Source organism: Ctenopharyngodon idella, chromosome 7, assembly GCF_019924925.1.
Source record: "Ctenopharyngodon idella isolate HZGC_01 chromosome 7, HZGC01, whole genome shotgun sequence".
NCBI lineage: Eukaryota > Metazoa > Chordata > Actinopteri > Cypriniformes > Xenocyprididae > Ctenopharyngodon > Ctenopharyngodon idella.
In genome coordinates, this window is record NC_067226.1 from 47,533,246 (window position 1) to 47,781,626 (window position 248,381).

The 248,381-nt window shown below is 39.0% G+C and overlaps 6 protein-coding genes and 1 long non-coding RNA gene across 46 annotated transcripts in view; 4 read left to right on the forward strand and 3 right to left on the reverse strand.

Moving 5' to 3' along the window:
• The window catches only part of piezo1 (piezo-type mechanosensitive ion channel component 1), a 101,472-nt gene extending 62,732 nt beyond the window's left edge, over positions 1 to 38,740 (forward strand). Inside the window, exons 10-51 of the mRNA XM_051901052.1 lie at positions 813 to 903; positions 1,001 to 1,095; positions 1,200 to 1,460; positions 3,219 to 3,324; positions 4,683 to 4,864; positions 4,956 to 5,104; positions 5,851 to 6,009; positions 6,960 to 7,066; positions 8,012 to 8,175; positions 8,358 to 8,534; positions 10,612 to 10,737; positions 11,186 to 11,386; positions 11,501 to 11,705; positions 13,988 to 14,092; positions 14,352 to 14,508; positions 16,548 to 16,791; positions 16,882 to 16,978; positions 17,540 to 17,705; positions 18,151 to 18,240; positions 19,519 to 19,595; positions 19,748 to 19,825; positions 20,015 to 20,115; positions 20,219 to 20,330; positions 20,458 to 20,541; positions 21,904 to 22,088; positions 22,164 to 22,279; positions 22,439 to 22,603; positions 23,419 to 23,677; positions 25,211 to 25,399; positions 25,682 to 25,991; positions 27,524 to 27,647; positions 28,444 to 28,591; positions 28,990 to 29,204; positions 29,305 to 29,463; positions 29,574 to 29,721; positions 31,632 to 31,820; positions 31,902 to 31,994; positions 33,355 to 33,527; positions 33,609 to 33,731; positions 34,440 to 34,519; positions 35,046 to 35,232; positions 36,951 to 38,740. Coding sequence (XP_051757012.1) covers positions 813 to 903; positions 1,001 to 1,095; positions 1,200 to 1,460; positions 3,219 to 3,324; positions 4,683 to 4,864; positions 4,956 to 5,104; positions 5,851 to 6,009; positions 6,960 to 7,066; positions 8,012 to 8,175; positions 8,358 to 8,534; positions 10,612 to 10,737; positions 11,186 to 11,386; positions 11,501 to 11,705; positions 13,988 to 14,092; positions 14,352 to 14,508; positions 16,548 to 16,791; positions 16,882 to 16,978; positions 17,540 to 17,705; positions 18,151 to 18,240; positions 19,519 to 19,595; positions 19,748 to 19,825; positions 20,015 to 20,115; positions 20,219 to 20,330; positions 20,458 to 20,541; positions 21,904 to 22,088; positions 22,164 to 22,279; positions 22,439 to 22,603; positions 23,419 to 23,677; positions 25,211 to 25,399; positions 25,682 to 25,991; positions 27,524 to 27,647; positions 28,444 to 28,591; positions 28,990 to 29,204; positions 29,305 to 29,463; positions 29,574 to 29,721; positions 31,632 to 31,820; positions 31,902 to 31,994; positions 33,355 to 33,527; positions 33,609 to 33,731; positions 34,440 to 34,519; positions 35,046 to 35,232; positions 36,951 to 37,206 — 6,453 coding nt within the window. The 3' untranslated portion in view covers positions 37,207 to 38,740. The remainder of the gene's footprint in view (positions 1 to 812; positions 904 to 1,000; positions 1,096 to 1,199; positions 1,461 to 3,218; positions 3,325 to 4,682; positions 4,865 to 4,955; positions 5,105 to 5,850; positions 6,010 to 6,959; positions 7,067 to 8,011; positions 8,176 to 8,357; positions 8,535 to 10,611; positions 10,738 to 11,185; positions 11,387 to 11,500; positions 11,706 to 13,987; positions 14,093 to 14,351; positions 14,509 to 16,547; positions 16,792 to 16,881; positions 16,979 to 17,539; positions 17,706 to 18,150; positions 18,241 to 19,518; positions 19,596 to 19,747; positions 19,826 to 20,014; positions 20,116 to 20,218; positions 20,331 to 20,457; positions 20,542 to 21,903; positions 22,089 to 22,163; positions 22,280 to 22,438; positions 22,604 to 23,418; positions 23,678 to 25,210; positions 25,400 to 25,681; positions 25,992 to 27,523; positions 27,648 to 28,443; positions 28,592 to 28,989; positions 29,205 to 29,304; positions 29,464 to 29,573; positions 29,722 to 31,631; positions 31,821 to 31,901; positions 31,995 to 33,354; positions 33,528 to 33,608; positions 33,732 to 34,439; positions 34,520 to 35,045; positions 35,233 to 36,950) is intronic.
• Positions 38,741 to 38,806: 66 nt separating this feature from the next.
• On the reverse strand, positions 38,807 to 52,559 carry ctu2 (cytosolic thiouridylase subunit 2 homolog (S. pombe)). Its single transcript, XM_051901129.1, has 15 exons — positions 52,298 to 52,559; positions 50,877 to 50,951; positions 50,711 to 50,789; positions 50,381 to 50,440; positions 49,337 to 49,397; positions 49,147 to 49,256; positions 47,486 to 47,739; positions 45,062 to 45,197; positions 44,862 to 44,993; positions 43,578 to 43,669; positions 43,382 to 43,482; positions 41,477 to 41,612; positions 41,289 to 41,355; positions 41,091 to 41,149; positions 38,807 to 38,972 (listed from the first exon to the last, which is right to left on the reverse strand). The coding sequence occupies exons 1-15, from the start codon at positions 52,408 to 52,410 to the stop codon at positions 38,921 to 38,923; spliced, it is 1,527 nt and encodes a 508-aa protein (XP_051757089.1). The 5' UTR covers positions 52,411 to 52,559; the 3' UTR covers positions 38,807 to 38,920.
• Positions 52,560 to 52,686: 127 nt separating this feature from the next.
• LOC127516465 (E3 ubiquitin-protein ligase RNF166) lies at positions 52,687 to 83,020 on the forward strand. Of its 2 annotated transcripts, none has more exons than XM_051901133.1 (6): positions 52,687 to 53,393; positions 70,062 to 70,218; positions 71,058 to 71,170; positions 76,677 to 76,791; positions 77,344 to 77,451; positions 77,689 to 83,020. In XM_051901133.1, exons 1-6 carry the CDS (start codon positions 53,224 to 53,226, stop codon positions 77,752 to 77,754), a joined length of 729 nt encoding a protein of 242 aa, XP_051757093.1. In that variant the 5' UTR covers positions 52,687 to 53,223; the 3' UTR covers positions 77,755 to 83,020. The 2 variants fall into 2 exon arrangements, with proteins under 2 accessions (XP_051757093.1, XP_051757094.1); XM_051901134.1 differs by lacking the exon at positions 52,687 to 53,393 and adding an exon at positions 59,242 to 59,330.
• Positions 83,021 to 91,015: 7,995 nt separating this feature from the next.
• On the reverse strand, positions 91,016 to 103,740 carry snai3 (snail family zinc finger 3). Its single transcript, XM_051901132.1, has 3 exons — positions 103,494 to 103,740; positions 100,163 to 100,723; positions 91,016 to 97,093 (listed from the first exon to the last, which is right to left on the reverse strand). The coding sequence occupies exons 1-3, from the start codon at positions 103,570 to 103,572 to the stop codon at positions 96,912 to 96,914; spliced, it is 822 nt and encodes a 273-aa protein (XP_051757092.1). The 5' UTR covers positions 103,573 to 103,740; the 3' UTR covers positions 91,016 to 96,911.
• Positions 103,741 to 109,212: 5,472 nt separating this feature from the next.
• LOC127516447 (B-cadherin-like) lies at positions 109,213 to 242,843 on the reverse strand. 38 transcript variants are annotated; one of them, XM_051901061.1, is made up of 18 exons: positions 242,607 to 242,835; positions 192,813 to 192,927; positions 190,255 to 190,514; positions 189,678 to 189,737; positions 189,218 to 189,259; positions 187,730 to 187,870; positions 187,477 to 187,632; positions 149,147 to 149,291; positions 148,839 to 149,011; positions 148,626 to 148,754; positions 147,407 to 147,592; positions 147,078 to 147,322; positions 146,518 to 146,660; positions 146,217 to 146,441; positions 145,890 to 146,108; positions 145,461 to 145,591; positions 139,843 to 139,986; positions 139,239 to 139,747 (listed from the first exon to the last, which is right to left on the reverse strand). In XM_051901061.1, exons 1-18 carry the CDS (start codon positions 242,655 to 242,657, stop codon positions 139,541 to 139,543), a joined length of 2,772 nt encoding a protein of 923 aa, XP_051757021.1. In that variant the 5' UTR covers positions 242,658 to 242,835; the 3' UTR covers positions 139,239 to 139,540. The 38 variants fall into 38 exon arrangements, with proteins under 38 accessions (XP_051757050.1, XP_051757049.1, XP_051757048.1 ...); XM_051901059.1 differs by lacking the exons at positions 147,078 to 147,322; positions 147,407 to 147,592; positions 148,626 to 148,754; ... (1 more) ...; positions 149,147 to 149,291; positions 192,813 to 192,927 and adding exons at positions 183,356 to 183,600; positions 183,685 to 183,870; positions 186,476 to 186,604; ... (1 more) ...; positions 186,977 to 187,121; positions 242,386 to 242,500 and having other exon boundaries at positions 242,607 to 242,832; XM_051901058.1 differs by lacking the exons at positions 148,839 to 149,011; positions 149,147 to 149,291; positions 192,813 to 192,927 and adding exons at positions 186,689 to 186,861; positions 186,977 to 187,121; positions 242,386 to 242,500 and having other exon boundaries at positions 242,607 to 242,830.
• Positions 109,959 to 140,757, forward strand: LOC127516477 (uncharacterized). Its single transcript, XR_007930996.1, has 2 exons — positions 109,959 to 110,105; positions 140,133 to 140,757. It is a non-coding gene; the product is annotated as an uncharacterized LOC127516477 (long non-coding RNA).
• On the forward strand, positions 204,986 to 227,775 carry LOC127516455 (polyunsaturated fatty acid 5-lipoxygenase-like). 2 transcript variants are annotated; one of them, XM_051901121.1, is made up of 15 exons: positions 204,986 to 205,001; positions 210,110 to 210,261; positions 212,505 to 212,706; positions 212,858 to 212,936; positions 213,264 to 213,383; positions 213,524 to 213,633; positions 213,806 to 213,978; positions 218,799 to 218,933; positions 219,063 to 219,266; positions 219,521 to 219,607; positions 221,345 to 221,514; positions 221,667 to 221,779; positions 221,906 to 222,006; positions 222,115 to 222,285; positions 223,025 to 227,775. In XM_051901121.1, exons 2-15 carry the CDS (start codon positions 210,115 to 210,117, stop codon positions 223,202 to 223,204), a joined length of 1,992 nt encoding a protein of 663 aa, XP_051757081.1. In that variant the 5' UTR covers positions 204,986 to 205,001; positions 210,110 to 210,114; the 3' UTR covers positions 223,205 to 227,775. The 2 variants fall into 2 exon arrangements, with proteins under 2 accessions (XP_051757081.1, XP_051757082.1); XM_051901122.1 differs by lacking the exons at positions 204,986 to 205,001; positions 213,264 to 213,383 and having other exon boundaries at positions 210,097 to 210,261.
• Positions 242,844 to 248,381: the final 5,538 nt, after the last annotated feature.

The following is a 248,381-nucleotide window of genomic DNA, read 5'->3' on the forward strand; positions in this document are numbered from 1 at the left end:
TCCCTTTAAATGCAAATGAGCTGCTGCTCCCGACCCCCTTTCCAGAAGAGGGCGGAGCTTTAACAGCTCGCGCTTCGGTCGCTCAACAACAACAAAGCTGGAGAATCTGATGGAGAGACTCAGGAAGAAGTTACAACTTTTAGAATGAGCATGTGCTGTCATGTTAATCTTTTGTGCAAATCCAGTGTTCGTTTGTGAAGCAGTCCGGCGTAAAATGACGGCATGTCAACAACACTCTACTACAACTCTTCCTCTTCTCTAAAGCAGCCCAACATGGCCACACCCCCTTTGTTGTGTGTTCTCGGGGGCGGGGCTTATGTAAATTTTGGGGTTTGTGATGTCACCAACCTGGGAAGAAGCTTGTTGTAGTCCCTACCATCCATTTGTTCTAGTCTTTAAAAACTGATTTCTGTGAAAGAAAATATCTCTCTTTGCATTGAACTTTGAGCGTCGTAACTTTGCAGATGTTGTTTATGTTCTATCAGCAACATTACACACTAACTAAAGTTAAAAAAGTCAAATCATAATCAACCACCCCTTTAAACAATTTCAGGCCCATGTAGGACACTCCCCCTGCACTCACAAACTTCACCTATATCGCATATATTACTTGCAGTCAAAATAATCTATTGATTTTAACAGTGTTTAATTTGTTACTATGTCAAGCAAATGTGCTGAATATTCTCACCTTTAACCACCTCTTATCTGATAATGACGAGGAATAAATATCAAAGAAATAATCTTCAGATTATTTGATTATCAAAATAAGTGTCAGTCTGTGAAACATCATGTTTGCTTTTTGTCTGATTTAGCAAACGCTTCTGACCACGGGAGACTCACCTCTGTCTGAATCAGACGTCTCTAAAGAACCCGTGACCAACGGCTCAAGCCAACATGACGTTGGTAGGGAAAGAAATGTGCATTTACTTTTGTTTACACAGAAGATTCCAGTTCACATAATATAGTTATGTGCCTGAACCTGTAATGTGTGTTTGTGCAGGAACCAGTGGAGAAGCTGTGGCCGACAATCCTCTTCGTCTGGTGGGACGAATGATCTTGCAACAAAGTTACATTTGTGCCCTCATCGCCATGATGGTAAAACAAATATTCTTAAAACAATCTATCCATCCATCCATCCATCCAAGTATGTGTCTGTGATGCATGTGATGACAACATTTCCGTGCTCTTGCCCCCTGCAGGTGTGGAGTATAACATACCACAGTTGGCTGACGTTTGTGCTGCTGCTGTGGTCGTGTCTGATCTGGATGCTGCGGGCACGTCAACACTTTGCTGCTCTTTGCTCTCCCTTCATCCTGCTGTATGGCTTGGTTCTCTGCTGCCTGCAGTATGTGTGGGCCATGGACCTAGAAACAGAACTGCCCCAGCACATCGGCACCATGAGCCTGCGCCAGCTGGGTCTGGATCGAGCACACTACCCCTGTTTGCGCTTGGGAGCCATGGTGAGGACACTGAAGCTCTGGCAAATGTATTTTTTGAATGCCATTATTGTAAATTACAGGCAAAAAAAAGTTGAGATATTACAAAAAAAAAATATATATATATATATATATATATATATATATATGTTGATTACCACTTAAATCAAAGGTATAGTTCACCCCAAAATGAAAATTATCCCATCGTTTACTCACCCTCAAGCCATCCTAGGTGTTTATGATTTTCTTTCAGACGAACACAATCAGAGTTATATTAAAAAATATTCTGGCTCTTCCAATGGTAGTGAATGGCGCTTCTGATTTTGAAGCCCAAAAAAAGTGCATCCATCCATAATAAAAGTAATCCAGCTCCAGGGGGTTAATAAAGGCCTTCTGAAATGAAGCAGTGGTTTTTTGTAAGAAAAATATCCATATTTATAACTTTATAAACTATAATCACTGGCTTCCGCCAACGGCCATACGTGAGTTGAGTTCTGGCGGAAGAGTGACCTCTGACCCAATGTCAAAATTAAAGGGATAGTTCACCGAAAACTAGTGAAAATTATCCCATAATTTACTCACCCTCAAGCCATCCTTTCAGACGAACACAATCCGTGAAGTGAAAAAGGGCCAGTTTTAGATTATAAATTCTCACTGGTTCAAAAGTATAGCCACAAGACATAAACAGTGTGTGTTGAACATGATTTTAGATAAATAAAAAATGCTCATTAAACTTTTCTGTATAAAGTGGTATATAATATTGCAACATCATGATACCTAAAACCCTAAATTGCTTGTAAAATTAACAAAAATAACTTTACAGCTCAAATACTATGCGACTTGGAAAATAGAAGTGGAAGTGATTTTATAAAATCATAAGCTTCACATATCTGCATTGAAATCCTCCAAAAGTTGGCCTCATTCACTTCCATTTTAAGTGCCTCATACTGAAAACAAGGGATCATTCAAAGTTGTTTTTCGTGGATAATCAATATTATCACAATTGCTGTTTATTTAACAGCTATTTAAGACAGTCGCTGCATCCCAATTTGCATACTCTCCATCCTAAATAGTATTCAAAATTAGAATTAGTGTTTCCCAAATTGTAGTATGTTGAAATGAGTATTCCAAAGATACCCGGATGGTCTACTTTTTCCAGTTAGAATCCGAAGTGCAGATTCATACATACTCTAACGGCTAATATTGCCCACAACCCATTGCTCGTTGGACTAGGATTTGATTAGAACTACAAACGCAAATAAAAAGTGTTAAAAATGAAGTAGTTTGTCCCAAAGCATGCGTACTATTCTGCTACACACTCAAAATTATGCACTTTTTCTTCACCAAAACAGTACATACTTTTAGGGCACAGTACAAGTAGCCGATTTGGGATGCAGCAAGTGTTTCCCCACCCTTTAACTGGAGACACACCAACATTTTCAAAATCTTCCTAGTCGAACACACATGGTTCGTTAGTGCAGACTCAAGACCTGAAACTGATGGGGAGACATCCAAAATGTGTATTGTTTTTGTATTTGGGAAACACTGCTTCCAGTAAAGAATGCATAGAGTTTCTGTATGATATTCAGATTATAAATGGCTTTATGTATTGGGATACAGATGGCTGCGATAAACCTGGAAGATTCTGAGAAATGTAGATGGGAAAACTTGTATTCACTTGCTACATTTTTACACAATCCAACCACATGATCAGTCATAATGTTACTCAATACACTGTGAGGAAAGTGTAAATATTGCTTCACTCTCTCTCTTTATCCTCAGCTGCTGTTCACATTGACATTTTGGCTTCTGCTGAGACAGTCGGTAAAGGATACATTCAGCAGGAAGAAGAGAATGGCTGTCCCATTGCAGGAGGTCACCACTGGAGGTGAACATCACTATTAACATCATTAGCTATGCTTTAGAGCTGCATGATTCTGGAGAAATTGAGAATCACAGTGTTTAAAATAGAGATCAGGATTCTCCCACAATTCTGAATAGACGACTAAACAAAATAGCATGGCATTTACTAGAGGTTCTGACAAAATCGGGTTGAGTGAATGATTCAATGACTCACTCATAAATACTTCACTTGTTCAATTACTGGATGAATCAGAATTTTTGAACGAATCTCCTAAATGAATGATTCAATGACAAATACATTTTAAATAGTCACTTGTCACCACCTACTGGTGTAATGATGTAATTGATAAAGTTTATTACTGTAGACATCAGTGATTTTGAGGAAGAATTAACTCAACAAGTGTGCTAACCAGGGTTGCCAGGTTTTCACAACAAAACCCGCCCAATTGCTACTCAAAACTAGCCCAATCGCGTGTCGGTGGTGTCCCCTGGTAAAAATGTCATGTCATTTGAGGTCGCTTCAACCCGCGGACATGGAAAAACAATTCGCGGCGACAGTGTTAAAGTAGCCCAATTCCGCAGGAAAACCGCAGACTTGGCAACACTGGCGCTAACCACAAAGCCATGACTTTTAAGAACATTAGATTAATTTCTGATAAAGTTCATGACATTAAATCATTAACCGCTGTCTATTAGTCATAATTATTAAAGCATTCATAATTCCCTCCCTGCTCCACCTCATCTACTGTTCCCATTTCTTTCTCACACTCAATTCAAATTAATTAATTAAGGGCTAGTTTAAACAAAAATGGAAATTCTGTCTTCATTTATTTAATGCTCATGTCAATCCAAACCTGTATGAATCATATGTCTTCTGTAGAAATCAAAAGGAGGAATTTTGTACATTGTTAAAGCTTTTCCACAAAAAAAGCAAAGACAGTTGAGCTGTTATGAAAATAAAGCATCATGTAAGTACTGTAAAAGTAGGTCAATGACACGTTCGTTTTATTCCAAGTCATCTGAAGAGCTATGAAACATTTGTAAAAGGGGGGATTCACAGTGATGCCATTAAAGATCCATTTTTGGTTCCCCAAAGAACCTTTCAGTGAACAGTTCTTAAACGAACCATTTTTTTATATTAGTGTGAGAAGCTTTAATAATCTGGAGAACATTTTGTCATTGTAAAGATCCTTTTGTGCAATGGAAAGGGTCTATGGAGGTTTAAGGCTCCTAAAGGAACCATCCATGCCAATAAAGAACCTTTATTTTTAAGAGTGTTAGGAAATAAACCATCAAAAAGTGCTTTTCTGCAGTGAATTTGAGTCCTCCTTCATATTTTACCACAGACAGGGAAGTGTGAGCATCTCTCTTTTTCTCTTTCAGAGAGCACAGGGCGAAATGAGTCGATTTTGAAGGTGTTGGGTGGGATGGTGATGAGTCTGTACGCTAAGTACTGGATCTACGTGTGCGGAGGCATGTTCATCATGGTCAGCTTCGCAGAAAAGCTCGTAGCCTACAAGATCGTCTACATGCTGCTATTTCTGCTCTGCCTGTGCCTGTACCAGGTACACTTTTACCACCCCACAAATAATGATCTTCACTCAGTTTATTCATAAAACTGAGCTGAACCACCTCTCTCTCTCTCTCTCTCTGTAGGTGTACTACTCTCTCTGGAGGAGGTTGCTGAAGGCCTTCTGGTGGACGGTGGTGGCCTACACCATGGTGGTGCTCATTGCTATATACACCTTTCAGTTTGAGGACTTTCCAGGCTATTGGGGAAACTTCACTGGATTCACAGTAGAGCAGTATGTCTCCTGCTTACCTGTTTACTATTTGCAAGTGTTTCACATGATTAACTCTTTCCCCGCCATTGAGTTTTTCTGGCAATCCATGTTTTCACTGTTGTATGGTAGGGGGCGCTGTTACACATCTTCTGAAAGAGTACTGAAACTCCTGATCAAAACACAAACAAAGAAGAAGCAGAAACAAGCGATAGAAGTGTTGCTTACATTAAACAGAATATAAATCAAAACTGCCTAATGTTACCGAATGAAACGTTGAACCCGTGAAGATAAACAACTGTGAAGCTTTGGGGGTGTTGATGGACTCGATCTACACATTCTGTTTTGATCATCGTTCTGAATCCAGTGCGGATGAGGACTTTGACAAAGACACAATTTACCTAAATGTTCCTGCAGGTCTTTTCAACACAATGAAATTGAATGAGTTTGGGACTTTCGAGCTCCAAAAGTGGAAAAAAAACCTTCGAAAGAACGTAGCGTACATGTGAAATTGATTTTATGTAACTTCTATTTTTGTGTTCTATGGAAAGTCCTATGGGTTTGAAATGGTGTGTGAGTGAATAAATAAAAAAAAAATTAGCCTACAGGCTTACATAGACAAGGTTGGGAAGGTCTTGTTTGTTTTAAGTTTCATTACAAGCTGTTTACACATTGTCAATAAAAATGTGAATACATGAAAATCTTACATATAGCCCCTTATAATGTTGATTGCATGCATGTGATAATTGCATGTGGTTCTCCATCTTTAGGTTGGCCGATGTGGGACTGGAGACGTTTAAACTATCGGAGCTCTTCACCAGTATTCTGATCCCAGGCTTCTTCCTGTTGGCCTGTATTCTCCAGCTGCACTACTTCCACAAGCCCTTCATGAAGATCACCGATCTGGAGAACGTCACTCCCATCCACAGGCATGAGCATTACCTCTGAACAAAAGCCTGATTACAAAAACAAAAGTTTCACCATTGAAGTCATGTCTCAAGCACAAAATTATAATGTTCTCATAATAATTTTATGTAGCCTTTATGACATGTTGCACTTCCTTTTTTAAATGTGACTCCAATTATATTTCAAGCAATTCAAACCCATCACAGTGAACATCTGAATCTGAAGGAAATAATCCATTATTTATCAGCTTTAATATATACTGGCCAAATTTTCTTATTGGGCTGATATCAATATGATCATAATGAACATATATTGGCTGTTACCGATATGGTGGCTGATATATCATGCAATTAAATTTGAATGCTATTTATACGCATTTGTTTAAATTTTCATTATAACTCTTTCATTGTTATAAAAACTGAAAATCAGGAACCAGAAGCACAGAACATTCATGGATACCCGTCTTCAACCAATCTTGAGTCATTTTTAGATAGCCGAAATGCTCCCAAATAGCTTCTTCAGCAGTTACAAGTCGGGAGATTGTGTTGTTCCACCATTTTTTTTTTTCTTTTTTTTTTTTTTTTTTAAATTGACGTTTGTTTTTTCCAGTTTTTGTGATGTAGAAAAAAAATAATCTCAGAACTTTTGCACCTTTAATATGAAATTACAACTTATGCAATGCCACTAAAATCCAAAGTGACACATTTCAGAGAAAAAACACATAGAAAAAAAGTTAAAATAACATAACTGCATAAGTGTGCACCCCCTATTATAACTGGTATGTGACTATAGCACGTGTACATGTAACGTGTTAAAACACATTATTTTAATTATATATTTAAAATAATAAAAGTGCGATTTCTGCCGATATTTATTTAAATCCAACGCTTTCCCAGAGGATTTGTTGCTTTCTGTGAGAAATGTTTGAGATATTCAAGAAATGTTCTGATTATCAATGTTAATTTCCCCACAGGAAGAGAGGAATAGAGAACCCGGATATGGTTCGATCCACAGAGGAAGTCAGATCTGAGGAGGAAGATCTCATCACAGATCAGGGCGATGATCCATCAGAGGTTGACGGTGAGAGTCATGAACACTGTGCTGATGGAGCTCAATGAAAGGAATTTTACACTTAATATGGGTCAATACTAGAGATGCACCGATACTAAATTTCTCCGCCGATTCTTCAGAACGATATCTACCGATACAAAAAAAAAAAAAAAACTCTATTTATCATCTAATGCTGTAAACTATACAGGGACCCTCTCATTTGGTACATTACGTTAATATTAGAGGTTAAATGAACAACTGATCCCAAACCATTATATTCAACTGCTATTTATTTAGCAATTATTTGAGACAAGATACTGTACATTTCAGCAAGTTGTACTCTATCTTTCAACTTACCTTCTGATGTTCATGCATGTTTTTCGTGCTGTAACTTGTAGTAAAGTGGAAGAAAAGAATCTGAGGCTCTACAGCGATCTGTGACATCACATTTAAGAGCGTCAAAACGCCATTTATCGTTTGAATTTCATAATAAAATTAACAAAATTTGAAAGCTGGGACTTTGTTTCTTATCACAAGTAACAAGCACAAAGCTCTTTGAGATTATTAGATGGGAGGCGATACAAATAATGTTTGGTGTAGGGGAAAAAGTGTGGATCTGGCAACCCTGAACTATGTGTGGTTCATAGGGTCAAATAGAGCTTCTTTAACGTAATATTTTTTTAACTGTTAATGCATTATTGTCACATTAACTTCAACATAAGAGCCATTTTCTTCACACACAGTATGAGTTGCAGTCTGAACACATTTTTCCGCCCCTTTTGATTGACAGGATATAATCGGCCCTGATTATCGGCTGTTTTTAAACAATAGGCCGATGGCAATAGTTTAAATAATTGCTTTTATCAGTCTGTTTTTCCGATTATTTGCCAATACATCGATGCATCCCTAGTCAATGCCCATACAGTCACCGACATGCATTCCTAATTTTAGTGTGAATTCTTGCTGCATTCTCAGAGGTGATACCCAGCAAGTGGGGACTGGTGATGGACAGACTAATGGTGCTGTCCAGGAAGTTCTCTGACACCTTGACCCATGTCCAGAGTTTCATTTGGAGAGTACTGGAGCTGCACATCGTCAAAATTGTGGCTTTTTTTGTCGTCTGGGTGGCACTTTTGGAGGTCTGCACACTCTCATATTAAGGCCATTTCATCATGTTGGTTGCAGTTGTTTATGTAGTTTCACTGTGCACCGGAGAAACGGCCATCTGCTTCTGTCTATCATGTTATGAGGTGATAATATGCCAGTGTTTCACACTTTCCTCCCCTTGTTTTTACTTTCTCGTTTCCCCCTTCATTCACAGCCATCTGCGATGAACCTGGTGCTGGTGGTGCTGTGGAGTTTCGCCATGCCTTACGGCCGTTTCAGAGCCATGGCCTCCTGTCTCTCCACCATCTGGGTTTGTGTCATCATCGTCTGCAAGATGCTGTACCAGCTCAGTGTCGTCAACCCTAAGGAGTACTCCAACAACTGCACCGCGGTGAGACAGAGAACAAACACGCATGCTTACACACACACACACACTTTATGCATTGTTAGTTAGAAGTGTGGACCTGTTTATGCCCTTTTTGGGATCTACTAGAATAGGTTTTCATGCTTGAATGTAAAAAAATTGAATCTTCGAATGTAAAAATAACAAACTGCATAGTCTTCACTGTATGAATTAAACTTACTTTGATTCTTATTAAAGCTACTAAAGTGATTCAGTCAAGATCAGTGAGTGATTTTCTCTTTATCTTTTGTTGTTTGATCATCATTAATGACACAGGCAGCAGCAGGTTTATTAGGCGGCTGTCACTTTAAGAGCGAATGCATGGATCTAATATGCATTTGATGTGTGTGTCTGTGTCATGAAATCCCCTCTTGAAATCAGGTCTTTACAAACTGTCCTTTAATTATTATCCTACGTATATACCAATGATATTAATTTAAAATGCACATAGCTTACTATATAATGCGTAAAAAAACAAATTAGTGCATAATAAAACCAATTGAAAATAATTTCTAAATATATTCTAAATAATAATACAACAATAGGCTATTAAGTAAATAGTTGAACATCATTAATGAAATATTTGGACATTTAACACTTAATTTAATACATAATTGCATTAAAGATGATTGTGAATACATTAATGGTAATTGCAAATGTGTGTATAAACTAAGCTATCAGGCTAATCGGGTATTATGTATGCTATGCTAATACATAAGCTAACTAATACAGACATAAATGGTCATTATAACGTAGTTGAAACAGCATTTATCATAACATGATTTTGTATGAATTGTAATCAGGCGCTAAAGAGAGCGCCTATTAAAAGCAATTTGAACCAGTGGGATCACGTGGGTCATAATGGAGACCTGATTTCAGGGGGGACCCAATTTGTCACTACATCGGTCAGCGTGAGTAATGCATTGAGATCTTTTTTCACGCCCTTTTTAACATCATGCATGTCCGCTCTTTATTTTCCTCATTCATGCATGTTATTTTATCACTTTAAAGTGTTAAGAATGTTAGTTCTTTGCTACACGGATATATTTGCATACCGCAATATTAACAAACTAGTAAAATCTCTAACAATTTGATCAAACCCTGTAACCAAGTATTGCAATGCTGTTGCAATTTTGCAATGGCGATAATAAAGATGACATTTTTTAGGTTTTTTGAAAATGCCTTATTTTTGTTTGTTTGTTTTTTTGTGTGTGTGAGAAAAAATTACAAAAAAATGTTTTAAAACAAAACAAATTTTGTAAGATTATTGGACTTGAACATTTTGATAATTTTCCTGCGCCATTCTACTAACATGCATGTTTTCTCACATCATGTGGGTTATTGAGGAGAAGCGTTATTCATTTTTCAAACATAATCTTTCAGAACCAGACATATAATTTGTATCTTGTAGATGATAAAAAGGCCATATCTATTTTATCTTGGGATCCAGATATAATTCAGACTTTAAGTGTGGACACAACTACCCTATTATCATGACTTTTGCACAAGCAAGTACTCACATTTTCTTCATAAAATGTAAAAATCTTTTACACAGGCACTTTTAAACACATTCAGTGTTCACTTCCTCCCACACGTGTACCAAGATTAACAACAGCAACACCGTCTCGCTGCTGGTCTCATAAACTTAGCACTAATTAAACAAATACCCTGAAGCGTGGATAAAGTTGATGTATTTAGTCTTGCGTTTTATGGATGTTTGAGGGGAAAAAGTGGATTGTTTCTCTCAGGTGATTTACAAATGTTCAGGCTGGCTGTTTAAAAGGCTTGTCAACATATAAATGGCTAAACTTTCCTCTTCAGAGTAATTAGTCTATTCTGCTGACAGGATTTTGCCTCACTGCCTAACTGGGGCCTAGCGGATTTGAAATGTCCCTTGTATTTCTTGCCAGCTTGTTTCTTTCCATTCGGTAATTGTGACGTGTCCTAAATATGATGTAGCGACAAGACATTATGTTGGTAAACATTTCACTTTCAGTGAGGACAGAAAAATATCTTCTTGCTGGTGGGGACACAGTGTTTACTCTTTCTCTTTTCGTATCTGTAGCCAATGGTCAATGAGAGCAGTCTGGAGCCGGATGAAGTGATGAACTCCACCCTGTACAGAGAGCCTGTGGATCCAGCCAAATGGTTCGGTGTTAGGAAAGATGCTAATGCCCTTGGATACAGCAAGGTGAGATTCACCATTCACACATTCAGAAATTTACTTTACTAGCCAAATAATAAAGTGGAAACCTGGAAATATATTCAAATATGGCTCATTTTATATAGTTGTTTTTAAAGTCGGCATGAAACGGAAGTTGTGCTAGTCTTTTCTACCCTATTGTGCCGTATGTTGAGTGAAACAGCTTCTGGAACAAGAACAAATGTAGGGTGGGGCTTGATTTTGTTCGAGGGGAATTTATTTTATTGTTGTCTTTTGTTGTTTGAATTAACATTAAGGACTCAGACAGCAGCAGGTTTATTAGGCTGCTGTCACTTTACACTGTGAGTTACGTTATACAAGTTCCTTTATACCATTTACAGAAGAATGTCTATTCATGTCATACTGTTAATGTGACACATCATCATTTGTTTTCCATCATACACGGTCACTTTAGCTCTGTGTTGTGTCTGGTTAGGATCATCTGCTGGTCCTGATGCTGCTGGTGTTTGAGGCGACAGTGTACCGGCACCAGATACATCACTACAGACAACAGCAGCGCTCACCTCCTGCGATTCCAGTCATCTTTCCCCAGGCCATCCGTGACACGCTGGACCAGAGTCTCCTGCACTGCATCAAATACCTGCTCAACTACAGCTTCTACAAGTTTGGCCTTGAGGTATGAGTTCCTCTTAGACCAGAAATACTAAACGCTTGCTATAACAATATTAGTTGCTATCAAAGCACAAATATGAAATCTGATGATAATCTTTGTCATCACTTCTACATCTAGATCTGCTTCCTCATGACTGTGAATGTCATTGGTCAGCGTATGAACTTCCTGGTTATTATCCATGGCTGTTGGTTGGTGGCCATCCTGGTGCGGCGACGCAGAGCAGCCATTGCCAAGATCTGGTCAAAGTACTGCCTGTTTCTAGTTGTCTTCATGATATACCAGTACGTTCTGTGTGTGGGCATCCCTCCCGCGCTTTGTATAGGTGAGTGATGTCTGGATGATTATTAGTAGCACCATATCACTTTTAACAGCAATTCTTTTTATCTAGCTTAAAAGTAATATATGGGTTGCACAGAAACACAAAAAGCATTCTTGGTTTTAAGAAAAGTTCAACATCGAGCAATGAAATGGTACAGAACACAGGACTCTTGAGACGCGTTTTTAAATGATGGACTGTTTTTAACAGTGTCTGGATGTTTGGGCTTCTGGTCTGTCAACCTGTTTTAAAGTGTTTAAAACCCCTCTAATAACTTGAATTAATTAACAAATGAATAAATGATAACAAATTATACTGTTACTGTAAGTATATTCAGCCTTACCCAGATACACTATACTAGAGCTGCATGATTCTGGAGAATTGCTGAGACATTGAAACTGATACATGTAGAGTATTACTTTAAAAAATTATTTAAATTACTTTTTTAACTGTTTACTGCTAGTAATAATAGGTCAAAATTCTTACTATCGGTTAACAGGTTAATTATGGTAATATGAACTGAATGTCTATTAACTTTGGCACTTTAGTTGAACTAACTGAAGATTTTCAATGCAACAATCAACATAAAACTGAGTTTTGACCTCCAAAATCTTTTTACAGTGTGTATTTTTATGGCAAGAGCTGGTGTTTTAGTGTTATTATGAACATTGCCATTACATTCAAAGATAGTCAGAATGTGAAATATTGCTAAATGTAAAGGCAACCAAACAGGTGTCGTGGGTTAAATCAAGCAGAAATAGCTCTTTAAGGTAACAACTGCAGGTCAGCACTTTTTACAATGAATAGTGATTTTGTTAAACAAAATGCCTTTGGTCCCCTGTTAGATGGTAAAGTGCGACACCTGTTTTGGTTTAACTGTTATTTCTTGCCATCACAAACACGCTGTAAAGATTTTGGTGGTCAGATCTCAAAATTTTTAGTTGACAATTGAAATATATGAACTAGGGATGTTCATTTTACTTGTTTTTTCCTGAATGACAGCCAATGCCTTTTAACCGATCATTATCATTCAACCGACAAGATTGAAAGGTTAAATTAGAATGGAATTAGAAGTGTCTGTGACCCATTAAAATACCACAAGGTTTAGTTTTACATGCACAAATAGCAGCATAAAGCAGCACTTTTTATCTATTTTATAAAATAGCATATTATGTTTAGTGTTTATTTTTACATGCTTAGTTATTTCACATTTTTTCTGAATGTTCTCTCAAAAATACAATTTTGACTGATTCGTGTAGTGTATTACTTTAAAAAAAAAAAAAAAAAATCACGATTCTCTCATGATTCTGAATAGACAACCAAACAAAAATACATAATTTATTAGAGATTCTGACAAAATGTTAATTGCTGCAGTCTATTTAAAATATATTTGATTAATTTGAGTGCATTTATTTTAATCAGGTTAAATTAATGATTCAATGACTCACTTATAAAGACTTCACTTTACTGGATGAATCAGCATTTTTGAACAAATCTCTTGAATGAGTGTTTCAATGGCATTGTAACGGTCACTTGTCGCCACCTACTGGTGTAACGATGTAATTGATACAGTCTTTATTTGAAGCATCAAGTTACTTTCAAAAGTTGATTTACTCTATTTTGATCACTACCATAGACATCAGTGTTTATATCCGTACTATAAACTTTTATCCCAGTACTTCTCTGATAATTTAAATTATTATAAGACAGAAATAATGATACTGTGTGGTGAAAAGACTGTTTGTGAAGCCGTTGCATACCTATACATGACAACTGCTTACTCATGACACATAACAACACAGGTAAAAGTATTCAAGTATTAAAAGTACCTGCTTTTACCTGTGGGGAAAGGCTTTTACAAACCGCCATAAGAGCTTTGTTTGTAATGTTTGAGTTGGGGAAGCGCAACGCGCGAAAGGGGCATTTGCAAAATATGCTGTATTTTTGTAATTTCGCTAGGAGCCACTAGTGTCGCAGAAACCACATACTTCACCTTTAAACGTCCTTTCATTCGTCTAGGCTCAAAGCTGCTTGCTAGGAACTGTTCTTCTTTGCACCAGCCTGACCAGTGTAAATCCGCTCAGTTGCCAGGTCCAGTCCACTTTAGGCTAGTTTAAACTAACCCTACATCAGAGTCATGGTACAGAACAGTAAAACATCATGCTGATGTTTGTGTACAGTGACCAAGAATTATCACAGATTAATTACAAGAACACATCCTGTGTCTCTTTAGTTTTCTCGGTAAGTCACCTGACTCTGGTAACCTGAGCTTTCTCACATGGCTATAGATTACCCTTGGAGATGGAGAACCTCAGTAACTATCCACTCAGCTCTGGTTAAATGGATCTACTTACCTGACTTCTACACCATCCCCAACTCCAGGAACCTCATATGTAAGTGACACCTTCAACAAAAACAACAATATAATTGCTCACCAGTTTTCCAACCTACAGTATAATGGCCTCAAAAAGTATTCAGACACTTAAGCCACAAATAGTTCATATAGTTTGTGACTACACTGATTTTCTTCTAGTTTTTTACCAGAATGAGAATCTCACAAATTCACAGGAAATCATTTACTTCCGCATTGAAAAATAAGGTGGCTATATTGACTCCAAAATGGATAAAATGTTTGCAAATGATCTGTTGCAGCGGACTTCCTTCTGCTGATGTGTGCCTCCCAGCAGTGGACAGTGTTCGAAAATGAGAGAAAGGAAGAGTGGATGGTCATGGGGGGAGAGAACAAAGACAACCCGGACCCAATGGAGGATATGCCCTTCAACCCAGCCCCAAACTTCATCAACTGCAGGTAAGTACATTAGTAATGAATGAGAAATAAAAACAGCTTTACTTGTCAGGGATCTGGTGCAAAAGGAGCTTTAACATGACTTATTGTTTTTATAAACAGCAGTGAGAGCAGTGTGAAACCGTTCTTTAGATAATTAATGTAACAATTACAAATAGATTGTTCAAATAGATCTACTTCATGAATTTCTTGCATAGGGCCGATTTAATGCATTAATTTGGTGCGATTAATTATGGAAAAAATAACATTAAAATTAACACTTTTAACATTTTACATTGCATGCAGTTTAGTTACGAACATGATGCAGAGCAACAACTTCCAATAAAATTCAAGATATGAGAGCATAAAATGTCCCTGTATCGATTTTAGTCATTTTATATATATATATATATATATCATATGATATAGTTTAGCATTATCACACGAGCAAGAGTGCAGTTTTTTCACGAATATCAGCATGATTGCAAATGTAATATTTATTTTGTACAATAGTTCAGTAAACAAGAAGTTAATATTGTGTTACATTTTAGACACAATATTGTCTGTTTTTGCTATATTTCGTTCCAAACAAAGCCACAGCAAAACTGCGTTTTTTAACGAATCGAGTGAGTAATCGATTCAGTGACGGCCGTTTGAATGAATCGGTTGAATTGATGATTCAATGACTCACTCATTAAGACAGTGTTTCGCTGCCACCTACTGGTGATTTTTAGTTTCATATTTAGTGTATCATTTCACTTTTCATTCAAATTCATGCCACCTCTGAGCTGCATTACAGAGTTTGTGTAAATATACCTAAATGCCACTTCAAAAAAAAAATGGTATGGCCACATTGTAGCCTTAAAAGTTTGTGTAATAAATGCTATGTGAAATCAAAATATGTCTTTCTAAAGCTACTTTTTGTAATGTCTGTTCAAAGCTTTTCACAAAAATGACTTTAAATGATCTTTTAGGAGGTCATTTCTCAGCCAAAATTGATGTGTGATAAATTTGCGATTAATTAATAGGCACTTCATGTAATTAATTAGATTAAAAAATTGTAATCGCTTGATGGCCCTAATTGAACATATGCACGTTTACTTCCTGGTTTTCGATAAGACAATTTCCGGTGAACTGTTATCTGTCATTCTGTACTCGCTGTACATCGACACAAAACCATCAATGGTTGACTTTAATGTTGTATTTATATTTTAATGCAGTTTTCACACTTGCCTAATTTGCCAATAAACCAGTTTTGTTGATTGCAATAAAGACGGAGCTAATGGGAACATTTGAATAAGAAATGCAGTGTCTAATTAGCATTCTTCCAGCGCTTCAAATGTTATTTTTAATGTGATGACCAAATATATTATTTTATTCATCCTTCTGAGATTGTCCCTATTTGTAAAACCGAATGTTTCAAGATGTAGGAAATCCAGCATTTGATAGAAAACACTTTTATTTAGAAAGAAAAAGACATTAATTACCACTATAACCATTAGATGGCGGCAGAGGACCATATATTAGCCATTTCCTGAAATAGTTTTTCACTCAGTTTCGCTTTTGAATAAATATTAAACATTATAAAATCACTAGGTTTAAAAATACTTCACCTTTGTTAAGGTGAAGTATGAAGTACTCACAAAATCTCATGGAAAAACAACAACTTTTCTTGTGTGAAAACTGATGGTCGAATTGAATTTTGCCGAGGAATAACACTGAGACACGTCTTTTTTATGTCATCTTACGTTTAAATAACTAATTAACTAATTAATGCCAGGCCTGACTATTTAAATGACTGTATGTATTCTGATTATAAACTAAGTATTACACTATTGATGCTGTTAAAGCTACCTCAGGACACTGAAGATACCAACACACCAACAAGTGACATTTCACCAGAAGTTTTCCAGCTTGCTTATATTATTGCGTGCATATGGTCATTTAAAATATAACATCTCTCTCTCTCTCTCTCTATCTATCTCTCTCTCTATCTATCTCTCTCTCTCTCTCTCTCTCTCTCTCTCTCTCTCTCTCTCTCTCTCTCTCTCTCTGTGCTGCAGGTCCTATCTGGACATGGCAAAGGTCCTGGTGTTCCGGTACATGTTCTGGTTTGTGCTGACGGTGGTTTTTGTGACCGGAGCAACTCGGATCAGTGTGTTTGGGTTGGGTTATCTTATGGCCTGCTTCTTCTTCCTGCTATTCGGCACACGGCTGCTGATCAAGCCGTCACGCACACGGCTGGTCATGTGGGACTGTCTCATCATGTACAACGTGGCTGTGATCATCTCCAAGAACATCCTGTCTGTGAGTGAACATTTACCTAAGCATATAATGTGTGTGCTAACAACTACAAAGAGAGCAGCTTTTTTAAAACAGTCCTATTGCTTGTGTTAGATCCTGGCCTGTGTGTTTGTGGTGGACATGCAGAAGAACTTCTGCTGGGTCATTCAGCTCTTCAGTCTGGTGTGCACCGTCAAAGGCTACTATGACCGTAAGTTTTGTGCTGCATTGTGCTAGAGCAACTTTTCCCTTCTTATCTGTGTTGTCAAGCACGTTGTCATATTATTATATGAGTAAGGGATAATAACATATAGCCAGCAGTGTTCTTAAAGTCGGATTTTGCACTAGTCTTTTCTTCCCTATTGTGCCATATATCCGAGTGAAACAGCTTCTCAAACAAGAACAAATGTTGGGCGGGGCTTGATTTTGTCTGTGGGGAATTGATTAGATGGATGTGGTTTGCTATTGGTGGATCTCGTGATTGACAGGTTGCTCCGCCCTCGTCATCAGAGAAGAGAAGAGATACCACAAGAGGGAGGGGAAGTTAAATTATGAAAATATACTCAATTATTTGATGACAGTGTTTTTTAGTAACAAGATGAACTTGGTTCTTGAACACTATCAGCAGGCCAACACTTGTAATATTTGTAAAATGTTTTAAAATTCTATTTGTCTTTATTTACTGTATTTTCCTAGGACATGTGCACAACATTTTTAAAATCACAGACCCACAGCACAGTCAAATGTAATCGTGTGTGTGTTTCTTTCTCAGCTACATCAGTGTGTAATACAGAGTGCTCTCTGCCTGTGGAAGAGGCCGGCATTATCTGGGACAGCATCTGCTTCTTCTTCCTCCTGCTGCAGAGGAGAGTCTTCCTCAGTTTTTACTTCTTGCATGTAACTGCAGACCTTCAAGCTTCAGCGCGACAGGCCTCTCGGTAAGTGCGGCCCCTGCTGGACACATCAGAAAGGGCAGTTATTTCATGCAACCCATTCAAAGTCAGATTCCTAGTTGAGATATCTTTCTTATGACCCTAAAGTGTTCTGTTGTTTGATGCTTAAAAGTTGATGTGTAAAGAAGCAAAATAGAAGTGGTAGCAAGTGAATGACTATCAACAAAGATGATTTTACCATTTGTGCAGATATTTACTGACAGTTTTTTTTACCATGTGGTGCAACCATGCTGCCATGTTCGTTAGGCATCAAAAATGCATCTAGGCCAAGCTGAATTCAAAAGTTTCCACACTGAAATCTGTTGCAATTTTCAAAGTATGAAGTTTAGAATTTTGACTTTTCAAGCTGAATAAAATGCATCAAAAACTGTGAATAAACTGGGTTGTTTCTAACATATAAAGTTTATTTTCTGTGTGTCTGTGCATTAAGGGGTTTCGAGCTTTTCCGAGCCAGCATTATCAAGAACATGCATTTCTATCAGCAGACAGAGAAGAAGTCACTTCAGCAGCTAAAGGAATCGTGAGTTAACACTTTGTCCTTTTATTTGCCATAATAAAAATAAATGAATAAAAAAAAAGAATGTCCTACATATGGAAGCTTATTTCTGCCACAGAATTAAAAAACAAAGGTAATTGTGATTTTTTTTTTTTTTTTTTCTTTTTTTTTTTTCTGAATTTTTTTTCTCAGAATTGCAAGTTTATAAAAAAGTCAGAATTGCAAAAGTTACATTTGCAAGATACAAACTCGGATTTCTGAGAAAAATTTACATTTGCGAAATACAAACTCAGATTTCTGAGAAAAATGTACATTTGCGAGATACAAACTCACAATTCTGAGAAAAAAAGTTACATTTGCAAGATAAAAACTCAATTCTGAGAAAAAAGTTACATTTGCAAGATAAAAACTCAATTCTGAGAAAAAAGTTACATTTGCGAGATACAAACTCGCAATTCTGAGAAAAAAGTTAAATTTGTGAGATACAAACTCGCGATTCTGAGAAAAAGTTATATTTGCGAGATACAAACTCACAATTCTGAGAAAAAGTTATATTTGCGAGATACAAACTCACAATTCTGAGGAAAAAGTTACATTTGCGAGATACAAACTCACAATTCTGAGAAAAAGTTACATTTGCGAGATACAAACTCACAATTCTGAGAAAAAGTTATATTTGCGAGATACAAACTCACAATTCTGAGAAAAAGTTATATTTGCGAGATACAAACTCACAATTCTGAGGAAAAAGTTACATTTGCGAGATACAAACTCACAATTCTGAGAAAAAGTTACATTTGCAAGATACAAACTCACAATTCTGAGAAAAAGTTACATTTGCGAGATACAAACTCACAATTCTGAGGAAAAAGTTACATTTGCAAGATACAAACTCACAATTCTGAGAAAAAGTTACATTTGCGAGATACAAACTCACAATTCTGAGAAAAAGTTACATTTGCGAGATACAAACTTGCGATTCTGAGAAAAAAGTTACATTTGCGAGATACAAACTTGCAATTCTAAGAAAAAAGTTACATTTGCGAGATACAAACTCGCGATTCTGAGAAAAAGTTACATTTGCGAGATACAAACTTGCGATTCTGAGAAAAAAAGTTACATTTGCAAGATACAAACTCACAATTCGGAGAAAAAAGTTACGTTTGCAAGATACAAACTCACAATTCGGAGAAATAAAGTTGCAATTACCTTTTTTTATTTTTTTAATCCGTGGTGGAAACAAGCTTCCATAACTTATCGATCTCTAGTCTCTCTGTATATTCGATCTTTATATTTCCTCAGGATGAATCGCATACGTGAAAAACAGCAGAAGTACAAGGAAGGACGTAAAACTTCTGATATAGAGGAGCAGCCCACAAGTACGAATGCATTACCGTTTAAACTAATATAACTCTGATCAGCTGTGGTTTGAAAAAAGTCTGAACAAGTGATGTGGAATGATGCATGAAATCTGTAGCTAGGAAATGAGAAAATCAGCCACACATCCCTTATGTGTGTGTGTTTTTCATAGACTCTAAGGAACAGAAGAAAAAGAGGAAGTCATCAAAGTCCAATAGATGGCAGTATCCTTGGATGGATCATGCGACTGGTAAATTCACAATCAGCTGCGATACGATCTTTCTGAAAATCAAGCTTATCCCTGTCAAATCATTTCATTTCATATAAAGATGGCAAAGATGGCAGTCTTACAAAATGAACATTTTCAGGGAAGCAAACAGAGATTCAGAATGCAACAGTGCTGCTGGAGTTTAAATATGAATGAATGTCTTTGTTTTAGTGTTGCATTCTGGGGAATACTACATGTTTGAGTCCGACAGCGGAGAAGAAGATGAATCCTTTCAGGAGGAACAGAAACCTCGCAGACAGACTGCCTTTCAGGTGACACGAGTTGCATTAAATTTGTACTCTGTTATATGTTTGGTAAGGCAGTTGTTGCAGGGATACGTGTGTAAAGTTTGTGTGTATAAAATGTTTCCCACAGCTGGCGTACCAGGCTTGGGTCACCAGTGCAAAAGAAGCCCTGAAAGACCGTCAGCAGAGACAGAAAGAGCAGAGAGCAGAAGCAAAGAAACAACAAATCGCTCAGGCTTCAGGTTAAACGCAGACATATGAAACATGCAGCGATATATACTGTATATACAAAGAGACAAATCAACCAGTTCCACACTTCCTCTTATTACAGTGGTATATTGACTGTTTATTTCTCTCAATGGATATCAGGTGATGCTGAGGAGGGTGGAGCGGTTTTTGATGTTGGGGATTCCCAGGAAGTGGAGGAAGTTCAAGAGGAAGGAGACGATGTGGGTAAGTAAGCTCTGGGTGAGGAATATATATATATGTATGTGTGTATATACACTATATTGCCGAAAGTATTGGGACACCCCTCCAAATCACTGAATCCAGGTGTTCCAATCACTTCCATGGCCACAAACACTTGTGAAAGAATGGGTCGCTCTCAGGAGCTCAGTGAATTCAAGCGTGGTACCTTGATAAGTTGCCACCTGTGCAATAAGTCCATTCGTGAAATTTCCTCACTACTAAATATTCCACGGTCAACTGTTAGTGGTGTCATAACAAAGTGGAAGCAATTGGGAACAACACCATGAAGTGGTAGGCCACGTAAAATCACAGAGCGGGGTCAGCGCATGCTGAGGCGCACAGTGCACAGAAGTTGCCAACTTTCTGCAGAGTCAATAGATACAGACCTCCAAACTTCGTGTGGCCTTCAGATTAGCTCAAGAACAGTGCGTAGAGATCTTCATGGAATGGGTTTCCATGGCCGAGCAGCTCTATTCTCTGCACTTCTGTGTTCGTCAACACGTTGGGTCAGAGGTCACTCTTCTGCTGGAACTAGACTCAAATACAGCCGTTGCTGGAAGCCAGATATTTCAGTTTATAAAACTAAGCTTACAAAAACACATTGCTTCGCTTCAGAAGGCCTTTATGAACCCCCTGGAATCGTATGGATTTCTTCTATGATGGATGGATCTGCTTTTTTGGACTTCAAAATCTCGAGCCCCATTCACTCCCATTATAAAGCTTGGAAGAGCCAGAATATTTTTAATATAACTCTGATTGTGTTCGTCTGAAAGAAGATAGTCATATACACCTAGGATGGCTTGAGGGTGAGTAAATCATGGGATAATTTTCATTTTGGGGTGAAGTAACCCAGCATACCAAGACATTTTCGACAATGCTATGCTTCCAACTTTGGGGAAGGCCCTTTTCTATCCCAGCATGACTGCCCCAGTGCACAAAGCAAGGTCCATGGATGAGTTTGGTGTGGAAGAACTTGACTGGCCCACACAGAGCCCTGACTTCAACCCCATCAAACACATTTGGGATGAACTAGAATGGAGATTGTGAGCCAGGGCTTCTCGTCCAACATCATGCTCTACTGGATGAATAGGCAAAAATCTCATGGAAAGCCTTCCCAGAAGAGTGGAAGCTGTTATTGCTGCAAAGGGGGACCAACTCCATATTAATGTCTATGTATTTAGAATGTAACGTCATTACAGTCCCGGTTAGTCTAATGGTCACGTGTCCCAATACTGTTGTCCATATAGTGTAAATGGAGATTTATTAGTGCCTAACCATAAGCAGCTGAAAACAGGTTAGGGACTTGAATTTCGCATGACAACCCAGTGCATCTTTCTGATTTTACAGCATCTCAAGGCACTGGCAGTGATGTAGTGCAGAGGATTCTGGACATACTGAAGTTCCTGTGGGTGCTTTTCCTGGCCATGGTGGACGGATTCACCATGTGGCTTAACTTGCTCACCAAGCAGTATGTAGACACTTCCACGGTCCTCTGTGAGGAGCGCTACCTCTTCATTCACAACATCAGCCAGGTGGGTCACTCACCCAAACACACCTTACCCAGTGCGTAACAGGCGTTGTTCTTATGAAGTTTGTGCCGTCCACAGAGACCCTCCAAAGAGACCATGGATGACCAGCTCTCACAGGACAGTGAGAATCTCACTCTCGAGACCTGTCTCGATGAAACTGATACAGATAATGTTCGCTTTAGCAGCAACATCAAGTGAGTCTGACCTGTTCAGTTCCTTACTTGGATAGGATGTTCAATTTGTCATTGGACCAATGATATTTCAGTGTGGGTTATCCAGTGGGATAGATATCAGGAGGCCAAGAAAATGCCTTTTTCTTTATATTTTTCTCTGTCATCCCATTTCTTTCGCAGTGTGGTTGAGTTGGAGACTCTGGGTGGTTTTGCAAAGGCCCGTGACTTCAGCAGCACGACTCTGTCCTCTGAACTCACGCTAGAGCTCGACACAGAGCCGTTTTACAGCCAGCACAGCCTCCGCCCTCGACGCTCCAGAACCGCCAGTGAACTGCTTTCAGACAGGTGCTGCTTTATATGACACTACTGTAAAATTTCCTGCCATTATGAAAGGGTTAATCTCATGAAAACATGTCTAGATCAGTTAGAAATCATATTTTGAAGAAAGTCTTCTCAATTAGCTTCTTTTAATTATACTGCAGTTTTGGGATTACACTTTATTTCAACGATCCACTTCAGATATTCTACTAACTACAAGTAACTTTGCAACTACATGTCAACTTATTCTACTAACCCTAACAGTCTAATACTCTAATGAGAGTTAGTTGACATTGACAATTTTCTAGCTTTCCATATTTTCACTGCTATACGATAGGGGGCGCTATTACACATCATCTGACATTACAGTAATGAGAATTTGAGAGAAAACACGTATTAACTCTTTCCCCGCGAATTGACATAATTTTACAGCTTTCCGTATTTTCACTGTTATATGGTAGGGGGCGCTATTACACATCATTTGACATTACAGTAATGAGAATTTCAGAGAAAACATATATTAACTCTTTCCCTGCCATTGATGCAATTTTCCAGCTTTTGTATTTTTACTGTTATACAGTAGGAGGCGCTATTACACATCATCTGAACGAGTACAGAATCTCCGGATCAAAACACAGGCAAAAAAGGAGGCGAAACAAGCGATAAAAGCATTGCTTTTCCACATTGTAGTCTTTGAAAAAAACGTGATTTTCTCAGCTTTTTGTTCAAAATGTTGCTTTTTTTATGAAAGAGTTAATGGTGTTAAATAGGTACTAAATAGGCTTCATTTTCATGTAAAACACAGTACATTTAAAAGGTTTTGTTGCTTGTCTCTGTTTCAGGCCGTTCAGTGTTGAGGAGCTGATACAGAGCCGTGAGTTCTACTCGTCTCAGAACCGACTGCTGAAGCTGCTCTTCGCGCTCTATAATGTTCTGGCGGCTCACTCTGAGCTGGTCTGTTATTTCATCATCGTGCTTAATAACCTGGTGTCCGCCTCTGTCGTCTCACTGGTGCTGCCCATTCTGGTCTTTCTCTGGGCCATGCTGTCTGTGCCGCGACCTTCCAAGAGGTTCTGGATGACGGCCATCGTCTACACAGAGGTGGGAAGAACATTTTTTTTTTTTTTTTACATTTTATTTTATACAGTATATAGAAAACACGATTTTTAACTACTTTTTAAAAGTAAACATTTTTACAGTTCATTGAACCTTTAGACCAAATATAAATAAATAAATCATAACATTTGTAAAAAATTTACTTGATTTGATGTTTCAGATAGTAAAAAAACTTTTTAAAAGTAAACTTTTTTACAGTTCATTGCACCTTTAGACCAAATCTAAAAAAAATAAAATAAATAAAACATAAATTTTGTAAAATTGACTTACTGATTTAATGTTTCAGATATTTAAAAAGAAATGTTCCCTTTTATTTTAATTTTTAGAATATTTTTAAATTGTTTTTATTTTAATATTTCGATTTTTGTGTAATATTTAACTTTTATATGTATTGCTTTTTTACATTTTATTTTATATAGTATAAAGATTTTTTTTAATCATTTAAAAAAAAAAAAAAATTTTTGCAGTGCATTGAACCTTTAGACCAAAAAAAAAAAAAAATTTAATGTTTCAGATATTAAAAAATATTTTTTCACCCTTATTTTAATTTTTAGAATATTTTTTAGATTTATAGATTAGATTTTTCCTGATTTTTAGATGTGTATATTTAATTTTTATATTTAATGCTTTTTTTTTTACATTTTATTTTATACAGTATATAGAAACTATGTTTTTAAAGTAAAAATTTTTACAGTTTATTGAAGATTTAGACCAAATCTAAAAAAAAAAAAAAAAATTGTAAAATTGACTTGGTAATTTAATGTTTCAGATAATAAAAAAAGAAAAATCTTTCATTTATTTGAATCTTTAGAATATTTTTAATATTTAGATTTTTATTGAATATTTTATTGAATATTTAATTATAAATTTGAATATTTAATCAACTTTTTTATTTTATTTGACGTTTAATTTTAACTGTATATATAAAACACTATTTTAACTACTTTAACAAAAAAAAAAAAAACATTTTTCCATTACTCTTTTATTTTTATTTTATTGTCAAATCATGCTTAGGGGATTCAGTTTGATAACCAGCTGGTTCATGATCTAGGTGGTGGGCCAAGGTTAACCTAGTGGACCATTTTGGTCAAGTTGCACAAAAGCTTGTCTTTTTGCTGTTATTATGAGTGCACACAAATAAATGTAGACATTCTGCAGCTTCAATGGATGTATTACTTTTATCTATATGACAAAAGTTTCTGTAAGTCGATTTTGCTGCGATGTGAAAAAAATCCAGCAAAACGTGCCAGCATGTTTGCCGACCCCAGAGCGTTAGGGCCGGGTCACTGTAGGCCCAAACATAAATCAACAACCATGTTTCAAAAACAGCTTGACCACATTCAACTTGTAAAGCATTACATATGAAATAAAAAAATCAAATTTTTTAAATGGAACAGTTTATTGAACCTTTTGACCAAATCTTAAGCTTTTATGAAAGCTTTGAAAGTCTGCATATTAAACAGTTGCAGTTGGAACTATAATAACTATAATAACTCTGGGCTGATGTGTTTCCCACAGGTCATGGTGGTGGTCAAATACTTGTTTCAGTTCGGCTTCTTCCCATGGAATAGTGACTATGAGCTGCAGTTAAACGAGGACAAGCCCTTCTTCCCTCCACGGATCCTGGGCCTGGAAAAAACCGACAACTACATCCGCTATGATTTGCTTCAGCTGCTGGCCCTCTTCTTTCACCGCTCACTTCTCCAGGTATTCAGTTTATCCTGCTAAAGAAAAACAAGCCTAGACTAGCTGAACTGTTGGTCTAATGGTCACCATCTTTAAAGCACAGTTAAGAATTATTGCTAGTTATTGGTATAAGTACAGTATGGAAGTAAAAACTGCATTCATTTTCTCCCTAGGGAAATTGATTTTTAACGATTTAGTTTCTGTGAAGACTTAAGATATACAGACACCATTTTTCTTATATTATGACTTGGCATCTGGTTTGTAATCCATCACGATACACATTTTTGTCTTTGCCTCTCTCAGCGTTATGGTCTCTGGGACCAAGAGGGCCCTCTGGAAGAGAAGACTGATCTTTCATCTGCCAAGAAGAGCAAGAACGAAAGAGATGAGAAACTCTCAGATGAAGAGGACAGTCGAGCACAGCCAGAGCCCGACACGGAGGTGATGTCAGTGACACCGGCGGCAGAATCACCGACTGATGCCGAGATACAGACCGACCCGGACCCCAACATTCACACGGACACCACAGAAACACTTCAGACAGAGAAGGAGGAGGGAAAGAAGAAGAAGAGTCCCTTCCTGCGCTTCCGCAAGAAAAAACAGTCAGAAATAGGTCTGTCGAAAAACTGGTTTTTATATATATATATATATATATAGTGTTGGGAATCGAAAATCTATTCCAATTCTGAAATCGGATACTTGAGGTCAGAAATTAGATACTAAAATCTCAATTCTGCTTATTGATTCCGACACAGAATTAAATTCGGCATCCGCACATCTAAAACCGCATCTCATATAGTGTGCGAATACTGAATTGAGTTCTCTTTTGCGTCTTCTTGCACGTGGACACTCAAAATACACTCAGAATTGTCAAAATATCCTCGTAAACACAGTCAGTTATGTGTTAAGTAAACGTAAACAGTAAAACAAATCAGATGTGTATCAGTATATTCGGTCTTAAAGTGACAGCGGCCTAATAAACCTGCTGCCGTCTGTTAATCAAACAACAAATGACAAAGAGAAAATCACTCACTGCTCTCGACTGAATCACTTTGTAACTTTATTTTTTTTTTTATAAAATCTGTTTTATTTTTTAAAAATAATACTATGTAGTGTTTTTACAATTGATTTCAATTTCTGTACCTGAACTTTGTTTAGTTGTATTTATTTGTAATATTGCTAATTTATTTGTTCTTATTTCATTACTGACGGTTTACTATGGAAGCTTGTTTCCGCCACTGAATGAAAAAATTCTCATTTGCGTGATATAAACTCACAATTGCGAGTTATAAAGTCAGAATTGCGTGATATAAAGTCGCAATTGCGAGTTATAAAGTCAGAATTGTGAGTTATAAAATCAGAATTGTGAGTTATAGTCAGAATTGCGAGTTATAAAGTCAGAATTGTGAGTTATAAAGTCAGAATTGTGAGTTATAGTCAGAATTGCGAGTTATAAAGTCAGAATTGCGTGATAAAAAGTCAGAATTGTGAGATATAAAGTCAGAATTGCGAGTTATAAATTCTGGATTTTTGTCTCGCAATTCTGACTTCTTTTCTCAGAATTGCAAGTTTATTTCTCGCAATTGTGTTTATATCTCACAATTTAACAGTGTTGCCAACTATTTTGAAAGTAGCTCAAAAAGTAGCTAAATGTCGCTAGATGACAAAATGCACCAACTCTCAATCCATGTTCACATACTGTATTTTTTAATACAATATATAGCCGAATGTCCAATAAAGCTGTTCTCATTTGCATATTTTCTGTCAGACAATGGAACGAGTGTGATATAGTGACTGACTACATGTTGACCAGCAGACCAAAATGTCGCTAGTCACTTTTTGAAAAAAAAAGTCTTTAATAATGTTTGAAATTTATATTAGTTAGGCTAGTAGTTTTTGCTGTGGTATTTGTGTTCATGGTATTCAGGTGCAACAAAATGTTTTGCAAAAATATTAATATGTTTGATAGCTAAATGATTTTACTGTGTTGGAATTGAAACTGAGAATCGATAAGAATCGGAATTGCTAAAACTCAAATGATGTCCAACCCTATTTAAATATGAATTCTACCTAAATTATGTCTATAAGATTGTACTGAGCCTGTTATGTGTGTTATTTTGACATGTATGAACAATCCTGTCACAGACACTAAACAGCAAGAACCCAAGAAGAAGAAGAAGAAGAAGTCAAAGACGAAACACAGCGAGGGCGCCAGTAAAAAACTATTGAATGCTGTCGGAGGAAAACTCAAAGGCCTTTTCTTATCCATGTAAGACTCCTGTTGCTTTTGTTTCAACCCAGCAGGAAAGGGTCAGAAATTAACATTTCCGTTACGGAGCAATATTTGCCCTGTCAAATTGATTTCCAGGGGCATTTTTTCTTTTGTAAGAGGAGGTACCAATGATGGGCGATTTCGAAGCGCTTCAAGAAACTTTGAAAGCTTTGTGAATCATTTGTTTGGAACCAGTGATTCGGAGCTCGTATCAAACTGCCAAAGTCACGTGATTTCAGTAAACAAGGCTTTATGTCATAACTGTTTAGAAACATTTCGAAATGTCATTTGTTTGCCGCTAGGAGGCGATGATCTCTCTGAACCCATGAACCAGTGTCTATTTATGATTTTTACCTGATCTCAGATCAGTTTTATACATTTGTAGACATTTAATGACACATCTGTATAATAAAAGGGAAGAGTTGTAGTTAAAAGTCCCTTACTAACCAAGCTCTCCATAAAACAAACAAAACAAGCCCTACAATTTAATACAATAACTCATATTATAAAGAGACTTCATATTTAGTGGGATAATGATTTGTTAATTGCATTTAAAAGATTGCACCTTTAATGAAACATTTGCAGTTGGTTTGGGCTGAGTTTTTGCTGCATCTACACTGTTTAAAATCAATATATATTTTGAATAATCAACACTGACAATAGTAATTGATATATAACATGCAGGATCATGATCCAGATGTTGATACAATGTTGATATTCATGATTTAATGGCATATTTAAGGTTTGATCATCATTCATTTTATCTTGTGGTGTTTTCAATTCCTCTACGCAGAGTGAAGAATGTCTACAAGCCGACCTGTGGATTCTTCCAGAACATCCTGCATGCGGAGTATCGGGCGGCTACTGATGTCTACGCTCTGATGTTCCTCACGGATGTGGTGGATTTTATCATCGTCATCTTCGGTTTCTGGGCCTTTGGAGTGAGTACAGAAAACTCAGATAAAGATATTCCTAGCCAAAAAAATCCTAAAGGAATGTCCACAGGATTTGTGTTTTGGGGCATGATTTGGAACTAATCCTTAAGAAATTATTTGCAATCTGAGTTAAAACAACAACAATGCTAAATGCAAATAATATAATGCAACTAAATTTAGGATGCCAAATTAATTCGACACCAGGTCACTTGATGCGTTTTCTCTGATTGGATGGCTATCCGACCAGGTGTAATTCCCTCCGAGATTCAAATCCGATCACTCAAAGCACTTCAGGACGTGCTTTGAGATGCATTCCAAGTCAAATCGAATAGTGACATGTGACAAGTGTAAATAGTCCCATTGACTGTGTAAAGTTTGAGCATGAAATGTTTGCTCTGTCCCAGAAACACTCGGCGGCGGCAGATATAGCCTCCTCTCTGTCCGAGGATCAGGTCCCCGAGGCGTTCCTAGTCATGCTCCTCATTCAGTTCAGCACCATGATCATTGATCGTGCGCTGTACCTGCGGAAGAGCATCTTGGGAAAGCTCATCTTCCAGGTTATACTGGTTTTCGGGATCCACCTGTGGATGTTCTTCATCCTTCCGGCTGTCACCGAGAGGTAAGCGAGGCTTGTGTACAAATGCAGGAGGTTCACAGATGATCTTTGCAGCTGAGATCAAAGACTTCAGAGTTTATATTACTTTTCCTTATTTTCACAGGATGTTCAATCATAACTCAGTGGCTCAGCTCTGGTATTTCTTCAAGTGCATCTACTTCACGTTGTCGGCGTATCAGATCCGTTGCGGCTACCCGACACGAATCCTCGGAAACTTTCTCACCAAGAAATTCAATCATCTCAACCTCTTCCTCTTCCAAGGGTGGGCCTATTCTTCCTATTCTTCATGTTCATCTTCTCTTCAAAAGTTTGTTTCTTAAAAGGATGAGATGCACTAGGCATTGATGGATTGAATCTACTCTGTTTCCTCAGGTTCCGCCTGGTTCCGTTTCTAGTTGAGCTTCGAGCAGTGATGGACTGGGTTTGGACAGATACCACACTGTCTCTCTCCAACTGGATGTGTGTAGAAGACATCTACGCTAATATCTTCATCATCAAGTGCAGCCGTGAAACAGAAAAGGTAGCAAGTTTAATCATTAAATCGATCAAAAGTGACAGTAAAGACATTTATAATGTTACAAAAGCTTTCTATTTCGAATAAATGCTGTTCTTTTGAACTTTCTATTCATCAAAGAATCCTGAAAAAAATACACAACTGATTTCAACATTGAAAATAATCATAAATGTTTCTTGAGCAGCAGATTGCATATTAGAATGATTTCTGAAGGATCATGTGACACTGAAGACTGGAGTAATGATGCTGAAAATTCAGCTTTGATCACAGGAATAAATTACATTTTAACATATATTCACATAGAAAACACTTATTTTAAATTGTAAAAATATTACACAATATTACTGTTTTTACTGTATTTTTGATCAAATAAATGCAGCAGAGACTTCTTTCGAAAACATTAAACATTTGTTTACAGATCTAAAACTTTTGAATGGTAGTGTGTGTGTGTGTGTGTGTGTGTGTGTGTATTAAATTTGATGCTAACATGTTTAACATTTTGTTAGTGGCATGCTAACATGATTAACATGTTAGTATGTTCTTAACAAGATGCTAACATGATTAGCATGTTGCTACCATGATGATAATATGATTGACATGTTGTTAAAAGATACTAACATGATTAGCATGTTGTTTGTATGATGCAAACATGATTAACATGTTGCTATCATGTTCTTATAAAGATGCTAACATGATTAGCATGTTGTTAGCATGATGTTAACATGATTAGCATGTTGCTACCAAGATGATGATATGATTGGCATGTTGTTAAAAGATATTAACATGATTAGCATGTTCTTAACAAGATGTTAACATGATTAGCATGTTGCTACCATGATGATAATATGATTGGCATGTCGTTAGAAAGATACTAACATAATTAGCATGTTGTTTGCATGATGTAAACATGATTAACATGTTGTTAACATGTTTGCTAGCATGATGTTAACATGATTAGCATGTTGCTACCATGATGATAACATGATTGGCATGTTGTTAAGATACTAACATGATTAGCATGTTGCTTGTATGATGCAAACATGATTAACATGTTGCTAGCATGTTCTTAACAAGATGTTAACATGATTAGCATGTTGCTAGCATGATGCTAACATGATTAGCATGTTGCTGCCATGATGATATGATTGACATGTTGTTAAAAGATACTAACATGATTAGCATGTTGCTTGTATGATGCAAACATGATTAACATGTTGCTAGCATGTTCTTAACAAGATGCTAACATGATTAGCATGTTGTTAACATGATGTAAACTTGATTAACATGTTGCTAGCATGATAACATGATTAGCATGTTGCTAGCATGGTGCCTACATGATTAGCATGTTGCTAGTATGTTTTAGTTAACATTTTTGACATGTTTTAACACTTAGCGAATCGCTATTAGCATGTAGCTATTCACTGCTAGCATGTGTTATATGTTGGAAGTCCTGTTTGCTAGCATGAGTCAAAAGAGCCAACCCCCATGTCTATACGATGTTCTGATGCAGAGATATAGGGCTTGCTGAACGGTTGCTAGGGTACTCTGTTTGGATGATAGGGAGTGGCTTGGCAGCTGCCAATGATACTTCAAAGGCTGCTTGCGAGTATGAATGATATAAACCAGCCCGCATGCCTCTATGACATTCGGATTTGAAGCTGTGCCTCTTTGGGTTTCGGTTGCTATAGTGCTCATCAGTGGTTGCTAGGGCGTGGCTTGATAGCTTCCTAATAATCCTGAGAGACTGATTGGTTGTCTAAAACGGTGACAAACAGTGCGGGAGAAGTAGCACACTGAAGTTTTGTGTGGAAGAAGTAGATGCAAGAGATCAATAGTGATGCTTTGTCTTTGGCAAGCACCACTTATAATCTTATTTGTCCATGATTTTGGGGCTTCAATAAACTTTCTCTCTGCAGAAATATCCTCAACCAAAAGGACAAAAGAAAAAAAAGATAGTCAAGTATGGGATGGGCGGCATTATCATTCTCTTCCTCATTTGCATCATTTGGTTCCCACTACTCTTCATCTCACTGGTTAAATCAGTAGTGGGCGTGGTTAACCATCCTGTTGATGTCACCGTCACAGTCAAGCTCGGAGGTTATGAGGTAAAATACTATTGTAATATTTCTATAATAGTTTAATACTTTGAGATTTTATGTATGAGATTTGATTGTTTTCTCCTGCAGCCTTTATTCACCATGAGTGTTCAGCAGCAGTCCATCAAGCCTTACACTGTGCAGGACTACAACCGTCTCAACAATAATTTTGGGAAAAATGCTGTAAGTGGACATCATTTATATCTTTATATATTTATATCTTTATAACTCACAATTCTGACTTAATATCCTGCAATTCAGACTTTATATCTTGCAAATTCTGACTTTATAACTCACAATTCTGACTTTATATCTCGCAATTCTGACTTTATATCTCACAATTCTGACTTTATATCCCGCAATTCAGACTTTATATCTTGCAAATTCTGACTTTATAACTCACAATTCTGACTTTATATCTCGCAATTCAGACTTTATAACTCGCAATTCAGACTTTATAACTCACAATTCTGACTTTATATCTCGCAATTCAGACTTTATATCTTGCAAATTCTGACTTTATAACTCACAATTCTGACTTTATATCTCGCAATTCTGACTTTATATCTCGCAATTCAGACTTTATAACTCGCAATTCTGACATTATAAACTCGCAATTCTGACATTATAAACTCGCAATTCTGACTTTATATCTTGCAATTCTGACTTTATATCACGCAATTCTGACTTTATGACTCACAATTCTGACTTTATATCTCGCAATTCTGACTTTATAACTCGCAATTCTGACTTTATATCTCGCAATTCTGACTTTATATCTCGCAATTCTGACTTTATAACTCACAATTCTGACTTTATCCCCCGGTTTGACAGACAAGGCTTAAGCTAGTCCCAGACTAAAATGCATGTTTGAGCTCTTTTAACTGAAAACAACTTACACTGATATATCTTAAAACATGTCAGTGCCATTGTTTTGTCTCACGATGCACACCAGTAATGATATTTTTCTAGGGTACGTTTATAAAAGATACTTAAATGCCCTAATTGAACTAAGGCGTAATCCTGGCTTAATCTAAGCCCTGTCTGTGAAACCGGGCCTAAAACTCATAACTGCGAGAAAAAGGACAGAATTGTGAGATTAAAAGTTGCAATTACCTTTTTTATTTTATTTTGTTTTTATTCAGTGGCGGAAACAAGCTTCCATAGATTTCTGAGAGACGCACAGCGATGCAGATATTTTGATTTGCGCTCATTTCATTCTTAAAGTTTACACTCATTTACTTCACACAATCATTGCTGCATAGTTATTTTAGAGGTTTATGTATAATATCGTGCTATTCCCTCACTCACCTGTTATCCAGTGAGTGACTGTCAAATATTTTCCTGTTATTCGGTAGAATTAGTTATCCGTTTTGAAGCCACTTCAGGCACATCTTTAGCAGTTACTCATTTCACAAGAGTTGAAAACAGAAATAGATAATATATGTTTATTGCCAAGGCTGCAGGAAGATTTTTTTAACTGGCACAAGTGTGAGGTATCCACCTCTGCCGGATATAACAGTCGGCTGAAATGTGTCCACAGGTGGCCATGCAGTTTATCACCATGTACAGCTATGAAGACATCGTCACAGCCAACATCGAGGGCAGCTCGGGGTCAGTGTGGCAGATCAGCCCGCCGAGCCGACAGGAGCTCATAAAGGAACTGCTCGGCAGCACCGGTGACATGACCCTCCGTCTGGACTGGATCTTCCAAAGGTCAGTTTGATGGAGAAAGAATTAAAGCTGCTTCTGCTGGAGCACAGGATCTCATGTTCATTTTGTGCTTGTGTCTGAAAGGGACCTTGGGAAGGGTGGGACGGTGGAACATACTTCCGACAGGCACTCCATCAGTTTGACACGAGAGGATCCAGTCAGAGCCGACCTGGCCTCGCTGCTGCTGGGCCACCGGAAGGATCCTGTGTAAGTTTTATCACGACTTCATCCATCATCCTAGATACACTCTTAGGAAAAAAAATTCATAACTTAATTTACTAGAAGTAATTTACTAAATGTTAATTGCTGCACCTCTATTTAAAATAAATATTTAATTCATTTGACTTAAAAAGTCTGGTTGAGTGAATGATTCAATGACTCACTCATAAAGACTTGTTTCATTACTGGATGAATCAGCATTTTTGAACAAATCTCTTGAATGATTCAATGACAGATACAGTTTAAGTCACTTGTCGCCACCTACTGGTGTAACGATGTAATTACAATCTTTATTTGAAGCGTCACGCTACTTTCAAAAGTTAATTTACTCTATTTTGATCGCTACCGTAGACATCAGTGTTTATATCCGAACTATAAACTTTTATCCCAGTACTTCTGGGATAATCTGAATGATTGTAAGACGGAAATAATGATACTGTGTGGTTGAAAAGACATAGGGCCAAATCACTGTCATTTAAGAATAAGATTGCGATCTTTTAACGATAAATCGTGCAGCTACTATTTCAGTCTTTCTACTTCAAAACATCTTTAAAATTATTTGTGAAATGTACTAGCAATTTCTGAGTGAAAACTGTTTCAAAGTAAATCCTACACCATATTTTGTTACTCATATTTGACAAGTGTCTATATTTCACACTATTTTTCTGATTTTTATCATCTCTAATTCTCTCGTAGGCTTGTGAAGCACATGTTTCCTAACTACATCCGAGCACCTAATGGAGCTGAAGCAAAGCCCGTCAGCCAGCTGTATGATGGTAAAAAAAAAAATCAAACGTCTCTTTAGTGTTTTAGTCAGGCACAGTTCACTCTTGTGAATTTCCTCCTTAATATGTTTCCAATGAATTGTGGGGGATTGGACATACATGACGGTTAGGCTAATCAGTCCTTTACATGCAGTCAGCAAGCAAGCTGACTGGCCTCTGCTGATCCTGCAGCCAATGAGATTGCTTGATCAACATTTGGTTCAGAGTTTGCTGTAATCTAGTCCTGGAGTTCCTCTGAATCCTTCCACCTCCCCAGCTCCACCTGCCTAGATCTGCTATGGGATTGATGTATATCTATTTATGCGGCAGCAGCAGATCTTACATGATCACAGCAGTGTGTCTGTGCATCTATTAGCAGTAGCGAGTCCATGCTTGATCTGCAGCAGCAGAAGCCTAGCAGAAATAGTCTGCCAAGTCCAAATACATTAACATTGTCTGCCATATTCAATATAATATGTGCTAGTTTTACGCTTGAGCAGTTTCTGAAGGTAAAGATGTGGTTGTTTTTTCGTGGCAGGTGGTGAGGGGGAATATCAGGATGTGACTCTGTCTCTGATGAGGGAAGCCTCATGGAACACCACTGGAGCTCAAGAGTGGTGGGACATCAGTATCGCCAACTGCCACGACTCCTGCGGCGTCTTACCCATGGTCATCTTTAACGACAAAGTTAGCCCTCCGAGTTTGGGCTTCCTAGCAGGATATGGGTACTCCACCTCCATTCCTTTTGAGATTTAGTGCAGGCTTTTTATTGTATTCACTATAAACTCTTACTGTTGATCATTAAACATAGTTAAATGTATTTTATTAGTTATGTTATTAGCTGTCAAAAGTTAAGAATAATTAAGATGTATTAATGTTTTTGAAATAAGTCTCTTCTGCTCACCAAGGCTGCATTTATTTAATAAAAAAATACAGTAAAACATAAATTATTACAATTTAATATAGCTGTTTTCTATGTGAATATACTATATAATATAGTTTATTTGTGTGATCAAAGCTGAATTTTCAGCATCAATACTCCGGTCTTCAGTGTCACATGATCCTTCAGAAATCATTCTTATATGATGATTTGCTGTCCTGAAATTTTCTGCCATTTTGAATTTTGTCCCAAACCTACTTTTGGGAGCTAGCCCTTTGTTTTTTGCCCGATCAGAACCAGCCCAGTGCAGAAATGTTCTCTGGACTCTGAATATCAATAATTATAAAAAAAAAAGTTAAAATTTTGATTCTCGGTCGCTATGGGGCGCCAAAAACGTTCGAAATGGGAAGGACCACTTTTACTAAAATGGCTATAACTCTTGAACGGATTGAGATATTTTCACCAAACTTGGTATACATGTGTATGGGCTCAAAAAAAAAAAATCAGTGATGAAAAAAATCAGTGATTGACCACTTGGTGGCGCTATAACATGAAAAAACATGAAAAAAGCTCTAACTATGCCATCATTAGTCCGATCGACTTGAAACTCGGCATGCAGTGTCTTGGTCCAAGGTGCCATGATAGTCTATGAGGACATTGGCATATCTTGAAAAACATGGCTGCCAACTGCCAATGAAATTTGAACACCTATTAGACAGGGTTAACGGAGGCCGATCTGAACGAAACTTGGTATGGGTCATCGGCACGATGCCCTAAAGGAGCCTGAGAAGTTTCGAACCAGTCTACCATCTAGTGGTAAAATTAAATTTTCAAATGCTTATAACTTTGGGTGTGGTCGACTTATTTTCACAGGAGTCACGTCGTTAGACTCCCAAATTCTTGCCGAGTCCAACGATACGAAACATGCTAGGTTTCACCTTATGGTTTGTGCAACTTTGTGATTTAGCGCGAATATCTTTGTAACCGTTAGTCCGATCAAGACGAAACCACCTCAGGAAAAATGAAACCATAGCTCGTTAATTATACACATATGCCCAAATGTCAAAATTTTGATAGGAAGTGGCAAAAAAATCCAATCAAAGTCACTCAAGGGTCACTTTTTATGCTCTCATATATGTCTATAACTTTGAAACGAAATGAGATATTTTCACCAAATTTGACACACATATGTGTGGGCACACCTTGAGGATACCTAAAAAAGTTGTGTATTAGTGGTAGTGTATTAGTTTCCACAAAAATAATGAACAGGGAAAAACTGTTTTCAACAAATCATCATATTAGAATGATTTCTGAAGGATCATGTGACACTGAAGCCTGGAGTAATGATGCTGAAAATTCAGCTTTGATCACAGAAATAAATTACAGTTTACTATATATTCACATAGAAAACAGCTAATAATATTTCACAATTTTTACTTTATTTTTGATCAAATAAATGCAGCAGTGGTGAGCAAAAAAATTGTAATTATTCCAAACTTTTAACCAGTAGTGAATATTCCAGAATATTCCTTGCGAATACATCCATCTCTTCTCCTCCCGCAGGATCATGGGACTGTATGTGTCGGTGGTTCTGGTCATCGGCAAGTTTGTGCGAGGCTTTTTCAGCGAGATCTCTCACTCCATCATGTTCGAGGAGCTGCCGTGCGTGGACCGCATCCTCAAACTGTGCATGGACATCTTCCTGGTGCGGGAAACCGGAGAACTGGAGCTGGAGGAAGAGCTGTACTCAAAACTCATCTTCCTCTATCGCTCTCCAGAGACCATGATCAAGTGGACTAGAGAGAAGAATCAAGACTGAACGGCCTCGAGGCCAGCTGGAAGCGCTGGAGCTTTACTGCTTTAAGTTGGATGATTCAATGAGTCTATAGCCATTTCTCCACTGCTACGGAGCGGCCTTGATGGATGTTGTTGACTTCTTTGCACTCAGAGGTTGGATGACAGGGGTCAGGTGGAGCCTCTGTGTGTTATTCTGCCTGAATCGTTTCATTTCGTCAGCAAAGTTTGAGAATCAGCCTCTCTCAATGTGACTGATTCGGACGCTAGTGACCGCTGGGTACAAAATAGCAGGACCTTCAAAGTGGAAATCCAAACACTACAAGAGTGAATCTCACTAAACTACGTCTGGGTCATGTTTTACCACAGAATAACAAGAATTTTCCTTAAAAAAAGCCTGTTTTTTGGGCCATTAAGGTTGTTCTATAATACATCCAGATTCTCATGACTATAAAACATTAACATAAAAGATTTTTAAAATTAAAATCAGCATAAATTAGTCAAGCCCAACAAATATTCATAGTGATAAATCAGTGTATAAATATTCCACAACTGAAATATTTTATGAGTGCTTAATTTTCATGAAAACCAATGCAAATAAACTTAACGAGCATACAAATAAGCTTCATTTTCATTATGCAAAATATCACAAAATAATAATGTCATCAGTGTTCATGCACATTTCTATCAATATTTTTATTCTATCAATACTTTTCTATGATTTCTGAAGCAAATATTAATGCAATCTATGTATACATGTAAAATAAGAATAAAAATCCATGTTCAAATTTATCATAGCATGCTTTAACTAAAATTAATGCTATGTGATTTATTAATAAATACAAGCATAATGTCACATGACTGAATGGCCGAATGCAATTTGTTTAACCAGTATTCTAAACTACCAAATATTCGATTATACAGATCTTTTCCAAAACTTTCTAGGTTTATTATTCCAAAATTCAATGACTTTTCATGACTGTATAATTTTGGGGTGAAATATGACCCAGACCTGCTGTTGATGTCTTTTGTGAGATGTCTTTTAACTGTTTTTGTTCTGATACTACAGCAAAAGTGTTTACAAGCCAAAGTATCTTAGGATGAGAGCCATTTAGTATTTCATTCCTGGTTTTACAATTTCTGATCAAACACTTGAACCATTTTTCCTCATAAAAAGACTAGAATCTGCTTGTTTTTAGGGTGGCGAGTGCCACACTTACATTCATTAAGTGCTGGAATGCTGTGATTTATCAATTAAGGTTGTTAATTACAGAATGTTGAAACGTCATCTTGTCTTAAGTGCACACATGTAATGAGTGTGCCAAAGCTCATCTGTAATGGCTGGAATAATCATTTCCACTGTATGGTTATGCAAAGGGACACAAACAAATACTCTTTGCCTTCTTTTCCTCTTCAGAAATCAAATGAGCCTGTAAAAATTCCTTGCTAAGTTTCAGTTTGCTAAATTAAGAACTCAATGTTACATAATTAAATTACTGTACAAATGACAATGTATAAAAGGTTATATTGATTTAAATGGCAGGCGGCATATTCAAGTATTCTGTGTCTGATGATCAATACAATGTAATACAAGCCAAATGTGTTCAAGCAAAAACAACAAAATGTTTAAAAATGGTAACTTTTTTTATTCATTTACAAATGGAGACAAATAATGAAATGATTAGAGTGGGACACTTTTATGATGTGGCTTTAAATATCACTTTCAAAACAAGTATCTGCTACTCGCCATCCTCCAGAAGATACTCGCTGATTTCCATCTTCATCCGAGATCTGTGGAAAAAAACAGTAGACATGTTTCTATCTATATGTGAATTTTGGGATATCGCATAAAAATAAAAACGTTGGATGGAAACACCAAGATGTGAATAAAAAACGGAGTTGGATCAGTTTTTTTTTCCCGATAAGACATGCACATAAATTATGATGGAAACCTTTACCGAAAAAATTCCTTGATGCGCATCAAAAAGTCATGTGACTTTGCATGATGGGACGACACAAGTGGACTCACCAGCGGACCGATCTTGGTGTACAGACTGAAATGTTTTGGTCGTTCTGAAACGTCAGTCTTGCACGACTGCATTCCCAAACAACTTCCATTTTTCCTAGCGATATTTGGCGGCAGTATATAATGACGTGACGATTTTCTCTTCGACTCACTTGATGGAAACGCTGCTTCATTCGCAAACGTTTTATGCGATATTCCAAAATTGGCAACTTTGGATGGAAACATAGCTAGTGAGTCTAAGGGTGTGTTCACACTTGTAGTTCAGTTCTTTTGGTCTGGACCAAAAAAATATAGGTGATAAATTAAATCCTGGTCATTTTTAAGGCCAGGCTTTTATGGCGTATATTCTGTGACGGAACTTACCGACATCCAAACCAACGCTGTGAGCTAAACGCACTCATTGTTTGTCTGTACATGTGATGGTATTGTGACCAGCTGAGAACTTGAACTTATAAAATGGTGTAAAGGAGTCAAAACAGCTTCAGGAATTCCTCCATTCAACACAAATGAAGATCTGCTGCGAGGAGACGCGTTTCAGACACCTGTGATGGGAAACATCGCGACTATGACAAGAAAAATATTTGAGCATTGTCCATTTTATGGTCGCATCTTGTGACATCACATCCTGTTTTTGGTTTGTTTAGATGTATTTGGTCCATGTTGCGTTCATTTTTTAGTCAAACCACACCAGAGTTCGTTCAGAAGCGGAGCAAGACCCACTTGATTAACTGTGAACGGAGCAAATTCACACTTATTCAACTGAGCCGCACTACCAGAGCAATCGCACCAGAGTTCGCTTTAATCCAACCAAACCTGCCCAGTGTGAACACACCCTCAGACACGAGTTCAACACCAGAACTCAATCTAAGGACTAGTTTTATGGAAGCATGTTTCTGCAACATACAAAATAAAAAAAAAAAGCTAACTGCGACTTAAATCTCACAATTGTGATTTTTTTTTTTTTTTTTCCTCTCAATTTCAAGTTTATGTTCTCATGAGTTATAAAGTCCGGATTGTGAGATATAAACTCTGAAGAAGAAGAAAAAAAGAATCAGAATTCTGAGATAACTCGCAACTGTGTTTTTAACTGCGCGTTTATATTTCATAATTCGTACTTTTTTTCCTTGCAATTCTGAGTTTATATCTCACAATCTGGACTTTATAACTCGTGAAAAATAATGGAAAAGGAAAAAATATCAGAATTGTGCGATTTAAAAAGTCGCAGTTACTTCTTTTCCTGTCTCAGAAACAAGCTTCCATATAGTTCACCCCAAAATGAACACTCTGTAATTTACTTGCACTAATTAATGCTTGAACTACTTGATCCAAATCTGAGACGCAAAATGTTTGCGCTGCTCTTTTCCACACCATTAAAACTAGTGACTTACACACTATATTCCATGTCTTCTGAAGCCATTTGATGGCTTTGTCAACTCCAGTCACATTTATTTAAATAGCGATTCATACAATACAGATTGTTTCAAATTAGCTTCAAAGTAATAAACTGTCAATATAGCAAAATTCATCAATTATGAAACAAATTCATAATTCAAGCATCTCTACAGAAGACGTCAGTTTTTGTTGTCAGTACTGTTAAACTGATAATATTTTCTTAATATGAATTATTTCAGTGTGTGTGTATTAACTTTGTTCCTCACACAATGCTTCAAAAGACTTGAGCGAACGAGTCGTCTGAACCAGTTTTATGGAGCTTTATTTCCTATTTTTGAAACTCAACAGCCCCAAATCCTCATTTATTTTTAGTGTATTTAAAAGAGCATCCAGGATGTTCTGATAAACATTCTGTGTTCCACAGAATGAGTGAAAAGGGTGAGTAAACGATGACTAATTAGTATTTTAGGTTACAGAGCAGCATTTCCCACCTTTTCTGCCGTTTCTCCGCCTCTGTTATGATGTAAGGTGGAAGAGCATCTACCGCTCCCTGTAGGAAAGAGAAAGCTCATACATTATTTATTTTTCTCTGTAGTTCACAGATCATTTTTCTAACACAATGTTGGGTTACAAAGTCACTCTAGGACAATAGATGGTGTGAATGAGCGTTTCTCGCTCCTGAAACTCACCGTGTCCTTGATAGTGAGTCTACAGCTGTAACACAAGAGTGTCTTCAAGTCCTGATGTTCAGGCGACCTGAAACGCATTCAGAAAACCATAAAAACGAGGCACATCGAATCTCACAGCATGCATTCCAACTACTGACTCACCCTAAACCAAAACTTCAAAAAGAATAAAAATGGCTGCCGTAACACACCTATTTGAGGAGCAGCAGCCTCCGGTCCCACAACCCTGACCCTCCGCGCAGTGCCGTGCATCATGGGACGTGTCCTGAAGTTTGATCTGAGACAGCTGCTCGGATACCAAAGTGGCATGGAAGGCAGAAGCTTTATCTGCGGAAAAAGATGAGTTATGTCAGCTTACGGCCATATCTCATTCTCACAACCAAGCATTGTCAAAATTCATAAAATAAGTTACCAGGCAACTGGCGAGTAACACCGTTTCAATTATGATTTTTACTTGCATTTAGCACTTTGTTTGAACCCTGACTAACTGTTTTTGTTAAATTGCTTTATATCATCTTTATATCACACCAATAAAAACAGCATGTTTTTGTTATTTTTATAACAGTAGCAGCAGCATCAAGAATATCGACAACAGGCAAAATTGACAAAGTCTAATGTTTAAAATGGAGAACAAAAGAGTCTATCAATTTTGCATAAATTTAATTATGTGTTTATTGGTCTACAAAAAGTTCACTGGAATAATTACACTTTGTCAGGAAAGTAAATGCACTGCATTAGAATCCATTTCATGGGCATGTTATCAGAATTATGTTTTGTTGGTCTAGATTATGAAGTTTTTAGTCATTTACAGTGAGCAGTGTGTCTGCAGCCTGTCTGGCAGCACACGACACCCACATCTCATCAACACTCATTTCCACCTAACACAATTTTTAACCTTTTTCTATTGTGTAATAATGTGTATAATGTATATTGACTTGCTTAGATACCAAATTTATTTCCACAGAGCTGTAAGTACAGAAATGACATAAGATGCTTTAGGAGACTAATGAGAGGGAGAATTAAATTAAAATATTTCCAACATGCACTCATCCAAGGCTCTTTTATTTAATTAATGGAAAGTTGTCTTAGCGACTGCATTACTCTGTGAGTTTGTCTGTTTCTTAGCATCAAGCTTAAACTACATATCAAGTATTCATGCAGCACATTTTATTTCAGCATGAATGGTTGTTACATTGAATAAATAAAGCAAAGCAAGATGTACCTGAAAAACACCGTAATTTCCCCTCACGATATGGTGATATTTGCGTGCCATATTGTTGGATCCGATATTACAAAACTGATATCCAATTAAGGAAAAATTGTTAAATCTCAGAAATAAATATTAGTAAAACCGATTATCTATAAAAACCAATTATCAGTAAAAAACGATTATCGGTAAAACCAATTATATGTAAAGCCAATTATCGGTAAAACAAATTATCTGTAAAATCGATTATTGGTAAAACCGATTATCTGTAAAGCCAATTATCAGTAAAACAAATTATCGGTAAAACCGATTATCTGTAATAACCGATTATCTGTAATAACCGATTATCTGTAAAAACCAATTATCTGTAGAACCGATTATCGGTAAGAACCGATTATCGGTAAAACCCGATTATCTGTAAAGCCAATTATCGGTAAAACAAATTATCTGTAAAAATCGATTATCGGTAAAACCAATTATCGGTAAAACCGATTATCTGTAAGAACCGATTATCGGTAAAAACCAATTATCTGTAAGAACCGATTATCGGTAAAAAACAATTATCTGTAGAACCGATTATCGGTAAGAACCAATTATCGGTAAGAACCGATTATCGGTAAGAACCGATTATCGGTAAAACCCGATTATCTGTAAAACCAATTATCGGTAAAAACTAATTATCAGTAAAAACCTATTATTGGTAAAAGCAATTATCTGTAAAACCAATTACCTGTAAAAAAATTATTTGTAAAAAACAATTATCTGTAAAACCAATTATCGGTCAATCTCTACTGCTAATCAACTTTAAAAACTGATCCTCCATTCCCAACTCTATTGTTGAACAACATGTGACATACGCATGACCTGTTATGTGCACAGTATAACCTACCTACGTTAGTGTCGAGAGCACAGAGACACAGCAGGCACTTGGAGGCAGGTTCAGTGGTTTGACCTTGAGAGGGAATGACTGTGTGAAGCTTCTCACTAGTTCTGGAAAGGAACCATTAAGACATCAATTACATTTAATCTTCAGAGGACACCAGCTGAATTCAGGGTCAGAGCTGTTATTTTCAGATCAAGATGACCTGTAGATGGTGCTAACAGTGGAGGGGAAATCAGCCTGCAGGTTGGTGACGAAACTCTCTGTCAGTCGCTGGATGCTGGCTTTATCATGGGTCTGAAATGAAAGTTAAACCACAGGTATCAAGGTCAAGTCTCAAATCGTAGCCTTCATTTGCTGAGTCAAGTCTCCAATCAGGATGGGAAAGACTGGAATCAGATCTGCAGATTCAGGAATCAAAGTTTCAAGTCTACTATGTCAAGTAACTCATGTTGTGGATTTGGGATGTCAATGGCTGTTAAAAATATCCAAAACACTCTTTAAAATAAAGAGTTCAAAAGGATAATGCCATGGAAGAACCACTTTTGGTTTGGTGAAGAACATTTTAATAATCTAAAGAACCTTTTTACACTATAAAGAAGTGTTGGAAAGATTCCATGGATGTTAAAGGTTATCCATGGGAACACTGATGTCAATAAACTACCCTTATTTTTTATATTATAATGTGTATAATTGTATATTCACTTGGTTAGATACTAAATTTATTTCCACAGAGCCTCAAGTACGTAAATTACATAAGATGGCAGATTTATGAGACTGATAAGAGGGAGAATTAAATGAAAATATTTCCAACATGCACTCATCCAAGGCTCTTTTATTTCATTAATGTAAAGTTACATCTTTGCGACTGTGATCCGATATTACAAAACTGATATCCGATTAAGGAAAAATAGTTAAATATCAGAAATAAATATCAGTCTTCAATTCTTCAACCCAATAGTGCTGAACAGTCGGGAATTAAAAACTTTGATTTTTAACTATAAACCTTTAAAGACAGCCCTACTGTGAGCTACGAGGTTGTTAATGTTAAATCGATGGTATTTGCTTCTGTTGAATCCGTCAGCCCACATTATTTCAACTTAGTTTTAAAATAATTGTTTAACAGCAGAATTCATGGTGAAAAACTACATTACCCATGATGCTCTACAAAAATTCCACCAATCAGTCGAAACAAGCAAACCACGCCTCTTTAGCTCCACCCACTCCCATGAAGCACTGCAAATGATGTAATCGAATCGCTCTGAAAATACTTACAGTAAATATTTGAATATATAAGCATATTTTGCAATCAACTTAAAATATATTTTTTTTTGTATATAATCAACAATTTTAAATGAGTAGTTTTATATTTCTTCATCGAATATGCTGTTTGCAATGCTTCATGGGATTGTAGTTCTGATGTTAGCAGCAGAGAAGAAATGACAGTGATGTAAGAGACATTACTCTTGGCCTGATGACAATCTCTCACCTTGGTATCCAGGCCAGAGATAAAAACTGAGGGCACATGAAACATCCTGCTGTAGGCGGCGATCTCTTTGGATGAATAGTCCCTCATGGGCCGCACTATCACCACATCCCCGTACCGAGGATCGGAGAAACCCTACAAGACAGCTTCATGTTGATATAAAGTTTTAGGTCGTATGACAGCTCAGAACAAACTTCACTCACCGTGTCTGAAGCCAGTGCTGCTCCGCGGCCCAGAGCGATATTACTGAGCAGTTTGACAGCCAGTCGTGAGCAGCTATCGCCCATCATGACCTTCGAGTAGCCGTTCTCACGGGCAATGTGCAGAATCAGGTGCTGCCTGTACCAATAAATATTTATAAACTGAAATCTTTATACCAGGGTGTCATTGAATTCTTGATTATGATTGGTTCAGAGACGTTCCAATGTGTTTGAGGTCAATAATAGCCTTCTGCTTTTAAAATTTTTCTGTAATGACCATCAGGGTTATTTTACAATATCGTTGTTACATATAAGCAACTCAAACACATAGTTCTACAGAGTAGCAGTTACTATGAATCAAAACTGAAAATGAACACAGTGCTGTGCTTTGGCTTTACTCTGAAACATGCAGCGTGTCAGACTATATACAGGCATGTGATCAGCTAAGGACAAAAAAAAAAAAAAAAAGAAGGAAAACCTAATCAACCCCCACCCCAATCTTACTACTGCAATAACACATACTATTGTACTGTAAAATAAAAAAAAAATTACAAAAAAAAAATCATAATAATAATAATAATAATAATAATAATAAATATAACTGCAAGCAGCAATTAAGGGGCCAAGCACAACAGAAGCAAACAAGGAAGCTAGCAGCAGACCAACAATGTCATAATGGACTATGATAGCAACGGAGAAAGACACTGCATGTCAATTTTGAAGTCAATCAGACCAACGGTACTGTAGTTAGAGCCAACTTTTAACACATTTACATTTAACACATAAAAAATTACCCACACCTGACTTTGATGGCATTTTTTTGCTACTTACTATCAAAATTTTGACATTTGGCCCTTATCGTATAGTCAACAACCTATATTTTCGATTTTCCTCCGGTGGTTTAGTCTCAATTGGACTAACGGTTTCTAAGATATTCGCAAATGTTGTTTAAACGCTAAATCACAACGTTGCACTAACCATAAGGCGAAACCTAGCATGTTTGGTATTGTTGGACTCGGCAAGGATTCAGGAATCCAAGGAGATTCCAGTGAAAATAAGTCAACCACATCCAAAGTTATAAGCATGTAAATAATTTTTTTCACCACTAGGCAACGCTGGTCTGAAACTTCTCAGACTTTTTCAGGGCATCGTGCCGATGACCCATACCGAATTCCGTAATGATATGTTCACGTGTCCGTAAAATACAGCATTTTACTACAAAATTCAAAATGGCCGATATGGAAAAATTGGATATCACTCGACTTGGCATGATGCCCCAAATCTAATGATTTTTGGACAAACTGTTCAGAAGATATAAGCAAAAAAAGCCATTTTTCGTATCTCCAGACCAGTAGGTGGCACTACGCAAAACGCAGCACCTTAGGTTACTAACATTTATGTCTTAATTTCTTTGCTTTCAAACGTTAAACCATCAAGCTTTTATTTTGGTGGAAAAATGCTGGGAGACCTTAACACTTCTCTTTACTGATAACAGATTTATAAACTTAATATTTTGTAAATAAAGTGGTAAATTATGTTTTTTTGCACAAAGCACTTGTGTCGCTTCATAAAACTGAGGTTAAACCACTGGAGTCACATGGATTACTTTAACGATGTCTTTACTACCTTTCTGGGGCTTGAAAGTGGTAGTTGCGTAGACTGTCAATGGAGGGACAGAAATCTCTGAAATTTCATTAAAAATATCTTTATTTGTGCTCTGAAGATGAACGAAGGTCTTACAGGTTTGGAACGACATGAGGGTGAGTAATTAATGACAGAATTTTCATTTTTTGCTGAACTAACCCTTTAACTGTTAGTTATAGGCGATAAGAAGCTTCAGAAGATGTATTGAGTGTGAAGGCGTACGTCTCTAATCACTCACTGTTCAATCCAGTGAAGCTTTAAGCTCTGTGAGAGAGTGACTGACTCAAACACACTTCAAAGATCAGCTCTTCAGTGATGATTCAGTCGAATGTCACACAAAAGTGATCAGAGACAGGAAGGGTGAAGGAGTGCGTGATGCAATCAAAGCCTATAAAAGCATTGGGAATTTACCACAAAGAACTCGAGGATTAGGACTCAACTTGTCATTGTCATATATATATATATATATATATATATATATATATATAATATTATATATATATATATATAAAAAACACAAAGTGCTAATGAATCTTGTGCTTGGCACTTCAGATGCAGCTTTGGAGAAGTTACTGGCTGTCAAGCTACTTATCATTTAAAGTAGTTCAGCTATAGCCAAGCAAATACTTTTCTATTTAACAAAGTCAAACACAGACTCAAATGAATCAGCTGTGTGAAAAGATGCAGTGAAATCAACTATCTGAACAAATGTTTTCCTCAAATCAATCAGATTTGAGAGATCAGGCGGTCTATAAAAGCAAATGATCTGGCTGAAAAACTCACCTTAAGGTCTGTAGCATATCTTCTTTGGCTGTCAGTGTGTTCAGTGACGAGAACAGCCTCTCTAATGCCAGTTTGTGTTCAGGTGAACATACAGACTCCTCTATACGGAGCTGAGCTACTGCACTGGCTGCTTCCTCTTCTGTCAGCTTCTGGTTCTCTTTGATATACTGATCCACAGCTTGTTTATAGCTGGGATTGGACGGGTCTGGATCAGACGTGCCAGGCACCAGAACAGAGGTGGGCAGACTGAAAACCTGAGAAACAGTGAAGAGCAAAGCATTACACCCATCAGAGTCTCTCTCTGGAGTTGCAAAGAGCATAATGCCCTGAAAGCAAAAAGGGCTTTCAATAAAACTTGGCTGTCTATGCAGAAGAAAGGTGAAAAAAATTTGAAAATCTGTGCTACCTGGATAGAGAAAACAGGAAAAAAAAGGCTATCGTCTTCCCGTCATAGGCCACGCCCAGTCTGCTCCTATTGGATAGGCTTGACCAGAGTCAAATAGCGCCTTGCTTTAGTAGGAAATACTTCTTAGCAAACTTTTAGTCATAATGGTGTCGACGGAAAATCTGAAAAACCTCTGTGTTTGAAGTCAACATTTCAACTGACAGGCTTTTCAATCTTTTAGATGCCACGGACCCCTAAATTTGATCATCCTTGTACGAGGGACCCCCATCCAAAATTTTAAAAGACAGCTATATAACTTTCATGTATAAAGACCCAATTAATATGGTTTCTATTACATTAAAATATGTTTTTTTTTACTCACTGTAGTACTGTATTTTTAGATGTAAGTTAGATGTATTTTATCCATTTATTTATTTTTTTCAAAAAAAAAATATATATATATATACACATTTTAATGAAATCTATTAATTGTTTATTTAAACGATATTTAATTTATTTTAATCAATTTTTATTTTACTCAATTTATTTATTTACTAAGTTTAATCTTATTTATATTTATTTATTTTTACATTTTACACTGCCTTTCTTATTTGTGAAATGAAATTGTTTATTTTAATCATTTATTAATTTATTTAATCTTAATTGTTTTATTTTTATTTTATTCATATTTATTTATTTATCAACTTTTTATTTATGTAGTTATTTATTTTTGTTTAAATAATATTGAAATAATTTATTCTAATCAAATGTATTAATTAATTATTTATTTAAATGAAATTTTATTTATTTAGTTTATTTTTACTTATTTCTTTGAAACATGTTTTTATTTATTTATTTAATCAATTTATTTTATTCTAATGTATTAATGTATTGATTAATTTAAATAAAATTTTATGTATTTTAATATATATATATATTTTTTTTTTTTTTAATCAAATTTATTTATTAAGTTAGATTAGCTTATACGTTTATTTCAATTATTATTATTACACTGCTTTGCACTAAATTTTTCCACAGATCCACCTATCCATCAGCGGGAATACAAAAATGCAAAAGTATAATCTGTAGTTTTCACAAAAGCCCTGGAACTGTCAAAAGTCAAATAAACATGAACTTCTTGGTCCAGGTAACACGGAGAACAAGTAAACATTGTTCATTTACATACTACCGACATTGTAACAACACAAAGCGGACTGAAAATTGGTGACACAAGGACCATTTTAATTAGTACACAGAGGAAAGAAAATCCGTTTACCTGCTCCAGAGGAACTATAAAGTAAGGGAAGCCCGTCTCTGTGAAGATGCTCTTCAGCTGATCTATAGACCTCTGCCGCTCCTCTGAACTCCGCCCACAAGCGCCGCCGTCTAATAAATACCACACACAAATCAAAACCTTTTCAAAATGTCAAAATATCAAATATCAATGTCTAGTCAAAGAGCTTTACCATCAATGTATATGATTCCAGGCATAAATCTTAACTTTTTGGGAGCATCCCGACTCAGCCCCTGAAAGATGAAAGCAGAAAGTCACATTTATTTATATCTATAAAGATAATAATGTCATTATTCAGCTTAATTCGGTTCAATGTACAAAGTTAGTATTCACCAACCATAATCACAATGTAAATCAGTAACGTTTTGACCATCATTTGGATGGGGTCCGCTACAACAGGCTTGTACTAACAGTGGATAAAAGCCAGATGACAACATAAGTTATAACCGTAATTAAAGTATTCCTGTTCTATCTCCATGCAGCATATATATTCTCAGGCTCTGTAGGCCTCATTGTCCGACTCTGGTTCAAACATATAAGATTGAACGTCTTAACGCTACTGACAGTTTCTGGCATTTTCAGTGCGTGAGATTGTCCTGTTTTGTGAAGCTCTGCCCTCTTCTGGAAACGGGGCAGGGAGCAGCAGCTCATTTGCATTTAAAGGGACACACACAAAAACAGCAGGTTTTTGCTCACCCCCAAAAAGTGGAACTATAAAGAGTCGATGTACAACGTTAGTATTCACCAACCATAATCACAAACAGTATGTTCGAAATTCATGTTTGGATTTATTACAGTTCACTGAGAAGGTTCGCTCGCAGATTTAGTAGCAGCAAATCACAGACGCAGCCGTACAACACTTTCATTTGAGCAGAAAGGAGACTGTGGGGCAAGGAACCAAAAAGAAAAAGATTGGGAAAAACCAAGCTCAGTTCTCCTATGGCCTAAATGAACTAAAAATAACTAAAATGAACTAAACCAAACCAAACCATCAAAGCAGAGACCACTGGAACTAAGCTTTAGATGGTAGCTTATTTTATGGTTTCTAGCTGGTCCATGTTGGTCAATAGGCTTGTACGGCCAAAGTCACCAAAGTAGATCACTTTGATTTAGCAGCAAACAAGCTACCATGTCCCTAAATCCAACTTGACCACCTTACACTAGTATGGCCTTGGTTTTGTTGCCTGGAGAACAAGGAAAAACATGGTGTATTTACCTCTTGAACTTGTGCGAGCATCGAGCAAGAGGCTGCGCCACCAGAAACAGCAAGAAGAACCTAAGAAGAGCAGATCTAAAGGTCAGTGAACAAACAATTCATTTCAGTTCAACTGAAACTGAGGAGATGAGCGGTCAGTGTGGACATTGAAGGATCTAACGACTGTAAAAGTGCCCTTATTATGCTATTTTAAAGGTTCCTAATTTTGTTTTGAAGGTCTGCTTCATAGGTTTGTAACAGGAAATGAGACTGGAATTGCTGACGACTCGTTTCAGTGGTTCAGGATCGATTCTTTCTTTTAAGAGATAATAACATTTAGGCTATATTTACCTTCTCCTGGGGAAAGATGACACGATTCTTTCCTAGCATGGCTCGAAATTTGTGTATGAAGTACTCCTTGAAGCAGGATCTAGTCAACAACAGATAGATAGTGTTTTTCTGACAAGACTGCATCACATAATGAAGTGTAATTGAGAAGATTAATTGGATCGCCTACCGGCAAAATGCATCACTGACACGAATGATGAGCACAGCCGTTCCCTCCTTACATTTCATACACTTTCTATTAAGCCTGAAAAATGTCACAAATAAAAGATTGTGTACTTTGTCAATGAGAATAGTAGTACTACAGTATTCTTTAAAGGGTTAGTTAAACCAAAAATTAAAATTCTGTCATTAATTACTCACCCTCATGTCATTCCACACCCATAAGACCTTCGTTCATCTTCAGAACACAAATTAAAATATTTTTGGTGAAATCCGAGAGGCGTATGCCTCCATAGACAGCAATATCAACACTTTCAAGGTCCAGAAAGGTACTAAAGACATCGTTAAAACAGTCGACGTGACTGCAGTGGTTCAACCTTAATGTTATGAAGAGACGAGAATACTTTTTGTGTGCAAAAACAAAACAAAAAAAAATGACTTTATTCAACAATTTCTTCTCTTCCATGTCAGTCTCTTATGATGTTGACATTGTAAACACAGTGCAGCACTTCCGGGTTCTATGTCAGAACGCCGACTCATTATTGGCAGGCTTCTGCGTCACCATTACACGTATGTGTCATGCTGATCACGTGATCAGCTTTGGCCAATACTGAGCCGGCATTCGGACGTAAACATGGAAGCCTTCACTGTGCTTACTGCCTTAAGGATAATGACAGGGGAAAGGAGATTGTTGAATAAAGTTGTTGTTTTTGTTTTTGTTTTGTTTTAGCGCACAAAAAGTATTCTCATCTCTTCGTAACATTAAGGTTGAACCACTGCAGTCACATGACTGTTTTAACGATGTCTTTAGTACCTTTCTGGACCTTGAAAGTGTTGATATTGCTGTCTATGGACGAGTGATATACCTCTCGGATTTCATCAAAAATATCTTCATTTGTGTTCTGAAGATGAACGAAGGTCTTACGGGTGTGGAACGACATGAGGGTGAGTAATTAATGACAGAAATGTTATTTTTGGGTGAACTAACCCTTTAATAAACTAAAATGTAAGCGCCTTGCGGAAGAACATTGTAGCCGGAGCTACTTCTCTCTGTTTATATACATGACAAATCACACAGGTAATGTGCTACTCCGCAGCGGTTGTCGTCCCGCCCGGACTAAAATAGTACGAATATAAACCCATATTATAGGCGCACCTTAGTAATTCAGTACTCGCTCATTATATAAATTCTGAACAACAAAAAAAAAGTTATAGTTAAATTACTATCACGCAGTATACCAATACCATCATCGTACCATAGTACACCATGCATATTATGATTACAACATGATGGTACAATGTTATGGTGTCACATCGCCACATCAAAAATATAATGGTACAATCATCAGATGTAAGAACCATCCAAAACATGGTTCTTACATCTGTCACACACACACACACACACACACACACACACACACTTCAACTCACGTCGGCACAGGTATCTTCTCCTGTTTACACTCCAGACCATTATAATCCTCTTCAACTTGACACATGACGGCTTCAAATCCACAAACTAAATGAAACGAAACACCCGATATCATACGACGCTATTCAGCCTATTAAGAAATGACCATTTCTCTCAAAACTTATTCAAAAAAAATCGTCAAAGTCACACATAATGACACAAGCTTGTTTTCACGTGTGTGTGTAGAATTTTCCTGACCCCTTTTGATGACGCACAGAAGCCACGCCTATATTTTTTACGTGTTGTTTATGTTGTTTATGTTTCATTTTAGCATCGTCTGACATTGATGTTTTATTATCCTAAAGTGTAATGTTTAATTTTTGTGGTTAAATACCACATACACATGCAAAAAAAAAAAACGGGCTAAAAAGGAAACCAATGTTTTATTATTTTATATAGAAAGGAAGCATACTTCTTTTCCCCCCTTCTGCAATTTGTAAAATGATTTATTATGTCTTAACGTTTACGTTCGTATCTAAAAAAAAATATATCATAATTTTATCTTATTGAACGACAACGTAGACCTTATTTGTTACATTCGCTACATTTACGTTGACGCCATCTATCTATGCTACATGGAATTGTTATGAACGCGATGTCTGGGAAATGTAGTTCTATTAAACTGCCGCTCTGCGAATGTTATCGCTGTAAAAACTACAACTCCCATTGTTTTGTCCTCCTAATCGGATCGAGACCGTTCCGTTAAAGCTACCATGTAATGTTTACTTCTTTGGAACAACGGCGTGTCCTCCTCGGTTAACAGTGTTGGAGATTGCAGATGCGGTATCTAATGTCGTGTAAATCACATTTTCCCTGCGATACATTCGTTAAAAACACGGAATCCTATTTGCATCGGCAGTATTAGTGGTTGATCCTGCTGTCCGTGTTCATGATGGCGATGTTCCGCAGTTTTGTGTCGGCTGCTCAGCTCAGGCAGCATCAGCAGCAAAATGGAGCCGCAGCAGCCGCACCTGGGGAAAGCCTGGAAAGCCAGTTCTCCTGTCCCATCTGTCTGGAGGTCTACCACAAGCCTGTCAGCATCGCAAGCTGCGCCCATACGTGAGTATAGTGGCCCTTTTAAAATGTCCATTCAGTGTTTCTGATGATTTAGAGAAAAACATCAGTTTTGGAGTGCTCACTTTGGCATTTGCATTCATGCATATATAGTACTTTATACAGTATGTGTGTTTTTTTTGCAAAAATATTCACCACATGTAGACAGAATTCACCTATCCTATTGTTTGAGATGGTTGTAGATTAAAGCCCACACAATCACACACGCTTCCAATATAGTTCTTGAAGAATAATTATGTAATGTCACTCTTTAAAGATGAAAAACTGCTCCCTTTGTGCTTGCACGACTTCAACATCGTGTTTCTTTGTCAGTCTTGGGTAATGAAAATGATGCTCGACATTGGCGTCTTTTCATCTGTGTATGCATTTCGTGACCTTACAATTTTCTAAATAATTTTGAAAAAATATATATATAAACGTCAGTTGGGGTTTAAGAGTTTCACTTCCCATCTGTGCGAAAGAACAAAGCGAGAAAGCTGCGAGCGATATGTCATAGTGATCTCTGTTTCGGTTCTTTTAAAAGAATCATTCGAACCGATTCGCAAACAAGACCAAATCTGTCTGGTGTCTGGGAACCGAGTCGTTTATCGACTGATCTTACTTTTTGATGTGTACACGTTGATTGGGAATACAGTCATTAAAACGCTAGTTCATATTCGGTTGTAAAATGCGTTTTCATCGTTAGAATGGGACATTTTAATGATGCAAAGCTTGCTATTGGTAGCATGTATGCTTCTGTTTTTAAGAACCAGAAATAAGCTTGACAGGGTAATTACGTGACATAAATATAACCACTACTAACCCCCAATTGATCACTGAATCGGTTCCTGAAACGAACGTTCAAAAGAACCGATTCGCTAAAAAGAGTTGGACTTCCCAACGTTACCTATAATATTCTAAACACTTTTGAACTGTAACTTGTGATATTGAACTGTAACAATTGTAAAGTTTGTTAGTGGTTTTACTGGTTTCTGGAACAACATTAACACCAATGAAAAAGAGTATTTGAAAATCAGACAAAAATACAAAGGTACACGACTGTGAGGAAAAGAACTACAGTCCCATGAAGCATTGCAAACAGCTGAATCGATGGAGAAATATAAAACTACTCATTAAAAAAATGTTGATTATATCTAAAAACAATATATTTTAAGTTTATTGCAAAATATGCTTATATTAAAATATTTAAGCATTTTCAGAGTGACTCAATGACATTTGCGGTGCTTCATGGGAGTGGGCGGAGCTAAAGAGGCGCGGTTTGCTTGTTTCGACTCTGATTGGTGGAATTTTTGTACAGCATTATGGGTAATGTAGTTTTTCACCACAAATTATACTGTTAAACGCGATTATTTTAAAACTTAGTTGAAATAATGTGGGCTGACAGAATTGTGATGGAGAAATATAAAACTATTCATTTTAAAAATGTTGATTATATATAAAAACAATACATTTTTAAGTTTATTGCAAAATATGCTTATATATATATATATACAAATATTTAAGTATTTTGAGAGTGACTCGATTACGTCATTTGCGGAGCTTCATGGGAGTGGGTGGAGCTAAAGTGGCGTGGTTTGCTTGTTTCGGCTGTCTGATTGGTGGAATTTGATGTACAGCATTATGGGTAATGTAGTTTTTCACCACAAATTCTACTGTTAAACACGATTATTTTAAAACTTAGTTGAATTAATGTTGGCTGACAGAATTGCGATGGAGAAATATAAATTTACTCATTTTAAAAATGTAGATTTTTTTTTTTTTATATATATATATATATATATATATATATATATATATATATACCCATAAGGCTGTACCCATAATGCTTATATACCCATAATGCTGTACATTAAATTCCACCAATCAGACAGCCGAAACAAGCAAACCATGCCTCTTTAGCTCCGCCCACTCCCATGAAGCTCCGCAAATGACGTAATCGAGTCGCTCTCAAAATACTTAAATATTTGTTTGTATGTATATATATATATGTATATATATATATTAGTGTATATATATATATAATATATATATAATTATACACTACAAATATTTATACACTATAATATATATATATATACACTATACAAATATTTAAGTATTTTTAGAGCGACTCGTATTACGTCATTTACAGCGCTTCATGGGAGTGGGCGGAGCTAAAGAGGCGCAGTTTGCTTGTTTTGACTCTGATTGGTGGTATTTTTGTAGAGCATCATGGGTAATGTAGTTTTTCACCATGAATTCTGCTGTTAAGCGATTATTTTAAAACTAATTTAAAATAATGTGAGCTGATGGATTCAACAGAAGCAAATATCATCGATTAACAACCTCGTAGCTCACAGTAGGGCTGTCTTTAAAGGTTTATAACTTTATAGTTAAAAATCAATTTCCATTTCATGAAAATAAATGGATTTTTTACTTCCCGACCGTTCCACTCTATTGGGTTGAAGAATTGAAGACATTTTCATAGAGGAAAACAAAAATCCAGACATAAGGCATCTGAACTGATGTAGCAGTATCAAAAAATACCCCAGCTGCTGTGGATGGCTGAATCGGTCGCTCTTTGATCAATGGAGAATATTGAGCTCCATAACAATAGATGTATTTAGAGACACATCTGAACTGGCAGCATCTCAGATACTCGTCAAGTCTTCACTTCAGTTAATCGGATAAAGGCAGCTCATAGTTTTGATTTAACAGGTTGATTACAGTAATTTGTGCTTTGCACTGTATTTTGTGAAGAGTGAAGCTTAGATTGCTGTTCACCTGGAGGTCCGTGTGGAGCATTACTGGGAGGAGATGCTGATCGCTGAAACACCCAGGGACTGGCCTTGCCCTTTTACTGCCCTTTCAGAAAAAAATGAATTTTTGATGAGGGAAACACTGTAACCTTCACACAGCTGCTGTAAACCTGAGGGATCCTTTTTTTTCCCCCTGATAACCGATGCTTAAGCCTGTAAAGCCTGACGTGTGTTTTTGATACATCGGTCTTTCAATATAGTGAGAATATGGAGGAAAAAACAGTTATAGGCCTAATGATGGTACCAAATCAAGGTATACCAAACCAAAAAATGAGACCTGTTGCATGGAGCCGTTTTCAGTTTGAGTTTGAGATTAGTTTGAGCAAACTCTGGGTTTTTTTTTTGGCCTCAAGAAGGTGGATTGTTTTTTGTAACTTGCACTACACGGCGTGTTTTATTCTGGGTTCGAGATCACAAACCCAAGCTGGACCAATCAGCTGTGAGCAAAGTGACTTACATGTGATGCAATCAAGCCACTCCCCTTATATCCCCTTCTCAAACTCTCGCTGCAGCAGCAGTGTTTATTCCTGCCTTGTAAATGCATTATACTTTTCATAATAATCTCTTAATCTTCAGCAGAGAAGTGAATCAAACTGACGCTCTCCATGTTCTGTGTGATTGGCTGTTCACTGCTGATGTCACACTTTCAGTTGCACACAGAGTTAATCACTAGTGGTCGACCGATATTGTTTTTTTTGATGGCCAGTGCCGATGTCTTAGAGAGCAGGGGGGTGATATAAAGGCGATATATATTTGAATTAATATTAAATAAATGAATTATTTATTTACAGACTTACTTTAGATGGCGACTTCTTTATTCTGTAATCGTATTACAGTATTTTTCACAAATAAAGAAATTGTTTGTACAGTTGAAATTGTACAGCTTACTTTCTTTGTTTAACATTTCTGTCTAGTAACGTATTAGACAAAACTGTTAAACAGAGACCATAACTAATGAAGACAGAGAATGGAAGCGCTGCCGCCGTCAAAATAAAAGTCCCGAATCCAATACATCAGCCAAACAGAAAAATAGGGCTGCACGATTTGGAGAAAAAATCGAAGAAGGTAGAAACACTTTGATTGATTAAACATGAATAAAATAAACAGACGACTACAACAATACATGGTTTATATGTTTTCTTCAAGCCTTCTCAGGTATTTCCGTAATAATAAAGTATATTTATAATCCAATGCTAATCAAAATGCTATTTCAAACACTTAACTGACGTCATGAAGTGAGTTTGGAGTAAAAACACATTAAATGTTGTCTTTTGTTAGAAAAGAAGTTTATAAAGGCTTCTCATGTTTGTATATTTGACGTGTGTTGCTTTTTCTAATGCAGTGCTCTCAGATGGAGCGTCATTTACTACTGATCACAGAGCAGCTCTTCACTAACACGCTGTGTACGTATTTATATGATTAAAAATCGCAGCCTTTGCAATGTCAAAATCGCACTAAGCCAAATAGCGATTTTGATTCGATTGAGATTAATCGTGCAACCCTACAGAAAAACTTATATTAAAAATAAAATGGCAAATATCGGCTGGTACATCGTCAAGGCCGATATATCAGTCAACTACCATTAATCACAAACTCTGAATCAAACCCTGACCGTTTATACCGAATGTTGTGAGCCCGCTGTACCTGATCTAAACCAAGTTGGATTTGTATGGTTTTGTCAACTAAACCTACTCCTGAGACTCAGAGTTTGTTCAACTAGCCTTTTGCAACAGGCCTCTGGAGAGAGATGAAAAATGGCCCTACAAAGACCAGAACCAAGTCGAAAAGTGCTAAAGTTTAAATAGGACCTATAATGCCCCTTTTACAAGATGTAATATAAGTCTCTGGTGTCCCCAGAATGTGTCTGTAAAGTTTCAGCTCAAAATACCCCACAGATAATTTATTATAGCTTGTCAAATTTCCCCTTATTTGGGTGTGAGCAAAAACATGCCGTCCCTTTACATGCAAATGAGCTGCTGCTCCCGGCCCCCTTTTCAGAAGAGGGCGGAGCTTTAACGGCTCGTGCTTCGGTTGATCAACAACAACAAAGCTGGAGAATCTCACGCAGCCAAAATGAGGATTGTCAGTAACGGTGTTCAGCCTTACATTGTTCAAACCGGAGTCGACACTGATGGAGAGACTCAGGAAGAAGTTACAACTTTTAGAATGAAACTGGACGTTTCTGAATGGTTAGTGGATAAATTTATGTAGTTGCTGTGGAGTTGATTCAGCTCATCGACTAGCATGTGCCGTCATGTTAATCTTTTGTGCAAATCCAGCGTTGAATTGACCCTCGTTTGTGAAGCAGTCCGGTGTAAAATGACGGCATGTCAACAACACTCTACTACAACAACTCTTCCTCTTCTCTAAAGCAGCCCAACATGGTCTCACCCCCTTTGAGTTGTTGAATGTTCTCGGGGGCGGGGTTTATGTAAATTTTAGGGTTAGTGATGTCACTAACACAAGAAGAAGCTCGTTGTAGTCCCTACCAGCCATTTGTTGTAGTCCTCAAACAGTGAATTCTTTAAAAGAAAATATCTCTCTTTGCATTGAACTTTGAGGGTCGTAACTTTGCAGATGTTGTTTACGATCAAACAGCAACATTACACACTAACTAAAGTTAAAAAAGTAAAATCAGAATCAAGGACCCCTTTAATACAGGGTTAGAGATTTGAACAACTCCTAACCATAAGAATACAGTGATGCTCAACTTGGCAAACAATTCTTAGTTTTAGTTTTAGGAAATCTGGTTCTAGTGAGTTTTATGCAGCTAAATAGGGAAGTTGAAGCAGCTGCTCTAGCCTGATGACAAAAAGAGCCACGCTTGTCTGCATACTCATTTTCTAATGCATCTACCTGCCGAATACAGATTAGATGGTTTTATAAGTAGACTAAAATAACTGTCCTAATCCTTATCTCGCTATGCCAACACCACCATATGTTCCTGCCAGAGATGCAGGTGAGATTGTAGCACATTGATTAAACTGTGGTTGACCGCCTTCATAAATAATGTGGGCTGGCGTTTCTGATGCTGTCTTTGGTTTTGCACAGAACTGCCCACACTCATATATCACATTCATATAACACATTCATGGACCGTGCAATGCTGTGGCTCATCTCAAGAGTAGGAGGCATATGCCTAAAGATTTATCCATGTTTAAGCCTTTCTTGTTTCTCCTTTCATGTTGCTTTATTTAATTTAATTCAGAAATGATTTGGTAGTTTATCTGTGATCTTTGAGATCAGATCGACTTTGCTTTAGTTCCTGCGGATGACTGCTTTTTTTGAGTGAACTGTTGTGGCTGTATTTGCGTTCCAAGTTATATTTACTGTTTAATATTTGCCATTTTGTAAAGGATTAGTTCACTTCATAATTAAAATTTCTGATAACTTACTCACCCCATGTCTTTCTTTCTTCAGTCAAAAATAAATTAAGGTTTTTGAGGAAAATATGCCATGATTTTTCTCCATATAGTGGACTTCACTGGGGTTCAACGGGTTGAAGGTCCAAATGTCAGTTTCAGTGAAGCTTCAAAGAGCTCTACATGATCCCAGACGAGGAATAAGAGTCTTATCTAGAGAAACGACCAGTCATTTTATATAAAAAAGTAAAAAACATATACTACTTAACCACAAATGCTCGTCTTGCAATGCTCTGTGATGCTCTATGCATGACGTAATCATGTTGGAAAGGTCACGCTTGACGTAGGCGGAAGTACCGCGGTAAGGTGAAAAACTCCATCTCATTTTCTCCTCCAACTTCAAAATCATCCAATATCGTTGTTTTACCTTTTTTGTAAAGGCATTTGATTTAGTCTTTGCATGTTCGCTTTGTAAACACTGGATCGGTACTTCCGTTATTCGTGACCTTTCCAACATGATTACGTAATGTGTGGAGCATCACAGAGCAGTGCATGATGAGCATTTGTGGTTAAAAAGTATATAATTTTTATTTTTTTTTAAAAATGGCCAATGGTTTCTCTAGATAAGACTGTTATTCCTCGTCTGGGATCATGTAGAGCTCTTTGAAGCTGCACTGAAACTGACATTTGGACCTTCAACCCGTTGAACCCCAGTGAAGTCCATGATATGGAGAAAAATCCTGGAATGTTTTCCTCAAAAACCTTCATTTCTTTTCCACTGAAGAAAGAAAGCCATGGAGGTGAGTAAATTATTAGAAAATTTGAATTATGAAGTGAACTAATCCTTAATTTAATAATGAATTTTACTTTAAGAGCAGTGTTTTAGATTCTGTCACAGTTATTTTGCAGAGACACCCAAGTAAATCATTCATATGTTGATTTCCCTGAGAAGTGTAAACACTGTGGCTCTTTGGCACTATCACAACATCGCTCTGATTGTTTGAACATCCTGACCAGTCTGAGACAGCGACGTATAGGCTCAGGTCTGTTTGTTCTACTAATGGCAGATGAACGAGTGTTGGGAAAACCTGTGTGGATCCTGTGACTCCTACATTGGTTGTATTCTCTTAGGTCCTCAGAAAACTGTGGAAAAATAACACGTTAAAATTATTTAACGCACCCGCTGCGCTCCAGACCTACGTAGTTCATCTTACATTTCATACAGTTGATTGGTGACGAACATGAAGCAGGGCAACAACTCGCTGTGTGATGCAGTTAGAATGACCCTAAAATTCAAGATATCAGGGCAAAAATGCTCCTGTATGAGTTTTTGTCTCATATTTATATCATATGATATATTATACAAGTAATCAATTGGGTAAACCAACGATTCAATGGCTCATTCATAAAGAGAGCCATTTCCTTAGGGGCTGTTTACACGAAACCATTTTCAACTAAAAATGAAAAACTATGCGTTTTGGCCGTTCATTTACACAACAATGGCGTTTTGGTGGCCTGAAAATGCAAACTTTTGAAAATTGGTTTCAAAGTGCAAATTTTTGAAAACAGTCTCTGTGTAAACAACAAAAACACGAATCTATGAAAAGATGACGTCATGCACATGCACATTACGTGTTCAGTATAGTGTTTCATCGCCATCTAATGGCCTGCCAGCAGAATAGTGTTTTTATTCATTTTCGCGGATTCATATGAATGGGGATCGTTTTGACAACGGTGTCGTCTGTACGTGGAAAACTCAAAGGAAAAACTTCTCCGTTTTAAGCATATCGTTGTTACACTTAATTCCGAACACGCGTAATAACTTACTCATTTAGACATTTACTGCCACCTACTGGCAGTTTTTGTTTCTTACTTAGCGTATAATTTAATTAAAAAAATAATTTCATATTCTGGGGATAGTTTGCCCAAAAATGAAAATTCTGTTTATTTACATACCCTCGTGTCGTTTCAAACCTGTATGACTTTTTCTTTTGCGGAACATAAAGGAAGATATTTTGATGAATGTAGGTAACCAAACTGTTTTGGTCTGTAAATATATCTAAAGACCAATTCAGATGCAGCTTCTGGGAAAAAAAAAAAAAAAAAGGCTGTTGTAGCCTAAAAGTTTATGAATAATAAATTCTATGTTGAATCAAATAAAATATTTCTTTCTAAAGCTACTATGTCTTTTTGATGCTTTTCTCATTTAACACAATAATGACTTTAAATGATCTTTTGGGGGTAATTTCTCAGCCGAATTTGATGTGCGTTAATCGGCACATCATGTAATTAATTAGATTAAACATTTGAATGGCTTGACAGCCCTAGTTGAAATGTTAAGGCTGATTTTGACTACATCAGATGGCTGGTAGAGTTTGGATCTTAATGTTCCTGGTTCAGTGATGCATTCAAGCACAACAGCTTTCTCTGGAGCTGCTGAATTATTCATCACAGTAAATGAGATGATTGAGGTGGGAACTTAAGGTGAGGAAGAGATAAAAGTGAGGGGATGAGAGGAACCAGCAGCTGATAAATGAGAAAATACAATGAATGGAAGTATAGACTTTATCTTAGTTATAGCCATGTACTAGTGGAAAAAATCTCCTTCAACCATAGATCTGTAGACTTTATGTAGCCCCGCCCTTTTTCAGCGCTGCGCTCGTTGTGCTCTGTCTTCTGGTTTGTATTTCCACAGCATGAAGGTAAGATCTTACGGATTTATGAATGAACTGCTTGTTTTAAAATCTTCCCAGTCTACTGACATTTGTTATGACATCCGATTCAAACATTATAATGCTCATGATAACTTTTGTTAACTCTACAACAAGTAAATCCACTTCACCAGCTAATTAGTCTTCAACAGCGATTCCATTGAAATATACAGAGCTACTGCTAAAAACCGAAGTTCAAAGACAAAATTCTAAAGATTCTGAAGATGACATGATGTCAAAATAAATGAAGTCACTGCACTGCCATATTGGTATTCCCACACATACTATTGAATTAAGAGATAATCTGATTTTAATGAGAAAACTTTAACTAACGAGTCCTTTAACCCTGGGTACAGGAACGTTTCACTCTTGTAATTTAGAAGCAGGGGTTAGCAGCGCTTTAAACCCGGGGTTATGAAATTAGTGCAGTATTAGTGCTGCTTTTGTGCTGTTAACCCCTGCAGTGCCAAACATGTGCCGTGTGAAATGAAATGGTGTTAGAATGTTATGACTAGTTGTTTAGCAAACGACAGCCAATCGCGTGCCTCATATTCACGTGCTTTAGACAGTCACGTGCTGTATAAACAAAATGGTGACAGAAAACTCAACAATTGGAGTGAAGAAGAAATCGTTTCATTCTTACCTTTTTATAGTATGAAAAGTCCATTCAGGATACACTTGATAGTACAGTCGGCGATATATGAGGATGCGCAGTGGTATGAAAACATGCGGCGTTTGTCCAATCAGTGACGCTGACACCTTTAATATTCAAATAAGGACAGTAACCCATGGTTTAGGAATGTACAGTGTGAAACTACAGTTCATGGAGACCCAGGATTAATTGTTAACCCCAGGAAAATTAGGAGCAATGTGAAACGTGAAGCATGATAACGCAGGATTCTGTTAACCCCGGGTTTAGAATGACCCAGGGTTAACTATTTCAAGTTTGAAAAGCCCTAACGTGTCTTCCATATCCTTTCCACTGCTAAAGAGGAGCAATTTAACACAGACTGCAGAGAATGTATGTTTTTTTTGTTTTGTTTTTTTAAGTGAGAACAGTGGACCACAGTAGCCTTCAAGGGCCACAACAGCAGGAGGTAGACTAGCATAGCTCATCCCAGAACAAATACCACTTCACTTATTGTCATTATTTTCATCTACTGTAGTTTTACCTGAGGTGAACCATGTTCTTATTTTAGAGAAACAACCATATTCTTCTGTTTCTGTTCTCTATTCTGTTTGACTGCTGTATGACATAAGCCATGGCTCATCTGTAGGGGCAGTGACCCACCAAAATGTGTTATGCACATAATGCAATTATAATGCGATTTAGGCAATATTACAGTTAAACTTTTTTTTTTTTTTTTTTTTTGCGGTTTAAAAACGTGGTTTTAAACCAATCAAGCGCAATAAGCAGCGGGAGAGGGCTCATTTCGGCATATGCACACACTGTCTGAGAGATTGTTTCAGAGCGCACACACCTGAAACTTGCGCACATGAAGCTGCTGCTCATACAGCATGTGAGTACTGAACTAAGTTCATTTTTTAGCGCCTTATTGGTCTTGAACGGTCAAATACACACATTTAATGTGTGAAAATGCCTGTCTTTGCGAGAATCCTCTTAAACACAGTGATTTATGTCTAAGTGAGCGTAAGCAGTTGAGAAAGAAAGCACATGTGTAACAGTATATTAGATCAGTGCATTCGGTCTTAAAGTGACAGCAGCCTAATAAACCTGCTGCCGTCTGTGTCATTGATGTTAATCCAACAATCTCATTGCTCTTGACTGAATTGATTTTCTATCTTTATAGGGTTAGTTCACCCAAAACTATAAATTCTGTCATTAATTACCCTCATGTCATTCCAAACCCGTAATGATGAAATCACTGACCTCTGTGTGAAGTCTCTCTTTTACTTCCTGCCATGCGTGAAAGCTTGTCAAATTATTGTCTGTTATTTCAGACCATCAAATTTCCTGTCCAAACCCTGTCTGGAACATTGTGTCTGTTTGGGAGTCATTCTCTTTTCCCCTGATGTTTACAAATCTATGGAAATAGCTTCATTCTCCTAAGGGAGGAAGGGCAGCCATCGTGCTCGGCTTTAAGCAGTGAAATACAGGGATTGTAGGGGAAGAGGCCTAAGCAGCCTCAAGCCCAACTCACCACCAGCACCTGCTTTCATTTGCTCTCATTATGTCTGCAATGCTCAACAGCAGCACAATGAAGCAGGAGAGAGTCAGCAGCACTCACACTAGAAACAAGGTCAACTCTCTCTCTCTCTCTCTCTCTCTCTCTCTCTCTCTCTCTCTCTCTCTCAGTGAAATATTCTGTAAAATTATCAGTGAAATTATATTTGATGGAATTATTTTTTTCCCACCAAAAAATCATAAATTCTGGTCAGCCAATATAGATTTTTCAGTGGCCTATGATAGAACCGATATCTAAAGAGCCGAGTTGCCAATGGCCAGTTATTGTGATATTGGCCAGGAGTTTTTTAAACTGGCATGAAAATTAAAAAAAAAAAAAAAAAAAAAAAAATGTTTTTTTTGAAGTGTTAACATTGTTTAGATATTTGTTAAATGTATGTAACAGAATAATTTTTGTTGTCAAAAGTACCGACCGCAATTCGAGGTCTTTGTGTTCACGCATTCATCAGATATGTCTGTGATTGGCTATAATGATCAACGCTTATAGACATCAATGTCGCTCTTCTCCAAGCGCTTGCAAACGCTCCCACTTTCAAAACGCTTTCAAATTCAAACACTTTCATGTGCTTTCAAATGCTCCAGAGCGTTGATCATTGTAGCCAATCACAGACATATCTGTTGAACGTGTGAAAACGAAGGCCAATCAGAGGTGTTTACGAATCCGCTCAATAGTGCTCAAAGCATCATATTTTTAAAATTTCAGTACAGACTTGGTATCGCAGTCAGTACTTTTGACAACGCTAGAATAATTTTAACAAATTTACCAATTTTTATATTATGATCATTTCAATTATCTTTTAAAAATAATATAAAAAATAATTATGTATAAAAGTTTCTGAAAAAGTGCTGTATTACTAGGTATTTCTTTTCAGGTTATCTCATCCTACATTTAATATGAAGGTAATATTTTCCATAAAATAATTTTAAAATATGATTAGTACAAAGGCATTATATAAAAGCCAATTATTTAATTTTTGAAATTTTCTTAAAATATTATTAGACCCATTTATACACAGTATAACTAACATGAACTAACATGCTGTGGACAGTAAATGACTTGCCTGAGGTAAATGTAATGCTACATGAGATATTATTCCATGGTTGAAACACTGGTTGAGAGATTACACACACATCTACCCTGCGTTCCATTCGGAAGGGCTCATCCCTATGCCCTAATCCCTTCAAAGGGTTTACCCTCCGGAGTGAGAGCTTCGAAGGGATGAAGGGTGTAGGGGTCAAAAAAACTGTTGGCACAGATTGTGCAAGCTGCACCTTTTGTTTAACGTTAGTTTGTTTATTTATTTATTTATTTTTGGTTTATTTCCCCATATTGTATATTGTCTATGTATTTTAAACATTTGAATGGACTGATAAAGGGAGCTGTAAAGTATTTTTGTTGAAGTAGTACAATGTTGTTTTGACCATAATAATGTACCAAATCTAACTTGTATAAATATTACAGTAGTATAGAAAAATACTATACATACATTTATAGGTAAAATCAAACTCCGAACCTCCTGTACCCATTCTGAGATGCCAAACAACTTCCCTGTGCAAAGGATCATGGGGGCCCGAAGTGTCCATCAGTTGTACCCTTCGAAATCCTTCATTCCGAAGGGCCCTTTGAAGTGGCCAGTTTTGAGCACTTCGGTTTGGAACGACCCTTCAATATGGCGGCCATGATTGTTTTCACTCCGAAGTGCCCTTCGGAGGGTGATATATCCCATTTGGAACACACCGCTAGATTGCCTGTTCTTCTTCTTCTGCGCTTTTTCCTGTTGTAGCGGTTAGCAAACAGTGTTGCATTACCGTGTGACCCCTTCTGGATTGGAGTGTGAATTGCCTGTGACTGACTGTATTCGTCATCTGACTGCATGAACCGAACCGTGATGTCCGTACCGTATGGTTCAGGATGAATACATGCCGTTACACCCCTATTATCCACGCTACATGACTAAAGCTTGCAAGACTATAGACTGAATCTATATAGTTTGCACAGTTACAGAATGTAAATTGGAAGTAATCTATGAGGCTTCCAAAAGAACCTGATTGTAAATACGTAAACATTTATTAGTCTTACCTTTTTGTATTCCTACATTTTCCAGAGAAGTCTGGTGCGAAGGTGAAACGGAAGTACCGATACACAGCTTTGCTAATAGGCGGAAGTTAACTGATGTACAGAAGCCACATGATGTGCACAAATGTGTCTGGCTCATGATCTGATCTGTTCATGGTGATTGCATGTTAATGCCAAGCGTAAACGTAGCCTAAAATCGATTGTTAGCAGACTAGGTGCTTAAACTACAGGATCATGCTCATCCCTGATTGTTACAGTCTCACAATTTGCTTCATACAGATTTGACAAACTCAATGGATCACTGTGGGATATAGACTGTTAATTGCTGCACTCGTCTGCCACAATAATTTAATTTCTTTACTGCATACTGAAATTAATTTCATTACATTTTTTAGTGGTTTGACAGCACTAGTTTTAAAAAATGATCAATATTTATTTGACCAAAAACTCAGAGGGCAGAATGCCGTTAATTACAGCATGACACGACTCTTTGAATTTTTAGGAATCTTGCAAACGCTACGCTACACTTAGTGACTGACCTTCACTTCCTGTTCCCCCGTGAGTCAGTCAGTGCCGTATTTAAGTGTAGACAGTGATGGAGTGGCTCTTGATTGGCCCTGGCCCTGGATTCAACAGTGCCATAAAACGCGGCGTAAGCCTGGCGGACAAAAAGCTCTGAGTGATTCATTGCTTTTACAGTCCCATAAACTCTTGCCTCATCCGTCAGAAAGTGACAAGGCTGCCACGGCAAGTTCACTAGCCATTTTTTGCTGATGCTGCCATGTATTTGGACCCAAGCTGAGTCACGCCAGCTTGAAAGGTGATGGCCAGATTCCTGATAGTCTGATACATCAGCATTTGTTCAGCTATTCACAGGCCTGTTGCCTGCCAGCCAGAGTTCAATGGTTCAAAACTGGTGTTCTCCTCAGAGGCTTAAGCAGTTAGTAAACATTTAGTGGACACTTTTATCCAGTGCTGCTTATAGTACACTTATTACAGGAACAAGTCCTTCGGGGGAGACCTGAAGGTAAGTGCAATGGTGATAATTCATGATTTGCTCTTTGCTCGGATCAAAGCCGTACCAGTAGGGCTGGTGTCTGTATGTTATATGATTACTGTTATGATCATAGAAACAAATCATGCTAGCGTTCATACATTTCAGTAGCAGCTCTGAGGTCAACATGAAATATTTGCAACCCATTTTACTTCAGTAATGATTTACTTCCATGTCAAATGGAATTTAAGAGTTATTACAGTTTGATTGTAAAGACATACATTGAATTTTCTTTGGAATATCATGCACAGATGATTGATTCACAGTAAGACCAGGACGTTAACAAACATGTAATAACAAAGTAAAATATAGCTGCAAGCAGCAATTACTGGGGTTCAAACTTGCTTTAAGACCTTTAAAACATGCGTACAAAGACATTAGGTGTTATTTAGCAAGCCTGAAACCACTGATGTAATGTTGCCCGATCTCCATAAAAATGTTTGCATGCATGTTTAGGATTGTATGTTGCATACACTTGTGTAAATTTGTGAAGTTTTGAGGTTTTGTTTAGGAATTATAGGTTTCTGGGTAAACTTGGTCACACCCATTATTTAAATTACCTTGTTATAGCCATCCAAATATTAAATTGTACTAATTGTACTAAACTGGGTTTGTTGAGGTTGCTCAAAAAACCTTACACTAGTTTGCAAAATATTTATATTTATAATATACTTTTCACAAGATGTAATATAAGTCTCTGGTGTCCCCAGAATGTGTCTGTGAAGTTTCAGCTCAAAATACCCCACAGATCATTTATTATAGCTTGTCAAATTTGCCCCTATTTGGGTGTGAGCAAAAACACGCCGTTTTTGTGTGTGTCCCTTTAAATGCAAATGAGCTGCTGCTCCCGGCCCCTTTCCGGAAGAGGGCGGAGCTTTAACAGCTCGCGCTTTGGTTGCTCAACAACAACAAAGCTGGAGAATCTCACGCAGCCAAAATGAGGATTGTCAGTAACGGTGTTCAGCCTTACATTGTTCAAACCGGAGTCGACACTGATGGAGAGACTCAGGAAGAAGTTACAACTTTTAGAATGAAACTGGACGTTTCTGAATGGTTAGTGGATAAATTTATGTAGTTGCTGTGGAGTTGATTCAACTCATCGACTACCATGTGCTGTCATGTTAATCTTTTGTGCTAAACCCGTATGGACGCCCACTATATATAGCTTACCTGTTTGCCAAACAGAGCCATACACACCAGGCTAACGTTTATGATTGCTATCAAATGCTGTGAATGGTTTAATATTTTTTCAAAAATATTGCCTGGACAGAAACGCTCCTTTTTTAGCAATCAAGCTTGCCAGGGTCAACTTGCAGGCCATCCAAGCTAACGAGACTCTCTAAATAGTGTTCTGTGCTCGTCTGTGCAGCCAACGACAGAACAGTTAGCATGCTTTGCTCTAACTTTTGCCATGTTGTTAGAACTGGTGCACCATTTCACTCGCGAAAACAAAATGGCGGCACCGTGAGTGGAAACGTGCAGATTAAGGGGCTGTAATGTTATAATAAGATCCCCTTCCTATGTCACTGGGGGAGCGAAATCTGAGCGGCTAATTTTTTTTACATGCATTCAGATAAAGGCTTGCCAAAACAAAGTTACTGGGTTGTCCTTTTTCACATTTTCTGGGTTGGTAGATGCGCCGGCGACCTGATTATAGCACTTAAACACGAAAAAAGTCATTTTCATGATATGTCCCCTTTAATAAACTATTTGATTGACAGCAGTGGCTTTTGAGGCAAAGTTTCTCAGAATGACGAACTCTAACATATAATTTGAATAACGTATTTTAAATAGGTATGTTAAATACAGCATAATTTGCAATCATTTACATGCACGTAAAATGTGATAGTGCTGCAGTTTATTTAATTTATTTAATTATGTGACCTCAGATTGAGCCCATTCATATGTGTGCTAAGTTTGGTGAAAATATCTCATTCAATTCAAGAGTTATAGCCATTTAAGTAAAGGTGACCACGCCTACTTCAAACTTTTTGGCGTACCATTTTGGAAGTCAAAATTCATTGTGAAAATCAAATCCAACACGGCGGAAATTTTTTCATGACAGAAATTAAATCAGAGATACACATTTTGTTTGTCTTGAGTCAAGGATTCCAATGATAGAAGGATATGAGTGATTTTCCTCTATCACTGTAGCGCCCCCTATTAGCCGATCAGGGCAATACCATGCCATTGTGTCCCCAAATTGAGAACTAGTTTCATATGTCTAGGCCTTATGGTTTGGTCTGCATGATCAGTTTTAGGGCAGAAAAATAATAATAATAAAAATCTGGATCTCTTTTAAGCCATTTCAGAATAAATAATCGTGTTTGTGTAACAGCTGAAAAATGTTTAGAGAGAACTTTATTTTAAAATATTTCAACCATCTATGCCATGCTCTGCTACACAGTGTGTCTGTAATATGTTTCTGTCTGTGTGTGTTCACAGGTTCTGTGGGGACTGTCTACAGCCGTGTCTGCAGGTGACCTCGCCTCTCTGTCCACTCTGCCGCATGCCTTTCGATCCAAAGAAAGTGGACAAATCCTCCAGCGTGGAGAAACAGCTCTCTTCGTATAAGGCACCATGCCGAGGGTGCAGCAAAAAGGTTAGTCCTTCTGCTTGCACAAATATGGATTTAAAAACTGTGTCTAGTTCCACAAGGCATGTTCCTCTGAACAGTGCAGCTGTCATTATGTAAGACATACACACGAAAAAATGCTTCAGGGACATTATAACTCCCACAGGAGCCTTTCAGAACCGCAGTGACAGTTTATAAACGGTTTATAAATGAAAGTCAGAGCAAAACAAGCACAATTTGACACACTAAAGCCCAAAGTATACTTCGGCTGTTCACGTTCCGCGACAGTCCGCGCACTCTGGTGATGTACTTTTCGTCTTCAGGAGAGTCCGCGGACGTCCATGCACACTATCCGTGTGCAGCCCAATTTTTGTGTCCTTCCGAGCGAATGTCCTGTAAATTACACGACTCAGCACTGCCCTCTGACGTCTTGTAGATAGAAAAGCAGTTGTACTGCTCACGTGTCCAATGCATCCATCCACGTCCATGTATACTTTCAAATCTGGACACGAATGCGCGAGTTGGAGCGGGACGTGGAAAATGAAGTATTCCTGGGCCTTGAGATGTAAATTACCACAGTGAGCTTAGAGAGACCACTAAACCCTTTTATTTATTATGTTTATTATGCAGTTTTCTTTTTTTTGCTCATTGTTGATTTGACACAGCAGTTTTGTAGATATTCTAGTTTTATGAAGTCAGCAAAACATGACCGCTGGATTTAAAAACATGACCAGCAAGGGCCACATTTCCACTGTTTACTCCACAGTGAAATAGAAATTGCAAGTTAAATGCCCTTAATCAAGGTGTTATTTGTATTAAGCTCAAGTTACTCATTTTGCTCTATCATGTTCCTCTGAATATCCCAGGTCACCCTGGTCAAAATGCGGTCGCATATTTCATCTTGCACAAAGGTTCAGGAACAGATGGCCAACTGCCCAAAGTTCATGCCAGTGGTTCCCACCTCACAGCCCATTCCCAGGTAAGCGTCGCTCCAGGGATCATTTCAGGTCAGCTTTGTGATTGGATCAGGTTCCTCAGATGATTCTACAGTACAAATTTTATATATATATATATATATATATATATATATATATATATAATGTTGTCATCATTTACTCACCCTCAAGTTGTTCCAAACCTGTATGAGTTTCTTTCTTCTGCTGAACACAAAAGAAGATATTTTGAAGAATGTCTGTATTTTTTTCCATACTATGGGAGTCAATGGGGAATTTTCATTTTTGAGTGAACTATCGCTTTAACAAACTCTCTCTCTGCATTTGCTGTGAGTTTGGGTCACTTATAACGTTCATCTGGTCACATAACGTGTGCTATTCCACCAGATTTGTAATGTAATTATTTATAAACCTACACCAACACAGGAGAATACATCAATATCTTTCTAAATATGTGAATTGTTGTTCATTACAATTTCAACATAAAAGTTTAAACCCTCGCTCTGAGTTTGCATGTTTTGATGTCAGCATGTTCATGTTCAAGAAATTACAGTGGCTGAAGCACTGTAAAGATTAAGTGGACATTTGAATTAAATGTTGTTTGGCCAACAGTAAACAAGAATTTGGTTTCTTAGATTTCTTTTTGTCTTCAAAATAATTAACTTTATTCATGCAATATTCTATTTTATTCTCAAAATAATCTGACTTTAATCTCATAATGCTATGACTTTATTCTTGTCATTTTTATTCTTAAAATATTATGACATTAATCTTGTGTTGCTACGACTTTTGCATAGTTTTAGAAATTTTTTTTACCTCAAAATAATAATTACATTTATTTGTGCAATATACTGCTTTATTCTCAAAATATTTTAAATTCAAGTTTATTCTCGTAATTTTTACTTTATTCTTAAAGTATTACGACTTTAATCTTGTATTGCCACGACTTTATTCTCATAATCTTAGATTTTTTTGTCCTCAAAATAATTAACTTTATTCATGCAATATATTAATTTATATTACTCAAATATATTACTTAAATATTCTGACTTTAATCTCATAATGCTATTAACTTTATTCTCATAAATTTATCTTTATTCTCAGAATATTACATTAATCTTCTGTTGCTATGGCTTTCTCATAAAATGGATTTTTTTCCTTAAAATAATTTACTTTATTTATGCAATATGCTGCTTTATTCTCAAAATATTCTGACTTTAATCTTATAATGCTGACTTTATTCTCAAAATATTACGACATTAATCTTAAACAACAAATCAAAAGCACTAACATTTTTTAATTTCCTTTTTTTTCTTATTATTATAGGTGACTCCGCCCACAGTGAAATTCTCATTGATTGAATATCCCGCTCTAAAATCCCACGCTTTATGTAACATCAATATTCGGATTGACTGTGATTGTTGCATCATGCAATATTTTCAGTTTCAGTCAGGACAAACAGTGGAATCACGTCAATCAAAACTTATTGCATTGCACTTGGTTTGGACACTGTGTTAGAACAGCGTTTTCTTTCTTTCCCCCTACATTAAAGCACAACCAATCCCACAATTCTCTCTCAGGCAAACACTGCCTCATGACTCATGCTTCTCTGAAGCACGCAACACTCTTCGGGACAACAGTCAGAAGAGCTTTAAAATATGGATCCAGGACACGTTTCATTCTTTAGAGATACTCACAGACCCACACACTAGTGGTGTAGGTATACTTAGATCTAGAGATGTCAAACTGATGTCTGGCAGACATTGAAAGTTTTGCAGACAGGAATCCGATATAAGTCCAATCGGATGACTCCAGGTTGAGTTATGTGTTGCGTCTCTGTCTTCCTTTGAAGCACAGGAAGAGCGGGAGGAGGATAAGAATTAATTAGCTCTTCAAAGCAGAGCATGTTGATGTATTCCCACTGTGTCTGTCTTGCATCACGGCTATTTATCGTACTCTTTGTGGAAACATCACACAAATAATGTAGAACTATGTCACCAACATGCCACCCTTGTGCAGTAGAGTGTCCGTGACACAACGACACATTGCTGTCAGTGCCCAGTGAGTCAGTGGTTTAAGGTGAGGAAATTAATTCAGACTGCTTCAAAAACCGTAATGTCCCATCTAATTAAGTATAGTCTATGATGATATCGTTATTATTGTTTAACGATGTGCGAGCTGACATGAATCTGCATTTTGAATGGGTCAGTGTAATGAATGATTCAATGACTGAACTTTGAACAAATCGTTTGAATGAATGACTCGGTGACTCACTTGCTGCCATCTACATACATCTAATAAAAATGCAAAACATTGCCATTATAAAAGTATCTCAGTAGGGCATTCGATTCAGACTTGCCTTCTGGATACTGCCTGATAAAGTGGCACTAAGGTTTTGGGCACAGCTGTAGTTTATTTGTCTTCTGTGGCACTTACTTGGTGTCTTGATGAAGCCGCATGGCTCTGGTCATGGTGACTGTGATAGAGACCTTAAGATCCTCTATTCTTGTCTGCCCAAGCTTCATCTATTAATCCTGCTATGTCTCAGTCTGTTGCAGTCTTTTCCATGCTGTTTGCTGAGGGGGCTTTGCAAGTAAATATTAAAACGGCTCCCACTGAGCAAGCAAACATGTTTGCCAGACCATCAGGGTATTCAGGCACCATGGCAGAATTTAAAGTGCCCTTATTATGCAATTTTAAAGGTTCCTAATTTTGTTTTTGAGTCTCCTACAATAGGTTTACATGCATCCAAGTTGATCTACTCTGCTCTGATTGGTCACACGGCCCAGTCTGTTGTGATTGATCTACTCTGCTCTGATTGGTCAGATGGCCCAGTCTGTTGTGATTGGTCAGACGGCCCAGTCTGTTGTGATTGGTCTACTCTGCTCTGATTGGTCAGACGGCCCAGTCTGTTGTGATTGATCTACTCCGCTCTGATTGGTCACACGGCCCAGTCTGTTGTGATTGATCTACTCTGCTCTGATTGGTCAGATGGCCCAGTCTGTTGTGATTGGTCAGACGGCCCAGTCTGTTGTGATTGGTCTACTCTGCTCTGATTGGTCAGACGGCCCAGTCTGTTGTGATTGATCTACTCCGCTCTGATTGGTCACACGGCCCAGTTTGTTGTGATTGATCTACTCTGCTCTGATTGGTCAGATGGCCCAGTCTGTTGTGATTGGTCTACTCTGCTCTGATTGGTCAGATGGCCCAGTCTGTTGTGATTGGTCAGACGGCCCAGTCTGTTGTGATTGATCTACTCCGCTCTGATTGGTCACACGGCCCAGTTTGTTGTGATTGATCTACTCTGCTCTGATTGGTCAGATGGCCCAGTCTGTTGTGATTGGTCACACGGCCCAGTCTGTTGTGATTGATCTACTCTGCTCTGATTGGTCACACGGCCCAGTCTGTTGTGATTGGTCTACTCTGCTCTGATTGGTCAGATGGTCCAGTCTGATGTGATTGGTCACACGGCCCAGTCTGTTGTGATTGATCTACTCTGCTCTGATTGGTCACACGGCCCAGTCTGTTGTGATTGATCTACTCTGCTCTGATTGGTCAGACGGCCCAGTCTGTTGTGATTGTTCTACTCTGCTCTGATTGGTCAGACGGCCCAGTTTGTTGTGATTTGTCTACTCTGCTCTGATTGGTCAGATGGCCCAGTCTGATGTGATTGATCTACTCTGCTCTGATTGGTCACATGGCCCAGTCTGTTGCGATTGGTCTAGTCAGCTCTGATTGGTCAGATGGCCCAGTCTGTTGTGATTGATCTACTCTGCTCTGATTGGTCACATGGCCCAGTCTGTTGCGATTGGTCTAGTCAGCTCTGATTGGTCAGATGGCCCAGTCTGTTGTGATTGATCTACTCTGCTCTGATTGGTCACATGGCCCAGTCTGTTGTGATTGATCTACTCTGCCCTGATTAGTCACACGGCCCAGTCTGTTGTGATTGGTCTACTCTGCCCTGATTGGTCACACGGCCCAGTCTGTTGTGATTGGTCTACTCTGCTCTGATTGGTCAGACGGCCAAGTCTGATGTGATTGGTCAAACGGCCCAGTCTGTTGTGATTGATCTACTCTGCTCTGATTGGTCGGATGGCCCAGTCTGTTGTGATTGGTCGACCGCTTACAGCACGTGTCAGAAACAAAACACCCATTACCATATATGAATTCAAGCTCTTGATCTTCCTCAGCACTTGATAAACAGTGATACAAACAGGACCAATGGCGTCGGGAAAGTAAAACTGAAATTGCTGACAGCTGATTTTGGCATTTCAGAATTGATTCATTCTTTTAAGAGTCAATAAATTTAATAGTCGTGCCCTTTGATCTTTAAAACTTTGCAGATCTTTTACATTCACAAACATCTTTATTATACACTGCATGAAAATAAAATTCGAATAAGCATAATAGAGGCAGTTTAAAAAGGAGTCAGTATCTGGCTCCAGACAAGGAAAATGTAAACCAAGGTACATTTACATGTTCTTTGATCTGTTAAATAAAAGTACTGTCCCCAAAGTTTTTGAAATGCTTGTTGAGAAAAGGAAAGGCCTGCTGAAAACTGGCCTCTCAGGCATGCCTCAAAGAGCTGATGTGAACAGAAAGTTCTTGGCTCATTTCTTATAGACTTGTATAGAGTTGTTCGCACAGTGTTATACACCCTCTGGCTGCACATTTGCATTATTCATGTAAGCACTGATAATCAGTTTGTTACACAACTCGGTTCATTTGCCTATTTACTTTTTTGCTGTCATTATATAATACTGTAGGAATGTTATATTAGTTTATCAGACCACATGGTTAAGACACACTAAAATTCTTATAATTAAGCAAACGTAAGTAGTTACGGTGTATCAAAGATATCAGCAGCTTCTACTCTCTACTTGACTACATTTTTGAACAAGTATATGTACTCTTTACTCCAATAAATTTGTAATGAGTAATGCTTGTTACATGTTCCATGGCGCCTAACTTTTTCTGCAGCAGTTTATTTCTGCTACAGAAGTGATATCGCCATCTACAGGGCATTGAAGGTACTATATCTTCTGCATTTTTGCTCGTACTCACCCAAACTTGTCAACAAGACTACACGAATGTGAATGCAATAGCTGGTGTTTCATATATGTCCAATGCAAGTTGGCTTTGTCTATTTAATTTTACTTAACATTATTTTATTTATTCCTTATACTGAAGAGACCTTTTTTGAAGGATTTTGGTTTACTTTTTGAGCACTTGAGCTCAACTGAGACTTGAAGCTGTTTGTGTCGACCTTGATTTATTGCAATGTTGAGGTGATCGGTTTTAATAAACGTGATTCCTCTTCTCACTTGTTTTTTCACTGCCGTGTCTTGAAGATGTTGATGATTAGTGAGCCTACATTCAGTATGAGTTAAAATACTAAAGTACTGTTAAAATCTATTACTTAAGTGGTATGAATGGTGAATTGTAATGGAGTCATTTTCACTGTAAGGTATCTGTACTTTTACTTAAGGTTTTCAGGTACTCTTTACACCTCTATTTTTTCTCCATCAACAGCAATATTCCAAACCGCTCCACATTTGTGTGCCCGTACTGTGGCGCTCGAAACCTGGACCAACAGGAACTAGTGAAGCACTGCATGGAGAACCATCGCAATGACCCCAACAAAGTGGTGAGCGTCAGTTAATTTACGAGTTTTGTACTCGCCAGTCTTATCTGTCACGCAGTAATGCAGTGTTTCTCAACCGCTGGGTCACGACCCAAAAGTGGGTCACGGAGTGTGTAGTCAAAGAAACAACAACAACAAAAAACCTAATTCTAAATGTTTTCTGATGCGAGACTTATTTTGAATGACGTGCATGAAATCTTATGCTGTTTATTTATCAGTGATTTTCTTACAGTTTGTGTGTATGTTAAGTGGGATGGTACTTTTGAGTGCATCAGCCATTTTTGCTTGGTTCAAATTCCTTAAAATTTGGGTCGCGGCTTAATGACCACAACCGAACCAGTGCAGTAATGCACTTGTACAGCAGAATATCTTGTATTGGGAATTAAAGTGATAACCTAAAATGAAAATGCTTTCCTTTACTCACCCTCATGTCGACCGAAACCCACATGATATTCATGCGTCCCTGCAAGACTTTTCTGCCATTCAAGTCAAGTCAAGATTTGATCATGACCCTCACTGGTAAACACTCTTTTCAAATGTGTTTTTGTTTTGTAGGTATGTCCGGTATGTTCAGCTATGCCTTGGGGCGACCCCAGCTATAAGAGCTCCAACTTCCTGCAGCATCTTCTCCACCGGCACAAATTCTCCTATGACACATTTGTGGTGAGGAGGCGTATACTTTAGATTTATATATCCTTCATTTTGTATTCTAATGTTCTGTTCTGATACCTTGTGAAGGAAAAAAGAAGAAATGGAACCTCATACAAAACCTCATTACAAACAAAACATCTAAATGGTTCTGAAGCAAATCTTTATCATGACTCAAAAAGGACTAAAACTAGCTGAACACTGACTTGGACATGTTTTTTTTTTCTTTTATTTGTCTGTCTGTGAATGCAGGACTACAGTATTGATGAGGAGGCAGCACTGCAGGCAGCACTGACCCTCTCACTGTCTGAGAACTGAGAGTCTGACATCATATCCTGTTCCCCAAACGCCGCCATGTGAAGGATCTTCTCGCTAAATGTTTTCATTGTTTCTCTGTATTTCCTCTCACTCTACCTCTCTTCTGGTCTATATTTCTGAGCTACACTCCAGCTAGATCCTGAAGTAGCTCAATAGCTTGTTTGCCAGTTGCATTATCGTAACCATCAAATCATCAACCAACGAAACAGTGATGTATGCAAAAAGTCAGACAAAGGAATAGATAAATATCACCACGCTTGTTCTTGCTGTTCTTCCTGTTGTTTTCTATCCAAATGTGACCCCAGCAGTGAAGTGAAACTGAGTACAGAGGGATCGGCGCTCGATACGGTGCGCCACGTTAGCTGAATTATTAAAACGAAGCTGAAAAGCGAACTATGTTGGGGTTGGCTGTCCTCGTGATGAACTCTCATCTTTAGGCAATACCAGTACAGAATAGAGAGAATGAGAGATCGATCTCCAGCATCCTCATTATCGCTCATGTCACTGTTTATGGAATGCTGTATACCATCCGCCCTTTTTTAAATCAAGAGTTGATGTGAATACTTGCACTCGTCACAGTTTTCTACATGTCTGAATTCTAGTATCGTTGTTCTTTTATAGTTCAATAACAGAATATTGACCGACAGGACTGCATACTCTGCTCTTAACTTGCAACAGTAATATTTTCTAAGAAGCGTCGGATAAGATTAAAATTTATATTTTTGGAAAAAAGCTTCAGTTTTAAATGGTGCACTAATAATAAGACGGCAAGCTTCTAGACATGTGCTGAAACGTTTTATCTGTTAATGTATCCATTGGTCACTCACTAGTGCTGACATCAGGATTTTTATTTACGAGTTTGGGAATCGTACTTACGATGTGACGTCATTTCAAGTGGTTTGGTTGGAATTAAAGGGATGCGTTTGGCAAATTTCATTCTCTCTTTATCGCTTCCCAAAAATACATAGGAAGCTCTTTTTGCATATATCTTAATCATTCTTGTGCTGCCACATAGAAGTATGGGAAATGTAATTTTGTAACACATAATGGTCAACAAGTGGACAAGGATTTGTTAATTAGCATGATACCCTTGCTGGTAGATGCTGTAATTACACCCTCTGCTTTTTAAAAACAACTTTTGTCCATTAACGGCCATTCAAAATTGATATTCACAGTTTACTTCCACTATGATTCTGGAATTGACACCCCTTCATGTTCACTTCCTTCCACTGTAGAAAAATGAAGCCAAAATATCCCAGAAATGGTCATTCCCGATTACGTCATTCGGAGCCAGAGTCTGCGCAGTAGTGATCGTGAGGCTGAGCTGCGGTATCAAGGTCCCGCCCACACTCCCGCTCCCGCAGATTTATTCGCAAACACAGCTGTCAATCGTGACGCCACACCCCGTTTTTATAGCATCAAATAACTTACTAAAACCAAACTTAATGGAAAAAACGAACACTTGAACATACGTCAGCGTGATGAGAATTATCTAAAATGACCGAAATCATCTTCGGAGAAAAGTGTATTTTTAGTTTGACTCACATCCCAGTCGGTTACATGGAGAGGGCGGGGTTTATGACCTATATCGCAGCCAGCCACCAGGGGGCGATCAATGTTTTGGATGGAAGGTGTGCAATTGTGCGCCACAAAGTCATTCAGAGCGCAGTCATTTACTACTACCGGTAGGGGGTTTCTGTACTTTGTACATGTTGAATCCAAGCCTGTGAGTGTTGTAAAGGAGCACTGATGTTTAGAGGAGCATTGGTGTGATACATTTAGGCATTTGTTATAGGAATCTAATGTCCCCACTTTGCAGGCATACCTAAGAATTCCGTTTGTATCCCATTCTTCTCAGCCACGGAGTGTAATATATGCCTGGACAGAAACATGCTCTACACAAGTACACTAATGTGAATGTTTGGCCAAAGCATTGCACAAAGTCCTTTTGTATGTGCTTAACGTGATGCTTGCTTTTAATTTCTTCAAAGCATTAAAATATCTAAAACCAATGTTTTCTTAAGCCAGGCTTAAACTACAGGAGCTTGCGCAGTTAGAATCATTTGCATTCATGTACTTGCATAGAGTATGTTATAGGTCTACAAGGATGTGCTTCAAGCTTCTGAGTGTGTGTGTGCTTAGTTTGGTGGATTTGTTTGATGCTGGTGCATCATTTCCCATTTCATAAAGCTTTGATAATTCTACCAGATACAGTGTTTTTGATATATTTAGAGCCAGTCATGGCGGAAGAGTTGAAGACCATTAGGGCTGGTTGGAAACATTTGTTTTTGAAGTTAGCAACTTTTTTAAGAATAAGATGATGTGCTTTAACTTGTGATTCATTTCTGTGTTGATAAACGGTGTGTTTGTTTAATCTGTCGCAATAGAGCCATTGTGATTATCTCCATTTTGTGAATTATTATTTTAGCAAGGTTAAGCGTGTCACAATCATTGTCTAATCTGAAGCTCTATGACCAGGAATTAAATCGGCAGTGTTGGGGTTAATGCATTACACGTAACGCGAGTTACGTAATCAGATTACTTTTCCAAGTAATGAGTAAAGTAATGCATTACTTTTTTCAATTTACAGCAAAATGTTGGAAGTAACGCATTACAAGTAGAGTAAAGTAATGCATTACTTTTCAATTTACCGCAAAATGTTAGGGGTAACGTATTACAAGTAACGCGAGTTACATAATCAGATTACTTTTCCAAGTAACAAGTAAAGTAATGCATTACTTTTCAATTTACCGCAAAATGTTAGGGGTAACGTATTACAAGTAATGCGAGTTACGTAATCAGATTACTTTTCCAAGTAACAAGTAAAGTAATGCATTACTTTTCAATTTACAGCAAAATGTTAGGGGTAACGTATTACAAGTAATGCGAGTTACGTAATCAGATTACTTTTCCAAGTAACAAGTAAAGTAATGCATTACTTTTCAATTTACAGTAAACTTTTGGAAGTAACGTATTACAAGTAACGCATGTTACGTAATCAGGTTACTTTTCCAAGTAATGAGTAAAGTAATGCGTTACTTTTTCAAACAAGTAATGCACGTTACTCTGTTTTCCCATTTTTGGTATTCAGTATTCCTCAAAATGAATAAAAACAGTGAAATGCAAACCTGCAATAATTAAATGTTAAATTACACAATATACTTTATGTATTTAATCTCACTTTATTAACCAATGTCCTCGCTGCTGACACTCGATGATCCAATTCAACCATACTAATTAGCAAAAATTACTTTAGATAAATAACATTTGTGAGAAAAAGTGACACAAAAGTAACAATGCATTACTTTCCGTAAAATGTAACTAAGTTACACAGTTAGTTACTTTTTAGGGAGTAACACAATATTGTAACGCATTACTTTTAAAAGTAACTTTCCCCAACACTGAAAATCGGTTTGATTTCTGTAATAGTCTGCAGCATGAAAGTGACTCCACATGACTTGGAAAAAAGAAACATTTATGAACTCGTGTCATGTGAACAGTCGTTCGCTTCCACAAATGTCCTGCTGTCGGTTTCTAATCATTTAGAAAGTTTAATGTGTAATCACTTAGAGTGATCATTCCTGTATGGTTTTCTTAAAAGCCATCGTAGAGTTTGTATTGATTTGTTTAAGAATAACGCCGTGTCCTAATGGCATGACAAACTGTATCTCTTCCGAGTTTTTGTCCTAACAGCTTTGAGTACAATATCACAGTTGTCACTTCGTTATTACATTAATTTCATTATAGAGCGTGAATTATCGTCAAATGCGTTCCGATTTGCATTTTTACGCTTTCAGTATAGACTGAGAAATTTCTCGCTGGAAACTTGTCACGTCACATTAGGACACAGTGTTAAATGTCATTTGTCTTTTGATGTACATTTGTACTGAATATGGGGCCATTTATAATTGTGTAAGGCCTCCTTCTGGGTAATGTTGGAATGTCCTTGTTGGTATTTATTAAGAGGCCCGTTAAGAGGCTTATACATTCATAGTATAAGTGACGACTTTATTCTTCTTTTGTTTTTTGGTTAGATTGTACATAAAATGGCTGCCACGTTTTTTGGTGGCATACGTTGAAATTTGGATTAAGGTGCGATCGCCTTTTCTGCTAGAAAGCATGTTAAAAAACATTGCACTTTAATTAACTCAAATGTCTTTTGATGATCAAGTAGGAATTTTGTTCCATTTATTTAGTAACTACTAACTGCCAAATGTATTTTACAAGAGGCAGATGAATTTGTCATGTCATTGTTGTGTGAAAAAAGTGGGTCGAGTTCAACAAAACATTTTCAGAAATGCTGTCACTTTTCAGTAATTGGTAATATTTTATTGTTATTATATTTAAAAAAAAAAAATCCTCACTTGACAGTAAAAACTGCAAGCAGTAAAAATTTGTCAGTAGAAGAATTGCCTACTGAAAATGTGTTCATTGTAATTGATGGCAACGTGTTTTTGATTGGCTTTTACATGGTGTCGGTATTTAACAGTCTTGCTCTGAAAGAACGATATTGAGGAGTAGAAAGTAGAAAAAGATAACTAAGTTTCTCAGTATCCCAATGTTTTTACTGTTTTTTTTTTTTGTTTGTTTTTTTTTAAGTGTCTAAATATATTGCTCAAACAATATTCATGTGCACAGCTGTAGCATAGTATGTAAGTTTTTTTTAAAGTGAAACTTTTGATATTGTACAACACAGCTCTCCAGTTCTGATACCTTTGAGAATGACCTTAAAATGTATATTTTTCACTCTTTTTGTATTGTAACATCAATGCATACTGTCACAGATAAACATACAGGACTTCTGCATTTCTTGTGTTGGTTGACGGATCTCCAGCAGAACAACGTAAACAATGGATGGCTTGTGGTCTGTCTATATAAAGGAGAAATGAAACGCTCTTAAAGACTGACCAAGGACTCAACGGAGACTTTTTGGAATATGTTGAAACGCCAGATGCTTGAGAAGGAAACGTGCCAGACTCTCGGACATGTTATGGATTCAGCATTTGACCAGGAAACTTTCCTGAAAACCTGTGTTTTGTGCCGCCACAGGCAGAGGGCGCCACAGCCTCTCAGGTGCCTCCAGTGTTTGTGTGTTAGCTTATTCACGACTATGAATAATAATGAGATAACAGTAATAACAATGCTGATGTTAATGATGGTGTGCATTTTTGAAGCTGTAATACTGACTGAGGTTTAATAAGATACTTACACAGTGTATTTGTAGCAGTTTTCCCCTTAATAAAAACACAGATGCACCCATCTTTAACCGCCTTGTCCTTCGGTGTAAACACTGTTTTTGCGCAAACAATTTGGGGGGATGGAAGAGGAGTAGAGGATCTCAATTGCAGCAGTTATTGTTTATTTACAAAAAAACAAGACTAAAAGGTCAGTAAACAACGTAACAGCTCCACTAACATAAAGAAAGTACCGGACGACAAGTAGAGCTAAACCGAGGGCTTAAATACACAGGAGAAAACAAACTGAACAAGAAACAGGTGTGCAAAGCAATCAGCTTACTCTATAAAACAATATAAACCTGAGTGGTCATTTTTTGCAATTTGGAGTTAGGAAGTTTATTGTAAATATCATCTCAACACTTCAGAACAACAAAAGGGACACCATTACAGCATAGGATCCAGCTAGAATATGGAAATATATGTTTGTATTATGCTGTGCCACATTATGCAACGTCCCAAAATATACTAAACCACGCTATTAATAAACATTCACGTGGAAATTTACTGTAAGTTAGAAATAATGTGTTTTTAGTCAATTCTGGTAGGATCACTTAGTTTCAGCCTTATAATAAATTGCTTAATTTATTGTGTTAATAAATCATTCATTTTGAACGTTCAGTGCGAAATGGCAAATAACAGTTTAAAACACCAAATTTATTTCCACCACATTACTTGGAAGTGAATATTGTCATGCTTTTTTTCTGTATTATTATTATTAGATGTTTAATCCATATATTTGGTTAATTGGTAAAACTTTGGAATAAGGTTTGATTTCTAACAATGACGAGGGTTATTATACTTAACTAAAACTAAAACCATTTTCAAAAAGCATTTGTGTTACTTAAACACTAAAATATGAATAAAATACTTATTTCATTTCTGCAAGTTGCAAAGGAAACTTTTTTCATTTTAATTTAGTTGATGTACAAAAATAAACTAAAAATGAAATAAAATTATTTAAAAACGATAGACATTGAAAAAACAAACAAAAATGACAAAAACACAAAATTACAAATACTTTAGCAAATATTAAAATGAAAACGGAAAAGATAAAAATAAAAACGAATTAAAACTATTAATAAAAACTAAAAAATAGATACTATACAGCATTAATTATAATTAACATTTATTTAATTTTCTTAATTTTAGCATTATTAAATGCACAACAAGAATAATAAACAATTGTATTTTTATTATTTAACATTAGCAAAGATATTGCCCTTTGTTCGCATTTGCTTGTTAACAAATGGGACTTTATTGTAATGAGTCACTGTTTCATTTTATCATAGTACAAAAAAAAAACTGTTTTCAATTTAAGAGACAGAGGTGATGTTAAAACTGGATCTCAGAGGTCAAAGGGCACGGCATGAAATGCAAACACAATAATCAACCTGCAATGAAAACGTCCAGATGGCTGCTGACTGGAACAGGCCTGTAAATGTGACCGTGCTGCACCTGTTCTGGGGAACTAATTTTCCACGACAAGTGGACGGATATAACCGAGCAGAAGAGCACAGGGTAACAAGTGCAACACATTACTGTGTGTCAGCGGCTTGTAGGAGCTCGATATTTATATACACCCGACACTCAATGTGGAAAATATTCTGTAAATCTCTGAGAGCCCCTGTACAAATATTTCCCTGCATCTGTTTGATAGGCTAAATATAGACGAGCTTCGCCTTAACACTGGGTAAAATTAGTTCCAGGAAATGTAATAGTGTGCCACTATTATAAAAAGATTTCCTCATGTTTATGCCAGAAGAGTTTATATAGTGTGCTCATGACATCACAGAAATATCAAATGATGGGTGTTTACATTTCACTTCTACAAATTCACCATGTGCACGGAACATTCTAAAGAACTTCCACAATAATATAAGCTGGAAAACTTCCGGTGAAATGTCACTTGTTGGTGTGTTGGTATCTTCAGTGTCCTGAGGTAGCTTTAACAGCATCAATAGTGTAATACTTAGTTTATAATCAGAATACAGTCACTTAAATTGTCAGGCCTGGCGTTAATTTAGTTATTCAAATGTAAGACGACATTAAAGAAAAAAAGACGTGTCTCAGTGTTATTCCTCTGCAAATTTCAATTCGACCATCAGTTTTCACACTTGTGTAAAAAAAAAAAAAAACGTCAATACACTGTAAATTAAAGATTTATTGTGCACTTTGGTTAGATTCATTGAATAAAAATCACAAGTGTGATCTTGAGCTGCTCTGACTGACAGCTTCAGTGATTATAAAGAGAGAGCGGTGCTCGCTTTCTGTGTAATTCATTCACAAGAAAAGTTATTGTTTTTCATGAGATTTTGTGAGTACTTCATACTTCACCTTGACAAAATGTATTTTTAAACCTAATGATTTTATAATGTTTAATATTTATTCAAAAGCGAAACTGAGTGAAAAACTATTACGGGAAATGGCTGATATATGTGCAAATAAATGGTCCTCTGCCGCCATCTGATGGTTATAGTGGTAATTAATGTCTTTTTTTTATTTTATTTTATCAAATGTTGGATTTTCTACATCTTGAAACATTTGGTTTTACAAATAGGGACAATCTCAGAAGGATGAACAAATAATGTTTTTGGTCATCACATTAAAAAGAACAAACGTTCCCATTAGCTTCATTTTTATTGCGAATAATAAAACTGGTTTATTGGTAAATTAGGCAAGTGTGAAAACAGCATTAAAATATAAATACAATTTTAAAAAGTCAACCATTGATGGTTTTGTGTCGATGTACAGCGAGTACAGAATGACAGCTAACAGTTCACCGGAAATGCCCGAGCTGGCTTAACGAAAACCAGGAAGAAACCGTGCATATGGTCAGTTTACTATTCTGAACTTTTTGTACAAGTTTCATTCTGCATGAAAAATCTGTCAGTGCTTTTTTATCAAGCATGAGATGATCCTTACAAATGACTGTACCTGAAATGATATTTACACAATGTCTCAGGCCTAGTCCACACATATTTTTATAAACAGAGTTTTCCCTCTGTGGCTCACATCCACATGAAAACGCAAAAACAAGAGAGCATGCCAAACCAACAGGTGGCGATATAACCCTAACCGTAAAGCCATGTTGGCCAATCAGAAGCCTGGAAAAAAGTTTACTACTGGTTCCAGTTCTGACATCACAAGCCAAAATCTCCGGTTCTTCTGCACTGTTTCAAACTGACCCGCCCATTAATGGCACCTAAAAACAAAATGAATTGGGCGCCTTTCATGCAGGAGACTTTACTCCTCCTAAGGTTGCACCCAAAATCGCATACTAAATAGTAGTTGAAAAACAGTAAATCTGAATTCACAGTATTCATAAAACAGTTTCACCTACTACTTCCAGAGAGATTCTGAAGTGAGCATTTGATGGACGGGAGAGGATTTGTGAATGGCAGTGAAGCGACACAACTGACGCTGGTAGGTCACGTGATAACCACAACATGACGGATGTGGTACGTCCGGATTATATTCACACTACACACATTCATACTATATCGAGAAGTAATTACTTATTCAAAATAAGAACCTACTCAAGAACGTATGGACAATCAAACCATCCCACCACTGGATACGGAGGTAGTGAAGTGTCCCATGGAACTCCATAACTCATTAAGAGGGAATATATATTTTCAAAATACTGAATTTTCCAGTTACACCAAACTCTAAAATATATATATTTTCTCATCATAAATTATACTATTTTATGCATCTAAATATCTAGCCTAAACAATATTAATTAGTTTAGTATGTAGCACAATATGTAGGCTTTTAAAATTACTTTTGAAAAAGCTTGATTGGGTAGTGCTTCAGAATACTGTGAATTCAGTAAACAATTATGCCACTGAATGTAGTCCTACAAGGAGCAAGATCTTATGCACTGCTACAGGCAGAGGGCGCCATGACTCTGAACAAACTTTGGCCAAATACTCCTGTAAACACAAGCAAGACCTCCCTGTGTGGTCATGAGAGGCTTTTTCCCAGAATTAATGGGTGAAAACAAGAAGTTCTCATGCCTAATACAGTTACAGCTGAATTAGATATTAAGGCCTACAATTATAGGGGCTATATGTAAGAATTTTCACTTATTAATCGCTTTTTTATTGCCAACGTGTGAACAGCCGGTAATGAAACTTAAAGGGTTAGTTCACCCAAAAATGAAAATTCTGTCATTAATTACTCACCCTCATGTCGTTCCACATCCGTAAGACCTTCGTTCATCTTCAGAACACAAATTAAGATATTTTTGAAGAAATCCGATGGCTCAGTGAGGCCTGCATTGACAGTAAGATAATTTACACTTTCAGTGCCCAGAAAGCTACTAAAGACATATTTAAAACAGTTCATGTGACTACAGTGGTTCAACCTTAATGTTATGAAGTGACGAAAATACTTTTTGTGTACCAAAAAAACAAAATAATGACTTTATTCAACAATATCTAGTGATGGGCGATTTCAAAACACTGCTTTTTGCAAAACAATGTTTTGTTTTGAATCAGTGGTTTGAAGCGACAAAGTCATGTGATTTCAGTAAATGAGGCTTCATTAAATCATTACGTACAAGTGTTTCGAAGTTTCAATAGTTCACGTGACACTGATTCGAAACAAAAGATTTGTAAAGCTTCAAAGCTTCATGAAGCAGTGTTTTAAAATCGCCCATCACTAGATGTTGAATAAAGTCGTTATTTTGTTTTTTTGGCGCACAAAAAGTATTCTCGTCACTTCATAACATTAAGGTTGAACCACTGTAGTCACATGAACTGTTTTAAATATGTCTTTAGTAGCTTTCTGGGTATTGAAAGTGTTAATTATCTTGCTGTCAATGGAGGCCTCACTGAGCTATCAGATTTTATCAAAAATATCTTAATTTGTGTTTTGCAGATGAACTACGGGTGTGGAACGACATGAGGGTGAGTAATTAATGACAGAATTTTTGGGTGAACTAATCCTTTAAAACAAACGAGACCTTTCCCGAATTCCAAGGTTGTCTATGAAAGCCAGTATACTGATTTTTATGTGAAGGACTCGGGACGTTTTTGCCGGGAAAATCAAAAGGATGTGACGGTTACGCGCTCTCCCAAGTTCCTTTCAGTTCTGTGACACATGAAATTAATTCTTATGTTCAGGATAATGACGAAAGAGCCATTGTGTACACACAGATGCAAAGACTATACCGACGGAAATGGATGGGCTCATCAACAGTATATCGCCTCAAATTTCCAGTTACTTGATATTTCTAAGCGAATAACGAAGAGAACTTCGCCGTGAGTATATCAAGGCCTAGAATCACGTTCAGTCTCTTGTAGGCTACATTACGTGTGCACGAGCTGGCTGCAGTTCACTTAATGGCCACAGGATGTCGCTAATAACTCTATGAATTCTACATATAGCCGCTTTAAGTGAATTTGTCTGTATTTATACACATTTATTTATTAATTCCATATCTTTAATATTATAATGTTAATTTGAAGGAGACAAATCAATAATTACAACAGTTTTCATGATCAGACAGGAATATAATCTATTTACAACAAAAGTGGAGTAAGAAAATGAAAATGCGTACCCCTCAAAAAGGTTTCCTTGAATATCTTTGCAATTGGTTTCCCCCTTATAAAAATCATCTTTAATGGCCGCTTCTTTTGATGTATGTAATCTTAGAGAAATTAACGTAAAACACGGAGTAATTTAACCTGAAGATAAGTAGATTCAAAGTGGATTGTCAGGTCACTGTCAACGACACTATCTTCACCGACCCATTTGTCTGAACATGTGGAAGCAGGGGACAAATGAGAAACACATGGCTAGGGGTTCATTCACAAGAGAGCGGCTTAATTACCAGATCTGAATAGATTCCTGACAATCTTCTTTTCTTCGGAGAACAGGGAACCCCAGCCCACCGTAGACCCTAGAATCTTCTATACAATTGCCGGTTGCCGGGGCAATGCCTGGCTTTAGAGGAGCTGGAGTTTGGAAGGCGGCAGGACAGTCTGGGAATCCAGGGTGACGCTTGGCTCTTAGGAAGCATGTCGGCTCGCCCAAACCTGCCCGCAGTCAAGATCAGCACCTGCCGAAAGCCTGCCAGACCTCCGCAGGTGGAGAGCGGCTCTGCATTATTATAAATCACTGCCGCTGACATCTTTAGTAGCATTCTCGCGCCTGCGACTGTCTGTTTCTGCACATTGTTTGTAGAGCAGATTTTCCTAGAGCTGTTTTGAATTTGTGCATGCGTGGAGCTTCAAGAGCAGGTGTTGTAATGTTCGGTGGCTCATTAAAGACACAGATCCCTCTGAGCCCAGACCCTCAAGTGTCTCCATCGACCTTTTTGTTAGAAAGTTTAAGGGCCGACCTGCTTTGACCCCGTGTGCTCCAACAAGAGCAGGACACGTTTGCACAATATGGAGTTTTCTTCTAAGACTGAGTCTTTGTGCTCAAACATCTCCTTCATGCCCAAGATGACCTATTTGTGTCTTAAATGTGCAAAAGGCCATTTTGAGTTTTAAAGACAACAAATGCTATGTAAGAAACAGCAATGACAACAACTTAGAAATCATTATTAATTTGTTGTTTATTTTATTTAATGCTATTTGACATTTTCAGGTGATCCTTACCAACCCTTGTGAAAAAAAGTACACTTTTATTATGAAAATAATATACTTTAAAAGAACAAGTGTGAACTGAATGTAATGTTAATGACACTTAATTGCATGTTATTTACAAATAAATTAAAATGTATTATAGTTAAAATGATACTAAATGCTATTGGTTGAACTTAAGAGTGCTTTACATAATTTATTGGTACTTTATGGTAATTTCATGACTTGCTACTTGACAACGTAACTACAACGTTGCATGTTCATAATTTCTTTTGCTCTTAAAGGGATAGTTCACTCAAAAATGAAAATTATGTAATCATCTACTCATCCTCAAGTTGTTCCAAACCTGTATGAGTTTCTTTCTTCTGCTGAACATAAAAGAAGATATTTTGAAGAATTTCAGATGGGCCCCATTGACTTTCATAGTTTTTTTTTTTTTTTTTTCCTCCATACTATGAAAGTCAATGGTGTCCATCAACTGTTTGGTTACCTACATTCTTCAAAATATCTTCTTTTGTTTTCAGCAGAAGAAAGAAACTCATACAGGTTTGGAACAACATGAGTGTGAGTAAATGATGACAGAATTTTCATTTTTGGGTGAACTGTCCCTTTAAGACCTTATGTAGCCCCGCCCCTTTTCAGCACTGTGCTTCCACAGCATGAAGGTAAGATCTTACGGATTTATGAATGAACTGCTAGTTTTAAAATCTTCCCGGTGTCGTGGCAAATCAGGTCCCCCCTCGAAATAAGGTCTCCACAAACCGTCAGTAAATACGAGTGATATTAATTTAAAATACACATATAGCTTACTATACAATGCGTAAGAAAACAAGTTAGTGCATGATAAAACTAATTGAATTTAATTTCTTACACTTGATTAACTGTTAATTAATAAATAATCTTAAATAAATCTTATTAAGTGAATAATTGAACTGTGAAGAATTGTTTTATTTATAACTGAAATATTTTAACATTTATTTAACACATAAATACATTAAAGATGATTGTGAATACATGTAGGGTAAGTGCAAATGCGTGTATAAACTAAGCTATCAGGCTAATCGGGTATCTGTATGCTATGCTAATACATAAGCTAACTAATACAGACATAAATGGTCATTATAACGTAGTTGAAATTGTATTTATCATAACATGATATTGTAGGAATTGTAATCAGGCACTAAAGAGAGTACTAAAAGCAATCTGAATCAATGGGATTGTGTGGGGTCACTACACTGGTCTACTGACATTTGCTTCAAACATTACAATGCTTGTGACAACTTTCGTTAACTCTATGATAAGTAAATCCATGTCTTTCAAAATAAAAGTCTTACATCAGAAAAAATACATTTATTTATAAATTTATAAATTACGTTTTGTTGTTGTTGTTTCTTTTGATTACACACTCCCACTAGCTGAGAGCATGTGTGAGATTTATGGCCTAGCTGAAGTGTCAGGAGAAAGTGTGGAACATCAACACAAGAGACATGCAGTGCTTCAGAGCGGTGCCACAACTTGACCTCAGAGGTTAAAGGGCACGGAGTGAAACGCAAATCCAGTGATCAACCTGTGGAGGAAAACAAGCCTAGATTGAGGGTGGAAAAATAGGGTGGGGTTGCTGCTGACTGGAACAGGCCTCTAAATGTGACCGTGCTGCACCTGTTCTGGGGAACTTATTTTCCACAACAAGTGGACGGATATAACCGAGCAGAAGAGCACAGGGTAACAAGTGCAACACATTACTGTCATGCACTGTGTGTGAGCGGCTTGTAGGAGCTTGATATTTATATACACCCGACACTCAGTGTGGAAAATATTCTGTAAATCTCAGCGGCTGCTCTGAGAGCCCCTGTACAAATATCTCCCTCAAGCTGGATAGCATCCGCTTAATAGGCTAAATATAGACCAACTCTATCTTAAAGGTGGCTAAAAGTAGCAGATGGAATTGTAATAGTGTGCCACTATGTAATGCAGTTGCGTGTTTACTATAAACAGAATTTGGTATTTTTACAACTCAAAAGTTTTCATTGATATCCCAGAAACTTTTTATCTCCCATCCTCTGAGATCATGCTTAACTGATCCGTTCTGAGAGCTTTAATGGAAAACAAGCAAACTTATCTACAAGATGGATGCAAAGACATTCTAAAGCAATTCTTTTATTCACTGTCAACAATAGTCTTACATTATTTTACAGGTATTCTCTATTCAATTAATGGGTAAATAATGTGCCGGCAAAGTCCCTTTAAGACAAGTCATTTCACTCGGCGGCCATCTTTGAAACGCCTCTCTTTGGATGGGGAAAAATTATAGTCAAATTCTCCAAAGCTGTTTGCCAAGCTTTCGATTAAATTTCATATTTGAAATCACCAATGAAATCTGACAACAACTGTCTCATAAATTTTGTTTCTAAACGCTCGAATCATGACAAAAAACTGTATTTTTCAGGCTGGATGAAGCTAATGCGCATACGCAGTCTGAAATGCGCGTCTCTTGTGTCTCATTTCGGAGGCGTGCATCTGACTGTTTCTATAGGAACCAGAGCTTTTAACGGCCACTGCAGTGACGCGATGACTTTACCAATCAGCAATTAGCTCTTATTTAGAAGGCGGGACTTATTCCGCCATATTGCGTTTTGCACTTTCTCCCATTCAAAAACAATAAGAGTGACGCGTCTTGTGTTATTCTACAGTCTTTGGTGCCGGTCATTAATTTATATAAAAATTCAATTCATACATACATACAATAATTTTTACACTACAACGATACTATTAAAATCAAATATTTCATTAAACACACAGGAGATCACTGGACAATCAACAGTAGAAACACAGGAAACCGCCGGAGATACATAGGAAAAATGCAAACTACAATGTAAAGTAAACGAGAACTAACAAAAAACAACTGAAATATAGGGGTAGAACAAGTAAACTAGACACAGGTGAAACTAATACGTAACTATAGAAACAAACTAAGACATAATTAGTAACCAGGTAAACAAAACTAAACAGAGCAGAGAAACAGGAACTAAAGGAAATGGAACAGAATTTAAAAATAAAAGACATGACTTGAATACACTTCTATGATGAGCATGTTTTTAATTCATGAATTAAAGCATAAATTCAAACATTTTTATAGCATAAAGTCAGAAACATCAGGGTGTTACAACGGACCTGAAATCACCATGAAGAGAACGCCTCATGAACAATTTAATTCTTCATCAAGATATTAGAGTTAAATCAGAATATTAGAATGCTAAAATTAGCAGATAAAATGTATCACGGATTCCACAAAAATATGAAGCAGCACAACTGTTTTAAACATTGATAATAATTCGAAATTTTCTTGAGCAGCAAATTATCATATCAGAATGATTTCAGAAGGATCATGTGACACTGAAGACTGGAGTAATGATGCTGAAAATTCAGCTTTGATCACAGGAATACATTAATAAATAACTAATATGCTGATTTGCTGCTCAAGAAACATTTCTTATTATTCTCAATGTTAAAAACAGTTGAGCTGCATGTAAAAGCAAATCTTCTCTTTTATTATTGTTAATGGCCTTTGCCGCTTTTTAATGAGAGAAAATCAGAGAGAAGACTGTAAGTTCTGAGGAGAAGATGGGGTAACCGGATCAATAAATGTCAGATTTTAACTCATATTTAATATAACTCATAATACATTCGCAAATCGGTGGGTGGGGCTAAAGACGCAATGATGTAGAAGTAGGCGTCGATCTTCTTCTGCAGAGGCGGTGTTTCATTGCACTAATGTAACAAAATCCGAAACAAGTCATTTTCTGATCTTGGTTTCAACAAAAGCTGTTTTTGGACTAACAAGGAAAGTTTGAGTTCTGAAACTTACAGGATATTTCTATAGTACAATGACCTCTTATATGTCAAAAGCTCAAGGAAAATTTGATTTCTCAATTCATGACACCTTTAAAGTAAACCTCAGCCCAAATTCTTCCACACTCCTTGTTTTGTGATTGACAGAACAAGGAGTGTGGAAGATCTGGGCTGTATGGAGTATGGAGACACAGGTGGAAATGGGGATCGCTGACTCATTAGGGCAATTGGAAACTCTCTGAATTCCAGAGGCAAGGGGGAATGGAAGCCGTCCTGCTTGGCCTATTCTTCAGCTGGTCAGAAATAGTGCCTCAAGATCTATTTTGGACCGTCTGAAGCAGTATAGGGGTGGGCCCATGCCTCCCTCACCCTGGCTACAGCATATTTTTAGAGTTGGACACCTCTTTTGTGGAGTCACAGTGGTTATAGTTAGGAGCATCGGCGTCAGATGACGGAAACGTCATGGAGCATAGTGACAGGGGGTCAAGATCACGTCTGCCATGGAGGCCTTTAGTTTATCCAGATTCAGCTAGAGCCACACTGCATGGATAATATGAAGCAGCCTTGCTTTTGCAGACAGTGGGATTGGTGGACTGCGGCTAAGGAATGAGACGGATGTAAATTTAGTGTTGGAGGTGAAGGTTTGGTCATGTCGGCTCCAGTCAGGATAAACGAACAAATTCCAGTCTGTATCTGCTGTGTCATGACTATGGTAAAATACTAGAGAGACTTGCAGATGGAGTCAGACCTCTGCCCTCTGTTGTCCCTTAATATGTTTAGAGAACCTGTTGGTGCTTCAGTCCATCGCAGTTTCCACGTTTGACCCAATGCGGTTCAGCTCTATTGGGCTGCCCTGTTACCTCTTGTGGTTCCAACTTGTGTGTATTTTTTTTTCAGAACAAAGCGAAATAGAATTCTGCAGGGGGAAAGTGTTGTTTTTTAAATCAGTGATTAGACAAGCACTAAATTTCTTTCAGATGAGAGAAAACAGAGACCTTGGTTGTGTCCAAAATCGCCCCCTATACCCTTAAATAGGACACTATTTGAGAGAACAAATTTGTATTGGTGTCCGAAACCATAGTGGACTCTATCGAGTGCTCTCATTCAATCCCACAATGCACTGCAACAAAGAGTGTACAACTGATGTATGCTCAACGGCTAGAGAATACCCATAATGCACTGTGAGAGTCACGTGCCGAATGAATTCCCGCGTCTGAGCACAAGATGGCGCCCGCAGATGAATCATCCGTTCATCCATTTTCCAAACCGCTGGTCAAATGTGGGTACCAGCGTAATGTTATACAAGTTTAAATTCCTTTTTAATTGACTATTAAATTGTTTAATTAAAGTGGACCTATAACGCCCCTTTTACAAGATGTAATATAAGTCTCTGGCGTCTCCAGAATGTGTCTGTGAAGTTTCAGCTCAAAATACCCCACAGATCATTTATTATATCTTGTCAAATTTGCCCCTATTTGGGTGTGAGCAAAAACACGCCGTTTTTGTGTGTGTCCCTTTAGATGCAAATGAGCTGCTGTTCCCGGCCCCCTTTCCAGAAGAGGGCGGAGCTTTAACAGCTCGCGCTTCGGTCGCTCAACAACAACAAAGCTGGAGAATCTCACGCAGCCAAAATGAGGATTGTCAGTAACGGTGTTCAGCCTTACATTGTTCAAACCGGAGTCGACACTGATGGAGAGACTCAGGAAGAAGTTACAACTTTTAGAATGAAACTGGACGTTTCTGAAGGGTTAGTGGATAAATTTATGTAGTTGCTGTGGAGTTGATTCAACTCATCGACTAGCATGTGCCGTCATGTTAATCTTTTGTGCAAATCCAGCGTTGAATTGACCCTCGTTTGTGAAGCAGTCCGGCATGATAACAACACTCTACAACAACAACTCTTCCTCTTCTCTAAAGCAGCCCAACATGGCCTCACCCCCTTTGTTGTATGTTCTCGAGGGCGGAGCTTATGTAAATTTGGGGGTTTGTGATGTCACCATCCTCATTGTAGTCCCTACCAGCTGTTTGTTGTAGTCCTTAAAAGTGATTTCTGTGAAAGAAAATATCTCCCTTTGCATTGAACTTTGCAGATGTTAAGCTCAAACAGCAACATTACACACTAACTAAAGTTAAAAAAGTGAAATCATAATCAACCACCCCTTTAAGGTTTATACACAGATTCCATGACAGAGCTGAAGATAAATCTTTTCATTACTTATGTAGCTGCCAGTTTGCTAAGTTTACAATGATTATTAAACAGCACAAACTATGTAAAAGCAGCAGCCCTTCCGGCACACCGAATAAACTCACTCGTTTTCATTCACTCCTTCAAGTGGACTATATTAGTGGACTAATGTAGGGAATAGTGAATGAGGGTATAGGGGGCGATTTCGGACACAGCCCAAGATCCATGGTGCCATTATGGTCCGCAGCTGGCCTCCATCCACCTGCCAATAAACAGATATATATACAGGGATTTTTCCATGCACAATTACAAATGGGAAACATTGTAGGTTTTATTTAGCCTCAAAGAATTTTCCTCTCCTTAGCTGCCCTCAATATAGACATATTAATTAATACTGTACGAAGATTGTATGTAATGGTATGTGAAGTCAAAATCATACTCTCTGGGTTGAGCCTGTTGGGTAATTTTTTCCATGGTTGGGTAATTTTTGTGTTATCCAGCGAGGGAAATCATATTGATTCCCATCTTTCTGTGTTTCTTGGCTGAACTTGTCCGTAGCGCTATTAGTGTGTCCATTGGTGGGAGGAAAAAAAAGGGAATATGGTCAACTTTGTTCATAAATGTAGTTTATTAAATATTAAACTTTTAAAAAGCAATTTTGTTTAACTGTATAAACTGTATAACTCTTGAGTTGTCATTGTTTTCTGAACTTTCTCCACTCACACGTGTACACATTGTTTTTACTCCTTCCTATAATTTTGTTCATTCCTGTGTGTTCTTGCTTATTAATAAATGTTCACCTTTTGATTATTACTGTTGCCTGTGTTGTTACTCTAGTGTTTCTGTGTGCGACTTTAATTTCCAAACTGTTCTGGGTTCATTTTAACCCAGCAATATAGTAATTTTAAATTATATTTGAGTTAAATAGTCCAATATGTTGGGTTGTTTTTAACCCAGTGTCGTGAGCAGGTACAGAAGCACATGGCAGTTGTTTCAAACATATATGTTATACTAAATAGGACACTTATTATATTATTAGAAAAATATTATTTTATTGTTTGCTTAGAAATTTCCCCATTACAAAACCGTAACCTGAAAAACCATCACAAGTACTAAATACAACTGGAAAATTTGCAAGGCCACTCTCACACAGCATATTGTGCTTTATAGTTTGCATTTCATTCAAAGAGCATACAGTATATCAGTCAGTATTCCATGTTCTTGAGTACTTGTCGATCCGTCCAAGCAGAACGATCTGTCACACTTGGGCTCTGTTTCTCCTGAGTAATATTAGGACATGGGGCAGCACCCGGCCTCTTCATGCTTGGTCAGGAGTGATATTCTGGAGAAGGTTTTGAAGCAGCTTCTGCACTGGTATTTCTTGATCTCGGAGTGGGTTTGCAGATGCGCCCGGAGGTTCGAGCGGTCAGCGAACGCACGACTGCAGTGGGGACAGGAGAACGGCTTCTCACCTGAAAGCATTAAATGATCTGAGTTAGGTCTTATCATTTTACATCCATTTTTTTTCTTCAAAATTATAATGCATCATTTTCATACATCTGTGAGAAGCAGATCACTTAAAATGAAAATGTTACTTGCACTGTAGAAAATACACTTTACTTAAAGCCTTTATGTATAACGCTATTCATAATGTAGTTTATATTTTTTTAACAAACAACTGCAACCAAAGTTAAAATGCATTATAATATTAGAAGTATTTTAATGCATCATAACTGTGGTTACAATTTTTCATGAGAACACACAACAAGGTGCACAATTAATGCATTAAATGCGTTAATGCATTGTATATAAAGGCTTTATTAGACATTATTGGAGTGTTTTACGAGAAATCATGAATCTTTCAACAGATTTGCAGGGTCTTTGATTGTGAAATGTACAAGCAATTTCTGAGTGAAAATTGTTTATCATACACCTTTTTTTCCCAGTGTACTTTTAGTGTACAAGTCATTCCAGTCCTGTATTATTTGTTTTCTTTCAGAAAACACAAAAAATGATCTTAGGAAGAATATTCATGTGCATAAAAGGAAAGTGGATGATGATTTAAACTGCCAAGCTCCAAAAAGGACAGAAAGCACCATAAAAGTCTCACAAAAATGGTCTATACAACCTGTGGACAAGATTGGAAATCTGTGAAAGAGACTGAAATTTAAAATATTCCCAATTGCTGTCGATCTCAAATCTCATTTGTGTTCACATATTTCAAGCCTGCCATGATGTGAAATGAGAACCAATGGAGTTTTGCCAAAAAATCACTTTTTTAAGTCAACACAAGTTAGAACAAGATTTGAGACTGTGGAAGGGAAAACTGACGCAAGGTTTGGTCTGTTCATACAGCTTCAGAAGACTGTGTATACTCATTTTAATTTAATTTATGTAGCTTTTGTGATCGATGTGGAGCTTGGCAGTATAGTTGCCTTACACTTTCATTGTACGGAAAAGACTAGCACTGACATTAACTGTTTCTATCCACCTATTTTTATGCACATTTTGGGAAAAAAAGTCTGTCATCAGAATGATTTGGTTTAATTCCCTCCAGAAGTGTCTCACACAATTGCATTCCCAAACACCAGAATCTGTGTTTCGTCTGCTGCTCTGAAACACAACTCATTTATAATGGAAGAAAAAAGAGCCCGATTGCACCAGCTTTCATTTTTATTACTGATATTTTGCACCAATTTCCCAGGAAGTGATGATTTTGTTCTCTTGAACACATGGGATGAAAACGCTGCTTTATTCACAAATTTTTTATGCGATATTCCAAGTTAAATTCACAACTTTGGATGAAAACATACTGTACACGTTTATTGTAATGTTTTTCCAACAGGTATTTTTAAAAAATCTTTTCAAAACTGAGTCATGAGTCATGAACGATGTGTTTGAACAAATTTCAGTTGTTACATAACATTTCAAAGTGTTTAAATTAATTTTTTTTTAAACTTTTGTGTCAGGTGGTACAACCAAATATTTGTAAAAGGGTCATTGATGAATAAGGTTTTTAAAAGTGTAAAAAAAAAAAAACATAATGGAGATATAATTAATTTTGAAGGTTTATTAAGTGTTATCAATGAGATTGCGGTTTTTATAATCTATTAGCACTGCTTTTGTCATTTTTTACAAGATGGACAAAATTTGTCACCAAAAAAGTAATTTGGTTTAACCAAAATTTCGGTTTTACCGAATGACACTTTTGGTTATACCAAATGACGATATTTTCAAACAATGCTAACAGGCTGATATCTATCTAGCTAGCAAAAGGACAATCAAACATTTTATATTTTAGTACAAGTTTTTAAAATATTACAACAGTCTCCATGTTTTATAGCGGTTGTACCGAATGACCTGATGTTTCAGGACATGCGTATGAGCAAGAGAAAATTTTTCAAATAGTTAAAAGAGTTAGTTACTTTGCTTCATGACCATGTGGTCCTTTGCAGGTGTCTGAATGATGTCATATCCTGTCACATGGTATTGACCGCATGACTTGATCTAAAATGGTCCCTTTATATTGGTTACTCCGAATGACATTGATGAAATTAATTTTTCCGGACATTCTTTCTCATAACAAAGCAACAACTTCTACACATAATTTTAACACCATTTTGCACTATGTTGATATATGATGTTATAAAATCATGCCAGAATAAAAAATATATACATTTATTACATTTTAAGATATTTTAATCACAAATGAAATGGCTGTATTGGTCTTTGGACGGTTAAACCGAATGACCTTTTGACACTTAATATATAATTAAAACCGTTTGGATTCAATAAAAGAGATCTAGTGGTACTATCTTACACACTTTGGATGTCATATCATTGTTTTTTATTATTATTAAGGCCTTTGGACGAAATGACCCGTCACGTCACTGACCCAAAAATATATTTACCCATACTTGAAATTAGCAGTTTTTATCAGTATTTGAGAGATTTCTAAAACCCTTTTCACTCTGCAACAGTGATCTATTAATTTCCTCTGGATGTTGCATTACAGTATCAGGTTTAACGTTATTATCTTGTCAGCTGATAATAAAATATTTGCAGTTGTGCCACCCTGACATTTGAGAAAATACAAATTACCGGATAAAAGTTTTTCAATGATCTCAACAGCTTTAAAACTACAGATATTTATAAAATTTGTTTATATGTATATTCAAACATAACATTATGCCAAAGTATTTTATCTTGAATTTCTTATAAAAAAAATGATGGGTGCTGAATCCAACCCTACTTTCACTATGTCCGTGTCTTTTTACAGTTTCTCCTCCTGCTCTTTCCACTACACCAGTGTCCTCCACTATACTCAGCTCTTCTCCTATCCTCCTTTTTTACTTCCTCCTCTCTCCTCATATATGAGATATGGTCTACTCTTCCTTTCCTTCTCATTACACCCCAAAAAAGTCCCCTTTCATAACCTTTATTTTTAAGAGTGACAAATGTTTGAGTGACACATATTCCTTTCAGAACATATTCAACAGCTTTTCAATACTAAAATGTTCCTCCAGCGACTCTGAACGTACCTGTGTGTGTGCGAATGTGTCCCTGAAGCAGCCAGGGCCTGGAAAAGGCCTTTCCGCACAGCTTACACACACATGGCAGCGTGTGCGTACGGATGTGCATCTTCAGCGCCCCGAGACTCACATACTCCTTGTCGCAGTACTTGCAGCTGAAGCACTTTTGGCACTGCCACTGACAGTGGACCTGCCTCGGGTTGGTCAGACTAGAGAAGCTCAGGTAAGCTTTCTGGCAGTCAAAACATTCATCAGCGTTGCCAGTGGTGGCCAGTCCTAAAGCGGACACGTCGTCTTGTAGGTCTCTTTGGGATAGCTGGAATGGCCGTGGTTCGGTACACTCCAGCATTGGCAGCGCAGGCCGTATGTCTGGAAGAGGACTGGACGTCACAGGTAAGGGGTAAGTGAGACCCAGAACTGGGCCGTCCGTTGGGTGCTGTGGAGGCACGTACATCCCTGAAGTGATCGAGTTCACCCGCAGAGTGGAGCTCAATGTGTTCCCAAGAAGCAGAGTCTCGTGAGGGTGCAGCGTTTTGAGTCTGGAGCTTGAGGATTCAATATGAATCACCTCTGTGGAGATATGTAATGCATAATTTATAACATTACCTGAATTCATGGGTGTCAACATTTAAATAAATCACTAACAATAATCCCCAAAGATTATTGAGAATCACCCTGGATTTGAAACGAAAATGATCATTTCACATTATCCACCTCACTTTTAACATTAGAGTAAGTGTAACATGAATGTGTGAGCCTTACGCTTTTTATTTATCATTCATAATCATGAACACATTGGTTTGTTGCACAAATAGTTTTACATTTACTGCATTTTGTTATTCTTCTCTTCTTTCCTTATAACGGCTAATGAATCAGAAGTCTCACATTCACAGGAAACAGCTTACATCCGCATTGCAAAATAAGGTGAATACCTAACATTTAACAATAAATTTAACTTTAAATTCAAAGAAAATTGATATCTTCACCCTTATTTGTTTGTTTTATATGTGATAATAACACAATAATACCTGCCAAATTGTGTGACATAATTTTTGACCAGGATGTTATACAAAGAAATTATGAACACATGCAAAAACAAGAGAGAACCAATGAAATATTAATAACTGATATGAAGATTTTTGTTTTTCCATGCATTTTTTTTTGCACAGTAAAATAAAACCTGTTACTGTAGTTCGCTGCTGTTTTGCTGTAGTTTTTGTTCTTCCCTCGTATTTGTAAATTTGTAGCAAAATGCATTTTTATGGTAAGACTTTACAATAAGGCTCCATTAGTTAATGTTAGTTAAAGGATTAGTTCACTTCAGAATTAAAATTTCCTGATAATTTACTCACCCCCATGTCATGCAAGATGTTCATGTCTTTCTTTCTTCAGTCGAAAAGAAATTAAGGTTTTTGAGGAAAACATTCCAGGATTTTTCTCCATATAGTGGACTTCACTGGGGTTCAACGGGTTGAAGGTCCAAATGTCAGTTTCAGTGCAGCTTCAAAGAGCTCTACATGATCCCAGACGAGGAATAAGAGTCTTATCTAGAGAAACCATCAGACATTTTCTAAAAAAAATAAACATTTTTATACTTTTTAACCACAAATGCTCGTCTTGCACTGCTCTGTGATGCGCCACGCATTACGTAATAACGTTGGAAAGGTCACGCGTGACGTAGGCGGAAGTACCGAGCAAGTGTTTACAAAGTGAATGTACAATGACTAAGTCGAACGGCCTTTACAAAAAAAGGTAAAACAATGATGTTTGATGATTTTGAAGTTGGAGGAGAAAATGAGATATACCGCGGTACTTCCGCCTATGTCCCGCGTGACCTTTCCAACATGATTACGTAATGCGTGGCGCATCAAAGAGCAGTGCAAGACGAGCATTTGTGATTAAAAAGTAAATAAATGTTTTTTTGTTTTTTTTTAGAAAATGGCCGATGGTTTCTCTAGATAAGACTCTTATTCCTCGTCTGGGATCATGTAGAGCTCTTTGAAGCTGAATTGAAACTGCAATTTGAACCTTCAAACCATTGTACCCTGTTGAAGTCCACTATATGGAGAAAAATCCTGGAATGTTTTCCTCAAAAACCTTCATTTGTTTTCGACTGAAGAAAGAAAGACATGAACATCTTGGATGACATGGGGGCGGGTAAATTATCAGGAAATTTTAATTCTGAAGTGAACTAATCCTTTAATGCATTAACTAATAATGAGCAATTCATTTGATACTGTTTTTTTTTTTTTAATATCGTTGTTAATTAATTAATAAAAATACAACTGTTGATTGTTAGTTCATGTCAGCTCAGTAAATAGCATATATTAGTAAATATGAAAAATAACATTCAGTAAGATTATCAAATGCTTTAGAAGTTCATGTTAACTAATGTAGTTAATTAATATTAACCTTATTCATTTTGTCAGAGAAGATCATAGACGGAAAAAATAAAAACAGTATAGGAACAAAATAATACTAAGTCTTTGTAAAAACAAAATGCAAGTTATAGCTAAAAATAACTCTTTCTTATAGATATTATAAGGTCTATTCCACTGTTTATTATTTCTAATCTCCCTCTAATATATACTGTTGAATAATAGTTTGTTTCCTACACATGTTTATCCCTCTTCGGCTTTTCTATCAGGACTCTTCAAACCCAAAGTAAGGACTCACAATGAGCCGTTCTTTTGTGAGAGATTCTGCACCTGCTAAACTCCCATATCTTCATCCTTCTCTCATCATCATCATCATCATCATGACTGTATAAAACATCTGCAGCTGATCATACAGGCCTATCGAGACACATTTTAAGCAGTGACAGACTATATATCTGAAACATTTTTTTATTCTTGTAAAATTATCATGCATGCCGTTTGAATTACATCATAATAACTAGAAATAGACTTTTAAAAAGTCTTTTAAAAAGTCTCAGCTATAAGGAAATATTAATTTTAAGATATATTTATGGTTTTTTGCACTAGTGACATTAAGATTAGAACATAATGTCCATGTTAACACTTTTGTAAAACTGTAATATTTGTACTAATTTTTACATTCATAATTTTATTAAATTATAATCATTAATGCAAAATATTTCTCCTCATTCATACCTTTTTATTTTACCCAAACAAGTGAATTATATTATTAAATGTGATTTATGCGAAAACAAAAGATGTGTTAAATATTTGAATCTATACTACTATGCACATATCGAAATGATATAGCCTAATATAAATAATAGTCAAACTGTGAAACAAATAAGCAGTTAACAAGCCTGACAAACGAGAAACTTCTATTTAGTCATTTAGTTTGAGTTGGTTGTCTGAAAATAACTTACCGTGTTTTTTTGAGTCCAACACTCCATAGTCAGGCTTCTTGTTCGTGAGGTGTTTCTTCACCAAGAAAGACCTTGGCATCGTACCTTGGGTCTTTTAAAGGAAACTACTTTTGCCTTCTGACCACGAGCTTTAAGCGGGAGATGTTGAGTGTTGAATAAATAGCTGATGTTTGGAGGTTGTCTTTGCGCCACATTCTCGAGTAGAGAAGAGAGAGTCAGGTGCAGGCTAGAACTGGACGGACATCTTGCTCGGCCAATCAGAATGAAAGGACAAGTGTAGGAGGGCGGGGCCGTGTTTGTCGAGACATTCCGCGGCAAACAGGTGCACGCGCGCGATCAAAACAGCAGACTTTGTGATGAAACATATGGCATGTGTTTCCCCAGAGATTATCTTTGTTTTTTTCACCCTCACTCTCTAGACAACTCGATGATAAAAACATAGCCTAACACGGTCAATGCTTAAAATGTGGTGAATCGTTTAAGGTATAAAACGTTTCAGAGTTTTTGTCCTAACCAGCCGCGACGGCGACACGCGACGACATTTTACAAACGGTTTCTACTTCGCGACTGGAGCAACAATATACAAAGTATGACAATGATCATCTCTGGTACTGTTTATGTCCTTTAATTAATGTTAAAAGCGTCTAATGTGAGTTTGAATTTCATTTTGTGTGTCTTTTATAGTCGTACTGAAAACGACAATGGATAATTCACTTCAGACCTTGAAAATAAATTAAACAAGAACGCTCAAACTGTGAACAAACAAGTGTATTTTATGACAACGATTGTTTCAGTCACTCAGCGTGTATTTTTTTAAAAAAATATGTTAGAATTATGCCTAATATTTATCCATTTCGTTATGAATTCAGTGTGTTTGCAGAGAGACTCCGCCCACACGCGCTCCTGATTGGCTGTGATTTTTGATTGATTTTTGTCGCGTCTGGTGTGGACAGACAATTTGCTATCTATTGATCTATCGATCGATCGATCGATCAATTTATCGATCGATTTATCAATCGATCAAAAACATTTAACATCCAGCACATATTTCATGACAGTACTGCATTTTAACAGCTACAGTGATGCATAAACAAAACAGAAGGAGAAGATAACGAGGATACAGATTTGATTTATAATAATGGACTGTTTTCATTCAACAGGATGACTGAAATACAGGGAAATAATGTACTATAAAGAAATATTTTTAGCTTGGCTTGTTGTTGGCTATTTCTACAGTTGGGTTATATATGGTAAATGATTCCATTATTGGGAACCAATTTTTAACGTTTTCTTTATTATTATTATTATTTTTTTCTTTCAGAAGCATAAACTAAAGTTCCCATGCAGAACGTTTCAGGAACCAGAAATAAAGTTGCATGTAGGCCTATGCCTTCTGCAAATAATAAATAGATAATTGAGTGTTGCAAGCAAATCGTTTCTTGTATGAATTTTGTCTGTCTTGACTCTAATATTAATGAAATAGATTTGATATTAGCAGTTTGCGTAATGGTCATTATATGTCCAGCAACCAGTGGGTTGATGAAGGTTTAACAAAACAGGAACCACGTGGACCATGTAAAAAAAACCTATGTAATATTTTTAAATGTCAGAGAAATGCTTTGAAAAATCAAATGTACAATAGAGATAGAAAGGTTGAGTCTACAACTGTATTCAACATCGCCATCTAGTGTGCCATTAGTGTACTCACATGTGCATCAAGAGATTTTTTTACAGTTTGTTAAAGGGATAATTCACCCCCAAATATTAAAATACAATCATCATTTACTCATCCTTATGCTGTTTCAAACTGATATGATTTTTTTTCCATGCAGGGAGATGTTAGGCAAGAATCACAGCCTTTCATTCTCTTTCATTATATGGAAAGAAAAGATGTGATAAAGAAAAAAAAAAAGTCACTAACATTTACCTTTTGTTGCTCCCTGAAGAAAGAGATTTATGCAAAATACTTTACACATCTCCGCCAACCCCACTGCTTACAAGAACATATTAACCACCGTCTTTGCTGGAGAACCAATTTTTTTGTGTGCGTACCTGACATGGTACCTTCTGGTTTTATTCTGTCCAAAAGCCACAAGCACAGTATTTGTAGATTCCATCGGATATACAGAAGGAATCTTTTCATACATCTCCATTGACAACATAATTGCTTCGGCACCTGTGTCGAGTTCAAACTTGACATCCACTCCATTCAGATGACCTGCAGTACTGTTTATTAAAAGCTTGCAAAATAGCTTGCATAGTATGATTTTATTCATCTTCATAATCGATCGTGAGAGTTATAAAATTCCAATTCCTCTTCACCTATTGTGTGAAACAAATCTTTTTCTTCAGTCCCAGTTGCCGTCATATACAATAAAAATCTTTGCTCCCACCTCCACCAATTCTCTGCGATATTGCCTGAGAGTTTTACAGGCAATTGTGGCTTAAATCGTTCCATTTAGTCTGTTTATCCTTCTCTAAACAAACACAGACTTACTTCACTGATGTGCCATTCATTTGTTTGCATCAGGAATCCTTCATTCAGCACCTGTTTACATCCTCATTGTACTGCAGAGTCACTACTTCTGACACCACGTCATGTTTCTCATAATGGACTATGAGAGCAACTGAGACAAAGACGCTGCAAAGTCAGTCAGACCAACATACTGTAGTTAGAGTGGCGCAGTCCCACCGCTTTTTTTTTGTCCTCAGAGTTCCCCTTATACATAAGCGTGTCAAATTTGGTGAAAATATCTCATTTCATTTAAGAGTTATAGACATGTATATGTATGAACACATAAAAAATACTCACAACTGACTTTGATTGCATCTTTTTGTCATTTACTATCAAAATTTTGACATTTGGCCATTAGCTTATTATCAACGACCTATGTTTTCGATTTTCCTACGGTGGTAGGAAACGGTTTCGAAGATATTCGCGAAAGTTGTTTAAACGCTAAATCACAACGTTGCACTAACCATAAGGTGAAACAAACCTAGCAAGTTCGGTATCATTGGAAATAATATCCCGTGAAAATAAGTCAACCACATCCAAAGTTATAAGCATGTAAATATTTTTTTTTCACCACTAGGTGGTGCTGGTCTGAATCTTCTCAGACTCCTTCGGGGCATCGTGTCGATGACCCATACCGAGTTTCGTAACAATATGTTCATGCGTTCGTAAAATACAGCATTTGTAAATATATATCTACCCATACTTGAAATGAGCTGTTTTATCGGTATTTGAGCGATATCTGTAAAGAAAAACTGTAAACTGTAAACTACAAATCAAAGGGTGATCAGGCCTTTTCTGTGGCTGGGCCAAGGTTTGGAATGGTCTCTCTTTCACTGGACATTTTAAAATCTCCTGTTAAATCGTATTTTTTATTCGTTAGCTTTTGAGAACGTAATTTTTTTTAATTGTGTAGATGCTTTGTACTCTGTACAGCAATTTGGATAAATCTATATTGTGTTTAAATGTGCTTTATAAATAAATGTTATTGCAGTAGATCTTCATTTCTGACATGCTGTGATTAAGCATTTGTAAATAAGATCAGAAAGATCCATGATTTTGGTATTGGGTAAGCTTTAGCACACCAGGGTGACTAAGAACATGAAATTATCCAGCCATGACTTCCTGTTTCACAGGAGTATAAACATGAGGAAACACAAAGGCCAAATTCCCGTAATCATTCATCACAATGAGTAAAACCTAAGTATATATTACTGATATGCAGCAAAAGATTGTTGAGCTTCACAAAATACAAAAGTGGCTATAAGAAAAAAGCTAAAGCATTGAAAATTCCATCAGGGATATCAATAATTAAGAAGTTCCAATCAACTAAAGATGTTACAAATCTGCCTGGAAGAGGACGTGTGTCTAAATCGTCCTAATGCGCGGTGAGGAGGAGAGTTTGAGTGGCCAAAGACTCTCCAAGGATCACAGCTGGAGAATTGCAGAAAATAGTTAAGCCTTGGGGTCAGAAACCCTAAAAAAATATCAAACTGCACCTTCATCACCACATGTTTGGGAGAGTTTCAAGAAAAAGATTCTGCTCTCATCCAGAAACAAACTCCAGCATATTCAGCTCTCAGACACGACTGGATCGGCAAACTTAACTGGGTTCTATGGGCAGATAAAACTAAAAATGTACTTGTTAGCATCAAACACTCAAGATGTGTTTGGTGCACACATTTATAGAAAAGTACCCCATGTCCACAGTTAAATATACTGCTGGATCTTTATTGTTGTGGGCCTGATTTTCTGTAAGAGTCCTGGACATCTTGTTCAGATACAAGGCGTCATGGGTTTTATCTCCAAAACTGCAGCTCTTGTGGGGTGTTCCCGGTCTGCAGTGGTCAGTATCTATCAAAAGTGCTCCAAGGAAGGAACAGTAGTGAACCGGCGACAGGGTCACGGGCGGCCAAGGTGGGGAGCGAAGGCTGGCCCGTGTGGTCCGACAGACGAGCTACTGTAGCTCAAATTGCTCAATAAGTTAATGCTGGTTCTGATAGAAAGGTGTTAGAATACACAGTGCATCAGTTTGTTGCGTATGGAGCTGCATAGCTGCAGACCAGTCAGGGTGCCCATGCTGACCCCTGTCCACCGCCGAAAGAGCCAACAGTGGGCACGTGAGCATCAGAACTGGACCACGGAGCAATGGAAGAAGGTGGCCTGGTCTGATGAATCAGATTTTCTTTTACATCACATGGATGGACGGGTGTGTGTGCGTCACACACCTGGGGAAAACACATGGCACCAGGATGCACTATGGGAAGAAGGCAAGCCAGCGGAGGCAGTGTGATGCTTTGGGCAATGTTCTGTTATATATATATATATATATATATATATTATACACACACACACACACACTATATTGGCAAAGTTTTGGGACGCCTGCCTTTACGTGCACATGAACTTTAATGACATCCCATTCTTAATCCGTAGGGTTTAATATGGAGTTGGCCCACCCTTTGCAGCTATAACAGCTTCAACTCTTCTGGGAAGGCTTTCCACAAGGTTTAGGAGTGTGTTTATGGGAATTTTTGACCATTCTTCAAGAAGCGCATTTGTGAGGTCAGGCAGTGATGTTGGCGAGAAGGCCTGGCTCGCAGTCTCCGCTCTAATTCATCCCAAAGGTGTTCAGGTTGAGGTCAGGACTCTGTGCAGGCCAGTCAAGTTCCTCCACACCAAACTCGCTCATCCATGTCTTTATGGACCTTGCTTTGTGCACTGGTGCGCAGTCATGTTGGAACAGGAAGGGGCCATCCCCAAACTGTTCCCACAAAGTTGGAAGCATGAAATTGTCCAAAATGTCTTGGTATGCTGAAGCATTAAGAGTTCCTTTCACTGGAACTAAGGGGCCAAGCCCAACCCCTGAAAAACAACCCCACACAATAATCCCCACCAAACTTTACACTTGGCACAATGCAGTCAGGCAAGTACCGTTCTCCTGGCAACCGCCAAACCCAGACTCGTCCATCGGATTGCCAGACAGAGAAGCGTGATTCGTCACTCCAGAAAACACGTAATTTGGCTCTAGAGATCATGTATAACAACGATACCATAAAATAAAGTGTTACCACAGTTTCACCCAGAAATTAGTGACAAATACGATAAAGTTGGTCACAACCATTTCATGCAGACTTTAAAAATATTCATTTGACCATGGTTGTGTGTGAAGTGTTCTCTCTGTAACACACTTGGAAACAAAAACAGTAAAAGTAATTTGTTTAATAAAATATGCAAATGCAGTGTAAAAATGTAATGCCGCAACAAGCATATAACTATATAAAAGAAATAAAAACATACATTAACAACCTTGCAGCTGAGGGGAAAAGGACAGAAATAGAGACCTGCAAATATCATACAAAAAATTCTTGAAAAATCAGTGCTTTTCATTTTTATCTGTTCCAACTTTAAACATAATATTAAATCACCAGACCATAAAGTGAAGTATAAAATTCTCATATTTTGCACTTTTAAACCATCAATGTGAAATGAACAAAAACCAAAAAGTCTTAATCCTCTTCTCCTCCAAACATGTCTGCCAGCTTCTTGAAGCGTGGGCCCCAGTCATTGAGGAAGTCGTAGTCTTGGTCATGTCCTGAGCTAGAAGAGTTGATGGAGCTGAGCGAACCGGCATCTGAGCCGCCTCCTTCATAGTCAAACACCAGGAGGGAGTCGTAGGGGGGCGCTGTGGGGTCGTTATCTGCAGCATTCAAATTCTAAGGTACAAAGAATTGTGTTACTGTCATACTTAAACCTGGCTTTAAAAAGGAATTCTCTTAATTGATGTTTAACAAAGTAACAACCACTTACATCATCAATGAATGTGCCAATCTCCTCAGGGTTGGCTGGTCGAGGTCTATACTGAGGTGCTATCATGAAAGTGGGCGCCACATCGTTTCTGAACACTTCAGGTCTGTTGTCTAAGCCTCGATGCAACACACTCAGATCATAGTCCTGTGCAGAAAGGGTGTTTGATATTTAAAAAGAACTGCAAACAGGAAACCATCTACTACATAACAGCAGACAGTTGGTCAGCATGTAATCACATTCACACACCTTGCATTTACAGCACATCAACATCAGCGTAATTGCAACAGCAGGTATGCATCAAGCATTCACACTAAGAGCGTTCCTGTTGACTTCTGGTTTACCAAGTTATTTCCTTTTATAATGCCCATTCATTAGACAAGAGTCACTGCAAGTGGAGCATTGCAACTACTACAAACTACAGCTGCACGGTTAATCATTAAGAGATTGCGATCTTGATTCAAACACCCAATTATCTTATTCTTAATGACAATGATTCGCTAGGTAAATTAAAACTTTGACAAGTACGATCAGCGAACATTCAGATCTGAGTTCTGATCCCAGAGAGAGCAGTTGTCATATATAGGTAGATTCACAAAGTCTTTTCAACCACACAGTATCATTATTTCTGTCTTACAATCATTCAAATTAATCACAGAAGTACTAGGATAAACGTTTATAGTTCGGATATAAACACTGATGTCTATGGTAGCTATCAAAATAGTTATCACCTTTTTAAAGTAACTTGACACTACCAATAACTATCAACTACATCGTTACACCAGTAGGTGGCAAAAAGTGACTTAAATGTAATGGAATCATTCATTCAAAACTCAGATTCATACAGTAATGAAACAAGTTAAGTTTTTTGAGTGAGTCATTGAATCATTTATTCAACCTGATTAAAAAAAAAAAAAAAAAAAAGTTAAACATTTTCTAAACAGACTGGAGCAATTAACATTTTGTCAGAACCTATTAAATGCACAGCTATAGATTGTCTGCATCACTTCAGTCAACCTTAAGGCGACCTCACACATGATGTTTGGTTGGATTTTGCCGTTGCAGACAAACTTCCAAGCTCTGTGACAAAACCCCCAGATCACAGCCGAATCAGAGAGCTCATTGCCGAACCTCTTTGCCATTATCACCACATTATTTTGTAGCATGTGTGTGTGACGCAACAACAAGACCATATGGGCAGGGTGAGGTTTCTCCAAAGACAGTTTCATAAAATAGTAAACCTAACATTTCAGCCTTTAATCCATTTCTTAAGAAAAGAGACAAATCAAAATTCGGCAATCTCCTGGCATAATCGAAGTTCCAAACATAGGCTTGGGGGGAGCCTAATCATTCCCGTCATCATTATGAGCTTACACTGATGAGCCAAAACTTTATGACCAGTCACATGTGAAGTGAATATGACTGATCATCTCCTAACAAGGCCACATATTAATGTCTGGGTAGATAAGATGGTAAGCAAACAATCAGTTCTCATATTCAATGTGTTGGATGCAGGAGAAATGGGCAAGAATAAAGACCTTGAATTTGACATGGGCCAAAATGTTATGGCAAGGCGACTAGTTCAGAGCATCTCTGAAACGGCAAAGCTTGTGTGTTGCTCCCGGTCAGCAGTGGTGAGAATTTACCAACTGGTCCGAGGAGGGACAAACCGGCGACAGGGTGTCAGGCACCCAAGGCTCATTGATGCACGAGGGCAATGAAGGCTATCCCCAATGGTCTGAGCCAACAGAAGGCCTACTGTGGCACAAGTCCCACAAAAAATGTAATGTTATGGGAGGAAGGTGTCAACACAGTGCATTGGACTGTGCTGCGTATGGGGCTGCGTAGCCACAGACCAATCTTTTTGCCTATATGTCCACCGTTGAAAGGCTGGAAATGTATCAACCAAAGACAGACAGTCTTAAAAAGGGATATAATAAAAAAAGGCTAGATCATAAAAGAGCTATATGATGGAGACAACTGTGGGAGTCAAAGGGTCTGAAAGATGATGCCATGGTTGCAGTATTTCTTTTGGACAGGTAGGTCCATGGTATGATTCGATTTTGATGTGTTTTGATAGTAACACAATGTAGCTTATGCAGTTTGTGTACCTTTACAAATTAGCTCAATGACAGCAGCACCCAGCTTCTAATCAGAAACTATTGTTATGTTTTCAAAGTTACGAGCAAACTACAACATCCACACCTTTGGTGCATGGATTCGTAAGGCCACCACCACCAGATGATTCGACCATTTGAGTCTTGCTGCAAACAATGAGTGAAACGTCTTGTTTCCTCCAATTAAAATACCCTCAGCGTCCCTGAGTGTGTTGTGCGTGCCGTCCTTAGTACGAAAGCTAGTTTTGTATCGTCCCTTCACTTGATATTCTGACATTGCTGACGTTGCTGGAGCGGCTGAGAAAGAGTGCGCTGTCATTATACAGTACAAGAGCGACCTCTAGAGGCGAAATAAAAACTGACTAAAAAACTACTGATGCCTCGTGGAGTTTGTTTTGACACGTGACGTGAGGCTACGCGCTGCACAGAGTGCGACACTTCAAAAACGGATTTAAAACGGACAACAAAACGGTATGTTATACAGTGTACACTACAGTACATGTTTTCAAATCATTATAAAGTAATTAGTTTGTTGACTAGATGCTGCATTAGTGGGGAACAGTAGTATGTTTGCCGTCGAGGCTGAGAGGATTCTAACATTAGCAGTACCTCAAGCGGTTAAAACAATGTGACAAAAACACCAACTGTTTAATGTCACGATTGTTACCATTCATTTGCATTAGTTTATATCCATTTGTTCGCTGTTATGCATTCGTTATCTAGCGAAGCTGCATATTTAAACTGTGTCCTCATCATGCAGCGACAGAAACAACAAATCAGAAATGCATTCGATTTCAGTTTTTTTTTTATCGCCACTGTAATACATTTTGAATAGATAATCATCAAGTTTTTTAAAATAGACGCAAATAATGTGTGAAAGTATACATATAATAGACCCATGCTATGCTTTTGTGTGTAAAGATGGCAATTTTTAAGCATGACTGTTTGGATTTATATGAAATGGTAACACTTTCAATAAGAGTCCATTTGTAACATTAAATAAGGCTAATAAAAATATTGTTCATTGTTAATTTCAACATTTACATTTTAAAGTTGTCTCTTACATTAGTTATAATGCACTATCAATTAACATGAACGATCAATGTATAATTAATATATTAGTATTTTTTATATTTAAAAATTACAATAAACATTTAACCATTTTTTTTTTTAATTCAAAGAAACAAAATGTAAGAAAGAGTTAAAACTGAACACAATCTTGCTGCTCAAACTGTGTATAGAACAATTCTTAATATTTTTTTGCTCCTTTAGTATTTTACATTTACTTGTACTTTTACTTTCAATACTTAAGTACGTTTAATATCAAAAAAATACTTCAGTACAAAAAAATATCACATACTTTAAAACTTTTACTCAAGTAATATTCTAAACAGTGACTTTAACTTCAACCAAAGTCATTTTCCGGTAAGATATCTATACTTTTAAGTATGGTTTGAGTACTTTATACACCACTGACCGTACTGTAAAATTTTCTCACCGGTGAATAACACTATATAATCCAATAATGTTGTCTCTGGTCGTCTCGCTTCTGGACTGTGCGCGTTCATGTTTTGAGGAGGCGTGGTTTTGGACAGCGATTTGCAGGGAGGGTGGGACGTACACTTTCAATGCTAGCAGGCTAAAGTTTGCATTTTCCCAGAACACCTGCTGCACCTTTAATATGTGAACTATATTATCAAAAATCTTAGTGTTCTCAGGCTTTTATTTGTGCTTAATGGATAAAACGACGGAGCTGCGCTCTCGGGATTATGGCTGCTGTAAATTTGACATGCCACAAGATGGCACTGTTTAAAATACAATTCTTTCCCAGAAACAATCAGAGAAAAGCTTTGAAGATTCAAGAGGCTTCATTTTTCCATCCCTACCACCTACCTAAACATTGTTGCAGACCAGGTACACCCCTCCAAGACAGTGGTGTTCCTTGGTGGAAGAGGCATCCTTCGGCAGGATAATGCACAGCACACATTGTTCAGAAATAATTTGAGGAACATGAAGAGTTCAAGGTGTTGCCCTGGCCTTCAAATTCCCCAGACCTCAATTTAATTGAGCATCTGTGGGATGTGGCAAATCCCATGGCACTTCTCAAAGAGTAGGGGTGTAAACCGGGAATCCTGGCCAAATTCTCTCCATTGGCCCTTATCAATCATGGTCTCCTAATAATCCCCATCCCCTGAATTGGCTCACTCCCCTCCACCTAAAGCTGCCATGTGGTCAGAGCACCGGCACCGTTGTACTGTGGCTGCAGTCACATCATCCAAGTGGATGCTGCACACTGGTGGTTGAGAAGAGACCCCTGATATGATTGTAAAGCACTTTGGGTGTACAATAGTACATAGTCAAGCGCTATATAAATGCCTCATTCATGTGCTGGACCAACAAGTTCAATCCACGGTGACTCTACCTCGCAACATATAAGACTTGAAGGATCTGCTGCTAATGTCTTGGTGCCAGATACTACAGGACACCTTCAGAAGTTTTGTGGAGTCCACTGTTTTGGCAGCAAACGGAAGAACAGCAGCTTATTAGGCAGGTGGTTAAAGTTTGGGCTCAGTGTATAGGCAGTAGTCATTGTGCCGTCCCAGTGGCAATTCTTCCAGCATTCCTCCACCTCCACATCTCTTTTGCCAAGCGTCTGGCTGTAACATTCTAACACCACATCATTTCATACTGTACAAGTTTGGCACTGCAATGCGGGGTTAACACCGTGAAAGCGGTGCTAACCCTGCTCCAGAGCAGGGTTTCATAACCCCAGGTAAAATGCAGCGCTAACCCTGCTTCTAAAGTGTGAAATGTTCCTTTACCCAGGGTTAAAAGCGGTGTTTAGAACAACGATAACCCAAGGTTAAATGCACTGTGAAAAGCCCCGTAGAACCTTTAGTTGTGCTCAGAGCTCGAGCCAAGGCTCAGCAAATCAAGTTAATTTGCCATTAACTTAAGACTGGAAGGGCAGGCGAACTTCTGAAAACTTACTTTGAAACGTGCAGCACTCAAATTTACAATTAAATCATAGTCTTTTGAAGTTTAATAAGCAGTTACATTAAGTTATATCACGATTCCTTTTTCTGTTCCCAATTTAATATCTCCTGAAATAATCAAGTCGTTTCTTGTACCATTTATATATCTTGGTACTAGTTGTACAAGACTTTGTATTTGATACAATTGAATTTAAGTCTATGCCCTTTTAAGGACCCACAGGGACCCTGAACCTTGTGTAGTGCGAGCACCACAGCGACTCAGGGAGTGAATCACTGGACCTTGAATAAAGTCCCATAAGAGCTTTCCGAGGGCAAGTAGGTCACCCCATTATTTTAGAGCTTCACAAATGCTTATACAGTAAAAAGACATGTCGCTTGTGCAAAAACCAAGTAACGGCAAGTTTATCTGTCAATATTCAGTTTTAAAATTAACCAAGAAATACCAATGAATTCAGCCATGAAAAACTGATAAACCCCTTAATTTTTCTCAAATTAAAACCAACCTGATCATCTTCTCCACCGCCTTCCTCATCATAATAGTAGATGTTGTCCCTTACATCATCTTCAGGAAGGAGAAGTTCTTTTTTGGTGCTACGTTTCCTCCTCAGGAACAAGAGCAGAAGAAGGGCGAGCACTGTAGTATAAGGAACAACTTATTTACCCTAAAGAACTCAGCAGTACAAATAATGAACTAAGAAAGATCAAAAAGGGACTCTAAAAAGGTCAAGGAAAATTGGATTGCTATTAATCTTATGGCAGGAGTTCAATTCAAAGAGTGAAATGGCTTAGTAGCATGTGACACCTTTTCTGCAGTATAAAGTATGTACATTAAACTTTCTGTAGGCATACAAAATCTGGAAGACCAACTACATACACAGACACACATATATAAATGCATGGGAGAAATTACATACATAGCAGAAGCAAGATTGCTCCCAAGATTCCAAGAACTCCAGGTAGTGGTATTCCTGCTATCTTCTCGTTGTTACATTGGTCAACAACTCCTTCACAGTCACACACAGTTGCTTGAATGGTGTTTTCCTGAGAGAGTCTCTGGTGATCAAAAACTCTCAGGACAACATTGTATTCACCCTCTTTTAATGTAGACTTTGGTTTCAGAACGACACCGGTTGCTAAAATGGGCACATTATAATAGTTAGACATGTATACCAAGCCAGCCAGATATTTCAACATGTAACGTATGAGATTAATTTCTCCTTAAAACATTAGTAATTACTCACATGTTTCATTCATCGTGGCGGACCAATTTTCACTGGTTTCTCCTTGGGTCTCAACAGTAAAGGGACCAGCATAAGGAGGTCCATCTTTGTCCGTTATAGAGAGAAGCACTGGGGTTGAACCACGATTGCAAATCTTTATAATCCTTTCATTAATGACAGGAGCGTTGTCATTTACATCCGACAACTCAATTATCAGGGTTCCAGTGCCTGTCGCTGGAGCATCACCTGAACACAAGCACAGACATTAGAAAAAGGCTATGCTAGCATGATTTCTTCTCTTAAAAAATAAAAAACAAATTACCATCATCCACAGCCAAAATGATAGCTCTGTATTTGCCATCTTTGACACTGGAAGATTCTCTATCCATAAGTTTCCTGACTTTAATCAGTCCAGTGTCTTGATTTACACTCAGCCAACCTTCAGGATCACTGACAATTTTATACCTGGAAGGAACCAAAACATACAGGTTACAACTAGAAATGTTCAGCAAGAACAACGTAATTAAGTCTTGCCTCGAAGTTTATAATAATTTGAAGTTCACAAGATATACAGGCATGCTGTAGTTTGAATTCTGTGTAGAAGAGGTTTGATATTGGAAGGGATATCGGCCTTGATAGGTAGCGGCTAGACAGTTGCTGAGATAGTTCTCAGTGGTTACAAGTGAGCAACAACAACAACAACAACAACAACAACGGAATTCATGAAGTCCTTCCATGCAAATCTATGCAATTTTTTGTTAGTTACAAGATCTGAATCTCTAAAGAAATCAGCCAAAATCTTTAAATGGAATAATACAATTTTGGTGATTAGATTGTCTGGGAGGAAAACAAAAAAACAAAAAAAACTTGCAACATTTCTTACATTATTTTCTGTGGGTTTCCAATGTCTGGATCAGTGGCTGTATAAGTAACCAATTCAGAATCAACCGGTGAATCTTCAGGTTTGTAAATAATCTTCTCCTTTGGATTAAACTCTGGAGGCTCATTCACATCTTCTACATTCACCGTGACTGTGGCAGTGGAAGTGACCAAAGCACCGACGAATTGATCATCGTTCTCAACAATCACAGACAGAATGTATTGCTTGTTCTTCTCAAAGTCCAGAGGCTGAATGGAAAAGAAAGTGTCTTTTACTGAAGTTAAATCATCACAACCAATCGCCTGTGCAAACACATGAGCAACACACAGTACCTTTGCAGTGGTGATGATGCCCTCTAGCCGGCTGGGTCCAGTACTGACACTGAAAAACCCACCCTTGTCACCGCTAATAATCCGATATTTGGTTGACCAGGCAGGAGATCCCTCTTCATCTTCATCAGTAACTGTAAGTTTGGCCACTACAGCTCCTACTTTATTCTCTGGAACAGATACAGTTTGCTAAAACAAAGAGATGTATGGTGCGTATAAGTATTAAAATTAAAACGCTTATATTATCAGGGGTGCACATAAGTGGTACGCAGGTACGCATGCGTGGCAAAAATAAACAATGCGTACCAGAAAACATGGAGGGAAGCGCTTTTGAGTACCAACTTCTTTGAGGACCAGTTCACAGGGACACGTTTACTTACTGGAGTAGGATTTTTCTCCATCTCTGGTAAGATAGCAATCATGATGATAAGTGTGTTCTTTAATTATTAGGTGTGCAACGGATCGCAGTTAATCAAACTAGATAACTCGCGAGCTGTTATCTGTGCGCACAGCCTCACAATCCCGAAACGCTGCTTTGAGGATGTTTCTAATACAGCGGCTATTGGAGTGACAGTAAAAATGACATCTTTCTCTCTTCTGACTGCCCTTATCAATCGCTCTCTATTTTTTCCTCTTTTTGAAAGTTGTGAAAACACAATTGTGGAGTTTTTCTTTTGCTATTTGTGCAAATGGAAACAAAAAATATATTTAATGAAGTGTCTCATTCACCGCTATAAAAGTTAACCCAACCATGACGACTTCCGCTTCTGAGAAACCGCTTCTGAGAAGAGTTGAGAAAGAAACCGGATGTGTGTCAGTTATTAGGTCCGTGCTTTCCTTCTTAAAGTGACAGCAGCCTAATATTCTTGCTGTTGTCTGCCATTAATCTTAGTAAAATAAAATAAAATAAAAAATCATTATCATCATCTACCATGTTCGAGAGAAAAGAAGACAGTGAGGAGAGCAGTCAGGAGGAAAGTGATGAGGACAGCTTTTAGGATAAGTGTGTCGCATAAAGTGTGAGTACCAAGCAACATCTCCAGGTTCTCCCTTGAGAACCAGACCAAAAAAAAGTTATGTGCACCCCTGTATATTATAACTTTCTGAATATATCAATATACATTACCGAGGTTTGCTCAAACTGAGGTGCGTTATCATTGCTGTCAGTCACAGTAATAACAGCTGTGCCAGTGGTTGGATAACCCTTTCCTTCCATGTCAGTAGCCACAACTGTCAAAGTGTATTTGGACCATTTCTGAAAGGGAAGATGTTTTCAGGTGAGTTTGTTTACATGAAATCATTCTTCATCACTGTGAGATCCATTCATCAGATTTCTCACCTCTCTGTCCAAGCCTAAAGAATTCACACGAATTCCTCCAGTAACAGAGTTGATTTCAAACATGTTTGGTTTTGGCAATTCTGGATCTTGCTTGACAATTGAGTAACTGATCACACCATTGTCAGTCTCTGGATCATCTGCATCAGTGGCTGTGACTGTCATAAACTCATGACCTTCAGTGAGAGAAGAATAAAGACTGATTAGGTGGTATGAGCTGAAGAGACAATTTGGAAAGCAAGAAAAAAAAAAAAAAAAATGCTAAAAACTATTTCACTGAGAAACTGTACCATACACCTACCTCTATCAGCAGCTTCAGGAACATTTCCATTGAATGGATTTTGTGTAAAAACAGGATGATTATCATTTTGGTCCAGCACATTTACAATAATTTCCATTGGCTTTTCTGCTACATTCACATCAACTCCAGTAGCATGAGCTATAAGCTAAAGACAGGAGAAGAAATACGGGCATGTTAAGAAGCAAATATCTGAGGTGGTTTAAAAACACAATCAAATAAATTAGAGTTGTTTCTTTAGTCCATGTCTGTTAGGTGACACATCAATATGCAAGTTTAGTTGAAGAAAACTGCCTTTAGTTTTAGTAGATATACAAATTACCAAAAATGTATGGTCTCTGCAAACACTAGAAAACTGTGTAAATGCATTTCATCTGACCTTTTTATCTGATTAACTGATGACAGTTTTCAAAGAATTAAGAATGAGCAGATAATCCAACACTGAAATACACTAAGAACGAAATATTGATTTTAAAAGTTAGAGAAACTAAAAATCATCTTACTCTGTATGAAGCTTTTTTTTCTCTGTCGAGTGGTCGAGTCACACGCAGATTTCCTGATAATCTTTCTATAGTGAAAGTCCCCTTAGGGTCCAGATCTGCTCCTTCACCTGTGATATTGTATTGCATCTGAGCTTCATTAGAATAGTCCGACTTTATCTAAAAACAGAAAGAAATAAGAGAACAAAGTCAATAACAGACAAACCTCTTTCTCATTCATCTCATTTTGAACATTCCCTTCATGACTTTCACTCACCTGGACCAGCCACTGTGGGAAAGGACCTCTGCTATTCTCAAGAACATTGAATGGAGGAATAACCCAAGCTCTCTTTGCTCTTTTTGAACCCGTCGAAGACTTTGGAAACATCAGAACCAGATCATCAGAGTGAGATTCCATCTAAAAAATGTCAGTAAAAGGCAATGAGCAAAAACCATTTTTGTTTACAATTTAATACAGCACACAAGCCATCAAATATTTGGATTAATATATTAATATACAGGTGCTGGTCATATAATTAGAATATCATCAAAAAGTTGATTTATTTCACTACTTCCATTCAAAAAGTGAAACTTGTGTATTATGTTCATTCATTACACATAGACTGATATATTTCAAATGTTTATTTCTTTTAATTTTGATGATTATAACTGACAACTTAGGAAAATCCCAAATTCAGTATCTCAGAAAATTAGAATATTACTTAAGACCAATACAAAGAAAGGATTTTTAGAAATCTTGGCCAACTGAAAAGTATGAACATGAAAAGTATGAGCATGTACAGCACTCAATACTTAGTTGGGGCTCCTTTTGCCTGAATTACTGCAGCAATGCGGCGTGGCATGGAGTCGATCAGTCTGTGGCACTGCTCAGGTGTTATAAGAGCCCAGGTTGCTCTGATAGTGGCCTTCAGCTCTTCTGCATTGTTGGGTCTGGCATATCGCATCTTCCTCTTCACAATACCCCATAGATTTTCTATGGGGTTAAGGTCAGGCGCGTTTGCTGGCCAATTAAAAACAGGGATACCATGGTCCTTAAACCAGGTACTGGTAGCTTTGGCACTGTGTGCAGGTGCCAAGTCCTGTTGGATAATGAAATCTGCATCTCCATAAAGTTGGTCAGCAGCAGGAAGCATGAAGTGCTCTAAAACTTCCTGGTATACGGCTGCGTTGACCTTGGACCTCAGAAAACACAGTGGACCAACACAAGCAGATGACAAAGCACCCCAAACCATCACTGACTGTGGAAACTTTACACTGGACCTCAAGCAACGTGGATTGTGTGCCTCTCCTCTCTTCCTCCAGACTCTGAGACCCTGATTTCCAAAGGAAATGCAAAATTTACTTTCATCAGAGAACATAACTTTGGAGCACTCAGCAGCAGTCCAGTCCTTTTTGTCTTTAGCCCAGGCGAGACGCTTCTGACGCTGTCTGTTGTTCAAGAGTGGCTTGACACAAGGAATGCGACAGCTGAAACCCATGTCTTGCATACGTCTGTGCGTAGTGGTTCTTGAAGCACTGACTCCAGCTGCAGTCCACTCTTTGTGAATCTCCCCCACATTTTTGAATGGGTTTTGTTTCACAATCCTCTCCAGTGTGCGGTTATCCCTATTGCTTGTACACTTTTTTCTACCACATCTTTTCCTTCCCTTCTTATATTTACAATCCAAACCTAAGATTACCTAAACTTTAATGCTGTTCTATTTTAATCATAAAAGGTAATTCATAAAGTTACTGTTTTGTATTTAGTTGTAAATATGTACAGAATTTGCTAGTCGAATATGCCCATTTAAAGTACCATAGTAAAGCAGCACATATAAAAACTGAAATGTCCAATAGAGGTCAGGCTTGTACTGTACTGACAGCAGTTTCTTGAAGGAACTTGTTTGTACCTGTGGAGAGGAGATGTTCATGACTGTGTCCACATGATGGTCCTCATGATGGTCCACATGATGGTGGACACGCTCAACTCTGACAGAGACCGTGTGCTTCTTGCCACTGGAGTCCCAAGCGTGCACAGAAAACACCTTGTGACCTTCATGAAGAGTGACTTGTCTCTTCAACGTTACAGTCCCATCCGTGTCCACATCAAACCACTCGTCAGAGGACTGAAAGAGCGTTCTTGTTCTTCCATCACAATTACTGAAAGTTACTGAGGAAGGGAAAGGAGAATTAACTTAGACAGGGAAGCAAACTCAAGCTACGACATCAATGTGATGTTTAAAAAGATGACTTTAAAACTTTTCCTTAGGAAAAATAAAGTATAGATTTATATGCTGACATTTGTAGCAGTACAGACTCGAGTTATATTACCGCAAAAGCCTAAATAAGCCTAAAATAAGTTGACCACACCCAAAGTTATACACATTTTCATCCAAAACCATTAAAAACATGTTTTTTTAAAAGTTTTTTAACCGTTATAGCGCCACCTATGGTCCGATCTCCATAAAAATTGGCATGCTTCTTTAGAGTCATATGCTGCATGTGCTCCCTTAATTCCGTGAAGTTCTGAGTTTTCTTTTAGGCTTTTGGGTATTTTTAGCCACGCCCATTTTCTAAATGACCCTGTTATAGCGACCCTAATGGTAAAGTTCAACTTTTTTTTGATAATTATTGATCTAGAGAGTCCAGAGAATTGTCCTGCGCTGGTTTTGGTCTGATCGGGCGAAAAACCTAGGACTAGTTCGCAAAAGTAGGTTTTTCAGCTATTCGTGAATAATTAATGAACGATTTGATTGACAGTATTGGTTTTTGAGGCAAAGTTGTTCAGCATGAGGAGATCTATCAAATGATATGCATATTGTGTGAATCTGTGAAACACCATGTGATTACTGAGGCGTAAAACTCATTAGCGCCAACTAGTGGCCGATTTCTTTCACAATTCTTGCAGACCTCTAGGACCATGAGTCGAACATGCCCACCCAGTTTTGTTCCGGTCGGCCTCCATTAACCTTGTCTAGTAGGTGCTCAAACTTCATTGGCCGATGGCAGCCATGTTTTTTGAGATACGTCAATGTGCTAATAGAATGTCATGCCCCCTTGGACCGAGACACTGCATGCCAAATTTCAAGTCAATCGGACTAACGGTTGCATAGTTACAGCTGTTTTCATGTTTTTTTCAAGTTATAGCGCCACCTAGTGTGCAATCAACACATTTTTTTTTTATCGTGACCAAAGATTGAGCCCCTACACACGGGAACCGAGTTTGGTGCAAATATCTAATTTCTTTCTCGAGCCATTTTAGTAGAAGTGGCTCCGCCCACATCGTACGTTTTGGCGCCCCTTAGCGACCGTGAATCAAAAATTCAACCTTTTTTCGATAATTATTGATATTCACTCCAGAGAACATTTCTGCACTGGATTAGTTCTGATCGGGTCTAAAACCTAGGACTAGTTCACAAAAGTAGGTTTTTCAAAAAAAAAACAAAATACCCGAAAATTTCGCCACAGTGATGAGTGAATCCGAGACGTGCATCTTGTCCGCCTTGAGCCAAGGATTCCAACAATATAAGACACTTGAGCCTAACGGTTCAGGAGTTATGAGCCATTTCGTACTTTTGACCACTGTAGCGCCCCCGTCAGGCTGATCGGGGCGAGCCTTGGTGACGTTGTAGGCGGTATGAGAACTACCAGCCCTCAAAGTTTCAAGTCTCTACGACTTGCGGTTTGGTCTGCCCAATCACTTTTAACGCTTGAACCCCTAATTATTAAACCATCTTTAACCAGCATCGCTTTTCATGGAAACTACCTGATTAGGCAGGGGAATCAATGCATAAAATATAAATGTTTACATTTAATAATAACTGTGGCCAATAAAGTTCAGGGTATGACAAAGCCAAAAATAATTGGGTTCATATTTTAATATTTCAATGATTGAAAAGAAAAAAAGAAAGTGACAAATCTTAAATGATTTGTTGACCCTATTCTCCTGTTTTCACACCCACAGAAACTCACCGAATGAGATCTGAATTTCACAACACCTGCAGAGACTTACTGAAGCATGACATTTATATAGAGACTTTAATTCAACACCTGACCTCACTTCCTGACATATGAGAGAACTAAAATGTGATTTAATTCAACATTTGTGGGGTTCAATCCTAAGTGGAATAGAAAAACATTAGTTTAACCTGCACAAATAAATAAAAACTCCACATTTGCCTTGTCACACCAGAGACTACATAATTAAAAAATTGCCAATATCTTTACGAAGTTAAAGTCTCTAGACCTAATAAAGGGGTAAAGGTGAAGAATCGAAATTAAGTGCTGTAAAACAAAGTTATACTTTTGACGAAACTTGAGGCACAACATTTAAATTTGAGGGGAGACCAGATTTATCGCAGGCATTAGCATAGACCACATATAGGATTTTTGAAAGAGTGTACTTCGCGTTAAAACATTTTAAAAACGCTTCAGTATTGTAGTAAGATTTGTGAAGACTTACCTCTTCCTAGTCTCTTTCCCCTGTGAAGGTGATCTCTGTGCACTGTAAAAACGACTAACTCCGACTCAAACCCAGGTGTACATGTCGACTCCTCCGTATATCCACACGAAAATACCTAGTTTAAAAAAAAAAATTTAACAAATAAAACATTTTATAACAAACCGAAGCCTTTGATGATCGAAACTGCGCAATGGTTTTCGACACCACAAAACAAAAACTTACCTGAAAAAGAAAAACGATCACTCCTAATCCCACAATCCTTACACAAGCCATTCGACACGATAAAATCCACACAAAATCCTTCAGCTTTCCAATCTTTTGAAGTATTTCAAGTGTAGAGCATCTCTTCCTTCCAACCTCTCAGCAGCCGCAAATTGAGGAAAATGATCTTCAGCAGGTAGTTGAGAGCTCTGACGTAAGCAGCCAGGTGACCTCGCCCATCTAGTAATTACCATTTCCAAATATGGGTATGTATGGCCTACACGCAGGTAAAAAAAAAAAGATTTTGGATGTTGCTCATGCTGCTGAACTGAACAACTCCTTTCATGCCTTTTTCACACTGAAAAATCCCCTAGACACCTCCTCTGTCTGCTGCTGTTGATGTTAAAATCGATAAAACAAATGATGAATCTGCTCGTGGATTTAAAGTTTGATAAAACTAAAAGGGAAATTGTTTATAGACTGTCTACAAAATGAAAACAGTAAAATAATACAATACCATGTATGTCAGTGCAGTCTGCTCATACAAATAGTGCTTCTATTCTCAATGAATACCATTGACAAAATGGTCATGTGATGAACAATTTTAGCTTAGGTTTCAGTAAATCATATTGCACAACTTCCATGGCAGCTTACTTATTTCATTGGTATTCCTTGTGATCCTGATGATTTACTTCAAGATTGGTGATACAACGGATATGACTCTCCAAGAGTCTTCCCACACAATGCCGCAATAATAACCTCCCTAACAAGGTCTATAGTGCTTGCTTTGTATTATAGCCTACTACCCAGATTGCATGCAATCCTTGAAACAATGTTGAGTCAGTGTTGATGCGTCAATGCTAAATGCATTGAATTAACGTTACAAAGTGATGTTGCTTCAGTATCACTTTTGCACCCTCAGTTAATGTTGAAGCAATGTTGAGATTTCAACCTCAAATCAATGGTAATATTATTGATTCAACATTATAAAGTGATATTTTTTCAAAATCACTTTTGCACCCTCAGTTAATGTTTAAACAATGTTGAGATTTCAACAAAAAAAAAATCAATGATAATATCATTGAATCAACATTACGAAGTGATGTTGGTTCAATATCACGTTTGCAGCCGCATTTAATGTTGAAACAATGGTGAATAAAAAATCAACGGTAATGCTATTGAATCAACATTACACTATGATTGATTCTACATCACAGCTGTTGAATCAAGATTGGAATTAATGAAAAATTATCAATGGTAATATTGTTGAATCAGCATTACACTGTGATTGATTATACATCACTGCTGTTGAATCAATATTGAAATTAGCATAAATGATCAATGGTAACGTAAGTGAATCAACATTAAACTGTGGTGTTGATTCTACATCACTGCTGTTAAATCAATATTGAAATTAAAAATAATCATTAGTAATATTGTATGATCAATGTTAATGTGATGTTGATTTAACTGAAAAGTCAACATAAAATAATGTTCTGAACAACATTAATATTTCAGCTACACTTCAATGGTACGTCAACAAATTTCTGACCATTTCAAAGTTTTGGGAAAACCTTTTAAAACATAAATGATACCTTTCCAGCAGTTGAGTCAGTTTCTTTTATTTGACAGTTTAACACAATCAACAACAAAGAGAGAGAAAATTGAATTCTTTAAGAGTGGGGCAAAAAGGACAAAAGCATTACAACCTTTAAAAATAACATTACTTTCAGAAGTCTTATGTCATCATTACTACAAGTAGTCCAATGGCTCAAGTTTTCAAAATCTGGCTTGCATCAGACTACTGCCTCTTTTCCTTTGGGTTCTCTGAAATCTGAAAAAGAGAGCATGATGAACACCTCTGAACTATGGCCATTACATAAATCTCAGTTCATTTTCTGTGAAACTACATAGCATTCAAGTAACAAGTTTATCTTGTATAATAAAAGCGCTTAGGTTCCCTTTCGAGGGAGCTCGCGCTGCGTCGCCAAGGCAACGCTTTGGGGAATCCCTTCAGCGTAAGCGCTCCTGAAGACGTGTACAACTAGTCCAATCGTGATTGGTGCAACGTCATCCCGTGACGTATGCCGGCGGAATGCGGAAGCTATAAAAGTGTCGTCAAACACAGCTGTTTCAGCTCTCTGATCTTCAGCAAGCGTTCTGTGTCTCTGTCCGTCTTATTTGGTGTTGTTTGTCCCGTAGCAAAAACACATTATATTATTAGAAATGGCGAGTGAAGGGAGTAAGCAAAACTTCAGACCGTGCATTCCTCCCTGCCAGCGTTTCATAACGGAGGGAGATGCACATGAGTTTTGTGTTTACTGCATGGGAGCGGAGCATGCACGATCAGCCTTTGAGGCTGACTGCCCAGCGTGTGAAGCATTCCCTCTAAAATCGCTCCACTCCTGGGTGGCCTTGTTTGCTGAAAGTGGCCAGTTTGGCGTACCTCGTGGCTCAGGTCCTGCGGCTGCTGAGGCAGCTCGGCGTCTGCAGTCGTGGGGTTCGCAGATGGACCTGGCGGCGGGGGTTAAAAAACGACTGCGGCCCTTTCTCAGCCCTCAACCGCTGGGCCCAGTACTCAACACCAGGATCCGGAAGCCGGCTCCACGGCTTCTTCCGCCCCGTGCGAGCCATTAATGCTGAGTCCATCCGCCTCTGAGGAGGTGGATGTTCTCAGTATTGATTGTGATATGAGTGATTTGGGTGACTCGCCAGCCCAGTCACCACAGTATGAGGAGCTTGTTTCTCGGGCCATGGCGAAATTAAACATCGATTGGCCGGCCAGGAGACAGGAGGAGCGCAGTAAAAGCAAGCTTGATGAGCGCTTCCTCCAGTCAGCACAGCTATCTCCACGTCGGGGCTTGCCGTTCTTCCATCTCCACACTGAGGTGGCAAGATCCTGGAATAAGCCGTATTCATCTAGGCTTTCGAGCCCAACCGTCCATCATTATTCATCTCTGGTGGGGCTCAAACAGAATGGTTATGGGACGATGCCCAGGGTTGAGGAAACCCTGGCGGCATATTTGTCACCTGATGCTGCGTCGTCCCTCAAAGCTCCGACACTGCCCACCAAACCATGCCAAACTACATCATCGTTGGTGGGCAAGGCGTATATGGCAGCAGGTCAGGCCGGTGCCGGTTTACACACTATGGCACTTTTACAAGCCTATCAGGTCGACCTGCTGAGGGAATTGGATGAGGCTGAGGAGGTGCGGCCCGACGATATTAAAGAGCTCCATCTGGGCTACTGATTTACCTCTCCGTGCCACAAAGGAGACGGCTCGTGCCATCGGCCGCTCCATGGCAGCTTCATTGGCACCTCTGGTTGAACCTCTCAGGCATTAAGGAGAGGGACAGAACTTTCCTCCTTGATGCCCCGCTGTCGCCATCTGGTCTCTTCGGTGACGCCATTTCTACGGTCGTCAAGAGATTTCAGGAGTCAAAAAAACAGGCGGCAGCATTTCAGAGGTTCATCCCGCTGAAATCCAAATCCTAGGGGGCTGCAGCCAAGGAGCAGCCCCGCCCATATATAGAGAGGCCTGTAGAAAATTTAAATCGGTTGAACTCTGCCGCAGACGCGCTTCAGGGCACCAAACCTGCTCCATCGAATGTGGCTGGGGCCAGCCCCGAGAGGCTGGTACCCTTAGTGAATTTCCTTTTAGCAAGGGCTACAGACTTCAGTTCGGATCTCCCCCACCCAGGTTCAACGGAGTTTTGAACACGGTGGTGGGCCCCGAGCAGGCACAAGTGATGGAGGAGGAGGTTCAGTCTCTACTGGTGAAGGGGACCATAGATATCGTCCCCTCCCCAGAGAGAAACACCGGGTTCTACAGCCGGTATTTTATAGCTCCGAAGAAAGATGGAGGATTATGTCCTATTATAGATCTTCGTCCGCTCTCTGAGGAGATTTTGGTTCAAGGTGCTGATGTTGCCTCTCATCGTGAGTCAAATCAGGTCCGAGGACTGGTTTGTCACGATAGACTTAAAGGATGCGTATTTCCACATTTCCATCCTTCCGGGAACACAGGAAGTTCCTGAGGTTCGCTTTCGGGGGCATAGCGTACCAGTATCAGGTCCTTCCATTTGGCCTAGCTCTCTCTCCTCGCACGTTCACAAAGTGCATGGATGGTGCTCTAGCACCCCTCAGGCTTCAGGGAATTCGGGTGCTTAACTATATAGACAACTGGCTGGTATTAGCTCAGTCTCAAGAGCTGGCGGCACAGCATCGAGATGTTGTGCTCGACCATATGAAACGTCTGGGGCTGAGGCTGAATGCAAAAAAGAGCATGCTAACAGTTGTCTCCTGCACATATTGAGTCGGTTCTAGCAATGGTGTCCAGAATCAAGCTAGGCCAACTCATCACTGTAAAACAGTTTCAGAGACTGTTGGGGCTCATGGCAGCAGCGTCCAACGTGATACCTTTTGGCCTGTTGTACATGAGACCCCTACAGCGGTGGCTTAGGACCAGAGGGTTTTCCCCGAGGGGCAACCCATTTCGTACGATCAAGGTAACGCGCAGATGCCTTCGTTCCTTGGTCATATGGAAGAAACACTGGTTCCTGTCTCAGGGCCCTGTGTTGGGGGCGTCCTGTCATCGCAAGATAATTTCGACAAACGCATCCAGCTCAGGGTGGGGGGCGGTCAATGAAGGCCGCTCTACCTATGGTCTGTGGAGCGAAAGCATCTTTCAAGGCACATAAATTGCCAGGAGATGCTAGCAGTTTGGCTAGCCTTGCGGCATTTTCTCCCAGACCTCAGAGGCAACCATGTCCTAGTCAGAACAGACAATACAGCAGTGGTTGCCTATATAAATCACCAGGGAGGTCTGAGGTCGCGCCCCTTGTGCAAGCTGGCGCATCAGATCCTCCTTTGGTGTCAGGGAAAATTGCTCTCTCTGAGGGCAATGTATATCCCAGGACATCGGCGTCCTGTCGAGGCAGGGGCTGAGGCCCAGGGAGTGGAGACTGCACCCCGAGATGGAGAAAGTTTGGACAGGCGCAGGTGGATCTCTTCGCAAGCCAAGCGAACTCGCACTGTCCTCTGTGGTTCTCCCTTGCTCATCCAGCCCCCCTGGGGCTGTACGCATTTCCCCTGATCGCTCTGCTCCCGGGAGTTCTAAAGAGAGTTCGGCAGGATGGGGTCAGACTGTTCCTGGTAGCCACATGCTGGCCAGCCCGAGTGTGGTTCTCTGACATAATAGCTCTCCTCGACGGTCTCCCGTGGGAGATTCCGGTCAGGAGAGATCTCCTGACTCAGGCCGAGGGCTCAATATTTCACCCCTGGCCGGAGATGTGGAAACTTTGGGTCTGGCCCCTGAGGGGGACCAGCTCATAAATGAGGGTCTCTCTGCTGAGGTGGTAGAGACCATACTTAACTCTAGAGCTCCCTCCATGAGGAAACTGTATACTCTCAAGTGAAGGGTATTTTCTATATGGTGTAGGAGGAATCAACTCGAACCAGTTAACTGCCCGGTGGCTTCAGTGCTGGAATTCCTCCAGGACCGCTTTTCGGCTGGTCTTACACCATCTACTTTGAAGGTGCATGTGGTGGCTATATCTGCCTTCCACACACCTTTAGATGGTACATCCCTAGGGAGACACCATCTAATAACTTGTTTCCTCCGTGGAGCTCTGAGGATGAGGCCTACGGCTCAAGTCAGAATTCCCTCCTGGGACCTGACTATCGTTCTAGAAGGGTTATCCTTGGCACCCTTCGAGTCATTGGACACAGCACCTGACAAATTTGTCACACTTAAGTTGACATTTTTGTTGGCTATTACATCCCTCAAAAGAGTTGGGGACTTACAAGCTCTCTCTGTGGCTCCATCTTGCTTGGAGTTTGCCCCTGGCGGCGTCAAAGCTATCCTGCACCCTAGACCGGGTTACGTACCTAAGGTACCCACTAATGTGGCAAGGTCCACAGTCCTCCAGGCCTTTCATCCTCCTCCAACGTCGGCTGAACGCGAGAGGCTGCAATTGCTCTGTGCAGTCAGAGCTCTCCACTGTTATGTCAGGAAGACTTCTCATTGGAGAAAATCAGATCAGTTGTTAGTATGCTTCGGGCCCCCAAAGAAGGGTTGCCCGGCTACTAAACCTACCATCAGCAGGTGGATTGTAGAGGCCATTTCCAGGGCATATGAGGTGCGCAGGTTGCCTTCACCTCTGCCTCTTAGGGCCCATTCCACTCGAAGTATGGCATCGTCCTGTGCACTATGGTCGGGGGCCTCTCTCCAAGATATTTGTGATGCGGCGGGTTGGTCTTCCCCACACACCTTAATTAGATTCTATAGTTTGGATCTATCGGTCACGCCCGGTTCCCAATTTCTTATGTCCTAGTTTGTGCCATTTCTGCTTCACATCAGGACAGGCATTTTGTTAGTATGGCGGTACGCGGGTATTCATTCCCCAAAGCGTTGCCATGGCGACGCAGCGCGAGTTCCCTCGAAAGGGAACATCTCAGGTTATGCATGTAACCATGGTTCCCTGAGAGGGGAACGAGACGCTGTGTCCCCTTGCCATACTTCCTGCATGCCTGTCAACCGCTTGCTTCAGATCAGTAGCTGAAACAGCTGTGTTTGACGGCTCTTTTATAGCTTCCGCATTCCGCCGGCATACGTCACGGGATGACGTTGCACTAATCACGATTGGACTAGTTGTACATGTCTTCAGGAGCGCTTACGCTGAAGGGATTCCCCAAAGCGTTGCCATGGTGACGCAGCATCTCGTTCCCCTCTCAGGGAATCATGGTTACATGCGTAACCTGAGACATTTTCTTTTAATGAAAATTTCTTTAAAGCTGTAGATTCACCTTGTGTAGAACTTAATCTGTTTAAATATCACAAAATAGCCATGTCAGTCACATTCTCAAACACAAGGTGTAGTTTTTTTTTTGTTTTTGATTCAGTGGAAACAGGCTAAACAGAATGGAGATTAGTTACATTCCTCAAATTTAATACAGATTCAGGAATATGAATGATTACCTGGTCAAGCAGAGTTAAGGCACAGGATAGCATCAAGTCCCAGGTCAGGTGATAATCCTATCGACTACAACTCAATATATTATCAATGTCACATTTATCAAGAGGGTGCTTCTCATTTTTTTTTTTATTGTCCATCCTCATCTGCCTTCATTCCTATTAAATAAATCAAGGTACTCTGCAAGCATTGAGTAATAGATGCAATACATGGGCTATGTGTAAAGTATGATATTCTTGCTCAAGTTCATGTCACTTGCACTAATAAATAAATATATCCTAATAAATATAACTAAAGCAAGATGCATGCACTTTTTAAGAATTTAGAAAATGGATGGTTTATTCAAACAAACATTTTTAAATAAAGATATCTTATTAGATTCGGTAACAATAAATCAAATGCAAATAACAAGTACAAAAAACAAACAAACAAACAAAAGAACATAGAAATAATAAGAAAGATGCACCATTGTTTGAAACCCAGAGAAGTCAGGTGGTTCAACAAACAACACACAACTGTATAGGATGCACCTGTGTTTTCTCTCGAATGAGAAGGAATTGATTAGACTACTGAGAAGTGCACATGCAAAAACAAAATGGGCGTTTACCAATTAGTGGCCAATTTCAAACTACAATGGATGTTTTTCAACCATTTTTCAACAGACTTGCTAAAATTATGAAGGCCCACCCCAAACCAAGCCCCCAGTGGATTAGAGCAAATCGGGTAAAAATGTGTGGTTTGAAAACGCCCCACTGGTTGGGAAACACCCATAGTGTTCTGCAGAGATACAGACCTGCAGAATCTTGTGGTCTTCAACTACAAATCACTGTTAGTTCAATATCACTTGTCTCCACCCATGTGTGCTGTTGACTTTCATCAAAATTTCAATGTTGATCCAACATACATTAAACATTGAAATGTCAATCTCAACCAAAATGATGGTTTGGATCAAAACTCAACATTGTATCAATGTCACCACGCAATCTGGGTACTGACCCTAATGAATTTATTAATTTAACGAATTAATTGCGGGTGAGAGAACATCTCGGTTACGTATGTAACCTTAGTTCCCTGAGTAGGAACTACGTCAAAGTGCTGTGGGAACGCCTCTGCATGATTGCGCCGTGAAGCACGTATGAAATCAGTCCAACTGAGTGACGGAACGTCATAGGTGGGTGACGTCACTGACCAGGAAACTATAAAGCATACCCGAAAACCCATTCATTCAGCTTCTTGAAAACTGAAGCAAGTCGCTTACGGGCATGCTGGGAGTATGGCAGGGCGACACAGCGTCTCGTTCCCTACTCAGGGAACTAAGGTTACATACGTAACCGAGACATTCCCTTTCAAGGGAACTTGAGCTGCGTCAAAACGCTGCGGGAACGGGAATACCCACGTTGCCATATGATCAAGTGACCGTCCGTGTGAAATCGATAAGATTATCAAATGCTTTAGAAGTTCATGTTAACTAATGTAGTTAATTAATGTTAACCTTATTCATTTAGTCTTTGTAAAAACAAAATGCAGGTTTCCCAAGTCTTTTGTCAAAAAAAGCAAAAATAACTCTTTCTTATAGATATTATAAGGTCTATTCCACTGTTTATTATTTCTAATCTCCCTCTAATATATACTGTTAAATAATAGTTTGTTTCCTACACACGTTTATCCCTCTTCGGCTTTTCTATCAGGACTCTTCAAACCAAAAGTAAGGACTCACAATGAGCCGCTCTTTTGTGAGAGATTCTGCACCTGCTAAACTCCCATATCTTCATCCTTCTCTCATCATCATCATCATCATCATGACTGTATAAAACATCTGCAGCTGATCATACAGGCCTATCGAGACACATTTTAAGCAGTGACAGACTATATATCTGAAACATTTTTTTATTCTTGTAAAATTATCATGCATGCCGTTTGAATTACATCATAATAACTAGAAAATAGACTTTTAAAAAGTCTTTTAAAAAGTCTCAGCTATAAGGAAATATTAATTTTAAGATATATTTATAGTTTTTTGCACTAGTGACATTAAGATTAGAACATAATGTCCACGTTAACACTTTTGTAAAACTGTAATATTTGTACTAATTGTTACATTCATAATTTTATTAAATTATAATCATTAATGCAAAATATTTCTCCTCATTCATACCTTTTTATTTTACCCAAACAAGTGAATTATATTATTAAATGTGATTTATGCGAAAACAAAAGATGTGTTAAATATTTGAATCTATACTACTATGCACATATCGAAATGATATAGCCTAATATAAATAATAGTCAAACTGTGAAACAAATAAGCAGTTAACAAGCATCTTTAACAAGCCTGACAAACGAGAAACTTCTATTTAGTCATTTAGTTTGAGTTGGTTGTCTGAAAATAACTTACCGTGTTTTTTTGAGTCCAACACTCCATAGTCAGGCTTCTTGTTCGTGAAGTGTTTCTTCACCAAGAAAGACCTTGGCATCGTACCTTGGGTCTTTTAAAGGAAACTACTTTTGCCTTCTGACCACGAGCTTTAAGCGGGAGATGTTGAGTGTTGAATAAATAGCTGATGTTTGGAGGTTGTCTTTGCGCCACATTCTCGAGTAGAGAAGAGAGAGTCAGGTGCAGGCTAGAACTGGACGGACATCTTGCTCGGCCAATCAGAATGAAAGGACAAGTGTAGGAGGGCGGGGCCGTGTTTGTCGAGACATTCCGCGGCAAACAGGTGCACGCGCGCGATCAAAACAGCAGACTTTGTGATGAAACATATGGCATGTGTTTCCCCAGAGATTATCTTTGTTTTTTTCACCCTCACTCTCTAGACAACTCGATGATAAAAACATATCCTAACACGGTCAATGCTTAAAATGTGGTGAATCGTTTAAGGTATAAAACGTTTCAGAGTTTTTGTCCTAACCAGCCGCGACGGCGACACGCGACGACATTTTACAAACGGTTTCTACTTCGCGACTGGAGCAACAATATACAAAGTATGACAATGATCATCTCTGGTACTGTTTATGTCCTTTAATTAATGTTAAAAGCGTCTAATGTGAGTTTGAATTTCATTTTGTGTGTCTTTTATAGTCGTACTGAAAACGACAATGGATAATTCACTTCAGACCTTGAAAATAAATTAAACAAGAACGCTCAAACTGTGAACAAACAAGTGTATTTTATGACAAGGACTGTTTCAGTCACTCAGCGTGTATTTTTTTAAATATGTTAGAATTATGCCTAATATTTATCCATTTCGTTATGAATTCAGTGTGTTTGCAGAGAGACTCCGCCCACACGCGCTTCTGATTGGCTGTGATTTTTGATTGATTTTTGTCGCGTCTGGTGTGGACAGACAATTTGCTATCTATTGATCTATCTATCGATCGATCGATCGATCGATCAATTTATCGATCGATCGATTTATCAATCGATCAAAAACATTTAACATATCCAGCACATATTTCATGACAGTACTGCATTTTAACAGCTACAGTGATGCATAAACAAAACAGAAGGAGAAGATAACGAGGATACAGATTTGATTTATAACTGTTTTCATTCAACAGGATGACTGAAATACAGGGAAATAATGTACTATAAAGAAATATTTTTAGCTTGGCTTGTTGTTGGCTATTTCTACAGTTGGGTTATATATGGTAAATGATAACATTATTGGGAACCAATTTTTAACATTTTCTTTATTATTATTATTATTTTTTTCTTTTAGAAGCATAAACTAAAGTTCCCATGCAGAACGTTTCAGGAACCAGAAATAAAGTTGCATGTAGGCCTATGCCTTCTGCAAATAATAAATAGATAATTGAGTGTTGCAAGCAAATCGTTTCTGGTATGAATTTTGTCTGTCTTGACTCTAATATTAATGAAATAGATTTGATAGTAGCAGTTTGCGTAATGGTCATTATATGTCCAGCAACCAGTGGGTTAATGAAGGTTTAACAAAACAGGAACCACGTGGACCATGTAAAAAAAAACCTATGTAATATTTTTAAATGTCAGAGAAATGTCAAATCAAATGTACAATAGAGATAGAAAGGTTGAGTCTACAACTGTATTCAACATCGCCATCTAGTGTGCCATTAGTGTACTCACATGTGCATCAAGAGATTTTTTTACAGTTTGTTAAAGGGATAATTCACCCCCAAATATTAAAATACAATCATCATTTACTCATCCTTATGCTGTTTCAAACTGATATGATTTTTTTTCCATGCAGGGAGATGTTAGGCAAGAATCACAGCCTTTCATTCTCTTTCATTATATGGAAAGAAAAGATGTGATAAAGAAAAAAAAAAGTCACTAACATTTACCTTTTGTTGCTCCCTGAAGAAAGAGATTTATGCAAAATACTTTACACATCTCCGCCAACCCCACTGCTTACAAGAACATATTAACCACCGTCTTTGCTGGAGAACCAATTTTTTTGTGTGCGTACCTGACATGGTACCTTCTGGTTTTATTCTGTCCAAAAGCCACAAGCACAGTATTTGTAGATTCCATCGGATATACAGAAGGAATCTTTTCATACATCTCCATTAACAACATAATTGCTTCGGCACCTGTGTCGAGTTCAAACTTGACATCCACTCCATTCAGATGACCTGCAGTACTGTTTATTAAAAGCTTGCAAAATAGCTTGCATAGTATGATTTTATTCATCTTCATAATCGATCGTGAGAGTTATAAAATTCCAATTCCTCTTCACCTATTGTGTGAAACAAATCTTTTTCTTCAGTCCCAGTTGCCGTCATATACAATAAAAATCTTTGCTCCCACCTCCACCAATTCTCTGCGATATTGCCTGAGAGTTTTACAGGCAATTGTGGCTTAAATTGTTCCATTTAGTCTGTTTATCCTTCTCTAAACAAACACAGACTTACTTCACTGATGTGCCATTCATTTGTTTGCATCAGGAATCCTTCATTCAGCACCTGTTTACATCCTCATTGTACTGCAGAGTCACTACTTCTGACACCACGTCATGTTTCTCATAATGGACTATGAGAGCAACTGAGACAAAGACGCTGCAAAGTCAGTCAGACCAACATACTGTAGTTAGAGTGGCGCAGTCCCACCACTTGTTTTTGTCCTCAGAGTTCCCCTTATACATAAGCGTGTCAAATTTGGTGAAAATATCTCATTTCATTTAAGAGTTATAGACATGTATATGTATGAACACATAAAAAATACTCAAAACTGACTTTGATTGCATCTTTTTGTCATTTACTATCAAAATTTTGACATTTGGCCATTAGCTTATTATCAACGACCTATGTTTTCGATTTTCCTACGGTGGTAGGAAACGGTTTCGAAGATATTCGCGAAAGTTGTTTAAACGCTAAATCACAACGTTGCACTAACCATAAGGTGAAACAAACCTAGCAAGTTCGGTATCATTGGAAATAATATCCCGTGAAAATAAGTCAACCACATCCAAAGTTATAAGCATGTAAATATTTTTTTCACCACTAGGTGGCGCTGGTCTGAATCTTCTCAGACTCCTTCGGGGCATCGTGTCGATGACCCATACCGAGTTTCGTAACAATATGTTCATGCGTTCGTAAAATACAGCATTTGTAAATATATATCTACCCATACTTGAAATGAGCTGTTTTATCGGTATTTGAGCGATATCTGTAAAGAAAAACTGTAAACTGTAAACTACAAATCAAAGGGTGATCAGGCCTTTTCTGTGGCTGGGCCAAGGTTTGGAATGGTCTCTCTTTCACTGGACATTTTAAAATCTCCTGTTAAATCGTATTTTTTATTCTTTAGCTTTTGAGAACGTAATTTTTTTTTAATTGTGTAGATGCTTTGTACTCTGTACAGCAATTTGGATAAATCTATATTGTGTTTAAATGTGCTTTATAAATAAATGTTATTGCAGTAGATCTTCATTTCTGACATGCTGTGATTAAGCATTTGTAAATAAGATCAGAAAGATCCATGATTTTGGTATTGGGTAAGCTTTAGCACACCAGGGTGACTAAGAACATGAAATTGTCCAGCCATGACTTCCTGTTTCACAGGAGTATAAACATGAGGAAACACAAAGGCCAAATTCCCGTAATCATTCATCACAACGAGTAAAACCTAAGTATATATTACTGATATGCAGCAAAAGATTGTTGAGCTTCACAAAATAGAAAGTGGCTGTAAGAAAATAGCTAAAGCATTGAAAATTCCCATTTCCACCATCAGGGCAATAATTAAGAAGTTCCAATCAACTAAATATGTTACAAATCTGCCTGGAAGAGGACGTGTGTCTAAATCGTCCTAATGCGCGGTGAGGAGGAGAGTTTGAGTGGCCAAAGACTCTCCAAGGATCACAGCTGGAGAATTGCAGAAAATAGTTAAGCCTTGGGGTCAGAAACCCTAAAAAAATATCAAACTGCACCTTCATCACCACATGTTTGGGAGAGTTTCAAGAAAAAGATTCTGCTCTCATCCAGAAACAAACTCCAGCATATTCAGCTCTCAGACACGACTGGATCGGCAAACTTAACTGGGTTCTATGGGCAGATAAAACTAAAAATGTACTTGTTAGCATCAAACACTCAAGATGTGTTTGGTGCACACATTTATAGAAAAGTACCCCATGTCCACAGTTAAATATACTGCTGGATCTTTATTGTTGTGGGCCTGATTTTCTGTAAGAGTCCTGGACATCTTGTTCAGATACAAGGCGTCATGGGTTTTATCTCCAAAACTGCAGCTCTTGTGGGGTGTTCCCGGTCTGCAGTGGTCAGTATCTATCAAAAGTGCTCCAAGGAAGGAACAGTAGTGAACCGGCGACAGGGTCACGGGCGGCCAAGGTGGGGAGCGAAGGCTGGCCCGTGTGGTCCGACAGACGAGCTACTGTAGCTCAAATTGCTCACGAAGTTAATGCTGGTTCTGATAGAAAGGTGTCAGAATACACAGTGCATCGCAGTGTGTTGCGTATGGAGCTGCATAGATGCAGACCAGTCAGGGTGCCCATGCTGACCCCTGTCCACCGCCGAAAGAGCCAACAGTGGGCACGTGAGCATCAGAACTGGACCACGGAGCAATGGAAGAAGGTGGCCTGGTCTGATGAATCAGATTTTCTTTTACATCACATGGATGGACGGGTGTGTGTGCGTCACACACCTGGGGAAAACACATGGCACCAGGATGCACTATGGGAAGAAGGCAAGCCAGCGGAGGCAGTGTGATGCTTTGGGCAATGTTCTGTTATATATATATATATATATATATATATATATATTATACACACACACACACACACACTATATTGGCAAAGTTTTGGGACGCCTGCCTTTACGTGCACATGAACTTTAATGACATCCCATTCTTAATCCGTAGGGTTTAATATGGAGTTGGCCCACCCTTTGCAGCTATAACAGCTTCAACTCTTCTGGGAAGGCTTTCCACAAGGTTTAGGAGTGTGTTTATGGGAATTTTTGACCATTCTTCAAGAAGCGCATTTGTGAGGTCAGGCAGTGATGTTGGCGAGAAGGCCTGGCTCGCAGTCTCCGCTCTAATTCATCCCAAAGGTGTTCTGTCGGGTTGAGGTCAGGACTCTGTGCAGGCCAGTCAAGTTCCTCCACACCAAACTCGCTCATCCATGTCTTTATGGACCTTGCTTTGTGCACTGGTGCGCAGTCATGTTGGAACAGGAAGGGGCCATCCCCAAACTGTTCCCACAAAGTTGGAAGCATGAAATTTTCCAAAATGTCTTGGTATGCTGAAGCATTAAGAGTTCCTTTCACTGGAACTAAGGGGCCAAGCCCAACCCCTGAAAAACAACCCCACACAATAATCCCCCTCCACCAAACTTTACACTTGGCACAATGCAGTCAGGCAAGTACCGTTCTCCTGGCAACCGCCAAACCCAGACTCGTCCATCGGATTGCCAGACAGAGAAGCGTGATTCGTCACTCCAGAAAACACGTAATTTGGCTCTAGAGATCATGTATAACAACGATACCATAAAATAAAGTGTTACCACAGTTTCACCCAGAAATTAGTGACAAATACGATAAAGTTGGTCACAACCATTTCATGCAGACTTTAAAAATATTCATTTGACCATGGTTGTGTGTGAAGTGTTCTCTCTGTAACACACTTGGAAACAAAAACAGTAAAAGTAATTTGTTTAATAAAATATGCAAATGCAGTGTAAAAATGTAATGCTGCAACAAGCATATAACTATATAAAAGAAATAAAAACATACATTAACAACCTTGCAGCTGAGGGGAAAAGGACAGAAATAGAGACCTGCAAATATCATACAAAAAATTCTTGAAAAATCAGTGCTTTTCATTTTTATCTGTTCCAACTTTAAACATAATATTAAATCACCAGACCATAAAGTGAAGTATAAAATTCTCATATTTTGCACTTTTAAACCATCAATGTGAAATGAACAAAAACCAAAAAGTCTTAATCCTCTTCTCCTCCAAACATGTCTGCCAGCTTCTTGAAGCGTGGGCCCCAGTCATTGAGGAAGTCGTAGTCTTGGTCATGTCCTGAGCTAGAAGAGTTGATGGAGCTGAGCGAACCGGCATCTGAGCCGCCTCCTTCATAGTCGAACACCAGGAGGGAGTCGTAGGGGGGCGCTGTGGGGTCGTTATCTGCAGCATTCAGATTCTAAGGTACAAAGAATTGTGTTACTGTCATACTTAAACCTGGCTTTAAAAAAGGAATTCTCTTAATTGATGTTTAACAAAGTAACAACCACTTACATCATCAATGAATGTGCCAATCTCCTCAGGGTTGGCTGGTCGAGGTCTATACTGAGGTGCTATCATGAAAGTGGGTGCCACATCGTTTCTGAACACTTCAGGTCTGTTGTCTAAGCCTCGATGCAACACACTCAGATCATAGTCCTGTGCAGAAAGGGTGTTTGATATTTAAAAAGAACTGCAAACAGGAAACCATCTACTACATAACAGCAGACAGTTGGTCAGCATGTAATCACATTCACACACCTTGCATTCACAGCACATCAACATCAGCGTAATTGCAACAGCAGGTATGCAGCAAGCATTCACACTCCTGTCCCGTCCTGTTGACTTCTGGTTTACCAAGTTATTTCCTTTTATAATGCCCATTCATTAGACAAGAGTCACTGCAAGTGGAGCATTGCAACTACTACAAACTACAGCTGCACGGTTAATCATTAAGAGATTGCGATCTTGATTCAAACACCCAATTATCTTATTCTTAATTGACAGGTAAATTAAAACTTTGACAAGTACGATCAGTGAACATTCAGATCTGAGTTCTGATCCCAGAGAGAGCAGTTGTCATGTATAGGTAGATTCACAAAGTCTTTTCAACCACACAGTATCATTATTTCTGTCTTACAATCATTCAAATTAATCACAGAAGTACTAGGATAAACGTTTATAGTTCGGATATAAACACTGATGTCTATGGTAGCTATCAAAATAGTTATCACCTTTTTAAAGTAACTTGACACTACCAATAACTATCAACTACATCGTTACACCAGTAGGTGGCAAAAAGTGACTTAAATGTAATGGAATCATTCATTCAAAACTCAGATTCATACAGTAATGAAACAAGTTAAGTTTTTTGAGTGAGTCATTGAATCATTTATTCAACCTGATTAAAAAAAAAAAAAAAAAAAAAAAGTTAAACATTTTCTAAACAGACTGGAGCAATTAACATTTTGTCAGAACCTATTAAATGCACAGCTATAGATTGTCTGCATCACTTCAGTCAACCTTAAGGCGACCTCACACATGATGTTTGGTTGGATTTTGCCGTTGCAGACAAACTTCCAAGCTCTGTGACAAAACCCCCAGATCACAGCCGAATCAGAGAGCTCATTGCCGAACCTCTTTGCCATTATCACCACATTATTTTGTAGCATGTGTGTGTGACGCAACAACAAGACCATATGGGCAGGGTGAGGTTTCTCCAAAGACAGTTTCATAAAATAGTAAACCTAACATTTCAGCCTTTAATCCATTTCTTAAGAAAAGAGACAAATCAAAATTCGGCAATCTCCTGGCATAATCGAAGTTCCAAACATAGGCTTGGGGGGAGCCTAATCATTCCCGTCATCATTATGAGCTTACACTGATGAGCCAAAACTTTATGACCAGTCACATGTGAAGTGAATATGACTGATCATCTCCTAACAAGGCCACATATTAATGTCTGGGTAGATAAGATGGTAAGCAAACAATCAGTTCTCATATTCAATGTGTTGGATGCAGGAGAAATGGGCAAGAATAAAGACCTTGAATTTGACATGGGCCAAAATGTTATGGCAAGGCGACTAGTTCAGAGCATCTCTGAAACGGCAAAGCTTGTGTGTTGCTCCCGGTCAGCAGTGGTGAGAATTTACCAACTGGTCCGAGGAGGGACAAACCGGCGACAGGGTGTCAGGCACCCAAAGCTCATTGATGCACGAGGGCAATGAAGGCTATCCCCAATGGTCTGAGCCAACAGAAGGCCTACTGTGGCACAAGTCCCACAAAAAAAAATGTAATGTTATGGGAGGAAGGTGTCAACACAGTGCATTGGACTGTGCTGCGTATGGGGCTGCGTAGCCACAGACCAATCTTTTTGCCTATATGTCCACCGTTGAAAGGCTGGAAATGTATCAACCAAAGACAGACAGTCTTAAAAAGGGATATAATAAAAAAAGGCTAGATCATAAAAGAGCTATATGATGGAGACAACTGTGGGAGTCAAAGGGTCTGAAAGATGATGCCATGGTTGCAGTATTTCTTTTGGACAGGCAGGTCCATGGTATGATTAGATTTTGATGTGTTTTGATAGTAACACAATGTAGCTTATGCAGTTTGTGTACCTTTACAAATTAGCTCAATGACAGCAGCACCCAGCTTCTAATCAGAAACTATTGTTATGTTTTCAAAGTTACGAGCAAACTACAACATCCACACCTTTGGTGCATGGATTCGTAAGGCCACCACCACCAGATGATTCGACCATTTGAGTCTTGCTGCAAACAATGAGTGAAACGTCTTGTTTCCTCCAATTAAAATACCCTCAGCGTCCCTGAGTGTGTTGTGCGTGCCGTCCTTAGTACGAAAGCTAGTTTTGTATCGTCCCTTCACTTGATATTCTGACATTGCTGACGTTGCTGGAGCGGCTGAGAAAGAGTGCGCTGTCATTATACAGTACAAGAGCGACCTCTAGAGGCGAAATAAAAACTGACTAAAAAACTACTGATGCCTCGTGGAGTTTGTTTTGACACGTGACGTGAGGCTACGCGCTGCACAGAGTGCGACACTTCAAAAACGGATTTAAAACGGACAACAAAACGGTATGTTATACAGTGTACACTACAGTACATGTTTTCAAATCATTATAAAGTAATTAGTTTGTTGACTAGATGCTGCATTAGTGGGGAACAGTAGTATGTTTGCCGTCGAGGCTGAGAGGATTCTAACATTAGCAGTACCTCAAGCGGTTAAAACAATGTGACAAAAACACCAACTGTTTAATGTCACGATTGTTACCATTCATTTGCATTAGTTTATATCCATTTGTTCGCTGTTATGCATTCGTTATCTAGCGAAGCTGCATATTTAAACTGTGTCCTCATCATGCAGCGACAGAAACAACAAATCAGAAATGCATTCGATTTCAGTTCTTTTTTTATCGCCACTGTAATACATTTTGAATAGATAATCATCAAGTTTTTTTAAAATAGACGCAAATAATGTGTGAAAGTATACATATAATAGACCCATGCTATGCTTTTGTGTGTAAAGATGGCAATTTTTAAGCATGACTGTTTGGATTTATATGAAATGGTAACACTTTCAATAAGAGTCCATTTGTAACATTAAATAAGGTTAATAAAAATATTGTTCATTGTTAATTTCAACATTTACATTTTAAAGTTGTCTCTTACATTAGTTATAATGCACTATCAATTAACATGAACGATCAATGTATAATTAATATATTAGTATTTTTTATATTTAAAAATTACAATAAACATTTAACCATTTTTTTTTTAATTCAAAGAAACAAAATGTAAGAAAGAGTTAAAACTGAACACAATCTTGCTGCTCAAACTGTGTATAGAACAATTCTTAATATTTTTTTGCTCCTTTAGTATTTTACATTTACTTGTACTTTTACTTTCAATACTTAAGTACGTTTAATATCAAAAAAATACTTCAGTACAAAAAAATATCACATACTTTAAAACTTTTACTCAAGTAATATTCTAAACAGTGACTTTAACTTCAACCAAAGTCATTTTCCGGTAAGATATCTATACTTTTAAGTATGGTTTTCGAGTACTTTATACACCACTGACCGTACTGTAAAATTTTCTCACCGGTGAATAACACTATATAATCCAATAATGTTGTCTCTGGTCGTCTCGCTTCTGGACTGTGCGCGTTCATGTTTTGAGGAGGCGTGGTTTTGGACAGCGATTTGCAGGGAGGGTGGGACGTACACTTTCAATGCTAGCAGGCTAAAGTTTGCATTTTCCCAGAACACCTGCTGCACCTTTAATATGTGAACTATATTATCAAAAATCTTAGTGTTCTCAGGCTTTTATTTGTGCTTAATGGATAAAACAACAGAGCTGCGCTCTCAGGATTATGGCTGCTGTAAATTTGACATGCCACAAGATGGCACTGTTTAAAATACAATTCTTTCCCGGAAACAATCAGAGAAAAGCTTTGAAGATTCAAGACGCTTCATTTCTCCATCCCTACCACCTACCTAAACATTGTTGCAGACCAGGTACACCCCTCCAAGACAGTGGTGTTCCTTGGTGGAAGAGGCATCCGTCGGCAGGATAATGCACAGCACACATTGTTCAGAAATAATTTGAGGAACATGAAGAGTTCAAGGTGTTGCCCTGGCCTTCAAATTCCCCAGACCTCAATTTAATTGAGCATCTGTGGGATGTGGCAAATCCCATGGCACTTCTCAAAGAGTAGGGGTGTAAACCGGGAATCCTGGCCAAATTCTCTCCATTGGCCCTTATCAATCATGGTCTCCTAATAATCCCCATCCCCTGAATTGGCTCACTCCCCTCCACCTAAAGCTGCCATGTGGTCAGAGCACCGGCACCGTTGTACTGTGGCTGCAGTCACATCATCCAAGTGGATGCTGCACACTGGTGGTTGAGAAGAGACCCCTGATATGATTGTAAAGCACTTTGGGTGTACAATAGTACATAGTCAAGCGCTATATAAATGCCTCATTCATGTGCTGGACCAACAAGTTCAATCCACGGTGACTCTACCTCGCAACATATAAGACTTGAAGGATCTGCTGCTAATGTCTTGGTGCCAGATACTACAGGACACCTTCAGAAGTTTTGTGGAGTCCACTGTTTTGGCAGCAAACGGAAGAACAGCAGCTTATTAGGCAGGTGGTTAAAGTTTGGGCTCAGTGTATAGGCAGTAGTCATTGTGCCGTCCCAGTGGCAATTCTTCCAGCATTCCTCCACCTCCACATCTCTTTTGCCAAGCGTCTGGCTGTAACATTCTAACACCACATCATTTCATACTGTACAAGTTTGGCACTGCAATGCGGGGTTAACACCGTGAAAGCGGTGCTAACCCTGCTCCAGAGCAGGGTTTCATAACCCCAGGTAAAATGCAGCGCTAACCCTGCTTCTAAAGTGTGAAATGTTCCTTTACCCAGGGTTAAAAGCGGTGTTTAGAACAACGATAACCCAAGGTTAAATGCACTGTGAAAAGCCCCGTAGAACCTTTAGTTGTGCTCAGAGCTCGAGCCAAGGCTCAGCAAATCAAGTTAATTTGCCATTAACTTAAGACTGGAAGGGCAGGCGAACTTCTGAAAACTTACTTTGAAACGTGCAGCACTCAAATTTACAATTAAATCATAGTCTTTTGAAGTTTAATAAGCAGTTGCATTAAGTTACATCACGATTCCTTTTTCTGTTCCCAATTTAATATCTCCTGAAATAATCAAGTCGTTTCTTGTACCATTTATATATCTTGGTACTAGTTGTACAAGACTTTGTATTTGATACAATTGAATTTAAGTCTATGACCTTTTAAGGACCCACAGGGACCCTGAACCTTGTGTAGTGCGAGCACCACAGCGACTCAGGGAGTGAATCACTGGACCTTGAATAAAGTCCCATAAGAGCTTTCCGAGGGCAAGTAGGTCACCCCATTATTTTAGAGCTTCACAAATGCTTATACAGCAAAAAGACATGTCGCTTGTGCAAAAGCCAAGTAACGGCAAGTTTATCTGTTAATATTCAGTTTTAAAATTACCAAACAAACACAAATTAATTCAGCCGTGAAAAACACAAATCCCTTAAGTTTTTTTTTTTTTTCAAATTAAAACCAACCTGATCATCTTCTCCACCGCCTTCCTCATCATAATAGTAGATGTTGTCCCTTACATCATCTTCAGGAAGGAGAGGTTCTTTTTTGGTGCTACGTTTCCTCCTCAGGAACAAGAGCAGAAGAAGGGCGAGCACTGTAGTATAAGGAACAACTTATTTACCCTAAAGAACTCAGCAGTACAAATAATGAACTAAGAAAGATCAAAAAGGGACTCTAAAAAGATCAAGGAAAATTGGATTGCTATTAATCTTATGGCAGGAGTTCAATTCAAAGAGTGAAATGGCTTAGTAGCATGTGACACGGGTTAGGTGCATGTGACCCCTTTTCTGCAGTATAAAGTATGTACATTAAACTTTCTGTAGGCATACAAAATCTGGAAGACCAACTACATACACAGACACACATATAAATGCATGGGAGAAATTACATACATAGCAGAAGCAAGATTGCTCCCAAGATTCCAAGAACTCCAGGTAGTGGTATTCCTGCTATCTTCTCGTTGTTACATTGGTCAACAACTCCTTCACAGTCACACACAGTTGCTTGAATGGTGTTTTCCTGAGAGAGTCTCTGGTGATCAAAAACTCTCAGGACAACATTGTATTCACCCTCTTTTAATGTAGACTTTGGTTTCAGAACGACACCGGTTGCTAAAATGGGCACATTATAATAGTTAGACATGTATACCAAGCCAGCCAGATATTTCAACATGTAACGTATGAGATTAATTTCTCCTTAAAACATTAGTAATTACTCACATGTTTCATTCATCGTGGCGGACCAATTTTCACTGGTTTCTCCTTGGGTCTCAACAGTAAAGGGACCAGCATAAGGAGGTCCATCTTTGTCTGTTATAGAGAGAAGCACTGGGGCTGAACCACGATTGCAAATCTTTATATTCCCTTCATTAATGACAGGAGCGTTGTCATTTACATCCGACAACTCAATTATCAGGGTTCCAGTGCCTGTCGCTGGAGCATCACCTGAACACAAGCACAGACATTAGAAAAAGGCTATGCTAGCATGATTTCTTCTCTTAAAAAATAAAAAACAAATTACCATCATCCACAGCCAAAATGATAGCTCTGTATTTGCCATCTTTGACACTGGAAGATTCTCTATCCATAAGTTTCCTGACTTTAATCAGTCCAGTGTCTTGATTTACACTCAGCCAGCCTTCAGGATCACTGACAATTTTATACCTGGAAGGAACCAAAACATACAGGTTACAACTAGAAATGTTCAGCAAGAACAACGTAATTAAGTCTTGCCTGGAAGTTTATAATAATTTGAAGTTCACAAGATATACAGGCATGCTGTAGTTTGAATTCTGTGTAGAAGAGGTTTGATATTGGAAGGGATATCGGCCTTGATAGGTAGCGGCTAGACAGTTGCTGAGATAGTTCTCAGTGGTTACAAGTGAGCAACAACAACAACAACAACAACAACAACGGAATTCATGAAGTCCTTCCATGCAAATCTATGCAATTTTTTGTTAGTTACAAGATCTGAATCTCTAAAGAAATCAGCCAAAATCTTTAAATGGAATAATACAATTTTGGTGATTAGATTGTCTGGGAGGAAAAAAACAAACAAAAAAAACTTGCAACATTTCTTACATTATTTTCTGTGGGTTTCCAATGTCTGGATCAGTGGCTGTATAAGTAACCAATTCAGAATCAACCGGTGAATCTTCAGGTTTGTAAATAACCTTCTCCTTTGGATTAAACTCTGGAGGCTCATTCACATCTTCTACATTCACCGTGACTGTGGCAGTGGAAGTGACCAAAGCACCGACGAATGGATCATCGTTCTCAACAATCACAGACAGAATGTATTGCTTGTTCTTCTCAAAGTCCAGAGGCTGAATGGAAAAGAAAGTGTCTTTTACTAAAGTTAAATCATCACAACCAATCGCCTGTGCAAACACATGAGCAACACACAGTACCTTTGCAGTGGTGATGATGCCCTCTAGCCGGCTGGGTCCAGTACTGACACTGAAAAACCCACCCTTGTCACCGCTAATAATCCGATATTTGGTTGACCAGGCGGGAGATCCCTCTTCATCTTCATCAGTAACTGTAAGTTTGGCCACTACAGCCCCTACTTTATTCTCTGGAACAGATACAGTTTGCTAAAACAAAGAGATGTATGGTGCGTACAAGTATTAAAATTAAAACGCTTATATTATCAGGGGTGCACATAAGTGGTACGCAGGTACGCATGCGTGGCAAAAATAAACAATGCGTACCAGAAAACATGGAGGGAAGCGCTTTTGAGTACCAACTTCTTTGAGGACCGGTTCACAGGGACACGTTTACTTACTGGAGTAGGATTTTTCTCCATCTCTGGTAAGATAGCAATCATGATGATAAGTGTGTTCTTTAATTATTAGGTGTGCAACGGATCGCAGTTAATCAAACTAGATAACTCGCGAGCTGTTATCTGTGCGCACAGCCTCACAATCCTGAAACGCTGCTTTGAGGATGTTTCTAATACAGCGGCTATTGGAGTGACAGTAAAAATGACATCTTTCTCTCTTCTGACTGCCCTTATCAATCGCTCTCTATTTTTTCCTCTTTTTGAAAGTTGTGAAAACACAATTGTGGAGTTTTTCTTTTGCTATTTGTGCAAATGGAAACAAAAAATATATTTAATGAACTCTCTCATTCACCGCTATAAAAGTTAACCTAACCATGACGACTTCCGCTTCTGAGAAACCCAGAAATGTGAAAAGGGTCTATTCCTCTTTCGTGTTTACTTGAACAGACACAGACACACAAATTCATGTCAAAATACCCGTCTCGGCAAGTATTCTCTCGGTTATGTCATAAGTGAACAGTTGAGAAAGAAACCGGAAGTGTGTCAGTTATTAGGTCCGTGCTTTCAAGTGACAGCAGCCTAATATTCTTGCTGTTGTCTGCCATTAATTTTAGTAAAATAACATAAAATAAAAAATCATCATCATCTACCATGTTCGAGAGAAAAGAAGACAGTGAGGAGAGCAGTCAGGAGGAAAGTGATGAGGACAGCTTTTAGGATAAGTGTGTCGCATAAAGTGTGAGTACCAAGCAACATCTCCAGGTTCTCCCTTGAGAACCAGACCAAAAAAAAGTTATGTGCACCCCTGTATATTATAACTTTCTGAATATATCAATACACATTACCGAGGTTTCCTCAAACTGAGGTGCGTTATCATTGCTGTCAGTCACAGTAATAACAGCTGTGCCAGTGGTTGGATAACCCTTTCCTTCCATGTCAGTAGCCACAACTGTCAAAGTGTATTTGGACCATTTCTGAAAGGGAAGATGTTTTCAGGTGAGTTTGTTTACATGAAATCATTCTTCATCACTGTGAGATCCATTCATCAGATTTCTCACCTCTCTGTCCAAGCCTAAAGAATTCACACGAATTCCTCCAGTAACAGAGTTGATTTCAAACATGTTTGGTTTTGGCAATTCTGGATCTTGCTTGACAATTGAGTAACTGATCACACCATTGTCAGTCTCTGGATCATCTGCATCAGTGGCTGTGACTGTCATAAACTCATGACCTTCAGTGAGAGAAGAATAAAGACTGATTAGGTGGTACGAGCTGAAGAGACAATTTGGAAAGCAAGAAAAAAAAAAAAAAAAAAAAAAAAAAATGCTAAAAACTATTTCACTGAGAAACTGTACCATACACCTACCTCTATCAGCAGCTTCAGGAACATTTCCATTGAATGGATTTTGTGTAAAAACAGGATGATTATCATTTTGGTCCAGCACATTTACAATAATTTCCATTGGCTTTTCTGCTACATTCACATCAACTCCAGTAGCATGAGCTATAAGCTAAAGACAGGAGAAGAAATACGGGCATGTTAAGAAGCAAATATCTGAGGTGGTTTAAAAACACAATCAAATAAATTAGAGTTGTTTCTTTAGTCCATGTCTGTTAGGTGACACATCAATATGCAAGTTTAGTTGAAGAAAACTGCCTTTAGTTTTAGTAGATATACAAATTACCAAAAATGTATGGTCTCTGCAAACACTAGAAAACTGTGTAAATGCATTTCATCTGACCTTTTTATCTGATTAACTGATGACAGTTTTCAAAGAATTAAGAATGAGCAGATAATCCAACACTGAAATACACTAAGAACGAAATATTGATTTTAAAAGTTAGAGAAACTAAAAATCATCTTACTCTGTATGAAGCTTTTTTTTCTCTGTCGAGTGGCCGAGTCACACGCAGATTTCCTGATAATCTTTCTATAGTGAAAGTCCCCTTAGGGTCCAGATCTGCTCCTTCACCTGTGATATTGTATTGCATCTGAGCTTCATTAGAATAGTCCGACTTTATCTAAAAACAGAAAGAAATAAGAGAACAAAGTCAATAACAGACAAACCTCTTTCTCATTCATCTCATTTTGAACATTCCCTTCATGACTTTCACTCACCTGGACCAGCCACTGTGGGAAAGGACCTCTGCTATTCTCAAGAACATTGAATGGAGGAATAACCCAAGCTCTCTTTGCTCTTTTTGAACCCGTCGAAGACTTTGGAAACATCAGAACCAGATCATCAGAGTGAGATTCCATCTAAAAAATGTCAGTAAAAGGCAATGAGCAAAAACCATTTTTGTTTACAATTTAATACAGCACACAAGCCATCAAATATTTGGATTAATATATTAATATACAGGTGCTGGTCATATAATTAGAATATCATCAAAAAGTTGATTTATTTCACTACTTCCATTCAAAAAGTGAAACTTGTGTATTATATTCATTCATTACACATAGACTGATATATTTCAAATGTTTATTTCTTTTAATTTTGATGATTATAACTGACAACTAAGGAAATTCCCAAATTCAGTATCTCAGAAAATTTGAATATAACTTAAGACCAATACAAAGAAAGGATTTTTAGAAATCTTGGCCAACTGAAAAGTATGAACATGAAAAGTATGAGCATGTACAGCACTCAATACTTAGTTGGGGCTCCTTTTGCCTGAATTACTGCAGCAATGCGGCGTGGCATGGAGTCGATCAGTCTGTGGCACTGCTCAGGTGTTATAAGAGCCCAGGTTGCTCTGATAGTGGCCTTCAGCTCTTCTGCATTGTTGGGTCTGGCATATCGCATCTTCCTCTTCACAATACCCCATAGATTTTCTATGGGGTTAAGGTCAGGCGCGTTTGCTGGCCAATTAAAAACAGGGATACCATGGTCCTTAAACCAGGTACTGGTAGCTTTGGCACTGTGTGCAGGTGCCAAGTCCTGTTGGATAATGAAATCTGCATCTCCATAAAGTTGGTCAGCAGCAGGAAGCATGAAGTGCTCTAAAACTTCCTGGTATACGGCTGCGTTGACCTTGGACCTCAGAAAACACAGTGGACCAACACAAGCAGATGACAAGGCACCCCAAACCATCACTGACTGTGGAAACTTTACACTGGACCTCAAGCAACGTGGATTGTGTGCCTCTCCTCTCTTCCTCCAGACTCTGAGACCCTGATTTCCAAAGGAAATGCAAAATTTACTTTCATCAGAGAACATAACTTTGGAGCACTCAGCAGCAGTCCAGTCCTTTTTGTCTTTTGCGCAGGCGAGACGCTTCTGACGCTGTCTGTTGTTCAAGAGTGGCTTGACACAAGGAATGCGACAGCTGAAACCCATGTCTTGCATATGTCTGTGCGTAGTGGTTCTTGAAGCACTGACTCCAGCTGCAGTCCACTCTTTGTGAATCTCCCCCACATTTTTGAATGGGTTTTGTTTCACAATCCTCTCCAGGGTGCGGTTATCCCTATTGCTTGTACACTTTTTTCTACCACATCTTTTCCTTCCCTTCTTATATTTACAATCCAAACCTAAGATTACCTAAACTTTAATGCTGTTCTATTTTAATCATAAAAGGTAATTCATAAAGTTACTGTTTTGTATTTAGTTGTAAATATGTACAGAATTTGCTAGTCGAATATGCCCATTTAAAGTACCATAGTAAAGCAGCACATATAAAAACTGAAATGTCCAATAGAGGTCAGGCTTGTACTGTACTGACAGCAGTTTCTTGAAGGAACTTGTTTGTACCTGTGGAGAGGAGATGTTCATGACTGTGTCCACATGATGGTCCTCATGATGGTCCACATGATGGTGGACACGCTCAACTCTGACAGAGACCGTGTGCTTCTTGCCACTGGAGTCCCAAGCGTGCACAGAAAACACCTTGTGACCTTCATGAAGAGTGACTTGTCTCTTCAACGTTACAGTCCCATCCGTGTCCACATCAAACCACTCGTCAGAGGACTGAAAGAGCGTTCTTGTTCTTCCATCACAATTACTGAAAGTTACTGAGGAAGGGAAAGGAGAATTAACTTAGACAGGGAAGCAAACTCAAGCTACGACATCAATGTGATGTTTAAAAAGATGACTTTAAAACTTTTCCTTAGGAAAAATAAAGTATAGATTTATATGCTGACATTTGTAGCAGTACAGACTCGAGTTATATTACCGCAAAAGCCTAAATAAGCCTAAAATAAGTCGACCACACCCAAAGTTATACACATTTTCATCCAAAACCATTAAAAACATGTTTTTTTAAAAGTTTTTTAACAGTTATAGCGCCACCTATGGTCCGATCTCCATAAAAATTGGCATGCTTCTTTAGAGTCATATGCTGCATGTGCTCCCTTAATTCCGTGAAGTTCTGAGTTTTCTTTTAGGCTTTTGGGTATTTTTAGCCACGCCCATTTTCTAAATGACCCTGTTATAGCGACCCTAATGGTAAAGTTCAACTTTTTTTTGATAATTATTGATCTAGAGAGTCCAGAGAATTGTCCTGCGCTGATTTTGGTCTGATCGGGCGAAAAACCTAGGACTAGTTCGCAAAAGTAGGTTTTTCAGCTATTCGTGAATAATTAATGAACGATTTGATTGACAGTATTGGTTTTTGAGGCAAAGTTGTTCAGCATGAGGAGATCTATCAAATGATATGCATATTGTGTGAATCTGTGAAACACCATGTGATTACTGAGGCATAAAACTCATTAGCGCCAACTAGTGGCCGATTTCTTTCAAAATTCTTGCAGACCTCTAGGACCATGAGTCGAACATGCCCACCCAGTTTTGTTCCGGTCGGCCTCCATTAACCTTGTCTAGTAGGTGCTCAAACTTCATTGGCCGATGGCAGCCATGTTTTTTGAGATACGTCAATGTGCTAATAGAATGTCATGCCCCCTTGGACCGAGACACTGCATGCCAAATTTCAAGTCAATCGGACTAACGGTTGCATAGTTCCCATTCAGTCGGTCACGTTCGACGTACGTCGGACAGACCGACGAATAGGAATCTCGCTAGAGAGGCCAATCTACTTCGAGTGTAACTACAACGAGCCAATGCACATTGGCATGCAATCATATGCATCAGCTGCTCGCCTCGCAGCGCGGGTATATAACGAGCAGCAGGTGCGTTGCATCTTCAGCTTTTCGCTTCGGAGCCGAACGGTGTTGTTCCTGTTCTCTGCAAGCAAGTGTCTGCTAGAAGACGAGTCAAGCTTTTTGGTTGAACTTCTCTTTTTTTTTTTTCGAGTGCGGGCGAACAGCACAGCAGCGGGGTCGAAGTCCTCTCTTTATTTTCTGTTTTTTGTTTCGTTTGCCGTTATAGAGCAAATAGCTGTTTTGACAGCGTCAGAAGGCTGTTCTCACGGCCGGTACGGTGCGCTTCGAGCGCTGAAAGCCGTTTTTACGGCTGGTAAGAGTGAGCGCCTTCAAAGAGAGAAAGAGCACACGACAGGCTGCACACAATCCCTGTCTGTGTTGCGGCGGCCGTTCCCCTGCGTGCTTCAGCACTCTAAAAGAGTAAAGTCCCTAAAAGAGCTTACACAAATAGAGCTTGCATCTTTTTAAAGATGACATTCTATTTGTGTGTTTCTGGATGCGGTCGTTTCCTGTCCTCACTGACGGCCACGATCACTGTTTCACATGTCTGGGCGCGTGCTGAAACGATGTTCGTGGGTGGTTCATGTTTTCGTATGAGAACATGATCACGTCGACACGCCGGTCGTGACTCTTCTTTCTCCGGGAAGCTTGAGTCCCCTCTGTTGTTGGCCAGCTGCCGCTTGTGTGTAAAAGCACAGCCGCGGGTCTGCCCGACACTCTGGGAGACCGCGGAGATCAGCGAGAGCAAACCTCTCGCTCCTCTGCGTGTCGTGTGCCGTCGAGCTGTCGGGCTGCAGCGCGGGTTGTCACGGCAACCCAGCGCTCGCTCGGCGCTCTAGATGCGCGGTCTCCTTGCCTAATCTCCATTGTAGCGCCCTCTCTGGTGCACCAGAAGAGGTCTACTTTGGTGAAATGGCTTGGGTGTCTTGAGGTTGAGGGGTTCCTTCGGGGAACCAACCCCCTAGGGCCCCTCCCTCTAGCGCATTACATGCTGTGCAGCTTCTGGATTGGATTGCTGGTCCTCTTCATAGGGGAACCTAGCATTCCATTTAGGGCTCCAGCTGAGGGTCAGATGTCGATTGCAGCATCGGAGAGAGGGCTGTTATGCTCTGGAAATGAGGGTGACGCTGCCCACTGTAATGGTGTGTGCTTATGCTGACTCAGATTCAGAGTTTACAGCCATGCTTTCCCGGGTGTTCCGGATGTGCATGAAAAACTTGGCAGTATGGAGCTATATTGGTGCCATAAATATGGAATGCCAAAAGTGCCAAAATCTGCATAAGTTTTTACTCTCTCACTACCCTTATGGGTGGGGTGGCTGTTCACAGACCACACCCACCCTGCATGTGAGGCCAAGGCACTCTTTATGCATGAGGGTAGTTCTGAGCCGGGGTTGAGCTGCGCTTGTTGACTAACCGTGATCAAAGTCACGGCGCAGGCCTTCGGCCAGACGATGTCCACCTCAGTGGTCCAGAAGCGCCCCCCTGGCTTACCTTGCTGAGGTGCAAGAGGTCGTCAAGCTAAACGCTTTCTCGACACTCCCATCTCACAAGGTGGCCTTTTCGGTGACACTGTCGGGGACTGAGCCCAGCAGTTCTCCTCAGTTAGTGGCAGACCGGGGAGCCTCCCCCGACAAACCATTGAGTTCCTCGTGGGCCCTCAGTCTGCTCGTCGCCAAGGGTGTCGTCCCCTGCAGAATAAAAAAAAAAAAACTCCGGCCCAGTCTGCTCTACTGTGTCCGCTGCAGGAAGATGACACCTCCCGTCTCTGCTACTGTTTAAGTGGTTAGTGAAAAATCACCCCTGAGACGGGTGACCCAGAGACGGGTGGGGCTGCTCTCCCCCCCCCGGAGGAGGGCCGGGTGGTAAATCCTGTTGGTTGGGTTTGTTTCTGTTCTCCCGCTGGTCCAACAGCCAGCGGTACCCAAATTTTCAAAAAGAGAGCAGTTCCTCCATCTCTGGGTCTGAAGAGGGCTCGGAGAGCAGTGGGAGGAGAAAAGCCTCACCACTCTCATCCCCCTCTTCCTTCACCAGAGGGCAGCAGCGTGCAGTTGAGAAGGCAGCAAAGCCTCTCCTGCGCCCCCTGCCCAACCGTGGAACCAGGTAGGTGTTGCACAGCACACTCTGACCCCGCTTCGGGCCGCCTCGCAGAGAGAGCCTCCCGAGCTGCGTCCCTGTGTTCCACCTCGCTGCCTCACTGCGGGTACGCCTGCGGTCCCTTTGATCCCGCCTGTACGGTCTCTGTGAGCCTGGTTAGCGCTCCCCAGTCCGTCTCGCTGGCTCATTCGGACCATCGGGCTCGGCTATGCGATTCAGTTCGCCCGGCGTCCCCCCCAAGTTCAGGGGTGTCCACCTCACTGCAGTGAAGGCTGTCGATGCCCGTGTCTTGCGTGCGGAGATCGCGGTCCTACTGGCGAAGGACGCGATAGAGCCGGTCCCTCCAGCCGATATGACGTCAGGGTTCTACAGTCCCTACTTCATTGTACCCAAGAAAAGCGGTGGGTTACGACCGATCCTGGATCTGCGAGTTTTGAATCGGAGCCTTCACAAGCTACCGTTCAAAATGCTCACGCAGAAATGCATTTTCGAGTGCATCCGTCCCCAGGATTGGTTTGCAGCGATCGACCTGAAGGACGTGTACTTTCATGTTCGATTCTTCCGCGACACAGGCCATTCCTGCGTTTTTGCGTTCGAAGGTCAAGCATATCAGTACAGAGTCTTACCCTTCGGGCTGGCCCTGTCTCCCCGCGTCTTCACGAAGGTCGTGGAGGGAGCCCTTGTTCCCATGAGAGAACAGGGTGTTCGCATCCTTAACTATCTCGACGACTGGCTCATTCTGGCACAGTCCCGGGATCAGTGGTGCGAACACAGGGATTTGGTGCTTAGACACCTCAGCCAGTTGGGTCTTCAGGTCAACTGGGAAAAGAGCAAACTCGCCCCGGTGCAGAGGATCTCTTTTCTCGGTATGGAGTTGGATTCGGTCGAACAGATAGCACGCCTCACAGAGGAACGTGCTCAGTCGGTGTTGAACTGCCTGAATACGTTCAACGGCAGGACAGCGGTTCCACTGAAATTTTTTCAGAGGCTCCTGGGGCATATGGCAGCCGCAGCGGCAGTAACCCCGCTCGGTCTGCTTCATATGAGACCGCTTCAACACTGGCTCCACGGCCGGATCCCGAGATGGGCGTGGCAACGCGGCACGTTCCGGGTGGCAATCACTCAGGAGTGCCGCCAAACCTTCAGCCCGTGGTCGGACCCCTTGTTTCTTCGGGCTGGAGTACCCCTAGAGCAGGTGTCCCGGCATGCTGTGGTATTCACGGATGCCTCTGCCACAGGCTGGGGTGCCACGTACAACGGGCATGCAGTGTCAGGGGTTGGACGGGCCCCCATCTGCATTGGCACATCAACTGCCTCGAGTTGCTAGCGGTACGCCTTGCCCTGAGCCGCCTCAAAGGGCCGCTACGGGGCAAGCATGTACTGGTCCGGACGGACAACACTGCGACCGTTGCGTACATCAACCGTCAAGGTGGTCTACGCTCCCGTCGCATGTCGCAACTCGCCCGCCATCTCCTCCTCTGGAGTCAGAAGCATCTGAGGTCGCTTCGTGCCATTCATATTCCCGGTGTGCTCAACCGTGTGGCCCACGAGCTATCACGAGCTGCGCGGCCAGGAGAGTGGCGACTCCACCCCCAGGTGGTCCAGCTGATTTGGAGAGAGTTCGGAGAGGCTCAGGTAGACCTGTTTGCCTCACCAGAAACCTCCCATTGCCGGTTGTTTTACTCCCTGTCCGGGGAACACTCGGAACAGACGCACTGGCGCTCAGCTGGCCCCGGGGCCTTCGCAAATATGCGTTTCCCCCAGTGAGCCTACTTGCACAGACCCTGTGCAAAGTCAGGGAGGACGAGGAGCAGGTTCTGCTAGTTGCGCCCTATTGGCCCAACCGGACCTGGTTCCCAGAACTCTCACTCCTCGCGACAGCCCCTCCCTGGCCCATTCCTCTGAGGAAGGACCTTCTTTCTCAGAGACGGGGCACTCTCTGGCACCCGCGTCCAGACCTCTGGAAACTCCATGTCTGGTCCCTGGACGGGACGCGGAGGTTCTAGGTGACTTACCCCCCGAGGTACTTAACACCATCGCTTCGGCACGTGCTCCGTCTACGAGACGGGCTTACGCCTTGAAGTGGAACCTGTTCGTCGAGTGGTGTTCTTCTCGTCGAGAGGACCCCCGAAGATGCTCGATCGGTGTCGTGCTTTCCTTCTTGCAGCAGGGGTTGGAGCGTAGGCTGTCCCCCTCCACCCTCAAAGTCCATACTGCTGCTATCTCCGCATATCATGACCACATAGATGGCAAATCTGTTGGTCAGCACGACCTGGTCGTCAGGTTCCTTAGGGGGGCGAGGCGGTTAAATCCTCCTCGTCCTCCCTCCATACCCTCTTGGGACCTTGCTCTGGTGCTGAGAGCACTTCAGATTGCTCCCTTTGAGCCCTTGCAATCAGCAGACTTAAAGATTCTGTCTATGAAGACTTTGCTGCTGGTTGCATTGGCCTCCATCAAGAGGGTAGGGGACCTGCAGTCTTTTTCGGTCGACGAATCGTGCCTGGAGTTCGGGCCGGGTGACGGCCATGTGGTACTGAGACCCCGGCCTGGCTTGTGCCCAAGGTTCCTACCACTCCCTTCAGGGACCAGGTAGTGAGCCTGCAAGCGCTGCCCTCGGAGGAGGCAGACCCAGCCCTGGCTTTGCTCTGTCCAGTTCGCGCTTTGCGACTGTACATAGACAGAACTCAAAGCTTCAGGACCTCAGACCAGCTCTTGTCTGTTACGGAGGCCAGCAGAAGGGAAAGGCTGTCTCCAAGCAGAGGATGGCCCACTGGATAGTGGATGCCATCGCCCTGGCTTACCAAGCTCAGGGCGTGCCCTGCCCGCTCAGGTTGCATGCGCACTCCACGAGAGGCGTCGCATCTTCCTGGGCGCTGGCTCGTGGCGCCTCGCTACAGACATCTGTAGAGCTGCGGGCTGGGCGACACCTAACACGTTCGCTAGATTCTATAGCCTTCGTGTCGAGCCGGTCTCCTCCCGTGTTCTCACCTCAGGTCAGAGGCACGGAGAGGCCCCGGCTTAGTGTCGGCTTGCTGCGCTTACATGCGCTTTTTTCTCCAGAGAGTCCCTACAAGGCAGACCCTGTTGAGTCCTCCGATCTCCCTTTGGCAGCCGATGTGGCGGAACGTCTGGCGCTAGGCCTATACTCCGTTGTATCCTTGAGAACCGGGTTTAGGCTGGGTACCATATGTGTGACCCTACTGGGATCCCATATGTCTAGTTCCACGGTTGCTCCTAAACGAAGCCCGTGTCTTTCCCTCTGGGAGAACCCACCTCTCATCGAGTTGGAGTCACCCCAGTTCTTCCATATGTAGTACAGCCTACGGGTTAGTCCATATGTACTTCTCCACTTAACTCCTTCGGGAAGGATGTGGCTTCCGCAGCGTTCCTTTCCCAGCGGAAGGGTACGCTTTCCCAGCGTTATCCAATAGTCTCACTGAATGGGTTTTGGGGAACAGCAGTGATTGACACTCTCTGTGTTAGCCCTGTCCCACCGTCCGTAGGCAAGGGGGTTCAGGTGGCTTACAACAGAGCGCTGGAAGAGGGCAGCCCCTGTGGCGCTTTGGTAGGGATTCCTATTCGTCGGTCTGTCCGACGTACGTCGAACGTGACCGACTGAATGGGAACGTCTCGGTTACAAAGGTAACCCTCGTTCCCTGAAGGAGGGAACGGAGACGTACGTCCCGTCGCCACAGTCGCTGTACCCCGCTGATGCTGCCGCCTATCCGGTTCGGCTCCTCAGCGAAAACCTGAAGATGCAACGCACCTGCTGCTCGTTATATACCCGCGCTGCGAGGCGAGCAGCTGATGCATATGATTGCATGCCAATGTGCATTGGCTCGTTGTAGTTACACTCGAAGTAGATTGGCCTCTCTAGCGAGATTCCTATTCGTCGGTCTGTCCGACGTACGTCTCCGTTCCCTCCTTCAGGGAACGAGGGTTACCTTTGTAACCGAGACGTTACAGCTGTTTTCATGTTTTTTTCAAGTTATAGCGCCACCTAGTGTGCAATCAACACATTTTTTTTTTATCGTGACCAAAGATTGAGCCCCTACACACGGGAACCGAGTTTGGTGCAAATATCTAATTTCTTTCTCGAGCCATTTTAGTAGAAGTGGCTCCGCCCACATCGTACGTTTTGGCGCCCCTTAGCGACCGTGAATCAAAAATTCAACCTTTTTTCGATAATTATTGATATTCACTCCAGAGAACATTTCTGCACTGGATTAGTTCTGATCGGGTCTAAAACCTAGGACTAGTTCACAAAAGTAGGTTTTTCAAAAAAAAAACAAAATACCCGAAAATTTCGCCACAGTGATGAGTGAATCCGAGACGTGCATCTTGTCCGCCTTGAGCCAAGGATTCCAACAATATAAGACACTTGAGCCTAACGGTTCAGGAGTTATGAGCCATTTCGTACTTTTGACCACTGTAGCGCCCCCGTCAGGCTGATCGGGGCGAGCCTTGGTGACGTTGTAGGCGGTATGAGAACTACCAGCCCTCAAAGTTTCAAGTCTCTACGACTTGCGGTTTGGTCTGCCCAATCACTTTTAACGCTTGAACCCCTAATTATTAAACCATCTTTAACCAGCATCGCTTTTCATGGAAACTACCTGATTAGGCAGGGGAATCAATGCATAAAATATAAATGTTTACATTTAATAATAACTGTGGCCAATAAAGTTCAGGGTATGACAAAGCCAAAAATAATTGGGTTCATATTTTAATATTTCAATGATTGAAAAGAAAAAAAGAAAGTGACAAATCTTAAATGATTTGTTGACCCTATTCTCCTGTTTTCACACCCACAGAAACTCACCGAATGAGATCTGAATTTCACAACACCTGCAGAGACTTACTGAAGCATGACATTTATATAGAGACTTTAATTCAACACCTGACCTCACTTCCTGACATATGAGAGAACTAAAATGTGATTTAATTCAACATTTGTGGGGTTCAATCCTAAGTGGAATAGAAAAACATTAGTTTAACCTGCACAAATAAATAAAAACTCCACATTTGCCTTGTCACACCAGAGACTACATAATTAAAAAATTGCCAATATCTTTACGAAGTTAAAGTCTCTAGACCTAATAAAGGGGTAAAGGTGAAGAATCGAAATTAAGTGCTGTAAAACAAAGTTATACTTTTGACGAAACTTGAGGCACAACATTTAAATTTGAGGGGAGACCAGATTTATCGCAGGCATTAGCATAGACCACATATAGGATTTTTGAAAGAGTGTACTTCGCGTTAAAACATTTTAAAAACGCTTCAGTATTGTAGTAAGATTTGTGAAGACTTACCTCTTCCTAGTCTCTTTCCCCTGTGAAGGTGATCTCTGTGCACTGTAAAAACGACTAACTCCGACTCAAACCCAGGTGTACATGTCGACTCCTCCGTATATCCACACGAAAATACCTAGTTTAAAAAAAAAAATTTAACAAATAAAACATTTTATAACAAACCGAAGCCTTTGATGATCGAAACTGCGCAATGGTTTTCGACACCACAAAACAAAAACTTACCTGAAAAAGAAAAACGATCACTCCTAATCCCACAATCCTTACACAAGCCATTCAACACGATAAAATCCACACAAAATCCTTCAGCTTTCCAATCTTTTGAAGTATTTCAAGTGTAGAGCATCTCTTCCTTCCAACCTCTCAGCAGCCGCAAATTGAGGAAAATGATCTTCAGCAGGTAGTTGAGAGCTCTGACGTAAGCAGCCAGGTGACCTCGCCCATCTAGTAATTACCATTTCCAAATATGGGTATGTATGGCCTACACGCAGGTAAAAAAAAAAAGATTTTGGATGTTGCTCATGCTGCTGAACTGAACAACTCCTTTCATGCCTTTTTCACACTGAAAAATCCCCTAGACACCTCCTCTGTCTGCTGCTGTTGATGTTAAAATCGATAAAACAAATGATGAATCTGCTCGTGGATTTAAAGTTTGATAAAACTAAAAGGGAAATTGTTTATAGACTGTCTACAAAATGAAAACAGTAAAATAATACAATACCATGTATGTCAGTGCAGTCTGCTCATACAAATAGTGCTTCTATTCTCAATGAATACCATTGACAAAATGGTCATGTGATGAACAATTTTAGCTTAGGTTTCAGTAAATCATATTGCACAACTTCCATGGCAGCTTACTTATTTCATTGGTATTCCTTGTGATCCTGATGATTTACTTCAAGATTGGTGATACAACGGATATGACTCTCCAAGAGTCTTCCCACACAATGTCGCAATAATAACCTCCCTAACAAGGTCTATAGTGCTTGCTTTGTATTATAGCCTACTACCCAGATTGCATGTAATCCTTGAAACAATGTTGAGTCAGTGTTGATGCGTCAATGCTAAATGCATTGAATTTACATTACAAAGTGATGTTGCTTCAGTATCACTCTTGCACCCTCAGTTAATTTTGAAGCAATGTTGAGATTTCAACCTCAAATCAATGGTAATATTATTGATTCAACATTATAAAGTGATATTTTTTCAAAATCACTTTTGCACCCTCAGTTAATGTTTAAACAATGTTGAGATTTCAAAAAAAAAAATCAATGATAATATCATTGAATCAACATTATGAAGTGATGTTGGTTCAATATCACGTTTGCAGCCGCATTTAATGTTGAAACAATGGTGAATAAAAAATCAACGGTAATGCTATTGAATCAACATTACACTATGATTGATTCTACATCACTGCTGTTGAATCAAGATTGGAATTAATGAAAAATTATCAATGGTAATATTGTTGAATCAGCATTACACTGTGATTGATTATACATCACTGCTGTTGAATCAATATTGAAATTAGCATAAATGATCAATGGTAACGTCAGTGAATCAACATTAAACTGTGGTGTTGATTCTGCATCACTGCTGTTAAATCAATATTGAAATTAAAAATAATCATTAGTAATATTGTATGATCAATGTTAATGTGATGTTGATTTAACTGAAAAGTCAACATAAAATAATGTTCTGAACAACATTAATATTTCAGCTACACTTCAATGGTACGTCAACAAATTTCTGACCATTTCAAAGTTTTGGGAAAACCTTTTAAAACATAAATGACACCTTTCCAGCAGTTGAGTCAGTTTCTTTTATTTGACAGTTTAACACAATCAACAACAAAGAGAGAGAAAATTGAATTCTTTAAGAGTGGGGCAAAAAGGACAAAAGCATTACAACCTTTAAAAATAACATTACTTTCAGAAGTCTTATGTCATCATTACTACAAGTAGTCCAATGGCTCAAGTTTTCAAAATCTGGCTTGCATCAGACTACTGCCTCTTTTCCTTTGGGTTCTCTGAAATCTGAAAAAGAGAGCATGATGAACACCTCTGAACTATGGCCATTACATAAATCTCAGTTCATTTTCTGTGAAACTACATAGCATTCAAGTAACAAGTTTATCTTGTATAATAAAAGCGCTTAGGTTCCCTTTCGAGGGAGCTCGCGCTGCGTCGCCAAGGCAACGCTTTGGGGAATCCCTTCAGCGTAAGCGCTCCTGAAGACGTGTACAACTAGTCCAATCGTGATTGGTGCAACGTCATCCCGTGACGTATGCCGGCGGAACGCGGAAGCTATAAAAGTGTCGTCAAACACAGCTGTTTCAGCTCTCTGATCTTCAGCAAGCGTTCTGTGTCTCTGTCCGTCTTATTTGGTGTTGTTTGTCCCGTAGCAAAAACACATTATATTATTAGAAATGGCGAGTGAAGGGAGTAAGCAAAACTTCAGACCGTGCATTCCTCCCTGCCAGCGTTTCATAACGGAGGGAGATGCACATGAGTTTTGTGTTTACTGCATGGGAGCGGAGCATGCACGATCAGCCTTTGAGGCTGACTGCCCAGCGTGTGAAGCATTCCCTCTAAAATCGCTCCACTCCTGGGTGGCCTTGTTTGCTGAAAGTGGCCAGTTTGGCGTACCTCGTGGCTCAGGTCCTGCGGCTGCTGAGGCAGCTCGGCGTCTGCAGTCGTGGGGTTCGCAGATGGACCTGACGGCGGGGGTTAAAAAACGACTGCGGCCCTTTCTCAGCCCTCAACCGCTGGGCCCAGTACTCAACACCAGGATCCGGAAGCCGGCTCCACGGCTTCTTCCGCCCCATGCGAGCCATTAATGCTGAGTCCATCCGCCTCTGAGGAGGTGGATGTTCTCAGTATTGATTGTGATATGAGTGATTTGGGTGACTCGCCAGCCCAGTCACCACAGTATGAGGAGCTTGTTTCTCGGGCCATGGCGAAATTAAACATCGATTGGCCGGCCAGGAGACAGGAGGAGCGCAGTAAAAGCAAGCTTGATGAGCGCTTCCTCCAGTCAGCACAGCTACCTCCACGTCGGGGCTTGCCGTTCTTCCATCTCCACACTGAGGTGGCAAGATCCTGGAATAAGCCGTATTCATCTAGGCTTTCGAGCCCAACCGTCCATCATTATTCATCTCTGGTGGGGCTCAAACAGAATGGTTATGGGACGATGCCCAGGGTTGAGGAAACCCTGGCGGCATATTTGTCACCTGATGCTGCGTCGTCCCTCAAAGCTCCGACACTGCCCACCAAACCATGCCAAACTACATCATCGTTGGTGGGCAAGGCGTATATGGCAGCAGGTCAGGCCGGTGCCTGTTTACACACTATGGCACTTTTACAAGCCTATCAGGTCGACCTGCTGAGGGAATTGGATGAGGCTGAGGAGGTGCGGCCCGACGATATTAAAGAGCTCCGTCTGGGCTACTGATTTACCTCTCCGTGCCACAAAGGAGACGGCTCGTGCCATCGGCCGCTCCATGGCAGCTTCATTGGCACCTCTGGTTGAACCTCTCAGGCATTAAGGAGAGGGACAGAACTTTCCTCCTTGATGCCCCGCTGTCGCCATCTGGTCTCTTCGGTGACGCCATTTCTACGGTCGTCAAGAGATTTCAGGAGTCAAAAAAACAGGCGGCAGCATTTCAGAGGTTCATCCCGCTGAAATCCAAATCCTAGGGGGCTGCAGCCAAGGAGCAGCCCCGCCCATATATAGAGAGGCCTGTAGAAAATTTAAATCGGTTGAACTCTGCCGCAGACGCGCTTCAGGGCACCAAACCTGCTCCATCGAATGTGGCTGGGGCCAGCCCCGAGAGGCTGGTACCCTTAGTGAATTTCCTTTCAGCAAGGGCTACAGACTTCAGTTCGGATCTCCCCCACCCAGGTTCAACGGAGTTTTGAACACGGTGGTGGGCCCCGAGCAGGCACAAGTGATGGAGGAGGAGGTTCAGTCTCTACTGGTGAAGGGGACCATAGATATCGTCCCCTCCCCAGAGAGAAACACCGGGTTCTACAGCCGGTATTTTATAGCTCCGAAGAAAGATGGAGGATTATGTCCTATTATAGATCTTCGTCCGCTCTCTGAGGAGATTTTGGTTCAAGGTGCTGATGTTGCCTCTCATCGTGAGTCAAATCAGGTCCGAGGACTGGTTTGTCACGATAGACTTAAAGGATGCGTATTTCCACATTTCCATCCTTCCGGGAACACAGGAAGTTCCTGAGGTTCGCTTTCGGGGGCATAGTGTACCAGTATCAGGTCCTTCCATTTGGCCTAGCTCTCTCTCCTCGCACGTTCACAAAGTGCATGGATGGTGCTCTAGCACCCCTCAGGCTTCAGGGAATTCGGGTGCTTAACTATATAGACAACTGGCTGGTATTAGCTCAGTCTCAAGAGCTGGCGGCACAGCATCGAGATGTTGTGCTCGACCATATGAAACGTCTGGGGCTGAGGCTGAATGCAAAAAAGAGCATGCTAACAGTTGTCTCCTGCACGTATTGAGTCGGTTCTAGCAATGGTGTCCAGAATCAAGCTAGGCCAACTCATCACTGTAAAACAGTTTCAGAGACTGTTGGGGCTCATGGCAGCAGCGTCCAACGTGATACCTTTTGGCCTGTTGTACATGAGACCCCTACAGCGGTGGCTTAGGACCAGAGGGTTTTCCCCGAGGGGCAACCCATTTCGTACGATCAAGGTAACGCGCAGATGCCTTCGTTCCTTGGTCATATGGAAGAAACACTGGTTCCTGTCTCAGGGCCCTGTGTTGGGGGCGTCCTGTCATCGCAAGATAATTTCGACAAACGCATCCAGCTCAGGGTGGGGGGCGGTCAATGAAGGCCGCTCTACCTATGGTCTGTGGAGCGAAAGCATCTTTCAAGGCACATAAATTGCCAGGAGATGCTAGCAGTTTGGCTAGCCTTGCGGCATTTTCTCCCAGACCTCAGAGGCAACCATGTCCTAGTCAGAACAGACAATACAGCAGTGGTTGCCTATATAAATCACCAGGGAGGTCTGAGGTCGCGCCCCTTGTGCAAGCTGGCGCATCAGATCCTCCTTTGGTGTCAGGGAAAATTGCTCTCTCTGAGGGCAATGTATATCCCAGGACATCGGCGTCCTGTCGAGGCAGGGGCTGAGGCCCGGGGAGTGGAGACTGCACCCCGAGATGGAGAAAGTTTGGACAGGCGCAGGTGGATCTCTTCGCAAGCCAAGCGAACTCGCACTGTCCTCTGTGGTTCTCCCTTGCTCATCCAGCCCCCCTGGGGCTGGACGCTATGGTACAGCCGTGGCTGAGGCCACGGCTGTACGCATTTCCCCTGATCGCTCTGCTCCCGGGAGTTCTAGAGAGAGTTCGGCAGGATGGGGTCAGACTGTTCCTGGTAGCCACATGCTGGCCAGCCCGAGTGTGGTTCTCGGACATAATAGCTCTCCTCGACGGTCTCCCGTGGGAGATTCCGGTCAGGAGAGATCTCCTGACTCAGGCCGAGGGCTCAATATTTCACCCCTGGCCGGAGATGTGGAAACTTTGGGTCTGGCCCCTGAGGGGGACCAGCTCATAAATGAGGGTCTCTCTGCTGAGGTGGTAGAGACCATACTTAACTCTAGAGCTCCCTCCATGAGGAAACTGTATACTCTCAAGTGAAGGGTATTTTCTATATGGTGTAGGAGGAATCAACTCGAACCAGTTAACTGCCCGGTGGCTTCAGTGCTGGAATTCCTCCAGGACCGCTTTTCGGCTGGTCTTACACCATCTACTTTGAAGGTGCATGTGGTGGCTATATCTGCCTTCCACACACCTTTAGATGGTACATCCCTAGGGAGACACCATCTAATAACTTCTTTCCTCCGTGGAGCTCTGAGGATGAGGCCTACGGCTCAAGTCAGAATTCCCTCCTGGGACCTGACTATCGTTCTAGAAGGGTTATCCTTGGCACCCTTCGAGTCATTGGACACAGCACCTGACAAATTTGTCACACTTAAGTTGACATTTTTGTTGGCTATTACATCCCTCAAAAGAGTTGGGGACTTACAAGCTCTCTCTGTGGCTCCATCTTGCTTGGAGTTTGCCCCTGGCGGCGTCAAAGCTATCCTGCACCCTAGACCGGGTTACGTACCTAAGGTACCCACTAATGTGGCAAGGTCCACAGTCCTCCAGGCCTTTCATCCTCCTCCAACGTCGGCTGAACGCGAGAGGCTGCAATTGCTCTGTGCAGTCAGAGCTCTCCACTGTTATGTCAGGAAGACTTCTCATTGGAGAAAATCAGATCAGTTGTTAGTATGCTTCGGGCCCCCAAAGAAGGGTTGCCCGGCTACTAAACCTACCATCAGCAGGTGGATTGTAGAGGCCATTTCCAGGGCATATGAGGTGCGCAGGTTGCCTTCACCTCTGCCTCTTAGGGCCCATTCCACTCGAAGTATGGCATCGTCCTGTGCACTATGGTCGGGGGCCTCTCTCCAAGATATTTGTGATGCGGCGGGTTGGTCTTCCCCACACACCTTAATTAGATTCTATAGTTTGGAACTATCGGTCACGCCCGGTTCCCAATTTCTTATGTCCTAGTTTGTGCCATTTCTGCTTCACATCAGGACAGGCATTTTGTTAGTATGGCGGTACGCGGGTATTCATTCCCCAAAGCGTTGCCATGGCGACGCAGCGCGAGTTCCCTCGAAAGGGAACATCTCAGGTTACGCACGAGACGCTGCGTCTCCTTGCCATACTTCCTGCATGCCTGTCAACCGCTTGCTTCAGATCAGTAGCTGAAACAGCTGTGTTTGACGGCTCTTTTATAGCTTCCGCGTTCCGCCGGCATACGTCACGGGATGACGTTGCACTAATCACGATTGGACTAGTTGTAGTATGTTGTAGTTGTAGTATGTCTTCAGGAGTGCTTACGCTGAAGGGATTCCCCAAAGCGTTGCCATGGTGACGCAGCATCTCGTTCCCCTCTCAGGGAATCATGGTTACATGCGTAACCTGAGACGTTTTCTTTTAATGAAAATTTCTTTAAAGCTGTAGATTCACCTTGTGTAGAACTTAATCTGTTTAAATATCACAAAATAGCCATGTCAGTCACATTCTCAAACACAAGGTGTAGTTTTTTGTTTTTTTTTTGATTCAGTGGAAACAGAATGGAGATTAGTTATATTCCTCAAATTTAATACAGATTCAGGAATATGAATGATTACCTGGTCAAGCAGAGTTAAGGCACAGGATAGCATCAAGTCCCAGGTCAGGTGATAATCCTATTGACTACAACTCAATATATTATCAATATCACATTTATCAAGAGGGTGCTTCTCATTTTTTTTTTTTATTGTCCATCCTCATCTGCCTTCATTCCTATTAAATAAATCAAGGTACTCTGCAAGCATTGAGTAATAGATGCAATACATGGGCTATGTGTAAAGTATGATATTCTTGCTCAAGTTCATGTCACTTGCACTAATAAATAAATATATCCTAATAAATATAACTAAAGCAAGATGCATGCACTTTTTAAGAATTTAGAAAATGGATGGTTTATTCAAACAAACATTTTTAAATAAAGATATCTCATTAGATTCGGTAACAATAAATCAAATGCAAATAACAAGTACAAAAAACAAACAAACAAACAAAAGAACATAGAAATAATAAGAAAGATGCACCATTGTTTGAAACCCAGAGAAGTCAGGTGGTTCAACAAACAACACACAACTGTATAGGATGCACCTGTGTTTTCTCTCGAATGAGAAGGAATTGATTAGACTACTGAGAAGTGCACATGCAAAAACAAAATGGGCGTTTACCAATTAGTGGCCAATTTCAAACTACAATGGATGTTTTTCAACCATTTTTCAACAGACTTGCTAAAATTATGAAGGCCCACCCCAAACCAAGCCCCCAGTGGATTAGAGCAAATCGGGTAAAAATGTGTGGTTTGAAAACGCCCCACTGGTTGGGAAACACCCATAGTGTTCTGCAGAGATACAGACCTGCAGAATCTTGTGGTCTTCAACTACAAATCACTGTTAGTTCAATATCACTTGTCTCCACCCATGTGTGCTGTTGACTTTCATCAAAATTTCAATGTTGATCCAACATACATTAAACATTGAAATGTCAATCTCAACCAAAATGATGGTTTGGATCAAAACTCAACATTGTATCAATGTCACCACGCAATCTGGGTACTGACCCTAATGAATTTATTAATTTAACGAATTAATTGCGGGTGAGAGAACATCTCGGTTACGTATGTAACCTTAGTTCCCTGAGTAGGAACTACGTCAAAGTGCTGTGGGAACGCCTCTGCATGATTGCGCCGTGAAGCACGTATGAAATCAGTCCAACTGAGTGACGGAACGTCATAGGTGGGTGACGTCACTGACCAGGAAACTATAAAGCATACCCGAAAACCCATTCATTCAGCTTCTTGAAAACTGAAGCAAGTCGCTTACGGGCATGCTGGGAGTATGGCAGGGCGACACAGCGTCTCGTTCCCTACTCAGGGAACTAAGGTTACATACGTAACCGAGACATTCCCTTTCAAGGGAACTTGAGCTGCGTCAAAACGCTGCGGGAACGGGAATACCCACGTTGCCATATGATCAAGTGACCGTCCGTGTGAAATCGATAAGATTATCAAATGCTTTAGAAGTTCATGTTAACTAATGTAGTTAATTAATGTTAACCTTATTCATTTAGTCTTTGTAAAAACAAAATGCAGGTTTCCCAAGTCTTTTGTCAAAAAAAGCAAAAATAACTCTTTCTTATAGATATTATAAGGTCTATTCCACTGTTTATTATTTCTAATCTCCCTCTAATATATACTGTTGAATAATAGTTTGTTTCCTACACACGTTTATCCCTCTTCAGCTTTTCTATCAGGACTCTTCAAACCCAAAGTAAGGACTCACAATGAGCCGTTCTTTTGTGAGAGATTCTGCACCTGCTAAACTCCCATATCTTCATCCTTCTCTCATCATCATCATCATCATCATGACTGTATAAAACATCTGCAGCTGATCATACAGGCCTATCGAGACACATTTTAAGCAGTGACAGACTATATATCTGAAACATTTTTTTATTCTTGTAAAATTATCATGCATGCCGTTTGAATTACATCATAATAACTAGAAAATAGACTTTTAAAAAGTCTTTTAAAAAGTCTCAGCTATAAGGAAATATTAATTTTAAGATATATTTATAGTTTTTTGCACTAGTGACATTAAGATTAGAACATAATGTCCACGTTAACACTTTTGTAAAACTGTAATATTTGTACTAATTGTTACATTCATAATTTTATTAAATTATAATCATTAATGCAAAATATTTCTCCTCATTCATACCTTTTTATTTTACCCAAACAAGTGAATTATATTATTAAATGTGATTTATGCGAAAACAAAAGATGTGTTAAATATTTGAATCTATACTACTATGCACATATCGAAATGATATAGCCTAATATAAATAATAGTCAAACTGTGAAACAAATAAGCAGTTAACAAGCATCTTTAACAAGCCTGACAAACGAGAAACTTCTATTCAGTCATTTAGTTTGAGTTGGTTGTCTGAAAATAACTTACCGTGTTTTTTTGAGTCCAACACTCTATAGTCAGGCTTCTTGTTCGTGAGGTGTTTCTTCACCAAGAAAGACCTTGGCATCGTACCTTGGGTCTTTTAAAGGAAACTACTTTTGCCTTCTGACCACGAGCTTTAAGCGGGAGATGTTGAGTGTTGAATAAATAGCTGATGTTTGGAGGTTGTCTTTGCGCCACATTCTCGAGTAGAGAAGAGAGAGTCAGGTGCAGGCTAGAGCTGGACGGACATCTTGCTCGGCCAATCAGAATGAAAGGACAAGTGTAGGAGGGCGGGGCCGTGTTTGTCGAGACATTCCGCGGCAAACAGGTGCACGCGCGCGATCAAAACAGCAGACTTTGTGATGAAACATATGGCATGTGTTTCCCCAGAGATTATCTTTGTTTTTTTCACCCTCACTCTCTAGACAACTCGATGATAAAAACATAGCCTAACACGGTCAATGCTTACATGTGGTGAATCGTTTAATGTATAAAACGTTTCAGAGTTTTTGTCCTAACCAGCCGCGACGGCGACACGCGACGACATTTTACAAACGGTTTCTACGTCGCGACTGGAGCAACAATATACAAAGTATGACAATGATCATCTCTGGTACTGTTTATGTCCTTTAATTAATGTTAAAAGCGTCTAATGTGAGTTTGAATTTCATTTTGTGTGTCTTTTATAGTCGTACTGAAAACGACAATGGATAATTCACCTCAGACCTTGAAAATAAATTAAACAAGAACGCTCAAACTGTGAACAAACAAGTGTATTTTATGACAACGACTGTTTCAGTCACTCAGCGTGTATTTTTTTTTAAATATGTTAGAATTATGCCTAATATTTATCCATTTCGTTATGAATTCAGTGTGTTTGCAGAGAGACTCCGCCCACACGCGCTTCTGATTGGCTGTGATTTTTGATTGATTTTTGTCGCGTCTGGTGTGGACAGACAATTTGCTATCTATTGATCTATCTATCGATCGATCGATCGATCGATCAATTTATCGATCGATCGATTTATCAATCGATCAAAAACATTTAACATATCCAGCACATATTTAATGACAGTACTGCATTTTAACAGCTACAGTGATGCATAAACAAAACAGAAGGAGAAGATAACGAGGATACAGATTTGATTTATAACTGTTTTCATTCAACAGGATGACTGAAATACAGGGAAATAATGTACTATAAAGAAATATTTTTAGCTTGGCTTGTTGTTGGCTATTTCTACAGTTGGGTTATATATAGTAAATGATTCCATTATTGGGAACCAATTTTTAACATTTTCTTTATTATTATTATTATTATTATTTTTTTCTTTTAGAAGCATAAACTAAAGTTCCCATGCAGAACGTTTCAGGAACCAGAAATAAAGTTGCATGTAGGCCTATGCCTTCTGCAAATAATAAATAGATAATTGAGTGTTGCAAGCAAATCGTTTCTGGTATGAATTTTGTCTGTCTTGACTCTAATATTAATGAAATAGATTTGATATTAGCAGTTTGCGTAATGGTCATTATATGTCCAGCAACCAGTGGGTTAATGAAGGTTTAACAAAACAGGAACCACGTGGACCATGTAAAAAAAACCTATGTAATATTTTTAAATGTCAGAGAAATGTCAAATCAAATGTACAATAGAGATAGAAAGGTTGAGTCTACAACTGTATTCAACATCGCCATCTAGTGTGCCATTAGTGTACTCACATGTGCATCAAGAGATTTTTTTACAGTTTGTTAAAGGGATAATTCACCCCCAAATATTAAAATACAATCATCATTTACTCATCCTTATGCTGTTTCAAACTGATATGATTTTTTTTCCATGCAGGGAGATGTTAGGCAAGAATCACAGCCTTTCATTCTCTTTCATTATATGGAAAGAAAAGATGTGATAAAGAAAAAAAAAAAGTCACTAACATTTACCTTTTGTTGCTCCCTGAAGAAAGAGATTTATGCAAAATACTTTACACATCTCCGCCAACCCCACTGCTTACAAGAACATATTAACCACCGTCTTTGCTGGAGAACCAATTTTTTTGTGTGCGTACCTGACATGGTACCTTCTGGTTTTATTCTGTCCAAAAGCCACAAGCACAGTATTTGTAGATTCCATCGGATATACAGAAGGAATCTTTTCATACATCTCCATTGACAACATAATTGCTTCGGCACCTGTGTCGAGTTCAAACTTGACATCCACTCCATTCAGATGACCTGCAGTACTGTTTATTAAAAGCTTGCAAAATAGCTTGCATAGTATGATTTTATTCATCTTCATAATCGATCGTGAGAGTGTTATAAAATTCCAATTCCTCTTCACCTATTGTGTGAAACAAATCTTTTTCTTCAGTCCCAGTTGCCGTCATATACAATAAAAATCTTTGCTCCCACCTCCACCAATTCTCTGCGATATTGCCTGAGAGTTTTACAGGCAATTGTGGCTTAAATCGTTCCATTTAGTCTGTTTATCCTTCTCTAAACAAACACAGACTTACTTCACTGATGTGCCATTCATTTGTTTGCATCAGGAATCCTTCATTCAGCACCTGTTTACATCCTCATTGTACTGCAGAGTCACTACTTCTGACACCACGTCATGTTTCTCATAATGGACTATGAGAGCAACTGAGACAAAGACGCTGCAAAGTCAGTCAGACCAACATACTGTAGTTAGAGTGGCGCAGTCCCACCGCTTGAGTTCCCCTTATACATAAGCGTGTCAAATTTGGTGAAAATATCTCATTTCATTTAAGAGTTATAGACATGTATATGTATGAACACATAAAAAATACTCACAACTGACTTTGATTGCATCTTTTTGTCATTTACTATCAAAATTTTGACATTTGGCCATTAGCTTATTATCAACGACCTATGTTTTCGATTTTCCTACGGTGGTAGGAAACGGTTTCGAAGATATTCGCGAAAGTTGTTTAAACGCTAAATCACAACGTTGCACTAACCATAAGGTGAAACAAACCTAGCAAGTTCGGTATCATTGGAAATAATATCCCGTGAAAATAAGTCAACCACATCCAAAGTTATAAGCATGTAAATATTTTTTTCACCACTAGGTGGCGCTGGTCTGAATCTTCTCAGACTCCTTCGGGGCATCGTGTCGATGACCCATACCGAGTTTCGTAACAATATGTTCATGCGTTCGTAAAATACAGCATTTGTAAATATATATCTACCCATACTTGAAATGAGCTGTTTTATCGGTATTTGAGCGATATCTGTAAAGAAAAACTGTAAACTGTAAACTACAAATCAAAGGGTGATCAGGCCTTTTCTGTGGCTGGGCCAAGGTTTGGAATGGTCTCTCTTTCACTGGACATTTTAAAATCTCCTGTTAAATCGTATTTTTTATTCGTTAGCTTTTGAGAACGTAATTTTTTTTAATTGTGTAGATGCTTTGTACTCTGTACAGCAATTTGGATAAATCTATATTGTGTTTAAATGTGCTTTATAAATAAATGTTATTGCAGTAGATCTTCATTTCTGACATGCTGTGATTAAGCATTTGTAAATAAGATCAGAAAGATCCATGATTTTGGTATTGGGTAAGCTTTAGCACACCAGGGTGACTAAGAACATGAAATTATCCAGCCATGACTTCCTGTTTCACAGGAGTATAAACATGAGGAAACACAAAGGCCAAATTCCCGTAATCATTCATCACAATGAGTAAAACCTAAGTATATATTACTGATATGCAGCAAAAGATTGTTGAGCTTCACAAAATACAAAATGGCTATAAGAAAAAAGCTAAAGCATTGAAAATTCCATCAGGGATATCAATAATTAAGAAGTTCCAATCAACTAAAGATGTTACAAATCTGCCTGGAAGAGGACGTGTGTCTAAATCGTCCTAATGCGCGGTGAGGAGGAGAGTTTGAGTGGCCAAAGACTCTCCAAGGATCACAGCTGGAGAATTGCAGAAAATAGTTAAGCCTTGGGGTCAGAAACCCTAAAAAAATATCAAACTGCACCTTCATCACCACATGTTTGGGAGAGTTTCAAGAAAAAGATTCTGCTCTCATCCAGAAACAAACTCCAGCATATTCAGCTCTCAGACACGACTGGATCGGCAAACTTAACTGGGTTCTATGGGCAGATAAAACTAAAAATGTACTTGTTAGCATCAAACACTCAAGATGTGTTTGGTGCACACATTTATAGAAAAGTACCCCATGTCCACAGTTAAATATACTGCTGGATCTTTATTGTTGTGGGCCTGATTTTCTGTAAGAGTCCTGGACATCTTGTTCAGATACAAGGCGTCATGGGTTTTATCTCCAAAACTGCAGCTCTTGTGGGGTGTTCCCGGTCTGCAGTGGTCAGTATCTATCAAAAGTGGTCCGAAGGCTGGCCCGTGTGGTCCGATCCAACAGACGAGCTACTGTAGCTCAAATTGCTCAATAAGTTAATGCTGGTTCTGATAGAAAGGTGTCAGAATACACAGTGCATCAGTTTGTTGCGTATGGAGCTGCATAGCTGCAGACCAGTCAGGGTGCCCATGCTGACCCCTGTCCACCGTCGAAAGAGCCAACAGTGGGCACGTGATTATCAGAACTGGACCACGGAGCAATGGAAGAAGGTGGCCTGGTCTGATGAATCAGATTTTCTTTTACATCACATGGATGGACGGGTGTGTGTGCGTCACATACCTGGGGAAAACACATGGCACCAGGATGCATTATGGGAAGAAGGCAAGCCAGCGGAGGCAGTGTGATGCTTTGGGCAATGTTCTGTTTATATATATATATATATATATATATATACATACATATACACACTATATTGGCAAAATTTTGGGACGCCTGCCTTTACGTGCACATGAACTTTAATGACATCCCATTCTTAATCCGTAGGGTTCAATATGGAGTTGGCCCACCCTTTGCAGCTATAGCAGCTTCAACTCTTCTGGGAAGGCTTTCCACAAGGTTTAGGAGTGTGTTTATGGGAATTTTTGACCATTCTTCTAGAAGCGCATTTGTGAGGTCAGGCAGTGATGTTGGCAAGAAGGCCTGGCTCACAGTCTCCGCTCTAATTCATCCCAAAGGTGTTCTGTCGGGTTGAGGTCAGGACTCTGTACAGGCCAGTCAAGTTCCTCCACACCAAACTCGCTCATCCATGTCTTTATGGACCTTGCTTTGTGCACTGGTGCGCAGTCATGTTGGAACAGGAAGGGGCCATCCCCAAACTGTTCCCACAAAGTTGGAAGCATGAAATTGTCCAAAATGTCTTGGTATGCTGAAGCATTAAGAGTTCCTTTCACTGGAACTAAGGGGCCAAGCCCAACCCCTGAAAAACAACCCCACACCATAATCCCCCCTCCACCAAACTTTATACTTGGCTCAATGCAGTCAGGCAAGTACCGTTCTCCTGCAACCACCAAACCCAGACTCGTCCATCGGATTGCCAGACAGAGAAGCGTGATACGTCACTCCAGAAAACACATCTCCACTTCTCTAGAGATCATGTATAACAACGATACCATAAAATAAAGTGTTACCACAGTTTCACCCAGAAATTAGTGACAAATACGATAAAGTTGGTCACAACCATTTCATGCAGACTTTAAAAATATTCATTTGACCATGGTTGTGTGTGAAGTGTGTTACAGAGAGAACACTTGGAAACAAAAACAGTAAAAGTAATTTGTTTAATAAAATATGCTAATGCAGTGTAAAAATGTAATGCCGCAACAAGCATATAACTATATAAAAGAAATAAAAACATACATTAACAACCTTGCAGCTGAGGGGAAAAGGACAGAAATAGAGACCTGCAAATATCATACAAAAAATTCTTGAAAAATCAGTGCTTTTCATTTTTATCAGTTCCAACTTTAAACATAATATTAAATCACCAGACCATAAAGTGAAGTATAAAATTCTCATATTTTGCAATTTTAAACCATCAATGTGAAATGAACAAAAACCAAAAAGTCTTAATCCTCTTCTCCTCCAAACATGTCTGCCAGCTTCTTGAAGCGTGGGCCCCAGTCATTGAGGAAGTCGTAGTCTTGGTCATGTCCTGAGCTAGAAGAGTTGATGGAGCTGAGCGAACCGGCATCTGAGCCGCCTCCTTCATAGTCGAACACCAGGAGGGAGTCGTAGGGGGGCGCTGTGGGGTCGTTATCTGCAGCATTCAAATTCTAAGGTACAAAGAATTGTGTTACTGTCATACTTAAACCTGGCTTTAAAAAAGGAATTCTCTTAATTGATGTTTAACAAAGTAACAACCACTTACATCATCAATGAATGTGCCAATCTCCTCAGGGTTGGCTGGTCGAGGTCTATACTGAGGTGCTATCATGAAAGTGGGTGCCACATCGTTTCTGAACACTTCAGGTCTGTTGTCTAAGCCTCGATGCAACACACTCAGATCATAGTCCTGTGCAGAAAGGGTGTTTGATATTTAAAAAGAACTGCAAACAGGAAACCATCTACTACATAACAGCAGACAGTTGGTCAGCATGTAATCACATTCACACACCTTGCATTTACAGCACATCAACATCAGCGTAATTGCAACAGCAGGTATGCAGCAAGCATTCACACTAAGAGCGTTCCTGTTGACTTCTGGTTTACCAAGTTATTTCCTTTTATAATGCCCATTCATTAGACAAGAGTCACTGCAAGTGGAGCATTGCAACTACTACAAACTACAGCTGCACGGTTAATCATTAAGAGATTGCGATCTTGATTCAAACACCCAATTATCTTATTCTTAATGACAATGATTCGCTAGGTAAATTAAAACTTTGACAAGTACGATCAGTGAACATTCAGATCTGAGTTCTGATCCCAGAGAGAGCAGTTGTCATGTATAGGTAGATTCACAAAGTCTTTTCAACCACACAGTATCATTATTTCTGTCTTACAATCATTCAAATTAATCACAGAAGTACTAGGATAAACGTTTATAGTTCGGATATAAACACTGATGTCTATGGTAGCTATCAAAATAGTCATCACCTTTTTAAAGTAACTTGACACTACCAATAACTATCAACTACATCGTTACACCAGTAGGTGGCAAAAAGTGACTTAAATGTAATGGAATCATTCATTCAAAACTCAGATTCATTCAGTAATGAAACAAGTTAAGTTTTTTGAGTGAGTCATTGAATCATTTATTCAACCCGATTAAAAAAAAATAAAAAAAGTTAAACATTTTCTAAACAGACTGGAGCAATTAACATTTTGTCAGAACCTATTAAATGCACAGCTATAGATTGTCTGCATCACTTCAGTCAACCTTAAGGCGATCTCACACATGATGTTTGGTTGGATTTTGCCGTTGCAGACAAACTTCCAAGCTCTGTGACAAAACCCCCAGATCACAGCCGAATCAGAGAGCTCATTGCCGAACCTCTTTGCCATTATCACCACATTATTTTGTAGCATGTGTGTGTGACGCAACAACAAGACCATATGGGCAGGGTGAGGTTTCTCCAAAGACAGTTTCATAAAATAGTAAACCTAACATTTCAGCCTTTAATCCATTTCTTAAGAAAAGAGACAAATCAAAATTCGGCAATCTCCTGGCATAATCGAAGTTCCAAACATAGGCTTGGGGGGAGCCTAATCATTCCCGTCATCATTATGAGCTTACACTGATGAGCCAAAACTTTATGACCAGTCACATGTGAAGTGAATATGACTGATCATCTCCTAACAAGGCCACATATTAATGTCTGGGTAGATAAGATGGTAAGCAAACAATCAGTTCTCATATTCAATGTGTTGGATGCAGGAGAAATGGGCAAGAATAAAGACCTTGAATTTGACATGGGCCAAAATGTTATGGCAAGGCGACTAGTTCAGAGCATCTCTGAAACGGCAAAGCTTGTGTGTTGCTCCCGGTCAGCAGTGGTGAGAATTTACCAACTGGTCCGAGGAGGGACAAACCGGCGACAGGGTGTCAGGCATCCAAAGCTCATTGATGCACGAGGGCAATGAAGGCTATCCCCAATGGTCTGAGCCAACAGAAGGCCTACTGTGGCACAAGTCCCACAAAAAATGTAATGTTATGGGAGGAACGTGTCAACACAGTGCATTGGACTGTGCTGCGTATGGGGCTGCGTAGCCACAGACCAATCTTTTTGCCTATATGTCCACCGTTGAAAGGCTGGAAATGTATCAACCAAAGACAGACAGTCTTAAAAAGGGATATAATAAAAAAAGGCTAGATCATAAAAGAGCTATATGATGGAGACAACTGTGGGAGTCAAAGGGTCTGAAAGATGATGCCATGGTTGCAGTATTTCTTTTGGACAGGCAGGTCCATGGTATGATTCGATTTTGATGTGTTTTGATAGTAACACAATGTAGCTTATGCAGTTTGTGTACCTTTACAAATTAGCTCAATGACAGCAGCACCCAGCTTCTAATCAGAAACTATTGTTATGTTTTCAAAGTTACGAGCAAACTACAACATCCACACCTTTGGTGCATGGATTCGTAAGGCCACCACCACCAGATGATTCGACCATTTGAGTCTTGCTGCAAACAATGAGTGAAACGTCTTGTTTCCTCCAATTAAAATACCCTCAGCGTCCCTGAGTGTGTTGTGCGTGCCGTCCTTAGCACGAAAGCTAGTTTTGTATCGTCCCTTCACTTGATATTCTGACATTGCTGACGTTGCTGGAGCGGCTGAGAAAGAGTGCGCTGTCATTATACAGCACAAGAGCGACCTCTAGAGGCGAAATAAAAACTATCTGACTAAAAAACTACTGATGCCTCGTGGAGTTTGTTTTGACACGTGACATGAGGCTACGCGCTGCACAGAGTGCGACACTTCAAAAACGGATTTAAAACGGACAACAAAATGGTATGTTATACAGTGTACACTACAGTACATGTTTTCAAATCATTATAAAGTAATTAGTTTGTTGACTAGATGCTGCATTAGAGGGGAACAGTAGTATGTTTGCCATCGAGGCTGAGAGGATTCTAACATTAGCAGTACCTCAAGCGGTTAAAACAATGTGACAAAAACACCAACTGTTTAATGTCACGATTGTTACCATTCATTTGCATTAGTTTATATCCATTTGTTCGCTGTTATGCATTCGTTATCTAGCGAAGCTGCATATTTAAACTGTGTCCTCATCATGCAGCGACAGAAACAACAAATCAGAAATGCATTCGATTTCAGTTCTTTTTTTATCGCCACTGTAATACATTTTGAATAGATAATCATCAAGTTTTTTAAAATAGACGCAAATAATGTGTGAAAGTATACATATAATAGACCCATGCTATGCTTTTGTGTGTAAAGATGGCAATTTTTAAGCATGACTGTTTGGATTTATATGAAATGGTAACACTTTCAATAAGAGTCCATTTGTAACATTAAATAAGGTTAATAAAAATATTGTTCATTGTTAATTTCAACATTTACATTTTAAAGTTGTCTCTTACATTAGTTATAATGCACTATCAATTAACATGAACGATCAATGTATAATTAATATATTAGTATTTTTTATATTTAAAAATTACAATAAACATTTAACCATTTTTTTTTTTAATTCAAAGAAACAAAATGTAAGAAAGAGTTAAAACTGAACACAATCTTGCTGCTCAAACTGTGTATAGAACAATTCTTAATATTTTTTTGCTCCTTTAGTATTTTACATTTACTTGTACTTTTACTTTCAATACTTAAGTACGTTTAATATCAAAAAAATACTTCAGTACAAAAAAATATCACATACTTTAAAACTTTTACTCAAGTAATATTCTAAACAGTGACTTTAACTTCAACCAAAGTCATTTTCCGGTAAGATATCTATACTTTTAAGTATGGTTTTCGAGTACTTTATACACCACTGACCGTACTGTAAAATTTTCTCACCGGTGAATAACACTATATAATCCAATAATGTTGTCTCTGGTCGTCTCGCTTCTGGACTGTGCGCGTTCATGTTTTGAGGAGGCGTGGTTTTGGACAGCGATTTGCAGGGAGGGTGGGACGTACACTTTCAATGCTAGCAGGCTAAAGTTTGCATTTTCCCAGAACACCTGCTGCACCTTTAATATGTGAACTATATTATCAAAAATCTTAGTGTTCTCAGGCTTTTATTTGTGCTTAATGGATAAAACAACAGAGCTGCGCTCTCAGGATTATGGCTGCTGTAAATTTGACATGCCACAAGATGGCACTGTTTAAAATACAATTCTTTCCCGGAAAGAATCAGAGAAAAGCTTTGAAGATTCAAGACGCTTCATTTCTCCATCCCTACCACCTACCTAAACATTGTTGCAGACCAGGTACACCCCTCCAAGACAGTGGTGTTCCTTGGTGGAAGAGGCATCCGTCTGCAGGATAATGCACAGCACACATTGTTCAGAAATAATTTGAGGAACATGAAGAGTTCAAGGTGTTGCCCTGGCCTTCAAATTCCCCAGACCTCAATTTAATTGAGCATCTGTGGGATGTGGCAAATCCCATGGCACTTCTCAAAGAGTAGGGGTGTAAACCGGGAATCCTGGCCAAATTCTCTCCATTGGCCCTTATCAATCATGGTCTCCTAATAATCCCCATCCCCTGAATTGGCTCACTCCCCTCCACCTAAAGCTGCCATGTGGTCAGAGCACCGGCACCGTTGTACTGTGGCTGCAGTCACATCATCCAAGTGGATGCTGCACACTGGTGGTTGAGAAGAGACCCCTGATATGATTGTAAAGCACTTTGGGTGTACAATAGTACATAGTCAAGCGCTATATAAATGCCTCATTCATGTGCTGGACCAACAAGTTCAATCCACGGTGACTCTACCTCGCAACATATAAGACTTGAAGGATCTGCTGCTAATGTCTTGGTGCCAGATACTACAGGACACCTTCAGAAGTTTTGTGGAGTCCACTGTTTTGGCAGCAAACGGAAGAACAGCAGCTTATTAGGCAGGTGGTTAAAGTTTGGGCTCAGTGTATAGGCAGTAGTCATTGTGCCGTCCCAGTGGCAATTCTTCCAGCATTCCTCCACCTCCACATCTCTTTTGCCAAGCGTCTGGCTGTAACATTCTAACACCACATCATTTCATACTGTACAAGTTTGGCACTGCAATGCGGGGTTAACACCGTGAAAGAGCAGGGTTTCATAACCCCAGGTAAAATGCAGTGCTAACCCTGCTTCTAAAGTGTGAAATGTTCCTTTACCCAGGGTTAAAAGCGGTGTTTAGAACAACGATAACCCAAGGTTAAGTGCACTGTGAAAAGCCCCGTAGAACCTTTAGTTGTGCTCAGAGCTCGAGCCAAGGCTCAGCAAATCAAGTTAATTTGCCATTAACTTAAGACTGGAAGGGCAGGCGAACTTCTGAAAACTTACTTTGAAACGTGCAGCACTCAAATTTACAATTAAATCATAGTCTTTTGAAGTTTAATAAGCAGTTACATTAAGTTATATCACGATTCCTTTTTCTGTTCCCAATTTAATATCTCCTGAAATAATCAAGTCGTTTCTTGTACCATTTATATATCTTGGTACTAGTTGTACAAGACTTTGTATTTGATACAATTGAATTTAAGTCTATGACCATTTAAGGACCCACAGGGACCCTGAACCTTGTGTAGTGCGAGCACCACAGCGACTCAGGGAGTGAATCACTGGACCTTGAATAAAGTCCCATAAGAGCTTTCCGAGGGCAAGTAGGTCACCCCATTATTTTAGAGCTTCACAAATGCTTATACAGCAAAAAGACATGTCGCTTGTGCAAAAGCCAAGTAACGGCTAGTTTATCTGTTAATATTCAGTTTTAAAATTACCAAACAAATACAAATTAATTCAGCCGTGAAAAACACATAAATCCCTTAAGTTTTTTTTTTCAAATTAAAACCAACCTGATCATCTTCTCCACCGCCTTCCTCATCATAATAGTAGATGTTGTCCCTTACGTCATCTTCAGGAAGGAGAAGTTCTTTTTTGGTGCTACGTTTCCTCCTCAGGAACAAGAGCAGAAGAAGGGCGAGCACTGTAGTATAAGGAACAACTTATTTACCCTAAAGAATTCAGCAGTACAAATAATGAACTAAGAAAGATCAAAAAGGGACTCTAAAAAGGTCAAGGAAAATTGGATTGCTATTAATCTTATGGCAGGAGTTCAATTCAAATGGAATGGCTTAGTAGCATGTGACACGGCTTAGTAGCATGTGACACCTTTTCTGCAGTATAAAGTATGTACATTAAACTTTCTGTAGGCATACAAAATCTGGAAGACCAACTACATACACAGACACACATATATAAATGCATGGGAGAAATTACATACATAGCAGAAGCAAGATTGCTCCCAAGATTCCAAGAACTGCAGGTAGTGGTATCTTCTCATTGTTACATTGGACATCATCTCCTTCACAGTCACACACAGATGCTTGAATGGTGCTATTCTGAGACAGTCTGTGGTTATCAAAAACTCTCAGGATAACATTGTATTTACCCTGCTCCAATGCAAACTTAAGTTTCAGAACGACACCGGTTGCTAAAATGGGCACATTATAATAGTTAGACATGTATACCAAGCCAGCCAGATATTTCAACATGTAACGTATGAAAATTAGATTAATTTCTCCTCAAAACATTAGAAATTACTCACATGTTTCATTCATTGTGGCGGACCAATTTTCACTGGTTTCTCCTTGGGTCTCAACAGTAAAGGGACCAGCATAAGGAGGTCCATCTTTGTCCGTTATAGAGAGAAGCACTGGGGCTGAACCACGATTGCAAATCTCTATATTCCTTTCATTAATGACAGGAGCGTTGTCATTTACATCCGACAACTCAATTATCAGGGTTCCAGTGCCTGTCGCTGGAGCATCACCTAAACACAAGCACAGACATTAGAAAAAGGCTATGCTAGCATGATTTCTTCTCTTAAAAAAAGAAACACAAATTACCATCATCATCCACAGCCAAAATGATAGCTCTGTATTTGCCATCTTTGACACTGGAAGATTCTCTATCCATAAGTTTCCTGACTTTAATAATTCCAGTGTCTTGATTTACACTCAGCCAGCCTTCAGGATCACTGACAATTTTATACCTGGAAGGAACCAAAACATACAGGTTACAACTAGAAATGTTCAGCAAGAACAACGTAATTAAGTCTTGCCTGGAAGTTTATAATAATTTGAAGTTCACAAGATATACAGGCATGCTGTAGTTTGAATTCTGTGTAGAAGAGGTTTGATATTGGAAGGGATATCGGCCTTGATAGGTAGCGGCTAGACAGTTGCTGAGATAGTTCTCAGTGGTTACAAGTGAGGAACAACAACAACAACAACAAAAACAACAACAACGGAATTCATGAAGTCCTTCCATGCAAATCTATGCAATTTTTTGTTAGTTACAAGATCTGAATCTCTAAAGAAATCAGCCAAAATCTTTAAATGGAATAATACAATTTTGGTGATTAGATTGTCTGGGAGGAAAAAAAAAAAAAAACTTGCAACATTTCTTACATTATTTTCTGTGGGTTTCCAATGTCTGGATCAGTGGCTGTATAAGTAACCAATTCAGAATCAACCGGTGAATCTTCAGGTTTGTAAATAACCTTCTCCTTTGGATTAAACTCTGGAGGCTCATTCACATCTTCTACATTCACCATGACTGTGGCAGTGGAAGTGACCAACGCACCGACGAATGGATCATCGTTCTCAACAATCACAGACAGAATGTATTGCTTGTTCTTCTCAAAGTCCAGAGGCTGAATGGAAAAGAAAGTGTCTTTTACTAAAGTTAAATCATCACAACCAATCGCCTGTGCAAACACATGAGCAACACACAGTACCTTTACAGTGGTGATGATGCCCTCTAGCCGGCTGGGTCCAGTACTGACATTGAAAAACCCACCCTTGTCACCGCTAATAATCCGATATTTGGTTGACCAGGCAGGAGATCCCTCTTCATCTTCATCAGTAACTGTAAGTTTGGCCACTACAGCCCCTACTTTATTCTCTGGAACAGATACAGTTTGCTAAAACAAAGAGATGTATGGTGCGTACAAGTATTAAAATTAAAACGCTTATACAGGTGCTGGTCATATAATTAGAATATCATCAAAAATTTGATTTATTTCACTAATTCCATTCAAAAAGTGAAACTTGTGTATTATATTCATTCATTACAAACAGACTGATATATTTCAAATGTTTATTTCTTTTAATTTTGATGATTTTAACTGACAACTAAGGAAAATCCCAAATTCAGTATCTCAGAAAATTAGAATATTGTGAAAAGGTTCAACTTTGAAGACACCTGGTGCCACACTCTAATCAGCTAATTAACTCAAAACACCTGCAAAGGCCTTTAAATGGTCTCTCAGTCTAGTTCTGTAGGCTACACAATCATGGGGAAGACACCTTGCACAAGGAGGGCAAGACACAAAAGGTCATTGCAAAAGAGGCTGGCTGTTCACAGAGCTCTGTGTCCAAGCACATTAATAGAGAGGCGAAGGGAAGGAAAAGATGTGGTAGAAAAAAGTGTACAAGCAATAGGGATAACCGCACCCTGGAGAGGATTGTGAAACAAAACCCATTCAAAAATGTGGGGGAGATTCACAAAGAGTGGACTGCAGCTGGAGTCAGTGCTTCAAGAACCACTACGCACAGACGTATGCAAGACATGGGTTTCAGCTGTCGTGTCAAGCCACTCTTGAACAACAGACAGCGTCAGAAGCGTCTCACCTGGGCTAAAGACAAAAAGGACTGGTCTGCTGCTGAGTGGTCCAAAGTTATGTTCTCTGATGAAAGTAAATTTTGCATTTCCTTTGGAAATCAAGGTCCCAGAGTCTGGAGGAAGAGAGGAGAGGCACACAATCCACATTGCTTGAGGTCCAGTGTAAAGTTTCCACGGTCAGTGATGGTTTGGGGTGCCATGTCATCTGCTGGTGTTGGTCCACTGTGTTTTCTGAGGTCCAAGGTCAACGCAGCCGTATACCAGGAAGTTTTAGAGCACTTCATGCTTCCTGCTGCTGACCAACTTTATGGAGATGCAGATTTCATTTTCCAACAGGACTTGGCACCTGCACACAATGCCAAAGCTACCAGTACCTGGTTTAAGGACCATGGTATCCCTGTTCTTAATTGGCCAGCAAACTCACCTGACCTTAACCCCATAGAAAATCTATGGGGTATTGTGAAGAGGACGATGCGATATGCCAGACCCAACAATGCAGAAGAGCTGAAGGCCACTATCAGAGCAACCTGGGCTCTAATAACACCTGAGCAGTGCCACAGACTGATCGACTCCATGCCACGCCGCATTGCTGCAGTAATTCAGGCAAAAGGAGCCCCAACTAAGTAATGAGTGCTGTACATGCTCATACTTTTCATGTTCATACTTTTCAGTTGGCCAAGATTTCTAAAAATACTTTCTTTGTATTGGTCATTAGTAATATTCTAATTTTCTGAGATACTGAATTTGGGATTTTCCTTAGTTGTCAGTTATAATCATCAAAATTAAATGAAATAAACATTTGAAATATATCAGTCTGTGTGTAATGAATGAATATAATATACAAGTTTCACTTTTTGAATGGAATTAGTGAAATAAATCAACTTTTTGATGATATTCTAATTATATGACCAGCACCTGTATTATCAGGGGTGCACATAAGTGGTACGCAGGTACGCATGCGTGGCAAAAATAAACAATGCGTACCAGAAAACATGGAGGGAACCGCTTTTGAGTACCAACTTCTTTGAGGAACGGTTCACAGGGACACGTTTACTTACTGGAGTAGGATTTTTCTCCATCTCTGGTAAGATAGCAATCATGATGATAAGTGTGTTCTTTAATTATTAGGTGTGCAACGGATCGCAGTTAATCAAACTAGATAACTCGCGAGCTGTTATCTGTGCGCACAGCCTCACAATCCCGAAACGCTGCTTTGAGGAGGTTTCTAATACAGCGGCTATTGGAGTGACAGTAAAAATGACATCTTTCTCTCTTCTGACTGCCCTTATCAATCGCTCTCTATTTTTTCCTCTTTTTGAAAGTTGTGAAAACACAATTGTGGAGTTTTTCTTTTGCTATTTGTGCAAATGGAAACAAAAAATATATTTAATGAAGTGTCTCATTCACCGCTATAAAAGGTAACCCAACCATGACGACTTCCGCTTCTGAGAAACCCAGAAATGTGAAAAGGGTCTATTCCTCTTTCGTGTTTACTTGAACAGACACAGACACACAAATTCATGTCAAAATACCTGTCTCAGCAAGTATTCTCTCGGTTATGTCATAAGTGAACAGTTGAGAAAGAAACCGGAAGTGTGTCAGTTATTAGGTCCATGCTTTCAAGTGACAGCAGCCTAATATTCTTGCTGTTGTCTGCCATTAATTTTAGTAAAATAACATAAAATAAAAAATCATTATCATCATCTACCATGTTCGAGAGAAAAGAAGACAGTGAGGAGAGCAGTCAGGAGGAAAGTGATGAGGACAGCTTTTAGGATAAGTGTGTCGCATAAAGTGTGAGTACCAAGCAACATCTCCAGGTTCTCCCTTGAGAACCAGACCAAAAAAAAAGTTATGTGCACCCCTGTATATTATAACTTTCTGAATATATCAATACACATTACCGAGGTTTGCTCAAACTGAGGTGCGTTATCATTGCTGTCAGTCACAGTAATAACAGCTGTGCCAGTGGTTGAAAAACCTCTTCCTTCCATGTCAGTAGCCACAACTGTCAAAGTGTATTTGGACCATTTCTGAAAGGGAAGATGTTTTCAGGTGAGTTTGTTTACATGAAATCATTCTTCATCACTGTGAGATCCATTCATCAGATTTCTCACCTCTTTGTCCAAGCCTGAAGAATTCACACGAATTCCTCCAGTAACAGAGTTGATTTCAAACATGTTTGGTTTTGGCAATTCTGGATCTTGCTTGACAATTGAGTAACTGATCACAGCATTGTAATTATCTGGATCATCTGCATCAGTGGCTGTGACTGTCATAAACTCATGACCTTCAGTGAGAGAAGAATAAAGACTGATTAGGTGGTACGAGCTGAAGGGACAATTGGGGGAGAAAAAAAAAAATGCTAAAAACAATTTCACTGAGAAACTGCACCATACACCTACCTCTATCAGCAGCTTCAGGAACATTTCCATTGAATGGATTTTGTGTAAAAACAGGATAATTATCATTTTGGTCCAGCACATTTACAATAATTTCCATTGGATTTTCTTTTATATCTACACCAACTCCAGTAGCCTGAGCTACAAGCTAAAGACAGGAGAAGAAATACGGGCATGTTAAGAAGCAAATATCTGAGGTGGTTTAAAAACACAATCAAATAAATTAGAGTTGTTTCTTTAGTCCATGTCTGTTAGGTGACAAATCAATATGCAAGTTTAGTTGAAGAAAACTGACTTAATTTTTAGTAGATATACAAATTACCAAAAATGTACAGTCTCTGCAAACACAAGAAAACTGTGTAAATGCATTTCATCTGACCTTTTTATCTGATTAACTGATGACAGTTTTCAAAGAATTAAGAATGAGCAGATAATCCAACACTGAAATACACTAAGAACGAAATATTGATTTTAAAAGTTAGAGAAACTAAAAATCATCTTACTCTGTATGAAGCTTTTCTTTCTCTGTCGAGTGGTCGAGTCACAAACAGATTCCCTGATAATCTTTCTATAGTGAAAGTCCCCTTAGGGTCCAGATCTGCTCCTTCACCTGTGATCCTGTATTGCATCTGAGCTTCACTAGAAATGTCTGACTTTATCTAAATACAGAAAGAAATAAGAGAACAAAGTCAATAACAGACAAACCTCTTTCTCGTCCATCTCATTTTGAACATTCCCTTCATGACTTTCACTCACCTGGACCAGCTTTATTGGGAAAGGACCTCTGCTATTCTCAAGAACATTGAATGGAGGAATAACCCAACCTCTCTTTGCTCTCTTTAGACCCGTCGAAGACTTTGGAAACATCAGAACCAGATCATCAGAAGGAGATTCCATCTGAAAATGTTAGTAAAAGACACTGAGTGACACTGATCTGGTACATTCTTAGTAGGGATGGGCGATAAAACGATAACGATAATTATTGCGATATAATTTTCCTTGATAAATCTAGGGATGTGCTGATCCGATACTCAGTATCGGTATTGGCTCAGATACTAACATTTTTGCCGGGTCGGGTGTATGTGTACTATTCTGTGTTATTGTCAAGCCCCACAAAAAGCACAAAAACATTAAAGAGCACTATAAAGTTTTTTTGCACTATATTTCAAGTGTTCTGAAGCCAATCCATAGTTTAATGTGAGGTACAGGTGAATATTTATATTGTAATATTTATTATGTAATTCAGCACTTTTTTATTATTACTTGAAGATCGGATCGGTACTCCGTATCGGCCAATACTGAATCCCAGGTATCGGAATCTGAGGCACAAAAAGGCGGATCGGAGCATCCCTAGATAAAACAATAAGAGATTGATAAATGTATGATATAATGTTTATGTGCCACAAGCAGAACGAGACAGCGCTACTCGTTTGAACCACGCCACATGGACTATTTATCTGCTTGGCTCAATGTTCAAATGTCAGTGCAAGCTTACTACAGCAGATATGTTTAGACTAGTTTCGGTCACGCAACCACTAAACAGCCCCGTGAGATCCAGTGAAAAGTGCTTGACCACAAATGTCTCTGCGATTTAAACTAGTTTGAAGCCAGATAAAACAGCGCTGACAAAAAGAAGAAACACTTTGCACAATGATACAGTCAAAAGGCTTTTCAATCTACAAATCACCATCATTTACCATGTATTTACTGTAGTAACATTAACTGCATCATGGTATTGTTGCATAAATGTGTGATATATTCATATCAAATATATTATATTAATGTAGACATGTATCAAGTGTATTAAAAGGAGTAATGGAATACTATTACAGTATTTTGTGTGATTAAGCTATAACATTTGTGCATTTATACTAAATGTATTGCTCCTGATTTTCATTCAAATACCATAGAAACCATATGGTTACATTTTACTATGGTAGTGAGGTGCTGTATGCCTGGTGTTAACTGTGGTTACCATGATCTGCATGCTACTATGGAAGACCAATGGTTAATTAAAAAAAAAAAAAAAAAAAAAAAAGTCAGAATATATTTCAATTTTACTAGGGCTGCCCCCTGATATTCAACTAATTGTTGAAAGAGGCATAGTCGACAAAAAAAATATTAGTTTAGTCCCAAAAAACATGGCTGCTCACTCAAACATTACCCTAGATAAATGTGCGCTATTATTAGGTGAATACCCAAGTGTTCATGTGGAGTGTGGAAGCTGAAGTATAGGGCGCTTACAGCATGACACGGAGGCGCCGGAACGATCACTTGCATTTTTTCCTGACAACAGCGGAAATATGCTCCATTATTTATGGTCATACAGACATAATACATCATTCAAAACTGTAAAGGGTCTACTTCTATTTATGTAAACTCACAACAACAAGAAAACATTGTGCCTCTTTCTGCGCTTTCTGCCGTCTCAATCTCCATGAACTGGAGCTCGTCACAAAAATGAACCAAAACTCAGCAGATACTTGTCTCAAAGATATTAAAAAATATCTATAGAAAGCTTATCATCATAAAGGCTATATAATGCTCATTATGGTTTACTATTCTCCTCAGTCTATATTTAAGTAATTAAGTTAATATAAAAGTGCGATTAGTCGACTAATGGCTAAAATGAAATCTTTTGTCGTGGACAGCCCTAAATTTTGCCATATAAAAATGAGGTTGTTAAAATTTTTACAGATGTTACCGTTTTGTTGAACAAATTTGCATCTGCATCCAAACTCAAGCAGCTGTCAAATGTGCATTTCTAAGAGGCAAAACATGTTATATTAATATTGCAGCATGCGCTGAAAATTGTGCTTAAGATACGTGCCATCAAAGTCAGTCAGCACAAACCGGTTTCATGATTTGAAACAATAATCACCCGTTACAACATGCAGGAACTAAGATTTTTTTTTTTTTTTTCTATTAAGATATTTATTGTTAAGGAAAAATGACTAGAAAAGTGTAAAGAATTAAACAAATGTGAAGTGTTTCTGTGTGTAAAAAATGTGCATTTCCAAAAAATAAAGTGTTAAACTTTATTGAAATTTACAATCCAAACCTAAGATTACCTAAACTTTAATGCTGTTCTATTTTAATCATAAAAGGTAATTCATAAAGTTACTGTTTTGTATTTAGTTGTAAATATGTACAGAATTTGCTAGTCGAATATGCCCATTTAAAGTACCATAGTAAAGCAGCACATATAAAAACTGAAATGTCCAATAGAGGTCAGGCTTGTACTGTACTGACAGCAGTTTCTCGAAGAAACTTGTTTGTACCTGTGGAGAGGAGATGTTCATGACTGTGTCCACATGATGGTCCTCATGATGGTCCACATGATGGTGGACACTCTCAACTCTGACAGATATCGTGTGCTTCTTGCCACTGGAGTCCCAAGCGTGCACAGAAAACACCTTGTGACCTTCATGAAGAGTGACTTGTCTCTTCAACGTTACAGTCCCATCCGTGTCCACATCAAACCACTCGTCAGAGGACTGAAAGAGCGTTCTTGTTCTTCCATCACAATTACTGAAAGTTACTGAGGAAGGGAAAGGAGAATTAACTTAGACAGGGAAGCAAACTCAAGCTACGACATCAATGTGATGTTTAAAAAGATGATTTTAAAACTTTTCCTTAGGAAAAATAAAGTATAGATTTATATGCTGACATTTGTAGCAGTACAGACTCGAGTTATATTACCGCAAAAGCCTAAATAAGCCTAAAATAAGTCGACCACACCCAAAGTTATACACATTTTCATCCAAAACCATTAAAAACATGTTTTTTTTAAAAAGTTTTTTAACAGTTATAGCGCCACCTATGGTCCGATCTCCATAAAAATTGGCATGCTTCTTTAGAGTCATATGCTGCATGTGCTCCCTTAATTCCGTGAAGTTCTCAGTTTTCTTTTAGGCTTTTGGGTATTTTTAGCCACGCCCATTTTCTAAATGACCCTGTTATAGCGACCCTAAGGGTAAAGTTCAATTTTTTTTGATAATTATTGATCTAGAGAGTCCAGAGAATTGTCCTGCGCTGGTTTTGGTTCAATCGGGCGAAAAAACTAGGACTAGTTCGCAAAAGTAGTTTTTTCAGCTATTCGTGAATAATTAATGAACGATTTGATTGACAGTATTGGTTTTTGAGGCAAAGTTGTTCAGCATGAGGAGATCTATCAAATGATATGCATATTGTGTGAATCTGTGAAACACCACGTGATTACTGAGGCGTAAAACTCATTAGCGCCAACTAGTGGCCGATTTCTTTCAAAATTCTTGCAGACCTCTAGGACCATGAGTCGAACATGCACACCCAGTTTTGTTCCGGTCGGCCTCCGTGAACCTTGTCTAGTAGGTGCTCAAACTTCATTGGCCGATGGCAGCCATGTTTTTTGAGATACGTCAATGTGCTAATAGAATGTCATGCCCCCTTGGACCGAGACACTGCATGCCAAATTTCAAGTCAATCGGACTAACGGTTGCATAGTTACAGCTGTTTTCATGGTTCTCAAGTTATAGCGCCACCTAGTGTCCAATCGACGCAATTTTTTTTTTTATCGTGACCAAAGATTGAGCCCCTACACACGGGAACCGAGTTTGGTGCAAATATCTAATTTCTTTCGAGTTATAGCCATTTTAGTAGAAGTGGCTCCGCCCACATCGTACGTTTTGGCACCCCTTAGCGACCGTGAATCAAAAATTTGACCTTTTTTCGATAATTATTGATATTCACACTCCAGAGAACATTTCTGCACTGGATTGGTTCCGATCGGGTCTAAAACCTAGGACTAGTTCACAAAAGTAGGTTTTTCAAAAAAAACAAAATACCCGAAAATTTCGCCACAGTGACGAGTGAATCCGAGACGTGCATCTTGTCCGCCTTGAGCCAAGGATTCCAACAATAAAAGACACTTGAGCCTAACGGTTCAGGAGTTATGAGCCATTTCGTACTTTTGACCACTGTAGCGCCCCCGTCAGGCTGATCGGGGCGAGCCTTGGTGACGTTGTAGGCGGTATGAGAACTACCAGCCCTCAAAGTTTCAAGTCTCTACGACTTGCGGTTTGGTCTGCCCAATCACTTTTAGCGCTTGAACCCCTAATTATTAAACCATCTTTAACCAGCATCGCTTTTCATGGAAACTACCTGATTAGGCAGGGGAATCAATGCATAAAATATAAATGTTTACATTTAATAATAACTGTGGCCAATAAAGTTCAGGGTATGACAAAGCCAAAAATAATTGGGTTCATATTTTAATATTTCAATGACTGAAAAGAAAAAAGAAAGTGACAAATCTTAAATGATTTGTTGACCCTATTCTCCTGTTTTCACACCCACAGAAACTCACCGAATGAGATCTGAATTTCACAACACCTGCAGAGAGACTTACTGAAGCATGACATTTATATAGAGACTTTAATTCAACACCTGACCTCACTTCCTGACATATGAGAGAACTAAAATGTGATTTAATTCAACATTTGTGGGGTTCCATCCTAAGTGGAATAGAAAAACATTAGTTTAACCTGCACAAATAAATAAAAACTCCTCATTTGCCTTGTCACACCAGAGACTACATAATTAAAAAATTGCCAATATCTTTACGAAGTTAAAGTCTCTAGACCTAATAAAGGGGTAAAGGTGAAGAATCGAAATTAAGTGCTGTAAAACAAAGTTATACTTTTGACGAAACTCGAGGCACAACATTTAAATTTGAGGGGAGACCAGATTTATCGCAGGCATTAGCATAGACCACATATAGGATTTTTGAAAGAGTGTACTTCGCGTTAAAACATTTTAAAAACGCTTCAGTATTGTAGTAAGATTTGTGAAGACTTACCTCTTCCTAGTCTCTTTCCCCTGTGAAGGTGATCTCTGTGCACTGTAAAAACGACTAACTCCGACTCAAACCCAGGTGTACATGTCGACTCCTCCGTATATCCACACGAAAATACCTAGTTTAAAAAAAAAATTGAACAAATAAAACATTTTATAACAAATCGAAGCCTTTGATGATCGAAACTGCGCAATGGTTTTCGACACCACAAAACAAAAACTTACCTGAAAAAGAAAAACGATCACTCCTAATCCCACAATCCTTACACAAGCCATTCAACACGATAAAATCCACACAAAATCCTTCAGCTTTCCAATCTTTTGAAGTATTTCAAGTGTAGAGCATCTCTTCCTTCCAACCTCTCAGCAGCCGCAAATTGAGGAAAATGATCTTCAGCAGGTAGTTGAGAGCTCTGACTTAAGTAGCCAGGTGACCTCGCCCGTCCGGTAATTACCATTTCCAAATATGGGTATGTATGGCCTACACGCAGGTAAAAAAAAAAAGATTTTGGATGTTGTTCAAAATTTTGGATGTTGCTCATGCTGCTGAACTGAACATCTCCTATCATGCCTTTTTCACACTGAAAAATCCCCTAGACACCTCCTCTGTCTGCTGCTGTTGATGTTAAAATCGATAAAACAAATGATGAATCTGCTCGTGGATTTAAAGTTTGATAAAACTAAAAGGGAAATTGTTTATAGACTGTCTACAAAATGAAAACAGTAAAATAATACAATACCATGTATGTCAGTGCAGTCTGCTCATACAAATAGTGCTTCTATTTTCAATGAATACCATTGACAAAATGGTCATGTGATGAACAATTTTAGCTTAGGTTTCAGTAAATCATATTGCACAACTTCCATGATAGCTTACTTATTTCATTGGTATTCCTTGTGATCCTGATGATTTACTTCAAGATTGGTGATACAACGGATATGGCTCTCCAAGAGTCTTCCCACACAATGCCGCAATAATAACCTCCCTAACAAGGTCTATAGTGCTTGCTTTGTATTATAGCCTACTACCCAGATAGCATGCAATCCTTGAAACAATGTTGAGTCAGTGTTGATGCGTCAATGCTAAATGCATTGAATTAACGTTACAAAGTGATGTTGCTTCAGTATCACTTTTGCACCCTCAGTTAATGTTGAAGCAATGTTGAGATTTCAACCTCAAATCAATGGTAATATTATTGATTCAACATTATAAAGTGATATTTTTTCAAAATCACTTTTGCACCCTCAGTTAATGTTTAAACAATGTTGAGATTTCAACAAAAAAAAAAATCAATGATAATATCATTGAATCAACATTATGAAGTGATGTTGGTTCAATATCACGTTTGCAGCCGCATTTAATGTTGAAACAATGGTGAATAAAAAATGAACGGTAATGCTATTAAATCAACATTACACTATGATTGATTCTACATCACTGCTGTTGAATCAATATTGGAATTAATGAAAAATTATCAATGGTAATATTGTTGAATCAGCATTACACTGTGATTGATTATACATCACTGCTGTTGAATCAATATTGAAATTAGCATAAATGATCAATGGTAACGTCAGTGAATCAACATTAAACTGTGGTGTTGATTCTGCATCACTGCTGTTAAATCAATATTGAAATTAAAAATAATCATTAGTAATATTGTATGATCAATGTTAATGTGATGTTGATTTAACTGAAAAGTCAACATAAAATAATGTTCTGAACAACATTAATATTTCAGCTACACTTCAATGGTACGTCAACAAATTTCTGACCGTTTCAAAGTTTTGGGAAAACCTTTTAAAACATAAATGACACCTTTCCAGCAGTTGAGTCAGTTTCTTTTATTTGACAATTTAACACAATCAACAACAAAGAGAGAGAAAATTGAATTCTTTAAGAGTGGGGCAAAAAGGACAAAAGCATTACAAGCTTTAAAAATAACATTACTTTCAGAAGTCTTATGTCATCATTACTACAAGTAGTCCAATGGCTCAAGTTTTCAAAATCTGGCTTGCATCAGACTACTGCCTCTTTTCCTATGGGTTCTCTGAAATCTGAAAAAGTGTCTCTGTCCGTCTTATTTGGTGTTGTTTGTCCCGTAGCAAAAACACATATATTATTAGAAATGGCGAGTGAAGGGAGTAAGCAAAAATTTCAGACCGTGCATTCCTCCCTGCCAGCGTTTCATAACGGAGGGAGATGCACATGAGTTTTGTGTTTACTGCATGGGAGCGGAGCATGCACGATCAGCCTTTGAGAAGGCTGACTGCCCAGCGTGTGAAGCATTCCCTCTAAAATCGCTCCGCTCCCGGCTGGCCTTGTTTGCTGAAAGTGGCCAGTTTGGCGTACCTCGTGGCTCAGGTCCCGCGGCTGCTGAGGCTGCTCGCCGTCTGCAGTCGTGGGGTTCGCAGATGGACCTGGCGGCGGGGGTTAAAAAACGGCTGCGGCCCTTTCTCAGCCCTCAACCGCTGGGCCCAGTGCTCAACACCGGGATCCGGAAGCCGGCTCCGCGGCTTCTTCCGCCCCGTGCGAGCCATTAATGCTGAGTCCATCCGCCTCTGAGGAGGTGGATGTTCTCAGTAATGATTGTGATATGAGTGATTTGGGTGACTCGCCAGCCCAGTCACCACAGTATGAGGAGCTTGTGGAGGTTGTTTCTCGGGCCATGGTGAAATTAAACATCGATTGGCCGGCCAAGAGACAGGAGGAGCACAGTAAAAGCAAGCTTGATGAGCGCTTCCTCCAGTCAGCACAGCTACCTCCACGTCGGGGCTTGCCGTTCTTCCAGGATCTCCACACTGAGGTGGCAAGATCCTGGAATAAGCTGTATTCATCTAGGCTTTCGAGCCCAACCGTCCATCATTATTCATCTCTGGTGGGGCTCAAACAGAATGGTTATGGGACGATGCCCAGGGTTGAGGAAACCCTGGCAGCATATTTGTCACCCGATGCTGCGTCATCCCTCAAAGCTCCGACACTGCCCACCAAACCATGCCAAACTACATCATCGTTGGTGGGCAAGGCGTATATGGCAGCAGGTCAGGCCGGTGCCTGTTTACACACTATGGCACTTTTACAAGCCTATCAGGCCGACCTGCTGAGGGAATTGGAAGAGGCTGAGGAGGTGCGGGCCGACGATATTAAAGAGCTCCGTCGGGCCACTGATTTACCTCTCCGTGCTACAAAGGAGACGGCTTGTGCCATCGGCCGCTCCATGGCAGCTTCATTGGCACCTCTGGTTGAACCTCTCAGGCATTAAGGAGAGGGATAGAACTTTCCTCCTTGATGCCCCGCTGTCGCCATCTGGTCTCTTCGGCGACGCCATTTCTACGGTCGTCGAGAGATTTCAGGAGTCAAAAAAAACAGGCGGCAGCATTTCAGAGGTTCATCCCGCTGAAATCCAAATCCTAGGGGGCTGCAGCCAAGGAGCAGCCCCGCCCATATATAGAGAGGCCTGTAGAAAATTTAAATCGGTTGAACCCTGCCGCAGACGCGCTTCAGGGCACCAAACCTGCTCCATCGAATGTGGCTGGGGCCAGCCCCGAGAGGCTGGTACCCTTAGTGAATTTCCTTTCAGCATGGGAAAATTTAGCCAATGTGTCAAGCTGGGTCACTCGCACCATTCGCAAGGGCTACAGACTTCAGTTCGGATCTCCCCCACCCAGGTTCAACGGAGTTTTGAACACGGTGGTGGGCCCCGAGCAGGCACAAGAGTCCCACAAGTGTCGAGCAGTCCCCTCCCCAGAGAGAAACACCGGGTTCTACAGCCGGTATTTTATAGTTCTGAAGAAAGATGGAGGATTATGTCCTATTATAGATCTTCGTCAGCTCAACCGCTCTCTGAGGAGATCTCGGTTCAAGGTGCTGACGTTGCCTCTCATCGTGAGCCAAATCAGGTCCGAGGACTGGTTTGTCACGATAGACTTAAAGGATGCGTATTTCCACATTTCCATCCTTCCGGGAACACAGGAAGTTCCTGAGGTTCGCTTTCGGGGGCATAGCGTACCAGTATCGGGTCCTTCCGTTTGGCCTAGCTCTCTCTCCTCGCACGTTCACAAAGTGCATGGATGGTGCTCTAGCACCCCTCAGGCTTCAGGGAATTCGGGTGCTCAACTATATAGACGACTGGCTGGTATTAGCTCAGTCTCAAGAGCTGGCGGCACAGCATCGAGATGTTGTGCTCGACCATATGAAACGTCTGGGGCTGAGGCTGAATGCAAAAAAGAGCATGCTAACAGTTGTCTCCTGCACGTATTGAGTCGGTTCTAGCAATGGTGTCCAGAGTCAAGCTAGGCCAACTCATCACTGTAAAACAGTTTCAGAGACTGTTGGGGCTCATGGCAGCAGCGTCCAACGTGATACCTTTTGGCCTGTTGTACATGAGACCCCTACAGCGGTGGCTCAGGACCAGAGGGTTTTCCCCGAGGGGCAACCCATTTCGTACGATCAAGGTAACGCGCAGATGCCTTCGTTCCTTGGTCATATGGAAGAAACACTGGTTCCTGTCTCAGGGCCCTGTGTTGGGGGCGTCCTGTCATCGCAAGATAATTTCGACAGACGCATCCAGCTCAGGGTGGGGGGCGGGCATGGAAGGCCGCTCTACCTATGGTCTGTGGAGCGAAAAGCATCTTTCATGGCACATAAATTGCCAGGAGATGCTAGCAGTTTGGCTAGCCTTGCGGCATTTTCTCCCAGACCTCAGAGGCAACCATGTCCTAGTCAGAACAGACAATACGGCAGTGGTTGCCTATATAAATCACCAGGGAGGTCTGAGGTCGCGCCCCTTGTGCAAGCTGGCGCATCAGATCCTCCTTTGGTGTCAGGGAAAATTGCTCTCTCTGAGGGCAATGTATATCCCGGGACATCGACGTCCTGTCGAGGCAGGGGCTGAGGCCCGGGGAGTGGAGACTGCACCCCGAGATGGTGCAGCTCATTTGGAGAAAGTTTGGACAGGCGCAGGTGGATCTCTTCGCAAGCCAAGCGAACTCGCACTGTCCTCTGTGGTTCTCCCTTGCTCATCCAGCCCCCCTGGGGCTGGACGCTATGGTACAGCCGTGGCTGAGGCTGCGGCTGTACGCATTTCCCCTGATCGCTCTGCTCCCGGGAGTTCTAGAGAGAGTTCGGCAGGATGGGGTCAGACTGTTCCTGGTAGCCACATGCTGGCCAGCCCGAGTGTGGTTCTCTGACATAATAGCTCTCCTCGACGGTCTCCCGTGGGAGATTCCGGTCAGGAGAGATCTCCTGACTCAGGCCGAGGGCTCAATATTTCACCCCCGGCCGGAGATGTGGAAACTTTGGGTCTGGCCCCTGAGGGGGACCAGCTCATAAATGAGGGTCTCTCTGCTGAGGTGGTAGAGACCATACTTAACTCTAGAGCTCCCTCCACGAGGAAACTGTATACTCTCAAGTGGAGGGTATTTTCTATATGGTGTAGGAGGAGTCAAGAGTTGGGGACTTACAAGCTCTCTCTGTGGCTCCATCTTGCTTGGAGTTTGCCCCTGGCAGCGTCAAAGCTATCCTGCACCCTAGACCGGGTTACGTACTTAAGGTACCCACTAATGTGGCAAGGTCCACAGTCCTCCAGGCCTTTCATCCTCCTCCAACGTTGGCTGAACGCGAGAGGCTGCAATTGCTCTGTCCAGTCAGAGCTCTCCACTGTTATGTCAGGAAGACTTCTCATTGGAGAAAATCAGATCAGTTGTTAGTATGCTTCGGGCCCCCAAAGAAGGGTTGCCCGGCTACTAAACCTACCATCAGCAGGTGGATTGTAGAGGCCATTTCCAGGGCATATGAGGTGCGCAGGTTGCCTTCACCTCTGCCTCTTAGGGCCCATTCCACTCGAAGTATGACATCGTCCTGTGCACTATGGTCGGGGGCCTCTCTCCAAGATATTTGTGATGCGGCGGGTTGGTCTTCCCCACACACCTTAATTAGATTCTATAGTTTGGAACTATCGGTCACGCCCGGTTCCCAATTTCTTATGTCCTAGTTTGTGCCATTTCTGCTTCACATCAGGACAGGCATTTTGTTAGTATGGCGGTACGCGGGTATTCATTCCCCAAAGCGTTGCCATGGCGACGCAGCGCGAGTTCCCTCGAAAGGGAACATCTCAGGTTACGCACGAGACGCTGCGTCTCCTTGCCATACTTCCTGCATGCCTGTCAACCGCTTGCTTCAGATCAGTAGCTGAAACAGCTGTGTTTGACGGCTCTTTTATAGCTTCCGCGTTCCGCCGGCATACGTCACGGGATGACGTTGCACTAATCACGATTGGACTAGTTGTAGTATGTTGTAGTTGTAGTATGTCTTCAGGAGTGCTTACGCTGAAGGGATTCCCCAAAGCGTTGCCATGGTGACGCAGCATCTCGTTCCCCTCTCAGGGAATCATGGTTACATGCGTAACCTGAGACGTTTTCTTTTAATGAAAATTTCTTTAAAGCTGTAGATTCACCTTGTGTAGAACTTAATCTGTTTAAATATCACAAAATAGCCATGTCAGTCACATTCTCAAACACAAGGTGTAGTTTTTTTTTTTTTTTTTGATTCAGTGGAAACAGAATGGAGATTAGTTATATTCCTCAAATTTAATACAGATTCAGGAATATGAATGATTACCTGGTCAAGCAGAGTTAAGGCACAGGATAGCATCAAGTCCCAGGTCAGGTGATAATCCTATTGACTACAACTCAATATATTATCAATATCACATTTATCAAGAGGGTGCTTCTCATTTTTTTTTTTTTATTGTCCATCCTCATCTGCCTTCATTCCTATTAAATAAATCAAGGTACTCTGCAAGCATTGAGTAATAGATGCAATACATGGGCTATGTGTAAAGTATGATATTCTTGCTCAAGTTCATGTCACTTGCACTAATAAATAAATATATCCTAATAAATATAACTAAAGCAAGATGCATGCACTTTTTAAGAATTTAGAAAATGGATGGTTTATTCAAACAAACATTTTTAAATAAAGATATCTTATTAGATTCGGTAACAATAAATCAAATGCAAATAACAAGTACAAAAAACAAACAAACAAACAAAAGAACATAGAAATAATAAGAAAGATGCACCATTGTTTGAAACCCAGAGAAGTCAGGTGGTTCAACAAACAACACAACTGTATAGGATGCACCTGTGTTTTCTCTCGAATGAGAAGGAATTGATTAGACTACTGAGAAGTGCACATGCAAAAAAAAAATGGGCGTTTACCAATTAGTGGCCAATTTCAAACTACAATGGATGTTTTTCAACCATTTTTCAACAGACTTGCTAAAATTATGAAGGCCCACCCAAAACCAAGCCCCCAGTGGATTAGAGCAAATCGGGTAAAAATGTGTGGTTTGAAAACGCCCCACTGGTTGGGAAACACCCATAGTGTTCTGCAGAGATACAGACCTGCAGAATCTTGTGGTCTTCAACTACAAATCACTGTTAGTTCAATATCACTTGTCTCCACCCATGTGTGCTGTTGACTTTCATCAAAATTTCAATGTTGATCCAACATACATTAAACATTGAAATGTCAATCTCAACCAAAATGATGGTTTGGATCAAAACTCAACATTGTATCAATGTCACCACGCAATCTGGGTACTGACCCTAATGTATTTATTAATTTAACGAATTAATTGCAGGTGAGAGAACATCTTGGTTACGTATGTAACCTTAGTTCCCTGAGTAGGGAACGAGACGCTGCGTCAAAGCGCTGTGGGAACGCCTCTGCATGATTGCGCCGTGAAGCACGTATGAAATCAGTCCAATTGAGTGACGGAACGTCATAGGTGGGTGACGTCACTGACCAGGAAACTATAAAGCATACCCGAAAACCCATTCATTCAGCTTCTTGAAAACTGAAGCAAGTCGCTTACGGGCATGCTGGGAGTATGGCAGGGTGACGCAGCGTCTCGTTCCCTACTCAGGGAACTAAGGTTACATACATAACCGAGACATTCCCTTTCAAGGTCATCAAGGTCAAAACGCTGCGGGAACGCTAATACCCACATCACCATATGATCAAGTAACCGTCCGTGGGAAATCGATAAGATTATCAAATGCTTTAGAAGTTCTACTTTTAAAAAGTCTCAGCTATAAGGAAATATTAATTTTAAGATATATTTATAGTTTTTTGCACTAGTGACATTAAGATTAGAACATAATGTCCACGTTAACACTTTTGTAAAACTGTAATATTTGTACTAATTTGTACATTCATATTTTATTAAATTATAATCATTAATGCAAAACATTTCTCCTCATTCATACCTTTTTATTTTACCCAAACAAGTGAATTATATTATTAAATGTTATTTATGCGAAAACAAAAGATGTGTTAAATATTTTAATCTATACTAGGCTACTATGCAAATATCGAAAGGATATAGCCTAATATAAATAATAATCAAACAATGAAACAAATAAGCAGTTAACACACATCTTTAACAAGCCTGACAAACAAGAAACTTTCTATTTAGTCATTTAGTCTGAAAATAACTTAGCGTGTTTTTTTTTTTTTTAATCCAACACTCCATAGTCAGGCTTGTTGTTCGTGAAGTGTTTCTTCACCAAGAAAGACCTTGGCATCGTACCTTGGGTCTTTTAAAGGAAACTACTTTTGCCTTCTGACCACGAGCTTTAAGCGGGAGATGTTGAGTGTTGAATAAATAGCTGATGTTTGGAGGTTGTCTTTGCGCCACATTCTCGAGTAGAGAAGAGAGAGTCAGGTGCAGGCTAGAGCTGGACGGACATCTTGCTCGGCCAATCAGAATGAAAGGACAAGTGTAGGAGGGCGGGGCCGTGTTTGTCGAGACATTCCGCGGCAAACAGGTGCACGCGCACGATCAAAACAGCAGAACTTTGTGATGAAACATATGGCATGTGTTTCCCCAGAGATTATCTTTGTTTTATCACCCTCACTCTCTAGACAACTCGATGATAAAAACATAGCCTAACACGGTCAATGCTTAAAACGTGGTGAACTGTTTAATGTATAAAACGTTTTCCATGTTATTCTTTTTTTTTTTTTATTTTTTATTCCATTGCTAACCAGCCACGACGGCGACACGGGACGACATTTTACAAACGGTTTCTATAAGTCGTGACTGGAGCAACAATATACAAAGTATGACAATGATCATCTCTGGTACTGTTTATGTCCTTTAATTAATGTTAACAGCGTTTAATGTGAGTTTGAATTTCATTTGGTGTGTCTTTTATAGTCGTACTGAAAACGACAATGGATAATTCACCTCAGACCTTGAAAATAAATTAAACAAGAACGCTCAAACTGTGAACAAACAAGTGTATTTTATGACAACGACTGTTTCAGTCACTCAGCGTGTATTTTTTTAATTATGTTAGAATTATGCCTAATATTTGGCTGTGATTTTTGATTGATTTTTTTCACATTGGTGTGGACATACAATTTGCTATCTATCTATCTATCTATCTATCTATCTATCTATCTATCTATCTAAATCATTTAACATATCCAGCACATATTTCATGACAGTACTGCATTTTAACAGCTACAGTGATGCATAAACAAAACAGAAGGAGAAGATAACGAGGATACAGTTTTGATTTATAATAATGGACTGTTTTCATTCAACAGGATGACTGAAATACAGTGAAATAATGTACTATAAAAAAATATTTTTAGCTTAATTGTTGGCTATTTCTACAGTTGGGTTATATATGGTAAATGATTCTATTATTGGGAACCAATTTTTAACGTTCTCTTTATGCTTCTAAAAAAAAAAAAATAATAAAAAAATAATAATAAACTAAAGTTCCCATGCAGAATGTTTCAGGAACCAGAAATAAAGTTGCATGTAGGCCTATGCCTTCTGCAAATAATAAATAAATAATTGAGTGTTGCAAGCAAATCGTTTCTTGTATGAATTTTGTCTGTCTTGACTCTAATATTAATGAAATAGTTTTGATATTAGCAGTTTGCATAATGGTCATTATATGTCCAGCAACCAGTGGGTTAATGAAGGTTTAACAAAACAGGAACCGTGTGGACCACGTAATATTTTTAAATGTCAGAGAAATGCTTTGATAAATGTACAATAGAGATAGAAAGGTTGAGTCTACATCTGTATTCAACATCGCCATCTAGTGTGCCCATGGGCGGATTGGCCATCGGGCAATTCTGGCAAATGCCAGAGGGGCTGGACCATTTTTTTTTATGTGGGCTGGTCAGTTTTATATTTAAAATATATAAATAAATAGTTTTTACAGGCCGACAGCGCATAGGACGGGTTTTTATTGCTTGCATGATTTCACTATGGTTATAATATTAATAATAATAAATGTTAAGCATTTGGCCCAGTCGGCAACGGCTGGCCCGGTCCCGAGATGGACCAACCGACCCGCCCCCTTTATTTACTGTTGCTATGTATGTATGTATGTATGTATGTATGTCCGACAAGCCATGCCGCTCTCACGCCACACATCATGTTCTCTCAGAGTGAAAAATACATTGGAGCAAAGAGGACACTGACAATGCGTTATAACCGTTTCTGATTTATATTTCTGAATGATGATGGTATGAAATAGAGTGAATAGTCTTATCTGAATTCCATTCAAGTTCTCACAATGTCCAACAAATCCTCCAGCCAATTTCCTGCTGTACTCAAACATCAAAGTTCATGATAGATCCGTATAAAGGTGATATGGAACAGTTGAAGAGTTGAGTTGAGCTGAAGTGCTTTTGGAGTATAAAGGAAAGTAAAAATCTTTCCCCACAAACTTCCCTTCAAGGACCATCCTCCAGACAACACACAAAAAGTCCTTCTACAAAATCAAAAAGGCCATAATAAACAAATAATCCAAATATATTATAAATTTAAACACTTCCAAAACCAAATGAAAAGGTACGTTAAACACATTTTATACACAATATAACATCGCTTACTTTCAGTTGAGCATTAAAACAAATGTTTCCCAACCAGGACTCCAGGGCTGCGTTTACACTGGCACAAAAAATCCGATCTTTTGCTCACATCTGACGGATGGATGAATTAATAAAGATCTATTTGTTCAAAATTATTAAGAAAATTTGAGGATGGATTAATAAAGATCTACTTGCTCAACATTACACAGAAAATGCGAGTATGGATGTGCATGAATTATTAAAGATCTATTTGCTCAAAATTATGTAGAAAATGCGAGTATGGATGTGCATGAATTAATAAAGATCTATCTGCTCAAAATTATAAAGAAAATGAGAGTTTGGATGTGTATGAATTAATAACGATCTGTTTGCTGAAATGTGGCTTTCGTAGGGCAGTTTATATCACGGCCTATATTATGTTTATATAGTTTATATTATGTCTGCTTTAAAGCATTATCTGTGACGGCTGGGAAACCGGGACATGAATAGCTGTGTGCATTGTTCTTTTTGCCAAGTTAAAAAAAAAAAGGCTGATACAGTAAAAAGTGCTCAAAATGTGGCTTTCATTAGGGCAGTGCGTCATATTTCAAGGACTTATGTACATTTTAACGAATTTAACTCTGTGGCATCCAAGAAATCGCGCTGGGAAATGGGCTCAGTGTGCATTGTCATAATGCCACGTTTAATGGTTCATGAAAAAAACATTGGTACAGTAATAATGATAAAACTTTGTATTTCGTTAGGGCAGTAGGCCATATTTATATTGTCCCATATAAAAAATACTGGAACTGTAAAACGTAGGCCTACTAAAATGTCATATTTCACAAGATCAAACGCCCCTTTATTAAACCACTTTGTCAGATTTAAAGCATCCTTACAGGTGGCAGAGAAATGCTTATTTTCTTCATTCAGTTCTAACAGCGCTTATTGCGAGCAGAGCCATTGACATAAAGGACTTTAGATATAAAGGAAGGCACATGTTTAAAAAAATGAAAACGAATAATTAGCTGGATTCATCTTAGACGAACTGGTCTAAGAAAGCCAGATTTTGAGCAAATACAGCTTTATTAGCTCATGTGCATCCATACTATTGCTTTCTTCATAGGCAGTGACGCACAAATGAAATAGGTTATAGTATACACAACCCGGAAATTGTAACGCGTGCGCACAACATACGTTTCTCGTGCGCACGCGAAACTCTGTCAATTTTTCATTTTTGCAAAGGTCCCTTTAGGGGCTCCGTAAAATTCGGCTGTTGCAGCGGAGGACAGTAGTGCCGTAGAGGTAAGAAAAACAGAAAATATAGCGAGCTCAAGTAATTTTCACTCTACTTCTGCCAGTTAGCTCGTTTTTTTTTTTTTTTTTTTTTGTAAACACCTTAGCGTACAACCCCCATATATTTTAAAATGTCACAATTGTTAGCCTGTTACTGAATTACATGACTGAAATATCAGCAGATATTTAGGGTAAACAGCTGCTCTATTTTCGCGCACTAATTTTGTAGGCTACTTAAGAATTTTTTGTATATTAAGATAATCTTAAGAACATCTAAGTGTACTCAACTGTGCTATTTTGAGACAGCATGAATATGAACTAAAATGTACTTTTAACATACTATCTCTGTATTTGTAGTATACTTATGGGTTCAAGTGTACTACAAGTGGTAACTAAATACATATTCATGGTGTCTCAAAATAGCACAGTTGAGTACACTTAGATGTTCTTAAGATTATCTTAAGAAGTACTAAAGAAGAATTTTTAGTATATTAGGGTTAAAGTAGTGTGTGAAAATAGAGCACTTTAAGTACATTATGGAAGTGTACTTCTTTCACCTGGGAGTGCGCGTGTCCGTGGGTGTGGTAATGTGGGCTGGTGTGGCTACAGTGCCAGGGCTGAATTTTTGTCCCAGTCCGCCCCTGAATGTGTGCCATTAGATTAGTGTACTCACATGTGCATCAAGTGTAAGATGTTTTTATTATTATTTTTTACAGTTTGTTAAAGGGATAATCCACCCCCAAATATTAAACTACAATCATCATTTACTCATCCTCATGTAGTTTCAAACTGATATGATTTTTTTCCATGCAGGGAGATGTTAGGCAAGCCTTTCATTCTCTTTCATTATATGGAAAGAAGAGATGTGATGAAGAAAAAAAGTCACTAACATTCACCTGTTGTTGCTCCCTGAAGAAAGAGATTGTATGGGCATCTCCGCCAACCCCACTGCTTACAAGAACATATTAACCACCATCTTTGCTGACGAACCAAATTTTTTGTGTGTGCCCTTATGAAAAAGAAGTATACTTAAGTAATGTCCAAGTATATTGTTTAAGTATACTTTATGTAGTAAGTATACTAGTATCAATGTACTAGTATTAAACTTGTAAGTGTACTATTTTAATACCGCTTGGGACTAAATTGGCCCAATTGAAGTATACGTTTATGTGTACTATAAGTGTAACAGTTGTAAACTTTAAGCACACAGCTAGTTCACAGCTTCATTTGTACTGCATCTGTACTACAAGTAAACTAGTAGTTTACTATTTTAATACTAGCAGTACATTTTTAGTAATATGAAAGTACACTTTGAAATATACTCTCAGCAACTACTAGTTTAGTGCAAGTATACTTGTAAGTTTTCTTTAAGTGAACATGACATCACACTTATAGTTTACTTTTTATATATTATTTTTGCACTTTAAGTATACTACTGTGTTCCTATTTAGGTATTTAGATAACATTTAGGTAACATTTTATTCTAGCTTCATGAATCCTTTTTTTATCAACACTTAAATGTGGGTAAGTTTTATTTAAAAAAGAAAACATTTTAAACAAAAAGCTGAAACAATTGCATGTTTGTCAAAGACTATGTCCGGATGGGATTCAGAATGATGATCAAACACCGGTGGAGTAGATGGAGTCCATAAACACCCCAAAGCTTCATAGTCCTCATTCAGTAACGTTAGGCAGTTTATATATATATGCTGTTTAATGTTTGATGATCGCTTTATTTTACATTTGCGTGAGTAATCTTCTATCGCTTGTTTCAGCCTTTTCTCCTCCTGCATTTTGATCCGGAGATTCTGTACTCTTTCAGAAGATGTATATAGCCTGAAAATTCAGCCAATGGCGACGAAAGAGTGAAGTAGATTTGAAGTAAATTCCTATATACTATTTAAATTCAGATACTTAGAATTAGAAATATATCTGTTTTCTTTATAAATCAATATTTTCAAACAATGTACTTTTATACTATACTTTTATAAATATACTTTTAAGTATATCTCAATCAAAAGACTGAGTCCAAGTAGAAGGCCAAACATACCTAGACTTTTCTGTCAGTGTAAGTCAAGTATACTTAAGTGCAATTTTAAGTATATTTCTCAGAAGTACATAAAGTATATTTCTGAAAAGTATATAAAAAGTAGACTGAAAGTATACTTACTTTTTTAGTTTAAAAGAAGTATACTAATAGCACACCTGAATAAACTTTTTCGTAAGGGTACTGGGTATTTGGTTGGCATTGCAGTGGGTAGAAGAAGTTAAACAAAAAAGTAATTTGCTCAGACTCTAGTGCAGTTCTAAAGAGTTTGCAATCATTCAAGTCACAATCAAGGCAGGACTTAGTATTTGAGGTACTAGAAAGTCACACGACAAGGATTTGTCAGATGGGGATGAGGATAAAGTTTACATGGGTTCCAGCACATGTAGGGGTCAAAGGAAATGAAATGGTAGATGGTTTGGCAAAACAAGCCAGTAAAAGGGAAGCTGTTGAAATATCAATTTCAATTAAAGCTGCAAGCAGCGATGAAAGGGCCCTCGCACACGGGCTCACCGCCACCCGTTGGCATCAGGAAAACAGTGAACAGTGGGTGACATGCATGTAAGCGAGTGAATACAGGAGAATTATGGCCAAGTCATTTCAAAGTGCCACACTTCCTGCTGCCAACAGGTGGTGCTTTGACCATAACTGAATATTGCCATGTAGATGTCTTCAAGCCAGGACTATTATCAAACATGTGAAGTTTGGAGCAGATCGGACATTGTATGCCTGAGTTACAACAACTTCCTATTTCGTGGCGTTAATCTCATATACTAGCCAAGTGTTTCATGATTTAACGTTTTTCTAGTATGTTTGATAATTCGTGGCATATTTAAATGTGTTTCTGGGAGTGAATTAAAGTGTAAAGCATACCATTTCCTGTTGCCAGCAGGTGGCGCTATGACTAACTGAATATTGCCAGGTAGATGTCTTCAGGCCGGGACTCTAATAAAACATATGAAGTTTGGGGCAGATCAGACATTATATGCCTATGAGTTACAGCAACTTCCTGTTTCATGGCGAAACATTGAATTTTGTCAGGCCGCCACGGACACGCCCTTCAGCGAAAACTCAAGATCTTCGCAATTTAACGTCACAAAGGCCTTAAGATTAAACTGACCAAATATGATGTTGATCTGATTAAAGCTATAGGAGGAGTTTGTTAAAGTACAACGTGTGGAAATGGCAAAAACGGACAAAATTTTGCAGAGAAAATTCAAAATATCTCACTTCCTGTTGAGTTTATAGATTTTGCACCCATGGACTTTTTTGTAGGTATTGGGCTGTTACATCTGTCTACCGAATTTTATACCTGTACGTGAAACGTAGCACGAAGGGCACTTAATTGAAATTTTGTAGGTGGCGCTATTGAGCCATTTCGCCACACCTAATTCTGAAACCCATATCAGACGTAAATTTTCACCACTTCTGACGCGTGTGCAAAGTTTCAAGTTTTCGAGCATGTTTAGGCCCTCAAAAATGCGTTTCATTTCGGAGAAGAAGAAGAATTGGCCGAGCAATTCCAATACGGTCCTCACACCATCGGTGCTCTGGCCCTAATAAGTAAAGCAGAAGCTAACGCTCAAATCTGGATTGAAAATTATGGAAAAGTGGCAGAGACGTTGGGATGCAGAGGAGAAAGGGAGACATTTATATAGTATACAAGAAAAGGTTTGGACAGGGAGGGTTACTGGAAAGAAACAAAGGGAAGAAATAATTTTTACAAGGTTAATGGTTGAACACTGGGTTAATTGAGTACTTATATATTATAGGTAAGCATATATCAGGAAAATATGCATACTACTAGTCATCTGTCCTGCATTACTTCCTGCATAGTTACTTATTAATGACGGACCATTATTCTAAAGTGTTACCTCATTCAGTAATTATTGATTACCTGATAAGGAAGTATCTTAGTCCTAGATTAGATATTACTTTCTGATTAGTTAAAGGGTTAGTTCACCCAAAAATGAAAATTCTGTCATTAATTACTCACCCTCATGTCGTTCCACTCCTGTAAGACCTTCGTTCATCTTCAGAACACAAATTAAGATATTTTTGATGAAATATCAGTGAGGCCTGCGTTGACAGCAAGATAATTAACACTTTCAATGCCCAGAGAGTGTTTTGGGTCCCACTTTATATTAAGTGGCCTTACCTACTATGTACTTACATCAAAAAATAAGTACATACATGTACTTATTGGGTTCATACTGATTTGTGCAAATCACTTTTGCGGCTATTGAGGTGGGATACGGGTAAGGATAGGGAAAGCTTTGGTGGTATGGGTAGGTTTAAGGGTAGGGGTAAGGTGTAAGGGATGGGTCAACAGTGTAATTATAAATGTAATTACAGAAATTAATTACAGATGTAACTACATGCAGGTGTTTTTAAAATAAAAGTACAGTGTAAAACAAGTAAAAACAAAATAAGTGCATTGTATCAAATTATTAATTTAAATGTAAGTACATAGTAGTTAAGGCCACTTGATATAAAGTGGGACCGTGTTTTGAAATCACCCATCACTAGATATTGTTGAATAAAGTCATTATTTTGTTTTTTTGGTGTACAAAAAGTATTCTCATTGCTTCATAACATTAAGGTTGAACCACTGTAGTCACATGAACTGTTTTAAATATGTCTTTAGTAGCTTTCTGGGCATTGAAAGTGTTAATTATCTTGCTGTCAATGCAGGCCTCACTGAGCCATCAGATTTCATCAAAAATATCTTAATTTGTGTTTCGAAGATGAACGAAGGTCTGTGGAATGGCATGAGGGTGAATAATTAATGACAGAATTTTCATTTTTGGGTGAACTAACCCTTTAATGTAGTACTACTCAATAGTCATGCATTACTTCCTGCATAGTTACATATTAATGATGGACCATTATTCTAAAGTGTTACCTTTGTGTTTAGAGTTTCGAGAAAAGGAGGCAAAATTTCAAGAAATATGTTTAAGTAATCGAGATAATATCAAAGGAGGTGGAGAGTAGGGAGGGAAGTGAACTTCATATAAAGTTGCTTAAGAATAAAACTGAGGATCCAGAGACTGTACATCCTTACATGCAGGCACAATGTTGACCTACAAGGTGTTGGTATCTACTGATAGACAGAGGACTGCTGAGACAAAGAACAGCATTTACCTGACGCTGCTGGACTCAAATAATCAGAGCAGTGAAAGAACCCTGGTGAAAAAATCCCGCTTTGGTGGTATGGAAAGGGTAAGAACTTTAAAGACTTGATTATTTTTTAATTTTATTTTATGTTTTTTTACTTCCATGTGTATATACAGACGTGGACAAAATTGTTGGTACCCTTGGTAAATATGAACAAAAAAGTATGTGAAAATAAATGTGCATTGTTAATCCTTTAGATTTTTTTTTTTTTTTTTTCATATTCACAAAATTCTAACCTTTCATTGAAGTATAAGAATTTAAAATAGGGGGGTAAATCTCATTATGAAATAAATGTTTTTTCTCTAATACACATTGGACACAATTAACAGTACCCTTTTATTCAATACTTTTTGGCAACCTCCTTTTGCCAAGATAACAGCTCTGAGTCTTCTTCTATAATGCCTGATGAGTTTGGAGAACACCTGACAATTCCTTCATACAGAATCTCTCGAGACCCTTCAGATTTCCAGCTCCATGTTGGTGCTTCTTCTCTTCAGTTCACCCCACTCATTTTCTATAGGGTTCAGGTCAGGAAACTTGGACAGCCATGGCAGAAGCTTCATTTTGTGCTCAGTGACACATTTTTGTATTGAATTTTTTTTTTTTTTTTATCATCGTCCTGTTGGAAGATCCAAAAAGCTCTTTTTTAGTTTCATCTGACCATAGAACCAGGTCCCTTTTGAAGTTCCAGTCGTGTCTGACAACTGAAAATGATGGAGTTTGTTTTTGGATGAGCGAGGAGGATTTTTCTTGAAAGCCTCCCAAACAAGTTGTGGGGATGTAGGTGCTGTTTGAATTTTAGGTTTAGGTTTTCTGACCCCAAGACTCAACTAATCTCTGCAAATCTCCAGCTGTGATCCTTGGAGAGTCCTCACCGTGCATTAGGACGATTTAGGCACACGTCCTCTTCCAGGCAGATTTGTAACATCTTTAGTTGATTGGAACTTCTTAATTATTGCCCTGATTGTGGAAATGGGGATTTTCAATGCTTTAGCTATTTTTTTACAGCCACTTTCTATTCTGTGAAGCTCAACAATCTTTTGCTGCACATCAGAACTATATTCTTTGGTTTTACTCATTGTGATGAATGATTAAGGGAATTTGGCCTTTTTGTTCCTCATATTTATACTCCTGTGAAACAGAAGTCATGGCTGGATAATTTCATGCTCCTAGTCACCCTGGTGTGCTAAAAAAGTAAATATGGATGGGAATATACTTCAGAGATATTTTACATAGAATTTCTAAGGGTACCATTAATTGTGTCCAACGTGTATTAGAGAAAAACATTTATTTCATACTGAAATGTACCCCCCATTTTAAATTCTTATACTTCAATGAAAATGTTAGATTTTTGTGAATTTTTGAAATAAAAGATCTAAAGGATTAATGCACATTTTTTACACAGGCTTTTTTGTTCATATTTACCAAGGGTACCAACAATTTTGTCCACATCTGTATATGCTTTTGAACTTCCTACCCGAAGGCATTATCTTAAAGTGTGTTCAAGGGGTGCGTGTTAATACTCCAGGCTCTCCTTTTTTAACTTGCAACTCATAAAAACTCTGCAGAGGCCGGTAATTTTTGAACAGGTCCTAAATATATTCTTTATAGAATTAAGGAAAACCAGCGTTGAAATGAAAAGCTCAAAATACTCTCAATAAAAGTGTAGAAGGTTTTCAGTATAGATCTTTGTACACAAAATGCGTTCAGTTTCCTTAGAACACAGATTCTTTGAGTAGCCTTCTTAATGATAGCCTCCATGTTCTGCTGTATTTTCAGGGCAGAATAAAAAACAGTTCCATATGTTTACTCCTCTACTCTATCAACTGTCATGAATATACACAAGTTGCAACTTAGGAGCATTTTTCCTGAAATCAATCACCATCTCTTTTGTTTTAGAGATAATTATATGCATATACTTTAGGACAATATCTTTTCAGATACCTGCATTTTAATTTTGGTGTTTAAATATCAAATGTTCAAATTCAGTGTTTGTTCTTTACATTACAGAACACAAATACAATTTTGGAAATTACTTGTTTTACAGGATAAATTAAGAGGATTAAAATAGGTTTTGGGTGAGACAGTACTTCCCACTCAACCTCCAAACATCCTTCCACTCAATATCCTGCATCTTGATAGTGCAGATAAGCAGGGTGGCACAATTAGGATTAATCTCTCTTCACCAAAGCCTGTGGAGAGATTTTTGTTTGTTTGATTGATTGATTGATTGATTCCCCCCCCCCCCCCCCCCCATATAACGTGTCTAATAAAAGTTGTCATTAAAGGAGATCTCCTTTGACGTCTGTGCGAAGAAGGACCTTGGAGACATTGTCCAGGTGAAACTTGAAAAGGAGAAACACTTTGTCAATTTTCAGTGGTTTTGTAAGCATATCAAAGTGAAAACACCCTCAGAAAAGTTCTTTGAGTTCCCCTGTCATCGCTGGTTAGTAGGCAAAAATGAAGTGATTATTATCCGAGAAGGCAGTGGTACGTACAGACTCACTTTATTTATTATCCAGTTCTTAAGTATTATTATTATTATTATTATTATTTTAAATTCAGTTGTTCAGTTGTGATTAAATGCTGTCCTTTCTATATATAAAATGTGTGCTATGTATTCCTTTTTGTGTTCATTTAGCTCAGTTGCCTCAGGATGACACTGAATTGCTTAAAAAGCAAAGACAAGAGGAACTAGAATCTACACGTAAAATATTCAGGTTTGACGAAACAATTTCAGACTTGAACAATATTCATTTGTTGCATTTTGTTTTTCTTTATTACTCCCTAGATACAGCTCAGTGTGCTTGACACAATAATAATGTAAATATATTGTCACATATTCATTATATTGTCATATACACAGGTCCGTAGCAATGAATGTAAAAATGTTTGTGTGTGTGATGGTTACCAGCTTACCAGCATGCTGGGCAGGGAACTAAGACAAAGGAAACAGGAAACTGATGATAAACAAAATAAAAGTGAAATGAAAGTGAAACTAACTTAACATAACAGTGTAGTAAATGTTGTCATTTTTCTTGTTGAAGATGGAATGAGTGGCGCCCGGGCTTCCCTATGAGCATAGATGCCAAAATGGATGAACTTCCTAGTGAAGTTCAGTTTGATAAAGAAAAATCTTTAGATTTTGAATTGAATTTCATTAAAGCGTAAGTTTGAGGGAACATGGCATGTCCTTGTTGATTTGATACTGAATTTTTCCTGTTTTCCAGAATGAAATTCAGAACAAATGTAGTACCATGCATATAGTGTTCAAGTCTATAATTATAGAGTATGCATTCTGTTTCAGGATTGGGGATTCATTTCTTGACAAATTTAAAGGTTTCATTCAGTCCTGGAAAGACTTGGCAGATTTTGAAAAGATATTGGAAGATTTTAAAATCAAGAACACTCTACTAGGTTTGGATTATTTCTTCCTTTGTCAATAATGTTTGTTTGTTTCTTCATTTAAACAAAAACTATATATCCAAAAACACAATTGTTGTAGGAAACCAACAATGTAGAAGCACATTTCATACCTGTAAAGCCTTTGACAGCTGACTCAATTTTCCCCCTTTTGAAATCTCGACAGAGAACGTGATGCAAGACTGGAGTAAGGATTACATGTTTGGCTATCAGTTTTTGAATGGCTGCAATCCTGTCATGATCAGGAAGTGCATGAATCTTCCAGACAATTTTCCAGTCAGACATGAGATGGTGGATGGCTTTCTGAGGAGAGGTGCCACACTACAAGAGGAAATAAAGGTCAGAAACATTAATAATAATAATAATTTCTAGGTAATCAAAGCTCTTTAATATATGGAAGGGGGAATCTCCTCAACCACCACTAATGTACAGCATCAGGATGATGCGATGGCAGCCATATTGCGCCAGAACACCCACCACACACCAGCTTATATGTGGAGAGGAGACCATGTATTTGGAGTATTAGGTGTATTAGGAGGTCATTATGATGGACAGAGGCCAATGGGCAAATGTGGCCAGGATGCTGGGGTTACCCCCCTACTCTTTGTCGAAGGACATCCTGGGATTTTTTATGACCACAGAGTCAGTGCTCATTTGAATGACGGTGCTTTTTGACAGTATAGTTTTCACAGGAGATCTCCCATCCGATGTACTGACCAGGCTTAACCCTGCTTAGCTTCAATGGGCAAACAATCTACAGGGTGATAGCTGCCAGATATATTAAGACATAATTCAATTGAACAGTTGATAATTTATCACCAAACATCTTGGTGGACCCAAGGAAGATACACCTGGGACCATAATCAACGCCACCCCAAATACCCAAACTATCCTCCAAAAGCCAATAGCCTTCATTCGTGAAGGTGAAATGAAGCAGGCCAACCCCTTACCCTCAGATTCTAGCCAATTAAACACAGCCAGGGACAGGGAAATGCAAGTCGACTTAGAGACTCACTTTTCCACCAGCGATCGCTGTGACCAACCCGCGCCCAGACCTAGTGCTGTGGTCCATCTCCTGCCGTCATGTCTTCATTATTGAGCTAACGGTCCCCTGGGAAGATGCCATCGATGAAGCAGAAAAAGCTGTGTTATGCTACTTTGGCAGCTGAGGCAGAGGGAAGGGGCTGGAGCATGAAGGTGTGTCCAGTGGAGGTAGGCTGCTGAAGGTCCAAGGAATCCTTCTACAAGGCTTCTGGAGGAAGTAGGCATTAGAGGGCAGGCCCAGAGGAAGACCATCAAAGAACTTGCCATAGTCGCTGAAAGGAGCAGTCACTGGTTGTGGTTGTGAGAAGAAACGAGACAGCGTAGGGTATCACATGAACACTGTGGTGGGCCTGCCTCGGTGGAGGGTGTCTTGTGGTAAATGGCCAAAACACCCAAAGAAGCCAAGGTGCACAACTGAAGATGTGTAGTATAGGAGGAAACATCACTAAGTGGTCACCAACAAAGCCCCCCAACCTCAAAACCCACTCAAGGCAAGTATCGGACTGAATCAGTTGGGATTGCAACTGTATTATTATGTAATTTGAATATTTGGATCACACCAGTGACTGCTGCAAAAGGGCAGATGACAACCAGGGAATGGTGATGGCTTGGAGAGACTGCTAGCAGGAGGGAATACACCTCCTAGGGGCTGGCATGGGTTAGCTACCCATGCTGGCAGGATCCATCACTATACAGTGGTTCGGACCCACCCATTTTATGGCTGTGAAAACTTCAAGAGGTAGATAACCCCTGAGTCTGCGAGAGTGGGGGCGCAAGAAGACTCACTGATGGATAATCAACAATTGAACATGGAACGGAAATGACAATGAGTAAAATAATCAGTACGGTAGCTGATGGAACAACAACGCTGACAGGACACACACTGCAAAGCTGCACTTGTGGATGGAAAAAGAAAACATCAGAGAAAGGTGTCAAGATCCATCAGGGCCGAAAGAAGTGCCTGAGAGAGCTTAGCGAGGGGCCTTGCATTGCCCAATACTTCCTTAGAAGTAGGGAAAATAAGTCGAGTGAAGCCCAGTGGCAGGACAAGCACCACAGTCCACAAGCCATCCATACCCCAGACGAAGCTTCAACTAATACAACACCACTTCAGTCCTAAGCCCAGTACCCAAACATTCACAACCAGCTTTAGAACGAAGGATGGATGGGTGTAAGCCTCAAATCCTGTGGCCTAAATCCTGCCAGAAAAAAAGAGTGGGTAACCATCGACTCAGACTTTGTCTGCCTTCTAGATGGGCTGAAAGGAGAAGGGCTGCTCTTACCCATACAAGTTTTCCAAAAGCTTTTTTGTAAAGGAGAAGACTGGTACCCTAAAAGTACCAGTGAGGGAACTAGAAGAACATTTGAAAAACATCTACTCCGAAAATCAGAGGCATGTGCCTGCTACCATCCCAACCAACATGCCATCAATCCAACTACCAGTGTACCAGATGGATACAAGGCCCCCTACATGAAGCGAAATTGAAAGCTCGGTAAAGTGGGCAAGGTCAGCATCAGCCCACAGACCCAACGGTGTTCTATATAGTGTGTATAAAAATACTGGCCTTCTGAAGTACCTCTGGCATCAAATGAAGGTGGCATGGAAAAAGGTCATCATACCAAAGGTATGGGGAAGGGCAGGAGGGATCCTCATTCCTAAGGAGAAGAGCTCCTTAAACATCAACCAGTTCCGCCCAGATCAGCCTGCTAAATGTTGAAGGGAAAATTTTCTTCAGCATTGTGGCTCAAAGGCTTTCGGTGTCCTTGCTGAAAAACAACTTTGTTGAAATCTCAGTGCAGAAGGCAGGGATAAGTGGCTTCTCAGGATGTTTGGAGCATGGAAGCATTATCTGACACTAGGTACAAACTGCCAAAAAGGAAAAGAAGGACCTGCATGTGGTTTTCCTTGACCTTGCCAACACCTTTGTGTCAGTGCCACACGAGATAATCTGGATGGCGTTCAACTTCTTCCCAGGACCTCCAGTTCTGCATCACTACACAGAACAGCACCTCAGCCTAGCAGCAACTGGAAACTGGAATAATGGCAGGATGCACAACTTCTCCCCTGGCATTCACCATTGCAATGGAGATGATTATTCGAGCATCACAATGGGTAGTTGGAGGAGAACGACTGGAGAATGGGTTGTGTCTTACCCCAATCAGGGTATATGTGGATGACATGAAGATCATATCAAATACAAATCCATGCACCAAATGCCTGCTGGATAAGCTCCAGGATAACATCAACTGGGCACAATTGAAGATCAAACCCAGTAAGTCCCGTAGCATCTCCATTGTTAAAGGCCAGCTCGCCAATGAGAGATTCTGCATCAATGGGGAGCCAATACCAACCATCCTTGAGAAACCCATCAAAAGCCTGGGTCGGTGGTATAATGCAGCCCTCAATGATGCCGAACAGTTGGAAAAACTCAGGCAGGACACAATCAGCGGCCTCAAACAGATCAAAAATGCAGCCCTTCCAGGCAAATTTAAGTTGTGGTGCTTCCATTTCAGCTGCTACCCCGTCTAATGTGGCTAATGTGCCCAAGGAAGGAAGTGGCTTGGGCTGCCAAGATGCATGAACAGTGTCGGACTGTATGGCAACGGAGCTCTCTCCTTGCCTATCTCTAAATCTGTCAAAGTACGGCTGGAGTTGACACTCACTGAGTCCCAGGATTCCTTGGTACCTGGTGCTGCTCCCACTTTGGCAACTGGGAGGAAATGGAAGCCGGGCGCAGCAGAAGCAGACATAAAGTCTGCCCTCAGACATCGGGATATAGTGGGGCATGTCCAACAGGGTAGGGGAGGCTTTGGGTTAGGAACAACAACACCAACATGGGAAAAGGCTACTCCAACCGAGCAGCGTCAAATGGTGGTGATGGAGGTGCGATGCCAGGAGGAAGCAGCCAGATAGGCCAGAGCGGTCACCCAAGCCCAGCAAGGCCAGTGGGTAAGGTGGGATGGCATAGAGAAAAGGAAAATCACCTGGAGCGAGCTGTGGAATATGGAATCCAAAAGGATAAGTTTTATCATCAAAGCCACATACAACGTTCTGCCCTCAACAGCAAATCTACACCTTTGGCTTGGAGAGGACCCAGCGTGTCCTCTGTGTGCAGCAACAGCAATCCTAAAACACACCTTGGTGGGTTGTAAGATCTCTTTGACCCAAAGAAGATACACCTGGTGCCATAAACAAGTGTTGAGATGCCTAGCCTTGGCACTTGAGCATAAGAGAATCACATAAGAGAGTCACAACCAAGCCAACGACATTCCCAGACTATCCTCCAAAAGTCCCTGGCTCCATTAAATGCAGCCAGGGACTGGGAAATGCGAGTTGACTTAGACCAGAGACTCACTTTTCCACCAGCGATCGCTGTGACCAACCTGCGCCCAGACCTAGTGCTGTGGTCTATCTCCTCCCATTGCGTCTTCATTGTTGAGCTAACGGTCCCCTGGGAAGATGCCATCGATGAAGCATACGAAAAGAAAAAGCTGCGCTGTGCTACTTTGGCAGCTGAGGCAGAGAAAAGGAGCTGGAGCATGAAGGTGTGTCCAGTGGAGGTAGGCTGCAGGGGCTTTGTTGCCAATTCTTCTGGAGGAAGTAGGCATTAGAGGGCAGTCCCAGAGGAAGACCATCAAAGAACTTGCCATAGTCGCTGAAAGGAGCAGTCACTGGCTGTGGTTGTGAGAAGAAACGAGACAGCGTGGGTAATCAAATGACCACTCTGTCCCCTTGCGACACACACCCAGGTCTGATCAGCCTGTGGTGGGCCTGCCTCAGGGAAGGGTGTCTTGTGGTAAATGGCCGAAATACCCAAAGAAGCCAAGGTGCACAACTGAAGATGTGTCGTATAGAAGAAAACATCACTAAGTGGTCACCAATGAAGCCCCCAACCAAGATGATGCCCCAAAACCCACTCAAGGCAAGTATTGGACTGAATCAGTCGGGATTGCAACATCTAGTCCTTAATATGTCATTTGAAATCCAAGACTTACTTGCTTGTATTGTGACATCCTTCACATAATGTAGTTTATATAAATTATTCATATTAATGTTACTTTAACCTTACAAATCTTTTGTTCTAAACTATACAACTGTGTACACTTGTTTACAGGCGGGAAACATCTACATAGCGGATTATGAAATACTGGATGGAGTGCCAGCATCCAGTACTCGGCACTATTTGACTGCACCCATCTGCCTGCTGTACAAAAACAGATTGGACCAAATTGTGCCAATTGCCATTCAGGTATCTGTCCCATATAGAATCAGTATCAAATGAAAACATCAAGTAACTAAAAAATAAATGTGCTTTTGCTGTAAATTTACTCATTGAAGTAAAAAAATGTCCTGCCTGACTTTATTATATCTGAATCAGCTCAGTCAAAACCCTGGGGAAAAGAGCCCAATCTTTCTCCCAAGCGATAATGAATATGATTGGATGCTTGCCAAGATGTGGGTGAAATCTTCTGACTTCAATGTACACCAGTTGGTCACACACCTTCTCAAGACACATCTGATATCAGAGGTTTTTGAAATTGCCATGTACAGACAGCTCTCTGCAGTCCATCCTGTACACAAGGTACCTGTCTTTCAATACACAGTCATGATATTTAGATTCAGTGCTTAACTGGATATTAGGGTTTCATGTATGTCAGTTTATTGATGAAGGGTTGCTGGTTCTGACATCCATGCCTTTTTTTCAACCATGTTTTAATGTTAACCAAAAACCTCTATGGAATGACACTGAAAGCATTTTTTCTTATTCAGGATATGCTTTTTGAATAAATTGTTATGATTTAATGCACGTTTAAATGCATAATTTGTTTCTTACAGTTACTGAAACCACATGTTCGTTTCACAATTGCAATCAATGCAGAGGCCCGTGAAAAGCTCGTCAGTGATGGCGGGGTCTTCAGCAAGGTAGCGCTACACCTAATTTAATATATCCACTCATAAACAGCATCTTGCTAGGATATAAAGCAATTCTATTTGTGTTTAGGGCTTTTAAGCACGTAGCGCTGAAACACTATTGTAATTGTTCAATTTTCCAAGGATCAAAATTCTCCCCTAAAAGTGATCGGGCAGACCAAACCGTAAGTTGTAGAGACTTGAAACTTTAAGGGCTGGTATGCTCACACCGTTTACAACGTCACCAAGGCTCACCCTGATCAGCCTGACAGGGGCGTTACAGCAATCAAAAGTACACTTATAACTCCTAAACCATTAGGTGTAGGCTCTAGTGTCTTATGGCGAAATTTTCAAGTATTTTGGATTTTTCGAAAAACCTACTTTTGCGAACTAGGTTTTTGGTCCAATCTGAACCAACCCAATGCGGCAAGATTCTCTGGAGTCTGATTGCTATTAAGTTGAATAGTTGAAATTCCGATTCATGGCCCAAAGTGGTGGGAGCCACTTTTACTAAAATGGCTTTAACTCGTGAACGGAATGAGATATTTTCACCAAACTCAGCACACCTATGTAAGAGCTCATTCTGTGGTCATGTGAAAAAGGACGCGACGTCATATGAGCAAAAAAACATGAAAATGGCTATAACTACCTCACCGTTAGTACGATAGACTTCAAAATTTGAATGCAGTGCCTTTATCCGAGGTTCCATGATTGTCTATGAGGACACTTAAGTATCTAGAAAAACATGGCCACCATTTGCAAATGAAATTTGAGCAGCTATCAGACAAGGTTAACAGAGGTCGATTGGAACAAAACTCTCTGGGCCTGTTTGACTCACGGCCCTAGAGGCCTGTGAGAAATTAGAAAGAAATTGCCCACCGGGGTGCTTCATGTTTTTCACATGTGTAAAGGATTGTGTATCGCGCAATATTTTGCACATGGCCACAACATTCATACCATATGTTAGATTCTGAGCAACTTTGCCTCTATAACACCTTTTTTATGCATGTGCTTAAAGGCCTTAAAGTGCTTGAACCCTGATAATTGCTGCTTGCAGCTATATATATTTTTTTGCTGAATGCTCTTATTTTTGTTTCATATAGCGCTTTTCCACTGCATGGTATGGTTCGTTATGGCTCACTTTGGCTCACGTTTTTCACTGCATGGGACGGCTCAGTATGAAATGGTACAGTTCGCTTGAATAGTACCACCTAGGCGGAGGTTACAAGCGTGCCGTACTCATACTAAATGTGACGTGTAAACACTGCAGATCACTGATTAGTCAGAGAGAATCGTCACTACCAGCGATTTGAAACACGAGACACCAAACCCGCTAGATTTAAATAGTCAGTAACAGCCACTGCAGTATTATTTGTTCGCGAAACGACTTGCTTTTAATGACTGTCGCACGCAACTTGAAAAAAGAAATGGCTGTATCGTGGTCAGTACATTAGGTAAAGACTCGTTGGTAGATGAGGAGCGGATCCACGGCAGTAGAGGCGGCGCAACTATACGATCAGTCTATAATCCATCCCACTTTGAAGCGGTACTAACTGCAATGGAAAAGCAAACCCAAAGTAAAGTGAGCCGAGCCATGCCGTGCCGTACTGTACCGAGTTGCCAGACCTAAGTAGTTCCTAAATTTCTCCAAACACAAAAACAATAATCCCCTAGATGGTCAGTTGAGTAGGCTAAATGAGTGCTGAAAATATTTAGGCAAATGATTAATGGAATTCTTGGTATCCAAAGATTAGTAGCATCGCTGGAGCTGAGATGGAGAAAGTGATTAAAAGAGCCATGGAGACTTTAACCTACGAGTCCCTGTGCTTCCCTGAGGCCATAAAAGCTCGAGGAATGGAAGATATACCCAAGTACTTTTATAGAGATGATGGCATGAAGATCTGGGAGGCAATAAACTGGTAGGTGTAGCAACAGTTCAGATCCTGTACTACTAGTGCAAAAGTACAAATTAGTCCACATACACCCCAATGAAAATGAAAATTTCTGGCATCCAGAGGTTTTTTTTTTTTTTTTAATTGGTTAATTTGTCATCTTATTGATCTTCCTGTAGTTTTGTTTCTGCTGTGGTCGAGATCTACTATGACAGCGATGAAACGGTTCAAAAAGATGTGGAGATTCAAGAATTTGTTAAGGATGTTTCCTTTGGCATGAATAATTCTGACAGTGAGTCAGTGTTTGTCTGTGCAATCATGATTGTTTGTATTCTTGTGTATTCTACATGCATCTTGTGCGTATCAAGCCAACTTGAAATGTGTGCACAAGTTAAATGCACACTGCCACTGTTTACAGAGTTTCCAAAGTCTCTGAAAACACGAGAGGAGCTAGCTGAGTACCTGACTGTTGTGATATTCACAGCTTCAGCACAACATGCTGCAGTCAACTTTGGACAAGTGAGATTACACACAACATTACACACAACAAGAGCGTAAAAAATTGCTAGGCAAATTTATGGATACTATCTATAAGCTAATATCTGTGAGTAACCTTTTACATTCCAGTTTGACTGGTATGGCTGGATCCCCAACAGTCCTTCCACCATGCGCAAGCCGCCTCCCGAACAGAAGGGCCAAGTGGATTTGAAGTATATCATGGATAGTCTGCCTGACCGTGGATGTTCCAGCAAGGCTCTAGGAACAGTTTGGGCCCTCAGTCAGTTCCAGAAGAATGAGGTTTGGATATACTTTCCACTTGAAATTGTAGAGAACATGGCAGCAGTCTAGTCTAAATCAGTGAATGAATAAAAGGAATAAACATTTTACTACCTGAGGGTACAGAGCATCAAGGTATAATTTAAAAAGAAATAGGCCAAAGATGATGTTTTATGTATATAGGCTCAAATATCATTTATAATATTATTCATCTAATGGTGTAACCTCACAGTACTGAGGCATAGTGTAAACGAGGCCAGACAAACTAGAACTGAAACAGGGAGAGCTAAATACAAGAGATAATACAAGGTGCACAGCTGAATGATTAACTTCACTATGGTAACAAACTCAGGCAGGGAGAAAGTACAAACAGAAAAACAAGTCCAACTGAACATAACTGTGACAAAAATCAAATTGGCTGTACAAGTCATATCAACTCATTATTTCAAATCTTGACTTAAAAAATGGAGTTGAATCTTGAACAGCTTATAAAATTAAGCTTAAAGTAATGACTTATTGATCATATCATTTTTTACAGTGCTTACAGTAAAAAGCATTTGCACTGATTCTGATTTGTAGTCTCTGCTGATCTGAAGTTCTTGATACCGCATAATTTAACAAGTTCTTTGAAGAAACAGCAAATAAAAATGCTTTGAAATGTCAGACTTCATTCCGAGAATAATATCCATTCAGTTTTTTTCCACATAATGAGCATATTTCTCTGAAAATCGTGCTGTTCATGAAAATCCCCAATTTCCAGCTGTTCTTAGGCACGTATCCAGATATGTGCTTCACGGAGCAACCAGTGAAGGAAGCCATAAAGACTTTCCGCAAGAAACTGGATGAGGTGACCAACATCATCAAGAGCAGGAATGAGGAATTAACATTGGATTATTGTTATTTGTCCCCAGACAAAATCCCCAACAGTGTTGCAGTTTGACAAAATATTGCCAAGCCTAACCATAGTGTTCACGGCCAATGTGTGCTTGACACAGAAGGAGAGAAGAACAGCTCTACTTAAAATATAATGTATTGTAAAACACAGAGCATTCTGCCTTTTAAGAAATTATGTTTAAGGCTTCTTGTATTTGACTCTGTTACTGGGAAGTAAGGGATATTACTTTGTAAAGCCATCTGTACTCGTATGTATCTTATCTGAGGGGTGACTGTTGGTCTGGCTCATGCCAGGAAAGCAGAACAGTTTATTTGGCTATGCTTTCAAAGAGCACACATTATAATCCACTTATTATTGTATTTTTCACATGTCATATTCATATATCCATACTATGGTATTCATTTACTCATCCTTTGATTCATTTATTTGTATTCTTTATTACTCGTGATATATTGTTTGTAATCTATTTTAGATATTCATTTGACTTATTTTTTACCTTACAGTTATATTGAGATCTTACATCTATATTGATTTTGTGCTGATTATCTTGTATACACGTTTTGCTGTTGCTGTGTTCCAGCTTAATTTCTTTTGGTATGAGGAAGGGTTCTCTAATAGAGATCAGCTGATGAAGAATTGCTGTCATGGGCATGAAATATTTGTTTCATGAATGCTGTAAAGGAATTGTTTTGAGATTGTGAACAACTCTGGCTGCACTTCAAATGGTTGCTACATTTTCTTTTTCCCCCTTGGGAGCTCTCCTAATAAAGAAAGCTTTAATAAAATAATTCAATCTCGAATCTACCCTTTCAAAAATACTAGAAAAGGCAGTATTGTCACAACTATGTTCCTTTTTTTTTTTTTTTTTTTAGAAAGAAATGGTATCTACAAGGATTTTTAGTCAGGATTTAGACCGTACCATAGTACTGAGACTGCTCTCATTAGAGTTACAAATGATTTGCTTTTATCATCAGATCGTGGTTGTATCTCTCTATTAGTGTTACTGGATCTTAGTGCTGCATTCGATACTATCGACCACAAGATTCTTTTAAATAGACTCGAAAATTACGTTGGCATTAGTGAAATTGCATTGGCATGGTTTAAATCACTTATCTGAATCATACTGTAGCAGTAAATGAAGAGATGTCTACCGATCACAAGTTCAATATGGAGTACCGCAAGGCTCAGTATTAGGACCGTTGCTTTTCACTCTGTACATGCTACCCTTGGGAGATATCATTTGGAAGCATGGCGTTAGTTTTGTCTAGTTAAGTCTTTCTTTTGAAATCCCCATTTTAGCATCTGTACAACCACATTTTTCCATCTTAAAAATATGTCTAAATTACGACATATGCTCTCAATGACAAATGCGGAACAGTTAGTTCATGCGTTCATGACCTCAAGGCTAGATTACTGTAACGCTCTACTGGGTGGTTGCCCTGCTCGCTTGATAAACAAACTACAGCTCGTACAAAATGCCAGTGTTGTAGTCAAGACGAGCTCATTCGAGTCCAAGTCGAGACCAAGACCAGAGAGGCTGGAGTCCAAGACAAGTTCAAGTTCACATTAGGTTGGGTCTGAGACAAGACCTAAAGAAATCTTCAAGAATATGTAAATGTTTGGTGGAAACAATAAAATTGGCACCATACTCATCAAATATACCATGGCATGTAAACTGTATTTTATTTACTTAGAGTGATATTGGTTTAAAAAATATTATCAGTTAAGGGTAAAAAGGCCACATAGTTGGTGGTGTAAAGGTAACCTAAACTCTGGAACAATCTTCCTAGAATTGTTCGGGAAGCAGACACATTCTGTCAGTTTAATTCTAGACTAAAAACACATCTCTTTAACCTGGCATACACATAACACATTATCCATTTCTATTATTCAAATCAGTTAAATGATTGTTTGGCTGCATAAATTAGGTCAGCCGGAACCGGGAACACTTCCTATAACACACGATATACTCGTACATCTACGCTAATATTAGTCTCTCTGTTTATCCTGAGGTTTACTGTAGTCAGTCGGATCTGGGCCGTATCCAGATCAGATGGAGGACCTGCGGCTAGACACAACCACATCCCTGAAATGTCAGCAGAGATTGTGTCAAGTATACAATCCCTTGTGAAGGCCTCATTGACACGACAGCCAGTGGCATAGATTCCCAACAAAACCGTTTCCATACCGGCATGATGACTGATCTTCAACCAGATGGAACTGGATTAAATATTTTAACTGTTCCAATCCCAATCTTAGTTATGACCCGTAATGCTGCCTGAATCATAATCATGGACTGTTCGTTGTTGGCCAGAGGAGAACTGACCCCCTGACTGAGCCTGGTTTCTCCCAAGGTTTTTTTTCTCCATTTTTGTCACCTGATGGAGTTTGTGTTCCTTGCCTCTGTTGCCTTTGGCTTGCTTAGTTGGTGACACTTGATATTCAACAAAGTTTTTGATCTGCCTGCATTGACACCATTGTATGCGAACTGAACTGAGATGGACGATGACATCACTATTTTCTCCAGAGCTGCTGTATAGATAAATTAACTAAATGAATAACGATTTTTTTTTTTTTTTTTTACAACGGAATGAATCAATACTGAACTTACTTAAGTTGGACAATGGCACTATTTTCTTCTAGAGCTGCTTTGACACAGTCTGCATTGTAAAAAGCGCTATATAAATAAAGATGACTATATATCTATATATAAAATCTTACACTTGATGCTCATGGGAGTACAGGTGTAGACTCAATCTTTCTATGTAATTTGTAAATGTATCAAATCTTTTCAGAGCATTGATTTCTTAAAGCATTTCTCAGACTTTTTATATATATATATATAATCATGAATCATAATCATGGACTGTTCGTTGTTGGCCAGAGGAGAACTGGCCCCCTGACTGAGCCTGGTTTCTCCCAAGGACTATGGTTTCTCCACTAGGAACATGAAATTATCCAGCCATCCTGTTTCACAGGAGTATAAATATGAAGAACACAAAAGCTAAATTCCCTTAATCATTCATCACGATGAGTAAAACCAAAGAATATAGTTCTGATGTGCAGCAAAAGATTGTTGAGCTTCACAGAATAGAAAGTGGCTGTAAGAAAAGAGCTAAAGCATTGAAAATCCCAATTTCCACAATCAGGGTAATAATTAAAAAGTTCCAATCAATTAAAGTTGTTACAAATCTGCCTGGAAGAGGACGCGTGTCTAAATTGTACTAATGCGCGGTGAAGGAGGAGAATTTGAGTGGTCAAAGATTCTCCAAGGATCACAGTCAGAATTGCAGAAAATAGTTTAGTCTTGGGGTCAGAGAGCCTCCAAGTGCACCACAGACTGTTTGGGAGGGTTTCAAGAAAAATCCTCTGCTCTCACCCAAAAACAAACTCCAGCATATTCAGCTATCAGACGTCAAATGGGACTGAGTTCTATGGTCAGACCAAACTAAAAAAAATGAGCTTTTTAGCAGCAAACACTCAAGATGGGTTTGGTGCACACAGGTATAGAAAAGCACCCCATGTCCACAGCTAAATATACCACTGGATCTTTATTGTTGAGGGCCTGTTTTTCTGCAGGAGGTCCTGGACATCTTGTTCAGATACAAGATGTCATGGATTTTATCAAATATCAACAGATAAAAAAATTAAAACCTGACCACCTCTGCCAAAAATCTTACAATGGGCCATGGCTGGATCTTCCAACAGGACGATAATCCAAAAACAAGCATCAAAATCAACACAAAAAAAAATGTGTCACTGAGCACAAAATGAAACCGCTGCCATGGCCATCCGATTCCCTGACCTGAACCCTAAAGAAAATGAGTGAGGTGAACTGAAGAGAAGCAGCAAAAAGTATTGGTGTATTAGAGAAAAACATTTCATAATGCGACTTCCTCACCCCCATTCTCAATTAATAAATTCTAATATGTCAGTGAAAGCTTAGATTTTTTTTTTTTTTTTTTTAAATAAATGAAATGCTGTTTTGTTCATATTTACCAAGGGTACTAACAATTGTCTACATCTGGTGTATGTTTATACAATGACTGATTAACATTAATTAGCAGTACTTATTAAAGGGTTAGGGTTTTCTTTAGTGTTGTAACTCTGCATAACTCAGTCATTACTATAGTAAGTACACGAAATACGCATAACAAGGATACCGTAAAAATAAAGTTTTACCACAGTTTCACTCCGAAATGAGCCGTAAAAATGATAAAGTTGTTCGCAACCATTTCATGCGGACTTTAAAAATATTTGGCCAGGGTTGTGTGTGAAGTGTGTTAGAGAGTGAACACTTGGAAGCAAAAACAGTAAAAGTAATTTGTTTAATAAAATAGGCAAATGCAATGTAAAAATTTAATGCCGAAACAACCATATAACTATATAAAAGAAATAACATACAAACTTGCAGCTGAGGGGAAAGGATAGACACCTGCAAATATCATACAAAAAGTTTGAAAAATCAGTGCTTTTCAAAAAAACAAACAAAAAAAAAACAAAAAAAAAACACCCACCTTACAGTATAATTCATGCTTTAGATAAATCTTTAATGCCAAAGAAACAATTAAAAAAAAAAAAAAAAAAACGCATTGAAGAATGTGGGATTTGCAAAATCATTACATAAAATATACTGGGCAAACAACTTTAAGTTGGGGACAAGCATCTTAAGCTGCATTTCAGCTGCTTTTCCACAGAGCAATCACAACAGATTGTCTTTTGGGAGCTTCATTTAGAGGAAAAAAGCCAAGTTCCTGCCTAGACTGCTCCCACAAAAAGAAAACACTTCAAGTTAAAGAATCTTTCCTTTATGTTGACAGGTGAACAGTGCTATTTGTCCAGTTCCAACTTTAAACATTAAATCACCAGACCAAGTGAAGTATAAAATTCTCATATTTTGCACTTTTTCTATTTTGCAATGTGCCTCTTGCACAGATAAAGAGAGAGAAATGAACAAAACCCAAAAAGTCTTAATCCTCTTCTCCTCCAAACATGTCTGCCAGCTTCTTGAAGCGTGGGCCCCAGTCATTGAGGAAGTCGTAGTCTTGGTCATGTCCTGAGCTAGAAGAGTTGATGGAGCTGAGCGAACCGGCATCTGAGCCGCCTCCTTCATAGTCGAACACCAGGAGGGAGTCGTAGGGGGGCGCTGTGGGGTCGTTATCTGCAGCATTCAAATTCTAAGGTACAAAGAATTGTGTTACTGTCATACTTAAACCTGGCTTTAAAAAAGGAATTCTCTTAATTGATGTTTAACAAAGTAACAACCACTTACATCATCAATGAATGTGCCAATCTCCTCAGGGTTGGCTGGTCGAGGTCTATACTGAGGTGCTGTCGTGAAAGTGGGCACCACATCGTTTCTGAACACTTCAGGTCTGTTGTCTAAGCCTCGATGCAACACACTCAGATCATAGTCCTGTGCAGAAAGGGTGTTTGATATTTAAAAAGAAAAAGAAACCATCTACTACATAACAGCAGACAGTTGGTCAGCATGTAATCACATTCACACACCTTGCATTCACAGCACATCAACATCAGCGTAATTGCAACAGCAGGTATGCAGCAAGCATTCACACTCCTGTCCCGTCCTGTTGACTTCTGGTTTACCAAGTTATTTCCTTTTATAATGCCCATTCATTAGACAAGAGTCACTGCAAGTGGAGCATTGCAACTACTACAAACTACAGCTGCACGGTTAATCATTAAGAGATTGCGATCTTGATTCAAACACCCAATTATCTTATTCTTAATTGACAGGTAAATTAAAACTTTGACAAGTACGATCAGTGAACATTCAGATCTGAGTTCTGATCCCAGAGAGAGCAGTTGTCATGTATAGGTAGATTCACAAAGTCTTTTCAACCACACAGTATCATTATTTCTGTCTTACAATCATTCAAATTAATCACAGAAGTACTAGGATAAACGTTTATAGTTCGGATATAAACACTGATGTCTATGGTAGCTATCAAAATAGTTATCACCTTTTTAAAGTAACTTGAAGCTTCCAATAACTATCAACTACATCATTACACCAGTAGGTGGCAACAAGTGACTTAAATGTAATGGAAACATTCAAAAACTCAACTTGTTTCATTACTGAATGAATCTAAGTCTTTCAGCGAGTCATTAAATCATTTATTCAACCCTATTAAAAAAATAAAAATAATTCAAATTAAAATATTTTCTAAACAGACTGGAGCAATTAACATTTTGCCAGAATCTCTAGTAAATGCATAGATAAAGATTGCCTGCATCAATTCAGTCAACCTTAAGGCGACCTCACACATGATGTTTGGCTGGATTTTGCCGTTGCAGACAAACTTCCAAGCTCTGTGACAAAACCCCCAGATCACAGCCGAATCAGAGAGCTCATTGCCGAACCTCTTTGCCATTATCACCACATGATCTTGTAGCATGTGTGTGATGCAAAAAGAGCATATTGTCAGGGTCAGTTTTTTTCCCCCCATAGACAGTTTTATCAAATGGTAAACCTCACATTTCAGCCTTTAAACCATTTCTGAAGAGATGAGTCAAAATTTGTCAATCTCCTGGCATAATCGAAGTTCCAAACATAGGCTTGGGGGGAGCCTAATCATTTAGTCCTGTCAATCATCATTATGAGCTTACACTGATGAGCCAAAACTTTATGACCAGTCACAAGCGAAGTGAATATCACTGATCTCCTAACAAGGCCACATTAATATTTGGGTAGATAAGATGGTAAGCAAACAAGCAGTGCTCGTAATCAATATGTTGGATGCAGGAGAAACGGGCAAGAATAAAGACCTTGAATTTGACATGGGCCAAAATGTTATGGCAAAGCGACTAGGTCAGAGTATCTCTGAAACGGTAATGCTTATGTGTTGCTCCCTGTCAGCAGTGTTGAGAATTTACCAACAGTGGTCCAAGGAGGGACAAACCACAAACCGGCGTCAGGGTGTCAGACACCCAAGGCTCATTGATGCAGGAGGGCAATGAAGGCTATCCCCAATGGTCTGAGCCAATAGAAGGCCTACTGTGGCACAAGTCCCACAAAAAAAAAAAAAAAAAAAAAAAAAAAAAAAAAAGGTGTAATGTTATGGGAGGAACGTGTCAACACCGTGCATTGCACTTTGCTGCATATGGGGCTGCGTAGCCAATCTTTGTGCCTATGTCAACCATCAAAAGTGCCTACAATGGGCACGCAAGTGTTGGAGCTGGACCTCAGAGCAGTGGAAGGTGGTTGCCTGGTCCAATGAGTGCCCTTTTCTATTACATCACATGGAAGGCCGTGTACATGTGTGCCGTTTACCTGAGGAAGTGATGGCATCAGGATGCACAGCGGGACAAGCCAGTGTAGGGAGTGTGATGCTCTGGGCCGTGTTCTGCTGGGAAATACTGGGTCCGGCCATTCATGTAGATGTAAATTTGATACGTGCCACCAACCGAAACATTGTTGCACACCAGGTACAAGACAATGGGGTTTCCTTGGTGGAAGTGGCCTCCTTTGTTGGGACAATGCACAGCACACATTGTTCAGTGGTTTGAGGAACATGATGAGTTCAAGGTGTTGCCCTGGCCTTCAAATTCTCCAGATCTCAATTCAATTGAGCATCTGTGGGATGTAGCAAATCCCATGGCACTTCTCGTAAAGAGTAGGGGTGTAACCCTGGTGTCCTGGCCAAATCCCCTCCATTGGCCCTTATCAATCATGGCCTCCTAATAGCCCCCATCCACTGAATTGGCTCCGTCACTCTCGCTCTTCTCCACCTATAGCTGGCGTGTGGTGAGCGCACCGGCACCGTTGTACTGTGGCTGCAATCACATCATCCAAGTGGATGCTGCACACTGGTGGTGTTTGAGAAGAGACCCCTGATATGATTGTAAAGCACTTTGGGTGTACAATAGTACACAGTAAAGCGCTATATAAATGCCTCATTCCGTCATGTGCCGGACTAACAAGTTCAACCCACGGTGACTCTACCTCGACTTGAAAGATCTGCTGCTAATGTCTTGGTGCCAGATACTACAGGACACCTTCAGAGGTCTTGTAGAGTCCATGCCTTAAGTCGGCACTGTTTGGCAGCATGCGGAAGAATAGCAGCATATTAAGCAGGTGGTCAAAGTTGGCTCATCAGTGTATCTGGGCAGTAGTCATTGTGCCATCCCAATGGCAATCCTCCACCTCCCCATCTCTTCCTCTATTTCCCCTCATTTTTTCTCTACGTAGAACCTTTGTGTTCAGAACTCAAGCTGAGCCTCAGCAAACCAAGTTCGTTTACCATTAACTTAAGAATGGAAGGGCAGGTGATCTCATGAAAACTTATTTTGAAACATGCAGTGCTCACGTTTACAATTAAAATCAGTCTTTTGAAGTTTAATAAGCAATTACATTAAGCCCATATCGCGATTCCCTTTTCTCTTCCCAAATTTAAGATCTCCTGAATCAATTAAGCAGTTTCTTGTACCATATGTATATTTTGGTACAAGTCGACTTATGGCCTTCAAGTTGATAATTGAATTTAAGTCTTTACGACTTAAAGGACCTGCAGGGACCCTGATCCTTGTGTAGTGCGAGCACCACAGCGATTCAGGTAGTGAATCAATGGTCCTTGAATTAAGACCCAACCCCATTATTTTACATAGCTTCACAAATGCTTATACTGCAAAATGACAGCAAGCAAAATGAAGTGTGGCTTGTGCAAAAGCCAAGTAACAGCAAGTTTATCTGTCAATATTCAGTTTTAAAATTAACCAAGAAATACCAATTAATTCAGCCATGAAAAACTGATAAACCCCTTAATTTTTCTCAAATTAAAACCAACCTGATCATCTTCTCCACCGCCTTCCTCATCATAATAGTAGATGTTGTCCCTTACATCATCTTCAGGAAGGAGAGGTTCTTTTTTGGTGCTACGTTTCCTCCTCAGGAACAAGAGCAGAAGAAGGGCGAGCACTGTAGTATAAGAAACAACTTATTTACCCTAAAGAACTCAGCAGTACAAATAATGAACTAAGAAAGATCAAAAAGGGACTCTAAAAAGGTCAAGGAAAAGTGGATTGCTATTAATCTTATGGCAGGAGTTCAATTCAAAGAGTGAAATGGCTTAGTAGCATGTGACACCTTTTCTGCAGTATAAAGTATGTACATTAAACTTTCTGTAGGCATACAAAATCTGGAAGACCAACTACATACACAGACACATATATAAATGCATGGGAGAAATTACATACATAGCAGAAGCAAGATTGCTCCCAAGATTCCAAGAACTCCAGATAGTGGTATTCCTGCTAACTGTTTATTAATACACTGGACATCATCTCCTTCACAGTCACACACAGTTGCTTGAATGGTGCTATCCTGAGACAGTCTGTGGTTATCAAAAACTCTCAGGACAACATTGTAGTCACCCTGCTCCAATGGAAACTTCGGTTTCAGAACGACACCGGTTGCTAAAATGGGCACATTATAATAGTTAGACATTTATACCAAGCCAGCCAGATGTTTCAATGTGTAACGTATGAAAATGAGATTAATTTCTCCTTAAAATATTAGAAATTACTCACATGTTTCATTCATCGTGGCGGACCAATTTTTACTGGTTTCTCCTTGGGTCTCAACAGTAAAGGGACCAGCATAAGGAGGTCCATCTTTGTCCGTTATAGAGAGAAGCACTGGGGTTGAACCACGATTGCAAATCTTTATAATCCTTTCATTAATGACAGGAGCGTTGTCATTTACATCCGACAACTCAATTATCAGGGTTCCAGTGCCTGTCGCTGGAGCATCACCTGAACACAAGCACAGACATTAGAAAAAGGCTATGCTAGCATGATTTCTTCTCTTAAAAAAATAAAAACAAATTACCATCATCCACAGCCAAAATGATAGCTCTGTATTTGCCATCTTTCACATGGGAAGATTCTCTATCCATAAGTTTCCTGACTTTAATCAATCCAGTGTCTTGATTTACACTCAGCCAGCCTTCAGGATCATTGCCAATTTTATACCTGGAAGGAACCAAAACATACAGGTTACAACTAGAAATGTTCAGCAAGAACAACATAAGTCTTGCCTGGAAGTTTATAATAATTTGAAGTTCACAAGATATACAGGCATGCTGAATTCTGGGTAGAAGAGGTTTGATATTGGAAGGGATATCGGCCTTGATAGGTAGCGGCTAGACAGTTGCTGAGATAGAAGACGACGACGACGACAACAACGACGACAACAACGACGACAACAACGACGACAACGACGACAACAACGACGACGACAACAACGACAACATTCATGAAGTCCTTCCATGCAAATCTATGCGATTTTTTGTTAGCTACAAGATCTGAATCTCTAAAGAAATCAGCCAGAATCTTTAAATGGAAGAAATAAAATTGTGATTATATTGTCTGGGAGAAAAAAAAAAAAAAAAAAAAAAAAAAAAAAATACTTGCAACATTTCTTACGTTATTTTCTGTGGTTTTCCAATGTCTGGATCAGTGGCTGTATAAGAAACCAATTCAGAATCAATCGGTGAATCTTCAGGTTTGTAAATAATCTTCTCCTTTGGATTAAACTCTGGAGGCTCATTCACATCTTCTACATTCACTGTGACTGTGGCAGTGGAAGTGGCCAAAGCACCGACGAATGGCTCATCGTTCTCAACAATCACAGACAGAATGTATTGCTTGTTCTTTTCAAAGTCCAGAGGCTGAATGGAAAAGAAAGTGTCTTTTACTAAAGTTAAATCATCACAACCAATCGCCTGTGCAAACACATGAGCAACACACAGTACCTTTGCAGTGGTGATGATGCCCTCTAGCCGGCTGGGTCCAGTACTGACATTGAAAAACCCACCCTTGTCACCGCTAATAATCCGATATTTGGTTGACCAGGCAGGAGATCCCTCTTCATCTTCATCAGTAACTGTAAGTTTGGCCACTACAGCTCCTACTTTATTCTCTGGGACAGATACAGTGTGCTAAAACAAAGAGATGTATGGTGCGTATAAGAATTAATAGTTAAAACGCTTATATTAAAACACTCTGAATATATCAATACACATTACCGAGGTTTGCTCAAACTGAGGTGCGTTATCATTGCTGTCAGTCACAGTAATAACAGCTGTGCCAGTGGTTGAATAACCTCTTCCTTCCATGTCAGTAGCCACAACTGTCAAAGTGTATTTGGACCATTTCTAAAAGGGAAGATGTTTTCAGGTGAGTTTGTTTACATGAAATCATTCTTCATCACTGTGAGATCCATTCATCAGATTTCTCACCTCTTTGTCCAAGCCTACAGAATTCACACGAATTCCTCCAGTAACAGAGTTGATTTCAAACATGTTTGGTTTTGGCAATTCTGGATCTTGCTTGACAATTGAGTAACTGATCACACCATTGTCAGTATTTGGATCATCTGCATCAGTGGCTGTGACTGTCATAAACTCATCACCTTCAGTGAGAGAAGAATAAAGACTGATTAGGAGGTACGAGCTGAAGAGACATTTTGAAAAGCAAAAAAAAAAAAAAAACTGCTAGAAACAATTTCACTGAGAAACTGCACCATACACCTACCTCTATCAGAAGCTTCAGGAACATTTCCATTGAATGGATTTTGAGTAAAAACAGGATAATTATCATTTTGGTCCAGCACATTTACAATAATTTCCATTGGCTTTTCTGCTATATTCACATCAACTCCAGTAGCATGAGCTACAAGCTAAAGACAAGAGAAGAAATACAGGCATGTTAAGATACAAATATCTGAGGTTGTTTGAACACAATCAAATCAAATTTAGAGTTGTTTCTTTTAGTCCATGTCTGTTAGCTTTGACATCAATATGCAAGTGTAGTTGAAGAAAACTGACTTAATTTTTAGTAGATATACAAATAAAAAACAAAAAAACAAAACAAAACAAACTTACTCTGTATGAAGCTTTTTTTTCTCTGTCGAGTGGTCGAGTCACAAACAGATTCCCTGATAATCTTTCTATAGTGAAAGTCCCCTTAGGGTCCAGATCTGCTCCTTCACCTGTGATCTTGTATTGCATCTGAGCTTCACTAGACATGTCTGACTTTATCTAAATACAGAAAGAAATCACAAAGTCAATAACAGAAACCTCTTTCTCATTCATCTAATTTTGAACATTCACTTCATGACTTTCACTCACCTGGACCAGCTTTATTGGGAAAGGACCTCTGCTATTCTCAGGTACATTGAACGGAGGAATAACCCAACCTCTCTTTGCTCTCTTTAGACCCGTCGAAGACTTTGGAAACATCAGAACCAGATCGTCAGAGGGAGATTCCATCTGAAATTTAGCAAATGAAAATTAGCGACATTGTTTCTTGGTTATCTGTCCATTATACAATTCAGTACAGAAGAGGATTAGGGCCAAGCAGTAAAAAAAAAAAAAAAAAAAAAAAAAAAAAAAAATAATAAAACCATCTCGAGATTAAAGTCATAACGTGAGATTAAACTTGTTAAATTGATAAAAATGTCGAAATACAATGTTGAGCATAAAAAAAAAAAAAAAAAAAAAGACAATGAAAAATACTTGAACCATAAACATTACTAAAAATCAAAAGTTGTAATTTATTTAATGGTCCTCAGCAAAAACTAACAACGATCAGGGCCCGTATGTATAAAACTTCTCAGAAATGCTCTTAAGAATAGTTTTAAGTTTTGACTTAAGTGTCAAAAAATTCTTAGTGAAGAGTAGCACTTTTCTAAGAGTAAGATACTTTCATAAAGAAGCTAAAAAAGGAACTTTTAGTAAAGTACAAGACTGATTCTTAAGTGCTGACTTAAGTGTGAACTAAGGACTACAATGATGTCAACTCAAAATGGCCGCCCTTAACCTCTGAATCAGCCAATCTACAATTGGAGCGATGATGTGAACACGAGTTCATCATCAGCTCCAACAACTCCAGGGAAGCCCACTATCAACATAAAAGTCGCTTGCTTTTGCCGCATGGTTTGATGGTCAGTTGGAAAGTCAATGAAGTGCCATAGAGTAGTGGCCAAATGTGATGTCCAGCCATATGAAAATTGACATCTTCAACCTTAGTTCAAATATTTTTTAAAAAATGTGTTAAAAGATGTTAGCATATCGTGCAGCTGTGCTTGGAGTCAATTGTTTCATGTGTGATAAAATTTCAAATTATTTCAAATTATTTTTGGCCAGGCTGTCATCCAAAGTAATTATGAACACATGCAAAAACAAGAGAGAACCAATGAAATATTAAAAACTGATTATGTTGTAGTCATTGTCATATTTTAAAACACTTAAATAATATAAACATTAAAAATATTTCCCTCATATTTTGATGATTTAAGCAAAATTGTAGGGTCATTTAAAAAAAAAAGAAAACAACAACAAAAAACAAAAAAAAAACCTTTGCACATCAATTTTGGCCGCTATGTTTGGTGTGGTAAGTTTACACAATACTAAAGAGCTCAAAAGTAGATCACTGCAATGAAGGGTTATGACTGGGCAAGAGCTTTAGGACCACATTTATATTAGAAAAGCTTTCCAGCGCTGGAGAGAGCTAAGCAGGAAGGCCTGAAAACAGACACGGAGGCTGCTTTGATTCCTTCTCATGTAAGTAACACTGGGTTTTGATTGTCTGGAGCTGCTGTTCTGTTGGCGATTAACAACAAACTCTTGTTTGTATTTACGTTCATTTTTTTTGTACTGTTGTGTACTGTGCGTTCATTTTTTGTGCTTCCTTGTCGTTCGTTCATCATTTGCGCTTTATTATTCGTGAAGCGTTTTGTTGCGTGTCAGCTGTGATAAACAGACATCCACTCGCATTGCGTGTGTAATAGCGGCCAGATAGTGAGAGTTTTGCAGGTAAACGACTGAACACTGACAACTGCTAGAAAATGAGGTGCTTAGCATCATTGTCAGTGTATTCGCCTCGCGTGCCAGCAGTGATCGGGCCGGAGTTCGAGACCGACTTGGAGCAGGGTGGTTAGTATTGGAGTGTGAGTTTTGGAGGCGGAGCAATGAAGAGAGGGGTGTGTTTGTTTGGGTTGATTTCAAATATCAACAGTGTTCAACAACAAATTTGAGAAATCGCATACAGAACCTTTAAAATGTATTAAAATGCATTAAACATGTTAAATAAATTTATTACATTTCTTATTAGGTCAGTTACAAAAAGAATTGACAATCAAGTTTATATCATTTTATCAACTCCATGTCATCATATAACTCAATACATCATATCTTCATTGGAATGCGCGTGTCTCCTCTTCTTTGTTGCCATCTTGTTACTCCTAACTAGGTTAAGAGACCTCTACAGCTCTCTTAAATAATTTAGGAGCTGAGACCTAGTCTTGACACTTAGGAACCTTTATGAATCACACTTATTCTTAAGTCTATTCTTATTCGTCATTCTTAGAATTGACACTTAAGACTAAAATTTTACTCTGAGCGGCTTTATACATACGGGCCCAGTTGTATTTGTTTAACTAACATTAACAAAAAAACAAATGTAGCTATTGCTCATTCTTAATCTTAGTTAATGCATTAACTAAAGTTAAATAATGAGACCTTATTGTAAAGTGCTAACTGTTGTTCTTTATAATTCTTTTGCACTTTAATCTGTTTGAAACATTACTTTTTTTGTGTATTGTGAAACTATTTAAACGTTCAGTTCTTTTTGTTATAAGAAATTATTTTTAGGCAATTAGGCATTAGGCAAATGTGTTACTTTGTGAAATGTGGCCGCCACGGAAGTGGGATTTGAACTCCTGGCGACTCGTTTAAGCGGTTTAGAGTCAACTCTTTCTTTTGAGAGACAATAACTTCATCATGCACTTTGGACATGACCTCGACAATTTTTGGTGGCGTGATATACTGCCCATTATGTTTACACAAAAATAAACGTCACCGTCATTTTGCAAAGAAATAGAAAACGCGTTTTTGCATTCCACTGCGCCGTTTTTCCATGGACACGTGTTTGACTGTTGCACTTGCGTCTTTCGCTGCATCTCATGCATAACGTGGCGCTCAAGTTAAATTAAGTTCTCCTCTTTTCCTCTAGAAAAACAGATACTGCAGGCCATATCTGACTGCTAAATCTGCGTCTTTGTTCATATGGACATCTGACAATAGCGTGCACCCTTACTTTACTGAGAAAATAAGGTCAGGGAAAAACCTGCAGATGGAAAATCTCCATATAAGTGCCTTTTGTGCATTTGCAAGTGTTTTTTTCTACTTGTTATTTTGCAGTTGTTAGCAAAGGTTTATTTATTATTTATTCAACATTTTTTTGACGCTTCAATTCCAGTATCTAAATATTCTTAAGAGTTCATTGTCATTTGAAAGTGTGTAGGCCTACTTGCATTATTATGCTGTTATTTTATGATTATATATTCAGTTGCATAAAATGGTCTTAAAATGACAATATCATCGCATATTGCAATTATTTCTGGGGCAATATATCACAACAAAAAGTAGTTATCGTGACAGGCCTAGTCATGAACGAACAAGTTATACAAGGCTTTTCAATCCACAAATCACCAACATTCACCATGGCCTTAATGTAGTATCACTAACTCTAACCATGGTATTGTGGCAGAAATAAATCAAATGTTTTTACATTATTCATCTCTGGGTTTGAACAACCTTTTGAAAGTGAAATTCAAGCACTTTCAAGTGCTTTACACTTTTCCAGCTCTTCAAAGCTATGAATATCCAATTTAAATTTAATTTTTAATGAGATAATTTGTCAGGATGAGCAAGTAATATTTTTGGTAATGTCTCCATTTGTAAAATTAAAAGTTCAAGATGTAGGAAAACTAACACTTGGTGGCAAATTCACACGTTTTGAAATATTACAGTGACGGCAGACAAAATGATTGAAACTACATTTAATAATTCACTGATGCATTTCAACAGGTCAGGCATGCTTACTGCTGGAAAAGAGAACTTCTGGACATTTCGCGGAAAGTCAACTCGTAGTCGAGTGATAGACCGTTGGACAGCCGTATCACTAATGACACGGGTTCAAATCCCACACAGACACAGGCTACTGAGATGCGTGTCCTGCAGGTCTAAACCACTTATTTTTTTTACACCATAATTTTTTCGCATACATTTATAGGCTATAATTTATCATAAAGTGCATATGTTCCAGCTATTTGAATAGCCTACTGTTAGTGAAATATTACAGTGACAGCAGACAAAATGCTTGAAACTACATTTAATAATTCACTGATGTATTTCTACAGGTCAGGCATGCACATATATTCCCGTACAACACAGAGCTCTGCGCATAACATTCAGAAAAATAAAGTGTCCATGAATTAAGAAATTTGTTTATTAAACCATTTCTTTGTAAATGAATTATGGACCTGTTGATCACTTTTTATTAAAATATTTCTTTGTAGCCTGAGAACATTGTTAGGCTATTAATTCGTTCTTATGATTTGAAAAACGAAGAAACGGAGAAAAAAAAAAAAAAAAAAAAAAAAGGCTAAAATGTAGCCACAATTTAACTACAGTGGAAATAAAGTGCATAAAGCATCCTTAGGTTTCAAATAATTAATAGCCTAAAACATGGTTTATTTTTTCCCTGCATGTCAGCGCGGGGCTCTGTAAATTGGCCTAAACTTTTTCAACACAGACCTACATAAAGTCCTGGGACATTTAAACATTAATTATTGCAGGTTTGAATAGAGAGATCAGTGTTTGTATTCCCTGTGTCTGGGATGTAAAATTAAGACGATGCTGTAACCATTAATGATATTAGGCTAATAATATAAACGCGCTTGTTTAAAAAAAAACGAATCCGCAGTAAAATAAAGCGAACAATGAACAGTGGCTTACTGACGCAATCTGACTGGAACTTTGTTAAAAAATAAGTTCATCCACACTTTTCTAATGTTAGGGTCACAAGGATGGCAATGCTAAGGCCGTTTTTCCACTACTTGGCAGTTCAAAACGTTTTGCAATCCTCAGAAGCATCTCTATCGTGTTTCTGTGTGCAAAATGTGCATTTCCAAGAAATAAACATGTAATATTAGTTACTGCACTTATTATTGGAGGGCACGCGTTAAATTCATGAAATTTCCAACCCAAACCTAAGATTACCTAAACTTTAACACTTTTATAGTAATCAAAAATTCATTCATTAAATTACTGTTTTGCATTAAGTCGTAAACATGCACAGAATTTGGTAGTTGAATACACCCTTTTAAAGTACCATAGTAAAGTAGCACACAACTTAAATGCCCAATAGAGGTCAGGCTTGTACTGTACTGACAGCAGTTTCTTAAAAGAAGTTGATTGTACCTGTGAAGAGGAGTGGTTCATGTCCACATCCACATGATGGTCCTTATGATGGTCCACATGATGGTGGACACGCTCAACTCTGACAGACACCGTGTGCTTCTTGCCACTGGAGTCCCAAGCGTGCACAGAAAACACCTTGTGACCTTCATGAAGAGTGACTTGTCTCTTCAGCGTTACAGTCCCATCTGTGTCCACATCAAACCGCTTGTCAACGGAGTGAAAGAGCGTTCTTGTTCTTCCATCACAATTACTGAAAGTTACTGAGGAAGGGAAAGGAGAATTAACTTAGACAGGGAAGCAAACTCAAGCTACGACACCAATGTGATGTTTAAAAAGAGGATTTTAAAACTTTTCCTTAAGAAAAATAAAGTATAAATTTATATGCTGACATTTGTAGCAGTACAGACTCGAGTTGTATTACTGCAAAAGCCTTAATCGTTTACTTCACAACATTTTCCATTTCATCAAATATTTTGATCATACCAACATAACTAACAGATGTCTAAGGATAAGCTACTTGACATGTGTTATCCACCCACAGTATTAAGTGATTTACTGTAATTATGGCCAAATTACAATATAAATTTATGGTCTCATGAAAAGGTTGACCAAAAAAAAAAAAAAAAAAAAAAAAAAAGCGCACTTATTTTATAATTTCAATTTGCAATATTCAAGTTCAATGTTTTGCATGTGGTATAGCTTACAGTCTTGCTTTATGTCCTAAACTAAGCATGTCTCAACTTCAGAATGCTTACTGTGTCAATCCTTTTCCCAAAGATACAGAGCATAATTCATTTAAACAAACACTATCCCGTCATACAAAGCCTTTGCAATGGACCTAGTGCTGCCATCCATTAGAGGTCGGAAGTGGTGAAACCAATCAGCCCTTAGAAATAAGCCACCATTAGTGGGACAATAAAAGGCAACTCCTTTCAAGATGTACAGAGGTAAACTACAGATCAATTGCAATACGAAACCAAAGTCTGGTGAACTTCCAAACAAATGTTTTTGTTTTTAAATTAAAAAACAGGTTAGTGTGAAAGAATAAATCAGTTTAATACTGCATGAATTATTCTCTAGAGAACTTTAGATAAATTGGATGATGAAGAAAAAGACATCCTTTAAATGACTAAATGAAAAACGCTTGTGAGATGAGGGCATAAAAATCGAAACTAAAATGATAAACAATCTTTAACTGGCATCACTTTAAGGAAAGTACCTGATTTGGAGGGGGGAGTCAATGCATTAAATAGAAATGTTTACTCTTAATAAAAACTGTTGGTTTTTCATACCCTGTACTTTATTAGCCAAAGTAATTGGGTTCATATTTCAATGATTGAAAATAAAAGTAAGTGACAAATCTTAAATGATTTGTTGACCCTAATCTCTTGGTTTCACACCCACAGAAACTCACCGAATGAGATCATCTGAATTTCACAACACCTGCAGAGACTTACTGAAGCATGACATTTATAGAACCTTAAATTCAACACCTGACCTCACTTCTTGACATATGAGAGAACTAAAATGTGATTTAATTCAACATGTGTGGGGTTCAATCCGAAGTGGAACAGAAAAACAACAGTTTAACCTGCACAAAAATAAAAACGCCACATTTGCCTTGTCACACCAAAGACCACATAATTAAAAATCAATATCTTTACGAGGTTAAAGTCTCTAGACCTAATAAAGGGTTAAAGGTGAAGAATCGAAATAGGTTAAATTAAATAAGTGCTGTAAAACAAGGTTCTACATTCGACAACATCGACTTTTGACGAAACTCGAGGCGCAACAATTAAACTTGAGAGAGACCAGATTTATCGCAGACGTTAGCATAGACACACATACAGCATTTTTGAATCAGTGTACTTTTCGTTGTCTTCAAATGTTAATTTTTAAAAAAAAAACGCTTCAGTAATGAGATTTGTGAAGACTTACCTCTTCCTAGTCTCTTTCCCCTGTGAAGGTGATCTCTGTGCACTTTAAAAACGACTAACTCCGACTCAAACCCAGGTGTACATGTCGACTCCTCCGTATATCCACACGAAAATACCTAGTTTAAAAGAAAAATTAAACAAATAAAACATTTTATAACAAACCGAAGCCTTTTATGATCGAAACCGCGCGACGGTTTTCGACGCCACAAAACAAAAACTTACCTGAAAAAGAAAAACGATCACTCCTAATCCCACAATCCTTACACAAGCCATTCGACACGATAAAATCCACACAAAATCCTTCAGCTTTCGAAGTATTTTAAATGTAGAGCTTCTCTTCCTTACAACCTCTCAGCAGCCGCAAATTGAGGAAAATGATCTTCAGCAGGTAGTCGAGAGCTCTGACGTAAGCAGCCAGGTGACCTCGCCCATCCGGTAATTACCAATTCCAAATATGGGTATGTATGGCCTACACGCAGGTAAAAAAAAAAAGATTTAGATGTTGTTCAAAAAATCCCCGGATTAGTGAACTGCGTGTGAAATATAGAAACGCTGTTGACCAGAGCGCTTCTTAAACAGATATCAATCTAGATATAAAGCCACACAATTAACTCTTTAAAAGACTAGTTTTGTGCAGCTGCTGTTCACTCATGCTGCTGAACTGAACAACTCCTTTCATGCCTTTTTCACACTGAAAAATCCCCTAGACACCTCCTCTGTCTGCTGCTGTTGATGTTAAAATCGATAAAACGAATGATGAATCTGCTCGTGGATATAAAGTTTGATAAAACTAAAAGGGAAATTGTTTATAGACTGTCTACAAAATGAAAACAGTAAAATAATACAATACCATGTATGTCAGTGCAGTCTGCTCATACAAATAGTGCTTCTATTCTCAATGAATACCATTGACAAAATGGTCATGTGATGAACAATTTTAGCTTAGGTTTCAGTAAATCATATTGCACATGTTCCATGGCAGCTTACTTATTTCATTGGTATTCCTTGTGACCCTGATGATTTACTTCAAGATTGGTGATACAACAGTTATGACTCTCCAAGAGTCTTCCCACACAATGCCGCAATAATAACCTCCCTAACAATGTCTATAGTGCTTGCTTTGTATTATAGCCTACTACTGACCCTAATGTATTTTATTAATTTAATGGATTATTCGTAGCTAACTGCGGGTGAGAGAACAGAAAATAGCATGTCTGTCAGTGCCTCTTGTTTGCTTTGTGCCTCAGGCTATCAAAGATAGTTTATATTTTCTCCTTCAGTGTTGAGTTTGATCATGAGTTTCAAACCATTTTGTTTCAAACAGAGCTTGGTAAAATGAGTCTAGTTATAGTTAAAATATATGACAGATATAATACATGTCACCTTTATTTTTCTAGTGCTTCAATACAGAATGTTTTCAACGCATCTTCACAATAATAAATAGGAAAGTGATGATGCAAATGTGATCAAATATGAGGCTGTAATTCTGCTGTAAATCAGAAGTAGCAAGATAATAGTGTTCATTATTATTCAGCTCGAGTCAGTTCAATGTTGATTCAGTTTCGTTCAATAACTCAGCTCATTCTTCATGAAACTAGTTCAGTTCAGCTATAAGTAGCTCTACTGTAAACTATGGAAGCTTGTTTCTGCCAAAGAATAAAAAAATAAAAAGGGTAACTGTGACTTTTTATCTCACAATTCTGACTTTTTTCTCGCAATTGCGAGATTTAAACTTATAAGTTATAAAGTCGGAATTGCAATATGTAAACTTGTGATTCTGAGAAATAAAGACAGTGAGATATAAAGTTGTGAGTTATAAAATCCAAATTGTGAGATATTACATACAACATTTTAACTAAAACCATGATTCTGAGAAAAAAGTCAGCTCACAGTTCTGACATTTTATCACATTTGTCTGTTTATATCTCACAATTCTAACTTTATAACTTGCAATTGTGAGTTTAAATCTCGCAATTGCAAGAAAAAAGTAAGAATTGTGAGGTTTATTTTTTAATTCGTGTTGGAAACAAGCTTCTACAGAAAAAAGTAATGTCGTTTTACAGCTCGAGTCAGTTCAATGTTGATTCAACGCAACTAAGCAAGCCAAAATAAAAACACAAGACCAACCTTATTTTTAATTTTAGAAATCATTTTTTGCTGGATGAATGTTCATGACCTGTTTTTCATCTGGTCACTAAACTGTACTCTGACTGTGAGAGTTTGGTTCTTCTCACAAAACTTGAAAATATGAATGCTATTCAGCTGACCTTTATACAAGACCACGTACAAAGGAACACATTGTGTTCTTCATCCTTGGGGAAACTGAGAGCTGTTGAACTAATTGCTATCAGTTCTGAAGTTTAATGTGTCTTTCTAATTTCAGTCTTTGTAGTAGAGTCTCACTGACTTTGTAGCATGACGAGACAATGACGACAACTCTAGTTTAAGCGCTGTTTCTAATTGTGATTTATATATATATATATATATGTATATATATATATATACATTGACTGCAAAGGCCTGTTAATCAAAGCTTAATAAAATGAAATACAAACTACAGATTCAGTGTGTTTCCACATGTGTGCATTTGGAGAAAGGCTTAAAATTCATCCGAGCACCTAGGAAGACAATGAATATTTTGTTAATCATTTGTTTGGAGTCTGCTTATCTATGGCTGATAAGCCCCAGAGGACAAATATTGCAGGAGAAAACAAGAAACACTCTGAGCAGAATGTGACCAAGGCCTGCATACCATTCCCAGACCGGAGAGAGATATCGCAGGAGTGAGAGATCGTTTTTGGCATGAGAATTGGAAATACATCTTTACATCTTCCGTTTTTAGTATGACATGAGTTTTGTTAATGTATCACAAGTATTGCTACTTGATTTTAATGTGTGTGCCTCTTTATCATTGCCCACTGTGCATGTCATTTCAGTTTTTAGGCCTTGATATATGTGTAATTATGTTTTAACTGTGTTTAGACATCATGTACTAACAAAAATGTTTGTTGCTACAAATACTAATCAGTGCACTTGGAAGGGAGAATGACTTTACGGTCCATTTCTTTGGGTCAAAAGTCTTAAATTCTCAAGTATATCAAATATGAATTTTGAAACATTACATTTTGCTCAAAAAGATAATTGTGATTTAAAGAGGCTATATGTAGAATTCATTGTTATTAGCGACACCATTGGCCGTTAAGTGAACTGCAGCCGCTCGTGTTTGCACTCGTGTACACGTACCAAACGTGATTCAAGTTGTTTTTCGGTCTTTCTTTGCTTAGAAGTAAAAAAAAAAGTTGGAAATATGTTTGCATCGATACTTTTAACGAACATCCCGACGGCGTCCATGCTGCTGTGCTGAATTTAGATGAATATGCAAATATGTGCTGCATGATTTCCTCTCAATATCAAAATTAGCAACAAAAATGACAGCGGTAAGAAAACAGCGGTTAAGAAAGCGATGTGGATGTGTTTGCACAAACACTGCGATTCATCGGCATCATGTCGACAGATGAGGTAGGCCTAATTAAAATTACACCGTTGTGAAAGTTTAAAGTACATCTGAGAAGTGGATCTGGCTATCTGAAACTATTGTTTGAATTAATCCCTTTTCTTTGCATGACACGTTGACATTACATGCAGAGGCGTTCCGCACATCTGTGAGGCACGAGATGGTGACATCATGTATGAAAATTTGTCGAGCACCTGCTGCTGTCCGTCAACATTGAATGACTTTTCTGAGGTAAATGTGGCGTTATGTGATATTGTTCTCAAACAGTTTTATTTACGCGGTTGAAACACTGATTGATCGATTATGCAATAGTTTAAAACGCACTAGTTTGATACGCGATACATTTCGGGAAGTTGTTCTGTATCTTTCAACATTCTTTCTGCTGTTCATTCATGTTTACTTGCTGCTGTAATAGTAGTAAAGAGGAAGATATGATTAGTTCACGCTCGATCCGCGCTATGTCTGCCATGAGGCGCTATGGAAGCAATTGTTTTCCGTCACTTAACAATAAAAAGATAACTGCAAATTTATCTCTCAATTCTGACTTTTCCCCCCTCAGAATTACATGAAAAAAAGTGCATAAAGTTATTGTGAGATATAAACTTGCAATTCTGAGAAAAAAGTCAGTCCTTTCCCCCTCAGAATCGGACTTTATATTTACAATCAGTATAAAAGTTGCAATTATCCTTTAAATTGTTTTCGACAGAATTTAAAACTTGAGAAAGACTCTGTTTCATATAGAGTTTATTGTTATTATTGTATAGGTGCGCTACAAATTTTAGTGAAGTTTTGTTCACGCATCAACAGAAAAAAAACAGACTGAAAAATTGATCTTGAAAATACATATAAGCTATCAATAATAATAATAAAAAAAGAAAATCGACATATTTGTGGTTTATCCACGATGTGCACAAAAATGTGAGGAGAAGCTCCAAACCTCGCTTTTTCGGTCAACGATTTCAGCCCTCCAAAACTATTTCGATCGAAAACAAAAATTGCTGTTTTGGCCACAAATTTTCAGTAATTTCGATCGGTGCATCAAATGATATAGGCCTAAACTAAATTCATGTATTTACAGTAAAAGAATAAAGAAATAACTCTAGACTTATTGGCTAGGCAACATTTGGAGAAGAACTTCAGACATTCCGGTAGCTGACCATTAGCAGAGCTGGCGATGGGGTAAATACGTTTGTGCAAAATATAATAAAAATAATTTGCTGTCTCAGCAAAGACCAAACATATTTATTTGTCTCAGTTAACGGCACACGTCCGCTATCAGTAACACAGCGCGTCAAGGCTTGCTGTTGTCTTGGCTAACCTACAAACGGGCGATGGAAACAATGGAAACAATAATTTACTATTTTCTTTGATCTTCTGCATTTTTGGGCTTCACTTGGACGCTTTATTTTCATCTTTAGTCAATTGAGTTCAGTTCTAAAACAGCAAAGGCTACATAGTAAATAGGTGAATCTGCGACGGGGCCCATCATAGGGTGGGGTGTCCCGTACGCCCATGATTACAGTACAGAATAGCTCTTGCAACATTATCTTGAACATTAGCATTCATTTCATGTGTCTTTGAACGGAGGTTCTCGGTAGCGCGCGCAAACGGCACATCATTTTGATTTCCCCGGCAAAAACGACCCGAGACATTCACGTAAAAATCGGTCCACAGGCACAACCAAGGAAGTCGGGGAAGGTCTCCTTTGTTAATTTTCGCTACAAGCTGTTCACAATTTGGCAATAAAAAAGCAATTAATACATGAAAATTCTTACATATAGGCCTTTTAATAAAAGGTGCATAATAAATCATTACAATGCAAAAACAGAAGCATTTTAACAACGGGAGCCTATTTAATGTTAAGCTGATTTTTTGCAAGTGAAGAAGAGTTTTTGTTGAGCGCCTGTGCCACTAGTTTTACTATGTACATCCATAAATAGCAGTCAGTGTGAAATAATTTACACTGGTTAATCCAGTACATGCACAAGGTCAGCAATGCAGGTCTGAGTTAATGATTACGCTGTAGTGTTTTTGTTTAAAATGATACTGTGCTCTGTCTGCCAGACGCCAGTTGAAATGCTGTTTGGTTCCCATATACTGTTGTGCTATGTTAAGAATCAAAATCAATGTGCTTTCAGTGTAAACATTATAAAGAATTCACTTCAAAAGTGGCATTTGCAAGTATAATCACTTTAACTGTTTGGAATATAACAGTAATGATTTGTCTGAGGAGTAACCCTTGAATGTCCTCCGAGCTGTGTTATGTGGTTTTAACAAACAAGTTTGTAGATGTTTGGTGAGTGTTTAAAGCTGGGCGAGGCGCTGTAAAAAGCATGGGGGATGGTAGCTTATCTCGCTATGAGAAACCAGTTCCGCATTACACTATCAAAGCCACTCATCCACTTCAAAGTGCTCTGCTTCGATACCACGACTCTGCCGTTCAAATCAATATTTCCTGTGCTAATAATTACGAATGCAACTGT

Excerpts from the sequence above, each read along its gene's own strand:
- LOC127516447 (XM_051901061.1), bottom strand. The coding sequence starts at position 242,657 with ATGGCTTGTGTAAGGATTGTGGGATTAGGAGTGATCGTTTTTCTTTTT. Across the intron at positions 187,871-189,217 it reads CGGCGCCTCCGTGTCATGCT|ATGGAATCTCCTTCTGATGA; the intron begins GTAAGCGCCCTA and ends TAACATTTTCAG. Across the intron at positions 145,592-145,889 it reads AGCAATCTTGCTTCTGCTAT|TGCTCGCCCTTCTTCTGCTC; the intron begins GTATGTAATTTC and ends CTTATACTACAG.
- LOC127516455 (XM_051901121.1), top strand. The coding sequence starts at position 210,115 with ATGTTGACCTACAAGGTGTTGGTATCTACTGATAGACAGAGGACTGCT. Across the intron at positions 218,934-219,062 it reads TTGTGCCAATTGCCATTCAG|CTCAGTCAAAACCCTGGGGA; the intron begins GTATCTGTCCCA and ends TATCTGAATCAG. Across the intron at positions 222,286-223,024 it reads GTCAGTTCCAGAAGAATGAG|CTGTTCTTAGGCACGTATCC; the intron begins GTTTGGATATAC and ends CCCAATTTCCAG.
- ctu2 (XM_051901129.1), bottom strand. The coding sequence starts at position 52,410 with ATGATATCGGGTGTTTCGTTTCATTTAGTTTGTGGATTTGAAGCCGTC. Across the intron at positions 50,790-50,876 it reads GTCAGTGATGCATTTTGCCG|ATCCTGCTTCAAGGAGTACT; the intron begins GTAGGCGATCCA and ends GTTGTTGACTAG. Across the intron at positions 43,483-43,577 it reads ACTGTTAGCACCATCTACAG|AACTAGTGAGAAGCTTCACA; the intron begins GTCATCTTGATC and ends GTTCCTTTCCAG.
- LOC127516465 (XM_051901133.1), top strand. The coding sequence starts at position 53,224 with ATGATGGCGATGTTCCGCAGTTTTGTGTCGGCTGCTCAGCTCAGGCAG. Across the intron at positions 53,394-70,061 it reads ATCGCAAGCTGCGCCCATAC|GTTCTGTGGGGACTGTCTAC; the intron begins GTGAGTATAGTG and ends GTGTGTTCACAG. Across the intron at positions 76,792-77,343 it reads GCAATGACCCCAACAAAGTG|GTATGTCCGGTATGTTCAGC; the intron begins GTGAGCGTCAGT and ends TTTGTTTTGTAG.
- snai3 (XM_051901132.1), bottom strand. The coding sequence starts at position 103,572 with ATGCCAAGGTCTTTCTTGGTGAAGAAACACCTCACGAACAAGAAGCCT. Across the intron at positions 100,724-103,493 it reads GTTGGACTCAAAAAAACACG|AGGTGATTCATATTGAATCC; the intron begins GTAAGTTATTTT and ends ATATCTCCACAG. Across the intron at positions 97,094-100,162 it reads ACACATTCGCACACACACAG|GTGAGAAGCCGTTCTCCTGT; the intron begins GTACGTTCAGAG and ends TAATGCTTTCAG.